Raw genomic sequence first — 288,358 nt, 5'->3', positions numbered from 1 at the left:
CTAGAGCTACAGTGCATGTGCGCGGAGGCGCGCGTCGCGCTTTGCAGCAATTACTTTCACTTTCGCGGCCGCAGGGCCGCTTTGATGTCTGATCGCGATCACTTTCACTTTTGCGGTCCCACGGCCGCTTTGCATAGCCAATAGGTCTCGCTTTTGGGACCTTATAAGTATTTAGTTATGCAACTATTGCATGGCTAAACACTTATAAGGTCCCAAAGGCGAGGCCTATTGGCTATGCCAATGCTTGTTCTCATTGGTCTCTTTGTGGCAATGGTCTCTGAGCCCAGTCCAAACCAGTCCTGGTCTCCTTGGTCCAGCTGGACCACAGAAAGTGGCGACACCGCCTATTCAGGTGCTAGTGAAACCCCTCCCAGTACTCTAAATGCAGACAAGGTCTATTAAGACTGGCTATGAGTCACCCAGGCAAGGCAGGGCACACCTCAGACCCCCTTGTGACTGTCTAATGTGAATGCACATCTCCAGCTCCTGTCACTCCAAAAACCAGAAGGTGAATACACAACAGGCAGGGGCACACAGGATGATTAAACAAGAACACATTTTTAAACAACTTTTACTAAAAGGTGAGTTATTAAATTCCGAGTTCAGAGAGCCTAAACTCCATTTCTCTATCTTGCCCCAATGGCAAGTTACACTTGTAAAATGTTACAAGGCAGCTCCCATGTTAACCTATGGGATAAACAGCCTTTCAACAGTGAAAAACGAAATACACACTATTTTTGATCAGGACATATAAAAGACACCAGTACGTGCCCTACCTTTCACCTATACCGTACCATGCCCATGGGGGTACCTAGGGCCTACCTGAGGGGTGCCTTACATGTAAGGGAAGGGAAAGTTTGGGCCTGGCAAGACACTTGCCAGGCCAACATGGCAGTTTAAAACTGCGCATGCAGACACTGTGGTGGCAGGTCTGAGACACATTTACAGGGCTGCTCATGTGGGTGGCACAACCAGTGCTGCAAGCTTACTAATAGCATTTGATTTACAAACCCTGGCACTCTCAGTGCACTTTAACAGGGAGGTAGCAGTAAATCAAATATGTAAATCATGGATAACCAATCACAATTTACACAGGGAGCGCTTGCACGTTGACACTGATCAGCAGTGGCAAAGTGCCCAAAGCATCTAAACCAGTAAAAACAAAACCACGTACTCAGTCACAAATGCAGGTGGCAGAGGCAAAAAGTCAGTGGAAACCACGGCAAGCCTAATGTAACCAGCAAATGTAGAGATAGGATTGTGCATGGAGACTGGAGCTGTGAAGACCATTCTGAGCTGATTGGAAGCATTGCACTCACCAATGAACCCTTTAGTGAGTAGGGGGTCTTGTATAGAAGAGGGGGGCCCATACTGTTCAGTGGGCTCTGTCCTGCGCAATGCACCCTGTTAATTGCTGAGTGGAGAGCTCTGAACCTATATGTAGTATGTACTGAGCAGATAGGACTTCAATTAGCGCGAAGACGCTCCTGCTGGAGCAGCTGTTTTGAGCTTTATAAATCCCCTTCATTCATTCATCTTAGCAGAGTAGTCCTATACTGAGTATCTGGGGATGTGAGCTTTATCCTAACCAGAGCTCTGCACTCTAATAAGTATTATGGAGATTTGTATTCAGAAGGTGTCCTAGGAGTAAGAGCTCTGTACTGAGCCATGAAGGGACAGGATTTGGCAAACCAGGCTATTCAGTATTATGCCATTGGTATCTTTCAACTTGCTTCTAATTAATTTTCTTGAACCTTGTGTTGTAAAATGTACCAATTGAACTCCTGTTCCACCCGGGAAGGCCCACCCCGAACCATTCTCTTTCACTTTGGTGTATTTGCTGTACTCACTTGCTCCTTCAACTTGGATCTCAGCTTTTCGCTTCACCTGTTTAGGGATCCACCAGCCGCCACTGGTGCATGGGCTGCAGGCCCCTGATCTGAGAGCTCCTGACTGAGTCTGGAGTGTGGGGGGGCCCCGTCCATGTTCTTTGCAGGGGGGCCCCCTCAAGTTTCGTTACGCCACTGGCGCAGAGCTCTAGAAAGGGGAATAACTACATGTCCTCCTCTACTAAAGTTTGCTGCGGACAAACTAGTGTTTTCTCGATGAAAACACCGGTTATGCTTTCTGATTTCGCCAGTGAAAAGCTGTGCCCGACCTAAAAATACCCCAGAAAATCAAAGATTCATTTGAGATTGCACTGGTGCAATCAGGGCCGGCTTTAGCACCGGTGGCACCCTGTTCGACAGTCTGTTGGCGCCCCCCTCAATGACCACCTCTGCCACTGATCACCTCACTCGCACCCTTTAACAGTGCCCCTCAAGTCTCCATAACCACTGTCTCTCAGATTCATTTAGATTTATAGTGCCACTCATACCAGTGTAAGGTGTCGCAGCACTTTACATCACACACACATTGCACAGAGACAATCATACATGTGTAAATCAGTGTATAGCAAATGTCACATCAAACAGGGCTACAAGATGTAGTGTAGGAGTGACGTCATCTATACTGGTAGGCAATATAGTTTGAGTCCTTATTCTGGAAAAGCACAAATTCAGAATTTAAAATGTAACATCATTGTTAGGGGTTCTCTTTAATAATAAGAAATGTTTTCTACCCAAATAAACCCTTTTCATAAGATTAGGATGATAAAAAACTGAGCAAAAAAATGTAGCTCTAATTTATACCTTGCAGTTTGCATGCAGCTCTTTGATGACAGTTAATAACTCAAAGTTCTATGTTAGGATTTTGACTTATAAACGTCAAGTTTTCAAAAGGAGCTCTCTTGATGATATGCTCTCTGTTATCAGCATAATACACGTTGTTAGCAGCAAGCATTTTAACCCTCTGCGCCACCTTAGTAGGAGTCAAAACTTGCCCAAGACAAACCTCCGGTCACTTTCTAGAAAGAGGATTAATCACCAGAGTTATCTTGACCTTTTAATTGATGTCTGAAAATTGCCCGGAATGCGGCAGCAGGTGCGTCTAAAATCAAAATATACATTTTAAAAAATGACGCCCCAAGTCAACGCCCGGTGCGGTGGCACCGATCGCCCCGCCCTCGAGTGCAATGCAGGTATTAATAGTAATAATAGTGCTACATCGAAACTCCATTCATTTTTTTCGCAGTGATGATTGCATTCATCTCCATGAACAGAAAAAAATAGCAAGAAAAGTGAATTCTCTGCATTCACTATTAATAGACTGAGCACGACTGGACTTAAAACCCCATCTTTTCAAGGTTGCAACATGTCATACAGCCCCTGCTACCGCACTCTAGAGCGCTTGAGAGAAGCGACACCACTTCCCCCCCTATTTCATATCCAGGGCAGCCCTGGCAACCAACCTTCCCCCCTCCCCCTCCTAGGAAGGGGGTGCAAGTGTGTGAAGCACTGCCACTGGTGTAACTAAACTTGAGGGCTCCCGGCAAGGTACGTGGAAGGGCCCCACCAGACCAATGAGCTCTCTGGCCAGAATACTGTGCTGATGAGGCCCTCTGGAGCTTGGAGGCACCCCGCACTGCAGGAGCTGGCTGGGCCTCTGTTATGCCACTGAGCACTGCTGCTTTTGTTACTGGGGGCCTATATTGCAACACTGGTGCAAAACCGACCTCCAGTAACAAAAACAGCCCCCACCGCTGCAAAACCAATATCCACCCTTCCAGCCTCCCGGGGAAACATCAGCCTGTTCATATCTGAACCATTACTGAAACTTTTATGATCACAAGGCTTGGGTATACTGAAGCACCATCTGTATAGACCTCGGAAAGTCGGACTCTCAACTGTAGGTTGGAGAGGATGTGGTCCGTTGGCTTAAACTGCCGACTTTGGTGCTGGAAACCAGAGTTCGAGCCTCGAAGTCGCGTCCACAGCCTGTGATTCTGGGCAAATCACTTAATCTCCCCGTGCCTGAATGTGTAATGTATATACAGTGCTCATGTAAAGCGCTCCAATACCTTCGGGTCGAGTTCGCGCTATATAAATATGCAACAAAAAACAAACAAAAAAAACTGCCCAAAAACAAGGCGACCAGACTAGATACAGCAGTGAGGAGGAGGACCCACATGCGACCAGTGGTGCTGGAACAATTTTCAGAGGGGAGGTGCTGTCATCAGTGTTACATCACTGAAGTCATGGGAGCTGTGAAAAATCCAAGTGTGCTGAGCTCCCCACACCGGGGTAGGCGTCCCATTTGTGCGCTACTCTGGTCCCTGATTCAGGAAGGAATCCTATTGGTCAAAAATTCCTTTCAAGAAATTAAACACTTTGTAGATCCATCACTGGTTCTTCAGTTTTAATTAATTTGAATGGCAAATTAATTTAGTTCAAAATTGTATACCATTGAAGTGAATTAGGCCATATGTGGATGTCAGCACAAATCAAATCTGTTTTGGAAAAAAAATGTATACTGTTGAAACATTCCATAAATTTCTAATTGTATATACAAGAAAACTCTTGATTCAAAGATTTAAATATGCCCATGCATTTCAGGCTGGGCCCTTCTTCAGGGTTTATGTAATCCTTTGGAGTGACGAAAATGGCGGAAAGAAAATGAAAACTTCAGGTACAGGTCACAGTTTAATGAGTAGACCCATAGGTGTTTACACAGCATGCATAGAGTCCCTCATGAGGAAACATCATGTTAAATGCTGTCATATGATATAGTGATCTCCTAAAGAACGTGCAGATGTAATCTTTTATGTGTTGTCAAACAAAGCCTATCGAACCAGAATTGTGGTGAAGCCGTAACGTTGCTGGTGTGCTTCTAGTGTATTGCGGATGTGAATAAGTAAAGAACCCCATAAATACCCGTTGGTTTAAAACCGAGGTGAACAAAAAATGAAAAAATAGTAGAAGAAAAAAAAGTGATGCCATGTGCGGGGCAGTTTCGTGTGCAAGCGGTTGTTGTCAAATGCCCAAAAAGTGCTCGTTAACTATGTTCATGGAAGGTGCTACTGTGCATAGAACTCTCACGTATACATGAAGTTCCATCTAAGACAAGAGACTCTGATGTTAAAAAACCATTAATCCTTTCATTCACTCATCGTGTGAGAATTTTAGAACCTTTTTTCTCCCTACTCTGAAGGTGTCTGTGATAGCCGCCATCTTTAAGTGTGACAGTATCATGAACAGAAAGGAAGGACAAACTCGGGCCACAAAACTCAGCGCCATTATTAAATGGTCAACAAATCGTGTGAGTGTATACCATCCTCTTGACAAGAACTCAGTCGCTCATGAACATACTTAACGACGTGAATGAGAAGTCAACAAAATATATAACAAAGTAAGAGCTCAATCAAATAAGAACATATTTGGTAAGGTCTCCAGCCATAATGTTCATATTACATCATATGTCCACATGGAATTCTTCACGGGTGGTGCATTTTGGAGCACACTGTCGTAAATATATTACTAAAGCAGGGTGTGGTAGCCCACTGTTATTTACAGACAGCACATTACTCATTGAAATTGCCCCAAAATTCGCACTGACATACAGATTTACAGTTAAAACCTAGCCTACAAACAATAATGTGTTAAAATCAAGTTTCAGTAATATTTATCATTTACAAATCACCAAGTTAAGTGTCTGGATTTATTTTGATCCTCTGAATTTTTTTGTATCTAACACCATAAAGAAATGCAAAAAAATATGCTTTATTTGTGCTTTCTAACTGCTTATTTAATTTGGAATATTTATAAAGGTCATATGCAGGTATTTACATTTTGTTCTTGTATTAGTTAGGAACCAACATCACATGGCCTTTCCTTTCCCATTTCCTGTACCCTACCAAGATTGTCAGACAGATCGCTTTCCAAAATCCTCTAACTTTGCTGTTAAAGAAAAGTAAACACCAATCCCCATATTAAAAGAATGGGCCGCAATTCGTAAGAAGACATAGGGCCTGATTACAAGTCTGGCGGTGCGGGAGCAAGGCGGCACCCCCCCCCCCTTCTCCAGCATCGCCAAACTCGACCGCCGCCCGCCAGATTACGAGTTTCCTTGTGGTCTGGCGGGCGGTCCCTTGGCGTTCCCATAGCAGTGCCTTTCAAAAAGGAACCGCAATGGAAATGCCAAAGTAAGTTCCTGCACGGCATGGACTGCTAAGTCCATGCCATGCAGAATCTGGGCCTGCATGCATACAGAGGGGCACACCATGTGCCCCATGCATACATCCCATAGGCCATGAGGCACTAGGGGGCCCTGTACGTCCCCATTTATTTAATCACCGCCATACTAACAAATGCAGTCTCACTGCCGTGGTTATGGTTGCACTGAGTAAACTTATAATATGTTTGGCTGCCAAGCATATTGCTGTTTCAAGACCGCTGCACTAGTGCAAGGGGTCATGGATTCCTGAGTGCTGCGATGGTCCACTCCCTGACCTCCACCACTCCTCCACCATGGGTTTCGCGTTCCGATGGACCACTGAAATCCTAATCAGGCCCATAGCCTGCATTTGACCTCTGTGTTTAAACAACCATAAATGTGTCAAGATAAAACAAAATGTAAAGGCATCTTTATTGCTGGTTCACCTTCTGAATTGTAGCATAGTTATTCCAGGGGTGCTGTAGCACCCCACACTCCTACTTCGAGTGCCTATGCTGTGGAACCACTTTTCTATAGCATCGCTGTCTCCTTATTCGTAACAGATTCACTTCGCCAACCCATGAAATGCTTAATTGGGCTTACACATTGAAAAAATATCTCAATATGCCTCATGAACAAGCCAACTCTTTTAGCCAAAATAGAAGTCAGTTCGGAGCATTCACCCTCCTGACTAATCATAAACATGAACTTACTCGTTCAAGAAACTGGTTACTCACAGTAGCAATTAGTGAACCAGATAACTAAAAACGTTGCCAACATTTTCAAATTAGGCCTGTTTTTAACTTCTACAGACATGCTGTATAGGTGTTTTGCAAAGTACTAGAGATAGAATGCCTATTAGATGCTGCAAACAATGTTTGATGTAATTGCAGGGAAATCTGCAGCATACACTGGCCTTGTAAATTAGAAACATGCCCACAAACAGCCAAACAATCGGTCTACATACTGTCCTGTCAGACCAGTACGCTTGGAACTTCCAGATTGACGTGCAGGCCAGTCCGATATTGGACAGCTCCCTGGCCCATGCAAATGGCAACACCACTTTCCTCACTGTCCCCACTGCATTCACAGGAACACCTTCCCTCCCACCTTAATATGCACATGAACCAACAAGTGACCAGAAGTTGTGCTGAGACCTCATGCATGTACTTTCTGTGCATTTACAAAGGAATTTGTATGGTTTATTAAGGTCCCCATTATGGAGTTCCCCCTGAATTTCGAATCAACAATATTGATGGGACAGAATAGAGAGGACAGAATATGTAAAATAAAATATCGACAGGTAAGTGTATATTTTCTGTACCCAAAAGATAAGCAAATGCAGTGTAGGCCCTAACGTTGCACAAGTGAATAGTACTAAATATCATCAGTGATCCCATGCCCAACTTTTCATGGCCCCACTGCCTAGAAGCCGCAACTATTCAATTTACACCACAACAATTAGAAAAGGAGCGTCCACTACATTGTTTTGTTTCCGCCCCAAATTCAGGCAATCCAATGTTAACAAATATAACAATGATGAACAAGAAGTAAGATTTAATAGTCAGGAGTCTTAAGAATGTGTCCAGTATCCAGCTTTTATTGATTTTTCAAAACATAAAATTTTCCAGTCAGCCAAGCCAACACATTTTGTCCTCTATGGACTTAATCAGGGTTGTGTTTTCCAAACTTGTGTGACTTTTTTAAGTAGCAAGAAGTATAGCCTCCTGTCTCAGTGTCTTCCTGGGTAATAAATCCCTTTTCGGGTGGTGTAGTACTCCGTAAATCATCTTACTCCTTCATGTGTCAGGGCTCAAGTGTTGCGGAAAAATGAGAGACAGTACATATATCTATAAGGTATCTATATGTGGGGTTAGGAATAGTAAATCATTACTTTACAATATACACTTAAATTTTGATATGTTGCCCCTTAATATTCTGTCCTTGACATTAGTATGCAACAATATTGTTGGTGTTGATATTAAGTAGTACAATCCCACATTATGAGTTCCTTGTTAAATCAGTAGGGATATGCTGGGGAAAACAGTGGTTCAGGATATTTTCCCAGAGTGGGGAATAACATGATGAACCCAGAATTACCAAGTTCATTTGCACAGATTTTCCCCGAATCCAGGACATTATATGCAGATATTAACCACCTACTCTGAGCATGTGTTAAATAACTGCATGGGCGAGATGTATGCTGTGCGGATCAGCGTGTTGGGGCACTGAGGTGTGGAGGGCATCTGGGAGGCTGTAGTGCCTCTGGGGCAACAGTTACCTGTTTTCCCCGTAGACCTGGTGGAGGTGGGTGATGGCTATGTGTTGTAATTGAAAGATACCCTTTTGGTAGGCAGGAGGCAGTTAGCCAGTTCATATAGCTCAACAAGTTGTAGGCTTATTGAAGAAGTTATAGCTTAGGTTACAGGTTACACAGTAAATACCCCACCAGGAGCAGCATCCTCAATGCTCAGCCCACTCTCTCTGACACTCCTTCAGGCACTCATCAAAATTCCATGACATCACACACTGGCTGAGCAGCAGCGAATAGAGAATCTATGGAGCGGATGCCTTACAACTAAGAGCAGGTCATAACACTATGCTTGCCTCTGATTTCAGTTCTTGCCCCTCTCCCAGCCATTGATTTCTAGATATGGACCTGCCCGTAAAACCGGGTGTGTGTTTCTGGACCCAGAAATTACAGGTCCAGAAAGTCCAGATTACTCAGAGTCAGCAGCATAACAGACAACCCCGTATCCCCTGTGGTGCGGGGAGGGGCAAGTCTTCAGAACACAAAGGATGCCCCATCAGCTTGCCTGTGCTGAGTGTCTCTCTAAAGCAGCTGCACTGAGCGGCATGCTCTGAGATGACCCTGTGATGACCCATGTGAGAAGCTGGCCTGGTATATGAAGTCCACTAATCAAAGTGAGCACCTTGCACCAGTCCAGACAACCCTTATGGTGATTTAAGAGGTCTTAGACAACCTTAGAAAGCTATCCAAGTGGTAGTTGTGGAGAGCAGCCTTCAGGCTTAGTCTTGAAGGAGTGTAAAGCAGCTTGTTTTACCAGAATGCAATCTTATTGTATAGATAAAATGAAAAAAGAATCACATAGTAGTTATAAAAATATGTATTTATTATATAACACTACCTAGTATGTTACAGTAGCTCCTACACGGAGATAGACACAAAGCACACAATACTTTAGCAAAGAAACAACAGTAAATGGCACTAATACACAGTGGGCCCCAAGGGGGGGACCAAATCATATACTAAACAAGCATTGGCATAGCCAATAGGTCTCGCTTTTGGGACCTTCTAATTATTTAGTAATGCAGCACAATATCCTTGGTGCAACCACATCAACTGTTGCATGGCTATACACTTATAAGGTCCCAAAGGCAAGACCTATTGGCTATGCCAATGCTTGGTGTGGGTGTGTGTGTGTGTGTGTGTGTGCGTGCGTGTGGTTGTGTGTGTGTGTGTGTGGTTGTGTGTGTGCGGTTGTGTGTGTGGTTGTGTGTATGAGTGTGGTTGTGTGTGGTTGTATGTGTGGTTGTGTGTGTGTGGTTGTGTGTGTGTGGTTGTGTGTGTGTGTGTGTGGTTGTACGTGTGGTTGTGTGTGTGGTTGTTGTGTGTGTGGTTGTGTGTGTGGTTGTGGTTGTGTGTGTGACAGTAATACTAAAAGCATCTCAAAATAAAGGAACACAAACATCGAGTTTGTGGAAAGAGAAAGCACGTTGTAAGTCAAACGGGCGCAGCAAAGCATTAACACAACAACAAAACAAACAAGATCACTTAGCGAAGACTGAGTGCTGATAATGGATACACACAGCCCATCATCTTAAGAGTTCGATTGCAGCCAATGTGCACTCAAACCTGCCCCCTCCTTGTGAGTTGCACCCCATATTTCATGAGTTGTAACTGCTGCACTCACCATAGCACTTTGAGATCTAAAGCGCAACATAGGTCTAATCGATTAACCAGTCGCCAACATGCTGTGCTTTTAAAGAGAATGTGCCAAAAGTTTCCAGCTTCCTCATCATGTCCTCATGAAAGCGCCAACGAAAGGACTTCCTGAATGGTGCAACGGACATGAAGCAGCCGCTTCGATCAGAAATAAACACTGTGAACGTTGTCCGGTTTCTCAGTAACATTTCCTTAATGTTGTTTAAGTCACAAAACAGTAATACTAAAAGCATCTCAAAATAAAGAAACACAAACATCGAGTTTGTGGAAAGAAAAGCACATTGTAAGTCAAACGGGCGCAGCAAAGCATTAACACAACAACATGTTCTTTGATGTTTGATGTTCTTTGAATGAGAACATCAAAGGGGCGCCGCGAAAGTAATCGCGGGCGAAAGTTAAAGTGATCGCTGGTGCTTAATGAGCATGACGAGGTTTGCCAGCCCCTGCTCCTAAGCGCGTGCCCGCACACATGCACTGTAGCTCTAGGCTGGCCATGGTAGCATTTTTTGAGCCCTCACAAAAAGTCTCGCCAGACTAGCGCATGCGCTGGGTCAGGCGAGACCTAAAAAGGGGCTCTAAAAGCAAAATTGAGTTAAAAATAAATAGAGAAAAGTTGTGATTGGTATTGGCATTTCTTTGCTTTGGTGTTCGTTTTAATATTTTTAGAGGCAAGATGCCTATGTTAAGCAGATCCAAGTAGGAATTGGTGATGACATTGAGCTGGACATAGACATGGCCTAGGTGGTTGAGGACAAAGGCTTGTACAGCAGTTCTTGAGTCTGTTTTTGGAAGTGTGAGCATTGGCATAGCCAATAGGTCTCGCCGTTGGGACCTTATAAGTGTTTAGCCATGCAACAGTTGGTGTTGTTGCACTAAGGATATTGTGCTGCATAACTAAATATTTATAAGGTCCCAAAAGCGAGATCTATTGGCTATGCCAATGCTTGTTTTGTTAGGCACGGGGAGATTAAGTGATTTGCCCAGAATCACAGGATGTTCAGCGTCATTACCGAGACTCGAACCCAGTTCCCCAGGTCTGAGGTCGAGTGCTGTAGCCGTTAGGCCAACTCCTCTCCCCTATTGCAGAAGTAAAGCAGAGCAGGGCACATGAAAGAAAGTTAGCCACACACCACAGCAACCCCAATGTAGTGGGCAACACTGGTCAATCAGAGAGCATCAACATTTGATGCACTGCAGAAAGAGAACCAGCGCGAACAATATTCAGAACAAATAAATAGGTTACCAAACTTAACAGCAATGACCAATCTACAATACTACCAATAGACTACAGAGGGAGAAAGGGGTAGTTCATGAAACACGTGTGGGCTGGTTGCCTAATTTATGGAAAACACACATTAATTGCTTAAAATATTACAATGAAACTTCATTTAAGATTGTGAAAATGTTTTTGGGATGATTAAGAAACTAAAACATCATAAAGACTACAATAATAATGAAACTAAGAGGCCACACAACTGATCTATTTAAAACTCCGACCTTAAGAGGGTGATGCAGTGTTTACTATCCACTCCATAGAGCACACAGCAGTGCTTGCTTGGAACAGCACAAGAAAATAGCTAATGACATTCCCAAATAAGTAGTAAATAAATAAATTCGCCGCTTTTCTTCACATATTTTCACAGAGTGAAATCCAGGCATGGTGCAGTGATGAGGTTTGGGCATGCTGGAAGGAAGAAGTCAGCAAAACAATCAATGGACCGTTTGTTCAACCACTCTTGCTCTCGTGAGTTGTTGATATGGGTCAACACACCACATAAGGTCAGCATTATGGGATGCGCCCAGCTGCACTCACCACGGTGCAGGTAATCTATGCGAGCCTCACTGAGGCCAGGTAGCTAGCCTCCACGCAAAATGACCATTCATTAGGATAGTCACTACACTAATCGTACACAAACAATTAAAGCGGCATAATATGCAAAAGGCGAGGACATAAATTGCACTCAAGATGAAAAGGCAACATGCCTTAAAATGAACGTTCATAAGATTAATCGCTAAACAACCACATAGATGCAAAAAGTAAAAGCAATATAGTATGCAAAGGGCGAGAATAGAAAATACATTTGAGAAACCATACTGTTGCCCACGTCCATCTACATGAAAGACAACACAGTTGTGTAGTTACGATCTGTACAGTTAGTTAATCAAGGTGGATTGCTCAAATAGAATAGTGCACGTAAGGCAGCCATCGGTGGCAACACGCAGTGGACCGCTTATCAATAAATATCTGTGCTATAATGGCAAAATGCCAATTCCACAGAAAAAAACAATGCATGTAGAAATCGACCTTATCCTCAGTGGAAGAATCAGTGTAATCTCCAATCTCAAAACACAGGAAGAGTGCTGAATACGGGGCGTGCGCTATATACGGAATTAACAAAATTTAAAAGATAGGACACGTATTCTTAAAAATAGTAGGGGAATCTCACAAGCAGCGCCATAGTAAAGTATGCCTGTGGGCGAGTTATTGGTTTGTTAATCGGATGGGGGTGGTGAACAGGGGCGGATGAGGGCGGAGAGCAGGACGGTAAAAAAAATAGCATTGGCCGCGCAACAAGCAAGACGTGTTGCCGCGACCGGGAGTTGTGTGTGCGCACGCAAAAGTGAAAGTGCAGAAGTGAAAGTGATTGGGCTCCAGATGGCGCCTCGGGCGGAGGAAAGATACATGGCGGCAGCGCATGGTGGCTGCGCGCATGCACGCTCACGTGCACGCAAGCGCTAGGCCAGTCAGCAGCACTTTGAAAACTCACATACAAAATGTCTCTCCGAGCAGCGCATGCGCGCTGACTCAGCGAGACCTAAAAAGGGTGAGAAAGGGAGAGCACGTGGTAATATTATATATGGCACGCCCAAAGGGACACGGCTTAGCACGAAAGCAGCGTGTGCATGGACTGTCAGAAAGGCGAGAAGATAACTGGCCAGAAAGAAAAAAGAAAATAAAGAGGAAAGTGTGGCAAAATCCGCTACCTGTGTTTCGTGAGGACTGTCTCCTATGCTAACGCATGGATTTAGGGTTGTTGCGTCTGTGGGGCAAGCAAAAGAATAAATACGGGAAAAAAATGGGCGCATATTAAAGGCAAACGCTAATACATTAAATGCGGGAAAAAAGGATGGTAATACATACATCCGTAATGAGAACGGCATGAAGCCTGTGCAGAGTGTTAGCCAAGGTAAATGAGAGTAAGAGTAAACAAATGGCATGATTCCGAGCAGAGTCCTAGCTGGGGTCCAAAGAAAGTGGGAAAATAAGGAGTCTGGTGCATAGCATAGTGAAAGGCACATGAGAGACTCGTACCTGAAGACCTGGATGCTGCCGTCGGATCCTTCGAAAGTGAAGTGATGCCGGTTGAAAAATCTAATGATATATGCTTGGAAGCGCGGGACAACGTCATGGACGTATGTGAGAACGTGCAGCGAACGGAGGAAACCACATGAACAGTGGGCAAGGGTCTATAGTGGCTAGAAGAGAGGCAGATGAGTCCGTGTCCTTGAAGGCACGTCTGGTGCTAGGCATTGTCAGCACAAGTAGACACTGTGCATGTATGTGGTGGATGCAACCTGTGGGGCAGTGTCAGTACAAGTTGCCGCAAGAGGATAAGTAGGTAGTGTCAGCACAGGTAGTTGGTGGGTGCGACCTGAGGGGGCAGTGTCAGTACAAGTTGCCACAGGAAGATCAACAATCGATATGAACACATTCGACATCTCGGCCCAAGCTGAAATAATCAATTGTAATAGACGTCGCGCGAGCACTTCTGTGGCTCGGTCTGGGTGTGAAGATGAAACAGCATGTATGGCAGAAAGGCGTTCCTGAGTGCTGCTGGCTGGCCTAGCGCATGGCGGCTGCGCGCGTGCACGCTCACGTGCATGCAAGCGCTAGGTCAGCCAGCAGCACTTTGAAAACTCACATACAAAATGTCTCTCCGAGCAGCGCATGCGCGCTGACTCAGCGAGACCTAAAAAGTGGTATAAGAACCACAATCTTGAATCAGGACAATGTCAAAAGGACATAGAATTGCTAGGACCCCAAGGAACCACCCAAGGTGAGTAGCTAAGGACCCCACAGAGTGCGTGCGCAGTGTGGGAACATGACCGCATGCTCCGTACAAGTCTATGTGAAAGTCGCGGTTGGAATTTTAAAGTTTAGGGACCCTTCCCAGTGGACTTCGAAGAAACCCCATGGAGGACAGGAGGTTGGAGAGCCGCCCCACCCGTGGATACCAAAGTACCCTAGTTACCTATCCCAAGGAAGCCAGATGCATAGGGGTGAAGTGGTGTTGGAAACTGCCATCGAACCCAATGGAGGACTTCGAGAAAGTGCCGCTGCTGAAAGGGAGAAAAGTGTCTGTTGGAATCCAAATGTGGATTCTTGTTGAGGAGTACCTAAAAGAGAGGGGACAGAGTCTGGGTCACGAGAATGACCAGATGCTCGGTAGACGAATGACCACCGATGTCGGATGCATCAGGATGATTGACGAGGACCTTGACTCTGCAGCTGCGGGGACCAGGGGACATCGAGGATGACCAGGAGCTGGATATGAGCTGTCCCACAAAGGATGTCAAGAGCTGAGGGGTTGGTGTTTGGCGGGAGCACCAACAAGCCTTGGCAAAAGCAACCCATGCAGGAAGTCAAGGGAGTGTACGGTTCGGACTAGCAAGGTCCAGGAGACTCACCACACACAGAGGAGTCAGGGTAGGCCATGAGCAATCAGGGGAGTCCAAGGAAAGCAGAGTTGACAATCAATTGGACCCACAGGCCAGAGGCACAGGAGTCGCGAGAGGACATCAAGCAGCTTCACAAAACAACAGGCCACGGAGCACTCGATGTGAGGTGGTTAAAGATCTGTGCAGGAAAATTTGCCTGAGGTTGGGGCTTCTTGGAACCCAATGCGCTTATCACAGAATTGCCAACAAGCACACGCAACTGCAAAAGTATGTGGTGCACAGGGGTTTGGGTATTGCTGCCCCCATGAGGTATACTGGCCTCAAACTGAGTAAGAAGGCAGCTCAGTGTTCGAAAGATGTAGGAACCCACCTCCTATGTTGCTGGACCCTTGGGTGTCCGTAGCAGGTCAGGATCAGCAGACCAGTCAGCAGTGTTGCATTGCCTTCGAATGCAGGGTAGTGACTCCTTCACTCCAAGGGTGATTATCTTCAGATGTCCTGGATGCTCCACAGGTCCTGCACGGATCCTGTATGGTTCACAGGCACAGACGATGCAGCAGACTGAGAGGGAGACGTAGTCAGGCCCAAATGAAGTCCAGCGCAGTCCAAAGTGCCCAGACGGTCGATGTGCAGTGGTTTCAGTTCTGCATCTCGTCCATGACGAATCTAGTGTCCTACAGCCAGGTAAGCCCTTAAGTACCCACGGGGGAGGGTTGAAAAGATTCAGGAGACCCTCCAAGGGGAGGGTCTGGACAGGGGATGTTACTCCCATGTCCTTTGTCCAGTTTTGCACCAGAGCAGGAGCCAACGGCTCCTAGGACTGGTTTGAACTGGACTATTCACAGGGACACCAAATGTGCCCTCGTGCAGACTTTCAGTCGCTGGCAAGCGCACCCATCCAGCCCTAATACACTAAATCCTGTCTGGGAGATGGTCACACCTCCCTGTGACAGGATGCCCATTGTTCTGCCTTCCCCTGCTTGATCTTGGCTCAGCAGCAGGAGGGCAGAAAGGTGTCTCTGGTCGGCAGCAACCATTTTATGCTGTCTGGAACTAGAAGGCTGGTACCGGCAACCCCAGGAGCCCCACGAAGGATGCTTCTGAGGGGTGGAATCCTGCCTCCCACACCGGTTAAAAGTGTGGTGGTATGATTCCAACATGTTTGACACCAAACACGATAGAGGTTGTTTCAGCCGTTTTAGAGTTGGTCATCACACAGTTGCATAATTCCCCTCTATATATAGTATAGGGCTGCTTTACTGACAAACCGGGAGAATGGACTCCATAGGCTGCAGGAGTGTCCTGCTCATGCAGGGGCCCGCTCGCACTTAGAACCTGCCCTCAGGATTGTAAAGGCCTGCTAGAGGGGTAACTTGTAGGTTTTAAGTGCAGTGACCCTTAGATATAGTAAACCTATATCTTTAGTAAGTGGTGCATGCAGCAACTTACACAGGCTACAATGACAGGCCTGTAGTTCCATTTTGAATGGGCTCTCATGGGTGGCATAGTGCATGCTGCAGCTCGTGGAGACCTCTGGGGTACCTATACCCTGGGTAGATGGGTACCATATACTAGGGCTGATAGGGGTACCCCAGTATCCAATATGGGATTGTACCTAGGTACTAACATAACAATTTAGGGAGAAAGCAGATAGATTGGGGTCCTGATAATAGCAGGATCCCAGTCAGAATAGTCAGCAACCAGCTTAACACCAGGCAAAAAGTAGGGATACCCATGCAGAAGGATCCTACCTTCCTACAATCCACAACTGAAGAGTCCCTCCAGAGGGAGTGTCTTTCATCAAGCTCAAAGGTGGTAAGGTAGGCCTCTGCAGTCCATATGGCACAGAGGGGCCCCCCAACGATGCAGGGGGACCCAGTCCACCCCAAGGCCAGTAAATATCTGTAATGTGAGAGACACTAATGGGGCCCTCTTCACATTCTGCAAGGGAGGCCCCATCATTTTAAGTTAAGCCACTGCTCAGAGGTGAACAAAATAGTATCCCTTCTGGGTATGCCAGTTCAGGCAACTCATAATGGAGGCCTAAGTGTTTAAAACGAATATACCATGTTACAACACATGCGTTTAGAATGTATGCCATTACAATGCGGTGGTTACAACGACTGCGTTGTTACATCGCAGACCATTACAATGCAAGTCATTACAACGACTTGATGTAGGGGGGCGCTGGATGTTGGAATAGTATGATTTACTATTCCAACTCCAGTCTGTTCAACAGTAGGGAAGGTGTTGGATTTAAAACCAAACACATTCTGCCCCCTGCAGCAAGTTGTTGTAATGACCGCGTTGTAAAGGCATGCGATGTGTAAACATCATTGTAAACAATGTTTACCGTTTAACCCCTTCGCTGCTGCGGACATTCCGCTGCAGCGCTGGGGGGGGCAGGGGGGCAGCGCGGTGGGCCTGTGCTCATGACGGAGCCGCTCCGTCATGAGCCACAGTTGAGCTGTGCTCATGACGGAACGGTTCCGTCATGACTCCGCCCATTTGCGTTGTCCCCCCGCACAGGCGGGGAAACAGCGCCGCGCAGGCGGAGCGGCCGCCAACAGGATTGTCATGACGGAACCGTTCCGTCATGAGCACACGCCAACCGTGGCTCATGACGGAACGGTTCCGTCATGAGCAGGGAAGGGGTTAAAAAGTGCAGTCAAATCTGCATGCTAGCACCACTCATGGAGCATGTAGTTCTAGTAAAACACAAACGTTTGCATGGATTGAAAAATAGTGCTTCTCTTACACTTCAGCCCTCCAAAATGCTTTTTTATTACTCTACTTAGAGGAACCTTTGCACTTTGAGGAGCTACATAATTAACCACACTTATGCTATAACCCTACAGATTTTCTTAACTATGTATAAAAAATTCGATAGAATTTTTCAAATTTCACAAAATAACAGCAAAACACTTGCAAACATCCGGCAATTTTTTCAACTGTGTTTATTTCAAATGATCGAGATTAGAAATATTTTTACTGGATCCAGTTGTGTTAGTGGAGTTTTTAAATATTGCATAAAATATTTATATACATAGTAAAACATAAGAGAAAGCCACCAGTCACCAATAGACGTTTCCAAGATGCAAATGTATTCAACCGGAGTTCTTTTCATAGACGTTCAGTAGATGTTCAAAACTCATATGCAACCAACTAGACCCAGTAATAACCTTCTGTAAGTTATTAACACAGTTTTCCACGTGGAAAAATGTCATGCTTCAGATCATCATTCAATAAATGAGTCAGCATTGCTGCCTTATGCTCGCTCCTCCTGATAACATGAGGACCGTGATGAATGAACTAAGGCCATGCCCTTTACCATGTACACCATTCCTCACTGCATGTGGGGCCCACCTTCCCCAGGACTAGCTGCTTGAACCCAGTACGAATTATTTGGAACTGAGTGAATATAGTGAAGACCTATTGAATCTGTTTCATCTATCAGAGACCAGTCGAAACTGGTCAAAACCAGCAGAGACCGGACCTCCTACATCCAGCTGTAAGTAAGTGGAAACATTAGGTACAATGTGTGAGGATCAGTTGTAACTGATGGAACTAGAAAGGAATAACTGGTCGAAACAAGCCAGTAAATATTGAAACTGGCTAAAATCATAAGAACTATTTGTAGTTCATCCAAATTAGTAATAATTGCTATTCAGAATCAGTTGCAACCGGTGAAAACGAGAAGGAACTACATGAATCTCGTGGTTGAAACCACTACGAAGCAGTTGTAACTGGATAAAGCGAATAGAAAATGTTGAACATCAGTTGAAATGGACCAATGCAAGAAGGAACCCCTTATAACTATCAAACTAGTAGCAATAGTCGCTGGTCAAAATCCCTAAGGACTAGAAGAAAATGGTTGAAAGCAGTAAGAGATAAAAAGAACCAGTCTGAACTGGTTGCGGTCAATGGGTGCCGGAAGTAACTGCTCAAAACCAGTGAGATCCTGTAGCTGCATGAAACCACTAAATGGCAGATGCTTATAACCAATAAAAAAGAATAACACCCAGTTGAACTGATGGGAATAAGTACAAATAAGTTAAATTGGTTGATACCACTAAAATACAGATGCAACGGGCTGAAAACAATAAAATGAAGTTGTAACTGATTGAAAAGAATACGATCCAGTTTAAACTAATTTAAGCCAGATACTACTGATAAGCCCCACATAAGACTGGCTGAAACCTGTAAGAGCATGCTAGTAATAATCAGTACCAACATGAAAATATCTAAAACTCAACAAGATGATAATAGGTGAATCCAGTTGGAACCAACTACATCTAAATTGCTAATCGCAGTGTGCCTTTGGCTTTGAGCCTGCTGCCCCTGTCCACAGTACCCACCATGTCTAACACTATCAAGCCATGTGCACGCTACCACTGCTGGTGTTTTTATAATTAAATCTTAATGTTAGAGTCATGCTGATAAGGGTTTTCCTACCTCACTCTATCAGGTCATTTAAATTGTTTGATGCTTAAGAACTGGGATTATAATTTTCCTGCAGTCTATATGTGAAAATTGTGTCTCAACATTGTACTGGCAGTATTAACATGTTCGGTTAGCCTGTTGAGCCAAATCAGGACCACTGGATTTATGCGGCAAGAGCAGACCAAATTATGTGGCAGGGATGACTAAATTATGCTGCATGAAAATGCAAATTATGTGGCGTAATGTGGCACATTCTGTGATAGTTTCAGTTCAGTATTTTGTCATTTTGATATGTTAACTCCGTCCGCACAAATAATTCACCTCATTAGTACCTGTTTAACATCGAAATATAGCAATAAGCAGCTGTAAGGTGACCAATCCACCCTTGAAAATGACCTTCTGCTGCGGGCAACATGTGTCGCCCCATCTTCAGTGAGTTTTGATCCATCCGAGCTAGAAACAAAATTTATTTTGCTAAAATCTGCAAAGTAGGCAGCAGATGGTAGATTATGTGGCAAATGGGGTAAATCCATATTTGCATGAAAAACACAGCGGCCGCAGAATTCCATAATCGCTCTGGCCATAATGCTTCATTATCATATGTGTGTCTCACCGTCTCTTACATTTAGTTTATGATGAAGAAAGGTATGTCGTTTTCTCTCATATGATCCAAATATGGTTCCTTTTCGGGCATTGAAGACCACAGTTTCACTAGGTAAGTGTATATAAAATGAGTTGCTTTTCCTAAGAGGAACTTTGATTTGACTTGCAAAGTCGAAGATAAGTGCCTTTCTTTTACATTGCTTGTTTAATAGTGCTGTTTAAATGGATCAAGTCTTGCCTGTTGTAGTTTGGGGTCAATTGGATTTCAAGCCTAATGTACTAAAAGACCGGTCGCGAAGATTATTTACAAATTGCTCACCTACTTTTTGTGATCAGTATTTAATATAAAATGGGTATTATTATAATTACTTTGAAATAAATGAGCTTAGGATGTGTGTTGTAGAAAAACCTCTTGACTTTGATTTAATACTCTACAATGTTGCTCCATATGTAATAACAAGCATTGGCATAGCCAATAGGTCTCGCCTTTGGGACCTTATAAGAAATTATTTATGCAGCATAATATCCTTGGTGCAACCACATCAACTGTTGCATGGCTAAACACATACGGTCCCAAAGGGGAGACCTATTGGCTATGGGTTTTTTCACTTCAGAACGTGGGTTGTGGAGACTAAAAGTATGTGGAATCATTAGTGGGTTATGAGTGGTCAAAAGAAGAGAGATATATAATGGGGAGGGCTGTTGAGAGAGTCAGGGATGAGACTGATGTGAAGGGTATTGTCATAAGATTGAGAAGGGAATAGAAGACTTGGTAGGTCATTTAGTTTTAATGTAGCTGGAATTCCCTTCCACTGGCCATTCGGGCTAAAGAGAATGAGCTACATTTTTGGAAAGCGATTAATACCCAGCTTTTAAAAGAATTCAGTACTCGGGTGCTCTTTTTGCTTTGGCGGTGCCGCCTGTGATCCAGCGCTGGGATGCGCTTGGGTCACCATGTGCTTTACAGGTAGTATACATAAAAATAGAATGTAGACGTGTTGGATAGTGAGTGGTGGCACAGGAGTTTATTGAAAAGAGTGAATTATGTTACTTTATGTTAACATTTCTGAGGACTCCTGGGTGGCGTGGATGGTGGAGCAACCTCTTGCATGGAATCAAGGTTCCTCGAAGAATCTATTAGTGGTGTTTGTGTGGCTCTGGTTGCTGAGGTTGTGTTTTTAAGGGAAGTAAATCAAAACTGAGTGGTGTAAAGGGCTGGAGAGGAATTTATTTAAAAATATTCTCACACGACCAGCTTAAAACAAATTCAAGTAGTGTGGAGAAAGAGGGCATGGCCAGAGTGTATAGCAGGTAAAGATCACAGTCTCATTTTATTCAATTCATGTTGTGAAAATGGCATTGAAGTAAAGGAGGCTAAAATGGAGTTAGAATTGACCATCTTGCTACTCAGTATTCTAATATACACTGACGCTCATGTTTGTAAACAAGCGTGTCTACAGATGAGAAAACATCACCCAATACTGTGTCTACATTTACAACGCCTTGTGAAGGACAACTACAACTTGGCAATAAATGTTCTCTTTAATTGAAGTCAAAGACAGCTTTACCAGATGATTCCAAGCCATAGAAGACACCATGTTCCAGACCTGGGCTTTCCTTTTCATAAATCAGTGTTTTCAGGCTTGTTAGTACAATGGGAGTCATCTAAAATGAACCAAGACTACAACTCCCAGAATGCAGTATGTAGTTAAATGGACGTAAAGAACCATAAAGCTGTCTCTGGTGACAAGGAGTAGACTGGTAGCTTAGATAGCAAGGAAGTGGACATATTTTAAATGTGTTTAGCCAAAAAGAAAGAGGTTTCTTCGAACGGAAGCAGAATTAGAAACGAGACATGCTACTGGATGGCATGATAATTTGGAAATGTATTTGAAGGAAGAATTAAATCATAGCATCTATTAAGAACACTTGGAAATCGATGTCATGCTTAAAATACTTTGCTGTTTCTACTGAGTGGTGCCACCTACAAAGACAGTCTGCAATTCCTAACCAAAGTTTCAATTTACTGCCCACGACTGTACCAGGTAGTCTAATGTTTTTCCCATTGTATTTTTAATTGTTTCGGCTAATAAGCCATACAAAGTAAATTAGATTTCTATATAAAAAGCAACTACGATGATTAAATACAATTTCCTGAGTTAGGTTCAATAAAGAAATTACAGTTTTAAATTGTTCATTTCCAATCGGATAAGATACAATTTATGTTTAGAATATAGGTTAAGGTATATTTAGTTGCGTTAGTACTTTGGAGACACAAAAGGGAAACCCACTGCCTATTTTTCAAAATTCTGCGAAAAAAAATAATATATATATACACACACACACACACCTGTGTACTTATTTGTCACATCACAACCAAAAGCCGTATTCCTGTAAAAGGGGGACTTTATTTCCCTTAGAAGTGCCAGGCAGGGGGCTGATTCAGGCTTCTCCCCCAACACCAAACTATTCTTTTTGATTTCTAAAGCTGTAGGAGGGGTTGGTCTCCAAGTGGTCACGAAAAGTTGCAGCCTTGGCCTCTTAGCAGGAGCTTTAAAAGCCCTGCACTGCACGATAACAGCTTTCTCAAAAGTGTTTCCCCAGAACCGTACCTGAAACACACAAACACTGCAACAGCCTCGCCCATTTTAACTGATAACAAGCATTTACAATGCAATGGTCTCGGCATTGCTAAAGTTAGAGCTATTGGCATTGCTCATGTTACTTACACTCCGGAACCACTCGAGGCCCCTCCTCGAGCTGTCATAGCACAGCCCGGTCCCTGGCAGTGGACATCCAAGCCGTTCCTGGTGCATCTCCCAGCACACCAACAGCGAGCCAAGTGTAAGACATCTCGCAAAGATGCCGCACGTAAAACACAGGTCGCTACGTTTGAGGTCAGAAGAAAAACAACAGCACAAAAAGGAACATTTAAAATAGCATCTTCGGTTCTACGTCGTCTAAGGTTTGCTTCCTTGTACTCACATATTTTCCAGGTATTCAACAGATATAAATAGATAAACGTATCCAATTCTTTAAAGCAGCTTCAAGAAAGAGGGGGACAGGAACCATGCTAAGATGGAGTAATAGGAACGAACCATGCTAAGATGGAGTGTGTGATCCTCGCCTTGAATACCTCTCCACTCGTCTTTATTCCGGGTCCGCTGTCTCCGTGTGCAGCAGACTGAACCAGCTCTTCCGGCCGCCCTTGTTTATGATTCACTCTGGCTGCTTCTCACTTCGTTTGTCTGTTTCTCGTGCTCGGCAGTCATTGCTTTCCGTTTCTTCAGATTGCTCTTTCCCTCCCCCAGCAGCAGCATGGTGAGTGAGGACATCTTAGCCACGACCTGTTTCTGCTTCATTTTAAACCAGACATCTTTATGCGTCCATTGTTATCAAAGAAGTTGTAATTTACTATGCACGCATCTTCTGCCTTATCTATTGTTGCCAAGTGGTGCAATTTGTGTCACTTTTAACTAGTCTTGGCTTTATAGCATGCTGGCGTTTTTAACCATGCTTTGAATAGTGAATACATATGAACTTCAGGTTCCACAATGCAAAGCGCTTTGGCAAGAGAGCCGGCGGCTATGTTTACAGACTGTTTATGTGGGCAGTTTCAGTGATTTCTGTGCGAGTAAGTGGGCATCCTGCTGCGAAATGTGTGACACCGTGAGTGATACTTCCGAGCGAGTAAAACCAAGCAATGAACATAGTTAAATAATGGGTATTACCCACCTTTGAAACACTGCTAAGCTCTACACAGCACCGCCTTTCTCCGAGGCGGCTATGTTTACAGACTGTTTATGTGGGCAGTTTCAGTGATTTCTGTGCGAGTAAGGGGGCATCCTGATGCGAAATGTGTGACACCGTGAGTGATACTTCCGAGCGAGTAAAACCAAGCAATGAACATAGTTAAATAATGGGTATTACCCACCTTTGAAACACTGCTAAGCTCTACACAGCACCGCCTTTCTCCGAGGCAGAGCAGAAATGCCTCGGAGAAACGCAGCGTCCTTTTTGGATTCGGGGGCGTGTTTTGCTGTTATCTCCTCCTTGAGACTTCTTGCAAAAAACACGCCCCCCGATCCGAAAAGGACGGGGCCTAATCTGAATGACTGACCTCTTCTCCAATGGCTGGCCAGCATTCAAGAGGCCAGCCAATGGAGAACAGGGGAGAAGAGGGGCGGGTTCAAGCCCCTCTTCTCCAAGTCATTAAATCTCGGAGCTAGACTGCGCAAGCGCAGCCTTCGCAGCCGAGACCTAAAAATGACAGAAGGATAAAAGTAGTGACTTGGTTTTCAAATGAAAGAGCTCCTAGCAAACATTGAAAAAGAAACCCTGATAAAGGAAGTGAGGTGAAAAAGGGGAAGGGAAAGGGAGAAGAAAATAAAGAATAAATACGCCCCTCATCCCCGTCGCGTTGTTCAAGCCCCGAAGTGGGAGTTTGAAAAGAAAGAGAAAAGAAAACTTGAGCTTTGGCTGGGGGAGGATGGGGGAAGCGAAAAAACAAAAGAGAGAGATAAAAGCTGCTCGGGGAGGCGATTGCCCTCTGTGTGTTCCTCTCTCTCTCGTGGGCTGCGGGGAAGGGGACTGCTTTGCATCGCTTCACGTCAGCTCTGCCTCATTCCCTTCTTCCTTCCTGCTACAGAGAGGGGGGCGGGGGAGATAGGGTGGCTGGAGGAGGGGTAGAGAGAGAAACATTGCAAAGGGAAGGTGGAGACGGTGACACACAGAAGGAAGGGCAGGCAGGAACGGGGGAAGGGAGAGAGGGGCAGAGGGAGTGGAAAGACAGTGGGGGAGAGGGAGAGACTGAAAACGAGAGGCTGGTAGACAGTGAGGAGAGGACATCAAAGGGGGGGCTACAGAGTGGGAGAGTGGGAGAGATAGGTGGAGAGATTGAGAAGAGGGTTGAGGCAGAGGGAGGGACATGACTGAAAGATAAGAGGGAGAAGTAGGAAGACAGTGGGCGAGGGGGGAGAGGCAGGAGGGTTGCAGGGGGCGAGAGGCTGCGGGTGAGAGAAAAGGGTTACTTTGCAGAGAAGAATGTAGAAAGGCATTAGGAGAGGGGAAGAGAGGATGAGGCGGACGGGGAGGGATATGACAGCAGGAGTTTGAAGAAAGGGGAGGAGAAGTGCATCTAAACAGGCAGTGAAACAGAGAAAGGAAGGAGAAGACGGATATTACAGACAGATTACAGAGGGAAGGGGGACCGGGCAAAAGAGGAGAGAGTGGGAGAAATAGGCAGGGGGAAGAAATAGGAAGGTTAAGAGGGGGAGGGACATTACGGAGGAGGAGGGGAGAGCCAATAAAAAAAAATGCAAGAGAGAGACTTGCACAAGTGAATAAGTAATGCTGATATTTTAAAGCACTCGCAAACCCCAGAGTGAATGGCCAATAAAAAAATGCAAGAGAGCCGTGCACGAGTAAATAAGTAATGCTGATATTTTTAAGCACACAGGTAATGTTACTTTGCCCAGTGGGAGAATGAATAAGTAATGCTGATATTTTAAAGCACATGCTTGTCACAGTAAAAGAAAAGAAAAACACACTGCTGACACTGCAATCGTGTGTTTGCCGGCCCAGGAGTGGTGCGTGCGTGTATGCGTGCGTGCGTAGTCTGCTCTTTTTCGAAGCACATACCCATGCTTGTGGCGCGCTGCTGCACGCTCCCGCAAGGTGTATGCCGCCACAAGCACGAGTATGTGCTTCGAAAAAGAGCTGAACGACGGCTAAAGGTCCTCCTAAGCAGCGCATGCGCGCAGTGTAGGCGAGACCTAAAAATGTAGGCCCCATTAAACGTGCACAGGTCAACTGACTTGCCTCTTAATACATAAATGGCAAAGTCATCAGGTTGGGCGGTGGGCATACCTTTTTCTAGATTTCTGATTAACATATCACTTTCAGTAAATGCTCCTCAATCAACTGACGTACTCTTATGTACTAAGGTGAAATGCTCCAACATGTTACCAAATATATATATTTTAATTTTCTAGAGACTTGATCATAATTTTACATAATGTTTGCTGCACGATTTACATGCCAAACATTTTCAGGGCTAAGCTCATGCACCTGCTCTTAGAGCTAAGTCAGACCTTCTGCTCGGCTTCGTCTGGCTGTTGCTCGGCTCTCCTGGTCTACACAGTAATTCCCAATTCATTGAGATTTACCTTGAAATGATGGGTTGCTATCACACAGTCCTGAGTATTACTGGTGCAGAGTCTGCCAGTACTATGCAACTTGTAATCGAGGCCATGGTGACCCACTTAAAGTGCCTTGGCATAGATGAACAGGGATAAAAGGCCCATTTATTGCTTCCCTCAAAATCTACAAAACCTTATTTGTATCCCGTGCCACTTGAAAGCTTGTGTTATCAATGCTATCATCATTTCTAAATTGATAATGGAGAAACAGCGTTTACAATGCTATTTTTACAACGAAGTACCATTACAACGCAGTAGTTAGAACAACTGCGTTTTTAGTACGCAATACCTTTACATTGCAAGTCATTAGAACGACTTGCTGTAGGGGGCGCTAAGGCATTGGATATAAAATCCAGCACCTTCCCTACTGTTGCGCAAACTGGACTAGGAATAGTACATAATACTATTCCTAAGTCTCGCGCGCTCTCTACAGCAAGTCGTTGTAATGACTTGCGATGTAAGGGTATTGCGTACTAACAACGCGGTTGTTGTAATGACTGCGTTGTAAAAGTACATGTTGTGATAGCATGCGATGTAACATGCTATATTCAAATTATGCCAATGCTTGCTATATTGGAGTTTCTGAGTCAGCTATTTACAAGCTTTAAGGAGTTTAGAATATGGCATCCTGACTTTTCATGAATTTCATGATATACCCTATGGTCTCCGAGACTCGCCATAAGCTGCACTGGCTGCCAGTTTTTAGAAAGATCGATTATAAGGCACTCACATTTTTCCACATAGTTGATTCGAAAAAAAAGGACCCCTGCTGCTTATGTGTTTGCTTCTAAATCCAAGCGATCCGTTCATTTAGGATCTTCCGCCCTGCTATTAGTCCCCCGATTTAGAAAGACTAGGTGAGGGCATAGAGAGGGAGGTTCCTTCTCTTGCTGGATCCTCTATTTTGAATGCACTTATCTTGGACTGCACAAAATACAGAACCATTCTATGTTTAGAAAGGCTCTTACAATTCACCTGTTTATTGATCATCTTCATATCTTTTCTGATGTTTAGTTAGTTTAGCATTAGGGCATTTTATAAGTGACAACTCAACTCATATCTTGATTGTTTATGCATTCGATATGTATAGTGGGTGCCCTCAAGCACTAAACACAGGGCCAGTAGCAATTTTAGAAGTGCACAGAGGGGAAAATATTTCCAATATGGTATTTTGCGTAGGACCATCATCACCACCCTGTGCCAAATTTGAACCAAACTCGACCCATTTCGGCATAAATATGGTTGCAAGTCAGGCTCTGTTTTCCCATCATGAGAACCTCCAGAACCGTGTGTAGGTCGCATGTTACTGCCAGGAAGTTTTTTTCCCAGTTCGGTCCTTCATCTAGCCACTGCACAACAGAAGTTGTGACTCCGCATAGTACAAAAATAGAACAAGAAGGCTGAGGCTTCCATTCCGCTAAGGGAGCTTATGTGTGTCAAGTATGACCTGACTCCGCCAGCCCAGACCACATCCAACAGCACGGAGGGGGAGGGGGGACTGGGCACATCATATTCTGCAACAAATAGAAGGATCGCAGGAAGAAGACCATCTTTGCTACTGAGATCCGCCCCATCATGGATAGCAGGAGCATCTTCCAGAACTCAACAGGCTGTGCCAGCCCCCCCATCTTTCCCATGTTAACCGTATAGTAACAACATTGATTCTTAAGTGGATTTGACACTTTATGTTCTGCAAGCATCAAAACAGATTTAGAAGTAGGGGTTTTGTTATTATAACATACACTTTAAAGAGGCATCATTTCTATTGAGTGACCTCTTTGGAGGGCATTGCCCATCTGCCACACATTCAATGTGTTCTGGAGCTTGAAGGATACTTGCATCCTTTGCATGCTAGAATAGCATTTGTTGCAAAGTGTTTTTTCAAGTCAGCTAGCTTTTTTTCCTTCGCTTTCAGCCTGGAGGATGCACTTCCATCATCTCATGTGATACCTGCTCAACATGTGGTGCCAATGACAACTATTTTATTTTAATTTAGAACAGCACTGTTTACAAGCAGAGTAATGAACAGTTAATATTGCCATCTGATTGGCACGTACTTATTTAATCTCAGGAAGATACATTAGGAATCAGAACTTAAACTTGCCAGTCACAAATCCTAAAATCAGGTACGTTAGCATAGTAAGCCCAATAATCGGAGATACGTACATTTGTGTGGCCTCAAATAAGCATATGTTTTGAAGTCCCAACGAGCAGACTGAAAGTGAACCTTTGGTCAGCAATCAGACAAGGGAGTTTTTCGGAAGATGAACTTAAAAATATTTCATGAGCTCACAGAAGGAATTTTCAGAGAATTTGGCAAAAATGGCTATTGTCTCATAATAACTTGGCGAAAACAGGTTCTTCAGTGCTTTGCATTAAACCTGTAGATGCTGCTTTCTAGTTGTCAAATCACTAATTGACCTCTGTAAAGATATTTGTTAGTTACCTATAAACATTGTCAAATCCACTAAAACATGCTTATTTCTATCCAGTCAGGTTTGATCATTACGTTTAAAATCCACGATCACTGTATTTTCTTGTACATGATCCAAGGATGCTTGTTTCCGGTTCACGGAAGACCTGGCTTGGAAGTTCGGGCTGGACTGTTCCCATGAGGCACAGGGTCAAGACTGATTTGCATATGGCTGGATCTGAACTGAGGCGGCGAAATGAGCTAAAGAATGATGATGGATTCAACCCAGATCTGTGACTGGGGGTGAGTGTCTGAAAAGTCTCCTTGTGTTGGCATGATCCAAGGATAGCCACACCACATTGTTTGAAGTGTTAGCCCGGCCTCCAATGATTGGCATGTTAGACCCCAAAGCTCGGGTTTAGTTGCGCCTCTGATTGTGGTGCACCGGTTACAACGGCTTTGCAATAACGGTCATTTAGGCAGAACAACACGTTAAATTTGCTCCACCTGATTTTTTAGTGGTCAGGTCTTTCCACATCCGGTAAATCACGGTGCAGAAACATTTGATACGATTACTCCAGCCAGAAAACTCACATGAGACTTTGGCAGCAGCAAACAAGTCTCATGCTGCTTTTTTTACTACAGCGCAAAGCATAAAATGCTCCCTTCCTCCCTTAATCCTCCACCACCGTCCCACGCCCCAGTCCCTGCATATATTTACCACCTGATCAGAGTAGGTAGTAAATGTATGTGGAGAAATTGCACTGGAATGGGGGATTTCGTGAAGTTTTAAGGTGGGAAAAACCAGCCCCACGCTGTAATTCCTCATTCCACAGGATGTTACTCGCAATTGTATGGTAATGGGACAATTTTACTGCACGGAAACTGTAAATCTCATGCGATTATATGATTTTACTGTGCTCTGAAATCAACTCATAATTACAGACTTAATAGGGGGTTTCTTATGAGGGCAGGGAAGCCAGCTGCCTACAGGGAAATTGTCCCTTTCTACTCTTACCACTGCTCGCATACCAGGGCCATATTTAAAGAGCAGGATTAAAGATTCCAAGATGGCACTGTGCTGCCCTGAGGGGAGGGTGTAATTACAAGGAGTGCCTGAGGCTGCACGCCCATTCCACATTCTTAGCTTCAGGGTATGTAACTTGTTTACCTATATCTGAATTCTTAGGGCCAGATGTACAAAGTATTTTTGCATGCGCAAACAGGTTTGCAATCCGTTTGTGCATGCAAAAATACCTACGGGCCATGTACAAACCCTAATTAGCCAGTGGCAATTTATTTACGACTCGCTAATTTGGATTTGCGACTCGCTATTAGGAAAGAGTGTTTTAAGGACGTCCCTTCCTAATACCGAGTCTGAGCCCTATGTATGACTGTTTTGCGACCGCAATTGCGGTTACAAAACAGTTGCAATTTACCACCTACTTCAAGTAGGTGGTAAAGCATTCGCAAACGGGAAAGGGGTCCCGAGGGGACCCCTTACCCTTTGGGAATGCGTGGGAAAATATTTTTTCAGGGCAGGCAGTGGTCCCAGGGACCACTGCCTGCCTTTAAAAAATTAAACAAAAACCTTTCATGTTTTTTTTTCAAATGCATCCCATTTTCCTTTAAGGAAAACGGGCTGCATTAAAAAAACTGCTTTATTTAAAAGCAGTCCCAGACATGGAGGTCTGCTGAGCCTAGCAGGCCACCATCCCTGGGAGGGCCAGCCATTCCCAATGGGGTCGCAAATTGTGAGTGGCTCATTAATATTCATGAGCCTCACTTTTTGCGACCCCATTGGGAATCTCCAACAGTGTCTCTGACACTGTTGTACATTTGCTTTTGGACTCGCAAATTGCGACTCACAATTTTTTGCAATTTGCGAGTCACAAAAGCAAATCGTCGTACATCTGGCCCTTAGACATTGGTACTAACGTTACTAAACCCAAAAAAAGATCCCACTCGAATGCATCTACATCAACGGATGAATTCATCCAGTTCAAGCAAAACCCCTCAGCAATCATTACTTACATTTTAGGACTACTTGAAATAACATCTGGCAACACCTTTAAAAAACAAGCATAAAACGACTTTCTGTCCCCTACCATGATTAGAGAGGTAAATGTTAATAAACAAAAAATAGGGAATCCCCTTATTGTTCAAGCTCTTGAATACTTAAATCGCTTGTAAGAAAGAACTTCTCTGTGATACATGTGTGATTTTAACCCTCAGTGAAGCTGAGACCAAAATAGAAAGACCATCAAATACCCTTCCAAATTGGCTGTTTTTTTCAGGAAGCACATGAAATACAATATATTTTAAATGAGAGAAGGGAAGTAACAGCAAAGAATCCTGAATGTAACAAATATCAATTTTTTTCCCTAAAAGGTACAATGCTACCTTATATTTGGCCAAACCATTCACCAAAACACCAGGGCGAGCGAGAGGGATATTACAGACTCTGTGACCCCCCTAATGACATCACAGGTAGTGATGTCACATGAACTTTGACACTGGTGATCTCACAAAAAATGACCTTTGACTTCGATGACATCACATAAGTGCATCCAAGACATCAAAACAGACCAATAATTGCCACAAGTGCAGCAATCAAATACCCGGGTACCGTCCGCATTTGCTCGCTGTAATCATCACATCTCAGATACAGCCCAAAATATGCAGACCTTGCCCTGAAGGCCTGATTACATTGTCAAATGTTACTTATAGCCTAAAATGCCAAGATACAGTACACAACACTTAGGTACACATCCCCTAATGCACATACCAAATCAGGTAAAACAGCAGACCCATCAAATTCCTTGGCACAGCCTCAAATACCAAAACAGCCTCAAAAGCTCAGTCGCGACACCATACCCCGATACAGTCCAAGACACTGGCCCAGGTACACTAGTACCTAAATATTATGGCCCAGACACAGTACCAAATAAACAGACAAACGGCCAGATATGCCCAGGGACGATGGTAAATGTTGAGTCACAGCATCCAGTACCCAGACACAGCTTCAGGTGCTCAGGCACAAGATCGGACTTTAAGGCTCAACCAATATATGCTTGGATACAGTTTCATATTCCCAGCTACAGTCATCATATGCCCAAGTCAACTAACGCCAGCACATGCAGAGGCAATGGTGCCGATTAGGATCCTGGAAAAAATTTCCCCAACCGAATTGAATCTGGACTTTTTTCCGTACAAATGGTAAAAGCGCCGTACAAACTGCCAATTACGATTCGTATGGGAAAAAGTCCATACAAATCGCATTGGGAAAATTCCCCCACACGTCCTCGGGTCGGGAAAAGTCTCCGACACGTCCCCGGACATTTTTACGTACAAATGGGAAAACTGAAGTCCAAATGCGCAATTACGATCCGTCCCATCCGTCCGATTGTACAACTGTATGGAAAAAAGACCGTCCGGAGCGAACTCCCATTGCAACCATGGAGATGTCCAAACAAGTGCCCGGTACGCGCCGTACCCCCCCCCCCCGCCTCCCGTATGTTCGCGCCGTACCCCCAGCCCCCCGCAGATGGGCGTGCCGTACCCCCCAGCCCCCCGTATGTACGGAGCGTACCCCCATACCCCCCAGCCCCCGTATGTACGGAGCGTACCCCCCAGTCCACCGTATGTACGGAGCGTACCCCCGTACCCCCCAGCCCCCCGTATGTACGGAGCGTACCCCCACCCCCGTATGTACGGTGCGGACCCCCAGCGCGTAGCGTACATACGGGGGGCTGGGGGGTACGGGGGTACGCTTCGTACATACGGGGGGCTGGGGGGTACGGGGGTACGCTCCGTACATACGGGGGCTGGGGGGTACGCTCCGTACATACGGGGGGGCTGGGGGTACGGCGCGTCCATCCGCGGGGGGGGCTGGGGGTACGGCACGAACATACGGGTGGCGGGGGGGGGGGTACGGCGCGTACCGGGCCCCCTAATCAGCTCGCATTGCTGCGTACTTTGCTTTTCCGGCACTTTTTATTCCCATCCGGACTGCAGTCGGTGCGAATCGTAATTGCTGGTACGGAAAAACATGCCTAACTCCGTCCGGACGTCACATCCGCGGTGTCCCGGATCACATTTGTATGTATTTTTCTGTCGGTTGTTCTTTTTTCCGATTCGTACGGAAATGGTGTTTCCGTACGAATCGTAATTGCATGTTTGTAAAGTTTTACAACCCAGTACGAGTCGGACGGAGAAAACGCTCCGACCCACGGTTTGTACCGGGTTTTTCCAGGATCGTAATCGGCCCCATAGTCTCATTATGCACAGTCACAATCTCAAAGTTGAATTTCCAATTATGCCTTCCCTCCCAGGAGTGAATTATCAAAAGTATGCCCACCTCCCCCATCTACAACTGTATCCTCAGACAATCATTCCCCTTTTTCCCTCATGCCTCCTATGTTACAAAAAATCTGAAATTAGTAGACCTGGACGTGAAATTTTGCTTCACTTGCGGAGAATTTCCCACTTCGTGCTCCGTGTAGCACGCAGAGTTCCCAAAACTTCCGCTCCTCGTAACAGAGTTATTTCACGTTGGCAAGTTAATGTTGGCGAGCGTGAGAGAGGAAAAAGTTTACTCCTGATCACCTCCCGATGATATTTCTTAACGTCGGCGGTCGCAGATGGCCGCTACCGCTCGTACTGAGAAACCTTCTGTCCGTGTTGAGGAAGCTGCTACACGAGAAGAACTTCTACTCAAACAGCAGAAATAAGCAGCACCCTCTTGCTCTGCGTATGGTGCCATTTGCCCTGAGTTTTCAGCGCGGGACAAACTAAAATTAGCACTAAAGATGTGGCCTAATGCACTCCGCTGCTTGTGGAACTCCACGTAGCACTTCAGAGTTTTTGGGTCACTTTGCGAACTCTGCCCAAGCCTGGAAATAAGAGCAATCATAAAAGAAAAAAAATGCATTTTTGTAATTTCTTTGTGTTTCATTTGTGTGAAGGTTACAGAGGTGAGAGGGTGTTGGAGAATAGAAACCATGTTTGAAATGACCAGGTTATTAATTTAATGAAATAACAAAGAGACATTTGGGGAGGGAGAATCTATTTGGAAAAAACATAGCTCGTACTCTCACGTTTGCTTGGCCCATCCATTCCAAGTTTTTGATTTGCTTACTGAGTCTTCTAGCCCTGGTTATCCTATTACAAAATAGGGACTAAAAGTTCCAGTCTCCACACAAAATCCTGGAGTTGAAACCTGATTACGCATAAACCTGGGAAACCTGGCGACTCATGGACTTCTCCTGTAACACTGAACTGTTTTCCAAGCTCTGTCTGTGATCCATTTTCCTAAACATTTCTGTTCTCTTCAAAAACAAGGGAGATTTGCAGAAGAGGAGGAAAAGGTGGCAAATAATGTATTTCTCAAGAAGGTCTTCTGGATCCCATCAACATTACAGTCAATTATGGCTATGGGAAACTTATAGATCCTATTGTCCCTTGCTGGAACTACAGAGGTGTTGGGGTGCAACTCTGCTGACAGGGTGGCCAGAAGGGGGCTTGCGGTGGTTCTAATGTGATGGGCGTTTTCCACTTAGCAAAAGAGAATACTATACATTTGGACACCTGCATCCTTCAATTTTGGACGTCTTTGGATTGTGGAACCATATAATATACTGCCATCCTTTCATAAGTATATCCTTTACCCTTTATAATGTTCATTGCTCTTAGGCAGTTTGCTTTTGTTCTTACATTGTTCCTCTTTGAAACTGTACTCGTATGCAGTATGAACATGAAAAGTGCTCTTATAGCTGGTCATGTTTGCACTACATAAAGCTGCAACAAAAAAATAATTGTGTGTGATTAATCATAGCCTTTTCAGCTGACACTTGGTCCTTCGGTTCTCTTGGGGGACTCATATTCCTCATCATATCCAGTGAGACAAGAGCTCCCTCTGATCTTTTGGATTGGAGAGGATGGTCAATGGTGCAGGTTCACTGACAAAATATCGATATTAAAAATATAAAAGTAAAATAAATTGATGTAAAAATATATAGAATGCAAAACTATCGACTCCCTATACTTAAACAGATAAGTACAAAAATACAGAAAAAAAATATCGATGTAAGAAATATAGTAGCACAAAATATCTAATTATATATATATATATATATATATAAAATAAAAGAATAAATATTAAATATGTTAACTAAAATTAATATAAAAAATAAGTAGATTTAATATGAATTTCAAAAAATATATTAAATAAACTTAATTAAAAAAGTTAAACACACATACATAATACTTCATATATATTTACTTTAAAACAATTAATAAACTATTGATTTTAATTTATCTGATAATTTTAAAATTATATAAAAAATTACAAATATATCCATATCTCTATATCTATATCTATATAGCCTTGTTTTTGAGCAATCCCAAAATAAGCCAGGTGGCACACCAAGGGACAACACAATTCATTTATTGTGTGCAACAATGACGCGTTTCGGCAAAGCCTTTTTCAAGTTGCTGACCTGTGCCCAAACTCCCAAAGAAATATAGGTCATAGTTAACTGACAGTGAAAACATACTGTGCGCGAGTTCGCTTTTTTCCAACTAAATTATATATATATACAAATCAATGATTACTCATTACTATTCATTCTGAAGGTGTATGGCCATTTCCTCATCCAGATTATGGCCATTTGGGAAAAGGGTACACATGCCTATTATATGTCTTGATTCTCGCTGCCTGAGTCTCAAAACTCGATTGCCACCCCTGGCCTTTGGTAAGATCTGTTCTATGGCATAGTATGTTAGTCTGGTGTAATCTGAAAAATGATGACTAGCGAAATGACGGGCGATAGGATATTGCTTATCATTGTTAGTTATCGCCCTCATATGTTCTAGCACACTTTTTTTTGCCATATGTGTAGTGCTGCCCACATAACGAAGTTTACATGGACATTCCAACACATGGATGACAAACGTGTTAGTACATGTCAAAAATTGAGAGATGTTAATCATTGCATTGGTACTGGTGTTCCAGTATTCCTTAACCATTTTGCTATTCCCACAGGCTTTACAGTGGCCGCATGGGAAGAAACCTTGTAGATTTATACCTCTTGTCTCAATATTAGAAGTTACATCACTGTGTACCAATGAATCTCTAAAGCTGCGTCCTCTCCTGTATGTTATGTTTGGTCTAGCAGGTAAGGTCTTGCCTATCGTGGCATCGTTTCTCAGAACCTCCCAGTGTCGATAGACTACTTTGCATATCTGGGCAGAGTGTCCATTGTATGTCCATTGTATGTCATAATCATGCGTGTTGTATTGTCCTCATCACTTTCTGTGGTCGTTTTGTATGGTGTTGCCAACGTGCTGGATCTCTCTACCGTTTTCACCCTTTCAACCGCCTTTTTGAGGACCCATGCAGGGTATTCTCTTGTCTTGAATCTTTCAATCATAGTTGTTTCTTCTCTAAGGTAGTCTATTGTGGAGCTGCAATTTCTTTTTGCTCTGAGTAGTTCCCCATGTGGTATACTCCATTTCAAATTATCTGGGTGACTACTCAGAGCATGAAGTAGTGTGTTACCTGCAGTACATTTGCGATAAAGAATCGTGTGTATGGTGTTATTTTTTACTTGGACACATGTATCCAGATATTCAACTTCATCTTGGCTGATGGTACTAGTTAGGGTGAGATTCTTGTTATTATGGTTTAACTCTTCAATGAAACGTACTGCATCACTTTCTCCACCCTGCCACACCACAAAAATATCATCAATGTACCTAAGCCACAATTTAACCCTGGTAAATGATTCTTCCAATTTGGTATAAAAAAAGGTCGAGTGACTTTTCAGGACTAAGCGACGTGACCGAGAAATTATTATAATTAATGCACTAGAATGTAATGCATTAGCATGTGTACATGTGTAGCAAGGCCATGAATTTGAAAGCTTTGTGGTACTACATAGACCAGAATTCCTTAGTAGTGGGAGATAGGTCCACTACTATTCTGATTGACAATTTATAAATAATGGAGTGATGACACGTGTTATATAGGCAACTAACTGTGCAATAATTGTATATTAATACATGAAGCAATGTTCAAACTAAGGGTGGAATGGGTTATAGTCGTATGTACAATATAGCACCCATAGTGCAGAAACTGCTGTTTCGAAACGGAAAGTCCTTTGTTCATTTTCACTAATTCAGAAATGTATGTAATGGCATCCCTGTGTTTACGAACGCTGTGTGAACAAGCCGCTACGGTGGTGAAACGCGTCACGGCGGGTTTATGACTAAAATAAACCCCCAAATTGCTTGAAATAAAGTCTGGTGTATCTGCGTCAGAAACTTTCTGAGAGCGCGAGTGGTATTTCGTTTTGGGAGCATATTGGTTACCGGTCTTTCTCCGCCGGTCTGGCGCCACCCCATAAAGATTGAAGGCACGAATAGGAGCATCTTGGATCGATCGATATATATATATATATATATATATATATTTGTATATATATATATATATATATGTACCAATAACATAAAATCTAATTAAAAAAAACATTCTATTATAATTTAAACATTAAACTATTTAAAAATCTTCAAACTTACATTTCCCACTCCAGTGAGTGCAACAGTAGGGAAAGTGTTGGATAGCAGAGGGGTAAAAACTAATAGTATTTAACAACTAATTATAAAGTAAGTAAGTAAAATTAATTTCCTCCCCACACTGTACCCATAACAATAAAACGCACACACAAAAAATATAAACAAATACCCTAATTAACTATAAATTAATTAATTCATATTAATGATCATCTCATTTTTAATTAATTAAACAAAAATTACTTCCCACCCTTTACCCCTATAAACCCCGCAACCCACACCTAAAATTAATTACACAAATTCCATATTTAATTTTCAATAATTCATTAACAACTAAATATTAATTAATTAATCATACATTACTTCCCACCCTTTACCCCATAATCTCCAATGCCCACACCTAAAATTAAGTACACTAATTCCATATTTAATTTTCAATTAATTAATTATTAATTAACAACGAATTATTAATTAATTAAACATAAATTACTTCCCACCCTTTAGCCCATAAACCCCACAACCCACACCTAAAACACATCACACAATTACCATAATTAATTATCAATTAATTAATATAAATTAACAACTAGTTATTAATTAATAAAAAACAAATTACTTGCCAAACTTTACCCCTATAAACCCCACAACCCACACCTAAAATGAAATACACAATTACTATAATTAATTAATTAATTAATTGATTAATATTAATTAACAACCAATTAATAATTATTTACAAATACATTACTTCCCACATTTGACTCTATATAATCTAAATTTAATAAATAAAAAATAATCATTAATTTATTATAATTAAATTACTTCCCACCCTATGCCCCTATAAACCCACTACCCGCTATGGAACTAAAAAGTGCAAAATTTTATTAAAATAAAATTCATAACTACTAAAAATGTAACACATATATTAAAAAACATAAACAAAACTTATACAAAAAACATACAGCACATACATTTAAAATATAAACTAAAATACATAACACTAATTAAAAAATCGATATTTTAAACATCTTTATTCTTTAAAACAATATTAATGACTTTTATTTTTTAAAACTACATTTCTTACCGTAAATTCAATATTCTTGCCCACGATTTTCTTGCTGTCGATATTTCTGAATCATGATATATCCAACTCGATATTTGCGTAAGTCGACATTTCCAACTTGATATTCTGTCTCAGCACCGTTCTCTGGCTGTTCTTCCCCTTAGATTAGCATACCAGGGAGGGTGGTGCTTCCACTTCAGCAGATAGGTACAACATGGAGTCCTGGCAGGTGTTGTTGTTTAATATGTCTATTCTGTTTCGCTTCTGTCATGCGTTGTATGCATATCCTACTTGTGGGTTGCTCTAGTCATCACCTCTCCTGCTGGTTGGGCGGATTTTAGTCTGTTGGTGGATCATGTTCTCAGCCAGAGAGTGGATCATGTTCTGGGCCAGAGGGTGGATCATATTGTGGGCCAGAGATATTCGTTTTGTTGATCTTCACTGAGGTGAGTATATTCCTGTTTCTTACAACACTTGCATGCAGTGTTTTCACATGGGTCGTAGATGTTGCCTGTCTCATGAGGCATGCTGGTTGGAGTCTTGACTCCATTTGGTATTATTGTCAGAAGGTAATGCGGAAGATCAATTCAATATAATACTCTGAGTAACTGTGGTCATTACCCTAGGTCCTACTTTTCCTTGTCAGAGTTCTTATTTTCTTTGCATACTGCCATCTGTCTTTAGGACCATTGCTGTTCTTCTTGAGTAGTAAAAAATGAATTTTCAGATAAATATATTCTTCGGGCAAGGGGAGAGGCTAAAATGTTACATATAAAGTGCTAGCACAGTTGCCTGTCCCTCGAACATGCCTCACCTACATATTGGGATAAGGAAAGGTGTAATGATGATTCCTAGAAAAGAATCTGAGCATCAAGTTGGCCCAACATAACACAATCCACCTCAATTTATCAACCTCTACCACCTTCCAAGCACATTACAGTTCTGACAAAGATTGTCTCTAGAACTGCTGGTTATTGAGCCTGTGCCATTTTTTTAATGCAAATACAATCTTTCATAATGACCAATTATTTGCTTTTTCTTACCCAGGCGCTTGTTGAGTAATTTGTGTCTGGGGAACACTGTTTAGAGTAGAATATTTCACACAGACCAAAGTCCAATAAATCGAGAATGCATAATTTTATGTTTGTACCCAATAAACAAACTTGAATACAATTTTTTACACAAACGACTGCCCAAAACATTGCCATGTATATATTGCGACTTTTCTGTGCATTGGCATATGTTCCATACAGTCGGACAACCGCCAATGTGTAATTCACATATTGCGTGTAATTGTTTTGAAAAAAAATATGTATCATGCGCGAAAAAAATATGCAGTTTTTGCTCACCACTGTTTACTATCTTCTGATATACTATTTGCATTGCCAGTAAACGGCGGTTTTGGCGCTGCCATCGTAAACACCCACGACTATTTTCCAGCTACCCCAACCCATTACTAAACTTGCATTCATAATACGGAAGCCTAGAAGGACCATTTAATGTATTTCGAGATGCAAACGTTTTATGAGTGTCCCATGCTTTACAATCACTGCAGCTGTGTTACTTCTTATATATGGCTGAGTCTAAACTGAGGTGGTATAGTGTGCAAAATAGCTATGGACTTGGATGCAGCCCAGAGTAATTACAATGGGCTGACATTTTTATTTCGAGCATTCCATCCATCACTGTTTTGCATACTTCAGTGTGGTACCCTAAGTGAGACTGGTATGCCCAGACTTGGGTCCTGTGCACACTGTGCCACAGGAACCAACCCATACTCGACTGATGAGCCCTTATAAATGCAAAACCGGTCTTGGGTTGCTTGTGTTCCTGTTCAGGGAGGACCTGGCCTGGCACGTGTGCAAAATAACAACTGAACTGGGTGTGCTGAGATTAATTCAAGCATTCCATCCATCACTTTTTTACATACTTCATATTGTAGTAGACTGAAATTTCCGAAAACAATTTAGTGACATGCAACTGAAAATACATTGAACATCCACTGCAAAGCTATAAGCCATTATAACAGCCGCGGCCCATCCATAGTGGCTGATGGGCCATGCCCCCTCACCTTTTGTCCATCAAGAAGATGGTCTGTTAGGCTAGCAAAGGTCTGCCTGACAGACACTCTTTATTTTCAGATCAGGCAGCCAGGAGCTAAAGGTGCAGGCTCGGGCTGTCTGAGCTGAACTTTGGTGGGCTAAGGATGTCACAGCTCCTGTGGGCATGGCTTTCTCAGCTTAGCAAAGGTCCTCGATGCCCTCCTCCTCGTGACGTGGGGCAGTGTCATTGATTGGCTTGGAGCTGGACGTTTCAGATTTAAGCACAGGGCTGAGTGTCAATCAGTGACACCTTGTCAGGGAGCTGAACGTTTCAGATTTAAGCACAGGGCTGAGTGTCAATCAGTGACACCTTGTCATGAAGTTGGGCGGGGTCAGCAACTCTCACTGACCCCCTCCCTCTCTGTGACGAGTAGGATCTGCTGCCAATGAGAGAAGGCAGCAGTCCCAACCTTACTGGGACATCCGAGGCACAGCTGCAGGTAAGTGTGATTTTTTTTAAATTAAGGTTTGGTGTTTGTGTGCGTGTATATATGAATATTTGGTAGTAAGTGTTGTAAATGGGTGTGTGAGTGCATTTGTGTGAGTCTGTATGTGTGCTTGTGTTTCCTGTCTGCCCCCTCCCTGCTAAAATTACCAGCCGCCACTTCATAATGAATCCATTCGAAGGAACATTTGAGGACAATATGCTCTCTTCTTTCTTGCAATCTATCACTAGTCTACTGCGCTCACTTAAACAACCCGTAGCCAACAAAATCCAAGCACCTTGTTCCGGCAGCTGAACTTAAACCATATGTCAAAGCCTTCTTCCAATCTGCCTTGGGAAATCTTGCAAATCACGCAATTTCTTCTAATTTAAAACATATTTCACCATTGGTATTTTCCATCACGTCTTGTCATGCCCTCACATCTCTACTGCACATAGTAAACATAAACAGACTTTACACCGCCCCTAAAGGTTACAGTGGAACATTCCTTTCTCACAGGCCTCTGGGGCCCAGATAAAAGGAAGCCTTTTATCTCAATCTGGATATTCCCGGTCAAAACCAACACCGAGGCGCAGCACAGCAAAAAACAACTGTGGGCATGCAGATGAATGACATGGCACATTTAGAAAAAGAGACGAATTATTCATCAGGAGGCAATGCTATTTAAAGACCCTCTGCTATGTTTTTGTTTCACGCATGCCTGGCTTCCCTCAAGCAAATTAGTAACAGAAAAAAAGATGAATTGCTCACACGGACCCAGAATAAATGACCCTGTTTGCAGTGACGTGGACTGCTCTGGAGAGAAAGTGTGGGAATGTCCTGCTGGTAAAATGTCTGCAAATCTGATTTGCTGCTCTGTGAGATTTGTCCAGCTATTCTGGTCAGAAGATCATAGAGGGTGACAGACCATTAAGATCCCGCCTCCCGATTGTGTCCCATGATGGGGAGTGAGTCATCGGCCAGGAACAGTTTGTTTGCCTTATGGCTCCAGCGACAAAATGGATGTTCCCTTTCCTTGTAGTCCTTTGGGGGTATGGTGGGAAAAACAGTTCCCAAGTACGTGAATGAGTCAACCACTCATCCACGTACTCACAAGTCGAGTGAGTACGTGGATGAGTGGTTGTATGTCAGAACATCGAAGCCAGAAATATCTTGATATAAAAACACTGGGATATGAATACAGAAAACCAAAATACTGTGAAGATAAGTACATACAGGTAAGTACAGATTTACTATTCTCAGTTCTACATCCATGCACCATGGTAATAAATACATATTTAAGAAATACATTTGTGGAATTCAGTAGAGTAAGGCTATCCTTACTTATGCACACTTATCTTCACAATATTTTAATACTCTAGATTTTGGCTCCAATATTTTAGTGCCATGACATTTTGGCCACAATATTCTGGTGGTATTTTGAGCGGGTGGGTGTTTGAGTGAATACATTGGTGAGTGAGTGAGTGAGAGAGAGTATGGGTGAGTGAGGTCATATTGCATGAGTGAGTAAGCATGAGGGAGATCATGAGATTATGTTTACTTATTCACAGGGTCACCTCTAGGTCATAAGAGTTGCTGTAATCCTTTTCAAGGGTCTGGCAGACAAATTATGTCTCAGTGTGACTCTTCAGCTGCAGCATTCTGAAAAACTCAGGGACAGAAATTTGGTAGGTGGGTAGACCATTTTGGAGGATTCTGTGGAGCCAATTGGAGAAATTAAATTGGCCACCATTATCGAGATTTAATTGCTATTACAAAACAGCAGGATGGTGGCAGGAAGTGCTGAGGAATTGTGCCAGAAATTCCACAAATGTTCATATTGCATGATGGAATTTCAGCCACCAATGAGAGCACGAGAATGTTAAATCCAAAGTGGGGATATAATGTTGCGACCAATATATGTTGTCCCTCTAACATGCTGTGGTTGTGCTCCACTATGTTAGGGACACAATAGTTACATTATCATTAAAATATGCAGATCTTTCCCAGGTGGTCTTTCATGAGCCTAACTCCAGCAGGAATAGTGAAATACGTGAACACTGTGGGTGGTGCCCAGAACTTCCAGCATTTTCAGATGAGTTAGTAAAGTACCAAGGGGGAGCAGACGGTGGGGACAGCGGTGGTCCTGTAAATGAGGTCTTCGCAGTTGAACCAATGGTTTGGTGTAGACAGAGTACACACTTTTTGGGCAGATCCTCCATTATCACTCGCTGCGCTTATGAATAAATCTGCTATGGGGTCATTCAAAGTTGGGTTGTAACTGACAATCTTCTGTTTTATGACGTGGGTTCATGATCAGTAAGCTTTCCTTTGCCTTATGGATAGCATGGTAGGGGTAAATCAACTTGAAAATCCGCCTCAAGTGTTATCCCTTCATCCAGCGTGCGAAGTACTTTACGTTTCTCCCAATACTCAATCAGACCCTAGAAGGACCTTGAACCTTTATTGGAAGTACCGAGTAATCAAGACATTGCTGAAAGCTATTGTTTTGGGGATCCGGATGATAGGCAGGCTGCAGGATGTGAAACACCCACCCCCTGTGAGTCGGTTGAGGATTCCTCGCTACAGCCAGCAGGGCAAGTACGCATGTGAAACAGCGTTTGTGTAAAAAGTTACACAAAGGAGAATGTAACAAGAATTTACAACGACAGAGGGCCATATTATCAAGGAACGGCGATAACATTATCGCCGCTTTAGCGGCAGGTAACTGCTGCTAAAGAGGCGATAATGGGCTTGATAATATGCCGCAGAGATTTCCAATAGAAGCCCATGTTGACACCAGAACATGGGCTTCTATGGGAATTTACAAGGGCATATTATCAAGCCCATTATCGCCGTTCCTTGAAAATATGGCCCAGAGTCTGGCTTTTCGAAGGTGCAAACGTGCAGTAAATGCAGCCATGCTGGTCATGGCCATGGTCATTGCCCTGAATAATAAGTGAGACAGACCTTTGAGTGTTGACGTGGGGGGGGGGGTGGTTCTCCTTCAGTGTCGTACCAGGTCCTGGCCTTTGACCAGGATATGGTTTTCCTAGAGAACTGCTGAGTGTTTTTTGACACTTGAGTGCTTAATTTGAGCCGGCCCGCCACTTAATTGGTTTCCGGTGCTCAGCACCGGCACCTAATTGTCAACACCACATTTAGGGCAGTCTGCCACAAGGTGGCGCTGCTCATGTAATTTAGAGATGAGCAGTCTAACAGTTGTTTAGGAAAACAATATATATTACAAAATGACTGATACCTGCCTCCCGAGCCATTCCTTTAGCTTTGGGGACCTGGAATAATCGAAACTGTCGCATTTACAAGGGAAAGAGATGGTTAGTAGTTGTTTTGGCAGCGATGACAGGGGGGATGGGTGGTACAAGCTGCAGTGGCCTTCTGGTCAGAGCCCTGGCACTTAATATTTGACAAATTAAGCACTGCACTTGCATGTCTGTTCTGCAGCGCTGAGTCTTTCCTGTTTGTATTTTAGGCTTTAGTCTGCTCCTTCCTGGGTGACTGTTTGCTCTGTTTCTAGTTTCCCCTTTTGGTCTGCCTTTGATACCTGGCTTTGGCTGGTACCTGGCGTGGGTCAGTGTGCCCTTGCACCCTGCTTTGGAAGTGGCATGGTGCCTGGTGTAGCCCTCATCGTCAGCTCCTAAGGGTACTTCCTGCAGGGTTCGTTTGGAGTGTCCCACCCTCAATGGATCGTGTTCTTCTCTTTTGCAATTTCTTTTGCTGTACCGTAGGCTCTTTTGTTTGCAGGGGTTAGAGTGTTTCTGCTTTGCTAAAGAGTCTACTTGCTGTTGCATCTTGTGACTCGGCTTCTCTACGTTGCTGCCTGTTGGTTTCTTTCTTAATAAGTACGTGCCTACGGCTTCCTTAGCTCTCCTGTTGTCTCTTGTAGGCTGCTATTGTCATATTGACGCAATTGCTTTGTTTTAGTGATGCGATTTTTTGCCATATGTCATCAGGTTTTTTTTCATTTTCACGCGAGAGGAGATTAGATGATTTGCTCAGAATCACAGGGGTGTTGTGCTGAGATATAACAAGCATCGGCAAAGCCAATAAGTAGTGCCTTGAGACTACTGGCTTTGTCATTGCTTTTTGTTCATGCTGTACCACATGGGCCTTGCTGACTTTAGCAATGATGTGTAGCCATGCTGAATAGCAGCATGGCTGCTGTGCAGCCTGGCTAAAGATAATAATAATAAAAAGGACGATGATGCATTTAGTGCTAATTCACTTTAAAAAAGCGTATTAGACTTGGCTGCATCACAGTGCTTTTTAAAACCAGTTTAAACCACACTGCAAAGAATCTGTGCTGCTGTACAGCTTGGCTGCAAAACATTGCCAAAGACAATTGTTCTCATAGGCGAGACCTATTGGCTTTGACAATGCTTGTCACTGTCTAAACAACTATTTTACCCACTTAGTACCTGTTTACCAACCAAATGCAGAAATAAGGAACTGAAAGATGACTAGTAAACTTTTCTGGAGGTAATTCCATTGCATGGGCACATGTCTCCCCATTTTAGTAACTTTTGATCCATTTGAGCTAAAAAAGTTTTTTTCTGTTGAAGTATGCAGATTATGCAGCAAAACTTGAATTATGGGGCAAATGAGACAAATCCATAATTAATCAGAAAAAAGTTGCAGCTGCAGAATCGCGTAATTTCAGTGGCCTTGGATATACTCGAAGGATCTAACCTGCGGTGGTTCTTCCAAAGCTTGAAGGGCCAGTCCCAACCTAAAGATTAAGGCCAACTAAAGTTATAAAGACAAAAAACATTCTAAATTCTTCAGAGAAAAACACTCTCTGTTGGAACATATCATATTTCGAATTTTAGGTTTGAACATCTAGAAAGCTGCATCAAAAAAACAGATAACATCTCAAACGAACTCCCATTTTGGAAACTCTTACCTTCACTCAACAAGCCAGTTAGGCAGGTCTTATGATAACCTTTTTACCTAACACTCCATCCAAAACCTCAACTTTCTTACAGCAAGGCCTTCGCCTTTACACTGCTAGGGTTTCTATACATTCCTGTGCATTTTATTACATAATTATAAGCCACATGGGCAGTGAAAGGGTAGATGTATTGTTTACTGTTTCCCAACTACGCCCACCATCTTCTTCCAGAATTGCATCCACACACTAATGGGGCGGTGGGGCTGGGCGGGGTGGGAGGGGGTAATGTTGGCAGACGACGGAATAGGTATAATTAAATAAATAAATAATACCTGTTCCGTCGTCTGCTGACTTGTTCCCCCCCGCGGGGCCTCACCGCGCTTACCTGTGCCAGCTGCCGCTGTCCCATTGTCTTTATTAGTTACAGACCCAAACCTTAAACTTTACAGATATAATGCATTCAACTACTGGGAGGGCTAAACAGGGTCAGATGTTTGCTCTGACATGAGATAAGTTGCTTACCAGTAAATGTAAGAAATACAAGAGGACTACAATAGAACTGAGGTGCTGAGATGTCTGAGACGGTTCATTAGCAGATACTTAGCTGACTCCTCAAGTGTTATAAACACTCTTGATGGAGATCTCTGTGGGAATGGGGCTGCTTCTGGTAGTCCAACAGTTTCACATTCAGATCTCTGCTGCTTTTGCCTTATTACCTACACTTCTGTGAAAGCATATTTAAGACCAAAAAATGTGTCATCTCACAATACAATCAAAACACACCATGCAGACCTTCAACACCCTTTACCTGACAATGTCTGGTCCTATAGCTGCTTACAAACCAAATTGGTGTCCCCCAACCACAGGCACAAACTGTTGCATTTTATTTGTTTACGGCATATTTACATAACGCCCTGTCTTTTGGCCAGGATTGACCCTATTCACTCATCGACCTGCCCCAAACGCAACACGATGGATGCTGAGTTTATGCACCTTGCCTAGATGTGCTCCCATTTAGGCCGTTATTGGGAGGACACTTTTTTTAAATCTCACAGATGAACTAACTTTGGCACCTGACCCTCTGATGGCCCTACTTGGCTAAGTACACGATGTCCCAAAGGGAGTGCGTTGATTTGCAGTGATTGCTCTTCTCTTTGCAAAGCGCGGGTTGGCGATATGCTGGGGAAGTGGGAGATGCCCTACCATCACATAGTGGCTTAAATGCCTAACTTTTTGTGATACCACTAGCAAACTGTATGTACAGTTGCAACCACCGGGGTCCTGCCTGCGAGATCTGGCGACCTATTTACAGCACACTGACCAGACATCTCAAAACTGACTGTTCGGGACGTACAACTCGTAGATCGCACCCACAATGTGTATCACTTGGACTGTGTGCTGAACTAAGCCTGTATTAACACCTCTGTTCCACCACAGTCGCCCCTATGTACCATACACAAATACTACTGCAAGGTATCAGGATTCTGGAGTATCCCCTATCAGATATGGGACTAGTCCACCCTACAAACTTTGTTCTCCCATTGTCTCATCCTATTGTAAATGTTATTGCTTTATATCATGCCTACATTTGGCATGAACGGCTTCGCTAACTGTGGTGCTTTTCTTGGAAAAAATATACATAAAATTAAAAAAACAAAAACACACACACCATGCATCCTACTTCTAGACTGCAAACAACAAACCTTCCCACCCTATCTTAGCCCAGGAGGAAATGGCATATGCAGTTGACTGCCAATTGAAGTCAGACCTCAGACTCAAAACAACACACTCCACAGTAGCTGTCATTTGTGCTGTTGCACTGTGTGTTGTTGAACTGATTGAAGTGTGTACTTGCTATAAAGTCTGCACTGTTAAAACTGTTTACCACATTCTTGGCTATGCATGAATGTGCGGTTCTAGAATCTGCAGTGTTCTGAGAGAAGCCATCTTGCTTCTCTCCTATGTGACAACTCATCACTTAACATCACCCCCACATGGATATAACAGGGCTCAGGTTTGGAGCTATCACTAGGATGCAAACACCATCTAACCCAAGACACAACACACAAGCACACTCCAAACGTACATTGGAGACAGTCCTTAGAGCACACACATCCCATTTCCCATAACCACAGTTGGTTGGATGTCCAATAGCTCTTTCTAACCAAAACCCTCCACTACACACTATCATTACAATCACACGCATATTTGGCCTTTTGTCAAACAGAACATGCCGGGCCGACTGCCCTCATGTGCGCAGGCAATATAGTTGACAAGGTACACAGACAGTCAGGTTATAGTCTGGGGGAGCAATGTCTGTGCTGCCTGAACTAATTTTCTACACCCAAATCAACCTCCAAAAGTAAGCCGTGACTGTTCAGCACACTACCCCTCAAAGCTTACAACAGGAGGTCCTTGGCATTTCAGTGAGCTCGCAGTAGTATCTGTTTTCTGTATTTTCAGGGACAGAGGCTGTACTTGTTATCATGATTGCCTGTCTGAACCTAAGTTTTGTAGGCCCTGGAGAGCTGCCATGACAGGGTCCTAGATAAGGACTGTGCTGTGGTCTATTTTAGGAAAGTACTGAAAATCCATCATTTCTGCTAACCTCAGTTTTCTGTTGGTCTTTTTGTGAAAATACTGATACATACGTAAAGCAACGTAACAAACATACCATAGCATGACATACCATAACATCAAATTACATAATATAACATTACATAACAAAATATAACATTACAAAACAACGTAATGCAACATAAGATAACATAACATAGCATAGCATAACATAAAACATAACATAACATGGCATAGCATAAGATAAAATAGCATAACATTACATAGCATAATGTGACATAACATAACACAACCTGACATATGATAACAAATCATTCATGTTAACCGCTTCGCCGCGGCGAACATTCCCCCGCTGTGCAGGCGAATTCCACAAGTGCGCAAATCGGACGGCCCCCGGCTGTCCTACGCACACGCCCACCGTGACGTCGGATGGCAGGGGGCCGTCCGACGCATTGAACGGGTTAAAACAGAGTAGATATATAAACATGGCAAACTGAGGTGCTATTGTAAGAGTGATTTTTAGGTCGAAGCCTACCAGACAGTTGTCTGGTTTGCTAACGACATCTTGGGGACATTTGGAAAGCTTCCCTGGAACTGCATTCCGCCCACTGCTTACCGTTGGCTTTGTGGTTTATAACCCACATTTGCTTCCTTTCCCTTTGTTGGCTCTATTTGTTTTAGGCTATTCAGCTCGAGTTTGTCGCTTGCCTTGCACAAACACGAGTTAGTGTATTCGTCCACCAGTGTTCGATTTCTATAAACAGCCCTTTAAATCTTGTTCTTATCTTGCTTGTCACATTTGCTGTGCATTCAAAGAAAGAGGTCAGATGTCAGGCTCTCTCTTGCACTGAGCTAGGTGCTTACTTTTCTTTCTCTAACTTCAAAGAGAGAGGATGTATGTAAGAATCATGCTGACTCTGGGGGAGTGATTGAGGAAGGTTGCTCTAGCACACAGCAAAATGTAAATGTCCGTAAATGAACTAGTCAGATATTTCAGAATTAGAAAAGCCCAAATGAAGCAAATTTTTTGGTAAATTCTTTTTTTTTTTTTAATTATTTTTATTGAACAGGCTGGTGAGTAAAACATACATTAATACATGTGTTTGTTCACAAGAGGGAAGGAAAGAAAGAAAAGAAAAAAACAAACAAACCGATAGACAAAATTAAGCTCAAAGGAGGAGCAGCACTATTCCATGAATGAACCCCAATTCTTTTCGTGTTTCATCAAGGACCGGGTCCCCCTAAGATTGGCTAGTGAAGCCTCCATTGAGTAAATCTCAGTTACCAATGTCCACCAATCCCACACCGATGGTGGATCAGGGCGAGTCCAGGCTCTGGCCAAAGATAATTTAGCACAAGACATGAGGATTGAAGCCAGAGCATCCTGGGAAGAAGGAGTGGGATTGATATCTAATAGAACAAAGGAGGCGGAGAATAGGGGGAGCTGGGTTGACCTGATTTCAAGAATCTTACGGATGTCTGACCAGTAATCCTTAAGAGTGGGACAAGAGAACAGCATGTGTACCAGATCAGCTGCATGGGCCGAGCATTTGGGGCATTTAGTATGGTCATTCGTAGTGTTGTTAAGAGACCATATGGAAATGATTTCCGGTGCGTAATATAGCATGCAAGTCGTTCTAAATTGCTGTAGCCTCAGGCTAGAAGAGTGGACACTGCTGTTAATATTAGATAGGGAACGTTCTATGTCTTTCAAAGTGACATTTGTGCCTAGCAACCTACCCCATTCGGCAGCTAATTTAGAACAGTCGTTTAGTTTGAAGTTGGTTAAAAGACTATAAGTGTTACTTATTGCTGATTTAGTTGTTAAAAGTGAGTCCAGATATCGCAGTCTGTAATCTCAAATAGTCGTTTTTTGTTCACCAGATAATCATGTATCTGTCGATGTTTATATCTCATAGATTCCGGGAGGCCATAGAGTAGTTTAAGTGTATTAAAGTCTAAAAAGCCTTGCATGCCGTATAAGTCCCCTAAATGCCTAATACCCCATCTTGCCCAGCTTTGAGCGTTGTGTTCGTTAAAAATTCCCGGAAGACCCGGGTTGCCCCACAACAGTAGTTTTGAATGAAAAAAAGTAGTTTTGCAAAAAATAAGTATGTTAGCCCATATCTTTGCTATATCTCTTGCGGTCTTGAATTTTACTCTTTTAAAGTAATTGGGGTCATTGACTCGTAATAAGAACATATTAGCATCTTGTTTTAACATAAAAGAATGAAAAAAAGATGCTCCACCCTGGTTTAATAACGAACGAATACGAGAAACAAAAGCAGACAAAAAATATAATTTAAAATCGGGAAAATTAAGCCCTCCCAAGTTTATGTTATTTTTCAAAGAATTCAATGACCTCCTCGCTTTTTTATAGCCCCATATAAAGCTACTAAATGCGCCGTCTAGTTGTTTGAAAAACAAATTGTTTAGGGCCAACGGAATAGAGCGGAATAAGTACATGAATTTGGGTAGTACCTTCATCTTGATTAAGTTAATTCTGCCGATAATATTCAGTGGTAATCTGTGCCATTTTTTTAATAGTGAAATGGTAGATTTAACTAGTACGTTGTAGTTTATGTTGTTGATTTCTTGAATTTTAGCCGTTAGCTTAACACCTAAATAGGTGGCGCTTTTACAAATCTCAGGAACTGGGACGGCAGGAGTATAGTTGGTTATGATTTGGGTCTTCTGTAAATTGAGCCTGTAACCGGAGACAATCCCGAATTTTTCGGCCTCAGAAGCTATGCCTTGGAGTGCCGCCACAATATCCTGTGAGTAGACCGCGATATCGTCGGCATATGCAGTTATTTTTAGTGTTTGATTGCCTGACCTGAAAGGAGCGATTTGGGTTTGTAACTGGAGAGCATGTAGGAATGGTTCCAATGAGAGGGCAAATAAAAGAGGCGAGAGAGGGCAGCCCTGGCGAGTACCTCGTAAAATTGGAAACTCTCGAGAGGACAGGCCCCCATAGGATGTATAGGCTGTTGGGTTATCATACAGAGCCTGTATAGCTCGTAAGAATTGCCCCCCGAAGCCCAGCTTAGAGAGGACACACCAGAGGTAGTCCCAGCCCACTCGGTCAAAAGCCTTCTCGGCATCTAATAGAATCATGCCGAGCGGAGTGGATTCTATCTCTGCTACGTCAAATGCCGTGATAGCCATATTTACATGTGCTGTTGTGTCCCTCCCTGTTATAAACCTGTGTTGTTGGAGGTTAACAATTAAAGGCAGGAAGGGAGACAGTCTTATAGCTAGTATTTTAGCAAATATTTTAGCATCGGTATTGATCAACGATAATGGTCGGTATGATCCTCTCTCCTCCTTTGGTTTGTTCTTTTTCAGAAAGAATATTATTTTTGCCCTGTTCCATGATTTTGGGGCCTTTCCATTACGACCAACAGCTTGTATAACCTCCAGTAACAAAGGCCCCAGTTCGGCTATGCAAATTTTGTAAATCTCCAAAGGGACTGTGTCCTCCCCTGCAGCTTTCCCTGCTGGTAGTAGTTCTATTGCCTGGTGTAATTTGGCTCCTGTAATAATGTCTGACATCGATTCTTGCATTGTGTTAGACTCTGGATTGGTTAAGAACTTATCGACGTAGTCCTGGATTGCTTCTAAATTGGGGGTGCTTTCTGGAGTGTATAATGTGCTATAGTAATCCGCGAATTGTTCTACTATTTCTGTCTGTTGATTAAAAATGTTACCATTGCTGCCCCGGATGCTTGTGATCAGTGTATGGGCTCTATCCTCAGCAACCTTATAGGCAAGTATTTTGCCAATCTTGTCTCCGCTTTCATATTGTGAAATCTTGTATTTGTGAATGTTTGCGCTGCTCTTTTGGATGAATTTCTTTTTAGCCTCGTTCTTAAGTGAGCAAAGTTTGAGGCTGATCTCTGTAATCCCAGGTGAATTAGATCGAAGTGCAGAAGCCAAGGTTTCTTCTTGAGATGCAATTTTTGAGATGATCTGTGCCTTGTGCTTTCTGTGTTCGGTGTTTTTCCTGATCACATAAGCTTGGGTGAAACCCCTAATACCCGCTTTGCAGGCGTCCCAGACCATGAGACAAGAAGTAGTTTCGATGTTAATATAGAGAAATTCGGTCAGGTGTGATTTAAGCTGTGACACATATTGTGCGTCTGAAAGTAAGTACCTGGGGAAGGAAAATGGTCTGGGAGGGACCCTGATATGTGGTATAGTGATTGCTAAGATTATTGCGTTGTGATCCGATGAGATTCGAGGACACAGGATCATCGTGCTATGTTTTAGTAGGTTGTCACTAATTAATGCCATGTCCAGCCTAGAGCAAGATCTATGTGGTGCCGAATAGTACGTGTATCCTGGTGTGTTCGGATATAGATATCGCCAAGCATCCTTAATATTGTGAATACGACAGATGTCATATATGGATGACCTAGTTTTGCGCATCCTATGAAAGCTTCCTGGATAAGTTGAGTCTATTTTATAGTTCATTATGCAATTAAAATCCCCCATAATAATGGGTTCCCCGTCCCAATCCAGGAGTTTTATGTTCAGTAAATCGAAGATACTTGGATCATCTGTATTAGAGCCGTATACTACACAAAGGACATATATATAATTATCGAAGCGAAGTTGGACCATCGCCAATCTTCCGTCTTGACTATGAAAGGTCTGCAGTGTTTCAGATTTGAATCTTTTGTCTGTGAGGATAGCCACCCCTCTTGTGGAAACCCCAAAAGTAGAGCAAACCAGAATATGGTAACCCAATTGTTTAAGTAATTTTTTGTCCTTGCCGGCAATGTGCGTTTCTGAGAGTAAGGCAAAATGAGGATTGTGCAATTTGAGTTCTTCTGAAATCAACATTCTCTTATTCTTGCTGTTGAGCCCTGCTACGTTCCAAGCCAGTATCTTTATTTCATGCATTTGTGAGTGATTAGATTTTTCAGCCTAAAAACGGGCATCTTTAAGTGTTCGTTGTTACTCGTGTGTGAGGTCATGTATAAGGACCGAAGGGACAGAACTGATTTGTCCTCAAAACACTCTTTCTCAGCAGCCTGAAACATATTTGTATTGATTTTAACCCACCCAAACCCCCCCACTCCCCCCCCCACCCTGATTCTCACCCCAAAAGGGGAAGAACCGCCCTTGAGTAACAGCTGCCGCTGGAAGGGCAGCGCACAAAGCAGGACAGCCAAGAGTGCCCCCCCCCCCAAAAACCCTCTCCCCCAGTGCTTTGCCGTATAGCCTACAGCATTTCTACAGAAAACCGGGCCTGCCAAGTGCAAACAGATTTGCTAAGACATTGCAGGATCTAAACCGTGCCAAATCTAGAGATGTATGCTTCAGCTTCTTTGGCATCGTTAAAGAATTGAGTATGACCATTTTTAATAACCTTGAGGCGGGCCGGCTCCTGTAGAAAAGCCTGGCCCCCGCAAGATTTAATGGGATCTATCAGTTTACGTAGCGACCATCGCCTGTCCATTGTTTCCTTGCACAAATCTGATCGGACAAAAAATGAAAACTCCCCTACAGTTACAGGGGCATTAGGGCGGGCTCTCTGCCAGACAGCTTGGCGTAAAAGAAAGTTGCCAAAAAAAATTATAAGGGGCCGTGGGAACTGGTTTTCTCTCTTTCTATTTCTCATAGCCAAGGGAAGACGATGGGCACGTTGAATTTGTGAATCCCAGTCCCAGTCTGCTAGATCTGGAAAAGCCTTTTGAAACAGCCCCACTAGATAAGACCTCGGGTCAGACCCCTCAGAGCCCTCCGGAATCCCAAAAAGTCTCAGGTTGGACCGTCTTTGTCGATTCTCCAAATCTTCAACTTTAGATTGTAGTGCCAGCAGTTGGGTGTCGTGTTTCTCTGTTACAGCAGTTGTGTTTAGATTAGCCTCCTACATCTCAACCACACGTTGCTGAAGTCCCACAATGTCTTGGGTAATCACGCCTAATTTGGAAGCAAGTTCTTGCAGTGAGGTATGCATTTTGCTGTTATCCTCCCTCAGTTGAATATAGTGTTCTTTAGCTTCAGCACGTTGGTCTCTCAGTATCTGTAGTATAGTGTCTACTGAGGCGGGATCTGCTGGCATTTGCCCTGACCCGGGTATGCTTTTGGGAGAAGCACCTAAGTGTTCCTTTTGGTGAGATAGAGGGGGGGCAGAGGTGATGGTGTTAGAAGGACTCTCAGTGGAAGGAGTCGAGATAGGTTCTTGACATGCTAGCCCAACTAGTGATGACGATTTAGGTGGAGCAGTAAAGGCATTGTTCTCCGCGGAGCCGAGGGTATCCGAAGGAGGAGACGTAGCTGGTAGAATAGACAAGTCTGAGGGCTCGGAAGTTTCTATTAAGCTGGCACCTGATAGTCTCTGTGACAGATTCTTGACTAAGCCTTTTGCTACAATCCATTTTCTTAGGGGACTTTTGTCCACGAAAGCCTTTTTTTGATCCAAAATGTTGTTTAAGAGGGGTCGAGTTAATAGGGCTGTTTTGCGGCCTCTTTTGACTCGAACCTTACTTTTAAGTTTGTGGGCTTTCCCTGCTCGGGATTTTGTCTTAAGGTCGCGGGGCCCGTTTGATAATTTTCCCCCTAAGTCGTCTTCAGACATGGCCTCATCCTCTGTACTGATCTCGGCATCAGAGTCCTCGAGAAGATTTTGTTCGTTGATTTCGATATATTCTGTGTGTACCGTTATATCTGGAGGAACCATGAGTTTATTAGGGCTGAGACTTTTGGTGGGGCATGTCTTTACTATGGGTAGTTGTGGGCCTCCGGACGGGGTGATAGTGGATGCAGTAGCAGGCGGTGAGCCCGGAATGGGCAAAGCTAAGTCTGAACTACATGTGACTGCCGCAGTTTCTGATGTAGCCCCAATATCAGTTTCAGACACAGACACAGACAGCATAGGCGTTGCAGACAGTTTGGTCAAAGAATTAATGGATATCATGCTGTGACCCAAAGAAGTATCACAGATTAAGGGCTGTCGGTGTTTCGGTTGCTCAGCCCCCAGCATGCTACTAATTTGTCTGCCGCTAGAAAGTATCCCTTCAGAATCGATGGGAGCGTCCTGGACAATGTGTTCTAGGATTGAAGGGAATGAATGATTGTTTTTGCCTGTAGCAGCCACCCCGCTTTTGTCCGAGGGCTTAGCCAGATTTGTAGCAAGGTTTTTGCTAGTCCCCTTAGAACGAGAATCAACAAGCAAAGTCGGCGGTCTCAATACCTGTTTGCTCGCCCCTTCAGTCATTACGCGCTCCGTAGTGGGACAGCCGTTGCTCGCAGGTTCATCGGTGTCAGCGTAGGTCGCGGCAGTCTGGGGAAGCCCAGAGATCGTCGCTCCTGTCTCCCGAGCAGCTCCGGCTGGAAGGACTCCGGTCGGGTGCTTGCTGTGTCGGGTTGTGCGAGGTTGGTGTTTCGTAGGCATCTTGCTCGTCTGGGAAGCCGGGGGGAGAGGACGAAAGACAGTCCGAAAATACAGACCAAACCAATTGACCCCCGAGCTCCGTAGCAATCCTTGTATGATCCGCTGCAGGAATCGAGTCGTCCCCGGGAGCTCCAGCATGGAAAACGGCCACTGTTTCTTTCCCCGTAGCTGTGTAGCAATATTACGGCGTCCACGGAGGCAGGATACAGAATATGAAAGTCTGAAGGTTTGACAGCGTTTTTAAGTCTAATTTTTAAGTTCAGTATGTGCTAAGTCGAGTGGAAGCATACTCGATTGAGAGTTTACAGGCGTTTACAGGCGTTTCGGTAGAAGGAGAGGGAGAGAGGGGGCGAGCCTCTTGGTGAACTGCTCAGCACAGATCCTCACTCCGCCATCTTATTTTTTGGTAAATTCTGAAGTGTAATATTATCGTTTGTGCGCTGTATACTTTTATCAGTAAAACTGTATGACTGCAAGTGTAAAGGTGATTTCAATTGAATATGTGTTGTCTGTAATGGAAGTGTGGTACCACACCATGCATATTCCGTTCTACGCCACTGCACTCTACTCTGCACCACTCCACTTTACACTATGCCACTGCACTCTGTGGCACTGAACTCTAATCCACTCTGCACTACTCCACTCTATGCCACTGCACTCTACGCCACTTCACTCTACGCCTCTCTACTCTGCACCACTCTACTCTATGCCAATGCACCCTTCACCACTGCACTCTACAGCACTCCAATATACTAAGTACAACTCCACTCTATGCCACTCCACTCTGTAACACTCTGCAACACTTCACTTCACGTCACTACACTCTATGCCAATACACATTTCGCCAATGCACTCTTCTCTGTACCACTGCACTCTACGCACCTGCACTCTATGCCAATCCATTGTACGCCACTCTAATCTACTCTGTACAACTGCACTCTATGCCACTGCACTTTACACCACTTTATGCCTTTACTTTAGGCCACTCTACCCTTCACCACTCCACTCTATGCCACCTCACTCTACTCTGCACCACTCCACTCTATACCACTCCACTCTACTAAGTAATTATCTACATCACTGCACTCTACGCCACTCTGTGCCACTCCGTGTAAATCCACTCTATGCAACTGCACTCTAAACCCTGCACTCTGTTCCACTGCACTCTGTGTCACTGCACTCTACGTTATTGAACTCTTCTCTGCACCACTGTAGTCTATACCACTGCTCTCTATGCCACTCTACTTTGTCACTGCACTCTACGACACTCTACTCGGTAACAATGCACTCTACAACAGTCTACTTTGCAACACTGCACTCTCCACCACTGAACACTGCACCACTCTACTCTGCACTACTGCACTCTGAAGCACTCCACTCTATGCCACTGCACTCTGCGTCCCTCCACTCAACTCAACTATGCTCTAAACTGCACCACTCTACGCGACTGCACTCTATGCCACTCTACACTATGCCACTCTACTCTGCACAACTGCACTCTAAGCTACTGTATTCTACACCACTGCACTCTATGCCAATCTACTCTGCACCACTGCATTCTGTGCCACTGCGCTCTGCTATGCAACACTCTAATTTACACCACTGCATTCTACGACTCTGCATTGTACTCCACTGACCCTGCATTGTACTCGGCTGCATTCTATGCCACTTCACTCTACATCACTATGCTCTGCAACACACTATGCCAATGAACTCTACACCAGTCCACTCTACTCTACACCACCCCCACTCCCCTGTTACCCCTATGCCATTGCATTCTGCCATACTCTGCACCACTCTACTCTACACCACTCTAATCTCTGCCTCTCTACTCTACGCCACTGCACTCTAAGCCACTGCATTCAATGCCACTGCACTCTACTCTCTGCCACTCAACTCTACGCCACTCTACTACATTGCACTCAACAACATTCTACTCTGCAACACTGCACCCTGCACCACTGAACTCTATTCCACTCTACTCTGCACTATTGCATTATTTGCCACTGCACTCGATGCCACTCTAATCTGCATCACTCCACTTTACGCCACTTCAATGTGCAGTACTCCACTCTACACCACTGCACTGTACGGCACTATACTCTGCAACACTGCACTCTACGCTACTGAATTCTACACCACTCTACTCTGTACTACTGCATTCTTTGCAACTGTACTTTACACCACTCTACTCTGTATCACTCCACTCTACGCCACTTTACTCTGCAGTACTCCACTCTACACCACTGCACTGTACGGCACTATACTCTGCAACACTGCACTCTACGCTACTGAATTCTACACCACTCTACTCTGTACTACTGCATTCTTTGCAACTGTACTTTACACCACTCTACTCTGTATCACTCCACTCTACGCCACTTTACTCTGCAGTACTTCACTCTATGCCACTGCGCTGTACGCCACTGCACTCTCCTGCACTATACTCTACTCTGCAACCTTCTGCGCTATTCTACTCTCCACCACTCTACGCCACTCCCCTCTATGTCACACTATTCTGCACCACTGCACTCTATGTCACTCCACACTACTATTCAACATTCTAATCTATGCCACTGCCTTCTATGATGTTGCATTGTACACCCCTGAAATCTATGCTGCTGCACTCTGTTACTGCACTCAACGCCACTTTATTCTGAAACACCCTACTCCAATGCACTTTACACCAATTCACTTTACTCCACTGTACGCCACACTATGTGACTCTAATCTATACCATTTCAATCTACGACACTCCACTCCCCTCTCGCTACGTCACTAACTTTTAGCCTTGCTGAACAGCAGCTACGCTGGTGTAAGACATGGCTACAACACATTGTAAAACCAACAGCTCTTGCATAGGTGAGACCTTTTGGCTTTGACAATGCTTGTTTTATCTGATGCAATATTTTCGGGCTGGTCTGAATTTCTGTTAAAAGACAATGGCTAAATGGATTGTTTATATGTAGCTCGATGGACTCTGCAAGGGCAGAGTCTGGAAATGGTTGCGAGGTGATGTGTGGCGTGTGCAAGTCCTCAGAGAATCCCTTTCCATAAGTCATGGAGGAAACAGAAGGAACTGACTCAAAAGAGCCTCGCCGCTTAAGGAAATGCATGCGTTGCCCGTCACCGCTGCTATAAAACCCTAGCACGGTCCGTCGCAGGGCGTATTTCCACGATGTCCTCATACCCAGGAAACCGCCTATCCTGTCTGGGCCATTAAGGACAGTTATAGCACAGCATCATAGCATCGGGCTCAAAGACATGTCTGCTTTTAGCAGCCAAGGACTGCAAGGGAAACAGACTTCTTCTGATGGAAAAGGCATGCCTGGGAGTGTAAGATGAGCAACAGTGGTAATATAGTTTCCTTGTGTCTCAAAGATTAAGGCAGAGAAACGTCGGGAAAGAAACATAATCTTGGAATGGTCTGCTATGACCCTTCTGGACATTGTGTGCACAAAGCTATGATGGCATCTGAAATTATTTTTTTGTTCTTGGGCGAGGAAGATGTTGTCTGACTACTGTAATGCCCAGATTAGTTCCTATACTGTACCCTTGTTTCTGGACCTCCACATAAACTTGTGGTCTGTAGTTTTGCCTTGACTGGTCCCTGGATTTCCATAAGGTAGGGTACAGCTGATGCTTCAGGCCGCAACCAGACCGTGGCTCCAAATCAAATGAAAAGGACAGGAATTGGCATTGTAAAATTATTGTTGGGAGAGCGCTCCAAGGGCAAAATGTTTATTTTACCTGAAGAGCTGATAATCCTGCCACCGTTCCTGGCTCGTTTGCACTTCTGCAATGGATGGCGGCTCCTCCACTAAGATGGAGGAGCGTTGCCCAACTGCTTCGCAGCAGTGAAGTAAAGGAAACATAAAATGATAACTCGTATTATCATCATTTTATGTTTGCCTCTGCTGCTGCTTTGTGTTTGGGGCGGGGCTGCTCCGATGACAGACCAGCAGGGGAGGAGTGGTTTGCCCACTCCTAAGTGCACATGACTGTCTGGCCTGCCCTCTTGGGCCGGCCAACCATTCATGCGCACTTCGCATCTTCCCCATGCAGGCTGCATCACGGCCTGCGTGAAGAACATGCCCAAGCCCCCATTCCCTGGCTGAGCACCGAACCATGGTGCTCAGACCAATCACATCGCTGCATTGAAGCGTTTAGATTGGCTCAGGGAAGCCTGGGAGCCCGGGTGCTTCCTGTATCCTGCTGTGGGACCAGAGACAGGAAGAAGAGGATGGAGGAGAGGCGGCGGCCGTCCCGCCATCACAGGTAAGTGTTTTTTGTTTACTTTTTTCGTCCCCTCCACCCTCTGCCCTTGCACCACCACCCAGGTCCGGTAGCAACTGCTCGTGGTTTACACACAGAATTGTCTGTGTTAATTACACAGTTTTTTGATAAAGGCGGACAACTAATTTAGCGCTAAAACACATACAAACGCCTCCCTCTTAGATCAATCGACCCCCTCTGAAACGCGGGCCTTGTTGAAAGTGCTAACGTTTCCCAGGACAGATGGAGATAAACTGGGACTGTCCCAGCAAACCCTGTATGCCTGGTCACCCTCTCCTGGCAACAGCCATTGTCCATTTAAGATATTGCCCCATCTTCACAAGAGAGAAATATTGAAACTATATTTTAAAAATTAGTAGGGAATATTCTCCTTACTTGCAGAATAAAGCAATCTGAATAGAAGTTTGATATTATTACGCAAGCCAAATATTACATACTCTGGTTATTGACCTTTACAATCTACTATTACAAATATCTGCTTGCGCCCTAACCCTCTATATATCTCCTGACATGAATGCACAGCTGGGCTATGTAAACAAAAAACAAAACCCAGAACTGGAAATGTGGGGCAGATTTATTCATGTTTAGCGCAATGTCGGCAGTGGCGGCTGGCATCTACGGGGAGGAGGGGTGGGCATGCGTGTAAAATAATATAAATAAATTAAATAAAACTTACCGAACTCTGCGACTTCCTCGCTACAGAACTCTTGTTTCAAGTAACCGGATGCCGGAACTCCCTTGGCTAATCCTGGCGCAGCTTTCACCAGAATGAGAGCAGCGCTGGGATTGGTGGGAGCGGCCTCACTCGGCGCTCCACAGCGCTCTGGAGGCTTTGGCTTGCTCTAATCCAGCTATCTTAAGACAGCTGAGTTAGAGATGTTTAAAGTGCACATGTGTGGCTGGCTTTCGCAAGATGGCTGGCCAAAAAGACATGCGCACTTTAAATTTAAAGAGTGCAATACCAGCCCACCCTCCTCCCTGCTGCTGTCCCTTAGCAGTAGCCCGCCCCTGTCCTGACGCTCGGTTCTGGGGATGAAAAATAAACTGTTAATTAATTACCATTTTATTTTTCATATCTGGGGCTTTGGGGGGATTTTTAAGTGGGGTGACGCTCCTCCGCTCTAGTAGAGGAGCCACCCTGAATGCAGGGCAGCACAAACTGCTGCCCAGTGTTGCATGAAAGGGAGACAGCATTGCAGAGGCACCTCTATTACAATATTCTGTTGGTGCTCTCTACTCGAATGCTGCTGCATTATTAGGCTGCCTTGTACAGTAGTACACCGTCCACCATAGTACAAAGCTGTGTGCGTGATGTCTAGCATTGCTTTTGTTCTTACACAGTACCGTCCCAGTAAAAAATATTATGCTCGGACATACTTTTCCCACTTTATCATGTTACTCCCAAAAACAGGTTGGCACAATTGTTGATTCAGAGTTACCACAATAATTAGTCTTAGCTACCTGCATATGCAGATATCAGGTGGCCACTTTGAAGGTTTTAATCCGCAAGTTCAATGATTCCCTGGCTACCCATGGCCAGACGCTCAGCATTCAAGGCGCTCAACATCACACAAGCGCATCTATCTACGACAAGGGCCGTTCCTTCATCATTCTTAATGTAATTCTCAGAATTCCGATCTAGACCAGCACATCAGCTGACCACCGTGGAGCTGTCATGTGGCCTTGTGACATGTGTGACACTTTCAGCCAGCCCTGGCTTTTCAACCAATAGCATTTTACATACTAGGGACCTAATTTACGAGGCCCTTGTGGCACTTTTGCTCCGCCGGAGCATCACTTTTTTTACTTTCTGGTGGCGCAATGTGCAGCGGCATATTTACAAGGTCACGCAAAGCCACTTTACGTGACTTTTCATGGCCTTGTAAATATGTGCTCCTTTCACTCAGAACACTGTTTGAAAGGGACATTCCATGGATGTTGTTGTGGGTGTTCCCATGCAACATCCAGGGAATCTGAAATATTCCCAGATTTATGGGGAATCGTAAAACTTGGAAATGCGTCAGATTCCTATGCCTCCCCAAGGGAGGTGTAGAATTGACGCAACGAGGAGAAATACTTTTATTTCTCCTTGTTTTGTCCTCTTTCCATGCGTTCATAGAAAGAAGAAAATGTCACCAATTACTGTTTTTGTGCAAGAAGGTGCCCCTTCCTGCACAAAAGCAATCATCCCCGCAACTTAGTTACCCAAGTAACATGACGCAAGGGTGCCTGCGCCGGCGCATGGCTGCTGTTTGTGCGCCAGCGCGGGGGAGGACAGGATAGATACAGCGCATTTCTGCCATTTTCTTTTGATGCACGGCAGCGCAGCAGAAAGGCTTGCTGTGCTGTCGTGCGTCAAAAGCATGTAAATGAGGCCCTATGAGTTTTAAGGTTCAAAGTGAAACCACAAGTTCCAGAATGCAGTTTCTTGTTGAAGGTGTAACACATGGCATGTGGTCACTCGGTAGCTATGAGTCTTGCTAACAATGAAGCACGGGTATGCCTAGACGTAGGTCCCGGGCTCACTGTGCCACTGGATTCAAGCTATCATATGGCCAAATCCAAACTGGGGTGGCATGGTGAGCAAAAGAATGATGGATTTAACCCAGATCTCTTGACTGGGGGAGAATGTTTTGATTTGTTCTGCATTCCGTCCATCAATTGTGAGTCTTTTGCTAACAATCAAGTACAGCATGCACACAGGCTGAATCTCTGAGGGGTTAAAACAGCAGATATATTTCAGTTTAGTTTTCTGCCTTAGTTAAGTTTTACTACTTTAACATCAGAATACAACGCTTTATTATAATGCACTTGAGTCCCTCCCTCAGACCCGTTTATCATTCAACAGACGAAAAATAAATCCCTGCAGTTGTCATTCAAACCAGTGCCTGACTTTGAGAGCAGCTCTGCTCTTCCTTAAAGGGGCAGAAAATGGCGGCGAGGCGGAAGTGCAGCCAGATCTGCCTTCTGTATTGTCAAAGCGTCTGCGTCACGTGCGCTGATTCACAGACTAGGATTAATCACAACCTGGCCAGAAGTCTAAAAGACTTGCCAAGCCATTAAGGCCCTCGTTACGAGCATCCTCTGCATTCCGACGGGACCGGCAACAGCAGCTTCTGGCCTCAGCGGAATGTTGAGGTTTATTTGCGGTGTTTCTGTGCAAATGTTTATTGTGGCAGGGAGTTGAACTACATGTGTGAAATTCTGGAGGAAATGAGGGATTACTGGGGAATGGGATTCATAATTAATAAAATAAGTGATTCCTCATTTCTAAAGGAAGGATTCCTCATTTCTAAAGGGTCCACCTTCTAATGGCCTGGATTTTCGCCACCTCCAGAGTCACGGATACGCATGGGGCCATTTTAAATACAGGGCGCACTTTACAGGAAAAGTGCGCCTTTCTATGTTGAATGCGCTGCCCTTATAAGCGGTGAAGTCTGCCTGCCGTGGGGGCAGTGCATTCATGTGAAATATGGAGCGGCTTTGAAGCAGTGGCTCCATGATTCACTGTGCAGGCGGCAACCCACCAGCACTTTTAAGAGGGGAGAGAGATCCCCTTGCAGGCGGGTGTGGTGAGTGACTGCCCCCACCCGCAAAGGGATGTCTGGGCGGATCATGGGACCCCTTTGTCCCCCTCCAGAGAGCTCTCATCAGGGGGCGTACTGTCATTGCATCACCTTTTTGTCAGTGAGCCTCCTGGCAGCTTCTTTGTACTGCGCCTGCGTCTATAATACTGCACTGATGCAGAAGTAAAGTGATCCCCTTATTTGATTGGGGCCACTCCCCAAACAATGAGGGAATGCCCTCTTGAGACAGCGCTGGCGCTACATGTGCACCAGCGCTATCTGCATTACAGAGTGGGCCGCACAAGTCTGCAGCCCTTCTGTAATATGAAAGTGCCCTGGAGGTGCACAAAGCAGGTACCAATACCCGCCTGTAATATAACCCTACTTATCTGTCATTCCAAATCCAAGCCATTTTCCTCACCACTCGAAATGAGGGCCTAATAAAGTTGACACAAACACTGTGATACAAAAAATAGGGAGCCCAGCAATCCTATATCCATGAGAAGTTCATCTAGTCCAGGTTTTTCCCCTTTGCATTCTGGTACTTGCAGTCCTGATTTTTTATATGGCATATGGAGGACTTCATCCCCAGAAGGCAAAGCCAAAATCTTTGACTAGGTTTCCTACTCATGTATGGCCATGGAACACTTAAATGCTCTTAAAGAAATTAGCGGGCCTCCAGGCATCTCATTTTATTTACATACTGGGTACAAGATGGTGGGACAGTCCTGGCTTTATTTCTCACATTGCTTTACATTGTGGTCTTTGCAGATATGCTTTTATTGATAAAATCATAACTTGCTTTTATATTGCTTTTCATGGGGTACTTCTGCCATTTCTAAGAGCTGTAAATAACAGATGTTACTGTTACCAACTTTTTCTGGATACAAACTGGTCACATGCAGATCCTAGTGTGAGGCTTAATGAGAGTACACTTCACTGAGCCTTCAAACTGGCTGGTATAAAAATGCAGGACTACTGGTTTTAGAAAGGATAGTGTCCACTTCCAACAATGGCCATTCAAATTGAGTGCTTTATAAGGCTTTTTCTGCAAGATTAGGGCAGTGCTGAAGCTGTGACCCAAAGAGGAGGCAGTAAGCACCATGTATGATACGTTTACTTCTACTGTTCGCTGTACAAAGTGACGGCCTCATGCTGGAAAGCAAATCGCCGGGCTAGGTGAGTCACTCATGCTCACATGGAACTTCTGTCCGTCTCTTTCTTGCTGTCAGTCAGTACTTAATTAGTACACGTGGGTTGCAGGTGTGGACCCCAGCACTCAATTGTGTGGACCAGGATTGACAAGTAAGAAAGAGAAAATCAGAAAAGAGAAAATGAAGGAGGGAGAGAAAAATAGAAAAAAATTGACAAAGGTAGAAAGCAGGGATGAAAAGGAGCAGCAACGCCATGTAGAAGTGAAATGTGAATGGCGGTAGAAGGAAGAGGTAAGAAAAGGCAGCTTTGGTATTCGACAACACCGGCATCAACCAGAGGGGATGGTGGGTTCCCAAGAATTTTTTTTTGCCCCTGCACTTTATTTAGATTTTTTCTTTACAAATTAAGCACTCTGTCTGATCAAATCAGGCATAGGTCAACATGGATACCATTTTATTTCCTTGTGATATCATGAGGGCTTATCCACATTTCACAGTAGCTGAGAAGAGAGCAGAAGCTTTCAAATACAAACCATGTTTAACCTTGTGCCATTTTATGTCTTAACCTTATCGTAGCATGCATATCATAATGCAGCATAACATAACAAACATAACATAGCATAGCATAACACAACATACCGTAACATAACACAACATAACATCACATCAGAGATGGCACCTGACTAGCTCTTGTCAAACCATGAACACTATGTTTACCCTAGTCTAGTGCCATTTAATGAATTATCTTTACCGCGGCATGCATAACATAGCATAACGCTACATAACATAACATCACAACAGAGATGGCCCTAGACTAGCTTCCAGCAACTAGCAACTTAGTGCGAACCATGCAAGTATGTGTGCCCTTGTGCCATGTGTGAATTAACCTTAGTGTAAGATGCACAACATAATATTGCATAACGGAACACAAGATAACACGAGATAACATGAGGGATGGGTCTATAGTAGTTCCAACCAATGGCACTCTAGGAAAACTATACAAGCGCCCTCTACCAATTTTTATCTTTTTATTTGTTTAATTGAATTTTATCCTCAATATGACGCCCCGCTTGAGTGCTAAGTTGTTCACGTAGTTCAAGTCACGTACCAGTTCTACATAACATAAAGTGTACAGTATAAAAATGTAAAAGCATAGTGTTGGACAAGCATAAGAGCACTATAGCATACCATACGTCATTCCTATACATGGCATGGTTCCTGGCATGTTCCCTTGGGAGAGGAGGGTGGGGATTTGAGGTCAGTGATATGCAGAGCGATTGTCACCCAATAAACAAGCAGTAAAGACTTCCTAAAAACAGAACGTAAAGCCCTCCAACATACTTGGAACTTGCGGTGACATCTCAGAGACGAATAATCTTGTGCATTCCGTTTCTGGGTCGATTCAGCATCGGTCTCACCGGGATCAACCACAAACCCTCCACGCATGCTGGCCTCAGCTGGCCGTACCCTCTGCAGGCCAGTTTAGAGGCGCCACCACAGGCGACGAGCCAGGGGCACTCGCAGAAGCGAAGAGATATTTCGGTTTCTTCTGACTTCCCACACCCAGCCCCGGCTCCGCACGAGCCTGCTGTCCATATTACAGAGGACTTGGCGCGGGAAGGCTGCCTCTGAGAAGCGGCCTCGGTGCAAGGTCAGGGACTTCGGAAGTCTGACTCACGAACTCGCAAACCGAGAATTACCCCCAGTTCTCATCTGTTCTTCAGATCTGTCCCTTAAACTCCCGCGGGGCCCAGTGTACCAAAGTTACTGCTTGTTCACAGTATGATTAAAAAAACACATACAATCAGGAAATAGTTCTGCAAATGTTCCAAAAATCGTGCAGTAAACTTTTAAGCCACATATTAAACACACATAAACAAATCCCGGCGGGTCCACTCGGCCTCTCATCCTTTCTGAGGTCGATAAAATGAGTACCATTGAGTTGGGTAACAATAAACATCTGTTATTCAGCACCAAGATGCCCCTTTGGGCGGGAGGGGGGTGAACGTGCGCTTTACAAATACACGTTATGTTACATAATCTGCATACATTTTATTTAGCTGAATGTATCAATTATGACACAAAATGCATGTAGATGTATTCTAGTTAAATTGTAACTCCAATAAAAAATAATACAATTCATGTAAACATACTTTAATCGTGTATTACTTTCTCGCACGTCTTCCTTGTCACCTACTAAGAACTTGTGTGCTTCTTATGCGAACAAAGCGGTACAAAAGGGGGTGGTGATGGAGGGAGCATAAGAACCAATCAAACACTCACACCCAGTCAACAGATCTGGGTTTGATCCATCACCGTTCTTTAGCCCACTCTGCCACCCCAGTTCAGACATGGCCATATGCAAATCAGTCTGACCCTGTGCCTCATGGGAACAGTCCAGCCCGAACTGCCAAGCCATGCCTTCCCTGGACCGGAAACAAGCTTCCTGGACCGGTTTCTGGCATTTCAGCCGTCTTCAGCCAGGCTTGCTTGGATCCAGTGGCAAAGTGAGCAAGGGACTCACGTCTGAGCATACCCTGCCAACTTATGGCGAACAAAGCGGTACAAAAGGGGGTGGTGATGGACGGAGCATAAGAACCAATCAAACACTCACACCCAGTCAACAGATCTGGGTTTGATCCATCACCGTTCTTTAGCCCACTCTGCCACCCCAGTTCAGACATGGCCATATGCAAATCAGTCTGACCCTGTGCCTCATGGGAACAGTCCAGCCCGAACTGCCAAGCCATGCCTTCCCTGGACCGGAAACAAGCTTCCTAGGACCGGTTTCTGGCATTTCAGCCGTCTTCAGCCAGGCTTGCTTGGATCCAGTAGCAAAGTGAACAAGTACCTAAGCGTAATGTCCGTTTACTATTTCCATGACCGCAATGTATAAAAAGCAGCAGATGCCGACCGTGGCCGCTTCTACGGATTGACGCCAGAATTGCTGCATATACGTACACTTTAAAAGTAAGTACCAGACTATGTATGCTTTAGAAAGACCGCTTTTAACTTTAGGTCTTAACAATGTAAATTTGAGGACGACTCTCTTACTGACTGTCGTTTGATTTATCACAGGGACCTATCATAGTCCACCCAGTGCCTTCATACCCATTTACTGTTGCACGTGAGTATTATGTTAGATACTCTATAATAATTACCATTTGACTTATACATTCTTCGAGGAGAATTCCATAAACTCCTGTGTTTTCTCTTTTTCCGATAGAGGCAGATATATAGCCTCTACATTTATGAATAGCACACGAGACCCTCAAGTAAGTCACTTACTGGGGGTAATCTTTGGGATGACTTTGTGCTCATATTGACTGCTAGAGCGTTCCTTACATTCAAGCCATCGTTTTAACTCATGACATATATTTCCAGAGTTTAAAATTAATCTTCACCCCTTGTTCATCTACCATGACTAGAGGGACTATTAAAGAACTTCCCGTGTATAACCGAGAATTGCATATATTGATTACTCTGGCATTAATCAGATTATCTTATCTCATATGTTTCTTCTTTACTTTTTATAGACATATTTGTGACGACTTTATAAGCCGGAACATAATCGCACATATCACTGTTCGTTAAAAATCAAGGTACGAATTACTGCGATTACCTTTTACGTGACTTTACGAATTATTGGTAACACGACTCGCTAGCGACTAATTTTCATATAAACAGACCAAGGGTCTGTTTCTCTTACACATACAGGATTGTTCAAGCACCTTGGGTTAATGATCTGGCATCTGTTATATACTTGGACTTCGATGTACTTACAAGTTTCCTCACCCAGAATTTAAGGTACTTGTTGTCTCATCAGAACTTTGGTGTTGTTTACTTACCATATCTGAGGGGTGTGATTTCACTTTACATGGCACTCTATCCTTTCTTCTCTACATTCCTAAATTCTCTGCCGAAAAGTTTTACTTTTTCTCACGTTTTTTAGGATATCCTTTCCACACTTGTATCGAATTGCTTGGGTACCTTTGCAACTTTCTAACTCTTGCCTTCTTTCACTGGTTGATTAACAAGAAACAATAACACTTTCCCTTTTCTAACTTATTTCAAAAGAACATCTCAGTACTTATTCCTCTAAGGATTTTAAGAAATCTATTTTTACCTTGCTGCACTCTTTTATGTAGACAGATTTTAGACCCATATGTTCAATGAATGGTAATTTGTTTTCTTTGTGGAATTTGTGTTCACAGCCTTGATAAAGTTACATACTGTAACGAAACACGTGTCGGCTGTCCTGGATTGTTTCCCCGACGGGGTGGCGGCTTTGAACTGTTTCCCCCGACTGGGTTTTTCTGTTCTTTGGCCTTTTCTCAAACATCAATTGTGAGAAACCTTCAGGATTAGATCTTCTTATTGGGTCATTTTACTTTATATATTTGTGGTGTAATCAAAAAAGAAAAATACAGTATGGGAACATTGCAAATGAGCTATTTTGATCATTGAAATTGTGTAATTGAACTTTGTACAACGTATGTAAAATCACTTTGGAACCACATAGAGTGTGCCGTAGAATTATGTGTAATCTGAAGAACACTTTTACCATTACTTTGAGATTGCACATGTTGTGCTTTAAAACTATATGTAATGGATACCACTCCTTGAATATATCACATTAAACTGTGCAGATACAAACCTTGCAAACAATGTCTACAGATTGATGTTCTTTCCTGTTTTCTTTCAAGGGACTCTTCATGACATATATGGTCTCTCACTGAGGAGACAGTATATCAATTATACATAAAGTAATTTATGCCTTTGATTATCCATTGTTACAAGAGCACTGGTTGACATTTCAACTATAACGTTAGAGTGCCGGGGTATATCTAAACAATAAAAAAATTTGTAGCAACAGGCTCTCCCTTGGAAGGCCCTGTTCATCTTACATCTTTGGTAGTGGGATGTCATTCTTACTGCGATGGGCACCGTAATCTCATAGGATAGTACAGAACTTGAGGAATGTTTAGAACTTGATGTGCGACTGGTAAAACCATCACTACCTTTCTAGTATTTTGTTTGTAACTGTGACATTTTTTATGTGCGGTGCATCTATGATTACCTCTTTAAAATAAAGAATTGTAGAGGAGGGTGAGTGAGTTGAATGAGATAGAAGAAGAATATTGGGAGATTAGCATATTGTTCCCTAAACCTACACTTCACAAGACAAATTTCCTACACAGCCTGTCAATTCTCCATAAAGCCAGGTGGGTGAGGAATCTGTCTTGGACGCAAATTTGCTACACTCGTTCTTTCTGTGACGCTTGGATTTTGCACAATCTCCATAACTTTATTGACATAACGCTCAGCCACGGCCCATGCTGGTAACAGCGTGGGGCCAGGTGTGGGGGGATTCAACAGACGCCCCTGAGGGAAAATTCAATAAATAATTAATTTCCCCTCATCATCGTCTGTCAAAATCCCCCCCACCCCACACCCGGCACTCCGCTCTTACCTGCACGGGCCGCGGCTAGTAAAGCTGATGGCAGCAGACCCGCTCCGAAAATTGTTCCAGCACCAATAGATGGAATTGTATGTGAACAGGCCTTAGGAGGTGTGAATGAGCTGAAAAGGTTAGTAGTGAATTCAACGGAGTGGTCTCTGCTTCCATTATTTATATGGCGCCCATACCCGTGGCAAGGTCCTGAAGTGCTATGATTTTATCAGGTTTCTGGGCGTCCCTCCGGGTGTATAGTTGGAAGAGTGTTGTTCATAGTACGGCCTATATGGGCTATGCTGGACAAAATGTGTGAGGTTGAACAACCTATTGGATGAAGGGTATAGCGGGAAGCATTTTGGTGTTGTTCGTAAGTGGCCAGTATGCTTGTCTTATACTGTCCTTGTTTCCAATGTTTAACCGTTTGAAGAGAAAATTGAAATAAAGAGCATTAAACTATACTTTTTAATTTTTTTTTATTTAAACTGCCGAATTAACAGATTCCTCTTTGCCACTCATTTCACAAGCCTGCATGTTCCGTTTAATAGCCCTCGCGTGTATGTGTGAAATTAAGCTTGAACAAGACTACAGTTATCAAAATACTTGCGACTCCCACAGGGATGAGGCAGAAAAAGCCACCTACTTCTCTCAGAATGTGCGAGCCACCATGTCATGACACAGGCATTCCCAGCGCACACCACTCCGATCTGAGGCTTCGCAGCGCACACCAAAATTGCGTAAAATTCATAAAGCTCCTGGAACCTTCAAGGAGTAGAATGCACGATGTAGTCTAGTGCCTCAAAGTATTCAAAAGGCACAGTCAAGCACCACTAAGCAGTTGTTCCGTCAAAGGTAAGCTCCTTTGGTACTCAGACACAGGCGCCTCAAAACACTAATAACGGCAGTGAAAGGTACAAGTGTTCGGTACAGCGATGGAAGCTTCAACACTTTGGAAGACAGAGACAAGTGCACTCAGGAGAGTTAAGTTAAGCACTACTAGGTACTCTGAAAGTCGGTCAGGCAGCTCAATGTACGCATAATAAGCAGGTAGACAGCCATGCAAAAGTAAACCAGTGCGCTTCGACTGGCTCGGAATGGCAAAACAAGCACCTTTTAATGCACAAAACTACTTAATGAAGAAAGTCCAGGCACCCTGATAATCCGAGTCAAGTGCATTGAGAAAGAGCTAGGCCAAAAGCTGTAACCGTAAGGCACTCAGAATAGCAAAGCCTGATCTCTAGAAAATCAGAGGCCAGGCACTTCTAATGATGGCAGAGTCAGGCACTTAGAGAAATTCTAAAGGCAAGCAACAGTCCCAAGCACACCGAAGATGAGCTGAACTACACTACAGTTCCTAAAATGCATGAATGACACAACAGGAACCTACCTTTGCACATATCTTGCAGTCCTGTTTATGGGTAAAACCACAGCACAGCATGTGCACAGAATATTACACTCCTTAATCTACAAAGTGTGAAACAGCTGTGAGCAGCACCTTATGACGAACATGTAAAGTATATTTTGTAGCTGACAGTGTCTCCTCGCTTATCACTCGTTGCATTAGGATGATTCGATCTGCTTCATACATGCTGTGATGCAATAGGGTATACTTGCTGTGTAAAATAAAGCACATACTTATAAAAAACCGAGGGCCTCATTTATGGTTTTTTCGTAGTAGGGCCTTGCTGCTGCGCTGCCCTACGGCAAAAAAAGGGAAGGGCAGGAATGTGCTGTATCTATTGGATATGGAGCATTCCTGTCCTTTTGCCCTGCGTCGGCACACAATGGGCTTCTGTGCGCCAATGCAGGCATATTTGCACCATGGTGCAAGGGCGCCTGCGTTGCGGGGATGATTATTTTTGTGCAAGAAGGGAAACCTTCCTGCCTAAAAACAATCAGAGGAGGCTTTTTCCTCTTTTTATGTGTGCTGCAGAATGCAGAAAGAGGAAAAATTTGTAGAAATAAAGGTATTTCTCCTTGTTGTGCCTCCCTTACCCTCTCCTGGAGAGGCGTATGTTTTTGGCACTGCCTCAGACTTACGATGTCTCATAAATCTGGGGCAGTGTCAAAAAGCCATGGATGTTACTGGGAACGCCCCCAGCAACACCTATGGAACGCCCCTTTCACACATTTTTCTGCATGAATGGGGCACATATTTATAAGGCCATGAAATGTCATGTAACGTTTAAGCTTTATGTGGCCTTATAAATATGCCAGTGGCACATTGCGCACCCGGTACGTAAAAAAAGTTCTGGCAGCGCAATAGTGCCGATAGGGCCTCATCAATGAGGCCCCGAAAGTGTGAGTTGTGTTTGCTTTGTTGGGAAAATGAAGTGTGAGTGCAGGCTACTAAGTCCAGTCATGCATAGAGACGCATTGCATATCAGGAGCTAAAGGCTCAAGCAGAGGATAGGTAGAGACTGAGAATGGCGTCAATGTTTTTAAGACATCTTCCACAGAAGCATTAGCTGCTGTGCAACATGGTTTAAAGTCAAGTAAGAAAAATAATCCTGCCAGCATTACAGACCGAGGGAAAGCAGTACAGTTGCGTTCCTTGTAAAGTGCTTCCCAGGCAAAGGCAGGCTGCTACCGATGTCATACGTCTGCTGTGACGGATGACAACTGCCGGTTTAGTAGTAAAATATAGCAATATTAGGTGTTTATTGGGAAAGATAAGAAAATGTAAACAGCAAACACTATGCCGCATTAACCAAAAGAAAAAAAGTTCAAACCACCAACACGGATGGGAATGCATAGTAAGGCCATGGGAAACTGATAAGAGAGACACAAAAGGATGAGCAGGCTACAACCAATAGAAACAGAGGAAAGTAAACTTGCAAGCATATGGACCACTAAAAAGTGAAGGCGTGATGTAAGTCTCTTTGAAGATATATCGAAAACAATAGTTTTCAAGGAAACCTAAAAACTAACAAACGCACACTGAACTGCATTAGATGCATATACATTCACGCCTTCCAATAAAAATGGGGGGCGTGACCAACAGACAATGGAGCGGATGCACTTTGAGCAAGCTCCCACTCGACTGCACGAACCAGCACCCTATTCCTGCCACAGAACCCCTTCTGCGCTTTACTTTCACAAAGGTATATCATTTGGACTGCACATTGACTGTATAATCAGGAAAGATTAATAGTTTTTGGTTCTCAATTGCCAAGGAGTCCAACATCATCACCGTGTAGTATAATGTCTCTGTACAAAAGTTGAGTAACCAGATGGCTAACAGGCTTGGGGTGCCTCAGGCACAGGTGGTTTCGCTGGCACTCAGTGTGCTCTTTTGATTCTTCAGCAATCCAACTGGTACTACAGTATCCAGAATCCTTCGCTGCCATGTTGCGTCCCTCAGTTCATTCTGGGAGGGCTGCAATTCATACGTTGCTGCGACATAAATTGCCCTCTGCTTTTTCTCTCCTTGCTTTCAGCACTCACAAGTGTTAGTGCACCCACAACATCCACTGGCATAGTTCATCCGCCTCCAGCTGTAATTCATCTAATGCCTTTTCTGTAATTGGGACCCTTTCCACTGTTTTCTGTTGATCAGCTCGCAGTAGTGTGTGACAGGCTGCCAACACGCCGATCTTGGTTTCCAGGGCTTCCCTCGATTCTCTGACTGCATCCAGTTTGTTCGGCTCTATCGCCCCTGCTTCCTGTCATGGGACAATGCCAGGTGGGCAGTGCTTAATTTGAGCCGGTGCTTTCTGGTACTCAGCACCGGCACTTAATTAGTTTCCGGTGCTCAGCACCAGCACCTAATTGTCAACACAATACTTAGAACAGTGTACCACATGGTGGCACTGCTCAGCTAATTTAGAGATGAGCAGAACAACGGTTGTTTTGGAATACAATATACATTAAAATAGTGCTAATACCTGCCTTCCCAGCCATTCCTTTAGCTTTGGGGACCTGGGATAATCTGAACTGTCACATTTACATGCGAGGGAGATGGTTAGTAGTTGTTTTGGTAGCGATGACAAGGGCAATGGGTGCTGCAAGCTGCAGTGGCCTCATGGTCAGAGCCCTGGCACTTAATATTTTATAAATTAAGCACTGCTGGTGGGTCTCCTTCGCTTGAGGGTCCACCTGTTTTCAAAGTCCTGAGCCTGCCTATTTTCATGGTCAAAAGATATCCGTAGAGGGTTCAGTGACGCTGTAATAAAATACGTGGGTACACTGGCAGACTCTGCTGTCCAGTGTTTTGCAGTTGCTTGGCATTCAAGTGTCCTGAGATTTGTGGGGAGTGATGTACATTACAGTAACTCGTCCAAAATGCTGCTTCAATCCTGCACACCTCACTCAATTGCAGATCTAATTGTGAGGGATGATGAAAAAGTTACAGTTTTTCTCTCAAGAGGGTTACCGCCTTTGCAGGAGAGATGCGAGGTGCAATCACTGTAGCTTCTGCGGTTGAGCAGTTAGTTTAGCATCAAAAAAGAAAAATCACACAATGATGGAATTAATACAGAAACAAGTGTCAGAAGTAATATGTAGGGTGGTGTGGAAACATAATCTTAAAGAGCACTGTATGCACGTATAAACCATATGAAGCACGTTGGCCTATCCTTTTAGGTTCATCTAAAATTTCAGCCCGAAGAACTGCGGGCTTCCTCTCTGTGAATCACGGCCTGAGGGCATCCCGCACTCCCCTCCATCATAGTGCCTGTGTTGTCCAATAGGTGGACAAGTGCAGGAAGCAGCAGGATCCTACTCACCACCGCTTAAAGTCAAAGGAAGAGATCTTGCAGGTGCAATTCAGTGCATAATTTGTGGCAGTGGTTTCTGGTGCTCAGCACTGGCATTTAATTGTCAACACCGGCGCTTGGGACAGTCTGCCACACGGTGGCACTGTCTGACTAATTTAGAGATGACCTCAAGAACAGTCAATTATTAATTCAATATACACTAAAAATGACTATTACCTGTCGCCCAAGTCATTCTTATAACTTTGAGGGCCTGGAATAGTCCAATTTGTCACACTTGTAGGAGCGTGATGGTTAGTTGTTGTATTGTTACTTTCTTTGGCAGTATGGTAGGGGAAATGTGTGGTGCAAGCCGCAGTGGCCTCCTGACAGGAGTCCTGGCACTAATTTTTTTCTACAAATCAAGCACTGGTGCAATTGGAATAGATCACTGCCCAACCACCATCTTGAAGTTGTACGCTCCCTAGGCAGGCCATTCCGTGTCCCGCATACTGCAAAAACACTGCAATTCAGGCAGCACTCAGAGATTTTCGGTATCCCTGGATATCAGTAGGTCCAGTGGGGTCCAATAAGGTGATGAAAGTGGACAAAGAGGCAGGATTAATGTGTTAGTTCATGAGTCGGAAGGGAAATTGCTCAAAGAGCGTATCGCTCCATTGCGTGTTTGCCATGCCCCCCATTTTTATTGGAAAAAGTGAAGGCAATGGGCAACGTGACAAAATAGAAAAGGTTGAATGCATACATTAAGAGAAGAGGTATCTAGGTGGTGGTCATACAGGAGACACATTTTGCTGAAAATGATATAGGCAACCTGCGACATAGATCAACGGGAAGACTTTATGGTACAACTTACTCCCCTTATGCCAGAGGCACATTGATCTGGTTGGACCCCTGGTCCTGTTCGAGCTGTCAGAACTCAAGAATGTCAGCAAAAGTATTTATACTGTTTCAAAGTGACGGTTCGAGGGTGACTCAATCAGATGTGAATGTATATGAATGTATATGCTCCTAGTGCACTGCTGTTGAACGTTCTTGATGCACTTGGAGGCACCCAGGAAGATGACGTGGTTTTATCAATCTATGGCAGGGCTTTAAGTGGAATGAAAAAACCTGGGAGGGGGGCTCTCCTAGAGATGTGGCCAATGTAATTAAGGGCAGGGCTTAAAAAAGTAAACAAAAAGTCTGTGCTTAGCATAATGTCCTACCCAACTGGTATTTTGCTGCTTCTGTCATGGCATCCAGATATATAATACAACAAGTAACCATACACCTACAGCAAGCCAGAACTATTTGCTTTGTCAGTGGATGTTTGTTGCAGAAGACAAATAAGCAACAACTATGGCTTCATTGTATAGAACATTGAAAATACTTCTGTTTTGAAATGATGACACTGAAAGAACTAGAGCGAGTCTCTTTGAAGTTACCTCAAAGACAGTGAAGGGTGGTACTGGTTCAGAGTTAAGATTTTCTTCACCCTGCGGGTAAGGGCAAAAATGGAGAGCCCGATAGGGACCCGTCTCAGCACCTACTTTTTAGAGTTGCTGGTACTGAGCACCAGCAAGACCCGGCCCACTCAAAGCCCTGCTCTATGGGAGGGAGAATTTAACAGGCCTCCATCAGTGGACATTGACAGATTCCATCCTATCATCAGGAGGTCTGCAGGCATCCTTCCTGATGACCACATTGCCAGGTTGGCTACATAATTGGGAGCTCTCCAATATACGACACACAATGCACCCTTGAGCAAGATACTTCTATTATTCGCAGGTACACATGCTTCACACACAAATTGACATTTTCTCTGTCACCCACGATTCCAAGGGTAAATGCTGCAGGCAGAATATCTTGGCAAGTACCTACCTGACCATAACCCGTTTAAGCTCACACTGAGATGGGGTTTTCATTTTGTAAAACACCACTGTGGTGTCTTCATCTAGCTGCCTTCGCAGACATCCCATATTGGGGTTCAATACAACTGTGTACTTCAAAGAAAATGATGGCACTGTCAAGACAGTAGCTTTACTGTGGGAGGCATTTAAGGTCACTATGAGGGGTGTCTGCATGGGTATGATGTATGGCATGGGATAAGCAAGGACGTTGCAGTGACTGCTGATCCCCTGAAGCACCTTGAGTTGATACAGACCAGAGGGGATATCAGGGAGCTCTGAAAAAGCTTGGCCTATAACATTATAGAGCGCATATTACCAGGAAACAGAGCAAGAGTGATAAAGCTGGCTACTTACTAGCAAGACTGATGTGGTCACAAAGTCACATCATCCAGTTACGACTATCCAAACAAAAAATGGAGTTATAGCAAAAACACAAGTTGAAATCAACAAGGTGCTATATGAATACCACTACGTCTTTACCAGAGGGTGGGCATTTCTAGTTCTGAGGACCAGAGACAAAATGTACATGCTGCCTCAGTTGAAGAAATTGATGCCCGACTAGACAGAAACTTAGGATACTCCCATATCTATTGAAGAAATAAAAGTAGCTGTCAAGGGCTTGACCAGGGGTAAAACCCCAGGCAGAGACGTCTTACCCCAAGAGTTTTATGCTACCTAAATAGATTAACTTACCCCACACCTCTTGCAGACCTCCAGTGAAGTGGGAACGTTATCCCCTACTGTGTTAGATCCAGTAATCATAACACTACTGAACCCAGGCAAGGATCCATTAGACGTGGGCTCCTTTCGTCCATTATCTTTGCTGAATAGCGATTATAACATTCTTGCTAAATTAATGGCTAACTGACTGTCATGATTACGGCCTGGGGTCATACATCACCATCGATATGCCTTTATTGTAGGTGGGAACACTTCTCCCACTATATGCAGGCTTTACCACCTTCTCAACAATTCTGTCTTGGCAGTTAGAGGTCCGGCGGTTGTCACAATAGATATAGAAAAGGCCTTTGACATCCTGGATTGGGATTTTGTGCAGGCAGTGATGGTGGAGATAGGCTTTGGTGTAGCCTTTAGGAATTGGGTATGTTTGCTCTATAGAAACCCCACAGCAAGAGTGCGTACTGGCAGGACAGCATCTGAGCCATTGAGGGTGCAGCAGAACACTCGGCCGAGGGGCCCCATCTCCATGCCTGTGTTGGCTGTGAAACCATGGCAGCCACTCTAAGGCTCAATGCATTCCCCAGAGGAAGAACCGTGCAGAAACATACGCATGTTCTTTCCCTTTACTCGGCGATGATTTGATATATTTGCTTAATCCTTTATAGATCTCCCTGAGTTTCTGACCCATCTGGAAATTTTTGTTCCCATTCCAGGCTTCTTCTTGTGAAAAAATAAGTCCTGATGCTGCCTCTTAAGGCCTAAGCACAAGCTCCTGAATCAGAGCTACCTACACTACCACTGCCATGGAGTCCAACATCCTTTAGGTACCTGGGAATTCAGGTTTTTTATAATGATAAAGACACAATAGAGCGAAACTTGGGGAAAATGCTGGTTGCAGCAAGGGAGTCAATGCGTTACTGGGGAAAGCTTCCCCTATCCGAGATGGGCACACTAGTCCTATCTAAAATGGTGCTATTGTACCGATAGCTCAATTTCCAACCAATATTCCTGTGGCGTTGTCTAACCGGACATTTAATATATTAATAAAGCCTTGTTGGACCTGATTTGGGGAAATGGAATTAGTAAAGTGGCCATGCGTATATTGCAGCTTCCAGCTAAAGAAGGGGGTTTGGCTGCTCCAGATTACAAACTCTGTTACTTGGCTGCCAGCTGCAATGGGTCGCAGGCTGTATGAATGATCTGGGCGTAGCAAACTAGCGTATCTAGAAGAACCTGGGATTGGTGGAAACGTACTCTCCAAGGTCATGTGCACCCGAAGCAGGACACAGCTGAAATCTAGATTGCTCTCAGTGGCTAGAAGATAATGCTGGAGAAAATGCTTGACCCACACTGGAACAATAGCAGTACACTCCCCTGCACTCCCACTATGGCTATGTCTGGATTTGAGAACAAAGAAAATAAGACCTGGAGAGAATGCTGGTCTAAGGCTGGCCTGACTGTATTGGGCGACCTATTTGAGAATCAAGTGTTGCTGATGTGTGACGAACATTGCCATGGCACAAGCATTCCATGAGGGCAATTCATCACATATGGAGCATTGATTAGGCAGGTGACAGGAAGCAGAATAAAGTTTACCTTAGACACGCTCCACACTTCACAGTCTGCTCACCAATGGATGGGCTGGTAGGACCGCTATGGCTCTCTACCAATGTCTCTTGCAACAGTTCACGGTGTAGATTGCCCCTCTGACGGCTCTCTGGAAGCGGGACTGAGGTAGACATTACTAGAGTACCCCTCCAGAGTTCCAAGAAATGCTTGTTTTCAGTGTATCCAGTTCAAAATACTACATAGAGCCTACCTAACACCTCACAGGCTTCATTGAATGTTTTCTAACATCACTGATGTAGGCGTACAATACCATCAGCCCTTGGTTGAGGTGACTCATATGTTATGGCACTGTCCACTTCTCACTGCCTACTGGAAGCAGTGAGGGCACTGCTCTGTGAGGTACCTGTAAGGTATTATCCTCATACACTAAGAAAGAATCACGCAGGTCAACATGTCACCTTGCTGTGCTGCATGACAGGGAATGGGCAGGAATGGCCTATTTAACAAAATATGCCACATTCCAGTCTTTTCTCTGCACTGGTGTACAATGTGCTGCCTAGCGCCAACACAGTCACCGTGCACCATGGTGCAAGGGTGCCTGCATTGTAAGCAGGATTGTTTTTGTGTAGGAAATGACACCTTCCTGCACGAAAACAATCCTCTGAGCATTTTCCTCTCTCTATGTGTGCTGCAGAATGCAAGGGTGCCTATGTTACAGGCAGGATTGTTTTGGGGCAGAAAGGGACACCTTCCTGCACACAGACAATCCTCTGAGACTTTTTGCTCTTTCTACGTATGCAAAGACAAATAAGCGAGGAGAAATAAAAATATTTACCTTCATTACGCCTCACCTGGGATTTTGATGCATTCCCAGGTTTACAAATGTTAATAAATCTGTGAATGCATGAAAACCATGGTTGGATGTGTGGGAACACCCACCCTCCCCCTGTAAAACACCTTCTCAGGGCAGAGTAACACAAGGCAGAGATCTGCGCTGCATTGCGTTACTCCAAATGTCCTAGGCCACGAAGAGCCATGCAAAGTAGCTGTCCATGGCGTGGCATAGTTACTCTCACTTTGTGTAAAGCAAGGGCAATACAAGCCGTTGATAAATCTGGTTCTACATACTTAAAACTTTAAAACAAACTAAAAAAAAAAACAACAAGGATTACTTCCCTATGAATGCCCCCAAAGGTGACCAGGAAGTAAATGGCTTCCGTTCATGAGTACTTCCTTTTTTCTTTCCTGTCGTGTGCCGAAGAACACTGCTGAGATAATCAGCTAATTCTTGTATTTACAGGCTGCTGGACTCGCTACTGGACTCAATATTTATATTCTTTATGATGGCTCTCCCAAGGCCACCAGCTAAGTCCTGAAGAAATGCTTATTTGAGTCTGCTTCTGAGGGACATTATCTGGTGATTTGAGCCCTGAGTGCAAGCCTTCTTCAGAGACTTCAAAGTGGATGTGTCTGACTTGCTTGAGTCCCACATGTAAATGATAGAGCGCGGAATACGGCCCCATCATAAACCTTCTTCAGCGGTTTGTGTTGAACAAATGTAATAATACCCACGATAAGCGCTTGGGCTTGTTCTCCTCGATCTTAATGCTTTATTCATCAGGAGGACTGGCATCACCACAAGACTATGTTACTATAGAAATGAAGTCCAAGTAGAAAGTGGTGCCAGATCAAAGTGCTTTATAGCTTTCTAGTGTTTCTGATGTTAGCTGATCAACTGACTATGCTGCTAAGCATGTTTTTAGGCATAAACATTGGGGGAGCAGAATATTCTCCAGGAGAAGTGAGAGAAGCCTCTAATGTCACCACTGCACCTAAAGAACCAAAAATGCACCAAGATAGTGACCCTGATAACAATGAAGAGGATATTAGAGGGTGCTGCTTCGAGGGTCCAGACTTGGAGGAGGTGTTGCAACATACTAGAGAAAATCTGACTTTTACTGAATCAGCTGTTGATGACGAGGAGGAAGACCTCTTCCAACAGTATCATCAACAAGAGCCAGAGAAGCTGCCTTTGCTTAATGCTATTTGCACTCTTCTAACATAGGAATGGAATGAAGCAGAGAAGCCTAACTTCATACGAATTTTGCCATGAAGGTATTCGCCCCTGGGGTTTAGTGAGGGGTTTCCTCCTATGGTTAAGGTAGACCCCTTTTCATCCCAGGACTCCATCATTTCTGAAGATGCCGTACCAGCTAAAGTGACAATAACGTGGAAGTGGCTCTCGAGGATGCTACGCAGCTTCAAACGTTGCTGTACATACCCACACAGATACGTTGTATGTCAACCAATCTTGGCTGAGAGTCTTTCAGGTCCTGGCAGACACCTTACACTGGTAATCTGTCCATGATGAATAGCAGGTTCAGTTTCTCTCGTATATTTCCTTTTATTCATTATGTGGCAGCTACTATCAAAGGAGCAGACATTGCTGCTCGAAGACACCTAGGGGCAAGATCTTAGAAGATTGATACCACTCAAAAGTCACCTTTAAACCAATCCCGTTTTCAGCTAAGAGATTATTCAGGCCCCAGCTTGAAAAGCTGGTGTATAAGTCGGCAGAGGACTGAAAACATATGGCCTCGGAACAAAGGATGAGATTTTGGTGCTAAAATAACTTTTGGCTCAATATCATCTTTCAGACGTCAGAACTGGCCCTTTCAAGGTAGGGGACATGGTCAGGGACCTCCTACCCCCCAAAACTCCAACTTGTATACTCAGTGCTCTGCATCAGCCTCTTCAACCAAGTCCAGTCTATCCACTCTTGGAGTCTTCAGTATATGCTCCTCACTCTGGCTGCTTGAAGAAGCTTTCAAAAGTATAGGATGCTTTATTATTGGATTCTTGAGGGTTGCAGGTTGTGCATCACGGTTACAAGATCCAATTTTCAAACACTCCACTAAACATTTTATGAAGGCCACCACCATCCCAATGCATAGTCTGTTGCCAAGTTCTTCTTCAGGGTGTGCACGTCAAAAAGCCTCAGTTGACAAGGTCCCAGATGCAGAGTCTACAATGTTATTCCATTCTGCTTCTGGTTCAGAAATTATCAGGATACTTCTGCCCAGCCCTGGACCTGAAGGACAGCAACTGCTTCTTCTTCATACATAATTTAAAATGGTGATTCTACAGTCCATTCTTTCATTGATCCTTCCTGGGAACTCTCTGGCATCACTAGACGTGAAGGATAAATATTAGCATGTCCCGATCCATAAACATCAATCTTCTCTTGTCAGCTCTAAGGATTTTTAATGAAATATTGGCTTCATTGGTGGAGTTGCTTCATTCTAGGAGAATAAAATTATTTCCTTAGTTGGACAATCGACTGAACCAGAGATGTCCATGAAACCTTTCAGTTAGTCCCAAAACTGTAGCTGGAAAAAAACCATCAAGAAATATTATCTGTTTCTGACTTATCATTGTTGCTTCACTGTAGTGTCTAGGTATTGTTACAATTTGCAGCCCGTGGTACAGCATCTACTTTCCTGGTGGAGTCCTGCCTTCCAGGACTATGACTATTGATTTGGAGGGACTCCATGCACAAGGTTTTGGTCCTTGGAGGAGAGGCTGAAATCATTTAGCTGGTAGAGTTGGCAGACATTCTCCAAAGTCTTTGTCATTTCCACTCTCAATGACAATCAGAATGCCCAATTTCACATCAACCATCAGGGAAGCCCCAGGAACTTTCTTGCAGTCCTTGCTCGGAAGATTTGTTTATGGGCAGAGCAAACTCTTCTCCATATGACTGCAGTCTACCTGCCGGGACAAAGAGTGGCCTTTCCCTTCTTCACTTATGGTGAGGTTATGTCCTTAGCAATTTCAGGCGATTTTCTCCTGATATTACCAGCCATGGATCAACCTATTTGCGTCAGAGACCAATTCTCTACTGCTGAGTTTTGGTCTCTTATTTATTCACTGAAGGCATAAGGAACAGATGCACCCGGGACTGGCTTATCCTCATTATTAACACAGCCAAAAGACTTAGTGAGGAACTATTAACAGAGACACTAGACCTTGAAACAACCATTAAGGCAGACACCACTATCCAGGGCACAAAAGAACAACTGGCTAAAATTCAAAGTGACCTGAGTGATTACCAAACTTATATGGTGAATCAAAAAATCAAAGGGCTCAAAAGAAATCTAGAGCGATTTAGCCATGAATGGGCCTTTCCGTATACAGAAGATCATTATTACCAACAATCTTCAGAACAAATCCCATTAGCACAACACTCCAGGGGTGGGCGACGCCAGGGGAAGAGAACACCATATAACTGGACATTCGAGAACACAAGTAGTGAGGACGGCGAATGCCCAGCGCAACAGCCCCTTGTTAACTCACGGGTGAGATTCAATCCCCAAGAAAATACTGATCAAGATCTAGGAGTTCTCTTCCGGGCTTTTGTAGGACAACACCCCACAGAACAGAGAGGGTCCAATTACAGAGGCAGGGGGAGGGGTCGAGCATGACAGAACTTGAATTCAACATGGCAGACGTTCTCACCGAGAATTACCCTCAGCCGGGGCAGAACACCCCTCTAGACCCCAGTAAAAACATATTGGTCAATTTATCAGACCACGCATTGACAGGAGATGAAAACAGGGTGTTGAATAAAGGCCTTGGCTATGTTCCAACACCGAAACATGATAGTTTTTAATTCAGAGGAGAGTTTAACAAACTCATGAGAAAGATCAAGCTCAGAAAGTTCTTTGATGGTAAGGAACAAGAATGTCCATCTATTTTTTCATCCAATCTGAAACGTCCATCACGTTTTTGCACCCCCCAATAACCAAATAGGCCCGGAGGTACATGTTTTCGAACAAAAGGTCCTCAAAGACATCACAGACCTGGAATGCAATGGGTATGGTACAGCTCATAGCAATATGAGTAGACTAGACTGGCTAGCAGTGAAATCTCTACAAAGTAACACCTCCATCACCATCAAACCGGCCGATAAGGGCGGGGCGGTGGTGGTGATGAACACTGTAGATTATGAAGCCGAAGTCTCGAGATTGCTGGGTGCACGGCAACATTACAAACCCTTGTCAAGGGATCCAACCATTGAGCTACAGAGCACTATATCTAAATTGGTATCTGAAGCCAGAGAAAAGAAATGGCTTACATATAAAGAAGCAGATTTTTTGATCAACACTAAACCGAGGGTCCCAGCATTCTATATTGTGCCCAAAATACACAAGGCCCAGCGCCCTCCTCCAGGGCGCCCTGTAGTTTCTGGGATTCAATCTGTACTCGAACCCTTGTCCCAGTTTTCTGATTTTTTTCTTGCGAGAATGTGTTGTTTCGCAACCATCTTATGTCCAAGACACCACGGATATTCTAAGACATCTGAACACCGTGGTGTATGATCCTAGTCACCAATGTTTGGTGACTATTGACATTGAGTCACTTTACACTAATATTCCCCAAGAAGCGACGCTGGTGGCAGCAGCACTCGCCCTGGGGCAGTGTGAATGGTTTTATGATACACCTCAGACTTTCGTGCTGCAATGCATTGAGATTGCACTCACACGCAACTTTTGCATATAAAGACCAGCTATACCTCCAGGTCTCCGGGACTTCAATGGGGGCTACATTCACCCCCAGTCTGGCCTGCATTTATGTAGGCCAGTTTGAGTCTAATTGCATCAATCATTCCACCAATCTCTTCCAGAGGAACATTGTCCTCTGGAAGAGATATATTGATGATGTCCTGTGTATTTGGTCAGGAGTGGAAGGAGAACTTATGGTGTTCCTCATCTGGTTGAACAGCTTGGATGAGTGTTTAAAGTTCACGTGGGCAATAAACAGAAATATAGCCACGTACCTAGACCTATACATTGAGGCCATGGATAACAAATTGATGACACGTGTACACCAAAAACCCACCGATAAAAACTCGCTACTCCATTATAGATCCTACCATCCTAGGGAGTTGCGAGATAATTTACCGGTGGGTCAATTTTTACGCTATCGCAGAAACTGCTCGTCCACCCAGAGTTATGTTGAACGAACAGAGGCACTGTCTAGAAGTTTGGAGGAGAGGGCCTATCCTAATAAGAATATCAAACAAGCTAGGAAAAGAGCCCTCAACACACCAAAGAGTGCATTACTTGAAAAGAATGATAAAATCAATAATGATTGCATCCCAGTGGTTACGACGTTTGGGCCATGTTCTACCAAGATCAGACAAATCATCAGAAGACATTGGCATCTGCTTAGCACTGCGTCTATGAAAATGCCCCAACCAAGGTTTGCTTTTAAACGATTTACAAACCTTTGGGACTGGTTGGTCCACACACGCCCTACGCAGGAACCTAGAGAATCGGGTGTACCTTCGGGGCACTACCCCTGTGGGGGATGTTCAGTTTGTGAACTTACAGTGTCCACGAAGAGCGTTATTTTAACACGTGGGAATACCTGGCATTTGAACAGGTTTAGTAACTGCAAAACGACAAATGTAATTTACAGGATAACGTGTCCATGTGACTTACACTATATTGGTCTCACGACACGCAAAATTAAGGTCAGAATTCAGGAACATGTCAGTACCCTCAAGTCAGGTAAACTAACGACAAAACTGGTCCAACATTTTGTCACTCAGAAACATCGACCCAGAGATATACGATGGGTGGTATTAGAAAAGGTACTAGGTGATCAGTACAATATGGAGAATAGACTCATCATGAAGGAAGCCCGTTGGATCTACGAAGAGGGGGTAGACCAAGAAGGGCTGAATGACTATATAGAGTGGAAAAAAGTGGCACCTTTTTAGGCAAGAACAGGCAGAAGAAATCTTTGTAATGTGACTTTGTTTTCCTCTAGCCACTTAATGAGGGTCTTTTCAAATATATATTTTTCAAATATATATTTTTTGATTATTTTTATGCTCTCTAATTTTTGACATCTGCATGCGAAGCCCATTGGTTAAAAAATGGTTTTCCTAAATTAGTAAAAATAAAAAATATACTCTATATAATGAGCACTATTCTCGGTAACTGTACAAAAACCCATGTTCAGTGTAAACACTCTGATTGATCAACTAAATAGGAAATGTAAATATGTACGATCTATACACTGACTTTTTGCTAATGTTGGATTGTAACACATATGGGGTATAGCTGATATGAGTCCCTATAAATATAGGTGCCAGGCTACCTTAGACAGTCTAAGATGGCCGCCGTTATAGTATGAGTCCCGGCACACAAGGATTACAACCGGGAGTAGGGCCTGACTCACGTTGAGTCCGGCACGCACTCCCGGTGAGAAAAAGAGCTTCCCGGGCAGGCAAACATTAGGGACCAAGCTTTGGCCGTACACCTCCTGACAGATCGGTAAGACAGGGCTTCTGAATAAGGAAACTTTTTTGGCATATCGTGGCTTTGTTGCCGATTACGAGAGACGCCCGAGAGTACACACGAACAAGAAGCGGGTTAACTCTTACGGGCTGAGCATACTGCTCGTAACTTTTAACATAGCGGATAGCAATATTGATTGAGTGACATTGAACATTTTTTACTGTGATTAGGGGCTCGCTCGATAGGGGTGCAAGCATACATAATCTAGGGGGTTCCGCTGACATTTTAAGATATTTGAGGCTATGGTGTCCCTCAAGAATAGGTAGAACCAAACATAAAGGGGTATTACACACTTGTAGGTGGGACATATAGCGAAGGTAACCAACTGAGGGTCCAAGAGTGGGGGATGCAGCTAGATACTACATATGAGCAAGGTCAACTGCACTTCATGTATACAGGGAATGAGCTTTTAATTTTCTTTCATTTTCACTGCACAGACTGACTAACTGCAGTAACGGGAGCTGTTAAGTAATCACACACTGTGGTTGCAGGTATGCCTAAGAGGGGCAACCATTCAGTAATAATATTACATATGATACTTTTGTTTCCCCAGAGAGAGAGTTTTTAAGTTGATGTGTGTTCAGGAATGTGCTGACGAAATGTGGTGTGCTGTCATTTGCAGGTATAAACAACGGAGAAAAGAGGTCCAGTGAGGACGCTGACCCTAACCCTGACAAAATTGCCATAAAATCCACAAGGCAATGAAACATGTTGGTTTTATTTTTTGAGCAAACACACAGCAAGGAATAAATTAATATAGCCAGTGTGTCTAGCTCGTTATTAAATTCAGGCACACCGGGTTTCTACGCTAGACCCCGGTTTTCCTTTTACGGGTCACTTGTTAAACCTATTTCACGTATTTGGTTAACTTTTTCCTCACCACCTTCTATATATTTTTTAAGTTGGCAGATGCTGATGATGAGAACCTGAGGACGCAGGCGAGTACCAGCCTGTTACCTCCCTTGGTGTTGCTCCCGTGCGGCACTGTCTACTTTTCCTCACCTTTTTCCTTAGTTCTTAACTTGTTTTCTCCTTTCTAGTCACCCGTATGTTGGTGGGAAATCCTGCATCAATAGACAGTATACACCACACTTATAAGCAGTGATTTAGGTCACTGAAGGGCAGAAGCATAATTTGGATTCTCTGCATGGACACGTAAAGTTATGTGTTTCCTTTAAAAGTATATGGTGAACGTTGTGTTTTTGTTCACAAAATAAGATGAAACAGGTCTGTTGTTGAGGAGAAGTTACTGAGTGGGGGGCGACCTGTTTTTCATTTTCACCCTAAGCTCCCATTTGTGGATAATAAGGAACAGATAACCTTGTAAGTCCGAGGCCTCTGCAACTTCTTTATGTCTTGTCTTTGTTTTAATCCCCAGGGTTCTTCGGAAACGTCAGGACAAGATGCTCAGATGTCCCAGGCATCAGTGGTAAACACCTGATTTAATAGGCATGCTGCCCTCCTTGGATCTTTCTACAGTTCAATCACCTCTTCTCTTTCCATTTCTGAATCAGCCAAGTCTCAGTCACCTGCAGCTGGGGGGTTGGCTCCTGAGTGATTAGCTTTAATAGCCAAAGGGTGTTAAGCTGATGTAACGTTATGGATACAATAGTCTAGAAGACCAGAAATGTTAAAGGTTTACACTAGACAATAGCAGAACATTTTAAGATGGTGTCAGGACAAAGGAATTCAACCACAGTTTTGTAATTCTACTTTGATTCTCAATTTTCCAATGGTTGGATTTATTATAGGAATCGCTGCATCTAGACTAAAGAGGCAATGACAAGTGATGAAAGTTTTAGGGGTGGAGAAGTTTTTTCTATTGCCAAACTAGCTACCAGACTCTTAAGGAGTTTGTTTTAACCAAACACCTGGTGGTACTCTCACCTGTCCCTTCATGGGACTTAATTCTAGTCCTTTAAGCCATTTAAGATGCTTCTTTGAGCCTCTTCAAACAGTAGAGCTTAAGTTTCTATCTGCAAAATATCTGTTATTGGTATACATTTTTTTCTGCATGTCCACTGAAAGAATTGGGAGCTTTATTGTATGACGAGCCTTATTAAAGATGTTTCCCTGATAAGATTGTTTTGCCCCTACTTTGTTTTTTTTACCCAAAATTGCTTCAGTTTTTCACTCTTCTCAGGATCAGGGTCAGGTAAGCAGCCCTCTTCCACAGCACCAAGTAAATGGATTTGTTTTCTCATTTCCTCAGCATATCAGACAAAGGGTGTTCAATGCATGGTGCGGGTCAGAGCCACTCTACAAGTGGCAAGTGTACTACTTGGGTGTCGTGTACGAAAGCATCTCCAAAGGATATATGGAGTGCCGCAACCTGGGCCACGCACCTCATATACATTTCCTATTATCATTTACAGGTGAGAAGTGGATTACTCAAGTGGTTTTCCAACTCATATTTTGAGTGCTGTCGACTCATGATTTCCGTTATTTGGGTTTTTTAAATTTTTCATTTATAAACTTACCATTCAGTTATGGTCGTAGTATATTTTAATGTTTATTCTCAGAGACAACTGAACTTAACTTGGGTAAAGATCAAGTTGTTAGGACGTCAAGGAAAACAGGCAACAAGGTAATGACACAGTTACTTAGCAATATTCTTCTTTACTCCTAGTCAAGGTTTTCTTCTTCACAGTCCTAAATTCTCCCTAAATCACTACCCCTCCCAAAAGGGATTTAGGCTCTCGAGGTGTCAAGTCTCCCAGGTCATAGCCCTCCCAGTGCTAATTCTGTCCAAATGCGGCAGAGCACTTCATTTTTCAGTGTGAAAAAGCAATCCCTGAAAATTAAAAAAGTCTTTCTCTGGTTCCCTTGGGCTGATTTTCACCATATTGGGCTCACTGTGCAATTGGTGGCGAGACCTAGTCTCCAGGAGAATTTTGAAAAGGCACAGTGACCTCTAATGGGGCACATTGTACTGGTAGTGTAATTAGCTTCTTGAGCCAGCCTTCTCCTTTGCCTGGCTATTGGTGCTCCTCTCATGCTAGTGGGGGCATCTTGTACAGACTGTCTCAGGTCAGTCAGCAGAATACCCTCATGCCTGCACTCCCCATGCCCCATGGCTTCCTGGACATCTTGTGGGGCACCTCTGGAGCATAGTGGAGTCCATGTCTTTCATTTCAACTGGTCCTCAGGGGACATGAGTGGCCCAGCACCACTGGCACTAATTAAACCCATCCTATTCCACCTGGAGTCAACAGACTGATGCCTAGGTTCCTAGCGTGGTCAATGATGGAAAGAGTAGGTCTGATTCTGAGGGCCACCAGGATGCATCCCATGTGTAGCTTTTGTTTCTGAAAATCAGTACCTCCGTCCTGTCCGTGTTGAGCTTCAGGCAGCTGTTCTTCATTCAGATGCCGACGTCTGTCATGCAGTTGTGGAAGATGGTCTTCGTGTTGGTGGTGTCTTCAGAGAGGAAGAGTATGAGTTGTGTGTCATCGGCGTAGGATATGATGTTGAGCCCATTGGTTTTGGCAATGTTGGCCAGGGGTGTCATATAAGTGTTTAAAAAGGTGGGGCTGAGCGAGGATCTTTGGGGTACTCCATAGATGATTTCCTTGGGTTCGAAGGTCAAGGGGGGAATGCAAATTGTTTGCGTTCTTCTGATGAAGAAAGAGGCAATCCACCTGAGAGCTGCTCCTTGTGCAGCCTTGTGATGAGTATGTGGTGGGAGACAGTATTGAAGGCTGCCAAGAGGTCTAGGAGGATCACAGCTGCAGTATCTCCTTGGTTGAGTAGGGCTTAGATGTCGTTGTTAGCTGCAAGGATGGTTGTCTCGGTGCAGTGGTTTTTGCAGAACACGGATTGAAAGGAGTTGAGTAGTAGGTTCCATTTCAGATGTGAGGAGAGTTGGTTGATGGCTTCTACCAGGAGCAGATAGGTTGGTCATTAGTTGTTGAGTTCACTGCGGTCTGCAGATGGTCTCTTTAGTAGGGCATTGACTTCTGCATGTTTCTAGTCCCCAGGGAAGGTAGCCATGGCAATTGAGGTGTTGAACAAGGTGGAGAGTATGTGGCCGATTCTAGCTTCTCCTAGGTTGAAGATGTTGTGAGGGCATGTATCAGTTGGGGCCCCTGAGTGGACCGAGTTCATGATTGAGCCTGTGTCCTGTGGGGCGAGCTGGCTCCAATCGGTTAGTCAGTTGTCTGTGGTGGTAGCGGGGTCATTGCGTTGCTTGAAGACGTCAGTGGCCTTGGGCTGGGGCTTGAGGTTTCTGTAGATGTTGCCGATCTTGTCATAGAAAAAGTTTGCAAGGTTGTCAATCAGTTTCTGTGAGGAGCTAATGTTGCGTGTTGCAGCTGAGGGGCTGGAAAATTATTTGACGATGTTGAAGAGTTCTTTGCTGTTATTGGAGCTTGATTCGATTCGTGAGGCTAAGGTCTTTTTCTTGGATTCTCTCAACTGTCTGTGGTAGAGGTTTTAGGCTGTCTTGAAGGCAGTCTTGTCGGTCATGTCCTTGATGGTATGCATTCTCATTTCCAGTTGTTTAAAATGTTGTTTAGTGGTTCTGAGGTCTTCAGTGTACTAGCTAGCCTGCTTGGTGGACCTTCTGTTGGTGTTGTTGCCAATGGGAGCAATGCTGTCGGCGCAGTTGGTGATCCAATTGTTTAAGTTTCTGACGTTCTAGTCTAGGTTGTTGGAGGAGATGAGGTGGGTGGTATTGAGGCCCTTGATCCATGTGTCCTTTGAGACTTTGTTCCAGCCGCAGTGGGGCGTTGGGAAGACTGGAGGGCAGAGGTCCATGAGTTGGTGAAGTGGGCAATGGAGTCGTCAGTCCAGGTGAGTGCCGTGGTCTTGCTGTACCTGATGTGGCCACTGGATGTGACGATGAGGTCTAGCTTATGGCCGCAAGTGTGCATGAGGTCGTGGACAAATGGGTAAGTCTGATGTTTTTCATGCTGTCAAGTAGGTTGATAATGTTGATGTTATTGTGGTCATTGAGAGGGAATTTGAGGTAGCCGAGGAAAACGTAGTTGTTAGAGTCTATGGTGAGGGGACGATGAAGTTGTTGATGAAATTGCATAAGGCTGGAAATGGTCCTGAGAGATGGTAGGCGAAGGTGCATCTGATGGTGATTTTGCAGTCTGTTTGGAGTCAGAAGTTGAGGTGTCTCGTGGCTGGGATGATATTGTCATTTTGTGGATGTGCATTGGATGAATTCCTTGTGCATGATGGCGATCCCTCCACCAGGTATGTTGGTGCGGCCGTGGTTGGTGATCTTGTATCCTTCAGGCATTGCTGTGGCAATGTTGGGCGCGGACGTGGGATTGAGCCAGGACTCAGTGAGGAAGAGGACATATAGCGTGAGGGTGGAGATGAAGTTCCAAATCTCAATGGTGTGTTTTTTTAAGTGAGTGTGTGTTGAGAAGGGCACAAGTGAATTGGTGTTTTTGTTCAGGTGATGTCTGTGGTGCATTCTGGGTGGGGGTGGTCGATGGGCTGATGTATGTGCTGGGACAGGTGAAGTGGCAGTGGGTGAAGGTGAAAGGTCCAACCGTGCAGTATGGGTCAGCATGGTGGTGCTGTTTGTTGCGGCATCTGGTGTCGAGGGAGTAGAGCTCGGCAATGGTGTGTCTTCGGGGTTGGCAGGGCCAGGGGTTGTTGCGCTGGGCACCGTCCAGACACGAATGAACACAGACGGCTTGCCTTTCGTGTGCCAGTGGCACACCTGCTGCTTGCCGCCGCGGTCCGTGCTTGTAGCGGCGGTGGGGCCAGTTGGGGGGATTTTGAGACACAATGCAGATGGGAAATTAAATAAATAATTAATTTTCCCTCGAAATCCCCCCTCACGAAGCCCCACTGCCCCACCGCTGTTACCTGAACGGACCACGGCTGGCTGCTTGCATCGGCTGCGTGGCCACACTGTAGCCTGCATTAAGTAGGTCATGGGGGCGGAACTTCTGTTGGCGGGAAGAACAGTGACCGGGAAAACCCAGGCAGCGGCGCTGTCACTGGTTAAGGCTGGAACAAGCAAGAACTGGAGGCTACAGGTACGTGGCGGGCTAGGTGCCCAGGTTCTCGCACCCCCTTTCCTCTCCCAGGAACTGGGCCAATTACTGCTGATTGCTCTTTTAGTGTGGGAAAGCCTTTGTTTCCTCTGCTGGGAGCATAGTCATTTACTAGGCCAAGTGGGGTAGGGGAAAACGGCCTGGAATCGAATTATGACCTGATACAGAGAAACATGACAAATCCTGCCGTCCCATAAGATGTGGGTTTGTGTTATTGGGAACTGCAAGTTTAAACTCGGTGTGCATGTTATACCTCAGTTTAGTACCTTACTAGACTCTGTAGGCCCAAGTGGAGCAAGGATGAACATTAAGGCAGATCTCACTTATATGTATAATACAATGAAACACCACATTTTTTCCAGTAAGCACTTCAGATTTACACTAGGAATACCCACTCCTATTGTAAGGCTGACCCCAGTTCACTACTAATCCTTACACAGTCCCTTCTGCGATAGGCTACCTGTACGCAGATACTGGGCTTTGTGCGGCTGTAGTCTCACATGTGCATCCCGCACACATGTGCACATTTGTGTGCACACATATTCACGTGTAGCCAGCTCAGTGCCCCTTGCCCTAGCTGTGTAGCAGCAGCCTTATCTTAAAAGGCATACATTGGCAGTTAACATGCTAAGCCAAATTACCATGAATTTAAAGTGAGTAAGACTCAGGTAGAGAAACTTTCTCACAATAAACATCCAAAACTGACATAGTCAATTGTGAAAAATCCTGGTGGACTAAATGGGCAGAACCTATTTGCTACAGGGTAGAATAGGAAGAGATAAAGGATGTTCAAGATGTTTATCAAGTGAGTTCTGCATTTGTAAACCATATTCTCAAATACAATTTTAGTCGAAACACAATTTCTCATGAAATTGGAAGGAAATCAAAGTTAGCTAGAGCATTTTGTGAATACTAACAGACTTCCAGATAGAATATTATGGCACAACTGTGCAGTGTGCAATGAGAGAGCAAGGGATCCCCTCTGAAGAACAAATGAGGTCTGGGAGTAAGAGGGGGACTAAACAGACCAAAATAAACCAAGGAACACTGTGTCAGATAACTGTGAGCTAACAGGAAGTCTCTACGGCCGTGGAGACGGAAACGTCAATGCAAAGAATGAGGGAGGAAAGAAGGCTGCACGTATTGACACTCGCCTGAAAAGTAAGATAATAATAACCGCGGTAACACAAGAGTGGCCTCATTGGAGGATTAGTTGCAGAATATAACTTTTATAATGTCGCTTGCAGGGAGAAATATCGCCTGGAAACTTTACAAGGGGGGACCCAGGGGGTGCAGGGCGCGAGCCAGGTCTCCCCCTGGGTGGCTTCGCACAATGGAGCGGCCACCCAGGTGTAGGGCAGAGGAGGCAATCAGGGAGGCGCGGCGCGTAGGAAGGGCATATGTAGGGGGAGGGAAGGGCGGGAAAATCACTGTGCCCTCGGGAGCGGGGAGGAGGGGCTGTCTGAATTTTGTTGTGCTTCGCTTGCCGTTGGAGCGATGACGTCGCAGGAGGCGGTGCGAGAGGCGGTCCGGGTGCTTTGTGCGGCCGGTAGAGGGGATTTGCTCCAGCCTGGTGTTGCTGGTCAAGCCTGGGTGGGCCTTGAACGCGCCCCCGGAAAGCAAGAAGTGGCGTCGCGAGGGCGGTGGCGGCCTGTATGTCCCCGAGGCCCCAGGCGGCGGAGGAGGTCGCGCTGACATCGGAGGAGGGGCCCGACCAGGCCCGGTTTGTGGGAGAGGAAGCGCAGGCTGGCCCAGCTGACGAGGTGCACGAAGAAGTGCAGGTACGTGGGCCTGCTCGTCTAGCTGTGGGCGGGCGGCGCTTGAACACGGGAAGAAGGAGGGGGCGGTCCTTAGCCCCGTCCGGTTTGCGTGGGCGAAGTGGTGGGGGCAGGGCCGGTGTATTAGCTGAGTGTGCCAGGCGCCGTGGGCGTGCTCATAGTTTGGAGGCATTGGCAGCTCCTTTACAGTGTCGAGCTCCCTCCCCGGCTTTAGGGCATACTGGTGTGTTGTGGCAGGGCAGCCCCCAATTGGTGCATGTCAATGGTCAGCAGTTTTTCCTGAGCCCAGCACCATCATTGCCAGAGTTTGTCACCAAGGAGGCCTGTAAGGAGTCACCCCAGGTGGGGAAGTTGGGGGTTTTGCCCAGCAGGAGTGGTGTGGGTTTCCTGGGTGCGGACGGGGCAGGTGCAACACATGTAGGAGGAGTCAGTTTGGGGCAGAGCAGTGCGCTGGGAGGTGCGGACTACACAGCGCTGCAGGCTGGTGCTTCCCAATTTTTTGGTACATGCCCACTTTTGTCTCAAGACGAGTTCAGCGGCCAGGCAGTACAGGGGTTACCAGGCACGTCCTTGTTGCATGGACCACCAGGAACACGCTTGGAAGGGCTGTCACAAAAGGGGGCACAGGAGTCACAGGCAGGTCGGTGGGTATGGGTGGGCAGTGAGGGTGCGTCGGTCACGGCGAGGGGTGGCAGGCTTCCGGGCCGCGGGCCTGCAGCAGGAGTGGCGGAGCAGTGTGGCTTGAGCGGCTTGCAGGAAGATATGCCGGTTTTAATCACAGGGGCTGCGGCCGGCAAGCGCACAAAGCGGACGGGGCACGATACGGCTCTGTCTGGGGGGCCTTCTGAGGGAGGGCGATCTGGAGCGGATTTCCTTTCACAGATGGGTCACCCCTCCACTAGTAGGTCTGCTCAGTGGAATTTGGATTCTGGAAGAAGGGGATTTTTGGATGTGACGGGGGACAGTGGGGCACCTTCTGGTGATTTTGGTGTTGTGGGGTGTCCGGATATGGACAGTGATGATTTGGAGGAAGGAGAATTGAGGGATGGGGACATTGGGGAACAGTTGGGGAAAGCTGAAAGGGGCAAGAGGGGTTTGTCGGGGCAACAAAATGTGTTTAGTGTTTTGCAGACGTCAAGTGCGGACAATTCAAAGGCGCGGGCTCCAGCATCTGTCAGTCGCCCACAAGCAGACCGGGCAGTCATCAACAAGCGAACAGCTCCTTTGCCTACAGGTACGGCTGGGTGGTGGTCGGTTTGGCAGCCAGGGGGTCACCCGCAAAAATCAACCAGGTCTATTGGCATTGGAGGGGATACATTGGGGGATAAGGTATCTTCCGAGGTGGGGCAAGGTTCCTCTACGGGGGATGTGAGGGGGGGGGGTTGCCCCCGTCCCTGGGACACAGGATATGACGGCTCCGGGTAAAGGGGTCCAGGATGCAGGGGAGGAAGATAAAAATATACACAAAAAACTGCCTTATATGGGGATTGCTATGCCGCTGGGCTCACATTTATCAGAGAAGACAAAAAGCAGGATTTGGCGTCATGAGTTTGTGGATGTTTTTAAATTGTTACACCGTGACATTCAGGCAAAAGAGGGGTCTAAGGAGGAAGAATGGGAGCTGGCTAGGCGTCCTAGGGTCCCCAAAACTATTAATATACGCCAGTATATATTGTGAGAAATATCCAGATAGGGCGGTAGCAATTTTCAAATACATGGATATTATTAGGAAAGCTCAGAGTTACTTTGGGGGTTTTGCATGGCTGTCATATGACGAGGAGTTTAGAGCTCGATTGAGTGTGTCTACTGACAGACCCTGGGGTGATGTGGATTCTGAGCTGTGGCTACAATGGATGGCGTCTTCTCAGCCGCCTGCTACTACTCACACGGCTAGTGGGTTACCAATTTCTTATCGGCCCTTTCAATCTCGTCCCGCCCAGACTGGGGCGGGGTTGGGAGGCAGAGGTCAGGCAACCAATTTTGGGGCCTGTTGGAACTTCAACAGGGGTTTCTGCAACAGGCAGTTTTGCAGATATAAGCATGAGTGCTCACAATGTGGTGGCAAACATCCCCTCACACAATGCTTCGCTGGACAGAGGTTTGGGGAGCAGGGCAGGGGACAGCGGGGACGAGGCCATGTTTTACAGTTTGCAGCAAAAGGGTCCTACCCCAGTTAAGTTTGAAATTTTGGCGCAATGGTTGGAGGAGTATCCGGATGCTGAAGCTGCCAGCAAACTATTTGGGGTTTCAAGGATGGTTTCAAAATAGGTTACCAGGGTCCGAGACTGAGTAGGTGGTCTGATAATTTGAAGTCAGCGAAAGAGTTCCCACAGGTGGTTCAGCAGAAGTTGAGAGCTGAAGTGCAGTCAGGTAGAATTGCTGGTCCCTTTATATGCTGTCCAATGCCCAATTTGATTGTCTCTCCACTGGGGGTGGTACCCAAAAAGAAAGCGGGGGAGTTCCGGCTGATACACCACCTGTCATGGCCTGAGGGTTCCTCCATTAATGATTTTATATCGCCAGTAGATTCAGGCGTGTCCTACGCTTCAGTGGATGATGCTCTGCGTTTGGTTAGATCGGCAGGGAGAGAGGCGCAATTGGCCAAGAGTGATATCCAGTCTGCTTTTCGGCTGCTGCCCATTCATCCTTCCGACTTTGAGCTGTTGGGAATGCAGGTGCAGGGAGTTTTTTATGTAGATAAAATGCTTCCGATGGGATGTTCTATATCTTGTGCCCTTTTTGAAACGTTCAGCACGTTCTTGCAGTGGCGCTTTACTCATGTTACGGGTCATGCACTCATTTGTCATTATTTGGACGATTTTCTGTTCATTGGCGTTCAGAACACAGGTCAGTGTCAGGGGGCTTTGCTTTCTTTTCAGGCAATGGCACAAGAGTTGGGAGTGCCTTTGGCCCCGGATAAGACTGAGGGGCCGAGTACAACAATGGTGTTTTTGGGTATTGAAATCGACACAGTGGCTATGGTAGCAAGGTTGCCAGCGGTGAAAGTTCAGGAGATTTCAGAATTTTTGACATCTGTGATAGCAGAGCGCAAATTGGAGCTCAGGAAAGTGCAGAAACTCTTGGGCTACCTTAATTTTGCGTGCCGGGTGGTCCGGGCTGGGAGAACGTTTTGCAGGAGGTTAGGAATGTCTATGTCTGGGGCTTTTCTTCCTCACCACAGAGTGCGTATCTCAGCAGCTACTGGGGCTGATTTGTCTATATGGTTGACTTTTTTGGCAGAGTTTAATGGTGTGTCTTTGTTTTTTGCGGATGAAGACATGATTTGGCAAGTGCAGATTTACTCGGATGCGTCCGGGGCAAAAGGTTTTGGGGTCTTTTGGGAAGGGCGTTGGTGCGCTGAGAGCTGGCCACGCCATTGGATACTGCAAGGTCGCAGTATCGCTTTTCTAGAGTTTTTTCCCCTTCGAGTTGCCTTGTATGTTTGGGGTGTCGAGTTTCAGAATCGTTCAGTACTGTTCCACGTTGATAATCTAACGGTGGTTGAATTGATTAATAAACAGAAAGCCAGGGATTTGAGGGTCTTACGCTTGCTGCGTGCTTTTATGCTCAAATGTTTACAGCTCAACGTTGTTTTTAAGGCACGTCATATCCCAGGAGTGCATAACGGTATAGCAGACTCTCTGTCTCGTTTGCAGTGGGCGAGATTTCGCAGGCTGGCTCCTGGGGCAGAACTCACCAAGACTCCAATCCCGCAGTGTGTCTGGGAGTGGGGGGAATGAGACTTGTCACCTTCATAGAGAACTCCATAGCGGCATCTACAAGACGGAGCTATCAGCACGCATGGAGCGAGTTCTTGAGCTATGGTAAACTGTGTGCTGAGAATAGGTGGAGGATGGGTGATGATCAGTTGGTACTAGGTTTTGTGTTACACCTGATAAACAAAGGTTTGTCACATACTACCATTTCTGGCAAGTTGGCCGGGATTTCTTTTTACGGGCAGTTGTGGTGGGGGAGGGATCTGGTAAAGGGGGTTTTGGTGAAGAGGGTCCTCAGAGGTTTAAGTAGGGTGCAGGCGGGGACGAAACAGTTACGCAGGGCAGTGACTTATGATCTGCTACAAAGAATGCTTTTACAGTTACCATTTTGTGTTACGATGAGTATGAGTGTAGGCTGTTTCGTTTATGTTTCTTATGGTTGTTTTTTGGGGCCTTCAGGGCGTCGGAGCTCCTTGGGCTTCGCCATAGGTTGGGTATTCACAGTGATGAGATTTTTTTGGAAGGGCACAGGTTGCGCCTTTGGTTGCGATCTTCAAAAACTGATCAACTGGGCAGGGGAAAATGGGTTTTCTTAAACAGAAGTGAGGAGGGTTTTTGCTGTCCTGTTGGGGAATGGGAGATTTTCAAGGCTTCTAGTGTTTTTGCTCCGGGACACATATTTTGCCATGCCTCGGGACAACCGATTTCCGTGGCTCAGCTTCTGGCAGTGATGAGGAAGGTACTCATTAGCTTGGGGGAAAATCCCTTCAGTTTTGGAACGCACTCTTTCCGTATTGGGGCAGCCACAGAGGCGGCCCGGTTGGGTTGGTCCTGGGCAGACATACGTCGTATTGGGAAATGGAACTCCAAATGTTGCTAAAAATATGTTAGGAAATACTCTGCATAGATCCTCGTTCTTTTTGGTTAATCATTGTTTTTCTGTCTAGGTAAGGCACCAGGGCCTGTAAGTTCGAAAAAGACAACATGGATCATAGGACACTCTTTCGTAAAATGGGCTGCAGTTTATGCTGAGCAACAGATTTGCGGGCGCTCACTTGGACTGCAAAGTGCCAGACATGAGGTAGTATGGAAAGGAAAAGGGGGAATGCGTTGGGAGGGTTTGTTTCCTGTGTTGGCCACAATGTGCTCTGGAGGGGGACCACCGAATTTGCTCATTATTCATTTGGGTGAAAATGACCTGGTCGACTTATCGGGGCTGACTCTAATAAAACTGATGAAGCATGATCTGGAGGTCCTCCAGTCTACGTGGGAGGGCACTCAGTTGATTTGGACAGAGTTCATTACGAGGTTGCACTGGAGAGGAGCGCGTCAACACGCAGCTATGGAGAAGGCAAGAAGGAAGGTCAACCGGACTATGAGACTGTTTTGTGAGGGTCGCGGGGTGAGGGTCCTCGCTCACTCCAACATAAAAAGCACGGAAGGGTATCTGTTCCGGGAAGATGGGGTTCATCTGTCTAAAATCGGGCAGGCGTACTATCTATTGGAGTTAAGAGACTTGATTGCGCAAATCTGGAATGAAAATATATGGTGCTCTTGAGAAGGGGTTTGTGGCAATAGCACAGAATTTTCTTTAGGGTGGGGCAGGAAAACTCTGTTGGTTTTCCTGGGTGGCGGGGTTTTTTGCTGGGGGGGTGGGCAGCCTTGAGCGGGATTGTCCATCCTCCAACGGGGGAGGGGGGGGAGCAGTCACGTGAACAGGAAATGAGAATTAGGGGAAGATACACACAGGGGTCAGTATTCTGGGTAGGAGTGGGGTTTTACATTGGGGGTAGGCTTTGGGGAGAGTTGAAGACAAACTTGGGGAAGTTTATTGCATTTGCAGAAAATTATAATTGGCACCTGTCTTAATAAAGTGGCCTTTTTTGCTAAACAAGTAAGTGGTGGTTCGTGAGTTATTGTGCGAGGGGGGACCCAGGGGGTGCAGGGCGCGAGCCAGGTCTCCCCCTGGGTGGCTCCGCACAATGGAGCGGCCACCCAGGTGTAGGGCAGAGGAGGAAATCAGGGAGGAGCGCGGCGCGTAGGAAGGGCATATGTAGGGGGAGGGAAGGGCGGGAAAATCACTGTGCCCTCGGGAGCGGGGAGGAGGGGCTGTCTGAATTTTGTCCCACCCACCCACCCCCTTTTTTTTTTTTTCCTAGACATTGTTTTACCCCTTTTTTGTTTGTTTTGACCATAAGCCTGTATTACTTTCTTTTTGCCACGCTAAGACAGGTTTTCTTTTATTGTCAGGCTAGATAATTTTTCTAAGTAGGCGGGGTTTTTTGCTGGGGGGGTGGGCAGGCTTGAGCGGGATTGTCCATCCTCCAACGGGGGAGGGGGGGGGGAGCAGTCACGTGAACAGGAAATGAGAATTAGGGGAAGATACACACAGGGGTCAGTATTCTGGGTAGGAGTGGAGTTTTACATTGGGGGTAGGTTTTGGGGAGAGTTGAAGACAAACTTGGGTAAGTTTATTGCATTTGCAGAAAATTATAATTGGCACCTGTCTTAATAAAGTGGCCTTTTTTGCTAAACAAGTAAGTGGTGGTTCGTGAGTTATTGTGCGAACGCCACTTGCGACTAACACATTGGAAAAGGGGAGACACCGACCACTAACAAGCAGGTACGCGGTGTCGCCAATTCGTAACATTGTAGCGTGCGAACAGTTTAAAGAACAGCGCACGTAATTTAAACCATTATTGCAAATGTCACTTGCAGGAAAGAAGTAATTTTTCTGTAAAGACCTGCAAATACCACTTGAAGCTTTGTGTTTATTTATTAGATCTCATCTGCATAACAATCCAGATTAAAAATCATGAAGCCCTGATGAGAGCGCCATGAGTTCCAATGGGATTTGAAACGTGTCAGCATGTTCTAAAACTTGTTTTGGAAGATTGATGAGATTAGCCCTTTAACCCTTTGTGTATGATTATTAAATCAAAAGGGTCAAACACAAAATGTAGTGTGTAAAGAAAACAGTGCATTATTGTATGTTGTAAATGTTACACATTTTTTGGTGATAGTATTTATTATTTGTGTACAGTTTTGATTTATTATGCTTATTGATGTTGAAATGAATAAGTGTTTCCTTTATATTAAGATGCTTATGAAAATAACAAAAAACAGCTCTTATACTTAAAAGAAAAATAAGTTAAATACATAACAAGATCCAAGAGGATTTTAACGTTGGTTCTTGTAGTGTGTCTGTTTGAATTAAATAGCAGGACCATGAAACAGTACCTAGGATTTCTTCAGAGTTTACACTTAAAGGGCCCTATCTTGCTACAGTCCTAGGGCCAAACCTCCCCCGAGATAACTTTTAGAAAGTAAGCATTTTCTTGTCTAACCATTCTGTGAGCTTCTGCCTTTTTGTGTATTGACTGTCTGGTTTTGGAGTGACAGGGGCTGGGGATGTGCATTCACTGTCGACGGCTACTGGGAGCGGTGTGGGGGGAGTGTTTGAGGTGTGCATGGCCCTTCCCCGATGACTCAGAGCTGAGCTGAATAGACCTTGGCTGCATTTAGAGTAGTGGGAGGAGTTTTCCTTGTACACGAATAGGGCCTGTCTTCCTTGCACAATGCTGTCTTCACCACCTGTGGTCATACTGCACCAGTGAGGACAGAACTGGTTTGAACTGAGCTCTGAGACACTTGCACAAAGAAGAACAAAGACTAAATGAGGTATAAGTAGTGGACCTTAAACCCAGAATTTTAGAGCACTTCTGGACTCAAGAGGAACCTTTGCCAAGGAGAAGAGCTGGAGAGCTGTGAGGAGAACTGCCCCTTTCCTGTGTGCTGTGACTGGTGGCCTGCAGTTGCTGTTTCTGCCAAGGAAAGGACAAAGACTGGAACTTTGCTGAGAACTTTCTTGAAGAAGAATCTCTAAGGCCTTGTGTATGCTGGCCTCCTGTTCTGAAGTCTCAGGTGCACAAATACTTCACCCTCAGCTCCCTTGAATTCTGCTGCTGAGAGTTCTGACCTGCCAGGAGGTGCCTATTCCAGTTGTGGCCCTCTGGAGGTTGTTACTGCTGTTGGGAGATGGAAGAAACAGGAAACTAAGAAAATCGAAGCGTTGCCTTTCCTGCGGCTGTTAATCTGACACAGCACCACAGCGCGGGAAGAATCTCCATGCACCGCTGTTGAGACGACGCAGCGCCTGCCCATGGCTGCAAGAATGTCAAGAATTCCTGTCATACGAGGGGAGGAAAACGGTAACCAGCGAAAACGGACTACATCTCCCAGGATGCTTAGCGGTTGAGAGGTTATGTAAACAGGAGAGCTGTTACATAACTCAAGGGAAACACGCCCTTATGTAAACAGGAGAGCTGTTACATAACTCAAGGGAAACACGCCCTTATGTAAACAGGAGAGCTGTTACATAACTCAAGGGAAACACGCCCTTATGTAAACAGGAGAGCTGTTACATAACTCAAGGGAAACACGCCCTTATGTAAACAGGAGAGCTGTTACATAACTCAAGGAAAACACGCCCTATAAAGGGAGGAACCGGGAGGTACAAGGCTGTCGGATATTGTGTTTACACCGACGTACCTGCTTCGTGAAGAGCAGTGTTCCGGAGTGGTGCTCCAGTAAGGCAAGAACGGAGGTAGGTCGAGTCGTTACTCCCTGGGCCGTGTCTTGCCCCATCGTCACCTGTGAAGGACCCGGAAGCTCTACCGGTCAACCATTGAGCTTCGCTTTTTGACTCGGCTGAGTCCAAGCGCAGTGGCGCTTTTGCTGGTTGGAGTCGTAACTCCCAACCCGACCAGAGACACAGGGACTGCCAGCTGTAACGCACACCAGGAGGTGTTTGCCGCGTTACAGACTCGGAAGTCCACAGGATCGATCGAGCGGCTGCTCTCGGTTCAGTCTTCTTGCTTGTGATTGGGGTATCGGTGACGCATCACCAGGAGGTGACTCCGCGTCCCGGTGCAGTCTGAGGAAGAGGTTGAGCGGCTGCTCCCTTCAGGTAGAGACCCCGGCTGGGTGTTTCCCTGACTCCTCGATTCTCCCCAACACTCTTCGTGCCCCTCACAGCCTACCGATTGGCATTGTCGGCCATTTCTTTCTGCCCTCTGTTGGCATACGCCGGGATCGGCGTATATGCAGAGGACGGTTAGGACCATCCGTGCTGTGGGCTGGTAACGTACTTAGCCTGGAGGATTCCAGTGACTATAACTTTTGTTTGTTCTTTGTATTTTATTTGCCTTCATTAAAAGAACTAACCCTTCACAAGTGGTTGCGTCCTCATTGTCGTGTCTGTTAAACGATCCTGAGACGTTCAGGGCGTTACAAAGAACCAATGCATCATGGGATCGCAGCTGAAGAAACCGACGCAGCGCTGCTTGTCGCCACCGCTGCATCAATTGCCAACACCTTCCAGATTTTCACTAATCTCACCTGTGTGGCAAGTTTTCCTGATGCATGACCCGCAAACCAGAACTGTATTGGAATCAACGCATCACTTCCCCCAACAGTGCGGATTCGATGTATCACTTCTCCTGCGTGCAAAAAAACTTTTACATCACCTCCCCAAGGACTCAGGAACTGTTGCATCCCTCAGGAATTTTCTCGATGCTTCCCTTTTCTGCGACTGTTTGGCTTTGTGAATTTTGACACATCTCTAGGTACTTTGTGAAAAATCACGCATCCATAGTTTCCTATGGACCAAGTTGCTTGAAACGTTTTATTTTTATTGTATGTATGTGCGATTTTTGTCTATTTTTCTCGTTTTGGTCTTGTTCAGTTTGGATACAGATACTTTATTTTTCTAAACTGGTGTGGTGTCCATTTGTAGAGTTATCACTGTATTCCTATGTGTTTTGAGTACAAATACTGTACACATTGCCTTTGAGATAAGCCTGTCTGCTGGTGCCAAGCTACCAAGGTGGTTCTCTAAAGTGTGTATCCTCCTTACCCAGACTAGAATCAAGGGTCCCTACTTGGACAAAGGTATCTACCTCTGCCAACTAGAGTCACCCATTTCTAACATTGGTGGTCGGAGGTGAGGATTTGAACTTGTATTTGTACTTGCCCCACAGTGATTGGTGTACATCACTAGTTTAGAGCAGACAACTACGCAACCACATACTGTGTTCTATTTTTGGTTCTTTTTTTGATCTGACCCTTAACCCCTTCAGTGCCCCGCCCTTTCCCCGCCCTGTGCCGGGCGTTACATTAGCGGGCGGGGTTCATGACGAGATAGTCTCGTCATGGGCACAGCGCAACCGTGCTCCATGACGAGACTATCTCGTCATGGGCACTGAAGAGGTTAAAGTATGCGCACACCATATCTCTAAATGGTAAACCAGCCAGTGAGGCTGCAGAATTGGAGTTTGACATTGAAATGTTAAGTAGTTGCAAAGTAGATCAACTCAAGCAGTTCTGCAAGAGCCTTGGATGTCCCTTGAGGAGCAACTCTAGGAAAGAGGAGCCACAGAAGGCCTTAGGGGCCTGGTGAGAGGCCAGAGAAGCTGGGGAGACAGATGATGCATATGTGGATGGGGGTGTGTCAGAGGGCAGCTTCAGATCCCAGGATTTGCCTGTTGAGAGAGCAGCCTCTGAGGCTGTCAGAAATCATTCTTCCAGGAATTTGGCTCCATAGGAAATGGAGGAAAGGCAAAGGGCAGGGGAGCATAAATTGGAGGTCATGAGACTAAAGACAGAGGAGAGCAATAACGCTCATGCCTTAGAAGAAAAGAAGTTGCTTTTGGCACATGAATTGAGCATGAGAGAGCTGGACCTCAAGGTCAAACAGGCAGAGTCCAGTACAAATGGTTGCAGCATACAGCCAGTGCAAGGGGGTAAGGTATACATTCCCAAAGATCTAGGGCCAGATGCATGACCATTTTTTGCGCTCGCAAACAGTAAATCAGCCCGTTTGAGACAGCAAAATAGATCTGCCCCATTCACAAACCCTATTTTGGGAGTCTGTAACCTATTACCGACTTGCAAAATATGGTTTGGTACTCGCCATTATGAAGGGGCGTGCCAAGGGTATCCGTTCCTAATAGCGACTCAGACTTCAATGTAAGATTGTTTTGCGGCAGCAAAACACTCGCAGTTTACCACACATTTCAAATGGGTGGTAACCCACTCGCAAACGGGAAGGGGTCACCAGAGGACCCTTCCCGTTTGTGACTGGCACTGAATATATTTTTAAGAGCAGGCAATGCGTAAAATGAAACAGTAACATTTCATTTTTCTTTTTTAAATGCATACCATTCTCCTTCAAAAATGCTTCATTCAAAAAGCAGTCACAGGCATGGTGGTCTGGTGACCCCAGCAGACCACCATCCCTGGGAGTGCTGGCCATACCTAATGGGGTTGCAAATTGCACCTGCCTCATGAATATTAATGAGGCAGGTCATTTGCGACCCCATTTAGAATCGCAAATAGTGTCTGAGACACTGTTGTACATTCCTATATGCGAGTCCAAAATTGCAAGTCACAAAATGACGCAATTTGCAACTTGCAAATTGGTACGCTCATACATCTCGTCCCTAGTGTAGGAAAGTGCCCCTTTTTGCATACTTGCCCCCACTTTTTGCCTAATGTTGATGCACTTTGACTGAGTGTGCCCTGGATTCCTGCCAACCAGGTACCCAGGGCCTATGGTTGCCGCCGGGAGGGCTCGGCCCCCCCCCACACTTCATGGTGGGGATCTTGTTTATCCATTTGGTCCCCCTCTCGGGCTGCATGGACCGGCCTCCTTCCTCCCCCTTCCGTGGGCTTGGGGTGGGGTTGGTCTCTACTCCGGCCCGCCCTTCTTTCCTCCCCCCCCTAAGGGGTCTGCTCTGAGTCCCCCAGACTAAGATTGTTTTCTTCGTGGCTTGGTTGGGTACGGAGGGTGGGTTCCGGGAGGGTTTGGGGGGTTGTGCGACAGTTCAGCGGACACAGCTCCCCTTGAATACAATAGTTCGTAGGCTAGGAATGTAATGCACAACACTGGGCTGGACTGGTGACTTCCCCAGCTGTCTTGGGACATTTTGGAATGTAATGTGGACAACACTATAATGGGTACAGATGGCGCACAATGCCCGAATTGTAGCCTGTACTTTATGAATAATCACAGTGTTCAATGTGATGTGTATTGCGATGTACCTCCACATAAAAATCCCAATAAAGTTTGTTTTAAAAAAAAAAAGGTACCCAGGGCCTATGTTCTTTCCCTAACGTTTAATGTTGCAAAATCCAATTGGCAACTCTCTGGCCACATGTAAGTCCCTTGTAAAAGGTAACATAGGTACCAAGGGCACTGTGACCAGGGGAGGCCTCTAAGGGCTTCAGCACTTATTGTGCCACCCTTAGAGACCCTGCACTTTACACACACACACACACACTGCCATTGCAGGCTGCCTGTTTTGGTTCAGAGCAAAGTGAAGAGTCGACATGGCACACATCCCTGTGTGCCATGCCTACAATCCACTGCCCTGACATCGGAAAGCCACCACTCTAGCTGGGTAAACTATACCAGTGGTGAGGGTGCAGGTACATGAGCCCTGTACCCCTACATTGTCTAAGTCCATTCTTAGACATTGTAAGTGCAGTATGCCATAAAGAGTATATGGTCTGGGAGTTCGTCATTACAAACTCCACAGCACCATAATGGCTTTACTGAAAACTGGGAAGTTTGGTATAAAACTTCTCAGCACATTACACCCACTCTGATGCCAGTGTGGAATTTCATGAAAAATGCACTCAGAGGGCATCTTTGAGATACTCCCTGAAAAACAACCTAACTCTAGTGTCCTGGCTGAGTGGCTGCTCGCTAGCTGCCACCACCAGAAATACTTCTGGATCCCAGGGTCAAGAGCCTGCCTCTCTCGGGGTCCTGAAACAAAGCACATCCTGGGACGAGGTGCCAAGCCTCATCCCCCAAGATGGGCAGAGTCTACAAAGGGGAAGCTTCAAAGGCTTGCCGCCTTTGTAAGCTACCCCATCCAGTTGATGCTCCCAGCAACTGGCCCCCACCAGTTCTGACCCCACTTTGGGCTGGAGAATCTGCAGCAAAACCAAGTTAGGAGGAGAGGTGTATACCTTTGCCAACCCCACCCTCAGGTAGGGGAGGTGAGTTGAAGTACAACTCTCAGTCCCCGCCATCTTGAAGATGACCAGCCAACCAGAGTGAGGCTTCTGCCCCACTCCCACCGGAGGGTGGCACAATAGAGGTTGTACCCACCCCATGGAAAGAACCCATTGGTCCTGACCTGTACCTACCTGTAGCGCCCCTAAATGTAGTATTTAGTGGCAACCCTAAACTTTGCCTCCTCAGACAAGAAGAGAGAAGAAGAAGGACAGGAGAAGCAATGCTGAAAGAAGAAGAGGAGGACACCAACTGACTTCGTCCCAGCCTTACCGGCCTGTCCCGACCTTGATCTGCTCCAGTGAAATTCCGGTGTGTCCTGCAGCCAGCAGCCCCCAAGAACTCGGAGTATCTACCCTGCCTTCCCAAACCAGACCTTGTCTCCTGTGAGCACCGGATTTGCTCACCCACAGACTCTGGCTCCGGCAAAATCCACGAGTCTGCACCACTCTGCACCCGACGCCCACGGCCCGAGTTTGAGTGGCCCAACACCACAAGGAGGTCTCCTCGGCGATACTGACCAGGGTTCTGGTGATCCCTGACCTACCTCAAGTCTCCAAACGACGTCTGCAACCCCTTTCTGGAAGATCCCCCCGACCGCGACCAGAGCCGGTAAGAAGAATCTAACGCCAAAAGACACCCCTGCACCCGATGCCCCAAGGCCTTGGGTGGCCCAACCAGCAGTGTCCCGGCATCCCAAGACATCTCAACTTATCTCTCCAACCAGTGGTCGCCTCCAGAAGATCTTCGTCTCCGAGCCTGTGGTCGCCTCTAGAAGATCTTAGTCCCCGAGACTGCAGTGTTTGTTGCAACTGGAGAATCCCTACTGAAAACAACAGGGCGCCCAACTCCAAAACAGCACCCTGCATACGTCCGCCCCTGTGCCGCTGTGGGTGCACCTTTTGTGCAAAATAGGATCCCCCTTTGCCCTGAGTCTAAGTCCAGGAGCTATGCTTCCACAACCTTGTGGCCCGCTCGTGAGCAGCTACCAACCGGAGGCCCCCTATTGGATAACATTAGGCCTCAGCACTCTGCACCCGGCTGCCCTAGTGCCGCTGAGGGTGCTTTGAGAGTGCATCCTTGACCCTGGGGGAACCCTTGTTCTAACCCCGGAAAATCTACTCCCAAACCTAAGTACTTACCATTAAACCGATAACGTCATTTTCTCCCATACGACTGCACTGACTGCTTTTTGTGAAAATAGTTCCAAGTGTGGAATTGGTTTGTATGAAACCTTGAGAAACTGCATATGTGCAAAAACTGATTAACTTACCCTTGCTCTAGGAAATGTCCCAGTGTGATATCTAGGCATATCACACAGAGTAGAAAAAGTAACTTAAAAAGTTATTTGAAAAGTAACATACAAAGTAATCTCAGTAGTAACTGAAAAGTAATCCCAACTGTTTTATGAACAAGTGACTTACCTGTAACCAATCCAATTGCATTCAACTGCATTTAAACTGTATTTAACTGCATTATTCTTGTAAACTATTATTACACTTACCTGTACCAGGCTTGGCTTGGTTCGAGAAAATAAATAATATTTTTGTACAAACAAATTGGTCTGAGTTCAGTCTTTGAGTGTGTGACATCATTTCTTGCCTGAGTGTGTACAATACATGCTTAACACTACCCTCTGATAAAGTCTTACGGCTCTCCCACACAACCACAAATAGAGAGTAAGGTATTATCTACTTCTACCTCTGGCTACCTTTGGGGTTCCACTGGACTCTGTGCACACTATACCTTACTTTGGTATAGTATATACAGAGCCAGCTTCCTACTCCTAGTGCAGAATTACCAGAAGGAGGAGAATATTTATGCTTGGTTTGCGTATGAATGAGGTCCCTGAGAAGAATTGGGGTGGAGGGGGGCCTGTGGAAACACTTTGAGGCCAATTGGAGGAACACCCTGACACCTTTGGAGGAGGCGGGTGCTCTGACCTACCCCAATATGAGGGAGGCTTTATGCCCCCGGTATAGGCTCACACCTGAGCAGTACAGGGAAAAATGTAGGTCTTATAAAAAGTTTGAATCAAATATGTGGGTGGAATGTGTGAATCTTTATTGCAGAGCACTGGATATTTGGATAAAGGGCAGCAAGGTAACTGATTTCCAGGGTTTGTACAATCTGCTTGGTTGGGAACACTTGAGTAGTCTTTGTGTTCCAGAGTGGCGCCAGCATCTAATGGATAGTAATCTGACTGACCCCAGGAAGCTTTCTCAGGAGGCGAACCACTGCACGAGTACCAGGGTCCACAAGGGGTATGTGGGAAACCCAGCCAAAGGTGGGCAGGGTCCCCAGCAGAAGAGTGGGGGGGGGACAAGGGTAAACAAAAGAAGTTCTCTCAAGGGCCCCAAAATAGTTGCCATGATATAGATTCCCAGCCCCCCAGTGGTAAGAATCCATGGCCCCCTAGGAGTAGGCCAGACAACCGGTGTCTCCGCAAGTGTTATGCATGTGGTCAGGAGTGTCACATGTAGAATGATTCCAAGTGCCCAGTGGCACCACCAGCACCCACTGGTGCACGTCACTGGGGTTAGTTAGTGTAGTGCTGGGGGAGGAGTTGGTTCCTAGAGAGGGTGGGGAGTCAGCTGTGATGGCCCATATCTCATTAGGAGATAGAGAGATGGTCCAGGAAACCTGTCTGCTGGATAACAATAAAAAGTACCTGCAGTGGGTGAACATCAATGAGAGGAGGGTGGAAGATCTGAGAGACACAGGAGCCAGTGTTACATCTGTCAGGTGTCAATGGGTGTCTGAGGAGCAGGTCATCCCCAATGTACTTCACCCTGTAGTTGCAAAAGGCACATTAGCATATATTATCGGTCCTTTCAGACTTGCCGGGCAAGTGGCAAGAGTGGAGGGAAGTGTAAGGCTCCCCTCTAACCCTTTACTGTGGTGAGTACCCCTTTAAAGCTGTTGGGTATTGACATTGTGGGGCCATTGGAACACAAGACAGCCTTAGGCAACAGGTTTATCTCAGTCTTGGAAGACCATGCCATCCCACCCGGTACCTGGAAGCAGCCCCTCTCAGGACAATCATGGACCCTGTGGTGAGCCGTGCCTTGATATGGATATTTACCCATGTGGAGTTCCCTGGAGAGGAGGTCTCCGACCGTGGTACAAACTTCATATCTAGATATAAGACGTTTTTGTGGGAGAAGTGCGGTGTAATGTACAAATTCACCACTGCTTACCATCCACAAGGAAATTGGTTGGTTGAGAGATTTAACTGAACCCTGAAATGCATGATAAAGAGTCTTGCAGAACCCATGAGACATAAGTGGGACGTTTTCCTACCATGCCTGCTGTTTGCCTACAGGTAGGCTCTGCAGAAATCCCTTGGATTCAGTCGCTTTGAATTACTGTATGGGCAACCTGTGATAGGACCTCTGAGTCTGGTGAAGGAGAGCTGGGAGAAAACACCTGGTAAGACCCCCCAAGATGTGCTCAGCTACATGGTAACCTTCAGGAACCAGACTCAACGCTTCATGGCACTCGCTCAGGCGAACCTGGAGCCGGGAGGAGATGCAATGATGACACAACCAGAATACCACTCTGGTTGAATTTCAGCCTGGCCAAAAAATGTGGGTATTGGTCCCAGTGGAGCCTTGTGTGCTCCAAGACAAGTGGACTGGTCCCTTTGAGGTGGTGGAGCGCAAGAGTGAAATGACCTACTTGGTTAACTTGCAGGCTTCCAGGAACCCTTTGAGGGTCCTGCACGTGAACCGCCTCAAACCTTACTTTGAGAGACCTGAAGTGATAATGCTCCTGGCTACAGATGATGGAATGGAAGAGGAGAGTGAGCCTCTTTATGACCTCCCGTCTGCTAAGGAACATGATGGGTCAGTGGATGGTGTGAACTTCTCTCCCACCCTGACCCTAGAGCAGCAGAGGGACTCTTACCAGGTGCTAAGACAGTTTGCCTCCCTGTTCTCCCTCACTCTAGGAATTAACAATTGGTGTGTCCATGATGTGGACACTAGGGGAAAGTTTACCTGTAAAACACAACATTTACAGAGTAGCTGACAAAGTCAGGGCCAGCATTTAGGAAGAGGTTTCCAAGATGTTGGCGTTAGGGGTGATAGAGCCCTCCAGCAGCCCCTGCTAGCCCAGTGGTCTTGGTTCCAAAGGGTGCTGCACCCGGTGCCACCCCTGAACTCCGGTTCTAAGTGAACTACCATGGGCTCAATGCTGTCACCAGGACTGACGCGCCCCCTATCCCCAGAACTGATGAGCTCATTGATTGGGTGGGAGCTGCCCGGTGCATCAGTACATTTGATCTAACGTCTGAGTACTGGCAGATTGCCTTGACTGATGGTGCAAGAGAGAGGTATGCATTTTCAACACTAGAGGGGAACAACCAGTTCCATGCCATGCCCTTTGGGTTGAAGAACACCCCTGCCACATTCCAGAGACTGATCAACCAGGTACTGCCCGGCCTGGATGACATTAGCTGTGTTCAGCTCCAGCTGGGAGGAACACTTGAAACACCTCTGCAAAGTGTTGTAGGCTCTGGAGAAGGCAGGCCTCACTATCAAGGCCAGTAAGTGCCAGATAGGGCTGGAATCTGTGGTGTACTTAGGGCACCAGGTAGGAAGCAGCCAGGTGGTGACCCTACAGCCTAATATCAACACCATTCTGGCTTGGGAGCCCCCCAAGACCCAGACAGAGGTTAAAGCCTTTTTGGGTCTCACCAGGTAGTACAGGCAGTTTTCAAGGGGTATGGCACCATTGTTGCCCCCTTGACAAAGCTGACTTCAAGGTACAGCCAAGGAAAGTGATCTGGACCGATGCTTGTCAGACTGCTTTTGATACCCTGAAATCTGCCATGTGCATGGCGCCCGTGCTCAAGGCACCCAACTTCTCACAAGAATTTGTTGTGCAGACAGATACTTCAGAGCATGGTGTGGGAGCAGTACTCTCACAGTTGAACAACGAGGGCTTGGACCAACCCGTAGCTTCCATTAGTAGGTGGCTACTTCCCAGAGAACAGAGATGGAGTGCAATTGAAAGAGAAGGTTTTGCTGTGGTCTAGGTGTTGAAGAAGCTAAGATCCCCCCTGTTTGGGACTCACTACTTGGGTCAATCAGACCACAAGCCCCTCAGATGGTTGATGCAAATGAGGGGTAAGAATCCAAAACTGTTGAGGTGGTCCATCTACCTACAGGGAATAGACTTTGCTGTGAAACACCACCTTGGTACAGAAGACACCAATGCTGATGGCCTGTCCAGATTCTTCCACCTTAGTGATGAGAACTCACAAGAGGGTGGGAAGTTCTCCCCACTTTTAACCTGGAGGGGACACGTGTTAGACTTGGCATCCTTGACGTGGTTCCTCAGACTTTTTGCCTCTACCTCCTATATTTTTGATGCTGTGCTGGATTTTGTTTTTACTGGCTTAGATGCTTTGGGCACTTCGCCACTGCTTATTCGTGTCAAAGTGCAAGTGCTCCCTGTATAAATTGTAATTTTCATTGCTTCTCCGTGATTAGCATATTTGATTTACTGGTAAGTCCCTGGTAAAGTGCACTGAGTGTGCCAGGGCCTGTAAATCAAATGCTACTAGTGGGCCTGCAGCACTGATTGTGCCACCCATGTGAGTAGCCCTGGAAACGTAAGTCAGGCCTGCCACTGCAGTGTCTGCGCGCAGTTTTGAGCTGCCATGTCGACCTGGCAAGTGCACCCACTTGCCTGGCCCTAACCTTTCCTTTCTCTACATGTAAGGTACCCCTCACGTAGGCCCAAGATACCTCCAAGGGCAGGGTGCAGTGTTTCTGAAGAGTAGGACATGAACTGGTGCATGTGACACGTCCTGATAGTGAAATACTGTGTATTTCGTTTTTCACTATTGAAAGGCTATCTGCCCCCTAGGATAACATTGGAGATATTTTGTAACATCTTACAAGTATAACTTCCCAATTGGGACAAGATAGAGAAATGACGTTTAGGCTCTCTGAACTCAGAATTTAATAGCACATATTTTAGTAAAAATTGTATTTAAATTGTGCGTTTGAAAATGCCACTTTTGGAAAGTAAAAGGCACACAATGCCACTTTTAGAAAGTAAGCATTTTCTTACCTAACCATTCTGTGTGCCTCTGCCTGTTTGTGTATTAACTGTCTGGTTTTGAAATGACAGGGGCTAGGGATGTGCATTCACTGTGGACAGCCACTGGTGTGGAGTTGGGGTGTGCCTGGCCCTTCCTGGATGACTCAGAGATGAGCTGAACAGACCTTAGCTGCATTTAGGGTAGTGTGAGGAGTTTTCCTTGCACTTGAATAGGGCCTGTTTCACTTGCACAATGCTGTATTTGGGCTCAGAGACCCTTGCACAAAGAAGAACAAAGACAATATGGGGTATAAGTAGTGGACCTTAAACCCCAGAACCTTAGATCACCTCTGGACTCAAGAGGAACCTTTGCCAAGGACAATAGTTGGAGAGCTGTGACGAGCAGAACTGCCCCTTTGCGTTCTGCTGTGTGGGGTTGGCCTGCAGTTGCTGTTTCTGCCAAGAAAAGGACAAAGACTGACATTTTGCTGAGAACCTGCCTGTAGAAAAATCTCCAAGGTTTTGTATGTGCCTGTATCCTGTTCTGAAGCCTCAGGGACACAAGGACTTCACCCCCAGCTACCCTGAACTCTACTGCTGAGAGTTCTGACCTGCCAGGAGGTGCCTATTCCAGTTGTGGGCCTCTGGAGGTTGTTACTGCTGGTGGGAGCTGAAAGAAACTAAGAAATCGATGCATCGCCCTTCTTGCGGCTGTTTTTCCGATGCAGCACCGCCTTGCGGAAAGAATCTCCATGCACCGCTGATGCCCCGCTGCAGAGGCGACGCAGCGCCTGCCCATGGCTGCAAGAACTGACCCATCGTGGGATCGCGGCTGAAGAAAACGACGCAGAGCCGCTTGTCGCCGCCGCATTTTTCGGCAACACATTCCGGATTTTCACACTTAGCACCTGTACAGCAAGTTTTCCCGACGCATCACCCGCAGACCAGAACCGTCTTGGAATTAATGCATCACTTCCACCTACAGTCCAGATTCGATGCATCACTTCTCCTGCGTGCAGCAGAACTGCTGCATCGCTTGCCCAAGGACTCAGAAACTGACGCATCCCTTTGTTTCTCTACGCTTCTCTTCTCTGCAGCTGTTTGGCCTTGTGAATTTTGACGCATCTACAGGTACTTTGTGAAAAATAATGCATCCATAGTTTCCTTTGGACCAAGTTTCTTAAAACCTTTTAAAAGTCATATTCTTATTACATGTATGTTGGATTTTTGTTGTTTCGGTCTTGTTGTGTTTAGATAGAGACACTTTATTTTTCTAAACTGGTGTGGTGTCATCACTGTATTCCTGTGTGTTTTGAGTACAAATACTTTACACATTGCCTTTAGAATAAGCCTCTCTGCTTGTGCGCCAATCTACCAAGGGGGTGAGCAGCGGTTATCTAAAGTGTGTGTCCCCCTTACCCTGACTAGAAGCAAGGGTCCCTACTTGGACAAAGGTACCTACCTCTGCCAACTACAGACCCCATTTCTAACTGGAGAGTATCCATTTATTAACTTATTTGGAAGGTTGATAAAGTGCTGGTCAGTTTTTGCTCTGCACATGTGACAAAGAATGTACATCATGAGGCAGGGAAAGCAAAGGGAGGAACCTCATCAAATAATTCACTGTCTTAACTCATGACTCCAATTTTGTGACATTCAGTTGAAATGACAGTAAAGGAGCTGGGTACAAAGCAGGCTTTGAATGAATTGTCTACATTTTGATTCAGCATTTGGGTTTATGAGCAGTGTATTCGACATCTTGGGGCACACTCTTACTGATATGTTACTATGCATGTGTTCAATTGCTGAAAGCAAGTTTCTATTATGCTCGTAGTGGAGGAGTGGTTTCTTCAGGTACTCTAGTCTTTTACCCCAGCAAGCCTTACATGTGGTGAATAAAAGTTGACCTTAATCTCCACATCTGTTGGAAATCAATGGAGTGCTTCTAATGCTGATCTTGTGTGGTGACACTTTCACCAGATAAAGTACATTTTGGCTTGGTTTTGAGGTTTCTGCAATAGAGTAGTGAGTTTCTTTAGGAGGAGCCCTTTGTAAATTGTGTTACAATACTCAAATAATTTAATTACCAATGCTCTTGTCAACCCCAACTAGTTTTGGGCTTGAAGTGTGTGTGTGGGGGGGGGGGGTGACATAGGAAAGAAACTTGTAGGTGGATACCCTCTAATTACAACTGTGTTGACTTTGGAAATGAAGGAGAGATCAGAATTTAATAGAACTGCCAGATTTCTTGTTTCTTATTCTCAGAGCATGGGTTAGAGCTGCACCAATTTTGGGAGGTCAAATAAAGCAAAGTAAGTTATGAACTGCCTCCACCACCAGAGCCAGGATCTCAGTCATTCAATATGATTGGCCTCCAACCCCAGAGCCATGATCTCAGTCATTCATTATGATCGGCCTCCACCACCAGAGCCAAGTTCTCAGTCATTCATTACGATCGGCCTCCACCACCTGAGCCAAGATCTAAGTCATTCATTATGGTCGGCCTCCACCACCAGAGCCAAGATCTCAGTCATTCATTGACGATCCTTTTCATCTCATCAAACACATGCTGACTTCATGTCTGGTTTGTCTGGTTCTATAGGTTGTTTATCAGCTGGAAGTTGATTTAGGTGTTAAATGTGTGCCCATTCCTCGATCCTCCCGGGACAGATCGAAAAGGGTGCCTTCTCCATCAAAGTCAATGATGGAAACATACTGAAGGGCCTTTTGATTTATCGTGCTCTGGGTCCTTTTACTCATTTCTCCAACAGCCTTATTGATGGCCTAACTGAGGCCGCTCTATGCAGAGATAAATTTATGCTCCTAGGCGATCTTAACATCCATTGGGATGACCTATTGGACAAAGGAGCAACTGATCTCTGTCAGCAACTACACTCCCTCCAATTAGAGATCAAATCCAAAGCCCCCACCCATCAAAAGGGACACTTACTGGATCCTATTTTTGCGAATTGGGAAGATATTGAAATTAAGGCTCCCGTTCCTGTTTCCTGGTCTGACCACTTTCTTGTGCCTTTTACATTAACCATCCCTCTTGGTAACAGTCATAAGAGCACCAATTCTAAATATATAAGTCGCAAATGGACTGCCTTTTCTAAATCTAAGTTTGATATTGCTCTTACTACAGGTGGCAAACCTGGAGGTGAGGATGCGACAGCTGCATCTGAGAGATTAGAAGCTCGCATAAACAAGGCGTTAGATGATACTGCCCCTCTTTGCCACAAAAATCCGCATAGTAGGCATCAGAAATCCGCCCCTTGGTACAGTAAAGAACTACGATTAGTGAAAGCAGAATGTAAACAACTTGAAAGGCAGTGGAGACTGACCTATCTTGATCTAGCAAAACAAAGATATATAGATAAACGCAGAGAATACCATACCCAGATCAGGCGTGCCAAAACTAATAATTTTTCCGGTAGGATAGGTGAAGCTAATAACTCTACTAAGGAGCTTTTTAAAATCTATAAGGAAATTGCCCTTTGTGGTTCTTCGGCTGACCCGTCCCTGGTCTCAGAAGATTTCTGCAATCGCATCGCTGCCTTCTTTTCGGATAAAGTGGCTACCATCTATTCCACTTTCTCGGGAGGGAAGGATAAGGGAACAGCTTTCAATGAGAGTAGATCAGTCGATTTAGGCACGAATTGCCTGACTAACTTCCTTGTTCCTTCCTCGAACGAGCTCCAGCGGATCTGCCGTTTGATTAAGTCAGGATCCCCACGAGACCCTGCATCTCCCAAGCTTCCGGCAGAGAGCATTGAGACCCTTGAACCTTATATAAGAGACGTCCTGGATCTCTCCTTTAGTTCCGGTAGCGTACCCCAAAGCTGGAAACAGGCTGTAGTACTCCCGCTCCAAAAAAACCCAACCTTAGTTGGGACCGGATGGATAATCTCCGACCCATCTCACTCCTCCCCTATATGGCTAAAGTGGCAGAAAAGGTGGCTAATCTTCAACTTATGGCCTTTGTGGAGAAAGCCAACTTACTTCATACTACTCAGTTTGGCTTTCGGGCCCACCACTCTACGGAGTCTGCACTACTCTTGGCCACTGAGACCATTAGGAAAGGGGCTGATGAGGGGCATACTATGGCCCTCATTCTATTGGACCTTAGTGCTGCCTTTGACACTGTAGCACATTTCACCTTGCTACAGTGTCTTAACAAAGGAGGAGTCACGGGCTCAGCACTTAGGTGGATCCAATCTTTTCTTACTGACAGGGGCTTTCAGGTTAGACAGGGAGAACATTACTCTCGTATGTTCTCTCTTGATCAAGGGGTTCCCCAGGGCTCTGCCCTGAGCCCCACCCTGTTTAACCTTTATGTCTCCCCTGTTGCCACCATTGTGGAAAGTCACGATCTCCAACTAGTGTCATATGCCGATGACACACAGCTGGTCATCTCGCTGTCACGAGCACCTGATGTTGCGGCCTCCAGCTTCAGTGCCTGCATGCAGGAGCTTGCATCCTGGATGTCTAATAACTGCCTGAAGCTGAATGGGTCCAAAACGGAAGTGCTCGTGGTAGGAGGTGCCCCGAATGTGTGGTCATCGGCATGGTGGCCAGACTGCCTGGGACCCACTCCCGTGCCTTGTCAGCAGGCAAAAAATCTGGGAGTGTTGTTTGATATCGACCTTTCCTTCACTGCCCAGATTAATCGGGTGGTTGGAATTTGCTTTGGCATGCTTAAGAGCCTAAGGAAGATTCTTGACCTATTACCAGTCAGTGCTAGGCAGACCCTGGTTCATGCCTTGGTCACATCTAGACTTGATTATTCTAATCTCTTGTATCTGGGCGTGACAGTAAAATGCCTTAATCGTCTCCAGGTACTTCAAAACGCCACAGCCCGACTGGTATTGAGGCTTCTTAGAAGAACGCCATCTAAAGCTGCCTTGAAGGCCCTCCACTGGCTGCCGGTCAGGGAGAGGATCATCTTCAAGGCACTCTGCTTGTGCCATCGCATCATTATGAGCAGGGCGCCTATACCCCTTTGTAATCTCATTACCCCCTATAGATCGGAGCGGATGCTAAGATCTTCGGGCACGGGACTAGTTGCCATCCCCAAAATTCGTAAAGCTCGAATGGGGGGGAGATCTTTCAGATTTCTTGCGGCCAAAAATTGGAACTTGCTCCCGATAGAGCTGCGCCTCGAACCCTCAGAGACTAAATTTCGTAAAGCACTAAAAGCTCACCTCTACCGCTCCGCACTGATTTGACCTCTTGCTTTATTCGCCTATATTCTCCTCTCAGCGCGGGGACACGCCGGGGTGCGTAACCATGCGCTTTACAAAATTCCATAATAATAATAATAATAAAGGTTGTTTATAGATATTCAAGACTTTTTTTCAGTAGCGGCTCCTGGAGGGAGTGCTGTGGGGTGGTGGGGTGGGGCGGGGGAGGGGCAGTGTGGGGGTAGTAAACTATGGCATACGGCCGAACGGAAGTAAGTACATAAATAAATAAATAAAATGAATTACATTGCAGACACCGCACCGCCAAATGGCAATGCAGCGTGCGCAATGTAATTCGTTTTATTTATTTATATATGTACTTACCTCCGTTCGGCCGTATGCCGTAGTTTACTCCCCTCCACACCGCCCCGAAGCACTCCCTCCAGGAGCCGCTACTGGTGATTTCGCCTCTGAATATAGCTGTTTATATATAAATGGCAGGGTCTTTTTTAGTGGCGTATCCTGGGCTGCAGTTAAAATGCAAAAAACTGTTGCTAGGTTAAGTGGCTCTGAGTAAGTTCAAATTTGCAGAAAGGGGTAGATTGATGGACAAGATGGCTGATGCGATGCACCCTGGAAACAAGCTCTTCATGTGATGTTTTACAGTCTTAACAGGGACTTTGTAATCAAGAGTTTATGTAAGGGCAAGATAGGTTGGTGCTTCGTTTTGAAAACAATATTTATTTTTAAAGCACATTATATAAATAAGGGGAACAAATTAAAACATGACATAGCTATGGCAGAGCTGTTTAAAGGATTGGATTGTTCTGAGACGCGCGTGATACGTTTTCACACAAGCCTAATCTTGCGTAAATCCTGATCACTGGGTGTCGTGTATTTCATGCAATTTGTTTTTCTAATGCTTAAAATTTTCACATAGTTTAGGACAGGTTTCAATTAAAAAGGTGACACAGGCAATGGCGCAATATACTGAGGGCCCCATTTATGAGGTTTTGCCATAGGGCTTGACTTTTCTTAGAGCGAGCAGAACCTAGACGCCTCTGGGCCATTCGTTTGTGCTCTACAAATGAAAAAAATCAAATCAGGTAAGGATCCCTGACCAGGTGTAGGTGAAACTTTACCTGTGCAAAGAGCTAAGCACTTGTATTTGTCTTTCTGATTTGTGCACTATGTGTATTACAGAAGGAAAAAAAAAATCACTTTGGCCACTCCTGCTTCTGGTCTTTTTAGGTCTCGGCTGCGAAAGGCTGCGCTTGCGCAGTCTCGCTCCGAGATTTAATGAGTTGGAGTGACTTTGAGAAGAGGGGCTTGCACCCGCCCCTCTTCTCTCCTGTTCTCCATTGGCTGGCCTCTTAAATGCTGGCCAGCCACTGGAGAAGAGGTCCAGTCACTCCGTTGAAGCCCCGTCCTTTTCGGATCGGGGGGCGTGTTTTTTGCGAGAAGTGTCAGGGAGGAGACAACAGCAAAACACACCCCCGAATCCGAAAACGAGGCTGCGTTTCTCCGAGGCATATCTTCTCTGCCTCGGAGAAAGGCGGTGGTGTCTTCCGGTGCTCTCGTCGTGTTTTAAAGTCTTCCACAGAGTATCCTTTTCTTTTTTCCAACTCTTCATTCTGATTGGACTGTGTCACTAAATTCGTTTTCTATAAAGTTGTTGATTTCGCAAACAGCTTGCTAGCTGCCTCTCTCCTTTTAACCACCTTTGCTGTTGCCATGATCGAGTTCTGGTTCTGTTTGTACACGGACTCGCAGCTCCTGCTGCACATGCTTCAATTCCTGCTGTGACTAAAATGGTGTTAATCCTTAGTCACGTCAAACTCGGTAACGCCCCCTGATTCAGTAAAAACTTGTGTTTACTAGCAACGGACTTCAAAATACAGTTGTATTCTGGGAGAAGAAATGAGCCACCTCCGAACGGAAATCGTACTAAGCGCTCGCCCCTATTAACTGAATCTCCGTCAAATAATTAGTGTATTTGCAACTTCAAAATGGCCCCTTTATTTGCACATTTTATTAGTCCTCTGTCGGCATCGACGCCACTCGTGCCACCATTTTCTTGTGTTTCAGTCACAGAGGCATCAGGTACACGAACAGCTTGAGCTGGAGTACGCGGGCTGAATTATGTTGTCAGCCGCTCAGCTACTCAACGAGTTGATGGGCAGGGACCGTAACCTGGCTCCTGACGAGGAGTTGTAACGTTCGCTGGGATCACGAGACTGTGAGTGCTGCCACTGTTAGCTATGCCAGACCTCCTTCCCTGGACCCCAGGCTTTGCAGGGCCAATAGAGGGTTACATGGAAACCTACTGGGAGAAGTAGATGCATATATAGAAAACCCAGCCTACAGTGAGCTATTTTGTTCATTGCCATGTGCTAGTCAACTACTTTGCTTTCTTTTGATATTCGCTGGCGTTGAATGCCGGTTCAAATGCACGCTTATTTCTTTAATCACTGGCCGTCTCTCGTTCCAGTGTGCACGCATGCATTCAGAAGGTTTCCCTCCTAGAACACTGGCTGCATTGTCTGGACTACCAGCGCAGATCCCGATATTGCACACACCCTGAGCGCCTTTAAACATACGATCCTTCACTTCCACAATTACCCGTTAGGCTTCCTTAATCACAGACGTCAGTTTCATTTTTGATTACGACTTGAGATTCTTTCAACTTATTTTACACATCTCTACATAAATTACACCCTCAAACTGGGGGGGAGGGGGTCCGGTTTCATCTAACTAACATTTACTGAGTTGGATTCACTGTTCTAGCTTAGAAAAACGTCAGGTGTCTGTTTTGAGTTGTACAGTGTTTTGTTTTCGGATTTTGTTTTGAATTGTTTTGTTATGTTAGGGTGCCATCGTGGCGTGTGACATTGGGTTACCGACTCATATTTGAAGCTTTTCGTGCTGAAGTTTTAGTGTTTTACGAAGTGAGGCAGGGATTCCAGGCCTGATGGTCAATATTGGTGCATCATACTTCATCGTTTTTCTAACGCTTCTTTTTTGTGCTTATTTAATAAAACACTGCACATCTATAGAAATACTTTGAAATCATTGACATCATTATACAAAATCAACGTAGGTGCCTTAGCCATGTATGTAATGCTTTCCTAGAAACATTGATCGAGTATCGCCTATTCTCATTTTAATCTCTCATACACAAGCACTATGTTGAATATCTTGGACATGTTTTATTAAATGTGCAGAAGCGCGATAAACACCGGGATTGCACTAAAGTATGTTTCGCAACTTGAAGTCTTTCTTCATATCTTATCGCTTCACCAGTTGTTTCTGACCTGCAGAGGATATAACACCTAGTGGGGACTCGGTTATTTCACATACACTATACAGTTCTTGCCTGTGTTAATGGGCAGGGGAGTTAGCGAGTGTGTTAAATCGAGGGAGGGCGGGTGGCGAAGAGCAGCCAGGCTACAAACGCCAGCAGCAGAGGTGTGGAAACCCTGTGTATGTCAGACATCCATACAGGAGGGCGGCGGAAGGGGTCCGCCGTCACAGCGATTACCGAGGCGGAAGTACAAATGCAGCCAAAACACTGGCCGCGGCATTTTTGATGCGTGCGCACTTTATACTTCTGCACTGCGAGGTCTCAACGGCTTACAAACTCAGTAAAACATGTATTTTGTTGCTCGTATACAAAGTATCATTACATCCTTTTGGGCTATTTTACCCTGGGACAACACGGTGTTGAAAAGTTTGTCTGCATGGTGACGTCCATACAATGGATTGTGCTAGCCTGTTTTACTTATTGCACAAAGATTTTGCCAACGACAACAATGTAGCACAACAATCATTTTACTCTTTTTTTCTGGGCAAAAGATTCTAACTACACATAGTCGAATCCAAAACATCGACCACCACTATAAATTAAGGCTCTGGCTATAAGTGGGCCACGTCTGTCCAGGTCGCAGACCTGCTAGTAATTAACAAGCACTTACAATGCAACGGTCTCAGCATTGTTAAAGTTAGAGCTATTGACATTGTAAATAACAAGGCCGTTTCTTTAAATGTTTTAAAAACAAAAACATAAACAAAAATAATGTCATGAGCAATGCCAATCGCTCTAACTTTACCAATGCCGAGACCATTGCATTGTAAATGCTTGTTTATACACTATTTTTCGCCGTTAGAAACCTATTTCCCTTAACTCAGTTTCTATGTTGTCCCTGAGTTTTCAAAGTTTGCAAAGATTCCCTTTCTTCACCCAACTTTATTTGCTGGAGAAGTTTCTTCCCAAAATGTTTTTTGCTGGTAAATATTTAATAAAAAACTTTTTCTCAGAGAAATCTTCTATTGAAAGTGATTTTTCTTGCTGAGTTTTTCCATTATAAACCTACGTTTAATTGATGTATTTGGAAAATTGAAAACATTTAACAATATTTCAATAATGTTTTTTATTGACATCACTAAGTATATATGAATGACCAAAGGTGGACTGAACTGAGTATTTCTTTCTTAAATTGTACTGATGGCATCATTTTTTATCTACAGAAGAGGGGCAGTTCCTTTGCTTAATTTATACAAAAAAAGAAATTCCAAGGACTCTGAGGAGCCGAGCACCGGCGCTGATGTATGTGAGAAGGTGGCCTGATATATGCTGTCCACTAGTTCTAGTGGGCACCTTGTATCAGCCCAAACAACCCCTTATGGTGAATTGGTTAAAGACAACCTTTATTGAAAGCTATCCTAGTGGTAGCTATGGAGAGCAGCCTTCAGGCTAAGTCTTGAAGGAATGTAAAGCTGCTTGTTTTACCAGTCTATAATCTCCTGAATGATCAAATGAAAGGACAGCCACACCAGGTATATATTCAAAATATATGTATTTATGTTAAAACACAACCCTCTAGTCTCTTTATGAGACTGGAGTTCGAAGTACTTAATTTACAAGTTAGCAATCAACAGTAATAGCACAAATACATGTACCAAACCATATACCAAAAAAGTAGTATAAGAACCACGACTGGAATAGACACACGGCCTAGAGCCTGTAGAATCGCTGGAACGCCAAGGAACCACCCAAGGTAGTAACACAATGGACACACGGGGACTGTATGCAGTGTGTAAACACAACCGCGTGTTCCCGCTAGCTTCAATGGGCAATGTCGCGGTTGGAAATTTAAAGATTAGGGACACTTAGAATCGAGTCAGGGCCAAACCCTTTTGGACTTAAGAAGTTCTAGGGCTAGCACCCACGGGAGCACCAGAGTACTCGAGTTACCTCACCCAGGGAAGCCGGGTGCATAGGTGTCTTTTGGTGTCGGGTTGCGTCGTCGATTGCATCAGGTGAGTTGACGGGTGTCTTGACTCTTCAGCCACGAGGTCCAGGAGGTGTCGACGAAGTCCACGAGCCGGATTCGAGCTGTCCCAAGAAGTCTGTCGAGTGCTGCGGTGTCGGTGACCAGATTGGTCCCAGCAAGCCTTGGCAACGGCAAGTCACAGGAATTTAGAGAAAGGACTGCGGTGCAGACCAGCAAGGTCTGAGGGACTCACCCAGCAAGGGGAAGTCAGGGCACATCTGGAGCAACAAGGAAAGCCCACTTAGAAGAGGAGTTGCCTTCGTGGGGACCTACTAGCCAACGGGCTAGCGATCGCGAAGGTGCCTCAAGTGGTCGCACTTGAAACTGGCCCACGGATCACTCGTGGAGTGGAGGCCATCAATCTGCAGGAGGTGCTCAAGGCTGGGGCTACTCGGAGCCCAAAGCACAACTTCGAGGAAGACCAGGAAGATAGTGTTGCTGCAAAAGTTCACGGTGTCCAGGGGTCACGGTTCCACACCACCCATGATAGCCACGGGCCTCAGCTTTGTTGTGGACTTAGGGTAGCCTCGGGGAAGTCTGGAAATCCACCTCTGGTGATGCAAAGACTTTGGCGTCCGGCAGGAACTTCAGCGATGCAGACCGGTCAGTTGCTTCTTTGGTGTCTGCAAAGCATTGGAGTCACACCTTGACCCCAAGGGAGATTTCTTCAGTCTTCTAGTCAGGATAGAAAGTCGAGGATTTATGTTGCAGAGTTTCGTCCAGGATAATCTAAAGTCGCAAGGACTGGGTTCCCATACTTATAATAAGTTTGGGGTTGGACATACTCTAGGGACCCACCTATGGGAGGGTTTGGAAAGAGGGGTGGTTACACCCATTTCCTTTGTCCAGTTTCGCACCAGAGCAGGGGCAGGTAGCCCCTGCAACCGGTTTGAACTGGACTATGCACAGGGACACCAAGTGTGCCCCCAGTGCAGGACTTCAAAGCACCAGAGAGTGCTCCCGCCCAGCCCCAATACACATCTGCCTGTCTGGGGAGGTGGTTGCAGCCATTCCAAAGTTGGCATTTACCGCAAGGTTATAATGCACTTAAGGGTATATGGTATGGCTATATCACAGAACAGCCATAAGGAAGTATTTCCGAAAGCTGCAGAGGGGCTCAGCTCATGCTTGGGCACCCTCTCACACAAAACCAAGCCCTCTGCCTTCAGGATTGTCAAGGCCTGCCATAGGAGTGGCTTATAGGTTTATATGTGTCTGTCTATATGGGTGGATATAGGTAGCCTATACCACTATAAGGGGTGCCAGCACACCCTTACCCAGGCTTCAGTAGCAGACCTGTGGTGTCATTTTGGAGTGCTTCCCAGGGGTGCCATAATACATGCTTCAGCCCCTGGTAGGCCTCTGAGGTACCTATGCCCTAGGTACATAGTATACCATATACTAGGGGCTTAGAAGGCACTCCAGAATCCAATTAGATATGTACCTAATGTACATGCAAACCATTTTAGAGAGGAAGCAGCTAGGCTGTGGGCCTGATTAGCTGGGGCCACAGCCAGACTAAGGTTGAAAAACTGTGAAACACCAGCAAAAAGTGGGGGTACCCATGTGAAGCAGATCCTACTCTCCTACACAGAATGCCTGGGTTGCTGAATATATGTAGATGGCCCAGTGTTGATTCCACCCCATGCCTCATTCTTACACTACCCAACATTATTTCATGTCTCTTTATCTTACTCTTGCAGGTTATTTTTCATTTCTGTTTTGTCCCTTTGACACTTTTCCCTATCTTTGCTTTCTCTCTCTTGCTGTGACACAAAGCTCCCTGATGCAAAATATGTTGTGGGCCTCAAAAAGTACTGCAGTGCCCACCACCTGCAACCATCAGCAAAAATTAAGCACTTACAATAAATACAATGTGACAATGAGTTATTGACAAGACTGTGGAGGTTCATATTGCCAAATCTGGGCTGACCAGATTTTTTATTTTACCTGTTCTTAAAATATTTTTTAACTAAGGACTAAAGGCACCACCCAGCTCTGCTTTACCCTGGGGTGGATTTATTGGCATGGCGAACATACACATATCACTAAGTCTTGATTGTGCAGAGCACTCCATTCACATGTGCAGAAGGCATTCACATTATATTTGTTAAGAGGATATCGTTTTGAAGCACTGTACAAATGAAATAATTTACCCTAACCTAATGGAGTGCATCAAAAGACGCGGCATGACAGAAGGCGAGAGATGTCGGGTGCTTGCACAAGAAATAGTTACATAGTCGCATGTGCTGCAGACATATATATATTCACAAACGCATTGTTTCTCCTTCAAAAAACAACAACACCAAGGCCCAAACTTCTTTTAGCATGCAAATTTATTTGGCAAAGCCTCTCAACGCGTTTCTGAGCATCCGCTCCTTGCTCACGAGTAAAAGGCGTGCAAACCACAGTGTTTTTACATTAATCATGTGACACACCTCTGTGTGATTATCGACAACAGACTTCGCTTTGTGCTTGAAACGCTACAATGATTTTATAATATGAACAAAACACTTTTGGTAAATTGTTCCAAAACACACGTTTCAAATTGTACAATTTTACAAATTAAATTGTTGCAAGTTTGACTTTCCTAAATGTAAGATTCCCAAGCTGCCTGCCTTATATCTATTACCGAAACTGCACAAGAACAATGTGAATCCCCCAGGCAGACCAATAGTTTCCTCTTGAGGAAGCTTTTTGGAAAATACTTCATGTTACGTTGATTATTATCTCCAGCCACTAGTACAAAATTTACCTACCTTTGTTAAAGATACAAGTGATTTTCTGCGGCAAACTAAGGACTTTGAATGGAGTGAAAATTTACTCCTAATGTGTGTCAGAGGTTAATAGTCTTTACACGAGTATCCCACACGAGTTAGGCATTAAAGTATGTAGACACTTTTTGGAAAACAGGTCATTATCTTTCCTATTCCATACAGAGATGTTAACTGATATGATGTACACATGCCTCACACAGAACCTTTTTACTTTTGATGGCCAGATTTTCAGGCAAATACTAGGTACTGCAATAGGCACCTGCTTCACCCCCAGTTTCGCGAGCTTGTACTTCGGCTGGTGGGAGAAGCAGGTGGTCAAAAGTTTGGACGAATTCAAAAGTCATGTAAAAGTTTGGGCCAGGTACATCGACGATATTTTTTGCATTTGGGGTGGGAGCATTGAGGAGGCAAATAAATGTGTTGAAGTTCTCAACGATAATACACTCAATTTAAAACTCAGCAGTCAATTAGATCAGAAATGTATTGAGTTTCTTAACCTACGAATACAGATGAATGGAAAATGTTTGGACACTTTTCTGTTTAGAAAAGAGACAGCTGGTAACAGACTACTTCATGCTCAAAGTTGCCACCCAGAAAATCTGATTAAAAGTATCCCTTTGAGTGAGCTTTTAAGAGCGAAACGAAATTGTAGAACCCAAGAGGGTTTTGGAAGAGAAAAAATGAGGATGGTGGAACGATTTCAAGCCAGGGGATATTCACAGAATTGAATCAAGAATGCATGCACAGAGGCGAAACCTGGCGGTGGGCTGAAGTCGGTCGCGGGAGCTCCCGGCCTGAGGGGAGAGGAGAGGAGAGGAGAGGAGAAGAGGCAGACAAATGCATAGCGAAAAACAGCCGAAATAGCGGAAAAGGAAAAGACACGCGGGACATATAATATATAGCTTCTCTTTAATATATATATTGAACCTCTAGCTAATTTGATTAGGGCAGAAATGGCCATTCTTCCATTTAAATCGGGTATCTTTGAAGTGAAGATAGGGCTTTATGCAGACGACTTGCTGCTTTATACAAGTAACCTGCAAGAAGCTATTCCAAATCTGATGAGAAAGGCGGAGGTTTTGGTCATATCTCGGGGTATAAAGTAAAACCAAAGAAAAATGAGATTATGGATTGGAATCAGGGGGTAGTAAGTAGTGAGGCGAAGAACCAGATAAGATATTTAGGAGTCCTAATAACTCAAAATATCGAGGATTGTATAAAAGTAAATTGGAAGAAAGTCAGCCGCGAAGTGAGTCTTTGCTTTCTAAATGGGTGAATTTACCACTTAATATTTACGGAAGGGTTAACCTCATAAAAATGATTATTTTGCCTAAAGTGACATTTCTGTTTAATTCCGTTCCATTAACGTTTTTAAAGAAAGACATAGCAAAACTCCAGGGAAGAATAGGGAGTTTTATTTGGGCATCGAAAGGTTCCAGGATCTCCTGGAAAAAACTACGCAGGAGATTAGATATCGGGGGACTTGCACTACCAGATATAATCGCATATTGCTACGCTTTCCAATTTAAGAATATCCGTATGCTGGCTAATAAAGTTGACAATTCGGCGATAGGCGCATTATTTGAAGCATTATTGACGGATTTACCCCAAGGTCAAAGTGGTTTTCTTTTTAAGTTTGGGGACCCTCATTTTTTTTAAATAGTGCGACTTAAGATTTTAAGGTCCGCATTGAATACATCGATGTATGTGCGAAATATCTTAAGAATCCCATACTTCTCATTATGAGCACCAATTTGGGACTCTCCTGGTACACCGGAGTGCTTGAGGGACCAACTGAGCCAACCTTGGAGAACTGGAGGCATTACCCGTTGGGCAGATCTTAGGGCCGGCAGTAACTTGATGAGCTGGGAAGCACTGAGTAATTGTACTAATGGTCTGCTTACAAGGGTCATGGTGGGCATCGCAAGGTTGGGCTGAGATTGAAGAAGATACATTAGATCAGATAATGAGAATTGCTAAGTGGCACAAGGAAACATCATATTGGTATTGGGCCTTTGTGGAAGCTGATGGAAACATAGAGAATGAAATTCTAAAATTGTGGGGAGAGGAGTTTGAAAGCTGGGATTTGATGCAAATGTGGAGTAATTCATACGCCATACTACGAAAAGTAGTAAAATCAGCCCCAGTAAAGCAAAATCACTTGTTTGCCACATATAGGGTGTATTGGTCTCCTGCAAAACTTTTGAAGGTCACTGGCAAGGTTTATACTTGTCCCAGGTGTACGCAGGTAGAGGCCGATGATAAACATATGTTCATGTCATGTCCAAAAATTGTCCCCTTTTGGAATGCGAAAAATGCTTTTTTAGGAGAAATTATTACAACACAACTAAAAGTTACACCATGTTTTATTTTCTTCGGACTTCGTTTGGATCAAGAAATGCACGTTTCTGCTGTAGAATCTAAGTTTGTGTTTTATGTTGTTTTGCTGGCAAGACGGGAAATATGTAAACAGTGGAAATCCGGGAACCCCCCGATCTTTTCCGAATGCCGGAAGAGTATTATATACGTTAGTGAATCTGATATGGCCTGTGAACAGAAAAGCAGAGAGAAATTATGGGCTCCGTTGATAAAGTGGAGAGAAAAGGAAACGTGAGTCCGATGATTATGCCATTTACTCTGTAGGCCATATTATCTCCTTGTCTTCAGGTCGGCTCAGTTAGTATGTGGAGATGGAATTGGAAACAGTTGTAAACTTGTGGGCTAATATCCTTCGGTCTTGCTCTATGGTCCCCAGCAGGGTCCCCCCAAATTAAGACCTAGAGAGACAAGAGTATAACCCATCAAGAAGTTTGGCAAACTGAGGACAAAAAAAAAGTTTAAAAAAAAGAAAAAAAAGAATGCATGCACAGAAGTTGAAAAACGAGACAGAAATGATCTTTTGTTGCAAAAAGTTGACACTAGCGAAGATGCAACCATCAGTGTCAGGTTTATAACGACATACAACAAGCAATCTAAAGAGGTGCGAAAGGCGCTAGAGAAATTTTGGAATGTCCTGACGACAGATTCAGATTTAGACAAATATATTGAAGATTATCCACAAATCACATACAGAAAGGTCAGATCCTTGAAGGATAAGATTTGTCACACGCTTACCACCAGTGAAACGAAACGAAGCCTGTAAACACAGCACAAACTGTAAAGAGGCCAAACTCTCAACCGAGTGTAAACCCTTTAAAATAATTAAACATGTCTTGTGTAACACCGAATATGTTGTGTAAGCCCTCAGATGCCCATGTGACAAGTACTACATTGGGAGTACTATCCACAAAGCTACGAAACGGATCTTGGAGCATCTGAGGGCAATAAAACACAATGATAAGCAGTACCTCATGGCGAGACACTTCAAGGCCTCATATAACCAAAATAGTGATCTGTTATCATTCTGCGTGCTCAACAGGATCCCAGTAAGTGAAAGAGGGGGTGACAGAGTGCAAGAATTGAGACTGTTTGAGTCTAAAATGATTATACAATATCACACTTTGTACCCCCAGGGAAACAACAGAGATGAATCCATATCAGTGCATCTGGGTTTTGTAAGTCAATAGAACAAACATTAGAAATTGCTGCGCTGTACATCTAAGGTTTTAATTAATTGTAATTTTTAATCTGTACTGTCTTTTGGTTTAACATTAAGGGTTTGTGCATAATATGTGTTAATAGTAAGCATATATTTACACATCTAATTTTACATATATTTTTTGTATTTGCACAGATTTGATGTATGATGTCAAATGCAAGTGGAAGGCAAAATGAGCAATATATCTACCAAGGGAAATTAAAAAAAACTCTCTGTGACGACAATTATTGTCTTGAGAAAGGTTACAAGCAATGTGTAGTTGTTAGAATTCATCAATGTAGCAATAAGAAAGCAGAACATGCAATATGAATACATAGCCCACATGGGCAGAATTGGATATGTTCAAGCAGAGCCCCTATGAATGTATGCAGGCACACGCAAGGGCTTAGATTGACTGCCCACTTGGGCGAGTTTTCAGTACTTAAAAGGACATGGGTTCAGATAATGGCCAGTCCGTAGAGTTCAGCCTACTGGGGCAAGAGTAGTTTTAAACCCCGCCTGAGAGTATGCCTCGAAAATAATGGCTATGTCAGCTTGGGACAATGTGTCTGCCGACAGACTGGAGTAAAGTTGTTTGAATGTTGAAAACAACACACTTTATTTGTTCAGAAGGAATTGATCAAATCAACACAGAAGCCCACAGGTTGTTATAAGTATGATTTACCCATTAATAAGGCTTTCACACTTGCAACAATTTAATTTGTAAAATTGTACAATTTGAAATGTGTGTTTTGGAACACTTTAATAAAAGAGTTTTGTTCAAATTATTATAACATCGTTGTAGCGTTTCAAGCACAAAGTGAAGTCTGTTGTCGATATTCACATGGAGGTGTGTCACATGATTAATGTAAAAACACTGTGGTTTTGCACGCCCTTTATTCGTGAGCAAGGAGCGGACGCTCCGAAACGCGTTGAGAGGCATTGCCAAATAAATTTGCACACGAAAAGAAGTTTGGGTGGTGGTGGTGTTGTTTTTTGAAGGAGAAACGATGCGTTGGTGAATTATTAGGGGCTTGTGACCCCGTCACGGCCCACCATCATTGAAGAGGCTTGGGTTCTTCGCGATACATTTTTACTGGAGATATCTATCTATCTATCTATCTATCTATCTATCTATCTATCTATCTATCTATCTATCTATCTATCTATCTATCTATCTCTATATATATCTATCTATATCTATATCTGTATCTATATATATGTATATATTCACTGAAAAAAACACAGGTTTCAGGGACGTAATAGTTAGAAATTAGCATTTAAACAACCTTAGAAATTCAGTGATGTCACTGACCATGTCATGAATGATGTAATATGTGACGTCGTCAGCAATGCATTGCGGGGGCGCGAGTTATAGTTAGCTGAACTAACTATAATGGACGAATTTCTCTGGTTTTGTACGAGTGAAATGTCCAACTAACTATTAAGTCCCTGAAACCTGTGGTTTTTTTCAGTGAATTTCTATGGTTTTTTAAATGCTAATTTCTAACTATAACGTCCCTGAAATCTGTGTTATTTCAGTGAATTTCAAAGGTTATTTAAATGCTAATTTCTGACTATAACATCCCTGAAGCTTGTGGTTTTTTCAGTGAATTTCAAAGGTTTTATTAAATGCTAATTTCTAACTATGCCTACAAAGGTAGGACAAGTCCAAAAAGACGAAGAAAGGTGCAGAAAGAAGCAAGAGATGTGCACAAAGAACCAACAGAGGAGCAGAAAGAGGCCTTGTTGCAAAGTCATCCTGTGCCCCCAACTTTTTGCTGACGGGTACTGGTGGTAACTGACTCTGACTAACCAGGCCTGGAGCCAGTGCTATGCTGAAAGACACTTAGAAAACAGTGAAAACACCTACATACACTAGGGTGCACTATGGGTTGGGGTACCCCTGTGATTGGCATGACCTCTCCTGTATGGCCCTAGTACATAATAGGGCAGGGAGATTAAAACTACCTCTAACTAGGAGGTGCAGATGGAGGAAAGAGAAGTACAGAAAGAAGCAACACAGGTGCTGAAAGAGGCAAGAGAGGTGCAGAAAAAAGCAAGTGAAGTGCAGAAAGAGGCAAGGGAGGTGCAGAAAGAAGCAAGAGCAGTGCAGAAAGAACCAACATAGGTGTAAAAAGAGGCAAAAGGGGTGCAGAAAGGGGTAGGAGGGGTGCACAAAGAGGCAAGAGAAGTACAGAAAGAGGCAGGAGGGTTGCAGAAAGATGGAAGAGAAGTGCATAAAGAGGCACAAGAATTGCTGAAAGAAGCAGCAGAGGTGTAGAAAGAAGCAAGAGAAGTGCAGAAAGAGGCAAGTAAGGTGCAGATAGAAGCAAGATCAGTGCATAAAGAGGAAAGAGGGGCGGAGAGAGAGCAAGAGGGGTGCAGAAAAAGGTAGGATGGGGGCACAAAGAGGCAAGAGAGGTACTGAAAAAGGCAGGAGGGGTGCGGAAAGAAGGAAGAGAAGTGCAGAAAAAGCCAAGAAAAGTGCAGAAAGAGGCAAAAGAGGTACATAAAGAGACAACAGGGGTACAGAAAGAAGCAAGACAGGTGCAGAAAGAAGCATAGAAAGTGCAAAATGAAGCAACGGGTGCAGAAAGAGGCAAAGGAAGTGTGGAAAGGAGCAAGTGAGGTGCAGAAAGAGCCAACATAGGTGCAAAAAGAGGCAAGAGAGGTGCAGAAACAGGCAAGAGAAGTGCACAAAGGCAAGAGAATTGCTGAAAGAAGCAACAGAGGTGCAGAAAGAGAGAAGGGGTGGAGAGAGAGGCAAGAGAGGTGCAGAAAAAGGTAGGATGGGTGCACAAAGAGGCAAGAGAGGTACAGAAAAAGGCAGGAGGGGTGCAGAAAGAAGGAAGAGATGTGCAGAAAAAGGCAAGAAAAGTGCAGAAAGAGGCAAAAGAGGTACATAAAGAGACAACAGGGGTGCAGAAATAAGCAAGACAGGTGCAGAAAGAAGCAAGGAAAGTTCAGAATGAAGCAACAGGGGTGCAGAAAGAGGCAAGAGCAGTGCAGAAACAGGCAAGAGATGTGCACAAAGAGGCAAGAGAATTGCTAAAAGAAGCAACCGAGGTGTAGAAAGAAGCAAGAAAAGTGCAGAAAGAGGCAAGTGAGATGCAAAAACAGGCAGGAAAGGTCCAGCAAGAGGGAAGACGAGTGCATAAAGAGACAACAGGGGTGCAGATAGAAACAAATGAGGTGCAGAAATAAGGAAGAGATGTGCAGAAAGAGGGAAGACAAGTGCTGAAAGACGACGGGGTACACAAAAAAGCAAATGAGGTGCAGAAAGAGGCAACAGACATGCAGAAAGAGGGAAGAGATGTACAGAAAAAGGCAAGAAAAGTACAGAAAGAGGCACAAGAGGTACATAAAGAGATAACAGGGGTGCAGGAAGAAGCAAGACAGGTGCAAAAAGAAGCATGGAAAGGGCAGAATGAAGCAACAGGGGTGCGGAAACAGGCAAGAGAAGTGCACAAAGAGGAAAGAGAAGTGCTGAAAGAAGCAACAGAGGTGTAGAAAGAAGAAAGAAAAGTGCAGAAGAGGCAAGTGAGATGCAAAAACAGGCATGAAAGGTACAGAAAGAGGGAAGACGAGTGCAGAAAGACATGAGGTGCAGAAAGAGGCAACAGACGTACAGAAAGAGGGAAGAGAGGTGCAGAAAAAGGCAAAAAAAGTGCAGAAAGAGGCAAAATAGGTACATAAAGACATAAGAGGGGTGCAAAAATAAGCAAGACGGGTGCAGAAAGAAGCATGGAAAGCGCAGAATGAAGCAACAGGGGTGCAGAAAGAGGCAAGTGAAGTGCAGAAACAGGCAAGAGATGTGCACAAAGAGGCAAGAGAAGTATAGAAACAGGCAAGAGAAGTGCACAAAGAGGCAAGAGAATTGCTGAAAGAAGCAACAGATGTGTAGAAAGAAGCAAGAAAAGTGCAGAAGCGAAATGCAAAAACAGGCATGAAAGGTACAGAAAGAGGGAAGACGAGTGCAGAAAGAGACAACAGGGGTGCAGAAAGAAGCAACTGAGTTGCAGAAAGGCAACAGACATGCAGAAAGAGGGAAGAGAGGTGCAGAAAAAGGCAAGAAAAGTGCAGAAAGAGGCAAAAGAGGTACATAAAGACACAAGGGGGGTGCAGAAATAAGCAAGACGGGTGCATAAAGAAGCATGGAAAGTGCAGAATGAAGCAACAGGGGTGCAGAAAGAGGCAAGAGAAGTGCACAAAGAGGCAAGAGAATTGCTGAAAGAAGCAACAGAGGTGAAGAAAGAAGCAAGAACAGTGCAGAAAGAGGCAACTGAGATGCAAAAACAGGCAGGAAAAGGTACAGGGGTGCAGAAAGAAGCAAATGAGGTGCAGAAAGGGGCAACAGACGTGCAGAAAGAGGGAAGAGAACCTCAGAAAAAGGCAAGAAAAGTGCAGAAAGAGGCAAAAGTGGTACATAAAGACACAACAGGGGTGCAGAAAGAAGCATGGAAAGTGCAGAATGAAGCAACAGGGATGCAGAAAGAGGCAAGAGAAGTGTAGAAAGGAGCAAGTGAGGTGCAGAAAGAGCCAACAGAGGTGCAAAAAGAGGCAAGAGAGGTGCAGAAATAGGCAAGAGAAGTGCACAAAGAGGCAAGAGAATAGCTGAAAGAAGCAACAGAGGTGTAGAAAGAGGCACGTGAGATGCAAAAACAGGCAGGAAAGGTATACAAAGAGGGAATACGAGTGCAGAAAGAGAGTACAGAACCTATGTCCGAACCAAAACTACCTACTGTTACAAAAAAGGGGGTTGGGGTTAAAAAAAATGCAGGATTAGTGTACACTGGTGAAACACTCCTGAAAACAAGTGAGGCCACTTTTGCTCAGGCCTCCTACCCCCGCACAATATGCATATATTAATGGGCTGGCCCAGCGAGAGAAAGGGAGTGACACCTCTGCCGTTGATAAAAGGGAGGTAATGAGAGCCCATCTACCTCCAAAAAGGCCACTAAGCCACCCATTGGGCTGCTGGCGGCATCGAACAACTAAGTAACAGCCCACATCCCCCCCCCCAGGGCAGCTCAAAAAGCAGCCCACAGCTGAATTCGGATACCGGCCCCTCGGGCATTACCCGAGAGTGCCCGCGTTACCAATCCGACGCTGCCCCAAAGAATAATTTTGGCCATATGGCTAAATGTTAGTAGAACAATTAGCACCTAGTGCGAAGAATCAATAAATATATTTGAGGTCTCAACTCAGGCTCCAATGTTGCCAAGTATTCTGGATTTCATTGCCTATCCTAATTTTGGAAGCACGTTTTTTTACTTACCTGTTAATAAAAGTATTTTTTTCTAAAGTGAAGGACTGACTGGACATTGAGTGATAACTCACACTGAATCGGAGTCTTTAAACCCCTCCACCTCCAGGAGTAAGTCTTGATTGATCATCTGATCGTCCTGCTACACTGAGGTAGTTCCTTGCCTATTCACTAAGGAGTGTGCCATTATTGTGCCCTTGTATCACCAAAGGTAAGCAATGGTACCCACAAAGGGTACTGTCCAGTAATCATCAACTGCACATTGACCCCAAGTAAAAAATAGAACACAATGCTCTTAAAACAAGCCAACTAAAAATGTACAGCAGATTCCCACAATTGTACACAATTTTATGTGGCGGGTGCACTCTACTCATGTGCGATATGAAGCATGGCTCAGAACAGTGCGGAGGAGGGTGATTCCCCAGGTTGGCTAATAATAGATGGTTGGTTGAGGCATGGAATTTGTCACTATCTGGTGCTTGTGGTTGATGCTCGACTCAGGCACGCTTTGCTCGAATTGGTGCTCCTTGTGAGTAATTCTATACATTCTGGGATGCATCTGTCTGAGGTGCTGTCTGCTCAGTCACTTTTAATTAAATCATGTGCCAAACAAATTGTCACCTAAGGTACCCTGTGGCAGGTCGTCGGGGGGGGGGGGGGGTTTACACATACGAACCAGGAAACAGAATGGCAGCTCAAAAAAATATTTCTCCTCGAGGCCCAAAATATCTATACACGAGCCCAGCTGTGTGCCTGGCTTTGGCTGGGTGTATCTACAGCTATGTGCAATGCTAAAGAATAACAAAACAGGGAGCTGTGTGACTGGCCCTGTTTGCCCAACTGTGTGTCTGAGTGACATGCTATGCATCGTACCACAAAATGATAGTTCAGGTATGTTATTATACATTTTATGGATGCATAATAGGTGGGGAAAAGAAGTGATGAGTGAACAGCTTAGGCATAGTTATACAATTAAGTATGTTTTTACTCCTCCTCCTGTTGTAGCTGGACCTAAACTGCTGCTGTCTATGTAGACTCTGAAGTAGCATCCCAGACTGTGTTCTGGAATTGTGTAACTGGCTCAAGGAATGTCTTGAAGTGCTCTGGGGCTTGGTTCTGTGGCAAAGAAGACACCTGCTGCAATTCTCAGGCTCCCATGTGCACACTCCTGAATACCTATAGCATAGATGGCCTGACACTGTAAACACAGGGCATATGAGCACACTAAATATATTGTCTTTCTTCTAGAACATCTTCTCTAAATATGGCGTTGCCACCATCTAGGCAAGGTCCAGATTACAGGTGTCCACACTAGAATGGGACTATAGGGCATGGATAGTCTGTGCAGCCTGTTTTGCTACGAAAGCAGATCTGTACCCGGCAGCCCCTTGGGAAAATGACAGAGTGTGAGAATGGTGATGGAGGCCCAGAGCTCAGCCTTCACATACCTCTGTGAATCCGTTACACAGAAGGTGAGAATGCCTACACACGTGTTTTAAGGGGAAAGGTTTCCCCATCTCTGTGAGAAATCTCTCAGAAACATCACACTGATGGTTAAGCCACATACAACAGAGATAGCACATGAATCAATTTGCTGGCACGAGCCATCTACGAGTTCAATTCTTTAATTAAGGCACTATCAGCCTCATGCATCAAGCCAAAATCTAGTCAGTAAAATACCGAATCGCAAAAATCACCCGTTAGCGATTAAAAAATACCTACTTCAAATGCATGAACCCAAAACGTGAGCAAATAACGAATCGCAAAAAATAAATCCGCCTAAATACCGAATCGCTAATAACCAAAATGCAAAATTACCGGATCGCTAAATACCGAATTAGCAGTTACCGAAATCACTATTAGCTCCCGGAAAGTGCCAATAGCAAATAACGATTCGCACCCCAATGCAACAACAGTCGCTAATAACGAAAATCCCAAAAATTGCTATTTTGCCAGAGCTAAATAAGGGGAATCAAAACCTGGAGGTAAAGTTACAAAAAAACCCCGCAAATGCTAAAAAAAAAATTCAACATGTGCAAATGATTGAGGCAATCACAAAACCCTTAAATGTGGCCCAGGAGACCCTGTTGGCTCCCACAAAATGGCTGCCCTCTACATGCTTGCGAGGAGGATGCGTATCAATGCAGCAGGACAGCGCAGGAGAAGGGTCCAGGAGCGAGTTTTCAGACTGCGCATAACCTTGCTCGGGCAGAATGAGGACGAGGTGTACGAGAAGTATTGCCTCAATCGTGCACTGATCATGCGCCTGATTGCAGACCTGGAACCATTACTGCAGCACCAGACACACCGGACCAATGCAATCCCTGCGCACGTTCAGGTCCTATGCAGCCTGCACCTACTGGCCTCAGGGAGTTTCCAGGGGGTAATTGCAGTGGCCGGAGGCGTATCGCGAAGCGCACTGTCACGCTTCTTCAAGAAATTCCTAGATGCCATGCTGACAATGCTACACACCCACATCAGCTTCCCCACAACCCCACAGCAGTTGGACCGCACCAAACAGGTATTCTACCAGGTGCCACAATTCCCACATGTGATTGGATGCATCGACTGTACGCATATCCCCATATGTCCACCCGCAGCAAATGAGTACATATTCCGGAACCGCAAGTCATACCACTCAATCAACGTGCAGGTTGTGTGCGATGCCAATAACATCATAACGGACCTAGTGGCACAATTCCCGGGGAGCACACACGACTCCTACATCTTCAACCACAGTGGAATGCACAGGCGACTAATCAACGGAGAATTTGGAGAGGGACTCCTGCTAGGTATGTAAAAATACGCTTCCCCACACCAACACCACACATGTATGTACATCACCAATGCTAAGTCTATGCTTCTATCTTCTAGGTGACAGTGCTTACGCCCTGCGTGAATACATACTCACCCCATACATCAATCCAGCAACCCCACAGGAACATCGCTACAACGCTGCACACATCAGCACTAGGAATGTCATAGAGAGGACATTTGGGATTCTGAAGAGTCACTTCAGAATCCTACATAAGACTGGCGGCACCTTGCTATACAAACCTGAAACATGCTGCCGGATAATTGCTTTATGTGCAATGCTGCACAACATTGCGACCAGAAGGGGGATACCCATAGAGGTGGACAGGAATGACGGCCACCGGGATGACCAACCACCCGCCCAACAACGACAGGCACACGTCCCTAACACAGCAGAGGGCCATAGGAGGCGGACATACATCATGCAAAATCATTTTTGAAACATGTGAGAATGAAACATTACAAGTTAGTTTGGGGTGCAACTGTTTAATGCACAGTAGCACTGAGGTTTGTGCAACAAAACTAGCTATGTAAATCATGCTCCAATTGCATAAAGTAAAATAAAATGTGCCTTAAAGTCACGCCTGTGCATACTCAGTAAGTGGATGTCCATGGTTGCCCCACCATGGTCCTGTATGCATGTCCAACTGTCTAGTGGCGCTTCCCACGTACCCCAAGCCTCCGCTCAGGTGTCTCCAAAGCCTCACCACGGCCTGTCCCCGTGGATGCCCGCGAACTGCGGCGCCTGGTGCTGGCCTCTGCCAGTGACACGCTGCTGACACTGGAGGCAGCCTCACTAGCGTCATCCCCCCCCAAAGCTGCAGCACTGCATGTGCTGCTCTGGAAGTGTTCCACAGCAGTGGTCAACTGCCCCAGTGCCTTTGCCACATCCCCGCAGAAGTGCCCAAGGTCGACCTGCAAGGACACAGTGCGGCGTGCCAACACTGCGGTACTGTTGCTGTGGCGCGTGATAGCCTTAGTAGCGGCAGCGGAACGCAACAATTGCTGTCGGTGCCTCCTCTTCTGGCACTCATGGCCCTCCCTCATGGCACTGGTGAGCTCTTGTATATCTTCCCTGAGGTGACCATTGCCCTCTGCCACCACAGTGCTCATGTCCCTGACCGCCGTGCCCATGGCCGTTACTGCGGCAGTCATGGCTCGCATTTCACGAACAAGGTGCACAATGTTGCTGCTGATGGTTGCCATGTGGCGGCTCTGCACGCGCTGTACAGACAGCATCCTCTCCTCAATGCCAGGAGTGTGTTGGAGATCCAGGTTGCCTGAGGAGACCGAACGTTGGCGAGACCTGCGCCGCTGTGTTAGCCTGGCGCGGACAGGTGCTGCATCAGGTGGTGTGATGGCGCGCTGACCGTGTCCCGTTTGTGTGGTGGGTGTTTCCATCACTGTCAAGGGCGCAACCTGGGACCTGCGCCGCGGCGCTTTGGTGGCTGTCGTGGCAGCAGCTGGTGTGGCTGGTGCTGGTGCTGGTGGTGCTGGTGGTGCTGGTGGTGCTGGTGTTGCTGGTGCTGGTGTTGCTGGTGTTGGTGCTGGTGGTGCTGGTGGGGTGGCAGGTGTAGGTGATGTGAGGGCATCCTGCGCTGTCTCAAGGTCTGATTCAACAGGTGTTTCGGAGATTATCAGCCGGCCGCTGTCATCTGAATCCCCAGGTGATGCATCTGTGTGTGAAACAGTGCATGGTTAGTGGGATAGTTAGACCTACGTAGTGTTGTACACATACATGTCCCTCTGTGATCCACTAAATATACTGTCTATACCCAGCTTCTACTGATCTGGTGAATGGTTATTGCATTTACCCCTGTACATGCACACTTGCCTGAGTAGACTACAACTCCCATGATGCACTAGTGTTAGGAGTAAAGCTGTGTGTTGCAAAGCTGCATGCACACTCAGATCCTGCTGGGGGCCTGGAATGGGATTTACGCTATGCTGGGTATGGCAACAGGCATGCATCTTACCTTGGGCACTTGTGGCTGCGCCGGACGTGTCCATCTGGGTCACTCCCACGACGGCTTCCCGCTCAATTGTTCCTTCCACCAGCTCCTCCAGGGCAGTGTTAGCCTGGACCGTGGAAGGGCCGCCTCCCGTTCTGCTTGCGTCCCAGAGCCTCTCTGCTATCCTCTCCTTCGCACGCTTCCGCAGGTCGTACCACCTTTTTTTTAGGTCGTCGATGCTGCGGGGCGTCACACCTACTGCATTCACCCTCTCGCGGATGCGCAGCCATATGCGGCGCTTCTCCGCCTCAGGCACCTTGAGGGACAGCTTGCCGAAGAGGCGATTGTGCTTGCTCGAGACTCCCTCAATTAGGTGCTCCAGCTCCCTGTCGGAGAACTTGCGCTTGCGCTTGCGCGCAGCCTCAGCGCTGGATTGGGCTTCCTTCTCCATGGATGGTGTATTTTGGCAGCTGGAACAGTCTGTGTGGCTTCAGTCTGCACAGGCAGTCTGCAGTCAGTGCTCCTGTTTGCTCCTCTGTCGATGCAATGAGGGTGGGGCTGCTGTGTTTCCTGGTTGGTGATGTCATCTGCACGTTCCCGGTGTGACGCGGTCATTTGCGATTTCGCTAATACCGAATTCGCTATTTGCTAATTCGGAATTACCGAACTCGCTATTAGCTAATCGGAGTTTGCATGCCCCGCTATTGTATATTCGGTAAAATTAGCGATTTTTAAGGAATCGCTAATAATTACCGAATCTGTTGATGCATGCCCAAAAGCGATTCCTTAATAACGATTCCTTATTTCTCGCTATTAAGGAATCGCTTTTGGTTTGCTTGATGCATGTGCACATATGATGGCATTTTTGAGAGTTTGCAGTGCAAGACAAAAGAGAATTTTACAGCTAGTGTTTAAATATGTTGTACAATTATATATGATGCATGTTTGTGTAAAAGTGACCTATGAGTGAAGGTTTTGGTCCATGTGAGAGTCTACAGTAGATAGTGAATTGGTTCTTATATCATGTTTCAGTGGGTGTGATTACTCCATGTTGTTGATTATTATATTTAATATGAATACCAGTGCGGATACTGTGACATGGTTTGGAATAATTGCTTGACGAGAATGAGGGCCTCGGATGGCAGATTTCCATCACATCTGACGCATGTTCCATACTTCGCACACGCAAAACATGTGCAACACCAATCTCTCAATTAGTGACTCATAATTAGAAGTTTTTACAAACTTAAATTCCTTTAATTGAGCCTAGATATTGAACCATGTAGCCCTGTGCAGGGGCATGCTGCTGCTGCCTACACTTTAGAAAACAAATCTGGGCATCACACATTGCTACGAGGAGTGTGTGGATGGCAGACTGGTCTTTTATTAAATACCCCTTCATGCTATCTGCTTGAAAACAACATGCTTCGGCACTATTTATTTTTTTACTCTACAAAGAGCTGGTCAAGATGCGAGATTCTGAGTTCGGGCACATCTGCCAACATATCCTGGTTAGAGAAAGATATTTTCGACAGTTTTAGGATGCTTTAAAATGACGCACCGGTGATAATTGTACATTTGGAAGAATGAAACCTTTGTTATGTCATCCTATAACCATCTGATGATGCCAATCCATGAATGAATCATTCCGACCCTCACTGCAATCTGTCAAAATGCATGATTTGAATAGATATTCTCAACACCCTCTGGTGGCCATTGCTCAATTTAACAATAGCCAGTTCCGAAGAAATATCACAGAGCTTCTTTTCCCATTGTGATGAAAGTGCAGTGTTTTTAAATTATACGGAGATAGGAGGGAGTGTGTAAAAACGAGCATCACATGCATTACTTAGAGATAACAGTTAACGCTAACAAACATTAACCTAATCAGGTATTCTATTCCGAATACTTTTTGGAACTATAACGCTAACGGGAACACTTATGGAGTTGGGTGAGGTGGAGCATCAATGAATGACCACGGGTGCTGCTAGAAAGAAAATAAAAACATTTTGAATTTTAACATATATTGAATATTTGTTGGTTTACAAAATCACCAATCTTAAGACGGATGTGTTTCTTCATTGATAGAGGCTTCAGCTATCAATGTGTTACCCCCTTCTTTCCCATAGAATATTCAAATACGAATGGGCCACGGTTGCCTCTTTAATTAGCCAACAACAAACATGTTTGTTTTTAACGGAGTCGAGAACGCTACAGGATATAATCAAGCTGTGTATCAAACAGATTTTGTGATCTAAAATGAGGGGTGTAGCTCCCTCACTGTTCCATTTACTCTTTGGATAAAAACGGTGCATTACATCTATTTACATTGGCATGGAAACAAGCTTGCATCCGTTAAGTGCAGAAGCTGCCAACTAAATCACTTATTACAGGACAGAGTGAGCCGCTACTCTGCGGATTTATTCGATTCAGTACCATGCAAATGACGTCACCGTGCCTGTTGCAGATAACTGATAGCTAGATCAGAAAGGTTATCGATTGATGAGTTTCTCTGTCAAAGGTTTGTTTTTGAAATCTCTTTTTTCTCTGGCATCTGTAGCGAAACACACTCCAAAAGACGTACCTTTTAGCAAACTGAGGTGAAAGTGCACTGTATTCCGCGGGCACAGATGACTATTGCTAAGGACCCGAACTATCATTGCGGAACTGGAGAACAATATGGGTTCGTTCACCAAAAGCTGCACGTTTTATTATGAATTGTTTGTAGACTCAGGGGGACAATCGGGGCTCATGAGGCGGTTCTGCAGGCTGCGCCCAGCCTAGCCGGGCCACCTCCACAGGGCTGCCAAGGGCTTGCACTTACTGCGGCCACGTTTGCCTTGTACCTTAGGACACCTTCTCCAGCAACTGAGGCGAACCCCGCAATCCTTAATACCAGCGAGGCCGCAAACGCCTATGGCGAGTTGCGGATCAGAAGTCAGCTGCGGGTTGTGGGCGAATAACGGTATGGCACGGCTTGTGGCGTAGAGGTGGACTGCAGGGGGAGATCGCACTGCTCTGCACTCACCGCTGAGTCCTGCTTCCTGCAGCCAACCTGGTCTGCACTGCTTGCTGCTCATAACCTGCTCTGCACTTACTGCTGAGTCCTGCTCCCTGATTACAACCTTGCGGCTCACCACCACCGACCTCAACTACGTCCCCTCCGCGCAACAAACTAACTCTGCCTTTGTTCGCTTACTCTGCCGTAAATCAAAATAGCGTATGCCCCAATTATGCATGCCCCCGGGACCTGGCCACCCGGGGGCTTTGAAAACGAAGCGTGGGAGACCGTGCTTAGTTTTGTAAAATTTTCGGACGGATTCGCACACCGGCGCGAACCGGCCCGATTTGTTTTAAAAATGCTTTGTTTGGGCCTGGGGGTCCCTATGGGACCCCCTGAGCAGGCTTGGGGGGGTCAGGGTGTATTTACCCTGCCCCCTTTTATTGTTTTTTTAATCTTTTTGCTCACCTTTTCTTTCTCCCTGGGTCCGAGCACAAGATGGCTGCCAACACTTCCTGGTTTGAAGTGTTGGCAGCCAACTGGGGCCAAGCTCGTGCTCGGAGGGTTAGGCTTCGCCCAGATATCAAAACTTTTTATTTTTTGAATATCTCAGGAACTACTGAACTGATTTACACCATTTAACAAAAAGGTCTCTTTCGGAACCAAGGGCTACCTTTCTTGCCAAATTTGGTGTAATTCCGTTCAGCAGTTCGGGCTGTAGCCGTGTCTAAAGTTTCCTATGGGAAATAACATGGGGAAAACACGTTTAGAGACCCCTCCTTTTTTCTCGGCCACCGCTTGTCGAATCAGCCCGAAACTTTCAAGACAGGAGCTGACCGGAGCACCCCACTAGTTTTGATAATTTTGCGAAGATTCGACAACCGGCGCCAAAGTTATTGGGATAACAAAAAACGCTTTACCTATGGAAACTAGGTCCTAACTATAACTACCTACTGGCAAAGAAGTTTATTCCAGCCTGTTATCGTACACCTTCAGCAAGACGCGTTTCGATCCCGTGGGATCTTGTTCACATGACGCACTACACGATGGATATTTCAATTTATAGGACATTTTATTGTTTTTTAAAGTGACATTACCAATAAAGTGACCTAATGCCTTGTTATACCTGTCTGTTTGGAAACAGCTGCCAGATCATTACAATTGCTGTATCTTTGTGTTCGAGGTTAAGGTTTATACCTATGTACATACTAAATAGATGATACATATCATTTTATAGTAAAATACCTTTAAAACCTTATACAACATGTGCCTGCAATTTTATGGTTGATGCTTTTATCGTAACTTAAAAAAGTAGTTACTAAAATTTACATGTCAATAGGGAGCCTGGTGTTCCTTTCCCTCTAGATATTTCAATATTTTTTTGGCTACCTTTTTGCCAAATTTGGTGTAATTCCGTTCAGCAGTTCGGGCTGTAGCCGTTGAGGCGTAGTCAAAATCTGTTAGTGAAGCGTAAGAAAGCCCCAGACCTAAGATGTTTTCTTCTCGTTTTGTCAGCTTGATATTAGAGAGGTTGACAATTGTGTTGTTTTTTTGGTCTTCAATTATTGTTTCTTCTTCCAATAGCCCCGTCCTCTTTTTCTGGTCTGATTTGATTCGCTTGATGTTTGCTTTTCGCCGCTTATAATTTTAGGAACTGGATTTTTTGGAGGCCTTGGGCTTAATGTCTGCCTTCGTTCTTGGCATAAAAAATTGAGCTCCTCTCCTGGTGACGGTTTGAGTTGACGTCCCATCGTTGTGACATTGCGCATGTCCGATTCAGATTCACTTCCTCCGCCTGTGCTGGCCTCTGATTGGGAAGTATTGGACATGCGGCTATGTGAGCCGCTGGCTACAATAGATGTTGTTGATGTGCCTTCCCCAGTTTGAAATTTCAATTTCCTCAATGCATCATATCGTTTGGCAAAAGTGAAAATTTGGCCTAATTCATAATCGGCTTTGTCCCTCTGGAACTTGAATGACTTCCTTGCTTTAATTTTCTCCTTCTTTTTGAAGGCAATTTTGTCATATCATTTCTTAATTTACTTTGTTCATCCTTTTGTTCAAGTTTCTCCAATGCCTCATTAATTTCATCTATCTCTCCTAATAACTTGGCCCTATCTATGTCTGGATATTTTATCAAAATGAGAGTTAACCTCCTTGATGACTCTAGGTTACACTCTGCCCATTCTTTCATTAACTCCGGATTGGGTTCATCATAACTTGGCGCTGTAAGTATGCGTAAGCCTCTGGGGATTCTTTCCACGTCGATATATCCTTGTAATGACTTGGCTTCCCACCATTTTTTCATTTCAGATCTCATTTTCTTTTCTAATTTTTTTAATAGATCTCTCACGGTATTATTGACATTTGGGTTCTCTTTGTTCGATTCCTTGGCTCGATCTGTTGTGGGGAGGGTGTCGGAGAACATCTTCGTGGCTGCCGCCTCCCGCGCTCTTACCACGTTGGCCGACATGAGGAAAGTTATTTGAAATGACCTGATATAGCCAACAGCGTTGTGTAGTCTTAAATACTATAACGTTGTCCTATATATTGCACACCTCCTCACCCTGTACTGCCCCGTTTGTGCCTACCTGCCTTATTACGTTTTCCCCGGGTCCTCCTACCCGACGTCCACAGGATCCCGCAGGTATCTCGGCTTCTCTGGGGTTGCAGGGGGTCAGAAGGTCGATTTCCTCGTCGGATCAGAAAATGCTTCCTGGTCGCCCCCGGAAGTGGTGTCTCACTGTTGCCGTCGACCTGCTCGAGGAGGGGGTCCGTGGATGACCGTGAGAGACGAAAAGCGGTCAATTACATCACGGGTTTTCTTTCGTTGCTTGACAGGGATTTCCCAAAAGACAGACACGGACCCAAAGAATCAGTGCGAATTATTTATTCCTCACACGTCCCCATTACGCATTTCGGCTCGCTTGAGCCTTGATCACATGACAGTGGCAAGTAAGGAAAGTGCCTTATTTAAAGTAACAGTGCCTCATTCAAATTGTACCACGTGACTTTGCGCCGTAGATTGCCTAATAGACATAAACAACATACTGGGTACATTTATGCTTGGTCTCTTTGTGCATTTAACATCATTTGTACATATTTATACATATATATAATGAATAGCAACCAGCATTTAACAGTCCCTATTGACATGTACAGTACTAGCTCGCATCCTCTATATTTATTGTTTAAAGTCGCTGCTGTCCTGACTGATGCCTCCTGATTGCTTGAATCACAGTGTCTGTTATGGAGGCATTCATAATCTAAATATCGGTAAAATACCGTGTGGGACCAACTATATCAGGATCAATCCTTGTCATATTACCCTATGTTGTGTCTATATGCATACTTGTGGCTAAATCAATTCTGTGTAGACATACAAATCTGCGTGGTATAATAACCCAAAGTGCTATGTGCTGTAAAAGTGCAAATCTAGTGGAATATACTAATGTTAAAAACGATTATCATGTGAGAATTACTTACTGAGAGAGTAAACATATTTTTTCTTGGACCTGATTGAATGGTGGATCATGTTAGATAAAAGGGATGTTCCTATAGTTAAAATCATTTCATTTCTTTCAGTTGTCATACATCGGATATATATGACAGTTAGTTATAGTACATCGGCTGTTGTTGATTTTTAACCTTTATGTATATTCATCTCACCCTAGTGAACCCTTTTCATCACGATTTGGAGAGTCTTGAACCGATACATCCATCTTTCCAATGAATGGAGAGAATAGATTTTGTGCAAATTGGAGCATATATATAATGTAATAAATATATATAGATAAATATACGGACAGGTAAAAGGTAATAAAACTATTTATTATCTGTAAATCCAAAAATAATTATAAAATATAAATATATGCACATTATAATCTTTCAGCTATCGATCAAATGAGTTTTTTCTGAAAAATTATAAGAACCTGATAAAAACTCCCCATAAATACCGTGTATAAAAAAGATTCACAGGATAAAAAGTACTGTTCATAAAAAATCTTTTCAATGGATAAAAACTGTCAAGGATAAAAGGCCTTCATGTATTGAATCCTGCAGGTCAGTATCTGTTCAAACCAAACATGTGTGCAAATCTTCAGTGGCGTTGCCAAATTTGGTGTAATTCCGTTCAGCAGTTCGGGCTGTAGCCGTGTCTGAAGTTTACTATGGAAAATAACATGGGGAAAACACGTTTTGAGACCTCTCCTTTTTTCTCGGCCCGCTTGTCGAATCACCCCTAAACTTTCAAGACAGGAGCTGACAGGAGCGCCCCACTAGTTTTGATAATTTCGCGAAGATTCGACAACCGGCGCCAAAGTTATTGGGATAACAAAAAACGCTTTTCCTATGGAAACTAGGTCCTAACTATAACTACCTACAGTAGGTAATATATATATATATATATATATATATATATATATATATATATATATATATATATATATATATATATATATATATATATATATATATATATATATATATGTTATTCACTGAAAAAACCATAGGTTTCAGGCACGTTATAGTTAGGAATTAGCATTTAAAAAACCTTAGAAATTCACTGAAAAAACCATAGGTTTCAGGGGCGTTATAGTTAGCTAGACTTTTCACTCGTATAAAACCATTGAAATTCCCCCGTTATAGTTAGTTCAGCTAACTATAACTCGCGTGCCCGCAATGCACTGCTGATGACGTCACATATTACATCACTCATGACATGGTCAGTGACATCACTCATGACATCTGATGCATAGCCATTTTAATGGAAAAGATCAAAAAGAATCTTGGCTACAGACAAAAGGCTTTGTGAAGTGCTTTAACTGTAAAGTCTGCAAAACTGCGAAACCTATAACGGAACTTGAAATGGCCAATAAAAAATGTTGGAAAATACGTGAACTGATCACATGTAAAAGCAAATATACAATTTACATAATTGAGTGCCCTTGTGCACTCAAATATGTTGGGAGCACCACGTGTGAGTTAATGAAACGAATCTTAGAGCACGTACGTGCAACAACAAATAAGGACAAAAGCAACGCAGTGGCAAAGCACATGGAGGCTGCTCATAATAGTGATTGGCAAAGCCTCAAATTCTATGGAATAGAAACGGTACCACCCCATATAAGAGGAGGTAACAGGGAGAAAATCCTTCGTCAAAAAGAGTCCAGTCACATCCTAAATATGAGAAGCATGACCCCCTTCGGATTGAATCAATCGGAGGAACTCTATATTCATCTATGAAGGTTTTTAAAAAGAAAATGAACAATACGAAATGAATAAAGCTATATACAAATATATGCATACAAAAATAATAAAAACAATGGGCCCCTGAGAAAAAGAAGAGAAAAACTCAGATTTATGATTACAATCATGGAATCAACAAGTAATCATTTGAAGAATCTAACAAGAACATAAGACTTGGTAAACTATATGAATTAAAAAGTGAACTTTATTTAATTGAAATCCCCGCTAGCAGATATCGGCATTTATGACTATAAAAATGCAGCTCAGTTGTTCATTGTCATATAAGTTAAACTATTGAACATCATCAAGTAAGAATGTATAAATCTAATGTAATGCTCCTTGCAATTTGACTAAATTAATAATCCAGTCCACGGTTTCACAAACAAGGTTAGAAAACTATAAGTCTTGATACATAAACTACATATCCCAAAATGCTGTGGGGCAAGACGGGTGGAAAGGATGTGATGTAATTAAAGTGCAAAAGGTTTAAAAAAACAGGAAATGAATGTTCGAATTTACCGTGAACAAGGCATTTGTAATGCCGAAACGCGTAGGAATATTTGTCGTCTGGCAATAAGCATTTATTATAATGAAAGAATAAATTAAGATTCACGTATATAACCTGTGAGGAGTGCGTCCCGTTTTTTCCTGGGACACTGGGAGATGTGTATAATTGATAGCGGTATTGGTTTCTACCGCAGGAGCAACGCACCGCAGTTGAGCGCCACTAAACTGATGTCGGGAAACCGTTGTTGGGGAATATATATATATATATATGCTAGGCGTCTTGTAAATAAGTGTCTTTATGTTCTGTAAACACAGTTTTGTAAATGTGTGTCTTTATATATGTATATAAATAAAGGCACACATTTTTTAAAAACTTCAGCCACATAATATTACCTGCAGCAGTACCTCCAACCCTGTACCCCCCGCCCGCTCCTACCCACTCTCACTTTCTGCTGGGGGGTAGTGAACCGGCTTCTGTGCTGTCTGACAAAAACAAATAAATTACTTAAAATTGTTCAGACTTCTAATGGGCCTCGGAAAGGAGAGCAGAATATACCTCTAAATTCTGCTTTGCAGGATGATCAGACCTCTGTCCCAAACACCGGGACACATATTTAACACTAGGAAAAGCGTCAGGACACCGGGACAGTCCTCTGAAAACAAGAACTGTCCAGGAAAATCCGGGACATCTGTCCGCCCTAGATTAGCACTGTTCCTGGTCCATCTGTCGAGAAAAAGGGTAAGAGATGTAGCGCAATGTTGCCCCCCGAATACTACGGTAGGCAGGAGCAAAATGGAATGACACTGCAGCAAACCAGAGGGCTGTCTGAAAGCCCCTTTAAGAAAGTATATATATATATATATATATATATATATATTCACTGAAAAAAACATAGGTTTCAGGGGCGTTATAGTTAGCTGGACTTTTCACTCATACAAAACCATTGAAATTCCCTCGTTATAGTTAGTTCAGCTAACTATAACTCGCGCGCCCGCAATGCACTGCTGATGACGTCACATATTACATCACTCATGACATGGTCAGTGACATCACTCATGACATCACTGATGACATCTCAAATGACTTCACTGATGACATCGCTGATGACATCATCCAGTGAATGTGTGTTTTTCTGAAAATTACATATGTTTTATATATGTATATCTCAAGGTCGATGGAAGAATAAATGGGTATATAAGTGTCTAAATGGATGATTTGTTTTTGAAAAATTGATTGTATAACTGACTGATTAAATGTATCTTAGTGAATACATGGCTTAGTGAGTAATGTTTAAATATGTAAATATCTGTATCAGTCTCTCACTTTGTGTATAAGAGGCTGCATGGGTTGGTGAGTAGCTACATGAGTGTCTATATAGGTTATTAGTTGTTTTTTTGAGTATCAGTATGAGTGTCTGTATGGTTCGGTGGGGGGTATTACATAGTGCATAGGTGCATGAATGAGTGACTCACTGTTTGTATGTGTTGAACCAGCATGTGTGAAGGACTGTATGGGTGGATGAGTGTGTGCATGGGTGTGTTAGTGAGTGAATGACTGTCTCAATAGTGTCTTTATGAGTAACTACATATGTTTTAAACTAGTATATGTGACTATTGGTGTATATAAGTGAGTATATGTGAGAGTGAGTGATTGAAAGAGTTCCTGTATGAATAAGTATGTGTTTCTATAAGTGATTGTTTAAAAGACTAAGTATGTGTAAGTTTCTGTAGAAGTAAGTGTGGTGGTGTGTGTGTAACTGTATATGCAAGTAAATGGATGTTTGATTCTTTATTAGCATGAGTGACTATGTGTGTGAGTAACTCTATGGATGAGTGGCGTTGTGTGACAGGATGTATAGGTGTATGAGTACATATGATGAGTGAGTACATGTATGAGTGACTGTATAGGACTGTTGGTGAATGAGTGGATGTGTATGTGGATCTTAGAATTACTGAATAGGTTGTTGTAACTGGTATTGGTATGTCCATTGTTTTGAACATTTTAGTTTCTCTTATTAGAATGTGTGTATCAAAGGTTATATTAGGGGGAGAGGAGGTCTGCCACTCTATCACAAGGATGATGTCATCAGTGATGTCATTTGAGATGTCATCAGTGATATCATGAGTGATGTCACTGACCATGTCATGAGTGATGTAATATATGACGTCATCAGCAGTGCATTGCGGGCGCGTGAGTTATAGTTAGCTGAACTAAATATAACGGGGGAATTTCAATGGTTTTGTACGAGTGAAAAGTCCAGCTAACTATAACGCCCCTGAAACCTATGGTTTTTTCAGTGAATTTCTAAGGTTTTTTAAATGCTAATTCCTAACTATACCGTGCCTGAAACCTATGGTTCTTTCAGTGAATTTCAAACATTTTTTAAATGCTAATTTCTAACTATGCCTACAGAGATAGGACATGTGAGGAAAGAAGAAAAAACGCACAGAAAGAAAAAAAAGAAATTCAGAAAGAAGCAACAGAAGTCCTCAAAGACGAAGAAAAAGTGCAGGAAGAAGGATAACGTGCAGAAAGAACAAACAGAAGAGCAGAAAGAAGCCTTGTTGCAAAATCATCCTGTACCCTCAACTTTTTCAGACGGATACTGGTGGTAACTGAGTCTGACTAACCAATCCTAGAGCCAGTGCTATGTTAAAAGACACTCAGAATACAGTGAAAACACCTACATACACTAGGGAACACTATGGGCCCGATTCATAGAATTAACTTAAGACAAAATCCTAAACTTACTACTTTTGGTATTCACAGAATGCACTTACTACTTTTGCGATTCACAGAATAAACTTACTACTTTTGGTATTCACAGAATGGATTTACGACTACTAACTTTACGTCCGCACTTGGGCCGGAAATACCGGCCCGGAGGCAGAGCTTCCGGCCCGGAGGCGGGACTTCCGGGCTGGAGGCGGAGATTTAGCCATGGCCAAAATCTCCACCTCTGGGCCGGAAGGTCTGCCTCTGGCCCGGAAGCTCCGCCTCTGGCCCGGAAGCTCCGCCTCCGGGCCGGAAGCTCCACCTCCGGGCCGGAATTTCCGGCCCGAGTGCGGACGTAAAGTTAGTAGTCGTAAATCCATTCTGTGAATACCAAAAGTATTAAGTTTATACTGTGAATCGCAAAAGTAGTACGTTCATTCTGTGAATACCAGAAGTAGTAAGTGCATTCTGTGAATACCAAAATGGTACTAAGTTTAGGATTTTGTCTTAAGTTTGTTCTGTGAATCGGGCCCAGAGCGTTGGGGTTCCCCTGTGATTAGCATGACCTCCTCTGTAAGTATATAATAGGGCAGGGGATTAAAACTACCTATTAAAACGCGCCACAGGGCGTGTTTGCACACGTCACCTCAGGCCCCGTCCCCTCCCTTCCCCACTGTGTAAACACGCCCTGTGGCCGTTTTAAGTTGGGAGATTAAGTCCCCTTGAATCCTGAGGGTCCCTAGGGTCCAACTAGACCACTAGGTACCTCCAGTAAGCGCCACAGAGCTGCGTTGCAGAGAGATGTAAAAAGGGGCACGGCCTAGACACCTCTCTGCAACGCAGCGCAGTGGCGCTTACTGGAAGCACCTGATGGGCTAGTTGTCCCCCAGGGTCCCTCAGGATTGAAGGGGAATTATTTCCCCAACTTAAAACGCGCCACAGGGCTTGTTTGCACACATTAACTCAGACCCCGTCCCCTCCCTTCACCACTGTGTAAACACGCCCTGTGGCCGTTTTTAGTTGGGAGATTAAGTTCATTTGAATCCTGAGGGTCCCTAGGGTCCAACTAGACCACTAGGTACCTCCAGTAAGCGCCACAGAGCTGCGTTGCAGAGAGATGTAAAAAGGGGCACGGCCTAGACCACCTCTCTGCAACGCAGCGCAGTGGCGCTTACTGGAAGCACCTGATGGGCTAGTTGTCCCCCAGGGTCCCTCAGGATTGAAGGGGAATTATTTCCCCAACTTAAAACGCGCCACAGGGCTTGTTTGCACACATTAACTCAGACCCCGTCCCCTCCCTTCACCACTGTGTAAACACGCCCTGTGGCCGTTTTTAGTTGGGAGATTAAGTTCATTTGAATCCTGAGGGTCCCTAGGGTCCAACTAGCCCACTAGATACCTCCAGTAAGCGCCACAGAGCTGCGTTGCAGAGAGGTGTAAAAAGTGGCACGGCCTGGACCACCTCTCTGCAACGCAGCTCAGTGGGCTAGTTAGCCCCCAGGTGCCCTCAGGATTGAAGGGGAATTATTTCCCCAACTTAAAACGCGCCATAGTGCGTGTTTGCACACTTCACCTCAGGCCCCGTCCCCTCCCTTCCCCACTGTGTAAACACGCCATGTGGCCGTTTTTTAAGTTGGGAGATTAAGTCCCCTTGAATCCTGATGGTCCCTAGGGGCAAAATAGCCCACTATGGAAGGCCAGTAAGCGCAATTGCAGAGAGGTGTAAAAAGGGGCACGGCCTGCACCACCTCTCTGCAACGCAGAGCAGTGGCGCTTACTGGATGCACCTGGTGGGCTAGTTGGCCCCCAGGGTCCCTCAGGATTGTAAGGGAATTATTTCCCCAACTTAAAACGCGCCACAGGGCGTGTTTGCACACGTCACCTCAGGCCCCGTCCCCTCCCTTCACCACTGTGTAAACGCGCCCTGTGGCCGTTCTAAGTTGAGAGATTAAGTCCCCTTGAATCCTAAGGGTCCCTAGGGTCAAACTAGCCCACTAGGTACCTCCAGTAAGCGCCACAGAGCTGCGTTGCATAGAGGTGTAAAAAGGGGCATGGCCTCAGAACACCTGTCTGCAACGCAGCTCCCTGGCGCATACTGGAGATACCTGTTGGGCTAGTTGGCCCTCAGGGACCCTTGGTATTGAAGGGGAATTAATTCCCAATTAATAACTGGCCAGGGTGCGCGTTTTCAGAGTGCTGCAAGGAGGTTGCATGGCCTCCGGCGCGATGCCGGTCTTTTATTTATTTTTATTTTTTAAGAAGGAGGGCTGTGTGGCCCCCCTTCTTTTTCTAATGTATTGGCCCTTGGGACCCTATCCCCCAGGGCCTGCACCCTAATTTTTTTGGGTGAAAAAAATTAATTTGGCCCTCACAAGGCCTTAATCGGCCCCGGGGACCCCGACCCCCGGGTCATGGCCTTTTTTGTTTTTTTTTATTCTTTAGGAGGGGGGCTGCGTTGCCCCCCTCCTCAGGCCACTTATGGCCCCAGGGACCCCAACCCCCGGGTCATGGCCTTTTTTTTTTTTATTCTTTAGGAGGGGGGGCTGCGTTGCCCGGGGCCGGCCTTTGTTTTTTATTATTTTAAAAAATATATATATTTATAGAAACACCTAGGACATGCTGGACAAACCGTATGTACCTATCACCATGACGATTTGAGTGATATTCATTAAAGGGCGACTATGCATACAATGAATCCACGTGGAATGTAATTACACCGCTAGTGAAGCTATGACGTGTCTGACGCCCTACCGTGGCTAATCCCGGCGCCCCCGCCGGTGGGTACTCTCCAAGTAGACACCCTTGTCGTTTATTTATACAAACATGGGTAGCTATTGACGGGCACCTTTAATACACTCGCACACCAAGCCATTCAAAGGGGATTCGACAAAAATTCGACCAAACTATGCAAGAAACCCCCTTCACGGTTAATAAAATACACATCCACTGCCGAATGTGTAATACTTTTTATTTTACTCTCTGGAAAGGAGACGAACCTCACTTGAGAGTCACAGCGTGCTCCTGGTTGAGCCCAATGCTGTGTTACACCCACCAGTGCCCGCCGAGTGCCACACACCTCTGTGTTGTATTCCACCAGCTAGTGCGTATGCTATGACACTCTCTAGCCCATGTGCACTGTAACACCACCCTGTGAATATGTCATGCCACACTTGCCTTCGCACGGGTTATATTGTCCCATCTAACGTGCCTTCCTTGATGCCTATGTTATAACGCACAGCGCTATGCCATACATATTACAATCTGGGATCCATATCTTTGTCACAGTGCATATGCAACGTTATACTCCCCAGCACATATTTTATATTACCACTTTAGAGACTAGTTAGGTTACACAACACTGCCCTGTGCATATTACACTCCAAGGCGCATATCGCATAGCACGCGCTAGTGCCTGTGCTATCTCGCGCTCTCCAATGAATCTGTCATTGCGCACAATGTATTGCATATTATATTTCACGCCCCGGTTCATCTTATATCACACTTTTTGGTGCATAGTTTATACCATATACTATATCTAGTTTTCATTTTCAATCGTGCTCTCAGGACTATGTTCTATATAACACTGCGTCCACCTACCCTTTTCACGGGCATTACATTTTGCGATAGGGGGTGGAGGGTCAGGGGGTGTTTCTGCCATACTTATTCATATTTTAAGTACTTCGCACAGACACACATTTTAAAAGCAATAAAGTTCCTAATACCCACCTTCTCTGAACAGTTAGCTTGCTGCCCCATCCACCTCCTCCCTATCCTCTGTTGTCTGAATCCATGGACTAGCCACCTCCCTCCTGCCATGCATGGTCTGATGTGCTGCCACTGCCCTCCATTTAGCATGATGTACCACTCCACTCCTCATGCCCTCCATTGCCCAATTCTATGGCCCATCATTGACCTCCTGCTTAGCCTCTGTGCTTAGCTTGCTGCCCCTATTCTCCTTCCCCCTGCCCTCCGATGTCTTTGTGCATGCCCCTGCTCCATCCTTTTTGCCCACCATGTTCCATGGACCTGCCACTCCTAACTACTCTGAGTGTTCTGTTGAGCTGCCACTCCCCTCCCACCTGCCTAGCATTGTCAGATGACTGCAACCTGTCCCTGCCACCTCCACCCTGCCTGTCCATATGCCATGCCCCTATCCCCTTCCTCCTGTCCTCCATGGTCCATTTTACTGCCACACCCTTCTGCCCTCCCTGGTCTGTTGTGCTGCAACTGCTCCTCCTGCCTGCCCCGCGCGGTCTGTTGTGAGGGCCCTTCCCCTGAACTTTCTTGTCTGTGCCCAAGTCCTGACCGTCCCTTCTATCCTCCATGGTCCGTTGTGCATGCCCCTGCACCCTCCTTCTTGCCCATCATAGCCATTGTGCTGCCACTAACCCTCCCGCTTGCCATGCATGGCCTTCTGTGCTGCCATGGCCCCTCCCACCTTCCCTGTGTGGTCAGCTAGCTGCCCCTGACCCCCTCCCACCTTCCCTCCATGGTCAGTGTGTATGCCATCATAGTCTCATTGTTGCTCTCCATGGTGTGTCTTGTTTCTAGTGCCCATCCTGCCTGACCTCCATGGTCATCTTGCTACTCCTGCCCTGCCCCCTTGCCCCCAGCCCTCTGTTTCCATGTGCAGACCCCTATTCCCTCCCTCCTGGCTTGTCTGTTCCATTGTAATGCCCCTGATCTGTCCCTCCTGCCCTTTATGGTCTGTTATGCTGCAGCTTTCTCTCCTGTCTGTCCATTATGGTCAGCTAGCTACCATTGCCTCTTTCCCATCTGTTCTCTGTTGTCCATGTGCATGGTCCTGTCCCCTCCCTATTGCTTTCTATGGATTGTTGTGCTGCACTCCTGTCCCGCGTGCCCTGTGTGGTGTATTGTGCTGCTGCAAATCCTGATGCCTGCCCTGTAGGGTCAGTTTGGTGCACCTCTCCATGTCCCTCCTGTGATCTGTTATCCGAGTCCATGTCCCTACCCCAATTCCTCCTGCCTACCATGATCCAATGTACCATACTTGCGAACATTTTGAACTTGGTAAGAGGGAGATTTTGAAAAGAAACTGGGGTATTGATTTTCCCCTTTGAGTTACATTGAAAAAGAGGAGATTGTAGACAGGAGACAGATCAAATAAAGCCCATTTGAGCTTAAAAACATTGGACATTTCCTGGCTGAAATGGGTCTGTTGGCATGTATGGTTGTACTACAACTGCCTCTTCCTTCTGCCCACAATGGTCTATTATATTGCCACAGCCTCTCTTGCCAGTCCTGTATTGTTGGTTTGTTGCCCCTGCCCCCCTTTCCACTGCCCTCCATAGTCTGTTGTGCTGCCACTGCCCTTCCTGCCTGCCCAGTGTGGTCAAATTGTTGCCTCTGCACTCTCCTACCTGCCTTCAATTTTTAGAGTCCGTGCCCCTGGCCTCTGCGTCTCAACAGTATCCCAATGAACAACTAGATTGCTAACATTCTATATTTATTACAAAAGTGTGGAACGCCTGACGTCATCTTGATGTAATCAAAACTGTAATACCTAGAGCATTTCCTTTAGAAATTAGATATATATGAGAGGGTCTTATTTGCATCAAAATTATGGTTAGTGCTCTAAAAAACTAAAATGAGGACATATTTTCTGAGTTTTCAAATAGCGACAAATAACTTTTAAAATATTTGTAATCTTTATTTTTTGTATCCAGTTGACCACTTGATTAAATGTTGCACCTAGGGGAGAGGATGTGGTGTTACTTCCAGAGCTGCAGACTTTGCAACTGGGGAACCAGGTTGGAGTTTCTGCTTCAGCTCAACATTCTGTGATTCTGATCAAATCACTTAATCTCCCCATGTCTACAACCAAAATGAATTTCATCTTGTGTGATGTAACCAATGCTCATGTAAATCACTCCAATACCTGACAAGTCTGCACTATATAAAACTGCAAATACACAAAAAATAAGTGTTTTGCACACTTCTGTCATTGGGCTACATGTGGGCTACATCTGGGTGATATTTGTGCTGCATTTGGGCTCTTTTGTCTCTGGTGGCCATCTTGGGAGATTTATTTGTTATGAAGTTTCTTAATTTCCTCATTTACTGCAGTCTCCTCAGTAGGAAATGCTTTCAGTTTTTTACTTTGATTCCATCAAGAAGGTATTCAGATATGTCACACATTTGCCATAAATTCTAAATGTTAGCACTCTAGTTGCTCATTAGATCACTGTAGTTAAGCTACTGCTCACCACGGAAGTCTGCTGCTGGTATTAAAAGTGCATGTTTCAGTCTGCATATCAGAATTTTTGAATGAAATAGAAGAGGATTTGAGAGGTCCCTCAAAATGTGCCCTAATTTTTCTTTCTTCAGTACTAATCATAATTTCTATGGCAAAATGAACCCCCTCATTGTGTTCCTTTTTAAATTAAATGTTTTAAGTGTTACCACTTTATTCCAATCAAGATGGCTTCAGATGTGCCATACTTTTGTCATAAGTAAGACTGTTAGCGCTCTAGTTGTTCGTTAGAACACTCTGGGACATGCTGTCATTGGGCTATACTTGGGCTACATCTGGGTGATATTTGGGCTACATTTGGGCTCTTTTGTGTCTGGTGGCCATTTTGAGAGACTTATTTGTTATGAAGTTTCCTAATTTCCTCGTTTACTACAGTCTCCTCAGTAAGAAATACTTTCAGTTTTTTTACTTTGATTCCATCAAGAAGGCATTCAGATGTGTCACACATTTGCCATAAATTCAGAATGTTAGCACTCTAGTTGCTTATTAGATCACTGTAGTAAAGCTACTGCTCACCAGGGAAGTCTGCTGCTGGTATTGAAAGTGCATGTTTCAGTCTGCATGTCAGAATTTTAATGAAATAGAAGAGGATTTGAGAAGTCACTTAAAATGTGCCCTAATTTTTCTTTCTGCAGCACTAATCATACTTTCTATGGCAAAATGAACCCCCTCATTGTGTTCCTTTTTAAATTAAATATTTTAAGAGTTACCACTTTATTCCATTCAAGATGGCTTCAGGTGTGCAATACGTTTGTCATAAGTAGGACTGTTAGCACTCTAGTTGTTCTTTAGAACACTCTGGGAAGCTGCAGTAGAAAACAAAGGAATCAACTGACAGTCTCTGCCCTTGTTGGATGTACATGTTTTACTGAGAATGTCAGACTTCATTCTCACATGGCTGAGAAAGATAATGTGAATTTACAGAAAATATGCTCTCAGTTTAGCTTATAGATCACTTTCCAAACCTCTGTGGGAAAAGCATGAGAAAATGGTTTTCTCTCAAACATGATTAATGATATCACAGAAAAAGGCTTTTTCACATGGTAAAATCACCTTAGAACACACCACAATTCCTAAAATGAGTATGGTACCATCAACAAATGATTTATAATGTAACTAAAGTCTTAAAACCTTCTATTAACTGCAATGCTTTTTAATGAGGTGCTATCATGTATATTGGTCCCAAGATGGCTGCCAACACTTCTTGGATGAAGTGCTGACAGCCAATCAGATCTCACGATGAGATGTGAGGTTAGGTTCCGCCCAGATATATATGTGATTTTGATTTTCTCAGGAACTACTGAACGGATTTACACCATTTAAGCAAAAAGCACGAGTCTGAACTGAGGACTACCTCTTTGCCAAATTTGGTGTAATTCCGTTCAGCAGTTCGGGCTGTAGCTGCGTCAACAGGTCCTATGGGAAAATGCATGGAGAAAACGTGTTTTGGGACCCCCCTTTTTTCTCAGCCCCCGCTTGACGAATCACCGTGAAATTTAGGATAGGAGCAGACCGGAGCTGGCCAAAAGTTTGGAAAATTTCATGAAGATTCGTCAATCGGCGCCAACGTTATTTCAAATAGAATGTTGCGGATTTCCTATGGAAAATAGGTCCTAACTATAACTACCTACTGGCGACTGCCAGTAGGTAATATATATATATGTATATATATATATTCACTGAAAAAACCATAGGTTTCAGGCCTGATATAGTTAGGAATTAGCATTTAAAAACCTTAGAAATTCACTGAAAAAACAATAGGTTTTAGGGGTGTTATAGTTAGCTGGACATTTCACTCGAACAAAACCATTGAAATTCCTCCGATATAGTTAGTTGTACTAACTACATCTCACGCGCCCGCAATCCACTGCTGATGATGTCACATATTACATCATTCATGACATGGTCAGTGGCATCACTGATGACATCTCAAATGACATCACTGATGACATCATCCACGTGACAATCAGATACACCTCATCATACACTAGTATAACCTTTCATCACTCACTGTAAAATACAGAGTGCCAGATTTAAAACCATTGACACGCCAATATAAGTTTCTAAACACCCACTCAGTGATTCCTAGATCTATACACATATTTAATCACTTACCTATAGATTCACTCATACATGCTGTCAATGATCAATAGAACACTATCAAATATACCCCCCTCCCCGTGCCAATTTCAGCCTTGTGGGCCCCATCCACTGGGGCCCGGCCAATAAAGTGTGGGTGCCCTGGAGCCCACCCAGGGCACCAACTGGATCATTGTTGGGGACCTGCGGGGAGACCTCCAATGCCCACCGGTCTAGCCGGCTCCCCAAAAAATGCTGCTCCCTGTTGGTGGGAGCAATTTGTTTTCCGTTTCCCTGCTTGTTTCAGTGCGGGCAGGGAGACAGATGCAAAGTTCTCTACCAGTGGGCAGGAGCATTTTTCATGCTCCTGCCTGCTGGGTGTGGACTTAGTGTTTGCTCTCGCTTGGCGGGAGCTTTGAAATTGCTCCTGCCAAGCAAGAGCAAACACAGGTTTCCCTGCCCGCACCAGTGAGGGCATAAAATCCGTTGTGTCCTGGGGTGGGCACCTCGGGACATAACTGGAGCCGGCCCTGGGGGATGGTGTCCACAGGGCCATTAATGGCTTTGGGAGGGGGGCCCCATGACCCAGCTCCCTCTTGAACTTCCCCGGTCCCCGGGGATGAAATCGCCCCTGGTAGGGGGTTTCGCACAGCCCCCCTCCCAGTTAGTATTACAGTCGGTCCCAGGAAGATGAGGTCAGTAGGGCAGAAAACATTGACATACGCGACGTAGCAGTAGCTGCTTTACAAGGTGGTGTCATATTGATGCAATACAGGGACGGCAGTATATTTGGCAGCACGCGACAGTGTTACGAAGATGCGTATTCAGAAAGTTCAGCTCAAGGCATTTCAGTTCATGTGGTTTCTATAGAAATTGCCCCTAAAGAAGGGACCCAGAGTCCCGAAATGCATTGGGTATGATACATGTCATGTGGTTTTAACATGTTCATGTAACTTCACACTGTATATGTCAGAGGATCATTTCTATATATCATAATGAATACAATGTATATTCATGAATGTGAATCAATTATACAACTATGAATCATGGTATAAAGTAAAAATAAATAATGAGAAGAAATACAATGAGATTTCAGTAAAGGTGATTCATTTGTTAGAGATACCTATATGTACAGTGCACACTGCTTTCAGGTTGAATTACTTGAGTATAGCAATTTATTTGGGAGGGGGGCCCCATGACCTAGCCCCCTCTTGAACTTCTGGCCAGGGCCTGTGGGACGGGGTCCTTGAGGCTGAAATCGCCCCGGGTAGGGGGTTTCACACAGCCCCCCACCCAGTTAGTATTACAGCTGGTTCCAGGAAGATGAGGTCACTGGGGCTGATATCAGCCCGGTATGGCAGCCGCATTCCCCCCTACCAGTTTTTAGGAAAGGCTGAGCTACGGTGGATGGGGTCCCCAAGGCCAAACTCGGCCCAGGAGGGGGACCACGTGCCCCCTCCCACTTAACAAATAAGGCCAAGCCTTGGGGATGGTGTGGGAGGAGGGCTATGCGCCCCCCTCTGCTTATGAGTATTGTCCGGGCCCCTGGGTCTGGGGTCACTGGGGCCAAAAATGGCCTGAGGAGGGGGCCACGTGCCCCACACTCCCCCAGTGATACTGCCAATTATCCCTACAGGAACCTGGCCCACCTGGGGGAAATAAAAATAAGACAGGTGTGGGAAACAGCACTTGTTTTTCTTAAAAAGGTTGCAGCGGATCTTCTGCAAATTTGTGGTGAGACCCCACCACCAGACCTAGGCGGTCAGGGTATTCCTACCCTGCCCGCTTGTCTTTGTTTTAATGTTTTGTCTTGGGATTCGGCCGAGTCCAAGTCCCATTAATGCTGCCAACATATCCTGGTTGAAGTGGTGATAGCCAATCAGATTTCATTTTGAGATCTGTCGGATCTGAGGAGGATTCGCATGCCTAGATACACATAGTAGGCCCCCTTCTTGATGAATCACCCGAAACATTCCAAGCAGCAGCTGAAGTGAGTGGCGTACTAGTTACTGTTCACACCTGTACTGGCTCTTAAAGCTTGTGGAGGAAACCCCAAGACAGTCACATCCATTTTTGTAGCCCCAGCGTCTCTGTGTCCTAACAGCCCATGTGAGCAAAAGACAAAGGGCCTTATTTAAGAGGCCTTACTCCACCATTGTATCACTTTTTTGTGATGCTGCGGCTGGGTAAATAATGCGCCACACTGTGCCATATTTACAAATTGAAGCATCTAGGCAGATGCATCACTTTGTAAACCCCTGCGCTACATTATACCTGCGTCAGATATAATGTATGCAGGATGGGCATTCCCCCGTAAAAAAAAGCTCATAGAAGTGTCGCAGTGAAATCTATGAGATTTCACTGCACCACTTCAACAAGTTCACTGTGTCAAATCTGACGCAGGCCCTTTCACATAGGACTCACGGTGAGCAGTCTAAATATCGAGTTTTAAATGTCGACCTACAAGTATATCGAGTTGTAAATATCGTATGTAAAGAATATCGAAATCAAGAATATCGATGTACAGAATATCGACCCCAAGGTAAGTATTATCGAAGTTAATAATATCGAAGTCATTAATATAGATGTAAGTAATATCGTAATCAAAAATTTCGATGTCAAGAATATCGATATTTTATTAGTGTAATGTATTTTAATATGTATTTTATTTGTATGTGAAAGATTATTGTAATGTATTTTAATACATTTAAAAATAAATGTTTAGAGATTAATAATTATTTAAAATATAATTTAGCGTTTTAGTATCAGAGCGGGTTGTGGGTTTATAGGGGAATAGGGTGGGAAGTAATTTAATTATAATTAATTAATTAATATGTATTGTTTAATTGGTATTTATGATTAATTAATTGTTAATTAATTACTAATTGTTAATTAAATATATTAATTGATTAATTAATTGTTAATTAATTATTAATTGTAAATTAATTGTATTAATTGTTTAATTATATAAGTTATAATTAGTTTAATATTAATATTTCTTTATTGGTATTGTTAATTAATTAATTGTTAATTACTAATTAATTGGTGATTTAATTTTATTAAATTATTAATTGATGCTTAAATTAATTATGTGAATTTTTATGTGTAGTGGGTTGTGGGTTTATAGGGGAATAGGGTGGGATGTAATTAAATTCAAAAAATTACTGATAATTTTTAATTATTTGTAATTAATAATAGTTATTTGTTAATTAATTATTAATTGGTAATTAATTGTTATTAGTACGTTAAATATAGTAAATATAAATAATTTATTATTTCATGTTCTTTGTTGTTATTGCTAATTAATGTATTGTTAAATAATAATTAATTTGTGAATAATTGTAATTTGGTAGTTATGTATAAATTTGTAAATAATAAGTATATTAATTATAAAGAATGTATTATTAATTGTAAATAATAGATAAACTGATATTTAAATGTATTGTGTATTTTGTATGTGTAGTGTGTTGTGTGTTAAAGGGGGAATAGTGTGGGATGTAATTTAAAGTTATTTATATAAATATTTATTTTAAATAATTGGTATTTAATAATACATATTTTGTAAATTAGTTATTAATATGCTATTTTTTTATAACTAATTATTTAATTGGTTATTATGTTTATAGAATCCCTATGCTATCCAGTGCTTTCCCAACTGTTTTACTATCTGGAGTTGGAATAGTAATTTTTAACCCTACGCTATCCAGCGCTTTCCCTAGTGTTTCACTTACTGGAGTGTGAATAGTAATTTGTACTCCTACGCTATCCAGCGTTTTCACTACTGTTGCACTCTCTGGAGTGGGAATAGTAATTTTTACTCCTACGCTATCCAACGCTTTCCCTTCTGTTGGACTCACTGGAGTGGGAATAGTAATTTTTACCCTTACGCTATCCAACGCTTTCCCTACTATTGCACTCTCTGGAGTTGGAATAGTAATTTTTACCCCTACGCTATCCAACGCTTTCCCTACTGTTGCACTCTTTGGAGTTGGAATAGTAATTTTTACCCCTATGCTATCCAGCGCTTTCCCTACTGTTTCACTTACTGGAGTGGGAATAGTAATTTGTACCCCTATGCTAGCCAACGCTTTCCCTACTGTTGCACTCTCTGGAGTTGGAATAGTAATTTTTACCCCTACGCTATCCAGCGCTTTTCCTACTGTTGCACTCTCTGGAGTTGGAATAGTAATTTTTACCCCTACGCTATCCAGCGCTTTCCCTACTGTTTCACTTACTGGAGTGGGAATAGTAATTTTTACCCCTACGCTATCCTGCGCTTTTCCTACTGTTTCACTTACTGGAGTGGGAATGCTAATTTGTACCCCTACGCTATCCAGCGTTTTCACTACTGTTGCACTCTCTGGAGTGGGAATAGTAAATTTTACCCCTACGCTATCCAACGCTTTCCCTACTGTTGGATTCACTGGAGTGGTAATAGTAATTTTTACTCCTACGCTATCCAACGTTTTCTCTACTATTGCACTCTCTGGAGTTGGAATAGTAATTCTTTTCCCTACGCTATCCAACACTTTCCCTACTGTTGCACTCTCTGGAGTGGGAATAGTAATTTTTACCCTTACGCTATCCAACGCTTTCCCTACTATTGCATTCTCAGGAGTTGGAATAGTAATTTTTACCCCTACGCTATCCAACGCTTTCCCTACTGTTGCACTCTTTGGAGTTGGAATAGTAATTTTTACCCCTACGCTATCCAGCGCTTTCCCTACTGTTTCATTTACTGGAGTGGGAATAGTAATTTGTACCCCTACGCTATCCAACGCTTTCCCTACTGTTGCACTCTCTGGAGTTGGAATAGTAATTTTTACCCCTACGCTATCCAGTGCTTTCCCTACTGTTGCACTCTTTGGAGCTGGAGTAGTAATTTTTACCCCTACGCTATCCAGCGTTTTCCCTACTGTTGCACTCTCTGGAGTGGGAATAGTAATTTTTACCTTTACGCTATCCAACGCTTTCCCTACTATTGCACTCTCTGGAGTTGGAATAGTAATTTTAACCCTACGCTATCCAACGCTTTCCCTACTGTTGCACTCTTTGGAGTTGGAATAGTAATTTCTACCCCTACGCTATCCAGCGCTTTCCCTACTGTTTCACTTACTGGAGTGGGAATAGTAATTTGTACCCCTACGCTATCCAACGCTTTCCCTACTATTGCACTCTCTGGAGTTGGAATAGTAATTTTTACCCCTACGCTATCCAGCGCTTTCCCTACTGTTGCACTCTTTGGAGTTGGAATAGTAATTTTTACCCCTACGCTATCCAACGTTTTCCGTACTGTTGCACTCTCTGGAGTGGGAATAGTCATTTTTACCTTTACGCTATCCAACGCTTTCCCTACTATTGCACTCTCTGGAGTTGGAATAGTAATTTTAACCCTACGCTATCCAACGCTTTCCCTACTGTTGCACTCTTTGGAGTTGGAATAGTAATTTTTACCCCTACGGTATCCAACATTTTCCTTATTGTTGTTTTTGTTGGAGTTGGACTAGTAGTTTTATTGTGTCTGATATTTCATATGTATTGTATTTTTTTTCCTATTGTAATATATCATTAATAATAAAAATTAATCACATTAAATATATTGATTATTATTTGCTATATGTAATTATTAAATATTTATTAATGATATTATTTTATGTGTATAGATGTATTGGTAATTTTTAAAAACATTTAATAATTTATACGTTACAGAAATTATTAGTAAAATTAATTATTCAGTAAGTATATATATTATATATTATATGTACATGTTTAATTAAAGTTTTATTAAATTATATATATTAATAATACATTTTAAATATTATACAATATATTTAATTATGTTTATTTAATTTCTAAGTATAATTTAGTTTATTTTACATATATTTTTAAAGTAAAAGAAAAACGATATTTTTAATAACGATATTTTTGACATCGATATTTAATTTTCGATATTTTTGTACTTACCATGTTGTAGATAGGATGTCGATATTCTTGACATCGATATTTTTGTTGCGATATATTTGTAGGTCGATATTCTGTCTGTCGAAATTATGTCATACAACCAGGACTCACCTATGTGTAATGACACACTGCTGGAGTTGCGTCTGTTTTGCAACACACTCCAGCAATGCATCATTACTATGCCACCAGATACATCAGGATATGGACGTATCTGGTCAATCCTTGTGACATGGAGCACCGTACTGTACATACGGCACATTCAAGGTGTCGCAAGGAGGGCACAATGAAAAGTGTTGCATCGCTGTTTTCAACCAGCGATGCAACATTTTTCATAAATGAGGCCCAAAAGGTGGTAAGAAGACTTTGTGCTGTGTATTCTTGAAACTTTAAAAGTACTTCTTCCTCTACTTGTGACTGTTTAAATTTACATCTTTGTTTCTGTGCTTTTTTATTTTAAAACTGCAGTTTTTTTCTGCCCTTGACTGTTTAAATTTCTCTCCTAATTTTTCCTTATACGTTCCTAAGGCCTGTTGAAGGCAATCCACCTTCACCTCCCTTTGTTTTAAGAAGGCAAAAAGGCAAAATACACCTCAGATGCTAAGCAGAGTGTGTTTAAGAGACTGCTTAATCTGCTTTTAGAGGGTAAACTGTGTTTGGAAAGTGTATGTAGCATTCGTTTTTGTCTAGAAGAGGGATTTATTTAAGTGAGGGAAAAGCAGTATTTTTAGAGGCTTTTGATTTGGGCCTTACCTGCAGAGTTGAACAGGAACTGCAGAGTGTGGATTGAGCCTGTCTGCCTCCAAGGAGATTCTGGCTTCGGGAGCAGCACCCAGCCCCCTGCCACCAGCCTGTGCTTGCTGATTGGCCCTCTAGCTCCCAAGAAACCCTGAGACCTACTCTCACACGTGCACAGGCCCCTTACATTTTGTGGAGGTAACCCCAAGACAGCCACCTCCATTTTGTAACAACGGCTTCTCAGTACCCTAAAAGATCAGTGAGCAAAAGGAAAAAGATGATGAGGAAACAGACTTAGTGCTGTGTATTCTTGATATTTTTAAAGTGCCTTTTTCTCCACCCGTGACTGTTTAAATTTACCTCTTGGTTTCTGTGCTTTGTACTTTAAAACTGCTGGGGTTTTTCTACCCTTGACTGTTTAAATTTACCTCTTGGTTTCTGTGCTTTGTACTTTAAAACTGCAGTTTTTTTCTGCCTGTGACTGTTTACATTTCTCTCCTAGTTTTCCCGTATGCTTTGCTAGGCCTGTTAAAGACAATCTACCTCCCTTTGTTTTAACAAGGTAAAAAGGCAAAATACACCTCAGAGGCTAAACAGAGTGTGTTTAGGAGACTGCTTAATCTGCTTTTAGGTATTTTTTTTTTTTTTTTTTTTTTTTTTGAAAACCTTTATTGAACAGTATGTGCAGACAAATACGGGCCTACAACCCTCAGGCCGGCCTCGACAATAGAGGGCACATCAGCAAGCAATTATGCAACTCAGCAGCATATCAGCAGAAGCACGAATAGACCAGGTTACGTTGTACACAATTGTGCCGCCGAGCGCCAGGATGATGAGGTTTAATTTTTATGAAGTTTTGAGATAAGTCCTTAGCAACAGGTCTGGAAGGATACCAATCAGAGCAATGCAGTTAGGACTATAGTGGGCAACGATCATCAGAAGAGTCAGCAAGCTTTATCCGTAAGGTAATCAATCGCACTCAATGAAATCAGGATAGGAAAGAAGCATATCACATGACGATCCCCGAGCACTACCCACAAGTTCCCAATCCTCCCATCGACCCACGAAATAAGAAAGGAAAGAGCAAACGAAAAAGGTAAAGAGTAGAGAGGGAGAAGAGAAAAAGAGGAAAGAAAGAAAGAAAAAGGAGGCCCATAGAAAAAACAACTAGGAAATATACCCCCCACCCTACACGCATGCAGAGGCTACGGCCTACCCCCCCTAGCAGTGTGTCTGTCGCCCCAAAAGAGTACCCGAAATTTAGAAGAAGAGAAAGAGAAGAAGAAGAAAAGGAATATCACGGTTGATCGGAGGAGGGCCAAGGATCTATTCAATGCGTAGCAAAAGCGCTACCCGCGGTCACCCAACCCCAGGCCCCGACCTAAGACCCATGTTACATGTACCTCCAACAATCACAAGTCCCAGTCCCAGCCATATACGTATCCATGTGCGACAAGAAAAACCCCCCTCCTCAGCCTTGGCCCCTTCGAACCTGCAGTCCAACAGAATCCAATTGCAGTCCAGCCAACCTGGACAGGATGGGCCACCATGGAGTCCGTTGCAGAAGTCGAGGTGCAAAAGACAAGTCAAACTGGAGTGAAGCTCGGTAGTAAGGGGCCACAGAATGCGCCTCTACTATGCCGTGGCTAGTACAACAGGGAGCGGGACGATGCATAAGTTCCAGAGTAGCGGCCGGCCGATGTACAGGAAGCAAGTCCAGGAGGACGCTCAGAAACGTGGCGCCGAAGGTCAAAAGAGATGGGCAAAACGGCGTCTGAGACACAAGCTCCGGCCATACCAAGGGAGCAGTATTGTCAGACTCCACCAGGGCAGAGCCGAAGAGTACCGCTGCGGGCACTGGAACACGTCTCCCCGTCACTGCCACATACCTCAACTCGGGGGATCCACCAACAGTCGACTGAAGATGTGGCTTAACACGCCGCACCGGAGAGTCATCATGGCCAGCTGAAAAAGTCCAATCTAACCGGTCCTCCAAATCAGTGGCAGAGTCGTGGAAGGCCAACCGCAGGTCCTCCAGTGCTGCCAGGATATCGCAAAGCCCCAGCGGTGGATCAAGGATGGAGGGTGCTGTTGCGTCCGCCATCTTAGGCAAGCAACCATCGAGCGCCCCGGGAAGCGAACCCCCCTCAGCAGCCATCGGTATCTGGAAAGTGATGAGCTCTCTGCGGGGCCCTGGTGGCGCAGGAATCGTGGAGGCAGCCGGTCGTGGAGAGGCTTCAAGGACAGGGGAATCTGTGGTGCCGGGAAATCCACCGGCAAGACCAGGGCTTCCGATGCAGAAGATGGCGTCCGCTGCTATGGGCTGCAACAAAGAAGCGATCCCGGCCCTCTCTCAGCTGGGCCGGGATACAGTATACGGGAGCCGGATACAATGTTGCGAGCGGGACGCGCCGGGCAGCCGAGTATGGAAAAGGCTGCTATGAAAATCCCAGCGCGGCGCGCCAGGTCCGGTACACCGGCTCCTCCCTCTCCACAGCGGCCGCTGCTATCGTTGTCGCCGCCGGCCGTCCCCACCAGGCAATGGCCCGGCTGCGACCGCTTGGAAGGCCGGAATGGAAACCAGGGCTCAACTCCGCCGGGGCAGCTCCGTTCTCGACCGGAGTCACAGGAGCGTGGTCAGGAACACGGCGCAGGTAAACGTAGGGCTCGGAGGCGCAGGATTCTTGCCAGGATATCGATGAAGGGCGCAAGGGTCGGCGGAGCCTAAGAGCTAGGCGGCCATCTCTGCTGCAGGCTAGGCTCCTCCTCCTGCTTTTAGGTATTAAACTGTTTTTGGAAAGTGTATGTGCACTCTTTTGGAAAACGAGGCACTATCTGTGACAAATAACATGTCACATTTGACCTTCACTGGGAACCAAACACCCTAGTGTAGCGCCTGACTCTCAGAGGGTAGCGCTGCAGAGCAGTCTAAGGCTTACTCAAGGGAAGTTGTGTGGGCTAGTTATCGCAATTACAGGTGCGCAGAAATAACACTCAATAATTGATCGTCCAGTCTGTACTTTGCTTTATAAAAGTAAGAGTACATTTATTAAACACACACACTACTTAATACTATGCACTAATTTACAAATATACATAAGCTGTTGGAATTACTTTGTGACCTTGCATAACATCTCCACCCATCCCGCAGAGGGGGTGGGGTCTAGTACCACCACTCCCATGTATGCACATCAACTTGCCCCCTAATGCAACCTGGAGCAAGGGCCCTGCTAACTTGCACCATCCCAGTGGCGACCCATCCCATCATCTCAACACGCATTAAAAATAGGTACACCTGCCCTGGGGACACATGACCCTGACTGAGCATCTCATACTGACCATACAGTATGCACCTCTACATCTTGTGGCTAACAGTCTGGGTTGTTCCTCCCCTAACGCAGTAGCAAGAATACATGTTTGGGCAGCACTTTAAATGAGGTACTTATCATAGATGATAGCAATTATAATGCATTGCAATCATAGCCTCTAAAAGGCATCACAGGTAAAATCACATGATTACGCAAATACCGCCAGACACCCTAGCAGGACTGTCGGGCAACAAAACCCCATTTGGCTTATGACATCACCTTACACAGGTACTTCACATAACACATGTGACTTTCATTCCCTCTAAAAGAAATAGCATTAGTAACTGCATTTTTGATGCAATTACATCTCTTCACCTCCAGGGGATGCCCTTCTCCAGACATCCCCAGCACAGCCTTACACCCATGGAGGCAATCCTTAGGCACCCCCCCAACTGTAAAAGTTCCTGCCCAGGAGAAGGTTGATTTCTGGCTGAGCCTTTGAGGGGTTGTTTCTTTCCAGTCCCTCAGAGACTGAGGGCGGGACTTCACCTCTTCGTGCTGGGGCAACTGCGTTGCTCCTGTAGCTCCCCCTGCACCTTTAGCACACACCTGATGGTGACCCCGTTCTCCTGGAGCCACCAAACGCCGAGGACAGTCCGCTTATCCTTGCAGCCCGGTCCAGGCCTGCAAGGCATTTTCAGGTGATTCAATCCAGCCCACGCATATTATAGCAGTGGCTCCCCCGCTGCTCCGGGGAATGCCTTACTGCATCTCTGGCGGACCCGTCCGGCCAGCACCCTCGCGTGCTGCAGCGGGAGCCGGCACTCCTCTTCTGGTCTTCTGGTCTTCTGGACCGGCAGACGCGGGGAATCCTGCCGGTCCTCCAGGACCTCAGGGGGGAGTATCACGGCACACCCCCCGCTTGCTCCCGCATGGGGTCCTGGGCCCCTTCCAGTCATCCCAGGGGCCAGGGTGGGCTCCTGGCACCACCCCTGCCCAACTTCACGGGGAGCATGACGGTGCTCCCCAGCTTCATTTTTGGCGGGCCTGGGGTTGGGGGTCCCGTGCCCCTGGAGCCTCAATTGCGGGGGTGGGACGATGCGCCCCACCAAGCTCTCCTCTGGTTGTCGGGGGTTCAGGGTGGGCTCCTGGCACCCCCTGGGGCACCTTCATGCGGAGTGCAATGGCACTCCCCAACTTTTCTTTGTGGGGGCCCCGCGGATGCCCGGGCCCCATAGGCACCTTTCCGGGGGTGCAACAGCACTCCCCGGCCTCTCCTCCTTCTGGAGCAGCCCCCGGGCCCTGACCCACCCCGGGGGCACACCCAAGACTTGTGGCGGAGCCCCACGCGCTTCGTCGTCGGTCTTCAGCAAGGGTCAAAGGTCACCTACCTTCTTGAGGCCATATCTTGGCCCCCCTGTGGCTGATCTTGACAATCTTGGCCACCTCTTGCTCCTGGTGGTGCTCCCCAGTCACTGGGAGCACCTTCCTTTGCCCTCCTGGTCTCAAGGAGGGTGAACTTGGCAGGGAGCTGTCTTACTGGCTCCCTCCGCCAGCCTCTCACTTGGGTCTTCTCCTGGGCCTCTCTTCTCCTTGCGCAGAGGCCCAGGCTTCTGCTCACTGGTCTCCCCTTGTGGCGCAAGTCAGGTTCCTGGGCCAGTCTGGAGGTTTTTCCTTCCAGCTGCCCATGATGCCAGGCTCCAGCACCAGTCGCCCTCAGCAGACCACACCCCAGAGAGAGCTCCTCTTCCTATGCAAACTCTTTTAAAGAAATGTGAAGGGGGCTGGCAGGAAGTCTCTGTTTGCCCTATCAAACAACGACACATTACTTCTCTGCCCCCGCTCCCTCCTTCCTGCCCAGGCCTCTGGGTTTGTTCAAAATGGCGTCGTCCAGGGTTCTCATGCCACATGGTCTCTGAGAGCCCCTTCCCCCCTCGCTGCCTTCTCTCCAGAGCAGCTTGGTGCCTGGCACCAGGTGACAGCTGCTGATGGATGAACCTGTAGCTCCAGCCATCTTCTCTTCTTGGAGCGGAGGCCTTCGACCTTGGAATGCATGTTGCTCAGGGCTGGACCTCTGAGGCTACAGCTTGGAGAGGAAGGTCATTAATTCAGCCTGGCAGGGTCAGCCCCAGCCAGGCCATGGTTATGAGCTGACTCAGAGAAATATGACATTTCTGGATGACCCAAAAGCAGTACAAATATGACTTTGGACTCTGCAGAATACTTTTTATCACATAAGTTACAGTGGACTTTGGTTCGTGTCTGGAAGTTGTAGACCCTAGGAAAGTAAAACTAGCCCAAGAGCTCCCCATCCTCATAGGAGAATAATTGAATAAACAGTAAAGCACACTGACATTCCCACAAATGTTTCTTCCCATTGTAGAAAACCTATTCCATGTCACCACCCAGTTCTGCATAAGTCCTGCCACACCATTCAATTTGTAGCTGCTCCTGGGCTGCGCACGCTAGGAATCTCCCCAGCACAGCCCTTACACTTGTGCACACGCATGTACACACGTATCTGCATGTAACCAGCCCGGTGCCCCTTGCTCTGGCTGCAGTGCAGTGGCTTACTCGCGCCAGGGGGACAACGGTAAAATACACATGCAGTCCCTTTCATCATGAGTTCACTGTGGGTGAGTCCCAACTTAAGAGGCTCTCCCACAGTAAAAGCTCAACAAATAGGTGTTCAAAAAGCGAAAAATCCGGGCGGCTCAGCTGGTCAGAACCACCTTTTAACACTCTTGCTTTAGGCTAGATGGGGGATTTGCTTAAGTGTGGGAAAGACACGATTTTTAGTGGGTAGAAATGTGGGCCTTACCTACAGAGTTGAACAGAAACTACAGAGTGTGGATTGAGCCTGTCTGTCTCCAAAGAGATTCTGACTTCAGGAGCAGCTCCTAGCCCACTGGCCTCCAGCTTGCGCTTAAGGTCAAATGCCCCTCATATAAGTTTCCTACTGGTTGTTACATCTGTGCTCCAATTGGTTTCTATGTCTAGAGTTTCTATTGTACTTAGGACTTAGGGTCAGAGTTCTGATTGGCTGATATGTCTGGGGTTCTGACTGGCTCCTAGGACTGGGTTTCTATTGGACTTCGGGCTAGAATTCTAATTGGCTCATAGTTCTGAGGTTCTGATTGGCTCCTAAGGCTAGGGTTTCTGTTGGACTTAGGGTATAGGGTTTAGCATTTGATTGGCTGCTAGTGCTAATGCGTTGAGTGGTTGAAAGGGCCTGGCCTTCTATTGGTCCTAGTGCGTAGGACTAGTGCTCTGATTGGTTAGAGCTAGGGTTCCCATTAGCCAAAAGTCACCTGACCTAGGGCAATTTAACCTTAGTGCTGAGGGAGGAGACGACAAGGGAAGTTGCCTGTTTGGGCCTCTCGGGACAGGTCGGCCTCGGGCCAGAAATGCTGCCCTTTTTTCCATTCACCATCCACCACCTTAACACATCCACAAACATATTAACATACTCACAGCAAATGTAATCTACTCATTTACTACAAATAAATCCTAACCACACTTCAATGTCTCGACAACCATTACAAAACCCGAGAAACCACACCTATACACCATTCTACCACACAATGGCATCTACACTCTCACACAAAACACCACTCTGCCCTATACCATTAGCAAATCCACTCACTACAAACACAACACAAAGACACAGTATACATAACTTTAATCCATCCAGACACACACTCCTTGTTCATACAGCAAACTAGCTCTACCTTATACTTGCTTCTAACAGACCCCTTCCTGTCACCACCGAACCTATACTCAGCCCTCTATCTTATCACCACCAATACCCTCCTCCACCTCCTACCAAAAAAACAACCAAACAATCCCTCCACTCTACCTCACATATTCCCTCTTCCAGCTATCAAATCTAACACAAACACTCCTAACTCTTGTCCATCCCCTCTCACACACCACATACACTATTTTCCAAAACATATGACCATCCCCTTTACCATTCTACTTCCACTCACCAACAGTACTTTACAAACAAATCCTTCTCAGAAAACGATTATATCAATATCTCCTCTCACTAATCCACAAAAATAAAATATAACACACACACTGCACAACAAAATCTCTCTCTCTCACACACACAATTTCATAATACATTCCGTAACAAATTAGAAACATACACACACCCCTATAACCACACACATAATACACATTCTAAACCATCTTTAGTCTCACATTCTTTATCTTCACCAACACCCACCACAAATGCTCCAACACAACAACTCTCATTCACCCGCCTCTCATTGATTGCACAATTTAGAGCCTTACAACATGACCCATATGCTCCACCACCCCTAAACCATACAAGTTCAGGCCTAAACAGACGCAAAGAAAATAAACAACATTCCACTCTTCACATATTTTAATCTCCGTGTCTATCACACATCAAGGCTACTCTACAAAAACAACACAGCTCACCAACTCACTCCCAACCTCCATCTTCACCACCTACATATACAAACCCAACAAAGTGCCTTCTAAGCCTGCAGGATGATGGATACAATATAGAAAAACAACACTATTGCTATCCTCATACAGGTAATGCCAGCACTAATGATGCATCTGGTATAAGTTAAAAAAAATACTGCTAAATCTTCCACACAACAAACTCACACCGCCACCAAAACACAATCTCTAAACTGCTTACTAATAATTCCTTGATCACTTTCTAAAAACAAGCATCACATCTACGACCTACTCACTGACACACAACCGGACTTACTCTTCATAACTGAAACATGGTTGGGAGATAACATGGCTCCAATGTTGCATGAAGCCTTTCCTGCAGGCTATAAAACTACCATAGAAAATCGTATTGGTAAAAGAGGAGGTGGACTAGCTGTTATATTCAAGCAAACAATAAATCTCACTAAAGCTAACAACATTTCCATATAGGGCTGTGAGCTCCTCATCACCAGATGCAACCCTACACCAACTTCCTCCTCCTCTACAGACCGCCACCAAGCAATGCAACATTCCAAGACACGTTTCTAGACAGTTTCAAACCTTATAACACTACACTCCAATCTATGCATTCTTGGTGACCAAAAAATTTGGTTTGACAAACGCAATATGAGCGATCCTAAAAATATTATCACTATCCTAGACACACTGAACCTACATCAGATCATACACAAACCCATACACATCGCTGGACACAACCTTGATGCTATTTTTGCAAATCCAGAACTAGTTACCTTTCAACGATTACGCCAGTCACATTATCAAACCACCATTTGGTAGCTTTCCAACATAAAACACCACAAATCAACACACCTAAGATCACTTTAAATGCATCCACCTATCGACCATAGAACAAACTAAATTTACTTAGAAACATGACTAACATCCAACACAGATCTAGACACAATAAAAGCCATTCAAAATCTTAATGAGTGGGTACAGGAAGCTTTTGATATCCTAATACCACTAAGAACAACAGAACAGTACAAAAGAAGACAAGCACCTTGGTGAAATACAGAACGTAAAAAGATAAAACAACAAATTAGAAAGCTACAATGTACCTGGCGCAAAACAAACAGCAATCAAGACGAACTTCACCTATGTAAGCTTCACAGAATATACAAGTCAACAATCTACAAAGGTACTATTCAGACAGAATACAAGATGCTAAATGTGCAAATAAAGAATTTTATAAAATTGTCACCAAATTTTGCAAACCTAAATGCACAGAATGAACTCATCCCATTACTCAAGAATTCATTGACAAACTTGCAAATCATTACACAACCAAAGCTGACACGTTGGACTCCTTTTTAAAACAAAAGAAAACCACCATCACCAACCCCTTTCCAAAAATCCCCTCCAAGAGTAGGCTAACCCAGCCTCTGCATTCCTTCAAACAAATATCACAAAGTTAATTTATAGATCTAGGCAAAGAAAGCAGGCCATCCAGCTGCCCTTCTGACCATGGCCCACCACAAATCTTCAAGAACATTCTTTTAACTACCTCTGCTGCCACAACAGAAAGAAGAAGCATCGATAAGTCTTTAACTACCGGAATCTTTACAGAAGACCTAAAGAAGGCATATTCTTTATTCAGTTATTAGACCTATGATGGGACTGACTAGTGTTGCATGAAGCCTTTCCTGCAGGCTATAAAACTATCATAGAAAATCGTATTGGTAAAAGAGGAGGTGGACTAGCTGTTATATTTAAGCATACAATAAATCTCACTAAAGCTAACAACATTTCCATATAGGGCTGTGAGCTCCTCATCACCAGATGCAACCCTACACCAACTTCCTCCTCCTCTACAGACCGCCACTGTGAGAGGGATGGGCGGAAAACAAAGCTAGGAGGCTTCAAAGAGGGTTGAATGATGGCCTCATTTATTTTCACCCAGTTACAGGAATGTCAACCTATGCACAGCACAGGAAAAGGCAGGCGGCAACAAGGTTTCCTAATCCGGGTAGGTGTCAGGACTGTCCGGTGGGCGCTTGGTTCGGGTTCTTCTTCGAACGTGGTGGTACAGCCCCCTGGCCACAGGATCCAAAACAAAGAGAAGAAAACACGGTCACTGCACTTGTCCTGTATGGCTCTAAGTTGAGTCACCACTTTCTATAGGGGCCACCACCGTTTACTTAGTGCTCTCTTTTATTTGGTGAAAGGGTTACAGCTGGGTTCTATCCAGAAGTGGTTGTGAGGTTCAGCAGGGGTGGTTTATCGTGCCACTAAGCCTTCCCCCCAAGAGAGTTCTCTTTTAAAGTTGGGAGCTAGGTATACCCAAACTGCTAGCACACTTGAAATGAAAGCGTATTGTCAGGATTGCCGATTCCAGCGTCACCGAGTTGCGAGTGAATTCCCCATAGCGTCTAGCTATCGCGCATGCGCGATAGCAATGAAACAGTAGAAAAGCCTGCCGTTCAGGAACCTCGGGGCTTCGCGTTCTAGTGTTGCCCCGCAGGCGGTTCCCTGAACTTCCTGTATCCTGTTTCCTGGTTTTTCAGAGTGGTGTTGCGCTTGGCGTTCGTCTCGGAGGACCGGGACATTCTACAGTACCTGCACCGCTTCGAGTGTTGTAATCCCCTTCTTTTTTCGGACATTCGTATGAGAGCCGTCTCTCATATTACAGAGCTCTGTTCCCCTCCTTTTTTTTGTGCTTTCGTTATATTGGTGCCGAGCCTCTGTGTTGGCTGTAACTGGACGCGAGCTGCCCCTGGTTTCGGGACCTTGGTGTTTTAGGGTCAGAGCGCTCCGCCCACCTAGCCAGTTACCCCCTAAGGAGGCTCTTGTTTACCTTACGTCGCATTGGTCCTGACCCGTCTTCCTGAGTTCCTTCCCTGCTGCATCTTCCAGATTCTAGCTGTAGAAGCCTCTACAGCATTTTGATCGGACTCCTCGTTCTGTGATGACATCTGGATAACCCTTGTAAGATAAGTGGTCGGAAGGGGGAGGGGAAGTAGTGTTTTCAGACGTTTATGTGGGTGTATTACTATATGGTTGCCTTTATCTATCCTAGGGACGTCCTACTACAGTCCTGAAGGGAAACTACGACTAGCCTACACCTTTCCTGACCTCTTCAGTCCTTCTGTGCAACTATCTAGAATAAGCAAGCTGTTAGTTATAGGTAACTAGATAGCAGAGCTACACATTAAAGAAGGGTTAAACTAGGGGTATTGTAGGCCCTTATTTAGGGCCTTATATATTGTTCTTCTTACCTTTTTCAGAACCTTGCTCCAAGAACACAGACACAGTTCCACGGAAAAGGAAGGAAGAAGATTGCAGCTCCTGTGTTTTCCCCTCTATCCTTGTTTTGTTTCCCCTCTTTCCGCCACCTCCTCTGCGCTCTAGAGTTTGATAGACGCAGTAGGGTGGGGTGGAAGGTTGGGACCTTCCTACGCCTGAAGTTGGAATTCCTTGACGTCCCTGCAGAAATTCGACTGGGTAAGATCCTTACACGTATAAAGGTGAGGGGTGATAGGGGTGTGACGGGATAGAAAGAAAACAATGGTGAATTTACACTCCCCGTTCCCTCCCGGTTACGGCACAGAAACCCACCCCCTCCCTCTCTCTAAGTTCCGATCCCTGCCCCAACCCACGTACCGCGGGGGCCGCAACTCTCCTGAGCTACGGCGGCGTGAAAGCGTTGTCCGGGGGTGTCCACCAGTCCTCGGTCCACTGCTCCCCTTCGCTGGCTTCGGTCTCTGCCCCTTTGTTGGGCGGCGACTCGTCTGCTTCTCGTCCCCGTTCCGGGTCCTCGTCTGCTTCTTGTCCTCGTTCCGGGTCCTCGTCTGCTTCTCGTCCTCGTTCCGGGTCCTCGTCTGCTTCTCGTCCTCGTTCCTCCGTGGTGCCTCTCTCGGTTCGTACGTCCTCCCGTCTCATGAACTCGCACCCCTCGGCGTCTTCCGGGTTCGCCTCTTCTACAGGAGACCCCGCCTCCTCTCTTGGCGTTCTGTTCTCCCATAGGCTGATGTCTTGACAGGGTGGTTCGTCATCCTGCAGAGGGGAAGGACCGAAGTGTATTAACTCCTTCCATGCCTTGCCGTGGTTAGCCCCGTCCTCCGTCTCACAGCCACCAAGCAATGCAACATTCCAAGACACGTTTCTAGACAGTTTCAAACCTTATAACACTACACTCCAATCTATGCATTCTTGGTGACCAAAAAATTTGGTTTGACAAACGCAATATGAGCGATCCTAAAAATATTATCACTATCTTAGACACACTGAACCTACATCAGATCATACACAAACCCATACACATCGCTGGACACAACCTTGATGCTATTTTTGCAAATCCAGAACTAGTTACCTTTCAACGATTACGCCAGTCACATTATCAAACCACCATTTGGTAGCTTTCCAACATAAAACACCACAAATCAACACACCTAAGATCACTTTAAATGCATCCACCTATCGACCATAGAACAAACTAAATGTACTTAGAAACATGACTAACATCCAACACAGATCTAGACACAATAAAAGCCATTCAAAATCTTTATGAGTGGGTACAGGAAGCTTTTGATATCCTAATACCACTAAGAACAACAGAACAGTACAAAAGAAGACAAGCAAATTGGTGAAATACAGTACGTAAAAAGATAAAACAACAAATTAGAAAGCTACAATGTACCTGGCTCAAAACAAACAGCAATCAAGACGAACTTCACCTATGCAAGCTTCACAGAATATACAAGTCAACAATCTACAAAGGTACTATTCAGACAGAATACAAGATGCTAAATGTGCAAATAAAGAATTTTATAAAATTGTCACCAAATTTTGCAAACCTAAATGCACAGAATGAACTCATCCCATTACTCAAGAATTCATTGACAAACTTGCAAATCATTACACAACCAAAGCTGACACGTTGGACTCCTTTTTAAAACAAAAGAAAACCACCATCAGCAACCCCTTTCCAAAAATCCCCTCCAAGAGTAGGCTAACCCAGCCTCTGCATTCCTTCAAACAAATATCACAAAGTTAATTTATAGATCTAGGCAAAGAAAGCAAGCCATCCAGCTGCCCTTCTGACCATAGCCCACCACAAATCTTCAAGAACATTCTTTTAACTACCTCTGCTGCCACAACAGAAAGAAGAAGCATCAATAAGTCTTTAACTACCGGAATCTTTCCAGAAGACCTAAAGAAGGCATATTCTTTATTCAGTTATTAGACCTATGATGGGACTGACTAGTGTTGCATGAAGCCTTTCCTGCAGGCTATAAAACTATCATAGAAAATCGTATTGGTAAAAGAGGAGGTGGACTAGCTGTTATATTTAAGCATACAATAAATCTCACTAAAGCTAACAACATTTCCATATAGGGCTGTGAGCTCCTCATCACCAGATGCAACCCTACACCAACTTCCTCCTCCTCTACAGACCGCCACCAAGCAATCCAACATTCCAAGACACGTTTCTAGACAGTTTCAAACCTTATAACACTACACTCCAATCTATGCATTCTTGGTGACCAAAAAATTTGGTTTGACAAACGCAATATGAGCGATCCTAAAAATATTATCACTATCCTAGACACACTGAACCTACATCAGATCATACACAAACCCATACACATCGCTGGACACAACCTTGATGCTATTTTTGCAAATCCAGAACTAGTTACCTTTCAACGATTATGCCAGTCACATTAGCAAACCACCATTTGGTAGCTTTCCAACATAAAACACTACAAATCAACACACCTAAGATCACTTTAAATGCATCCACCTATCGACCACAGAACAAACTAAATTTACTTAGAAACATGACTAACATCCAACACAGATCTAGACACAATAAAAGCCATTCAAAATCTTAATGAGTGGGTACAGGAAGCTTTTGATATCCTAATACCACTAAGAACAACAGAACAGTACAAAAGAAGACAAGCACCTTGGTGAAATACAGAACGTAAAAAGATAAAACAACAAATTAGAAAGCTACAATGTACCTGGCACAAAACAAACAGCAATCAAGACGAACTTCACCTATGCAAGCTTCACAGAATATACAAGTCAACAATCTACAAAGGTACTATTCAGACAGAATACAAGATGCTAAATGTGCAAATAAAGAATTTTATAAAATTGTCACCAAATTTTGCAAACCTAAATGCACAGAATGAACTCATCCCATTACTCAAGAATTCATTGACAAACTTGCAAATCATTACACAACCAAAGCTGACACGTTGGACTCCTTTTTAAAACAAAAGAAAACCACCATCACCAACCCCTTTCCAAAAATCCCCTCCAAGAGTAGGCTAACCCAGCCTCTGCATTCCTTCAAACAAATATCACAAAGTTAATTTATAGATCTAGGCAAAGAAAGCAAGCCATCCAGCTGCCCTTCTGACCATGGCCCACCACAAATCTTCAAGAACATTCTTTTAACTACCTCTGCTGCCACAACAGAAAGAAGAAGCATCAATAAGTCTTTAACTACCGGAATCTTTCCAGAAGACCTAAAGAAGGCATATTCTTTATTCAGTTATTAGACCTATGATGGGACTGACTAGTGTTGCATGAAGCCTTTCCTGCAGGCTATAAAACTATCATAGAAAATCGTATTGGTAAAAGAGGAGGTGGACTAGCTGTTATATTTAAGCATACAATAAATCTCACTAAAGCTAACAACATTTCCATATAGGGCTGTGAGCTCCTCATCACCAGATGCAACCCTACACCAACTTCCTCCTCCTCTACAGACCGCCACCAAGCAATCCAACATTCCAAGACACGTTTCTAGACAGTTTCAAACCTTATAACACTACACTCCAATCTATGCATTCTTGGTGACCAAAAAATTTGGTTTGACAAACGCAATATGAGCGATCCTAAAAATATTATCACTATCCTAGACACACTGAACCTACATCAGATCATACACAAACCCATACACATCGCTGGACACAACCTTGATGCTATTTTTGCAAATCCAGAACTAGTTACCTTTCAACGATTACGCCAGTCACATTAGCAAACCACCATTTGGTAGCTTTCCAACATAAAACACTACAAATCAACACACCTAAGATCACTTTAAATGCATCCACCTATCGACCACAGAACAAACTAAATTTACTTAGAAACATGACTAACATCCAACACAGATCTAGACACAATAAAAGCCATTCAAAATCTTTATGAGTGGGTACAGGAAGCTTTTGATATCCTAATACCACTAAGAACAACAGAACAGTACAAAAGAAGACAAGCACCTTGGTGAAATACAGAACGTAAAAAGATAAAACAACAAATTAGAAAGCTACAATGTACCTGGCGCAAAACAAACAGCAATCAAGACGATCTTCACCTATGCAAGCTTCACAGAATATACAAGTCAACAATCTACAAAGGTACTATTCAGACAGAATACAAGATGCTAAATGTGCAAATAAAGAATTTTATAAAATTGTCACCAAATTTTGCAAACCTAAATGCACAGAATGAACTCATCCCATTACTCAAGAATTCATTGACAAACTTGCAAATCATTACACAACCAAAGCTGACACGTTGGACTCCTTTTTAAAACAAAAGAAAACCACCATCACCAACCCCTTTCCAAAAATCCCCTCCAAGAGTAGGCTAACCCAGCCTCTGCATTCCTTCAAACAAATATCACAAAGTTAATTTATAGATCTAGGCAAAGAAAGCAGGCCATCCAGCTGCCCTTCTGACCATGGCCCACCACAAATCTTCAAGAACATTCTTTTAACTACCTCTGCTGCCACAACAGAAAGAAGAAGCATCAATAAGTCTTTAACTACCGGAATCTTTCCAGAAGACCTAAAGAAGGCATATTCTTTATTCAGTTATTAGACCTATGATGGGACTGACTAGTGTTGCATGAAGCCTTTCCTGCAGGCTATAAAACTATCATAGAAAATCGTATTGGTAAAAGAGGAGGTGGACTAGCTGTTATATTTAAGCATACAATAAATCTCACTAAAGCTAACAACATTTCCATATAGGGTGGTGAGCTCCTCATCACCAGATGCAACCCTACACCAACTTCCTCCTCCTCTACAGACCGCCACCAAGCAATGCAACATCCCACGACACGTTTCTAGACAGTTTCAAACCTTATAACACTACACTCCAATCTATGCATTCTTGGTGACCAAAAAATTTGGTTTGACAAACGCAATATGAGCGATCCTAAAAATATTATCACTATCCTAGACACACTGAACCTACATCAGATCATACACAAACCCATACACATCGCTGGACACAACCTTGATGCTATTTTTGCAAATCCAGAACTAGTTACCTTTCAACGATTACGCCAGTCACATTAGCAAACCACCATTTGGTAGCTTTCCAACAGAAAACACCACAAATCAACACACCTAAGATCACTTTAAATGCATCCACCTATCGACCATAGAACAAACTAAATTTACTTAGAAACATGACTAACATCCAACACAGATCTAGACACAATAAAAGCCATTCAAAATCTTTATGAGTGGGTACAGGAAGCTTTTGATATCCTAATACCACTAAGAACAACAGAACAGTACAAAAGAAGACAAGCACCATGGTGAAATACAGAACGTAAAAAGATAAAACAACAAATTAGAAAGCTACAATGTACCTGGCTCAAAACAAACAGCAATCAAGACGAACTTCACCTATGCAAGCTTCACAGAATATACAAGTCAACAATCTACAAAGGTACTATTCAGACAGAATACAAGATGCTAAATGTGCAAATAAAGAATTTTATAAAACTGTCACCAAATTTTGCATACCTAAATGCACAGAAGGAACTAATCCCATTACTCAAGAATTCATTGACAAACTTGCAAATCATTGCACAACCAAAGCTGACACGTTGGACTCCTTTTTAAAACAAAAGAAAACCACCATCACCAACCCCTTTCCAAAAATCCACTCCAAGAGTAGGCTAACCCAGCCTCTGCATTCCTTCAAACAAATATCACAAAGTTAATTTATAGATCTAGGCAAAGAAAGCAGGCCATCCAGCTGCCCTTCTGACCATGGCCCACCACAAATCTTCAAGAACATTCTTTTAACTACCTCTGCTGCCACAACAGAAAGAAGAAGCATCAATAAGTCTTTAACTACCGGAATCTTTCCAGAAGACCTAAAGAAGGCATATTCTTTATTCAGTTATTAGACCTATGATGAGACTGACTAGTGGTGCAAGGGAAGTTTTTACCCCTCAGGTGCTGCTATTCTACCATTGTTCAAAAATATTTTAGGAGAAAGAAGTGAGTGTATGCTTGAGGGTCTCAGATGTGACTGCATTGAATGCAATAAGGATTTATTTACCATGTGACACATTTACTGAATAGCTAGGGCAATGTTCCTATTTAGTGAATAATTGCCACCTGAAGAGGGTTGTTAGGATTAAGTTGCCTTTCCTAGGTGTTTACTGAAGGTGTAAAGTATGCATTCAATTGAGTTACATTGGAGAGCAGTAGAGTGTAAGGACCGTCACAAGAACCTAGGGCCAGATGTCCAGAGTCATTTTGCGATCACAAACTCTGCAATTCACAAAATGACTGAGTTTGCTACCTCGTAAATGTTTTTTTTCTATTTACTAAACATATTTTGCAAGTTCTACAATATTCTGCTTCATAAAATGAGTTTTGTGATCCATTCCAAATTGCAATTAGCAGGGTGCGTGAAAGGAGTTCAGAGATGCTGAGTGCACCCAAAATGTTATAGATCAGTTATTTTCCTGACTGCAAAACTGGTGAAATTAACCTTGAACGAGCAAGTTATAAGCCTGTTTTACTGTTAAACACAGATTGAAGAGTGTAGAAAAAGGCCTTGGTATTGACAAAGTTCCTGATTCTGACATTGGTGGGCAGAGTACAGGACATCATGGTGGTGGTGGACTTCCAAAGTTAGAGATCTCTGCGGCTCAGCAGTGATCTCCGTACCTTCATAGGAACCACCATCATGGTGGTTCCGTTCATGGTACAAAAAGTTTGGTGGATGGCCTTTGTTGGTTTTGAAAGCTGTTCACCAACTTTACAAACGTTTTTTCCCCTCTAAAACAGACTCCCAAAGTGAGAGTTTGTTATTGAAAAACAAAGAACTAGTAACCTCTACACCCAGAAAGTTTTTTCCCTGGGTGTGGCGGTCATTAGTTTGCATTTTCTGTGCCGCACTGCTGGGATTTGCCTGGCAGTGATGACAGAAAAAGGCCATTGATAGAGCGTCATGAGATTTTGAAATTTGTGGGTGTGCATCATATTCATCGTTAGTCAGCACCCGCATATTAATCGATGTATGCTTAGAAGTGCCATAGAAATGTATTGCTGTAATCGTTTAACATAAAGGTGATTGGCAATGTAATAACGCTTTTGTGAAGATCAACGTTGCAGGTTATCGTGAATGTATTTAGCAAATGTATAATGATTAGTTTCGTGAAATGTAACTTATTAGGTTAAACGTGTGCCATGTTAAAGTTACACGTGTAGATCGCTTATTCACGCACATGAAAACAATGAACTAATGCTTAGAGTGTGATTTAATAGTGTGTTTAATGTTGTAGAGGCCTGATCGCATATACGTTAGAAGAGAAGGCCTGTTCTTTTCTTATGTTAGCTAATGTTGTAGGCTGAAAATGATTCCCTTGGTAAAGGCTTTGGGTTGCAGGGAAATGTAAAAACCATAAAGATGTGAAATGGCTTTTCTCGTTCCCATGTTTCTGTTGCAGGTGCAAGGACATTTAGCTCGTTAGAGAGACTAGGTCTTTGTTTTAGGAGTTAGGATGATGTGAGAAGCCAACAGGGGAGTGCATTGGAATGCGAAGATGATACTTTCAGCGAGGAAGGTGCCTGGGACCCAAGGTCAAGCTAACCGTCGTTGGACACAAGACAGATTTGTGGAAAACTGCAGAGAGAAGACCTGGCTGTAGAGGTGTGCCGAAGGGCGTGTTCTGTGATTTTGGGGTTTTGCATTAGGGACAGTGCCCCGTGGGTTGAGCAGATGAGGTTTAGACGGGAAGCTAGAAGGAGCATCTTAGATCGAGCTCTGACTAAGTGAATGTACTTCTTAAGGGAGTCTTCACTTCTGACACCTTTTTCTTGATTCTCTTGCCTGGGATGGGAATGCTAAGTAGGGATGTCACCTTAGTGACAGTGTAGGGACAGAAATGTTTTTCCTTTGACTAATGATTCCTAAAATAGATATTAGCCTAACCATTATTTTCTTGTTGCTTTTGGAATCAGTGATTCTTTTTGTCTTAAGTCGGATGAGAATTCTGCGTAGGCTTGCCTTTGTTCTAGTGCCCATTTACCTTTTACACCTTGTACTGAGGTGTTTGTCTGTTCAGCTGTTCTTGATTGTAATAAAATCCTATAAATTTTAGATTCGGAGTCAGTGGTCCTTTCCAAATGAAATCTAATTTTGGCAAATATATTTTGTTAATTGTGTCCGTCCCTCCACGCTATTTGGCAGATAAAAAGATCCTGGCGACCTGAAAGGATTCTTGGAGATAACCAGGTAGGCAAGAATCCGGTCCTATCAGTTGGTAGCAGAGTAGGATGGTTATCTCCGATAGCGAGGGGAGATCTAGATTAGGATAAGAGATTCTTGATGCCCATAGAAGTCAAGTGATGGTGATTCATTGGATGACGAGCAGCGGACGACGGCGGCTAATGGAGATTGACGGAGAGTAGCAGTGCGGCGGAATGCAGCAGTTCGTGGAGGAGTGATTATGAATAGGGTAAGATGTTTGTAGATTGCGGTGATGTTTTGTTGTGTGATGTCTTGCGGAGTTGGAGTGAGTGTTGAGTGATTGTAAGATCAGGCTGTGAGCGCGCGCAGCCCGGGAAAGTCTTAGGCTCGACGAGTAGCTTAAGCGATTGTGGTGTAGAAGACACCCGAGGTAGATTTTGTTGACCAGGGAAAGGGGATCGTGAGACGTCATCGATCACCCGGACCGAGATAGGGGGAGCGAATGTGTGAGTGCGTGAGGAACCGACGCTGGTCGTGGGTTGTTGTATGTGGAATTTGAGTCTCTGTAACCTATCAGAGGTGATTGTCTGGCCGGACGTGGACAGACAGTTGCCAACCGAGGTCGACAACTTCGAGAGACTGTGGACGGACAGTCAGAGAAGTAACTTGTTTGGGACAAACGGTTATTTCAGCGTATGAATGGGACGAATGCAAGGGTGAGACGTGAGTTGTGAAGGAGGGGAACTGCTGCAAGCGGAGGAAGAGTGACGTCAGAAGGTGCCGCGCTACGATAGGTCAGTTGATGTGAGTCGCGCTGTTATTGGTGGGTTTGACATCAGGAAGTAAACAAAACATTGTGCGTGATCGAAATTTGTTCACCATGAAGTGTTTTAAAGTTTTCCGAGAATTGTGCAGAGGTGACAAACATGTGGTTATACGTGGGGGAGAAGAGGCCCCTCCTGAGGATACTCCAGCGCATTACATGGCAAGAAATGTGGGGTTGCATACTATAATTTGGCTTGAAAATTGGCACAAGATGACCCAGAGTGAAGGAGAATTAGCTTTCCCGCGATATGGCTCATTTAGATTGGAAGTGTTGTATCAGTTGAAATCTGTGATGGCGGCATTACGACCTTTGCAGAGACCAACCTAGTTTGAAGCATTGCATGCATGGATTGGAGCAGCACATGACAGGAAAAGAGATCGAAGTCAGGAGAGGGTGAAAAAGTTGATTAAGGCATTTCAGATTGCAAGATGGGATGCAGAAGAGAAAAGGTGGAGAGTGCAAACAATAGAAGGAGACAGGTTATATCCGTTATTGGTAAAGACTGATGGCTCAAAAGTAAAGAGTGTGGATGATGATGACGACAGCGATACAGATGATAGCCTACTAGAGAGGTAGTTGTCCGAGAGACCACCACCATACAATCCTGATCTTTGTGAGGGAAAATCGGCTCAGTCACAAGGGACTAGTGGTGTACTGACTCAGTCTGAAGTGAGAATAGAAGGGAAGATCTCGACAGGAGCTGAGGGTACTAGAAATCAGCCTGTAGCCAACACAGAGGTTGGGAGAGGTGTGAGGTTACCGGATTCTCTAAAGGTACCGGTCACCATTGGACCTATTGTTTCTGTTTACGACCCAGATCAAGAAAAGGTTGGGAGTTCAGTGCAGTCAGTTGTAGGAGCGAGGAGTGTGATAGAAGGAAATGGATCAGTGAGTGGAATGGAGCAAACTCCCAAGCCTATAGAATGGAGTACGCCATTGCCAGCTACAACAGACTCCTCTAGGGGACAGACAGAGGCGAGACCAGTGAGGCCGAAGTCTTGGCTGAGTCAAGATCAGATTTGTGGATGTGGGCACCGCCAGTGAGGAATCAGAATCAGAGTGTGAGAACAGCAGAAAGCGAGCGAGGCACAATAGTGAATCGTTCAGTTCCTATGAGTTTGTCAGAAGAGAGTAGGTCTCAGGAACGGGAATGTGATTATGATGAACGAGATGGAGCTGCATGTCGAGAAGTATTGAAGGGAGCCCTATAAGGGAGAATGTTAGATGTTGTAAGGTTGAAAGCAGAAGTAGACGAGATGATAAGCAGAAACTTGCCTCTTGAGAGGACATACATGTGCGAACAAGATGAGTTGCTCTTTGTAGCGAAGGATGTGACTCGCAAGGCGCAAACTGCACATGAGAAGTTGTCAGAATTGGCCAAAAAGTACGATGTGGATTTGTCCAAAACGAAATCGCTGCAGGGAAGTCATAGAGTGCAGTACAGTGATCAGGAACTGGAAGAAAAGAGAGTCATGGGTTTGAGAACTCATATCAAAGATTTGATCATAGCAATTCGTGCATGGATTATGCTTGATAAGTGGGAAGACAGATGGTATAAGAAGAAAAGTTCTAGGAGAACGATAGGAGAGATGCCACCTCCAGGTGGGGGGATGACAGAGGTAGGAAATTTCCCTTTACGAGAGGTACAGAATGGAGGATATGTGCATGTACCTTGGAGTAGGGGAGATTTGGCTGCATTTGCAAATAATTTTTCCCGGTTAAGGGAGAAGCCTGTGGAATGGTACAAGCAAGTTGATCGGTGTAAACGGGACACAGCGTCTCAAGAGGAGGTACGGGATAACCAGGACTGGTGGTTACCTACACCCCCACTACCTTATTCTTTTACCCACCCGCAGGACGATTGGGGTATGTGCGAAACTACGGAAGTGGATGCAGATTATGAGACGGGTCCCTTTAAGCAGCACTGCCTGTTCGCGGAAGCCACGCCCCCGTCATCACGTGATCACACGGGATTGGATATTGGGGCGGAAGACCAGACAACGGCGGGTGACATCACCGAAGAGTGGATTCCGGGAGGCGAGGCACGGAGAAAGATATCGGAGAGCGGAGAAGACGACCCAGCGGAGCTACCAGACGGTGACTTCACGACGGAGCCTAGAGGAAAGCCAGGAGGCCAACGTACTCACGTAGCGCCGCGCCACTCTCCTGAAGGAGGGTGGCTACCCCAGGTACGGGAGCGGGTCAGGGGCTTGATGGGTGGCGAAAGAGCCTTTAGACCGCCGTGTTCCCTTTTCTTTTCCCCTACCCCTGCACTAGTCACACGTGGCACTGAGTTCGATGTACAAGCACTAAAACACATGAGAAGGTGTGTCCTCACTCCCGGTCCCGGTTTTAGGGTTTACACGCGTCGCACAGTAGAGTTCTAACGGTCCTTTTCTCCCTTCCTTCACATACGTCCTGTGGGTCCTGGAGTCCCGGAGTACCAGCGGAGAACGCCCCCATAGCCGGAAAGAGGACCAACCCCAACGTTGCAACCACGGAGCCAGCAAAGAAGGAGGAAAGACTGCCTAGCAGATTTAGACGTGTAACTTCCACAATAAAACCTTACGTTAAACGACCTGGTCTGCGTGCTGTTCATCCCACACCTCTACAATCGGTTTGTTAAGATTTCGAAGGTGTTGTGGGTCGACTTCAATACAATGTTTGACATTGTGGTTCCGAGTGATTTATGGTCAGCATGTAAAATTGCTGTTGAGTGGCCAACCTCAGAGCCAGACAGAGACCCAATTTCTAATGGTCCGTCTCCTATAGTGATGAAAAAGTTTGAACAGGTGATCACATGGTTGAAATCGAAAATTTCACCTCAGGATATTGATTGGGTGAAGATAGATCGAACAGTGCAAGAGCCAAAAGAGACGGTGCATGAGTTTTATGAGAGACTTTTGCAGGCTTTTAAACTGTACAGTGGACTAGATGTATTAGATACAAAGGACATGGGATAGTTTGTTTCGAAGTTTGTGTTGGGATTGAGGGCAGAGGTTAGTCTCATGATACAGCAGCATTTGATTTGTTGGCAGAACAAGCCTGTGGATGAGATTTTACGGTATGCTAGGTACTGTAGTGATGAGATAGAATCGAAGCACAGGAAGTTGAAAGACAAATTGACGCTTGTTCAGATGCAGACAGCTCAGGGACTGTCTAATGGAGGGACGTTGGGAAGAAAACAGGGAAATAATCAAGGAGGAAATCAGAATGTCCAGGGTCAGGGAAGACCAAAGTTAATTGATCCTAAGACAGGGATGGATGTGGCGACATTGAAAAAGACCACTGCGTGTCATCTTTGTCACCAGATTGGACACTAGAAACGCGATTGTCCTTTGAACCCGTTGAATCAGATACAGCAGGAGGGAGAGGTGGTTCAGGTACCGATGTCCGAGATGGTTCCCACAGTGACTTGACCCAAGATGGTCAAAGGGGGGACTAGTGTTCCGCAAGTGCAGGTTCCTCAACCACCTAGGGTTCAGAACATGCAACAGGGAGTCCGAACTTACCTGCAGATGCCTATGTTTGAGGGGAGTGAGGAATTTGACCCAGATCCGTTGGCATGACGGTGCCTGAGAGGGGAGGAGGACTGCACACTTGGAGCAGTCTTAGAGGTAGACCAGAGGGGACCATTTGTAGAAGCAGACATTGATGGTCACCCCACAACCTTTTTGGTTGACACTGGTGCTACCCGGTCTACTGTACGATCTGCAGTAGTCCGTGACCTACCCCTCTCGGGACAATCAATCCAAGTTGTTGGCGTAGCAAATAAGAAAATGACTAGTCCATTGACAGAACCAATTCTGGTGAGAATAGGAACTTTCAGAGATCGACGCCAGTTTGTGGTGTGCGATTCAAGTCCAGTTTGCCTGTTAGGTAGAGATCTGTTGTGCAAGTTGAATTGCACCATCTATTGCACCCCAAAGGGAGTGGAAGTACAGACGAGAGATGATGATGCGACCTTTAAGGTTGCAAATCAGCGTGTGTGCATAGAAATGTATCCAGCTCTGACAGTGTGAGGAACTTCCACTCGATCTGAGGGATTCTGTGTCGATTGATGTGTGGGACCTCAGTAGAGAAGAGATCGGATTGGTCAAACGTATAGACCCAGTGAAAATCCAGATCAAGCCGAATGTAGAATTTCCTAGGACGCCCCAGTATAATCTGTCACCTGAAACGATTGCAGGGATCAAGCCTGTAATTGAGTCAATGATCAAGCAGGGAATTCTGAAAGAGATCATGGGTAGCCCATGCAATTCACCTATCATTGGACTACAGAAACCGAGTGGGAAATTCAGGATTGTACAAGATCTGCGAAAAATTAATGAGATAGTTGTTCCATGTTGTCCAGTGGTACCGAATCCGTCTGTGATCTTGTTTCAGATCCCATGTGAAGCTGAGTGGTTTACAGTGATTGACTTGTGCCAAGCATTCTTTTCGATTCCTCTACATGAGGAGAGCCAATATCTTTTTGCTTTCCAGCTGGAGAATCGTGTGTTAACTTGGTGTCATATCCCACAGGGGTATACGGAGAGCCTGTCTATCTTCAACCAGATCTTGAAGAAAAATCTTGAAGGTCTTGTGCTGCCGCAGAACTCCGTTCTGGTGCAATACATCGACGATCTGCTCGTTGCGTCAGAAACTGAAGACGCTTGCAGGATCGATACCATTGCCTTACTGAATTATTTGGAAGAGAATGGACACAAGGTGTCACCGAGTAAATTGCCGTACTGTTTGAGCGAAGTGCAGTATTTGGGTCACAGGATTGAGAAGGGCAAGAGAAAGGTGTCACCAGATCGCATTGAGGCTATTATGAATATTCCTGTGCCTACCACTCTGAGAGAAGTCAGAATATTCTTGGGGATGGTTGGCTACTGTCGCCAATGGATTCCCAACTTCTCCTTTGAAGCGAAGCCTTTACAACGGCTGACGTATAAGGATGTGAGTGATCCGGTACCATGGGACGAAGACTGTTTGAGATCATTTTTGAGACTGAGAGAAGCCTTGTGTTGCGCTCCAGCTTTGGGAATGCCGGATTACAACAAGGCATTCGCCCTATTCTGCTGTGAAAGGGAAGGTTGCGCATTTGCAGTCTTGACTCAGAGTCATGGAGGCGTCCGTAGACCAGTTGCCTACTTTTCAGCTACTCTAGATCCAGTAGCTTCTACGTTGCCCGGATGTCTCAAATCCGTTGCTGCAACAGGTGTCAGTATTAAAAGATGTGAGAGCATTGTAATGGGACATCCGCTTACAGTCTATGTGCCACATTCTGTTGAACTGTTGATGACAAGGACTAAAACACAGCACCTCACAATCGATTGACTCGCTATGAGCAAGTTATACTCGCTGCAGAGAATGTGACGTTGAAGAGGCGTTCTGTTTTAAATCCTGCGACATTGATGCCTATTCCAAACATAGACGATGAAGATTGTGAGGATCATGATTGTCTCGATGTTACTGCACTGTACACCAAACCTGGACCAGACATTGTTGATGAACCGCTCCTTGACCCTGATGAAGTTTTCTTTGTGGACGGTTCATGTCTAAGACTGGGAGCAGCGTTTGCTTTATGTACCATCACAGGGGTGGTTGAAACTGCTTGTTTAGAAGGAGCACACTCCGCACAGGTGGCTGAAATCATCGCCTTGACCCGTGCCTGTTTGGCTGCTGACCAGATTCGGATAACGATTTATACCGATAGTCAGTACGGGTTTGGTGTCGTTCACGACTTTGGACAGTTATGGTCACAGAGAGGGTTCATGACGTCTTCTGGTTCACCCATCAGAAACGGGGAATATGTGAGACAGTTGTTGGAAGCATTGCAATGTCCAAAAGAAATTGCTGTTGTCAAATGTTCTGCGCGCAGCAAGGGGAATGATTTTGTGTCGCTGGGAAACAGCTACGTGGATGAGGTTGCCCGGTTTTGTGCAGAACAAGGATGTATATTTACTGGAGGGTATACTGGAGAAAGCCAAGAAAGAACCGATCTCAGCATGATGTTGGCCATGGCTGATACATGGAAGGAGCTCAAACGGATGCAGGATGAGGTTATGGATCAGGAACGAGATAGCTGGATACGAGCAGGATGTGAGAAGGGAGATGTGGATGTGTAGGTTTCAAGCGATGGATGAGCTGTATTGCCAGAGTGTCTGTTGAGTCCAATGGCAAGATTGTTTCATGGTGCTGTACATCTTGGTAGAGATGCGATGATGCGAGTGTTCCGACAGACATGGTATAATCCGAAGTTTCGTGCAGTAGCTGAAGCTGTGTGTCAGAGGTGTGTTACATGTCAGCAGATGAATGCAGGAAAGAGGACTGCTGTGACTTTAAGCCACATTGGGAGGTCAGGAGGGCCTTTCAATAGGATGCAGTTGGATTTCATTGAGATCCCAAAGTGCAATGGGTTGAGGTACATCTTAGTGGTGGTATGAGTCTTTTCAAGATGGGTGGAGGCTTACCCAGCACGCAGATGTGACACACTCACTGTAGCTAAGCTGTTACTGAGAGAGCTCATCCCAAGGTTCGGCTTTCCGACCTCTTTGGAGTCAGATAGAGGGACACACTTTCATAGTGGGATCATGAAATTGCTTTGTGCTGCCTTGAATGTGGATCAGAGACTGCATTGCAGTTACCGACCAGAGGCTTCTGGCATTGTGGAACAAGTTAATGGGACTCTGAAAGCACGGATGGCAAAAGTATGTTCTTCGACATCCCTGAAATGGCCCGACGCACTACCCTTAGTTCTCATGAGCCTCCGTAGTGTTCCTGATAGGAGGACTGGGTTGTCCCTCATGGGGAGATTGATGTGATTGCCAGCGATACCTGCTACTGCCTTGATTAACATCACTGATGACTTGATTCTCGACTACTGTAAGGGCCTGGCTGACGTAGTCCGTTCTGTGTCTCAGCAGGTGCAAGCAGCAGCCGTTCCAGCCGCAAGTGACCTGTGCCACGACTTGTGCCCAGGAGATTGGGTGCTTGTGCGTAAACACGTGAGGAAGAGTTGCCTGGATGCTCGTTGGCGGGGTCTGTACCAAGTAATACTGGTCACAAACACGTCAGTGAAGTGTGGGGGACTGCCAAACTGGGTGCATGCCTCTCATACCCGCAGAGTTCCAGCACCCTTGGAAGATACAGCCCTTCTCGTGAATGAAAATCCAGCTGAGGTGGCAGGGCCATCTGAGAGGGCAAGCCAAGCTGTGAGGGTTGCTGATGCAGTTGGTTGTGCACTAGATCGAGCTGAAAGGGGTTGTGCAAATCGAAGCCCCGAATTTGACTCAGACGGAGAAAGTGTTGCTGTGGGTGGAGTAGAGTTACAACAAACAAATGATGGACGGAATGCTGACAATGCATACATTCTCCCCCAGTCAAGAGATCTGGGTTAAATCCATCGTTCTTTTGCCCACTACACCACCCCAGTTTAGACATGGCCATATGCAAATCAGTCTTGACCCTGTGCCTCATGGGAACAGTCCAGCCCGAACTGCCAAGCCATGTCTTCCCTGGACCGGAATCAAGCATCCTAGGACCGGTTTCTGGCTATCAGCCGTCATCAGCCAGGATAGCTTGACTCCAGTGGCGTAGTGAGCACGGGTCCCACGTCTGGGAATACCCATCCCACTTAGGGCGAAAAGCGTTACAACAAACAAATGATGGACGGAATGCTGACAATGCATACATTCTCCCCCAGTCAAGAGATCTGGGTTAAATCCATCGTTCTTTTGCCCACTACACCACCCCAGTTTAGACATGGCCATATGCAAATCAGTCTTGACCCTGTGCCTCATGGGAACAGTCCAGCCCGAACTGCCAAGCCATGTCTTCCCTGGACCGGAATCAAGCATCCTAGGACCGGTTTCTGGCTATCAGCCGTCATCAGCCAGGATAGCTTGACTCCAGTGGCGTAGTGAGCACGGGTCCCACGTCTGGGAATACCCATCCCACTTAGGGCGAAAAGCGTTACAACAAACAAATGATGGACGGAATGCTGACAATGCATACATTCTCCCCCAGTCAAGAGATCTGGGTTAAATCCATCGTTCTTTTGCCCACTACACCACCCCAGTTTAGACATGGCCATATGCAAATCAGTCTTGACCCTGTGCCTCATGGGAACAGTCCAGCCCGAACTGCCAAGCCATGTCTTCCCTGGACCGGAATCAAGCATCCTAGGACCGGTTTCTGGCTATCAGCCGTCATCAGCCAGGATAGCTTGACTCCAGTGGCGTAGTGAGCACGGGTCCCACGTCTGGGAATACCCATCCCACTTAGGGCGAAAAGCGTTACAACAAACAAATGATGGACGGAATGCTGACAATGCATACATTCTCCCCCAGTCAAGAGATCTGGGTTAAATCCATCGTTCTTTTGCCCACTACACCACCCCAGTTTAGACATGGCCATATGCAAATCAGTCTTGACCCTGTGCCTCATGGGAACAGTCCAGCCCGAACTGCCAAGCCATGTCTTCCCTGGACCGGAATCAAGCATCCTAGGACCGGTTTCTGGCTATCAGCCGTCATCAGCCAGGATAGCTTGACTCCAGTGGCGTAGTGAGCACGGGTCCCACGTCTGGGAATACCCATCCCACTTAGGGCGAAAAGCGTTACAACAAACAAATGATGGACGGAATGCTGACAATGCATACATTCTCCCCCAGTCAAGAGATCTGGGTTAAATCCATCGTTCTTTTGCCCACTACACCACCCCAGTTTAGACATGGCCATATGCAAATCAGTCTTGACCCTGTGCCTCATGGGAACAGTCCAGCCCGAACTGCCAAGCCATGTCTTCCCTGGACCGGAATCAAGCATCCTAGGACCGGTTTCTGGCTATCAGCCGTCATCAGCCAGGATAGCTTGACTCCAGTGGCGTAGTGAGCACGGGTCCCACGTCTGGGAATACCCATCCCACTTAGGGCGAAAAGCGTTACAACAAACAAATGATGGACGGAATGCTGACAATGCATACATTCTCCCCCAGTCAAGAGATCTGGGTTAAATCCATCGTTCTTTTGCCCACTACACCACCCCAGTTTAGACATGGCCATATGCAAATCAGTCTTGACCCTGTGCCTCATGGGAACAGTCCAGCCCGAACTGCCAAGCCATGTCTTCCCTGGACCGGAATCAAGCATCCTAGGACCGGTTTCTGGCTATCAGCCGTCATCAGCCAGGATAGCTTGACTCCAGTGGCGTAGTGAGCACGGGTCCCACGTCTGGGAATACCCATCCCACTTAGGGCGAAAAGCGTTACAACAAACAAATGATGGACGGAATGCTGACAATGCATACATTCTCCCCCAGTCAAGAGATCTGGGTTAAATCCATCGTTCTTTTGCCCACTACACCACCCCAGTTTAGACATGGCCATATGCAAATCAGTCTTGACCCTGTGCCTCATGGGAACAGTCCAGCCCGAACTGCCAAGCCATGTCTTCCCTGGACCGGAATCAAGCATCCTAGGACCGGTTTCTGGCTATCAGCCGTCATCAGCCAGGATAGCTTGACTCCAGTGGCGTAGTGAGCACGGGTCCCACGTCTGGGAATACCCATCCCACTTAGGGCGAAAAGCGTTACAACAAACAAATGATGGACGGAATGCTGACAATGCATACATTCTCCCCCAGTCAAGAGATCTGGGTTAAATCCATCGTTCTTTTGCCCACTACACCACCCCAGTTTAGACATGGCCATATGCAAATCAGTCTTGACCCTGTGCCTCATGGGAACAGTCCAGCCCGAACTGCCAAGCCATGTCTTCCCTGGACCGGAATCAAGCATCCTAGGACCGGTTTCTGGCTATCAGCCGTCATCAGCCAGGATAGCTTGACTCCAGTGGCGTAGTGAGCACGGGTCCCACGTCTGGGAATACCCATCCCACTTAGGGCGAAAAGCGTTACAACAAACAAATGATGGACGGAATGCTGACAATGCATACATTCTCCCCCAGTCAAGAGATCTGGGTTAAATCCATCGTTCTTTTGCCCACTACACCACCCCAGTTTAGACATGGCCATATGCAAATCAGTCTTGACCCTGTGCCTCATGGGAACAGTCCAGCCCGAACTGCCAAGCCATGTCTTCCCTGGACCGGAATCAAGCATCCTAGGACCGGTTTCTGGCTATCAGCCGTCATCAGCCAGGATAGCTTGACTCCAGTGGCGTAGTGAGCACGGGTCCCACGTCTGGGAATACCCATCCCACTTAGGGCGAAAAGCGTTACAACAAACAAATGATGGACGGAATGCTGACAATGCATACATTCTCCCCCAGTCAAGAGATCTGGGTTAAATCCATCGTTCTTTTGCCCACTACACCACCCCAGTTTAGACATGGCCATATGCAAATCAGTCTTGACCCTGTGCCTCATGGGAACAGTCCAGCCCGAACTGCCAAGCCATGTCTTCCCTGGACCGGAATCAAGCATCCTAGGACCGGTTTCTGGCTATCAGCCGTCATCAGCCAGGATAGCTTGACTCCAGTGGCGTAGTGAGCACGGGTCCCACGTCTGGGAATACCCATCCCACTTAGGGCGAAAAGCGTTACAACAAACAAATGATGGACGGAATGCTGACAATGCATACATTCTCCCCCAGTCAAGAGATCTGGGTTAAATCCATCGTTCTTTTGCCCACTACACCACCCCAGTTTAGACATGGCCATATGCAAATCAGTCTTGACCCTGTGCCTCATGGGAACAGTCCAGCCCGAACTGCCAAGCCATGTCTTCCCTGGACCGGAATCAAGCATCCTAGGACCGGTTTCTGGCTATCAGCCGTCATCAGCCAGGATAGCTTGACTCCAGTGGCGTAGTGAGCACGGGTCCCACGTCTGGGAATACCCATCCCACTTAGGGCGAAAAGCGTTACAACAAACAAATGATGGACGGAATGCTGACAATGCATACATTCTCCCCCAGTCAAGAGATCTGGGTTAAATCCATCGTTCTTTTGCCCACTACACCACCCCAGTTTAGACATGGCCATATGCAAATCAGTCTTGACCCTGTGCCTCATGGGAACAGTCCAGCCCGAACTGCCAAGCCATGTCTTCCCTGGACCGGAATCAAGCATCCTAGGACCGGTTTCTGGCTATCAGCCGTCATCAGCCAGGATAGCTTGACTCCAGTGGCGTAGTGAGCACGGGTCCCACGTCTGGGAATACCCATCCCACTTAGGGCGAAAAGCGTTACAACAAACAAATGATGGACGGAATGCTGACAATGCATACATTCTCTCCCCATTCTCCTGGGTGGAGTAGAGTCAAATTCTGACGAAGAAGGAAGTAGTGCACTGGGTAGTCAAAGGGAGAGCAGAGGTGTCGCAGAAGCAGAAAGAGTTTGGCCCGTGAATCAGAGACGGCTAAACTTGAGATTGGCACCTGGAGGAGACCTTGCCCCAGTTTCTGAAATGTCTGAATCTGAGCAGAGTGACGAAGAGAAAGCTCGAGTCAATCTGAGAAGGTCAAGGAGAGCAAGAGTGATGTGTCAAAGGTACGCATCACCGGAGTGGACATACGCTGTGACTGATGCCAGGCATACCGAGCACAGGGAGGCTGAGATCCTTGACGTTGATCAGCAATTCTCCGAATTTGAAAATAGAAGTGTTGCTGAAAGTTCCAGGATTGGAAATCAAAGGAATATTGACCCTAAATATTCCGAATCCACCGCTTCTGAGTAAAGTTCGTGAGTTGATTCTGGAGGCGCTGGTTTTTCCGACTTTTGGTAATGTGCCACCACATCAGGAGTTGGTGATACTTCGTCTTGAAATCTTGCAAGGGGTTTTAGAGCTTTTGGGAGCGAATATCGTTCTGGACTGAAGGTAAACCCTTTGTTGTACATAAAGGTCCAAAAGAAGAAGATAACCTAGGCCCGAGTGGAAGAAGAATAAAGTGAGGGACTTTCCGTCAAGATACTGAAAGAGGGCTAGGGAAGTCTTTTCGTGGACTGTGTAAATAAGGAACTGAGAATTGTTAGGGGACTTCCAGCTTCAAGACGTTGTGTGGACTGGTTTGACAAGCAATACCCAGAGGAGAAAGGGACTCTTACATGTTGCTGTTGAACTAAGAATTTTGAGAATTTTGCAAAGATGGCAGATGCTGGAAATACCCACCGTAGGGCTAAATTAGGGATAGGTACACTTTTAGGGGTAGTGATAGCTGCTATAGTTGCGATAGTTGTAGCCTCATATATAATTTCTCATGAGCAGGAGGGGGAGGTACAGGGGACACCTACAACTACCAACTCTAGCCAAAAAGGGGTTACTATAGGAGCTCAAAGAGCTTTGATACTTGAAGAGAGTCGTAGGTTTCACATAGATCTGTCTAGAAGTGACTTTAAGCTTAATGCCTATGCGAAGCTGTTGTATGAGTATGTTGATGCTATGGATGCGAAAGATTGTTATGTGTGCATGCAGCTACCTTCTTCAGTAGATGAGGGTATTAGATACCATCATCTTCCACTAACCTTTGGGATTTCTTGCAGCTTATTGCTTTGCATCTTTTACTAGAGGAGACAGTTTGAGTATTTCTTTTCCAATTATGATGCAGTACTTCCTGAAGTTCCAACCTATAAGCATTTGAATAAGTACGACTATTATAAGTCAGAGGACAGACTTCAGAAGTATTTCATACCGACTTTGGAATTGGATACGGCTTATGCTCACCGACATAATTTGACATGTTTATTATCAGATACAGAGAAGAAGTTGATAGGTCAAGTAGAAGATAGGTATAGAAAACTAACCCAGACACGAAACACAGGTGAGAGTCCAGTAGATTGGACTGATGAGGAGAGATTGCACAGATCTAAGGGAAGTTATGGACCCATAGCTTTAGATCAGACGCAGAAGGGGAAGTTGTGTGTGAGACGTCCACAGACCTATTATGAAAAGGTTTCGGTAGGACAGAGTACGTGTGACCATACCTTTACTACGGAGGACTGTGCTAAGAATTTCTTGCAAGGTCCGGTGCAAGTGATTCCAACGGTGTATTATGTGTGCGGAAGGAATGCCTATGTGAGGTTGCCTGCGAATTGGTATGGTATGTGTTATTTGGCTATCATTTTTCCGAAGATCTATCATGCAGAAGATTTAAATCTTTTGGAGACTGGGCATCATTCTAAAGTACGGAGAGCTGCAAGTGCAGGAGCAGTGATTGGTGATATCTTTGGAGCGATGATACAGAGTTTGGGAGTGATTTTGAATGATGTGAAGATAAGAAAGTTGGCGACTGTAGTTGATGAATTGTCGATGAATACTGCAAGGTCTTTGTTGTTGGTGGATGGAGAGATGTTGTCGATAAGGACGATGGTTTTGCAAAATCGTCTTGCTTTAGACGTATTATTGGCAAAAGAGGGCGGAGTCTGTAAATTGTTGAAAGTTCAGGAATGTTGCACGTATATTCCAGACAACAGCAAATATCTGGAGAAATATATAGACAACATTACCACGATTCATCAAGAGATTGCGGATTTGACTGAAGAAGGGGTGTGGGAAAAGATTGGAAAAGGATTTGGTCATGTTGGAAATTGGTTTGCTAGCTTGGGAAAGGGGTTCCTTGGATTTGTGTTGAAGCCTCTTATTATTATTGTGGTTTGTGTGATCTGCTTGTGGGGACTCAACAAAGCCTGTAAGTGGTACAGAGGAAACAGAGTTGAAAGAGCTCTCAGAGCGAGTGAGAGGCGAATGGCTAGGATGCAGGACAGTCAATATCTGAATCTGAAGAGAATGGAGAGGTTCCGACAGGGTAGGATGGCAACAAGCACTGTTTAGGTCGGTTCTTTCTCCAAGGGAAGTAATTGTGTGATGGTGTGATGACATTTGTCATCAAATGGGGGAACTGATAGAGCGTCATGAGATTTTGAAATTTGTAGGGGTGCATCATATTCATCGTTAGTCAGCACCCGCATATTAATCGATGTATGTTTAGAAGTGCCATAGAAATGTATTGCCATAGAAATGTATTGCTGTAATCATTTAACATAGAGGTGATTGGCAATGTAATAAAGCTTTTGTGAAGATCAACGTTGGTTATCGTGAATGTATTTAGCAAATGTATAATGATTAGTTTAGTGCAATGTAATGTATTAGGTTAAACGTGTGCCATGTTAAAGTTACACGTGTAGATCGCTTATTCACACACATGAAAACAATGAACTAATGCTTAGAGTGTGATTTAATAGTGTGTTTAATGTTGTGGAGGCCTGATCGCATATACGTTAGAAGAGAAGGCCTGTTCTTTTCTTATGTTAGCTAATGTTGTAGGCCGAAAATGATTACCTTGGTAAAGGCTTTGGGTTGCAGGGAAATGTAAAAATCTTAAAGATGTGAAATGGCTTTTCTCGTTCCCATGTTTCTGTTGCAGGTGCAAGGACATTTAGCTCGTTAGAGAGACTAGGTCTTTGTTTTAGGAGTAAGGATGCTGTGAGAAGCCAACAGGGGAGTGCATTGGAATGCGAAAATGATACTTTCAGCGAGGAACGTGCCTGGGACCCAAGGTCATGCTAACCGTCGTTGGACACAAGACACATTTGTGGAAAACTACCGAGAGAAGACCTGGCTGAAGAGGTGTGCCGAAGGGCGTGTTCTTTGATTTTGGGGTTTTGTATTAGGGACAGTGCCCCGTGGGTTGAGCAGATGAGGTTTAGACGGGAAGCTAGAAGGAGCATCTTAGATCGAGCTCTGACTAAGTGAATGTACTTCTTAAGGGAGTCTTCACTTCTGACACCTTTTTCTTTCATTCTCTTGCCTGGGATGGGAATGCTAAGTAGGGATGTCACCGTAGAGACAGTGTAGGGACAGAAATGTTTTTCCTTTGACTAATGATTCCTAAAATAGATATTAGCCTAACCATTATTTTCTTGATGCTTTTGGAATCAGTGATTCTTTTTGTCTTAAGTCGAATGAGAATTCTGCGTAGGCTCGCCTTTGTTCTAGTGCCCATTTACCTTTTACACCTTGTACTGAGGTGTTTGTATGTTCAGCTGTACTTGATTGTAATAAAATCCTATAAATTTCAGATTCGGAGTCAGTGGTCCTTTCCAAATGAAATCTAATTTTGGTAAATATATTTTGATAATTGTGTCGGTCCCCTCCATGCTATTTGGCAGATGAAAAGATCCTGACGACCTGAAAGGATTCTTGGAGATAACCAGGTAGGCAAGAATCCGGTCCCATCACCATGATACCGTCCACAGTAAATATGGCAGGCAGCGTAATGCCCTTTCTCTGACTGGCCGTACTCTGTGGGGCCATCAGAGAAAGTTGATGAAGCCACAATAGTGGTGTCGACGGAAAGCTGGCAGTCCTCCTGACCATAAATAGAGTGTTGGCCATTGGTTTACCAGACAGGGTTTCCGTCACGTTTGTGATGATGTACCCTGTCTTCCAAGTTCTGAATCTGGCTATAAGTCCATTATTACTTCTCTTGTGCACCCAGCGCAAGTGTGCTTCATCCCCAGAAGATTATTGGAGGACAATATGAGCACGTCTACACCTCTTGTGGCAGGTGAGGGGTGACCTGGATGATAAGGTGGCTCTATTGCTAGATGCAGAAAAAGTGCTTGATCAGGTGGAATGAGGTTACCTGTTTAGGGCTCATGAGAGGGCAGACCTGGGATCAGACTTTATTAGCAAGGTACGATGTCTGTACACTAAATCCCCAGCTCATTTTATCTGTATCAGCTTCACTTCAGACACATTTCTGGTATGGGGGGGGGGGCAGGGCAGGCCAGGGCTCCCGTGCTCTCTCTTCTGTTCATCCGCACCCCGAAATCTGTAGGTGCCAAGATCTGCCAGTCTCTTTGTGTGGTGGGCAAGCTGTCTCCAGTGAGCCAGAGGAAACTCTTCATGTAAATTCACAAAAGAGCTTAGTGCTGGGTACATACCCTTTCAGATGGACATCACAGCGCCTAAGGTACTTGGGTATGCTGATCAGGTCCTGCCTCAAGGATATGGTGCCCTACAGCATATGACATCTAATACTCAAGACATTGGCAGATTTTGTGCGATGGTCAAATTTACAGCCAGCCTTTTGGAGGTGGGACCAGGTAATAAAAAGGCCCTTTGTCCCAAGGTTCAGCTATGTTTTGCAATGCTGTTACTGCAAATCCCAAATGCCAGTTGTCTCTGTCATCAAAAAAATTGTCTAGTGTCACTTCAGATCAAGGTTTTGACCTCACAAACTGCATATGCCAACAATGTGCAGGAGCCTGCGCCTGTTGAACACGAGGTATTTTTTTGCCTATCAGCAGACATTCTCTTCATGTTTACTACTGACGTACAGTAGCAAGCCTATGTGTGCACAGATTGAGAAGCACTTGCTCTCCATGTCCAATGATCTGGATTTGGTATAGGCATCTCAACGTATGCCATGGAAGCCTGCCATGGCTTGTACATGGCTCGATGCCCATAAACGTTTGAAGAATGCACCTCACTTACACTTGACTACAGCTTTATGGCACAATGTGGGCCTATGGGTGGGTGGCCATGAACTTAAGCTGGTAATCCTGAGGGGAGGGTGGAATGCGTTCCTTGGATGACATACAAATACAAACTTTTGTTGTTCTCCTGAAAGGATTTGGGCTATATCCCTGAAAGATGTGGAGATAAAAGTAATTATCTCACTCAGGGGCGTAGTGAACCCCCTGCTTTAGAAGCTACAACGAGGGTGGAGTTTTTTAAGGGCCTCTTATATGCAGTGGCTAATAAGAGATCATAATTAACTAAAAGGAAGAAAGAAATGTGGTTTAATAGAAAAGAGAGAGAAAGATGATGGAGTGATTCACTAGAGGGTGAAAAGATGGATGGGCGGGTGGGTAAAAGGATGGGTTTTGAAAGGATGGACGGATGAATGGGTGAAAAGATGGATAGATGTGTGAAAGGATAGATGGATAAGTGGGTGAAAGGATGAGTGGATGAGTGGGTGAAAAGATATGTGGATGAGTGAGTGAGGGGATGGGTGGCTGGAGGTGGATGAGTAAGTGAAATGATGTGTAAAAGGGTGGATGAAAGGATGGCACAGTAAATAGAATTCTGAGATGGATGGATGGATGTATGGATGGAAAGGTTGGCAGAGTAAAAGGAAATCTGAGAGGATGGCTTGATGGATGGATGGGTGGAGCAAAAGATTGTGTATTAAATGCAAATCTGAGAAGATGGATGGATAGGTGGGTGAAAGGATGGCAGAGTAAATAGAAATCTGAGAGGAGGGATGGATGGCAAACTAAATGGAAATCAGGAAGGATGGCTAGATGATGGATAGATGAACGGATGGACAAAAGAAATAATTCATGGCTGAAAGGCTTTATTGATGGATGAGTAAGTCTAATGATGTATGTATGTATGAATGTATGTATGCATGCATAGATGATGGATGTGTGAACGTATGGATAGATGGCCGGAATGGCCAATGGATGGATGGAATGGTGAAAGACTGAATGATGGATGAAATAATAAATGGATGATAGAATGGTAGACATCAGCAGGTAGATGATGGGTGAAATGATGATGCATAAATGCTTGGATAGAAGTGACAAGGGAGCTCTTCTATGGATGTGCATGTTCACTTGCATCGCCGGGGTGCTATCAGAGCTTGGGTTCAAAGTTCGGTATATTTTAGTTTTCTGGCTACTCCTTTAATCTCATTGCATGCAATCCATCTGGTTATGCCCCATACTTGCTACGCACTTCCTTCATTAGGATTTCTGCTCATCCTAACCCCTGTAGGTGGACGCAGTTGTGTCCTCTAACATCATATACATGATGGAACAAAACAGTTCCCCTTCTGGGCACCACCAGTACATTTTCAGGGGGCGGGGGTGGGCAATAGTGGTAACGTGGGTCTTGAGAATTGTTTAGACCTCCCTTACTTGAAAAGGCCAATGCACACAAATCTATCATTAACAGCTTAACATTAATCCCTTGTACACTCTTGCAAAGTGGTTTTATCTGCCCCACCCAGTTAAAAAACCCTTCCACATGCTGACCCGCTTCCTGTGCGATGGTTTACCATATACTTATAGCCTGAGGAGTCTGTGTAACACCTGAAGACACCACCCCTCACTCACTGACAGGCCCGCAACGCCCATCGGGCTCAAAGGGCTTCAGCCCCCCCCATCGTGTGTGGCGGCCCGGGCTGAGACAGCTTCCAGGGCACTCACACAGCCGCACCCGAGTACTTCACAGGTCTTTAAAAGACCATTTGCTTGTTAATGAGGCTTTGTTCTTTTTCACCCCTTTTTAGAGCCCCTGCATCTCCACCTTGCGTATGGCTGGAAGAATTAGCCCCCCCGACATTTTTTCTTCGCCACCCCATAACCCATACCGTAAACCCCCCCCCCCCAAATTTGGCTCTAGTTGCGCCTCTGCTCACTGACATCATAAAACTAATTTCTCTCACTCGGCATTCCCTCTTCCCTCACTTCTCCTAGGTACTCAGTTACTTACTTTACCCACAGGCCAGCACCCCCTTTACTGCAGCCTGATAATGGTTTTGTCCGGGCAATATAGAATGTCCACTGTTGCATTTAGCATCGTTTTGTTATTCTAAAAAACTGCCTTAGAAACAATTATGTAAAAATAGTCCTTTACGCATCCATTCGTCAGGACTGTGATTACAATAGTGCGCAGCCCACTGACTACTAATCCAGAAATTATGGAAATATGAAAACAGATGTTAATTGCGGCCATGCGTGTGTGTAAATGTGTACCATGTATTATCTAGCTTCGAATTAACAGTACAGTTTTCTGGTCAAAATCTGATTTTCTCCAGATTGAGCTCATTAACTGAATGTTAAAACTTTATCAAATGAGTCCTAGCATGTGATGTCACAAATTGAAGTAGAAAAAGTGTTCAGAAAGCTCAAGTGCAGAGAGAGAGAGCCTGTATTTTATTAATGAATTTCCAATTTGTCGGCTACTAATACTTTTGTCCTGTTTGAGGCAACTACAAAAAAATAAGGTATGTTCTCGTTTCCCTAGAAACCTTACTGCAAACACTCCTAGACCCGAAAGTAGCAAAGTGTGTGTTCGATGAACCTCTCCCAAAATCATACAGAATTTTCACCTACCCACATAAATCTTTTCGTTCAACCCCGTTTTGACAAAATAACACATCTTCTATTTTAATTCTGCTAAATATACTTCGGTTTACCACAGCTTTTGGTGCATTTTGTAATTATGACACCGCAGAATCACTTCAGTGAACAGCAAGAGAGTCACTAGCCCACGGAGTAACAACACGTCATTATTCAAGTCTCTAATCATAAAATGTTCAATAGGCAGTGATTATAGGTACTCCGTATCTTGTGGTCCCAGCAAATTATATAAAAGGCTGATACACAATGCAAAAGCAGGCGAGTTAAATATGCGCCAACAAACATAAATAGTGAATATAAATCGTTCTAATTGTGTGCGTGCACGTGCTTACCCATGTTGCATGCGTGCGTGCAGGTACTTACCCACGTTGCATGTGTGCGTGTGCTTCTCTGCAGTATCATAATTTCTTATACAAAACAAGCATTGTCAATGCAATAGGATGGATGGGTGGGGCAAAGGATGGTGAATTAAATGCAAATCTGAGAAGATGAATGAATGGGTGGGTGAAAGGATGGCAGAGTAAATAGAAATCTGAGAGGAGGGAGGGATGGCAAGCTAAATGGAAATGAGAAAGGATGGATAGATGATAGACGAATGGATGGGCAGAAGAAATAATTGATGGCTTCAAAGGCTTTATTGATGGATGAGAAGATCAAATGTATGTATGTATGAATGTATGTATGCATGGATAATGGATGTGTGAACGTATGGATACATTTGTTGGAGTTGTTGGCATTGTAAATGGCAAAGGTTTTTACTTATGTGTTTAGCCATACCGAATGGGTGGAAAAAAACTGTACATTGGTTAAAAAAGTTGGTAAAGCACAGGTTGATGTGCACATTACATGCAAAGGGAAACATACACAAGGGATGCACTATACAAAAAATTCAAAGGGATAGTATTCTTTTAGAGAAGTTTTGAAGTTGTGCAGTAGAGTGCAGAGAATGCTGAATCTGCAGGAACTAGTGAGAGCAGGACAACAGAATAAACCTGCACATCTTTACAGCTGAGAGAGAGCAGCCGCACAAACAGAATTTAAACATTCACCAGAGAAAACAGGAAGCAAGATAGACGCATATTAAATAAATTACTTCCAATCCTGAGAAAGGTAAGGTACAAAAGAAATACGCTCTACAAATCAATTACAATAGCCATTTACTCTTATAATATCATTATTAAGGCAACTGACTATCCGGACATTCAGTGGGAACGTTACAGTTAGCAAAACTGTGTTGGGCGTGAGATGAATGGGTGTCCTCAGAGGAACTATTTGTCACAGCATGAAATGGAAAACACCAGGGAGAAACCAATTATACAGCTGGTGTAAACGAGGAAGTCTTCAGGGACATGCAAGAGATTCAACAATTAGGGCAAGCAACCATAGCATGAATACATTTGGACTTGAAAGAGCAAGATGGTTGTATTACTAAAAGTTGAGTCAATCAAAACACAGTCTTTAAAGACGTCAATAATTCAATCCCAAAATTGATGTTATAACAGAAAAACAGACCAGGGTAGAATTATAGGAGGGCTTAACATCCCCTTGTTGTTTAATGAACATGAGTGCACGGTGCTGTATGAAGGCCACAATACCTACAGGCTGATGACAGTTGTAAAGTCTAGGAGAGTGTGGTGGCACTGACTGTAAAGTGAGCGCACACCCCAGAAATCACAACTGATACAAGTTTGAAACAGATCAAGCTTAACAGGAAAAGGCCAACAGTGTGGAAGAAAAAGAATAATTAAATGTTATGTTTAACAGTGAGTGATTTGTGCACAGACTTAAGGCGGTGCTGCCATTCTGATGCACACATGCTACACAGTCAACACACGCTTCTGAGATAAACAAGCATTTGCAATGCAATAGGTCTCGCATTTGCAAAAGTTTGAGTTATTGGCATTGTAAATGACAAAAGTTTTATCTATGTGTTGGTTTTGAAAACAGATAAATAAACGGCATTGTCATTTACAATGCCAATAGCTTAAACTCTCGCATTGTAAATGACAATGCCTTTTTTTTGTTTTTAATAAAAAAACATAAATAAAACGCAGTCATTTATAATAGCAATAGCTGAAACTTGTGTCAATGTGAGACCTATTGCATTGCATTTGCTCATATGATGGCAATAAATATCCAGCATAGTGAAATACTAACTTAAACGCTGACCCTTCTTCCAAAGACCAGTTCCTGCCGAGTCTCCCAAATAATTAGTGGCTCTTATTTGCATTGGATAATTCTCGTTCACTTTACACCCTTTTGTGGGACACTCGGAGTCAGAGGCGCAAATAGAGACAAATTTTGGGGTGGTGGGGCACCAAATTTTAATACATCTTTATTTTTTGCTGGACTTTTGTTAACCAACAAAAACCAGCTTGCAACCCACCAGTGGGCCGCGACTCACAGTTTGGGAAACAGTGGCATAAATGGTACACAACTGCACAAATACAGCACCTGCACTTGTGTGTACCAGTCATGAAGGTGTTAGGGTTGATACTATTACTTTTAAGTTGAGGCTGGCACAACTTTTCTTTTAGGCAGCAAACACCACCAACCATGCGGGCAACTAGAGCCACATTTCGGGGGGGGGCTGAACAAGATTTCGGGGGGGGGGGGGGGCTAAGTCTTCCAGCCATAGGCAGAGTGGCGGTAAGAAGGGGTGAAAACACAACAAAAGCCTCATTAACGAGTAAATGGTCTTTTAAAGACCTGTGAAGTACTCGGATCCGGCTGCAATTAGACGGACGCCAGCCCGCGAGGCTGTCTCAGCTGGGCTGACACACATGACGGGGGGGGGGGGGGGGGGGGGGGGGCTGAAGCCCGGTAAACCCAATGGGTGTTGCGCGCCTGCCACCAACAGAACACATTAAACAGAACACTGAATACATATCAAACTCAGATGCAATATACCACAAAGCTAGGTATCACTGGACAGGGCGCCTCCTTCTCTCCCTCTCAGCTGCTTAACTTCATTTAACTTTGGCCTGGGTAAAATGGGCCCTGGTACGTGCAATCTGGTCCGCTTGACGCAAGTATTTCCAGAACTACCGGCAAAATGTTTAGTTTGCCACTTGGGCGCTCACTCTACCAAAGACGTAGGGCAATTTTTAAAATTCTTCATTGCAGTCTGGCGCTCTGCATTTGAGGTGGTACCCTGAGGCAGCTGCCTACAGAGGTTTTTATGGAGCACTGGCACCGAGTCTATTGGGCTAAATGACCTTTTTTAGAAGTTGAAAAGCTTTAAGTAAAACATGCACAAAGTGCAAAATACTCATGTATTACTGTTGTTGGGTGTGGGGGTCCTTGAACTGTGAGAGGCAAGCCTCCAGAGGGGCAGCTGGACACTGATGGGGGAAGCAGCGCTGCTGAAACATGATCTGATATTACAGCCTCCCCCAGATAAGAAGAAGAAAAACACACAGACACCCAAGATCAAGGAGCAAGCAGGATGTCCCTCACGTACATATGAACCACCTTCTTTGATAGACACAGGCAAATCCCTCTCACATTACCAAGAGCAAGCAGAGCATCCCGACAGTATTACATACAGCAAATAAGCCCATGTTCTCACACATACAGCAGCACTTCTCCACAATTGAGAGCAGTTATAACTCAGCAGACACCATTAAGTAATGACACGCCTCCGCTAACCCCACAAAAGTTAGAAAAGACAAAAAAACAGTTCGCTGCGACACCCAATCAGCTTGACCCTCCACCACAACACACACAGGCCCGAGGGTATTTGTGAGTCCGGCTCCACAGCCCCTGGCAAGAGTGGTTTGGAGGCAGCGATAAGTTTGGAAAAATTTATATTTTTGGACACACCGTCCGATATGGGAAAGCCGGAAACGGGGGGGGGGGGAGGGAGAAGAGAGAGGAGAGAGCAAGGACCTGGGCAGAGCAGGGGAACGGGGCACTGGGAGTAGGGAATGGACAGTAGGCACGAGAGGACATAGAAAGGAAGGTGGGGGCGGGAACGGCAGGAAGCTGGGTTTGGCTTTTGCTGTTGGTGTTAGGGCAAACACAAATCAGTAAAACTGAAAGCTACTGTTAATTTGAAAGCCTAAAGGTATGGGCTAGAATGGAATAAATCCCTCAATGAAACAGGCAGGCAGGTTTAAAGACAACGTCCTTTCCAGACCCGCCCAGAAAACAAATTAACATTATGATTTACTTCGATTTTTTTAGACTTTGGGTATTTTGTAAAATTATTTAGATCCTTCAAAAACGCCCTTTTCGTAACCCAGCGTACTATGGCACGTAATGCAACATAACTCGGCATATGAAATATTATAACACCATACAAACTAACATCACGCATTGACCCTGGAACCATGACAGCTGTGGTGGATTACCTAAACTATATACAATTGTCTGTTTTGCAGTTTTGTATAGCGCTAACTTGACCCGAAGGGTTTGGAGCGCTTTACATAAGCACCAGTTACAGTACAGAAGGACTCGTTAATAAACATTCTTAAAATCATCACATTCACTTGGAAATGTTAAATATTATTTCGACCCCAATCTTTTCTAAGCAGTCATACACTTGTGCGGCTGAACGGAAGTTACTTACCGGGCCCAGGACATGGTTGTCACTCCTTAAGTCTCGGAGGCCGCATCTGTGGTTTTTGGCCTTTAACCGAGGGACTGACCCGCTTTAAGCCGCAGCTGGTATATTCCTCTACCGTTTCCATGGTTGGCGCAGCACCTAAAAGCCCGCAAAGCGAGGCGGCGCCGCGAACACCAACTGGGATATCGCCTTCCCTGCTGGGGCCTGTCGAGGGGTCTCTTTATTGGGCCAGCTCTCTCCCTCCCACGGGTGCTGTTCAATCGTGCGCGCTGCATGAGCTGGTCTGCCCGGCTTGCTGCACAGGTCCGCAGCTTCTTAGGAGTTCGGATGATCGCTTCTTGGCTGCCAGCGGCATGAGGACTAACACACGTCTAGGAGACCTCTGGGGGGGCGGGAGGATGGAGAACACACTCAACGGGAGGGGGGGCGCAACAAAGTGAACGGAGAAACGGACAGCGGGAGGGGGCGGGAAACAAAGGGAACGGTGAAACAGACAGCGGGAGGGGGCGGGAACAAAGGGAACGGGGGCACTGACAATGGGAAAGGGGCGGGAGGATGGAGAACACACTCAACGGGAGGGGGGCGGAACAAAGTGAACGGGGAAACGGACAGCGGGAGGGGGGCGGGAACAAAGGGAACGGTGACACTGACAACGGGAAAGAGGGCGGGAGGATGGATAACACGACCAACGGGAGGGGGGCGGAACAGGAAAAGAAAATGCCAACACTTCCAAACTCAGCAGCTAGTGGTGAACGGCGGTGGAAAATAAACAAGGAAGTAGGCCCAAATTGAGTAGATAATGCGGAGCAGCGGAACTAAACTGTAGTTGGTCAGTGCTGCTTCCTGCACAAGGGAAGCAAAACAGAAGTGACGTTTCGGACCACCAGCCAATGAATGAGCTACATAAAAAGAGCAATGCCAGATGTAACCAATGGCAAATGACAAAACAAAGTGAGATGCAATGGGTGGAGTTTCAGTAGTAATACTTATTACTTGATGCCTCGCAGAGGCAGCGCATGCGCTGCTTTATGCGAGACCTAAAAAGACAGGAATATAAAATCTGCATACAAAACCAGTGACAGGCAGCATGAGTAAATAGTGTCAACGAGGGAGGGCCTGATTTGGCAAGCGCCGGGCGTGTCAGCTGGAATGAATGTTGCTGCCTCGAGACCAGATGCGCTAGGTGTTCTAAATAAGATTTTTTTTTCACAAACAGAGAGTGAGAGAATAAACAACGCGGTGTCGTTCTCCCAAATCAACTTTTTATCACAAAAAGCAACCACTGTTAAACTGGCGGAATAACCAGATTCAGGGAAGTGTTGGAATGTTATTCAACTACCTACTTCTCAGGTGGAATATCAAAGATATTGAAGTAAAAGCCTCACTCACATAATAGTGACATGCTTCATCATAGGCAGTTACTCCACACCCAGAGAAGATGGTACTCTCTGGGCGGACTCAACCAAAGATGTAATGGGAGTACTTAGATAAATGAACAACTGGTTAAGCAGGGAACCAGATCAGATTAAAAATACCTATGAGTGTACCCTTTTTCCGAGTCCTTTATTCCTGGGCACTCATGGTATCACTAAAAACTTATTATTGGGGTTCTTTTGAACTTGATTCTGTTCAATTATACCCTCAACCGTGTGCCAACATGTTTCGGCCCATATGGGTAGCCCAATCGGGTCTGTGGGCCTTCGTCAGGGCGTTATATCTCTGTTCCTTATTCTCTAAGGTCCCTGCGGTGTAGCCGTGAATGTGTTACATGCAACCCATCAATACGTGAGGCCTAATGCACTCACCTGTCCGTATATTATCTCCAACTTCAGTAGATTTTCTACTGTTTGATGCCTACTAGCATCATGCGGCTCTCATGTGTTCAGGTGCTGTCCTGTAGTCAAACATTCGTCAGGGACACCGCACCGCCGTTTCACCTAGTCAAACACATCGTCCGCCGTCGGAGATACCATTTCCTCCAACACACAGTTACACATTTGAGTCATGGCATCAGAGGCGACCATAAAGTCAACATAAATGACCATTACAAATCAACCAAGAGGTTGAGATACACAAATGTAAACACCATTCTGGTTAGCGAAGAGCAGGTCACTAAAAGACCTCATTACATCCGAATCACTCATCTTGCCATGAACATGACCAGGCCTGCACTAGACTGCTTGTGAGGTTTGCACAACAACAGTGCAGTCTTTCGGTTCGGACACAAAATCACCTAAAGTAACGGAATGATGAGGTGTCTGAATATTTAGACTCCATCATATCACATCACATGGTGCACATGATTTAGCAGTTTGGATTGAGAGCATCCCACATGTTGAGCAGATATGTGCAAGTTGTAAAGAGCACAATAGAAGGCAGAAGCTGCGTTCCTGGCAATGGTTAATTAGTAAAACAAGCATTTGCAATGCAATCGGTCTCGCCTTTGGGACCTTATCTGTATGTAGCTACACAGCACATTAGCCTGTGTGCTGAAACATCTACTGTTCTTTAACATGGAGGGAAAATAAGCACCAAACTGCGTGACACGCCAGGTATGGGAACACATGGAGAGAAATATTGCCTTTCAGCAGGAAATAGTATAGTCCATAGCTCTGTTTTTAATATAAAATCAGGGCCTTCGGTAGTCATATCACTGAAAATACAAGATTTGAAAAAAATATTATTGTCTACGGGTGCTCATGGAAGAAAACTTCTATGGACTGCAATCTAGAGAATGCTAAAGTGAATCTGGTATTTTACTGACCTCTGCTGGTCGTTTTCTATCAAGAAAGTAAAATAGAGGCAGTTGCCAAAAAAAATAAAAAAAATAAGGTCCCTAAGCAGAAAGCAATTCTGATATTTTACTGACCTCTGCTGGTCGTTTTCTATTAAGACAGTTAAATAGAGGCAGTTGTACAGAAAAAAAGTCCCTAAGCAGAAGCAGACAAGTCCTAGGGATGATCTCTAGAGCCCACAAAGTACATACACATAAAAGTATATACTAAAGTATATACAAGAGGTCTCGAATGGTCGACCTAGAAAAAAAGTTCCTGGGCTCTCGTCAGGAGGCAGGTTGCACCAATCCATTTCTCCTGTTGGCACCGACTAAAACAGAACCAACTACTAACCATGAAAGTGGGGAGAGGGTGTGGCGAAATGGCCAGAGTTGTGACTTCAGAGGTGTGCAACGAGGTTCGAGTCTTGGAGTCGGCTCAACATCCTGTGATTCTGGGTGAATCACTTAATCTCCCTGGGCCAACCATAAATTAATGTGTCCTGAACTGAGGCTCATGAAAAGTGCCGGTGTTGATAAATAAATACCAGTACTCAGCACCTGAGCACCGGCTCAAATTAAGCACTGCACCACGTGCTGAGGCCAAGTAAGACCAAAGAATTACTATTTTGTGGGAAATGAATGACACTGACCTATTCACATAGAAGTATCACATCTACCTGCCTCTGGCTGACTGCAGGCGCTCCTTTCATGCTGCCCTCACAGTGAAAGTGGAAAATGATTTTTATTTTCCCTTTGACAAATAATACACTGACAGATGCTACAAGGTCCACAGAGTTACTCTCGGTAGTTCTATGTAATGTTCACTCACTTTCTCATTGTAATAAACGTGTTACACGTCAGGACAGTGGATGGATGGAATGGTGAAAGACTGAATGATGGATGAAATAATAAATGGATGATAGAATGGTAGACATCAGCAGGTAGATGATGGGTGAAATGATGATGCATAAATGCTTGGATAGAAGTGACAAGGGAGCTCTTCTATGGATGTGCATGTTCACTTGCATCGCCGGGGTGCTATCAGAGCTTGGGTTCAAAGTTCGGTATATTTTAGTTTTCTGGCTACTCCTTTAATCTCATTGCATGCAATCCATCTGGTTATGCCCCATACTTGCTACGCACTTCCTTCATTAGGATTTCTGCTCATCCTAACCCCTGTAGGTGGACGCAGTTGTGTCCTCTAACATCATATACATGATGGAACAAAACAGTTCCCCTTCTGGGCACCACCAGTACATTTTCAGGGGGCGGGGGTGGGCAATAGTGGTAACGTGGGTCTTGAGAATTGTTTAGACCTCCCTTACTTGAAAAGGCCAATGCACACAAATCTATCATTAACAGCTTAACATTAATCCCTTGTACACTCTTGCAAAGTGGTTTTATCTGCCCCACCCAGTTAAAAAACCCTTCCACATGCTGACCCGCTTCCTGTGCGATGGTTTACCATATACTTATAGCCTGAGGAGTCTGTGTAACACCTGAAGACACCACCCTTCACTCACTGACAGGCCCGCAACGCCCATCGGGCTCAAAGGGCTTCAGCCCCCCCCATCGTGTGTGGCGGCCCGGGCTGAGACAGCTTCCAGGGCACACACACAGCCGCACCCGAGTACTTCACAGGTCTTTAAAAGACCATTTGCTTGTTAATGAGGCTTTGTTCTTTTTCACCCCTTTTTAGAGCCCCTGCATCTCCACCTTGCGTATGGCTGGAAGAATTAGCCCCCCCGACATTTTTTCTTCGCCACCCCATAACCCATACCGTAACCCCCCCCCCCACCCCCCACGTACATATGAACCACCTTCTTTGATAGACACAGGCAAATCCCTCTCACATTACCAAGAGCAAGCAGAGCATCCCGACAGTATTACATACAGCAAATAAGCCCATGTTCTCACACATACAGCAGCACTTCTCCACAATTGAGAGCAGTTATAACTCAGCAGACACCATTAAGTAATGACACGCCTCCGCTAACCCCACAAAAGCTAGAAAAGACAAAAAAACAGTTCGCTGCGACACCCAATCAGCTTGACCCTCCACCACAACACACACAGGCCCGAGGGTATTTGTGAGTCCGGCTCCACAGCCCCTGGCAAGAGTGGTTTGGAGGCAGCGATAAGTTTGGAAAAATTTATATTTTTGGACACACCGTCCGATATGGGAAAGCCGGAAACGGGGGGGGGGGAGGGAGAAGAGAGAGGAGAGAGCAAGGACCTGGGCAGAGCAGGGGAACGGGGCACTGGGAGTAGGGAATGGACAGTAGGCACGAGAGGACATAGAAAGGAAGGTGGGGGCGGGAACGGCAGGAAGCTGGGTTTGGCTTTTGCTGTTGGTGTTAGGGCAAACACAAATCAGTAAAACTGAAAGCTACTGTTAATTTGAAAGCCTAAAGGTATGGGCTAGAATGGAATAAATCCCTCAATGAAACAGGCAGGCAGGTTTAAAGACAACGTCCTTTCCAGACCCGCCCAGAAAACAAATTAACATTATGATTTACTTCGATTTTTTTAGACTTTGGGTATTTTGTAAAATTATTTAGATCCTTCAAAAACGCCCTTTTCGTAACCCAGCGTACTATGGCACGTAATGCAACATAACTCGGCATATGAAATATTATAACACCATACAAACTAACATCACGCATTGACCCTGGAACCATGACAGCTGTGGTGGATTACCTAAACTATATACAATTGTCTGTTTTGCAGTTTTGTATAGCGCTAACTTGACCCGAAGGGTTTGGAGCGCTTTACATAAGCACCAGTTACAGTACAGAAGGACTCGTTCATAAACATTCTTAAAATCATCACATTCACTTGGAAATGTTAAATATTATTTCGACCCCAATCTTTTCTAAGCAGTCATACACTTGTGCGGCTGAACGGAAGTTACTTACCGGGCCCAGGACATGGTTGTCACTCCTTAAGTCTCGGAGGCCGCATCTGTGGTTTTTGGCCTTTAACCGAGGGACTGACACGCTTTAAGCCGCAGCTGGTATATTCCTCTACCGTTTCCATGGTTGGCGCAGCACCTAAAAGCCCGCAAAGCGAGGCGGCGCCGCGAACACCAACTGGGATATCGCCTTCCCTGCTGGGGCCTGTCGAGGGGTCTCTTTATTGGGCCAGCTCTCTCCCTCCCACGGGTGCTGTTCAATCGTGCGCGCTGCATGAGCTGGTCTGCCCGGCTTGCTGCACAGGTCCGCAGCTTCTTAGGAGTTCGGATGATCGCTTCTTGGCTGCCAGCGGCATGAGGACTAACACACGTCTAGGAGACCTCTGGGGGTGCGGGAGGATGGAGAACACACTCAACGGGAGGGGGGGCGCAACAAAGTGAACGGAGAAACGGACAGCGGGAGGGGGCGGGAAACAAAGGGAACGGTGAAACAGACAGCGGGAGGGGGCGGGAACAAAGGGAACGGGGGCACTGACAATGGGAAAGGGGCGGGAGGATGGAGAACACACTCAACGGGAGGGGGGCGGAACAAAGTGAACGGGGAAACGGACAGCGGGAGGGGGGCGGGAACAAAGGGAACGGTGACACTGACAACGGGAAAGAGGGCGGGAGGATGGATAACACGACCAACGGGAGGGGGGCGGAACAGGAAAAGAAAATGCCAACACTTCCAAACTCAGCAGCTAGTGGTGAACGGCGGTGGAAAATAAACAAGGAAGTAGGCCCAAATTGAGTAGATAATGCGGAGCAGCGGAACTAAACTGTAGTTGGTCAGTGCTGCTTCCTGCACAAGGGAAGCAAAACAGAAGTGACGTTTCGGACCACCAGCCAATGAATGAGCTACATAAAAAGAGCAATGCCAGATGTAACCAATGGCAAATGACAAAACAAAGTGAGATGCAATGGGTGGAGTTTCAGTAGTAATACTTATTACTTGATGCCTCGCAGAGGCAGCGCATGCGCTGCTTTATGCGAGACCTAAAAAGACAGGAATATAAAATCTGCATACAAAACCAGTGACAGGCAGCATGAGTAAATAGTGTCAACGAGGGAGGGCCTGATTTGGCAAGCGCCGGGCGTGTCAGCTGGAATGAATGTTGCTGCCTCGAGACCAGATGCGCTAGGTGTTCTAAATAAGATTTTTTTTTCACAAACAGAGAGTGAGAGAATAAACAACGCGGTTGCGTTCTCCCAAATCAACTTTTTATCACAAAAAGCAACCACTGTTAAACTGGCGGAATAACCAGATTCAGGGAAGTGTTGGAATGTTATTCAACTACCTACTTCTCAGGTGGAATATCAAAGATATTGAAGTAAAAGCCTCACTCACATAATAGTGACATGCTTCATCATAGGCAGTTACTCCACACCCAGAGAAGATGGTACTCTCTGGGCGGACTCAACCAAAGATGTAATGGGAGTACTTAGATAAATGAACAACTGGTTAAGCAGGGAACCAGATCAGATTAAAAATACCTATGAGTGTACCCTTTTTCCGAGTCCTTTATTCCTGGGCACTCATGGTATCACTAAAAACTTATTATTGGGGTTCTTTTGAACTTGATTCTGTTCAATTATACCCTCAACCGTGTGCCAACATGTTTCGGCCCATATGGGTAGCCCAATCGGGTCTGTGGGCCTTCGTCAGGGCGTTATATCTCTGTTCCTTATTCTCTAAGGTCCCTGCGGTGTAGCCGTGCATGTGTTACATGCAACCCATCAATACGTGAGGCCTAATGCACTCACCTGTCCGTATATTATCTCCAACTTCAGTAGATTTTCTACTGTTTGATGCCTACTAGCATCATGCGGCTCTCATGTGTTCAGGTGCTGTCCTGTAGTCAAACATTCGTCAGGGACACCGCACCGCCGTTTCACCTAGTCAAACACATCGTCCGCCGTCGGAGATACCATTTCCTCCAACACACAGTTACACATTTGAGTCATGGTATAAGAGGCGACCATAAAGTCAACATAAATGACCATTACAAATCAACCAAGAGGTTGAGATACACAAATGTAAACACCATTCTGGTTAGCGAAGAGCAGGTCACTAAAAGACCTCATTACATCCGAATCACTCATCTTGCCATGAACATGACCAGGCCTGCACTAGACTGCTTGTGAGGTTTGCACAACAACAGTGCAGTCTTTCGGTTCGGACACAAAATCACCTAAAGTAACGGAATGATGAGGTGTCTGAATATTTAGACTCCATCATATCACATCACATGGTGCACATGATTTAGCAGTTTGGATTGAGAGCATCCCACATGTTGAGCAGATATGTGCAAGTTGTAAAGAGCACAATAGAAGGCAGAAGCTGCGTTCCTGGCAATGGTTAATTAGTAAAACAAGCATTTGCAATGCAATCGGTCTCGCCTTTGGGACCTTATCTGTATGTAGCTACACAGCACATTAGCCTGTGTGCTGAAACATCTACTGTTCTTTAACATGGAGGGAAAATAAGCACCAAACTGCGTGACACGCCAGGTATGGGAACACATGGAGAGAAATATTGCCTTTCAGCAGGAAATAGTATAGTCCATAGCTCTGTTTTTAATATAAAATCAGGGCCTTCGGTAGTCATATCACTGAAAATACAAGATTTGAAAAAAATATTATTGTCTACGGGTGCTCATGGAAGAAAACTTCTATGGACTGCAATCTAGAGAATGCTAAAGTGAATCTGGTATTTTACTGACCTCTGCTGGTCGTTTTCTATCAAGAAAGTAAAATAGAGGCAGTTGCCAAAAAAAATAAAAAAAATAAGGTCCCTAAGCAGAAAGCAATTCTGATATTTTACTGACCTCTGCTGGTCGTTTTCTATTAAGACAGTTAAATAGAGGCAGTTGTACAGAAAAAAAGTCCCTAAGCAGAAGCAGACAAGTCCTAGGGATGATCTCTAGAGCCCACAAAGTACATACACATAAAAGTATATACTAAAGTATATACAAGAGGTCTCGAATGGTCGACCTAGAAAAAAAGTTCCTGGGCTCTCGTCAGGAGGCAGGTTGCACCAATCCATTTCTCCTGTTGGCACCGACTAAAACAGAACCAACTACTAACCATGAAAGTGGGGAGAGGGTGTGGCGAAATGGCCAGAGTTGTGACTTCAGAGGTGTGCAACGAGGTTCGAGTCTTGGAGTCGGCTCAACATCCTGTGATTCTGGGTGAATCACTTAATCTCCCTGGGCCAACCATAAATTAATGTGTCCTGAACTGAGGCTCATGAAAAGTGCCGGTGTTGATAAATAAATACCAGTACTCAGCACCTGAGCACCGGCTCAAATTAAGCACTGCACCACGTGCTGAGGCCAAGTAAGACCAAAGAATTACTATTTTGTGGGAAATGAATGACACTGACCTATTCACATAGAAGTATCACATCTACCTGCCTCTGGCTGACTGCAGGCGCTCCTTTCATGCTGCCCTCACAGTGAAAGTGGAAAATGATTTTTGTTTTCCCTTTGACAAATAATACACTGACAGATGCTACAAGGTCCACAGAGTTACTCTCGGTAGTTCTATGTAATGTTCACTCACTTTCTCATTGTAATAAACGTGTTACACGTCAGGACAGTGGTGAGAGTCCCCATTAGATAACTGTAAAAGTCCATAAGACCCGTCAAATGTTAGGAAAAGCCCGTTAACATGTGGTGGCACTGGGTTGGAATGTGCAAATACCAATAAAATATTAATTATAAAAATGAAGCCTAGGTCAGTCATTTCTAGCTGTCCAAGCATGAAAGCTCAGCAAAACTCTCTAAGTAGAGTGTTTCTAAACGCCAGGAAGCAGCTCAGTCATTGCGTGAAAGCGCAACTGCAGGCCGGACACGTGAGGTAGCGAAAGCAGTTTTGTGATGTTCCACTCCACTTATCATGTTCCTTTGGGCTGTTTACACTGCCAAACAGAAACAAGCATTGGTAAGGTGAATAAATCTAGCTTTGGTAGCTAACAAATGCGAAGTGCACCTGTGCATGCCTGCATTTCCCTGTAAGTATGTTAAAGCCACACCTATTAACTTTACCAATGCTTGTTTTACTTTAAGCACCTGGATGGTGTGCCCTTGTGCATGCATGTATGTGTTTAAACACGTTTGTGAGTGAGAAACTCGGACACATTTCTCAAATAAAACATTTTAAAACAAGCAGGCTCAACCTAATTAAAAGGAGGAATGTCATTAAATTAATGCGGTTACATCGCGAACCACCCGAGTCTTGCAGCAGCCCTCACTGCTTACTGGAAGCAATATTTTAAAATATACAAACAAAGGGCTACGGAAGGACGCACTTGAGCTGGACATTGAAAAAAGAAACAAACAAAAGGGCTAAAGAAGGAGGCACACACGCTGCACTGTTGAAATAACAGTGAAAACACATATGTGAAGGGATGGTTAACCAGGAGGAACCCTGGCTGCACATTTGTGATGGCCAACCCAAAACAACAATGAGTAAAATTTCCAGGCTCTCAAGGAGGGACAAACACAACGAATGCACCAATAAGAAGGCTGCATTTCTGAATGGCCCAGCAAGGAACCAATGGTAATGATCAGTGTCCCAACAGCCCACAGAAGAGATTGCAACAGGTCTTGCAGACAGCACAGCGCAAGCACTGTCTTAGGCTCGACCTAAAAAGAACTTGCATCAGAACCACAGTAGTTTCAAATTCATGGGCATATTTATGAGGAAGTGGCAGAGCGCGGCGTTAGCCACCTTGGCTTAACGCCACGCTTCGCCACTTCCAAAACACAGGGCTGCACCATATTACAAGGATATGGTGCAGCCCTGTGTTTCTACCTGTGCTGACGCTAATTTCAGCTGCCTAGCGCCACCGCAAACACCCTTCCACCATAGTGCAAGGGTGCCTGCAATGTAGGGGAAGATTGTTTATGTGCAGGAAGGTGTCCCTTCCTGCACATAAACAATCTGAAATGCCATTTGAAACTTCTATGTGTGCTGCTTAATGCATTTATTTTATTGATTGTTTATGTGAAGGAAGGATCACCTCCTGCACTTAAACAATCAATAGCCTTTTGCTGTTTCTATGTGTGCTGCGTTGTGCACCACACATAGAAACAGCAAAAACGAAGAGAAATGAAACATTTCTCCTCGTTGTGCCTGTTTAAGACCAGGATTTCCCTGGTCTTAATTTTGGCAATGCCCCATATTTACGCTGCCTTGTAAATGTGAGGCAGCATCAAAATTAATAGGTGTTGCAGTAGAACGTCCACAGCAACACCTATTGCCCACCCCTTTCACGCTAAGTATAGCGTGATAGGGGGCCTCATTCACAAGGCGGCGTTAAGCCACGATGTGAATAAGGCGAAGCCCTTGTCAACACCACAACATCAGAAAAAGTGACATCGTGGTGGCAATAGGGGCTTTTAAATATGCCCCTGAGGGCAAAGCATGTCGTTAAGCCAAGAAGGCTAACAACACACTCCGTCACTTTAGAAACACAGGGCTGCACCATATTTACAAGAATATGGTGCAGCCCAGCGTGTCCCTCTGCTCTGGCGCTAGATTTAGCTGCCTAGCGCCAATGCAGGCACCCTTGCACCATAGTGCAAGGGTGTTTACGTTGCAGGGTAAGATTGTTTATGTGCAGGAAGGTGTCCCTTCCTGCACATAAACAGTCTTTAAATGGCATTTTGTAACCTCTATGTGTGCTGCTCAATGCAGCACACATAGAAGTTGCAAAACGTTACTTTGAAATGATTGTTTATGTGCGGGAAGGACACCCTCCTGCAGATAAACAATCATTGGCATTTTGTTATTTCCATGTGTGCTGCACAACGCAGTACACATGGAAACAGAAAAAACGAGCAGAAATTAAACATTTCTCCTCGTTTTACCAGGTAAGATCAGGTTTTCCCTTGTCTTAATTTTGGCACTGCCCCATATTTACGCCACCCTTGTAAATATGGGGCAGCATCAAAATCAATGGGTGTTGCGGTCGAATGCCCACAGCAACATCCATTGCCCTCCCCTTTCATGCAAAGTATAGCGTGAAAGGGTGCCTTATTTACAAGGTGGCGTTAAGCCACATTAAGTGGCTTAACGCTGCTCTGTAAATAAGGGGAAGTCCCTATCGCCACCACAATGTCCTGAAAAGTGACATTGTGGTAGCGATAGGAGCTTATAAATATGCCCCTCAGTTCCTTAATGTGGAAAGATATCTGCCAAATTCTACATTTCTCTCCTATTATTGTGAAAGAAATTGAGTCGGTCAAGACCCTTACCCCGCCGGCGCGTCACTTTTAATTTGGCAAAAAGTGAGGTATCGGGGGCGCAAGTGGCTTGTAAATAATCCCGTGTTTTTAGGTTTAGTCTTAGCTTTGACCTTTTGACTTTACTAGTGTTATATGTATAACATATGTTTATTTAAATAGGCTTTCAGCTAGCTTTCACCATCACTGGTCTGTTGCTTTCCATTCACATTTTTCTTTCGCCCTCTACAGCAAACAGAATGGGGCAATGGGTCAGTCCACTTTAAACATTGGCTCACTTTATTGTAAGTGACGTCGGTCTGCTGTTTCACTAGGAGCACATCCAAAAGTAGTTCTCTTCAGTGCCAGGGACTACAATGGCAATGTGTTTTTTTTAGAGCAAAAAATATATTTTTGTATTAAGACCATGTTTTTCTTTTATATTGAGAAGGGCCCAGTAGTTCCCTAAGCAATAAAGATATACAGCAATAATGACAAAACAAGCATTGAGAAAGAGAAAAAGGCTGGCATCCAACACCAGCCCTTTTTGCTTTGTCTGTGCTTGTTTGCCTTGGTAACGTTCCTGAACTGCTATCAGCTCATGTTCATATTTTTGTGTATTTTCTATTTCAGGAATATTTTGTCCAGAAAGTGTTTTGTTTCTTGACTGCTGTGTAATATAGTCACATCACCAGTAGGAAGGGCATATTTCCTCTTCTGAGTGAGGGAGACAGGGAGTTACCAAAAGCAGTGCTCTTAGAAGCAGCTTCTAAGAAGCTATAAAAAGCACATAAATGTAGGTGGTCAAGATCTGCGGCTGCCAGAAACTCCTAAAAAATATGTTCAATGTCAGGCTCAGATGAATATTTCACAGCTGTGATCCTGGTTTGGTAGCTCCCAGGGCTAGAGCTGTCTCAAACAGCTGCAGGAAGCCGCTGAAAGACTCCGCAAACAAAATTTGATTAAATAAGAAAATTCAACAAAAAGATTAATTTATTGGGGACGGGTGGAAGTAATTTATTGCCAAAGAATAACCCAATACAGAAGGTTGTATGAGATTCATAGGAAAACGATTTCATGAAATACCGTTACTGAGAAACCATTTCACCGAAACTGTTTAATGGACATTTAAAGAAATAATGGCGTTTACCATTCCATAGAGACACATTAACAGAATATATTTTTATTTTGTTGAAATTGGCTTTTGCATGCTTATTTTTCATGGTGTAAATGCAGTGGCTGCAGGAATTACTTTCAGAAACAGTTTTGTCTGAGGTATATATTTCAGTGCTTTACTTCAGCGGACATAATTTCAGATTTGTATCTTTTACATTGCCAAACGATCACTTGCTTTTAATTCACTGGCCCCTCGTCACCCCTAAAGACCAATCATCCCTGTCCCCTTACAACACCTGTACACCATCAATCCCTGCCCCCTAAAACTGCTCACCCCAACTAAACTACACCCATACCTGACCCTAAAAGCCCTGTATACCCCTACACTCCACCCATTCATGAACCTTAAAACCCCTCACTACCCCTACACTCCAGCCATCTCTAAACCCCAAAAAACCCTCACTGCCCTTAGACACCACCCGTCAATGACCACTAAAAAGCCTCACCACCCCTAAACACTATCCATCCCTGAACCCTAAAACCCCTCAGAACTTCTGCACTCCATCCATCCTTGAACCTTAAAAATAACACACACCCCTAGACTCCACTCATACGTGAAACCTAAAAACCCTTTGCCACCCCTAAACTCTACCTATTCCTGATACATAAAAGAATCCTCACCACCCCTAATCGTCATACATTTCTGAACCCTAAAACTCCTTTCTATGCCTGAACTGCACCTATTCCTGACCCCAAAATACCCTAATGATCCCTACACATGACTCATCCCTGAACCCAGAAGCCCCTGACTAGTCCTAAACTCCAACTAAGGTTAATGTAATTTAGGCCTTTTCCTTAAAATTATGTTTCCTTTCAAATGTTTCCTTTAATTTTCGATTTATTTGTATTGCCTTCAAATTGTCTTTCATTCCAGTTGAGTTTGCCCTCTTGTAGCCTTAAGGAAACTGACAACACACTTGGAGGAATACTGAGCCATGGATTTATGACATAGAGTGTGTTAAATTGCACATGAATGGTGGCATTAATCAGTGGTAACATCTTAAACTAAAGCTGATTATAGACAACAACGTAATTAGGCTCTGAGAGAAATGAAGAAATCAAGTCCTGACTCAACCCCTTGTTGAAGTTCTCATTTTCAGGGGACTGTCTATCTGGGTCAGTATTGACCTTGTGTCAAGTATGTCCGTGTTTACAAGTGGCTACCTGTGCAGTCGCCCTATTGAGCTTTGGCCTCTTGCACCACTGTTTTGACACTGTAATCTTAAATACACCATCCAAGATAACTTCCAGTTCTTGCTGTGGTAAGAGCTACTTTCATGCAATTGGTTCACCTTGTATTTCTGACATATTTTGCAGTTGGTTTCTCTATGAACAAGCCTTCCATTTCTAGACCATTTGTCCTCCGTGTTCCAAGTGCAACCCACCCTCCCAACAGAGTGATGGACTTCGCAGGGGGAAAGATGACATTGCAAAGAGAGTTAATTAATCTATCTACCAAAACAAATCCTTCAGCACTTTTTATACTTTTCCCTATTGTAACCTACACCTTGACATTTCTAATCAGCCAGAGATATTTCCTGTTGCCAATTTGCCTTGAAATGATCTCTGACCATATTCTTCGTGATAGAAACATTCCCTTATTGATGTACTTGATTCACTGAAAAAACCATAGGTTTCATTTGAGATGTCATCAGTGATGTCATGAGTGATGTCACTGACCATGTCATGAGTGATGTAATATGTGACGTCATCAGCAGTGCATTACGGGCGCGCGAGTTATAGTTAGCTGAACTAACTATAACGGGGGAATTTCAATGGTTTTGTACGAGTGAAAAGTCCAGCTAACTATAACGCCCCTAAAACCTATGGTTTTTTCAGTGAATTTCTAAGGTTTTTTAAATGCTAATTCCTAACTATAACGTGCCTGAAACCTATGGTTTTTTCAGTGAATTTCAAAGGTTTTTTAAATGCTAATTTCTAACTATGCCTACAGAGATAGGACATGTGAAGAAAGAAGAAAAAACGCACAGAAAGAAAAAAAAGAAAAGCAGAAAGAAGCAACAGAAGTCCTCAAAGACGAAGAAAAGTGCAGGAAGAAGGATAACGTGCAGAAAGAACAAACAGAAGAGCAGAAAGAAGCCTTGTTGCAAAATCATCCTGTACCCTCAACTTTTTCAGACGGATACTGGTGGTAACTAAGTCTGACTAACCAGTCCTAGAGCCAGTGCTATGTTAAAAGACACTCAGAATACAGTGAAAACACCTACATAGACTAGGGAACACTATGGGTTGGGGTCCCCCTGTGAGTAGCATGACCTCCTCTGTAAGCCCCTAGTATATAATAGGGCAGGGGATTAAAACTACCTCCTAAAACGCTCCACAGGGCGTGTTTGCACACGTCACCTCAGGCCCCGTCCCCTCCCTTCCCCACTGTGTAAACACGCGCTGTGGCCGTTTTAAGTTGGGAGATTAAGTCCCCTTGAATCCTGAGGGTCCCTAGGGTCCAACAAGACCACTAGGTACCTCCAGTAAGCGCCACAGAGCTGCGTTGCAGAGAGATGTAAAAAGGGGCACGGCCTAGACCACCTCTCTACAATGCTGCGCAGTGGCGCTTACTGGAAGCACCTGGTGGGCTAGTTGGCCCCCAGGGTCCCTCAGGATTGAAGGGGAATTATTTCCCCAACATAAAACGCGCCACAGGGCTTGTTTGCACACGTTACCTCAGGCCCTGTCCCCTCCCTTCACCACTGTGTAAACATGCCCTGTGGCCGTTTTTAGTTCAGAGATTAAGTTCATTTGAATCCTGAGGGTCCCTAGGGTCCAATTAGCCCACTAGGTACCTCCAGTAAGCGCCAAAGAGCTGCGTTGCAGAGAGGTGTAAAAAGTGGCATGACCTGGACCACCTCTCTGCAACGCAGCTCAGTGGCGCTTACTGGAAGCACCTGGTGGGCTAGTTAGCCCCCAGGGACCCTCAGGATTGAAGGGGAATTATTTCCCCAACTTAAAACGCGCCATAGGGCGTGTTTGCACACGTCACCTCAGGCCCCGTCCCCTCCCTTCCCCACTGTGTAAACACGCCCTGTGGCCGTTTTTTAAGTTGGGAGATTAAGTCCCCTTGAATCCTGAGGGTCCCTAGGGGCAAAATAGCCCACTAGGTACGTCCAGTAAGCGCCATTGCAGAGAGGTGTAAAAAGGGGCACGGCCTGCACCACCTCTCTGCAGCACAGAGCAGTGACGCTTACTGGAAGCACCTGGTGGGCTAGTTGGCCCCCAGTGTCCCTCAGGATTGAAAGGGAATTATTTCCCCAACTTAAAACTCGCCACAGGGCGTGTTTGTACATGTCACCTCAGGCCCGTCCCCTCTCTTCACCACTGTGTAAACATGCCCTGTGGCCATTTTTTAAGTTGGAAGATTAAGTCCCCTTGAATCCTAAGGGTCCCTAGGGTCAAACTAGCCCACTAGGTACCTCCAGTAAGCGCTACAGAGCTGCGTTGCATAGAGGTGTAAAAAGGGGCGTGTCCTCAGAACACCTGTCTGCAACGCAGCTCCCAGGCGCATACTGGAGATACCTGTTGGGCTAGTTGGCCCTCAGGGACCCTCAGTATTGAAGGGGAATTAATTCCCCAACTTACAACTGGCCAGAGGGCGCGTTTGTAGAGTGCTGCAAGGAGGGGGCGTGGCCTCCGGCGCGATGCCGGTCTTTTATTTATTTTATTTTTTAAGAAGGAGGGCTGTATGTCCCCCCTTCTTTTTCTAATTTATTGGACGTGGGGACCCCATCCCCAAGGGCTTGCACCCTAATTTTTTTGTTGCAAAAAAATAATTTGGCCTTCCCAAGGCCTTAATCGGCCCCGGGGACCCCAACCCCCGGGTCATGGCTTTTTTTTTTTTTTATTCTTAAGGAGGGGGGCTGCGTTGCCCGGGGCCGGCCTTTGTTTTTTATTATTTAAAAAAAAAAAATATTTATAGAAACACCTAGGACATGCTGGACAAACCGTATGTACCTATCACCATGACGATTTGCGTGATATTCATTAAAAGGTGACTATGCATACAATGAATCCACGTGGAATGTATTTACACCGCTAGTGAAGCTCTGATATGTCTGACGCCCTACCGTGCCTAATCCCGGCGCCCCCACCGGTGGGTACTCTCCAAGTAGACACCCTTGTCGTTTATTTATACAAACATGGGTAGCTATTGATGGGCACATTTAATGCACACGCACACCAAGCCATTCAAAGGGGATTCGACAAAAATTCAGCCAAACTATGCAAGAAACCCCCCTCACGGTTAATAAAACACACATCCACCGCCGGATGTGTAATACTTTTTATTTTACTCTCTGGAAAGGAGACAAACCTCACTTGAGAGTCTCAGCGTGCTCCTGGCTGAGCCCAATGCTGTGTTACACCCACCAGTGCCCGCCGAGTGCCACACACCTCTGTGTTGTATTCCACCAGCTAGTGCGTATGCTATGACACTCTCTAGCGCATGTGCACTGTAACACCACCCCGTGAATATGTCATGCCACCCTTGCCTTCGCACGGGTTATATTGCCCCATCTAACGTGCCTTCCTCGATGCCTATGTTATAACGCACAGCGCTATGCCATACATATTACAATCTGGGATCCATATCTTTGTCACAGTGCATATGCAACGTTACACTCCCCCGTACATATTTTAGATTACAACTTTAGAGACTAGTTAGGTTGCACAACACTGCCCTGTGCATATTACACTCCAAGGCACATATCGCATAGCATGCGCTAGTGCCTGTGCTATCTCGCGCTCTCCAATGAATCTGTCATTGCTCACAATGTATTGCATATTATATTTCACACCCCGGTTCATCTTATATCACACTTTTTGGGGCATAGTTTATACCATATACTATATCTAGTTTTCATTTTCAATCGTGCTCTCACGACTATGTTCTATATAACACTGCGTTCACCTACCCTTTTCACGGGCATTACATTTTGCGATGGGGGGTGGAGGGTCAGGGGGTGTTTCTGCCAAGTGAGCCCGGAGTCACAGTCACAAACGTCCTCTTCTTCCTCAATAAAAGTGAGATTATGCTGCATACTTGTTCATATTTTAAGTAGTTCGCACAGACACACATTTTAAAAACAATAAAGTTCCTAATACCCACCTTCGCTGAACAGTTAACTTGCTGCCCCATCCATCTCCTCCCTATCCTCTGTTGTCTAAATCCATGGACTAGCCTCCTCCCTCCTGCCATGCATGGTCTGATGTGCTGCCACTGCCCTCCATTTAGCATGATGTACCAGTCCACTCATCCTGCCCTCCATTGCCCAATTCTATGGCCCATCATTGACCTCTTGCTTAGCCTCCGTGCTTAGCTTGCTGCCCCTATTCTCCTTCCCCCTGCTCTCCGATGTCTTTGTGCATGCCCCTGCTCCATCCTTTTTGCCCACCATGTTCCATGGACCTGCCACTCCTATCTACTCTGAGTGTTCTGTTGAGCTGCCACTCCCCTCCCACCTGCCTAGCATTGTCAGATGACTGTAACCTGTCCCTGCCACCTCCACCCTGCCTGTCCACATGCCATGCCCCTATCCCCTTTCTCCTGTCCTCCATGGTCCATTTTACTGCCACACCCTTCTGCCCTCCCTGGTCTGTTGTGCTGCAACTGTTCCTCCCGCCTGCCCCGCGCGGTCTGTTGTGAGGCCCCTTACCCTGAACTCTCTTGTCTGTGCCCAGGTCCTGACCCTCCCTTCTATCCTCCATGGTCCTTTGTGCATGCCCCTGCACCCTCCTTCTTGCCCATCATAGCCATTGTGCTACCACTAACCCTCCCGCTTGCCATGCATGGTCTTCTGTGCTGCCATGGCCCCTCCCACCTTCCCTGTGTGGTCAGCTAGCTGCCCCTGACCCCCTCCCACCTTCCCTCCATGGTCTGTGTGTATGCCATCATAGTCTCATTGTTGCTCTCTATGGTGTGTCTTGTTTCTAGTGCCCATCCTGCCTAATCTCCATGATCATCTTGCTGCTCCTGCCCTGCCCCCTTGCCCCCAGCCCTCTGTTTCCATGTGCAGACCCCTATTCCCTCCCTCCTGGCTTGTCTGTTCCATGCCCTTAATGGTCTGTTATGCTGCAGCGTTCTCTCCTGTCTGTCCATTATGGTCAGCTAGCTACCATTGCCTCTTTCCCCTCTGTTCTCTGTTGTCCATGTGCATGGTCCTGTCCCCTCCCCATTGCTTACTATGGATTGTTGTGCTGCACTCCCGTCCCGCATGGCCTGTGTGGTGTATTGTGCTGCTGCAAACCCTGATGTCTGCCCTGTAGGGTCAGTTTGGTGCACCTCTCCATGTCCCTCCTGTCCTCTGTTATCCGAGTCCATGTCCCTACCCCAATTCCTCCTGCCTACCATGATCCAATGTACCATACTTGCGAACATTTTGAACTTGGTAAGAGGGAGATTTTGAAAAAAAACTGGGGTATTGATTTTCCCCTTTGAGTTACATTGAAAAAGAGGAGATTGTAGACAGAAGACAGATCAAAAAAGCCCATTTGAGCTTAAAAACATTGGACGTTTCCTGGCTGAAACGGGTCTGCTGGCATGTATGGTTGTACTACCACTGCCTCTTCCTTCTTCCCACAATGGTCTATTATATTGCCACAGCCTCTCTTGCCAGTCCTGTATTGTTGGTTTGTTGCCCCTGCCCCCCTTTCCACTGCCCTCCATAGTCTGTTGTGCTGCCACTGCCCTTCCTGCCTGCCCAGTGTGGTCAAATTGTTGCCTCTGCACTCTCCTACCTGCCTTCAATTTTCAGAGTCCGTGCCCCTGGCCTCTGCCTCTCAACAGTATCCCAATGAACAACTAGATTGCTAACATTCTATATTTATTACAAAAGTGTGGAACGCCTGACGTCATCTTGATGTAATAAACACTGTAATACCTAGAGCATTTCCTTTAGAAATTACATATATGAGAGGGTCTTATTTGCATCAAAATTATGGTTAGTGCTCTAAAAAACTGAAATGAGGACATATTTTCTGAGTTTTCATATAGCGACAAAGAACTTTTAAATTATTTGTAATCTTTATGTTTTTTTATCCAGTTGACCACTTGATTAAATGTTGCACCTATGGGAGAGGATGTGGTGTTACTTCCAGAGCTGCAGACTTTGCAACTGGGGAACCAGGTTGAAGTTTCTGCTTCAGCTCAACATTCTGTGATTCTGGTCAAATCACTTATTCTCCCCATGTCTACAACCAAAATGAATTTGATCTTGTGTGATGTAACCAATGCTCATGTAAAGCACTCCAATAGCGGACAAGTCTGCACTATATAAAACTGCAAATACACAAAAAATAAGTGTTTTGCACACTTCTGTCATTGGGCTACATGCGGGCTACATCTGGGTGATATTTGTGCTGCATTTGGGCTCTTTTGTCTCTGGTGGCCATCTTGGGAGATTTATTTGTTATGAAGTTTCCTAATTTCCTCAGTTACTGCAGTCTCCTCAGTAGGAAATGCCTTCAGTTTTTTACTTTGATTCCATCAAGAAGGTATTCAGATATGTCACACATTTGCCATAAATTCTGAATATTAGCATTCTAGTTGCTCATTAGATCACTGTAGTAAAGCTACTGCTCACCACGGAAGTCTGCTGCTGGTATTAAAAGTGCATGTTTCAGTCTGCATATCAGAATTTTTTAATGAAATAGAAGAGGATTTGAGAAGTCAAAATGTGCCCTAATTTTTCTTTCTGCAGCACTAATCATAATTTCTATGGCAAAATGAACCCCCTCATTTTGTTCCTTTGTAAATTAAATGTTTTAAGTGTTACCACTTTATTCCAATCAAGATGGCTTCAGGTGTGCCATACTTTTGTCATAAGTAAGACTGTTAGCGCTCTAGTTGTTCGTTAGAACACTCTGGGACATTCTGTCATTGGGCTATACTTGGGCTACATCTGGGTGATATTTGGGCTACATTTGGGCTCTTTTATCTCTGGTGGCCATCTTGGGAGATTTATTTGTTATGGAGTTTCCTAATTTCCTCATTTACTGCAGTCTCCTCAGTAGGAAATACTTTCAGTTTTTTACTTTGGTTCCATCAAGAAGGCATTCAGATGTGTCACACATTTGCCATAAATTCTGAATGTTAGCACTCTAGTTGCTCATTAGATCACTGTAGTAAAGCTACTGCTCACCACGGAAGTCTGCTGCTGGTATTAAAAGTGCATGTTTCAGTCTGCATATCAGAATTTTTTAATGAAATAGAAGAGGATTTGAGAAGTCAAAATGTGCCCTAATTTTTCTTTCTGCAGCACTAATCATAATTTCTATGGCAAAATGAACCCCCTCATTTTGTTCCTTTGTAAATTAAATGTTTTAAGTGTTACCACTTTATTCCAATCAAGATGGCTTCAGGTGTGCCATACTTTTGTCATAAGTAAGACTGTTAGCGCTCTAGTTGTTCGTTAGAACACTCTGGGACATTCTGTAATTGGGCTATAGTTGGGCTACATCTGGGTGATATTTGGGCTACATTTGGGCTTTTTTGTCTCTGGTGGCCATCTTGGGAGATTTATATGTTATGAAGTTTTCTAATTTCCTCATTTACTGCAGTCTCCTCAGTAGGAAATACTTTCAGTTTTTTACTTTGGTTCCATCAAGAAGGCATTCAGATGTGTCACACATTTGCCATAAATTCTGAATGTTAGCACTCTAGTTGCTCATTAGATCACTGTAGTAAAGCTACTGCTCACCACGGAAGTCTGCTGCTGGTATTAAAAGTGCATGTTTCAGTCTGCATATCAGAATTTTTTAATGAAATAGAAGAGGATTTGAGAAGTCAAAATGTGCCCTAATTTTTCTTTCTGCAGCACTAATCAAGATGGCTTCAGGTGTGCCATACTTTTGTCATAAGTAAGACTGTTAGCACTCTAGTTGTTCGTTAGAACACTCTGGGACATTCTGTCATTGGGCTATACTTGGGCTACATCTGGGTGATATTTGGGCTACATTTGGGCTATTTTGTCTCTGGTGCCCATTTTGGGAGACTTCATTGTTATGAAGTTTCCTAATTTCCTCATTTACTACAGTCTCCTCAGTAGGAAATACTTTCAGTTTTTACTTTGATTCCATCTAGAAGGCATTCAGATGTGTCACACATTTGCCATAAATTCAGAATGTTAGCACTCTAGTTGCTTATTAGATCACTGTAGTAAAGCTGCTGCTCACCAGGGAAGTCTGCTGCTGGTATTGAAAGTGCATGTTTCAGTCTGCATGTCAGAATGTTTTAATGAAATAGAAGAGGATTTGAGAAGTCAGTCAAAATGTGCCCTCATTTTTCTTTCTGCAGCACTAATCATCCTTTCTATGGCAAAATGAACCCCCTCATTGTGTTCCTTTTTAAATAAATGTTTTAAGAGTTACCACTTTATTCTAATCAAGATGGCTTCAGGTGTGCAATACGTTTGTCATAAGTAGGACTGTTAGCGCTCTAGTTGTTCTTTAGAACACTCTGGGAAGCTGCAGTAGAACACAAAGGAATAAAACTGACAGTCTCTGCCCTTGCTGGATGTACATGTTTTACTGAGAATGTCAGACTTCATTCTCACATGACTGAGAAAGATAATGTGAATTTACAGAAAATATGCTCTCAGTTTAGCTTATAGATCACCTTCCAAACCTCTGTGGGAAAAGCATGAGAAAATAGTTTTCTCTCAAACATGATTCATGATGTCACAGCAGAAGGCTTTTTCACATGGTAAAATCACCTTAGAACACACCACAATTCCTAAAATGAGTATGGTACTATCAACAAATGATTTATAATGTAACTAAAGTCTTAAAACCTTCTATTAACTGCAATACTTTTTAATGAGGTGCTATCATGTATATTGGTCCCAAGATGGCTGCCAACACTTCTTGGATGAAGTACTGACAGCCAATCAGATCTCACGATGAGATGTGTGGTTAGGTTCCGCCCAGATATATCTATCTTTTTCACTCTAATTTTCTCAGGAACTACTGAACGGATTTACACCATTTAAGCAAAAGGCACGAGTCTGAACTGAGGACTACCTCTTTGCCAAATTTGGTGTAATTCCCTTCAGCAGTTCGGGCTGTAGTTGCGTCAACAGGTCCTATGGGAAAATGCATGGGCAAAACGTGTTTTGGGACCCCCCTTTTTTCTCGGCCCCCGCTTGACGAATCACCGTGAAATTTTCTGGATAGGAGCGGACCAGAGCTGGCCAAAAGTTTGGAAAATTTTGAGAAGATTCATAAATCAGCGCCAACGTTATTCCAAATAGAATGATGCGGATTTCCTATTCAAAATTGGTCCTAACTATAACTACCTACTGCGACTGCCAGTAAGTAATTAAAACCATATCTATACAAAGGACAACAAATAAATTTAAATAGCAGGAACCACTAGCTAGCTCACCAGAAGCTAAGTAATAGTTAGTCTGGAAGGTACATGTTCTACAAAAATAGATTGACAGAGCCAATAGGTCTTGCCTGTGACACAAATGTACCACGCTATTGGCCTTCAGCATACTTGTCTGTTTTTTCCATCATTTCAGGCCAAAACTATCGAAAGCTGGCTGCCCATGCATACGCACATCTTTCAATGTTTTTTGTTATACTTTATCTCAAAACCAATTCTAAGATGACCGTCGTACATGTGCATACCCACCAGCAATCTTAGACAGTTTTTTTATAGCGCATAACCGGAAAAAAAGCGAAAGATAGAAGCTGTCTGCAAAGACATTTGTATGCTTAGGGGACCATCTTTTTTGTTAGCTGTTTAGGTGGTCATCTTTTTCTGTTAGACTTCATGATTTATTTACTGTTTCAAGAAGGTTTACAGCTTAGTCATACATTAATGTAATAATAAATTATGCACTGGACGACATGTACATAAATCCGAGCGAGTGGCCCAATAGCAGTGTAAAGCTGCAAGCCCTCAAAAGAAAATATTAAAAGATGGGAGAGTAAGGGGTGGGTAAAGAGAGGGGTAAAAGTGCACTGGGCTAGTGGGGGGTAGAAAGAGAGAGAATGGGGGCTCGGAGATCCAAGAAAGGAGCAGTAAGCAGTGAAAGAGAGAGGGAGAGGCAGGATTAAAAAATAGTTCTTCATGCACTGGAATGAAGGACTTAATAGGAGTCAGAAGGTTACAGAAAAAGCTGATAGAATGAGGTGAGAGAGCTTCCCCCTGTGGGCTGATCTAAGCTGTAACTGACAATGTCTCAAGCCAATGGGTGGAAAAGGAAGAATACAAAAAGCCAACGGTTGGAAGTGGGATGACCCAAAGAACACTCTATTTGCCACAACATTGGATACTATAGTTCTGTTGACGACAGACAAATAAAGCTATCTGTATGTGAAACCTAAAAAAAAGAGTTTTCAAGGGAATGATGCTCCTATCTGAATGGTGAACTGTGGCGAGGAAAAGTCATGCAGATTCCCAGATCCTAAGCAGGTCATTTCACAAATAAAATGGTGAATATCTAGGTTATTTCCCGGTCTAACGTTTCCATGGCCGTTGCCACACATGATTCTCAGAATCAAGCAATGTAGCATGTATATTTAAAAAGTTTTGATTCAGCGCAGTCCCTCTAGAGGGTGACATGTAATACCTTAGAATGAGTACATTTTACAGTAATAGTGTGTAATAAACATGATTATATTGTGTATAAAAATAAATGAATAAAGTGAGATTGTGGAAGAAGAGAACATTCCAAAATCTCCAGATACAATGCAAATTTCTGTCCCTGGGGTATGACACTAACTGGGACAGATTATGAACGTGAAAGGACACAGCCCACAAGCTGGTGTTGGTGCTGCAGGTTTTGACCAATAAGGGTGGGATTCTTACTGTGAGGCAGGTTTAGGTACGGCCTCGCCTCATGCGAATTTTGATTATTAATTTCCTTTTTCTGAACTTTTTTTTTGATCTGCCTCATATCAAGTCTGGCCCATTTAGCCAGTCGTGGAGTTTCAAGCAGCAAAACGTTGGATTATGGGATTTACAGTTTCGCTTTTAACTTTTGAAGACAGTATGAGATGAAAAAATTCCGGTACGAAGAGTGTTGTTGGCTTAAAATCAACACGCGTGGCAGCTCTGTATATGTGGGTTGCAGTGGGCGGCTTAAATGAGCTGATGCCATCAATCTATAAATGTGACTCTATCATGCTAATGTCATCAATACAAGCAGCTTCTTTGCTGTGAACCGTGGTGCTTATATGTTTTAAATAGCTGCTTTTCTATGAATTCATTCCCTAACATGTTATCCCAGTTCTCAGACATATTTCTTTTAATTTAGTTCATACTGTTGTTTTTTACATCACGTATTTATCCACTTTTCTTAAATTGATCTCTCAGACAGTAGTGTCTTTTATAGTAGTCACTGTAGATTCGAGTGTTTTGGAGAAGAGTTGTGGGGTATACCGGTCATGGTTAAATATGCTGCTCGATAATCACCCGCCCTCTTCACCACTGAGTAATTTCTATTTTTCAGCTTTTACAACAGCTATTTCCGTTGGTTTTAATTGTCTTCCTTCCTATCTGGTCGCTGCGCAGCCATTGAACAGTTTCCTAAATTCCATGTATTCTAAAAGTCAGAGCTTTTTAAATGAATGAAACAAAAGGGACGGATGGGTGGCGTGGCTCAGTGGTCTTAGGTGTGAAATTAAATCTTCCAACTGTTTTAGAGACTTGGACTCGATTCCCACCACTACCAAAACGTCTTTCTTTAGAGAACTTTAATCAACAAGGCAACTTTCTATGGTTCTTTGATCTTTCACTCCCTCTTGCTCGGTCTTCCAGACATTACACACGGAGACTGCACCAAACAGCCTCAGATCTCAGATGAAAGGGGTTTCCATTCACTCTCTTATGGACTTTCTTCCCATTGATTGCTATACTTTTCTCGATGCAGATACCTGGAAAATTGTTTTCGGACTGGTTGACATATTTTGCTTTCATTCTGGATAAACTGTTGTAACCTAAGTATATTTTTTAAATCATTTTATTATACACCATCCACGTTGTGCTTCAGTTCTGGGGGATCCGAATGACTGTGCAAAGTAAACATTTACATACATTTGAATACATATCAGAAGGCCCTAGTCAACAAGTTTCAAAGCTGCATAGAGGGACCCCAGGGGACTTCAAGTCCATCACCAATATTTCTTAGCCAGGGCTCCCTGCTATCACTCCTTGAACCGCCGCTTTTCACCCTTTACGAGCCTCCCACCAGGCACATAATTGAGGAAGGTGGAAGAAGGTGCTGCTGATGATGAACAGACATGGGCTCAGTCCACGTTTGTAAAGGTGTGATGCATACATGCCCTTGTCTTTGTGTGAACATTGGAGGATGAAGTTACAGATAGTGGGGTATTTGGAAGCTATACAAAAAGGAGCTTGTTGGGCCGGCAAACAGAATTTGTGTATAATCACAGGTTACGGATCCTGGCCTGAAACTACTCAATGGAATTGGACAGAGAGTTCACAAAGTGTCTGAACTGGCACCAGGTCTTTTCCAATGAATTTAAACAAGTGCTGATGAAATAATAATAACACTAAATAAAAGACAAACCGAGCGGGAGGGGTGGTTGAAATAGCAGATGAGACTAATGGGAAACAACACAGAGAGAACAGGAGCGATATGAGTGTGGAAGCAGCACACAAATGAGGCGCAAGAAAACATATGCACTCGCATGGAGTGCTCAACAAAAGAGAAAGAAGCAGTTCCCTAAACGTATGAAGTGGAAGGATACATGGTGGGAAAGCCAACCAGTGGTAAGCAGTGGGTTGGCACAAAGTCCATTGTAAGCACTGCTATTGTCTACAATAATTTTTGAGATCCGACAGGTAAAAGCTGTCTGTAGGTTAGACCTAAAAAGGTCATAAAATGTACATTTGACATTACAATAACCATCCGCAGATTAAAAACATCAAAGATTTTCAGTCTACAACCATCCTTAATTTTGAGAAACCACTTTCAAATGTGCATATGACAACAATGAAAGCAAAATTAAACTTCTGTGTCAGAGAAAGAAAGACCCAAGATATGAAAACAAGATAATTAATACTTTAGCTGTTCTTTGATTTAAAAAAAAAAATAAAAAAAAAAATTAAACAAAAATTAAACACGAACAGCATTAACAGATATGGGCAAGCAAGTCTCTCAAATAACCACAAGCTCGGTTGTTTAATCTCTTACTGCTTATTTTCCAAGTCTGTTCAAATCTACCCACCTACAATAGGCCATTATGTATTCTAAGATAATACGTATTCAACCTCCATAAAATGTAACTAACTAGAAACTGAAATAATTGCATGCAAGAATATGATTCCATCAACACACTGCTCCATCTTCCGTCAGCTATAATAGCTCAGTGTCTTCCACACAAGATTGCATGTTGAGCTGTTGCAACTGAGAAGACTTGAACAATCAATGGTGTTCCATTTCACCCACAGCTGTCACATATCCACATTGACCAGGGGTCTGTCAAGCATCACCTGCCATGGCGAGAGGCCAGAAGCTTGACAACATATGGAAACAATCCTTTTAGTCTGTCCAATTTGGCCTCCTTACACTGGAACCAAACATATAACAAATCTACATCTAGAGTCATTGCCTGCCTAATCAGACCAAATTCCAAGCACACTTGCTCCTGAGCAGTAGCTGATGGTGGGTGAAACAGATGTCTCAATCATATCTAGCCAGCTGTGAAATGCTCCTGGGAATGCTTCCAAACCACATTTAAATTCAGTTGGACATATTGCTCTTGCTATCTTAATTTAGGGGTTTACTGATGGACCTTCAAACTTGCCCTCTAGCCTAGAATGGGCAGAATTTAGAGAGGTGGCCCAAGATTCAAATGAATTTAACTAGAAATATCTCCGACTTAGCGCACGTTTTGCTGACGGCTGATCTGGGAAATACAAAGAAGCCATTACTTCCCTATGTTGCCAAGCTTTGTTGTCAGCAAAACATTCACTAACTCACAGATATTTCGAGTTAATGTATATGCGAAAGAGGCCACAAAAGAAACGCACAGACCCCCTTCTGTAACAGTGTAGTGCAGAAAACGAGATCATGATACGACCCAAGGGAGCATGCTTTTTAAAAATATATTTTTATTGTGTTTTAAACAAGTGAAAAGGTACATTATAATAGTCTTTGCTGCAGTTCAAAAAGGTAGAAGGCTTGATAATATTTTGACTAAACAACAGGACAAGCAATTTGTTAATATTCCCTTCTAGAGAATTCTCTGAGTTCCTTAATGTTAGACCTGGCATCCTTTGCGAGCTTCTTCCCTAACGTTTTGCCTTCAACCCTCCTGGTTTGCTGACCATCGACCCCTCAGATGTCTAATGCAAATGATGGATGAGAATCCCAAACGGCTGAGGTAGTACATTGCCCTAAATGGAATGGACTTAAGGGTGGAACACCCCCCCGGAACAGACCATACAAATGCTTATGGTCTCTCTAAGCATTTCGGCCATAGTGAAGAGAACTCCCAGGATGTCGGGTAGTTCTCCCCACTTTCAGCTGGGAGGGATACATGTTAGTCCTGGCATCCTTGGCGTGGTTATCCCCTACCTTTTTGCCTTCAACACTCCTGTTTTGCTGTCTTTGTTTTGCTGGCTTTAGGCCTCAGCACACTTTACCACCACTGCTAAAGTGCTCTCTCCTTTAAACGTGGTACAATTGGCTTACACACAATTGGCATATTTAATTTATTTGCAAAATCCCTAGTAAAGTGGTGCTAAACATACCAGAGCCTGTAAATTTAATGCTACTAGTGGTCCTGCAATCCAGGGCTAGTACATGATACAATTGGCTCAAGACATGATAAATACATATTAAAGCCAATCAACACAAATGATGAATAATACTTTGAAATCAAAATATCATAACGAGTCAAATGAATAATCAAAAAGTAGTCAAACCAATGATGGTGCAGTGGAAGTGCAAAACAGTGTCATACAAACACATATCTAATTGATGCTATTTATAATATGTACAAACTTTCCCCCTCATAGGACATAGCATGATTTTTGAAAGCCCAATGGTATATACATTCAGGTTCAACTAGTCCAATAATCAATGATATGGGTAGAACACAAAGAGTCAATGTTTCAACCCCTTAAACTGAGTCATATGGGGTCTTCACTAGGACAGCGAAAGTTAGCAACCTACAAGGAAAGACATGGGAACTGTTAAAGACTCCCTTCAATATGAAGTACGGTGCTGTAAACATCCTTGCAGTGACTCAGTCTCACCTGACCAAAACAATGTAGGGGCATATTATCAACGGCCAGCAATAATTATCGCTGGCCGTTCTGTGCGTGAGAATTGTTATTGCCGGCTATCGCAGACAATTATCACGATGCTAGCGCTGTATTAACAACGCATAGCGCAATGGCGGTAATTATTCCTGCAATAGCGTTGTTTTCCATGGAACATCGCTGGAAAACCAGCGATGTCCCATCGAAAACTGTGATAAACTTGTTGATATGACCCTGTGGTCGTATCAGCATAATCCACCTCCAATATAAAGTATAGGTAAGTCAGCATTTTTGCAGACATTAGTTTTTGGTGAAAACCTTGGTTTTCGCCAAAAACTAACGCTAGCAAAAATGCCTGGGCCTCCTTGTAAACACCGCGATGTGCACATCAGCGATATTTACAAGGTTGTTCTGCCCAGTGACGCCCACTTTGCATCTCATTAGAGATGCAAAGGGAGGCGTCGGGTAAATGGGTGCTAACATGCGCTAATGCATGTTATCACCCTCTTGTTAATAGGGCGAAAACATTATCTCCGCTTTTTTGGCTTTTAAAGCCAAAATAGCGGAGATAAGGCCCTTGATAATATGCCCCACGGTCTCTTATAATTAATTTCAGTATATGCTGGACAAGATGACCCAATACCTGCAATCAAATACGATTACACTAGGTCTCCAGGTGAAAAACAAGCCAGCAATATTTGTCGTTGATACAAAACACAGCGAGAATTATAGTTTCATAGGGAACAATTGCTGAAGACACTGGATGGTCTTAGGCATTGAGACAGCCCTAGAACAGGTAAATATATTTGAAAAAGAATTACATGATTTAGTAAAGGGGATTCTAGATGACCAATGTTTGAAGGGTGCCAAAGAAGCTCTAACAGCCCTGGAAAAACTGTGCAGGGATCAGAATTGTAACACAGCAAAAGAAACTAGACAAATTGGCTAAGGATACACAAAGTTACAAAAATGACATTAAATAACTTTACCTTAATAAAGGATTTTTTTAACAAGGCTCTAGAGGCAGATTTGTTAACTGGGGGCCTCATTTCCCCAAAAGACTGGTGACGTTTTCTGACACATCAGCACCTGATTACTCTGCTTTGGGACCAATCATGAGCTCAGCACCACATATACCCAGAACCTCTAATTCAGAGACATCCACTATTTTAGAGGTAGAAGGGAGAGACCAATGGCCACCTGGAAGTGGCCCCAATCAGGGATACCAGGACCAAAACGGCAAAGGCTGGGGTCGTGGAAGGTGACGCAGACGCAGTTGTCACCAGTACAACACCATGGGGAACAACAAAGCAGGAGACAGAAATACCTATGGTGAAACGTGGGTACGCTAACAATATGAATAATATAGCACCAGTTTTCATCAAGAGAAGTGACTATACTGAGTACGGGCTTGAGTTTTATTCCAACCAATAGACCCAATCCCTTCCTAGTCAAGCTCGAGCTGCAAAGATTTTATCGCAAGATTAGACTGAAAGCACTTTTTTTTTATAACCCTTATACAGACAACAACTATGCCTTGGGGCTGCGTCCTGTCGCTACTTTTAATCCACGCATAAATACTATTCCACCTGACATTATTACGTATGAAAACATTGTAACACAAGACATAGAAAAACTTCACACTCATAGATACATCAGGTATAACATCACTACAGAGGAAAGACAAGCCTTACAGACACTCGCATCTAATCAGGAGATTGTAATCAAGCCCGCTGATAAAGGGGGAGGCATAGTCAAATAAGATAAGGAAGCATAGTGTTGTGAGGACTTGCGACAACTCTCCGTTGAGGATCATTGCACCAGACATAGAGGAGACCCAACTTCTGAGGTGAAATTCTTCATCAAGACTGTTACAAAAAATGTTTAGAAGAGGGTTAATTATCTAACTTAAATCCATTTGCTAAATACAGAACACCCTAAAATGCCAGTGATACAGACTCTGCCTAAGATTCCTAAGACCCTTTCTAAGCCCTGGGGCTGTCCCATTGCTGTGATCCACTTATGCCAATATGTGGACATCTTCCTCAAACCCTTTTTTTACCACTGACAAAGCAGTATGTCAGGGACAGTATGATAGAAAGCATGGCTTTTGACACCTTGAGCCAACTTTGAGTGACTATTGATATACAGGCCTTGTATACCAATGTCCCATAGCATGAAGCACTCAGGGTTAGTAGTACAGCCTTGGGCAACAGGGAAACAATCCATTGAGTACCTACCTCATTTATAGGTCAACTTACAGAAGTTGTATTGACAATTTTTTTTTCCGATTCATAAATACACACTACTATCGAAGAAAGGGAGTAGCTGTGGGTGAGGGATTCGCTTCTGATCTTGCTCATCTTGACTCGGACGTTTATGAAACGACACGTCTCTTTAATGATCAGCACCCCTTTAGGCAGAACATTTCTTTTTGGCATTACCATATTGATGATACTTTTATGATTTGGGATGGAAATGACACATCACTCAAAACATTTGTGGACTGGATACATTCTTTCTCTTCTGATATACAGCTCACTACGAATCATAACAATACTAGTATAAAATTAATTTGACTATCAGAATAGAGGAAGGTGCAGTATACACATCACTGTTTAGAAAACCTGCTGTGCACCATGCACCTACAAAGTGACGCGGGCACTTTCTTTTTCTTTTTACCTGCAGACCTGAGTTGGATTAGTAACTTGAAAGAAAATAAAACATAATTTCTTTTTTTAAGCGGGCGGCGGAGCAGAAGCAACATGGAGAAGGATGTGGGAAACGGTGAAGCAACAGTGGATGGGCAGAGGTGAATGTAGAAGCAACGCGGGAAGAATGTGGAAGCACTAGTGAGATGGGGTGGAGGGGATGTGAAAGCAACAGGGGTGATGGCAGAAACGAAAGCAACACGTGTTGGTGGAAAGCAATATGGAGGAAGCGGGTGGGAGAAGCACACAGATGAGCACAAGAAGAAGAAGGCAAGGAGAAGCAGTCAGGCAACAGAGAGCAACAAGGAGTGCAGGGGAGAAACCTACATGGGGCGGATAGCTTGAAAAAAAGCATAATCTAATGGAGTGCTTCACACAAAAGTAAAAGTAGTGTATGAAAAGCAAGCAGTGGAAGCACTGATGCCAGGTAATTTAATATATTGTAAACAGACAATGCTCCATAAGAGGGACAAACACAAAATTGATAAGCCTGGAGCCGAATAAGAAGCAGACACATGAGAGTGACACACAAAGCCAAGCAGTGGTAACCAATAGGTGGGCTCCAACCCACTCTATGTTTTTGGCAAGCCACAATATGCCTCACAACAGACAGCACATGAGGTGTTTAATAGGCTCGACCTAAAACATGTTTGGTATAGAGAAGAATTTGTGCACCTCGAATTGATATATGCCAGTGTGTGCCTCACAAAACGTCACTTCCATGTTTTGCTCCCTTCGAGATCGAACTGCATAGTGGGTGTTATTATTAGGATATGGTTTGTGAATTCGTGTACACACAGCAAGGTATAGCAGTTGTTGTTTTATCATTAGACAGCAGTTAAGGCCATTCTAGTTGAGAATTGTTTGTGAAGACAACAGAACAGTCCTGAAACAGTTTTCTTCAGTTTCTTTATTGAATTAATTAAAATTAGTTACAGCTTCATAACAACTGAATTAAAGATGTGTCACTGAAAATCCCAGAATAATTATATATAAGAATAAATAGAGTACAGGTTGGCAAAGTGAAATGAGTCAAGTCAAGGGACAGAATCTGCTAACATGCATCCTTCCAGTGGCTATGATGGATCAACGGTGCCCTGAACACAGATATTGTGAGCCATATCACATACAATTAACAGTAAAAGAGCTACATTAAGACAGGTCTCTGTCGCAGTTTAGTCTAACTGGTGTCTTAAGTAGCTGGACAGCTGGATCAGCGCTATCGTGTGCAGTAAATGGTTGCTTGTCCCAAGAACTTTAAAGGCATGCGCTGTTTTTGGTCTTAAATTTAGCAGCATTTGTTCACATACTTAAAGTAAATAACTGAACATGACGCAGTAATATGAGTCAAAAATGTTTTGTGATATGGCCCTGTGTGAGGTCAATAAACTGTTATGAAACAGTTAAGGCCTTTAGGCACAATAGTATTTCGGCAAAAATGACCACTCCCATTTCATGAAACTACTGATAGAAGTTTGAGATTTTTTTGCCAAGTGCTGTGGAAATTCTACATCTACCCAGACACGATCCAGTTCAACCATCCCAACTCCCAGACACTCCTCCCTAGCATTTGAAAATGCATTAGCAAGTATTAGCAACCATTCATGGTTTATAAATCTTATAAGCAGTGCTTAATTGCAGCTAGTGGTTTCCGGTGCTGGGCACCGGCACTGAATTGTCAACACCAGCACTTGTTACAGTCTACCACATGGTGGTGATGTTTGTTTAAGTTTTGAAATAGGCTTAATAACAGTTGTTTCATAATTTTGTATTTATTAAACTGAGTAATACTTGCCACCTAAGCCATTCTCATAGCTTTGGGTGGAGGGGAATAGCCAGACTTGTAGGAGTGTGATGCTTAGTAGTTTTGTTGGTACTGTCACTGGCAACTCTGGCAGAGGCAATGGCTGGTTCAAGCTGCAGTGGCCTCCTGACAAGTCCCTGGCACTTATTTTATTCACAAACAAAGCACTACTTTGAAGACATTAAAGCGTTCTGTTTGTATTGATATTGACAAGATAAATCAAGGGCATCTGCACACACCAGCCCCCTTCACCTCTTGCTTCTCCTCTCTTTATTCTCGTCTGTTTCTTTGGATTGCTTTTTCATCTGGTGAAGCACCTCCACTTCTGGATCCAGACCAACCCCAGCACCATCCTCTGCAGCACCCTCATCTACAGACCGCGTGGCCCAGACCGCCCTTCACCGAAGCCATCATCGACCTCATAACCCCCCAGGCTCTCGCATACACTGAGTACAACCTACTCTGTGACCTCAACTTCCACCTAGACAACCCCAATGACCAGAACACGGCATCCCTTCTGGAGAACCTTGCCAACGTTGGACTCAAGCAGCTAGTCGCCGCTACAACTCACACATAAGTACACATGTTCAACCCCGTCTTTTCCATCAGCGGAAACGTCACCCACAGCCACACCACCGAACTCCTCTGGACCAACCACCACTGCGTGCACTTCGCCTTCACCAAACCCACTGCACACAAATGCCCTCACTGTCCCTCCAGCTGAAACTGGAACAAGGTCACAGAAGAAGCGCTCACCGCCTCCCTCAGCACTACCACACCGCCGACAGACGCCAATACCGCAGCACCCAACCTCCACCAATGGATCTCCAACTGTCCAACACTCTGGCACCCCTCAAGAAGGCACCCTCAAGCAACACTCCAAGAAAGCCAGCTGATTCACCCCCGACCTTCACGAGCCCAGACGCACCTGCAGATGACTGGAGAAGATATGGAGGAACAACAAAACCCTGTAAACCCGCACAAACCTTTAAAGCCGTAATCACCGCAACTACCTCCTCCTCAAAACCACTAAGAAAACAGCACTCCAGGACAGAATAAACGCCAACACACACAACAGTAAAGAACTCTTCGTCATCATCAAGGAGTTTGCCAGGCACAACAACGAGACCACAGACGTCCCACCCTTCCAAGACCTCTGTAACAAACTCCACCACAAGATAAGGCAGATCTATGACAGCTTTCACACCCAAGATGCTCCCACCAAGTCTGACACCACTGCACCCAACCCCACCCTCCCCCAACAGATCCTGCTCAACTGGACCCTGCTCACCACTCTCAAGAATATGAAAAGTATCAATTCTGGAGCCCCCTCATACCTATGTCTGTACCTCATCTTGCACAGAGCAGCCACCACCATCGCCCCCGAGTTCTGCCGCACCATCAACTGCCCCATCGAGACCACCACCTTCCCCGACAACTGGAAACACGCTGAGATCAACCCTCTGCTAAAGAAACCATACACCGACCCGACCGACCTCAAGAACTTCAGACTTATCTCCCAGCTCCCCTTCCCAGCCAGGTCATCGAGAAAGCCATCAACGCCCAACTTTCCGAGTTCATTGATGCAAACCACCTCCTGGACATCTCCAAATCCGACTTCAGGAGCATCCATAGTACCAAGATCGCACTTCTCGACACCACCAACGACATTCTCTCCCTCTTTAATTGAGGTGAAACCGCAGCCCTCCTTCTCTTTGGCCTCTCAGCGCCTTCGACACCGTCTCCCACTGCATCCTAATAAAGGGACTCAATGATGCCGGCATCTACGACAAGGCCCTGGACTGGATCCACTCCTTCCTCACTGGGCAAACACAGCGAGTCAGACTACCTTTGTTCCTCTTCAAACCCACAGAGATCAGCTGCGGAGTTCTCTAGGGCTCCTCTCTGAGCCCAACCCTCTTAAACATCTACATGGCCCCTCTTGTGACCATCGTCAGGAACCACGGACTCAACATCATCTCCTATGCCGACGACACCCAACTGATCCTCTCCCTCACCCACGAACCAACAACCGCCAGAAACAACTTCCACAGTGGAATGAAGGTCATCACCACCTGGGTGAAGAGCAGCTGCCTAGGACTTTCACCCTCAGCATTGAACAACTCCTGGTGGCCCTCCACACTGTGAAGCCGGCCCACCCCCACAGACTATGCACGTAACCTCAGCATCATACTGGACCCCTTGCTCACATAAGATCAACACCATTGCCTCATTCTGCTTCCACACGCTCCGCCTGCTTCAAAAGACATTCAGATGGATCCTAATCGAATCCAGAAAAACAGCCACCCATGCACTCATCAGCAGCAGACCCGACTACGGCGACGCATGCTATGCCGGCGTCACCCAGAAACTCCTCAGGAAACTTTGGAACTTTCAAAATGCTGTAGCCAGACTGGTCCTCGACATTCCTCACTGCAGCCACATCTCCGAACACCTCTGAGAACTCTTCTGGCTCCCAGTCAACAAAAGAATCAATTTCAAGCTCCCCACTCACGCCTACAAAGCCCTCAACGACATAGGATCAGCATACATAATCAGCCGCCTCTCATTCCACGTCCCAACCAGACACCTCCGCTCTGCCCAGCTGGCTCTGGTCACCGTCCCTCGGATCCACAAAACTAGAACCGGAGGAAGACCCTTCTCCTACCTAGGCGCCAAGACCTGGAGCACCCTGCCTAACCACCTCAGACAATCCCCCTCACTGACCCAATTCAGGAAGGTCCTAAAGACCTGGCTCTTTGACTAAACACCTAAATGCAGACTGACCAGCAGCCTCCTCGCCCTTCCCAGAGCCTTGAGATCCTCACGGGTGAGTAGCCGCTCTTTAGAAGACCCTGATTGATTGAATGAAACACAATGTATAACTAAAAGTAGGTACACAATAACTAGGAAGCTCCTTTTACTCCTATTTCATAGTTAGATAGTGTAATTCATAAATATTTTTAACAACAACACTCATTCGAAACTAAAGGCCCAGACCCTGCAAGCTTTTTCTGTACAAAATGCATGAAATATCTGTACTCATAGCTGTTTTATTGATTTACAAAATGTAAAAATAAAATCAGCTTCATACAACATAATCACTATCCCACACCTTTCAGATGTTTCTGTTAATCTGTCGTCCAGTATTTTAAAATAGCATCCAGTAAATTGGAATCTTTATAAAAAAGAATCATTGGCAACTTGTATATTTATGGTGATTGAAAAAGGGCCATTCATTGAAGGTCACTATACATCTCAAAACCCAAGACTACATCATCAAACAAAGCAACATACTAGAATGAGCTTTGTTGGTGATTGTTAGAGATTTAGAGCTGAGTAAAGAGAACTGTTATTCTTCTACACTGGATGCCTTCTTTGAAATATAGATGAATAGATATTGGTTAATCGTGCCGTAATCTATAAAAATAACAACACATACATTAGGAAAAATATGAATGTATATAAGTAGGTATTAATGTGGTGAAAGCCTGCCTTAAAGATACCAGATCCGTTACAGGATAAACACATTTCACAAACAGTGCTACCACAATGTGCTCACTACCAATGTCACCCTAAAGCTCAGATTTAAGTACCGAGGACCTGATTCAATAAACTTTGATGCAATGCAATCCAGCAAGGGAAGTTGCCGTGCTGTGTTGCGTCAAACAGAGAGGGCAGAAATATGCCACATCTACTAGCACTTGTTGCTGCCTAGCGCCTAAGCTGGCACCCTTGCACCAAGAAACATGGGTGCTTACTTTGTGGTCAGAATAGTTTATGTACAGGAAAGCAATCCATCATGCACAAAAACTGTTCTTATAGGCATATTCCTATTCCTATTTGTACTTCAGACTGCATCATACATGCAAAGATGAAGTAATAGGGAGAAATAACAATATTTCTCCTCGTTGAGCCAGACTTGAGTAGGAGCACCATTTTGGTACATACCAATGTTTCCTCTCTTTAGTTAATATGGGTTGCGTCAAAGTACATGGGTGGATGCACAGGAATGGCCATGCTCCACCCATGTAGTGCCTCCCCATGCAAGGTAACGCTGTGTTACTTTGGGATAAAATCTCACACAAAGCCATGCAAAACGTGATTTGTGTAGCTTGGTAAATCCCAACATGGATTTTTTGTCAGGATTTGTGGTGCAAATCATATACACAATCTTAATAAATCTGGGCCCCAGTTCTTAATATAGTCCTCCCAGGACATCAGCAAAAATGAGGTATGTGAGCATGATAGCTTAAGAACCATAAACCTAGTCTGAAGCCAATTTGTGTTGGATGAATTAGTCAACAACACAGTCAATGGAGGGAGGGGGGCGAATTGGGGCAAGCAACAACGCAAACAGCAATGTAAGAAGGGAAGGCGGTTTTGGGAAAAAAAACAGATGAGGGAGGGCAGGCATGAGCAAGCAACATGGACGAGGGAGAGCAGGTGGGGGTAATCAACTCAGATGAGGGATGGCAGAAGGGCTTTAGGGCAGGGGGTAGGCACGTGCAACACAGATGAGGGTGAGAGGAACACGGAGATGGGAAACATACCAGAGGGAGTCATCCGAAAAAGACACACTCTGGTAGAGTGCTAAAACACACAAAAAAGTAGCACCTAAAGAATGAGCAGTGGAAGGACACAAGTACTGTGTCCATGCTCCAGAGAAGGGACAAACTTATGCAGAAGAAGGAAGCATAAGACAGCTGATCAAGAAGTCAACAATTGGTAAGCAACGGGTAGGCTCTATGCCCATTATTAGAAAACAAAAGGTTTTAAGAGCAGTGCATGTGCTGTCAAGGTGAAACCTGTGTAGGCACCCTTTTGCACCAGAAATAGACAATGTCATATCTAATTGGCTGTAAAACCCAATTGTTTCACCAGTTTTATTTTAAGCGTGATTGATATCTATGTTCATAGAATTCTACCTTGCCACCAAACAGCCATTCAGAATAAATTCTGAGATGTGTACAAATCCAGCACCCTGCAGATATCAATTCTTTCATGGGAAAACCTAGCCAGAAACCAAGTGTCCACAAGGTTATAGATTAGTGTTATTTAATTTAAGGATATACTCAAGTTTACTGCCATAGCCAACATGTTTCACTCGGGTGGCAATATGCGGATGAACTTTTTCAAGTCATAGCAACAGGATTGAAGTTGAATGAATGTAACAAAAATCTACAGTGAATCATGTATGTGAGAACTAAAAGTGTAACTGCCTCCTTTTCTGAGAGTCTTTCCTCCAGGAGGTTGGCTTTATTGTTCTGGTGGAATCAGTTACCTAGAGAGGTAGTGGACAACTGATATCCATATCAGAGAGTAGGATTTACAGACTTCTTTGAACATGTTTGCTATAATCTGAGTGACAAAAGGTCATCCTCAGAGAAAACCTACTGCACCAAAAGATTGATGCTACTCAACACCAGAGCAGTACAGGCTTGGATTAGACTCCAGACCTCCATACCTTTAAAGCCATTCAAAATAGCTTGGCCAGTTTTCACCACTTTGCAGACCAGGAAGTTACTGTTTGTGAAGTAGGCAGCCTCGTGTTTGCCAGCCATTTTCCTGCCAGTGGAAATTGATGCAGAATAACCTGTCAAACCACATCTTCAATAAACATAGGAACGTTTCAGCTTCCCACCAAACCTAGACATTTTCGTGGCTTACATGTTCCTAGGATCACTTATGACTGCCATCAGTGTTTTGGAGGACTAGTCCAATTGCTTGATGATCTCTCTGGCAAATATTCAATAACACAAGGGATTATTCACTCAAAAACCATAAGTCTTTGACAAATGAGTTAATGTTCCACTATCAGACCTAAAAATGAAGGAAATGACAAAGATGACTATTGAAAATATAAAGATTACTTGGATATTAAGTCCAGGTAAAATCTGTTGTTCTTCCATCACTGACAAAGTCGTCCTGTCAGAAGTGACAGCACTTCAATATTCTAAGGACAAAACTATGAAATGAGGGGAGAAGGACAAGGAAATACTATAACATCAAAAACTATTCAGGAAAGGGGTAGGACTGGAAAGGCTGGGAGGGTTGTAAAGAAAATAAATTAGAACATTGACCTTCTCATACATTCTTAACTTCACTTCAGTATCCAGTAAGGGTCACTATAGCATATACTCTCAACACAAGAATTACAATTTGAAAGGGAAGCTCTGATCATTCCCTATCTTGATTGAGCATGTCATTCTTCGTTGGCCTCCCCAAAAGCAGACTAACCCCACTGAGAGCTGTCCTACATGCTGTTGTGTGACTTCAGATATGACCAACATAAAAAATGTGATTATATCACCCTTATTCTTGCTTGCCTTAAATGGTTACCTACTGATGACGGATGCATTATGGGAAATGCTTGCATGGCCTATTAAGCATTACACCTCAGTAATCCCAGATACTTCACTTAAGGTGTCCATGCCAGAAAGTTCATGAAAACTATTTGCCAAAACCCAAAAGTCTCTTTGCATCTCACATTGCAAGTAGAAATGCATGTTGCACAGGTCCTTATTAGCCAAATAATTCCAAAAAGAGCAGTATTGGCTCTAACTGACCGCACAGGCATTTTGTGTTGTTAATGTTTATGCAATAGCACTCAACCTTCTAATGGTCCTACTGCTCCGAAACCATAAATCAAAGTGGAAAACAATATACAAAAGGGAGTGCTTAGGAAGTCCAGTGTTATTACTGAAAGTTCACTTAATCACATTTTAATCCAGATTATTCAAACATACGAATTCTTTTTATAGATCCAATATAGCGCAGGAGCCATTATATGATATTCCCCAAAAGATTTTCTTTATCCTTCACAACATCAAACTGCAGCCCAGACAACCCATTTGATAGATGAGAAGGCTTCACATGATGAGAAGGCTTTGCGTGGATGTGATGCCGCTGCTTTCTTCTTAACCTGGGGGTCCCACTTGGGATACAGAAATTCAGTCTTCTCCCTTATCTGGTTTACACTTATCCAGGAAGATTAAATAAGGCATTTTTAATGAACCTTGGGTGATACCACAATCCAGCCCCCTCTTCTTCTGGGTGGCTTACACATGCTCCCAAGGAAACACTAAGAAATCTCTAAACCCTGATGAAGTCCCTTGTCTGGATGAAACATGTTGGCTGGGCTGCAGTTTGATGTTGTGAAGAATAAAAAAAATCTTTTGGGGAATATCATATCATGGCTCCTGCATTATATTCGATCTATAACAAGAATTCATTGTTTGAATAATCTAGATTAATATGTGATTAAGTGAATTTACAGTAAAAATATTGGACTTTCCAAGCACTCCCTTTTGTATATTGTTTTTTCTTCTTGGCCAATGCTCATTATGACTTATTTGTTTGTAAGAGGATAAAAGGAAAAGGCAGTTGAGCATGCACGGGTGTTAAAGCACGCCTATAGTGTGGAATGTGTGGCAAACTCTAGTGTGGGGTGAGATGCTCTAAAAGCTTCGGTCCATTTTGAAACAGAGCAAGAAGAGCAGTGCTTCATTTGTATAATAAATACATCAGAAGAGGGCCTCAAAGTCTTTCTTGGGAGTCCACTGTCATCTCTGCTGAATGCTGAAGTTGCTGAATACTATGACCACCTAGTTTTGGGTCCACAGTATGCTTTTTTCTTCCACTGCCATGTCTCACTAGCTCACTCTTGAGGATTCTGTTTAATCCCTAATTTCTCCATTTGTCACTGTTTCTATTGCTTTTCTCTTCCTCCTTTTCACTCCCTTTTCAGTCTTTCTCTTTCTTGCCCTTGGTCAAAGTCTAATATTTCTAAATGAATCCCGGCCCCCTAAAAAATGAGTGCCGGTGCCCACCATCTGCAATCACCGGCGCAAACTAAACAGTAAATAAGAGATGTAGGACTCTTGAGTCACATGTAAGGTGCCCGAATGTAATACCCAATTTTCAATCTCAAATATACAATTATGTTTCTTAGATGCGCATCAACGCCCTAAGAGCAGTTCAGCGCACGCAGTCAGGCATGCCTGATTTACTAAAGACAAAGGGCCTATTTATAGTTTGTGGAAGGGTTACTCTGTCAAAATTTGACAAATATAATCCAACCACCTTATTATAAGGGCCATAGGATATAATGCACTTGTATTAAGGTGAATGGGATCTCCGTCACATTTGTAATGGATTACCCATCTGCCAAACTCCAAATCAGACTCATAGCCAGTATTGTTAATAAAGAGGGAAAGTTCTAAAAGCCAAATTTTCAAAAGAAAAAGTCATAAAATATTCAGTGGCGTAGTCACAAACTACATTACTACACGTACTACAAAATACTATTTCCAAACCTGTCAACTGAGACCTCTGTCTTTCCTATCTTTTCTGTGAGGAGAACTTCTCCACGAAAGCAGAGATCTCTGCACACATATGAATACATTTCAGTAGTAAGAGTGGGACGGAAAGGGGGCAGAGGGTGGAAAATGGGATATACTTACTACAAAATGGGAAGAGTTTACAGAGCGGTAATGAGGGGATAAGGGACCCACACAAAGAAGAATATGGGCCAGATGTATCAACATTTCATTTTGCAATTCCACAATAACGAATTTTACCGATTTGCTATTATGGAATCGCAAAATGCAATGTATGTAGGTTTCGCAAAAAAATTGTGATTCCTATATATTCATTAATAGCAAATCGCAAATTGCGATTCGCTATTAAGGAATCCCTTCCCATTCATTCCTATGGGTCTAGGGGCCCATGGGAATGAATGGGAAGACATTAGCAATTTGCGATTACCAAATTGTTAATCGCAAATTGCGAATGCAATTTCAATGGTGAAAGGGGGACAAAAGGCCACCCTGATGCAGCCCCAAAAAGGGAAGTGTGCACATGTGGAGCACATACATGCCCTAAGGGCATGTGTGTGCGCCACAGGGCAGTTAAAAAAAGCCAAAAATTTGCATTTTTCTAAGGATTTGCAAATTACATCCAACTTGAAGTTGATGGTAATTTGCGATTCCTTAAAGCAGGATCGCAGTTTTTAACTGCTTTCTGCATTGCATTTAGGGAATAGCAAATTGCGATTCTCTAAATGCATTCGCAAAATAGGTCATTGCAAAAACTGTGATTCCCTATTTTGCGATTACCTTTTGGGATGATACATCCCAAAAAGCTTTTTACCGTTCACAAATGGGACAATTCTGCGAATGGGCCCATTTGCGACCAGTAAAAAGCGTGATACATCTGGCCCTAAGTCTATTACCATTCACAAAATGCACTTCTATAGTTACTACAGCGAAAAAGGTCCTAAACAGTAGAGAATGTAATTCAGCTCAGTCCTGAAGTAAGTCCAGCACAACACATGAGAAGCCACTGAAACTGCAACACCCTTCCATAGAAAATAATGGAGGCAAGGACTTAAATACCACCCCATAGGATTTAAAGGTAATTAATTAACTTATGTCAAATATAAACAAGCATTGGCATAGCCAATAGGTCTCGCTTTTGGGACCTTATAAGTATTTAGTTATGCAGTAGAATATCCTTGGTGTAACAACATCAACTGTTGCATGGTTAACACTTATAAGGTCCCAAAGGCGAGACCTAGTGGCTATGCCAATGCTTGTTACCTCAGGCATTGTAAGGTATACACAGGGTTGCACAACTGCATTCTCTCTTCCGGCTGGGTCAGCTCACCATACAATATTTTGATGGCATTGTCAGGATGCGAACCCTTGTCCAGGAAAAGCCTGTGTCACTGACCTATAGCTCACGTTTGTACAGCAAATAGTGTAGGATGCCACCTAGTAGCCTAAGTGCCTTATAGCAACATTGCAGTATGAAGGAGTGATTAAAACTAAATGCTTTATGGATGTTGTGTGGGGCGGCGCACAAAATTGTCTCTACCAATGTCTGACATAGTTCATAATGCCTCGCCCAAATTAAATTTTACCCAGTGAAACGCTACGCAACACAAGTTTGAATGACACTGCTCGGTTTCAGCATCTCGGTCCCCACCGCATATTAATCTTAGCTGAGAGCTCTAATCGGCCGTTTTTACCAGCAAGGCCAGTCAAACATCTGCTCCCTAAGTAGAACCACTGGCCCACATACTTTTAACTTGTGGCACGCTGCCGATAAATGCCTTTGAAGAGCCGGGGGAGAAATGCATTAACCATTGTCAACATGATCTGCTAGGGAGAGCCGAACCACACAAACCGTGGAGCAGTGCCCGAAGGGCTTTAACATGCAAATTAGCACCTAGAACCGAACGGCCATTGAAGCAATTATTGCACTCGTCTTTAACACGCGCCCTGGCATCCCAACATCATAACAGTAGCACCACTGAAAACAAGGCATCCATAAAGAACCAAAGATGGAGCCTGACGTATAAATGCAGTTCCTGTCCGTCTGAGCACCATGATCACTCAGGCCCCTTCTATCTGAGAACATGGATTACGAACAATACCTGAAGCTGCTGCAGGAGACCAAGAGCTGCTGAACGTCACAAGGTGTTAAGGGCTGGAAGCATTCGTCAATGCACCCCATATTTCCAAAAGGATCGCAGGCATCGGGATCTCTCAGAAGCCTCACTTTCGCTTGTCAGTAATAGGGAAAGTACTGCCAACGGCAGAGATACAGTAATCAACATTCTGTGTGCAAAGTCCTGATTACAAAACTTGCATTCGTCAAACTAGTTACTACAGTGTAAGCGACAGAGCCACGCCATGCAGGACTGGAGCGTGGAGAAGGGAAGATCATGCAAATAGGGCAAGAGATGAAGGACTTGCGCCTGTCGGAAACCTAAGGAACAGAGAACCCTCCGGCTCAAGGCAGAGAGCTGTAAGAGCTGTAATGCGACGATGCACTGCTCAGAGAATGCTTAATCTAATAACACAACAGGAATCGCATGCTTGCAAAGCGCAAGGCTTCAAATCACCAATGATAGATACAAGTCATACTCCGGGATTAATTATGGGCAAACTGCCAAGCTGAACAAATATACCAGTGAGGAGTGCTGGGAGGAAGAATCACTCCGCGATAGCGACTATCTTGTAGAGTACGCTATGTTACCTGTGCAACGCATCCATAACATTGAAATGCAGTTACAACAATTTTTGCAGCGCATTGTTATTTTCAATGTTCAATTATAAAAGTAACGGCCGCGCGGGCGTGAAAGCGAAAGTAATCGCGATCAAAGCGAAAGTGATCACGATCGCGAGGACGGGACGCGCTGTGTGGTAAGTACACGAGTGGTGCGCGCGCAGCAGTGATTGGCAGCTGCGCCCGTGCAGGCTCGCGTGAACGCAAGCGTTAGGCCAGCGAGGTCTGGTAGCACTTTTGAAACCTGTATACTAAATGTCTCTCCGAGCAGCGCAAACGCTGGCTCAGGCGAGACCTAAAAATATATCAATTACATTTAATGGTAAATATATCTATCTATCTATATATATATATTATATATATATAATCTTAAAATAAGTATTTTATAATTATTATAACTAAAAAAATGAATGTGAAAATAAATGTAACGTTTAGTTTTTGGTTAAAAAGTAAAAATAAACATTTTATTTTAGGTGGGATTTTTAAAATAATTTCTTAACTCAATAATCATATATTAATTACTTAAATATAAAAACTCATTTTTTTACAATACACTTTTAAGGTAATAGGGCTGTATTTTTTATTTTCATATAGGTTTAGAATTATATTATTAATATTTAACATTAAAATATTTTACAATTTTTTGGATGCTTAATATACTTCTTTAATTTTCCCTATACTTTACCATAAGAACCTTGCCACACTGATGTCAGAGACCTCCGCCTACTTGTGAAAAGTTCTACTAGTAGCTTTAAACTCATAAATATGGTTCCACCCTCTGGTTTAAGTGGGTGAGGACCTGTAAGTCTGCACTTTTCCACTCGGGAACGGAGAATAGCCAAAAAGTAGTAAAGTTACTCAAAAGTGTAAGAGTAAATTTACGCATGAGTAAATCTATATGTGCAAATTTACTTATGTGAATGCGATCTTAAATGTTTTTGTGGGTTAGTGATCAAATTACTCAAGTAAGATGTGTTCTTATGAAATAACAACATTGGGGTGTTGGTCTAGTGGTAAACATGCTCCCAGTCTATCGTAGGGCAGGATTACACAGACTGTGCTTTTATTTCAACGTCAACAGGTGAAGGTGTTTTGCCCCTTTTGTGCTCCGTTATGAATGGTGCTGAAATAATACGAATAGGTACATTTTGCACGCATGAACATTCAAAAGTATTTTTTTCTTCAAATTAGACTTTCCACATGTTTAAGAAGTAAACAAAATCCCACTCCAGGAAACAATTTGCAATTTATAAGTCAAACATAGACTCTTACCGTGAATTAAACACCGAAAAAGGCTTAATGCCACTCCTTTGGTTCTTACTACATAAAAAGACTGGACGTTTAGTGTGCAAAAAACTAGCAGAATGGCGAAGCACAACTGTTTTTCTAAATTACATGTGCAAAAAGTAATAGTTTGCACAAAAAAGTCCTAAATAGTATTGGAATGCGGAATACACCGGTGGCACAATCTATTCCATTCATAATAAACTGAATATAGGGCAAAACACAATCACTTCATTATTTAACACCAGAAAACATATTTCGCAATGTTTTTTAATGTAATCTGGTATGGGACTTCTTTCCCAGGATGCTACCCCTGGTTACCCCTAACCAATGTCCATGCGACCCTGCCTGTGGGTTCTAATGCAGTTCCACTAAATGACCAAGATGTGTGATCTGGGCAATAGCCAATTTTCTTACACCTCGAATCTATAGTTGCTAAAAACAAAACTGTAAATGCTCATATAAAATCGCTAATAATGTCTCGACATTTCCTCGAAGATTAATTTCTGTAAACTGTGCTTTTGACAATCATGTCACACATTCTTGTGAAAGCATTGATTTCCTTACCTTCCCACCAGCAAGAAAAAAAGTTGAAGGTTCAGTTCTGAACCACAGACCTTCTCTGCCTGGGGCGAGGGGACGTCTTCTCGCCGACCGGTGGTCTCAGCTCTGAAACAAGAGTGACAGGACACAAGTCATCGTACTGTGCTTTCAGGCGACGGCCTTCCTCTGCCAAGCACAAATCAGGCGAACTCTTTCCCACTTCAAGGCTTTCATTGTCTCAACGTGGAACGGTTGTGAGGGGGCGCTTTGTGAATGAAAGTTTTTTTTGTTTTTTTCTTGCATTCATTTGTTCCAGACAGAACGCTGGCTACGTGGAATGGTCATCAAAACACCATCAAAGACCGAATTTAATCGGATAGGAAACTACAACATGATGCCAGTGACACTGAAAATCCAAGGTAACTGTTCTCGAATGTTCTTCTGAGGGTAGTTGTGTCTCACTCCTGACGTTAGATAAGACTGAGGGGCGTATTTATCATTGTTGTTGCGTCGCCTTTGCACCACGCAGTGGGACGCAAGGGCGACGCAACAGCAAAGTTAGATTTATCAAGACACTCAAGCCCACCTTGTGTGGCCCTGCATGGCTTGATACATCTAGAGTAACGTAACGCAGTGTAAATTGCGGCGTTGCATTATTCTGCTCCAGGGAGGTGCTCCATGGGTGGTGGCTATTCCCCCGCATCCACCCATGGTTTTGGTGCATTCCCAGACTTTCCATTACTGGTAGACCTGGGAATGCATCAAAATCCTCCCCAGGTGAGCCGTAACGAGAAATATCTTTACTTCTCCTCGTTTTTATCTCTTTCTATATGTGCTGCATTCTGCAGCACACATAGAAAGAGGAACATGTCTCTGAGGATTGTTTTTGGTGCAGGAAGGTGTTCCTTCCTGCACAAAATCAATACAGCATGCAAAGCAGGCACGCTTGCATCACAGCGCAAGGGTTTCTGCGTAGTGCTAGGCAGCACATTGTGCACCAGCGCATGGAAAGGACAGGAATGCACCGTATAATGGTAAATAAGGCACATTCTTGCCCTTTCCCTTTAATGCAGCGCAGTAAAGTGGCTTGCTCTGTTGCGCTGCGTGAAAGCTTGATAAATGTGCCTGCAGTTTCCAGGAGAAGAGTACATTGATGAAAATCCTTTGCGTATTTCACAATCTACTCAGAATGAATAAAGAGCTACAGTCATACCAGTGGCAGAATGTGTGCCATTCAATTCACTCCGACTTAAAAAGTAGGTGTTCCTAAATTGTAATTTTGTAACTAATTTCCATTGGAGGATTTACTTTCAAAGTTATGACTCTCCAAAATAGGTCTCTTATTCTATATTGAGAATTACCTGTCTAAACAGAACATCTCATAAACTGAGTGATCTCTTGGTGCTTGAACAACGGGTGTTATGTTATCACTATGGTCATAACCACCTTTTAATCAGTGGGACATGGTAATCGTCCTATTACTTGGCGTTCATTTTCTTTTATAACATGTGTGTTTTGACATCAGGATACATCTTTAAAAAAATGACATCACTACTCGCTTGTTCTAGCATATTAAATTTAGTAGTCACATGGTAGTGGCGACCAAGTCTCCTGTCTGCAGTTCAGAGAAGAGAGGACACTGACCCTGGGACTGGCCAATTTGCCTGCTGAAAAAGAAAGAAAGAAAGGAACAAAGAGGATGTAGCACAGCAAAACACTCACTTTAGGTGTTGCAGAGCAGGAGATGGGGGGTTCACTCTAATTATATGAAATAATCTACTCCCAACTGAGTACATTTTAAGTATATGGCAAATGATCCCTATAGTTCCATGACTTTATGAAAACAGTTGAACTTTGAGTTTGCACCACTGTATGATCATGTGAATGGTCAATAACAAATATTTTTACAAATTACCTGTGAAAATAATATTTTGCCAAAAAACGTGTTAAATAGTATTGGTATGAAAAAAAAGTGATGAATGGAGTGCTTGAATTAATCTCAGCCACTGGTAAAGCCTTGGGCCACAGCCCAATCCGTGATTATTTTGCACACCATGCCGCCTCAGTTTGGATCCACCCATATGCATATCAGTCTTGACCCGGCTCCAATGGCAACAGTCCAGCCTGAACTGCCCGGCTAGGTCCTCCTTGAACAGGAACACAAGCAACCCAGTACTGGGTTCACCCTTGTTAAGGGCTCATCAGCTGAGTATGGCACGTCTGGGCATACCAGTCTTTGTTAAAGTTTGACTTTCAATAAATATATAGAAAAATTAACTTTTAGAAAGTAACATCTTTCCTGCTTAAATTCACTATAGGCTAACTTACATTAGCTTGACAGCAGATGCCCAGACAGTGCTTGACCTTAGAGAGGTGTGCAAACTGCTCCCAGAGCACAAACAATGGCCTGGCTATTGGGACATGCTTTCTTCCCCTACCCTTAACAAGTAATATTAAGATGAGACCTGGGAAGAACAAATCTTTGTTCTCCCAACCAGGCTGGCTCCAGACCCAGTGGGAGGGAAGCTACCCCTAGAAACAGTTTTAAGTCACCACAGCATAGAGAGCTACTCATTTTTGTGGGCATATCTCTGGGTGGGCACACAAACTTTGCACAGATACCATCTTGAATTTTAAGAGTAAGGAGTACTGTGGTTTGCAGTGGGGCAAGCGAAAATGGCTGAAAAGGGAGGTAGGGTTTCCACAGGGAACAGTTACTTTATTGGTTAGGAAGGAGACAGGAGTTAGTGCCACCCATAAATATGGGATCCCATCAGCAGTCAGGTGACACTGGCAGAAAAGCCCCTTTTAGCATAGGTAGGAAAATGGCAACTTTCTAAAAGTATCCTTTTCAAAATAGCAATATAAAATCTGACTTGACAATTAAGTTGGATTTTAAATAACTATTAAAATGAGTCCTTGAACGATTTTTCTAGCTGGTTCCACACTGAAATTAAGCACTGTAAGTTGTTGTAGTGTAACCATTTTGTCATATGGGAGAGCCAGCTTTACCACAGTAAAAAATCACTTTGGAAGGCATGTAAAACATAAAATGTACGTGCCTTGCTTTTAAAATGCAATGCATCCTGCTCAAGGGGCATTTAGTGCCCACACTAGGGATGACTTGCAAATATTAAAATGGAAGATTTAATCCTGGCAAAAAAAGGCTTGTTTTGGCACTTGTAAAACTGCACACAGAGGCTGCTGGGGCAGGCTTTGAGACATGTTTTACAGTGCTACTTTAGTGGGTGGCACACTTAGTGCTGCAGCCCACTGGTAGCATTTAATTTACGGACCTGAAGTACAAGCAGTACCATATACTAGGAACTTATAAGTAAAGAAAATGTGCCGATTAATATATATGTCAGTTTTACCAGGTTTAAAAGGTTGAGCACAATCTCTTTACCATGGTTGTCAGAAGTAAAGTGCGCAGAGCCTATCACCAACAGAAAAAAGCTCAACATAAGAAGACAAAAATCTAGGGTAATACCTATCAAAATAGTGTAATTTTCAACAGGTACTTTTAAAAACTTTGCCTATTTTCTCTCAGTTAAAACTCTTTACTCTATCCTATAGGTACTGGTGGTTGAGCTCAGGTTTAAATTATTGAAACCTTCGCTTGGACCGAGCAGGTTAGTGTCATTATTACTTGTGGTGGACTGCCATCCACCCTAATTGATAATTTGCTTTCTTACACATACTTTCTGTTGTTTTACATAATTTGCATCTCACCTTAAGCTTCTGAGCCTTTTGGTTTCAGTGGCATTAGATGCTGTTTATGTATGAACTGAGCTCTTCACATCGGTGGCATCAGAAGAGGTATAATTAACTGTAAGATTTAGGATAACTCCTACATTTAAAAAGGTTCAGACCATGTTAAACTGTTTGAACGTAAGTAATTTAATTACTTGCTATTTTAAAGCAAATGTGTGACTGAATGACTAGAATTTTTATGTCATTATCTCTTTTTTAAAGGATTGTAAAGTTAATGTGTGTTTCTTTCTAAAAGTAAGTTGGAGTCACCTCTGCCAGAATTTTAACATACATATTTTATAAGGATGCCCGCAGCAGGCGCATTACTTCATGGATGTAGTGTTTCGGCTCAACAATGTGACCTGGTAAGCGGTGTCTCTGTTCTAACAGCAGATCAGAGCAGTGCTTAATTCGGCCCCGGCACTTAACTGTCGGAACTCGCATGTATGACAGCTGCCACATGGTGGCGCTGTTTGTATAATTGAGAGTTGAGCAGAACAGCAAATGTTTATTAATTTAGTGTGCATTAAAAACAAATAATACCTGCTGCCCAAGCTATTTTTTATTGTTGTTGGGGCCTGTAATAGGCTGAATTGTATCACTTGTAGCAGTGTGCTGGTTAGTAGTTTTTAGGTCTCGCCTGACCCAGCGCATGCGCTGGCCTGGTGAGACTTTTTGAGAGGGCTCCAAAAAGTGCTACCAAGCCAGCCTAGAGCTACAGTGCATGTGCGCGGGCGCGCGCGCCGCGCTTGACCGCGATTACTTTCACTTTCACGGCCGCTTTGATGTTTGATCGCGATTGCGATCACTTGCCGCTTGTTTAACCACATGCACTAATGCATAGACAGGCACACTTGAGGGTCAATGCAAGAATAACAACCCGGGTCACTTTCATCAGAATATGCAGTGTTGACACAGTTGCACGAGAGTGAAGTGCGCTTTGCGAGGCTTTTTCTTTGATTGATGGCCGCATGTCCGGCAAGCGCGGTCCGTGTTTTGTTTCTGGCGCCTCATTCCACCTCATGGAACGTTTAATGACCTCAGGGCTCGGGGTAAGCACGGCAGGCCTAATGCGACGGGGCCCCCGCATGCCCGCGCAGATGCTATTAGAGTAATTAAACTGCTATCAGTCTGTTGTCATCAGGGGTGGATTTAAGGTAAAGGGTCTTCAAGTGGTTCTTTCCAAAAGTCCTCTACAGGTTAAACGTGTGCACTGCGGGTGAGCTTTTTCTCGCTGGATTTACAGCACTGCACACACCAGGAAATTGACTTTCCATGTAGCCCTAGACATATGGGGCGCCTCCCAGTGGGGAAGGCAGAAAAATGTGTGGGAGCATTCTCAGAGGATGTCAGTTTGCGGTGTGTTATTTATTTAAAAATTGTCTCTGCAGGAAGTAAAGGTTAATAAACTCACGAGTATTGTCAAAACTATGGGCAGATTACTGATGTTTAAATGACGTTGGTTATGTCCAGCTTGAGTCTCCTTTCTGAGTGATTGGCATCCCAAAATGTTTCCTCTCAGCTGAGGTAGAGATTGGAGGGTCAGGTGGTTGGCAGCCCACATTTAGAGGAGAAACAGAGCTTTGGAATGGATGTGAATGCCCCCTAATCCTCGTAGCTGGATTAAATGCAGTTTACATTCTACAAAACTGGGCCGATCTTTCTCTCCGCATCACAACAATGGTGACGGAGGGTACAGGATTCAATAAATAAACAAGCATTTGCAATGCAATAGGTCTCGCATATACGCGAGTTTGAGCTATTGACATTGTAAATGACAATGCCTTTTTGTTTTTGTTTTAGTTTTTAAAACATAAATAAAAGGCATTGTCATTTACAATGCCAATAGCTTAAACTCTCGTAAATGCGAGACCTATTGCATTGCAAATGCTTGTTATTAACAGGTCACAGGGACCACACAGGCTTATTAGAAAATGGAGGCATTGTTAAGATTCCCACCTCTTAGGTTGCATGAGGTATCAGATGTAGTGTACTGGCAAAGTTATTAACACGTAAACCTGAGTTATATCAGCTTTGGCACGTCACAAAAAAAGATAAGTGATTCTGGGAAAATCACTTGAACTCCCTTTGTCTAAATTAAAAATACGGTTAAAGCAATCTATATGTGAATTCTATAAAATCAAGGTAATTGTCTCAAGTCCCATATTCCCATGCCGCATCACATCACGGATTCTGTGACCCAGTCTCAGCTGAATCTCGAGTGATGTACTGTTTTAGGCACTGCACTTGGTTTTTGGCTGCTCCATTACACAACAAGCATCGCGGCACCGACGCTTTACTTTTAATGTTAAGAGTAAAGGGCGGGTGCCGCGATTATACTAAAAGTAAAGAAATAGTTTTTCTTTTCTATTTCTTTACTTTTGGTATAATCGTGGCACCCGCCCTTTACTTTTAACATCCAAAGTAAAGCGTGGGTGCCAAAATTATACCAAAAGTAAAGAAAATAAGCGGCACTGAAAGCGATCGCTATTGTCAACAACTAGTGGTGCGAGCGCACCACGGAGAGAGGGGGGGGGAGTGGAGCGCGGCAGCGATCGCAAGGCGAACTCGCGCTGCTGCGCATTCTGGCCACCGTCGGGAACGGGCGTTTCAAAGGCGGGACATTGTCCCGCCTTTGCCCAATCGCGTGCCGTTTTTTTTTTTTTTAAACGCGCAAGCCAATGCCAGACGGGGAAAGCAAAACCACACGCACGAGCGTGTGGCTAGCTGTCTAAACCCCGTACAAGAGGTCTTGTGCTGCGCACTGCAACGCTAGGCGCAAGACCTAAAAAGTCTTAGCATATATGTGACATACTTTGCAACAATACCAACAAGTGCAGGATATAGTTTCACCAACCGATAGTGTCTAGACAATTTAGAGCTTGTTATGCATTTCCTGCGGTGCTCCAATCAAGAGGTTAGGAGAAGCGTTTCCTAAACAAGGGGTCACAAGTCGATTTTTGATGGGCTGCGGAAGTCCAAGCAATAAATAAAGATGCTTTAAATCCTATCCATATCCTTACCCTACCCAAGCTTTTTTTACCCCTCTGGATTTCATTCCTTAAAATGTAATGTGTCGATTACTTTTCTGCTGCACGTCATTGTTTCTAGTATGCAGTTAGAATAATTTCAGATTCACCATTAGTTGTATTATTTCTTTTGAACTTTGGGATGGCCAGCAATACCCATAAGCGTAGATGTTGGACTTTGCTTACTTTTGGCATTTTACTGCTAACTGTTCCCTTTCACTCGCATCTTTAGGTCAGATGACATGGTGCATCACTTTCCCTTCTACTCCTCTCGCATTAGGTTATGTCGACCACGTGGTTAAAGTAATGTTTAAAACATTTAGGATGAAATTACAATACTGCTGAATAAAGAAAACGGTCCCTATTGTGACGACCGAGCAGAGAAATTTTAAACCATAAGCAATTGGCCAGGGCACCCTACTGCCAAGCCCTCCAATAAAGCGTATGATACGTCACAATTCCTGGTTTAACAATTTAGCCCACAAAAAAATAGATTTTTCTAATTGACAGACCAGCATGCCTAATAGAAGTTTAATGCCATGGTTAGTTAATAAGGGTTTCAATCGAAGCAATTTCCTGCAGTAACAAGGGCGTTTACTTTCCAGTGCAAAAGTTATTTTCTCAGCGCAAGTAGCACTGTGCGAGGTATCCCTTCACGTTGTAATTTGGTCTGCTTAGTGCTAGGCCTAGTTGAAATTAAAATTACGCTAGCATAATTCGTGCATTTACAAAATGGTTTATGGAAAATTGCCGAAATCACGTCTCTTCACGAGATGGGGCATTCGCTGTAAAAATGTATTGTGAACGCATGCAAACTGTACATGAGAGTCTGTCTGCAATGCTATGTTTAAATACATCCACATAGCAAAAATGTATGCGAGGACACATTTTTTTCTAAAATGTAATACAAAGAACAATTTGTTTTTTTAACGTAACTGTACTAAAATGTTACGTAATTACAGTAATAACGTATGCAGGGGAGGGGGCCACATCTGTGAATGCAAATATTTGGGAACTAAAGTTTCAATTCCAAGCGCTCTGTGGTGGCGGACACGAAGTAACTTGAACATTCGGCTGTTACTGTGGTTCCCCGTTTCTGAAGGATTACAATAATTCAGCAATGATCGACATTAGAAGGGCCTGACCGAGCCGATACGGAGAAATACATTATTTTTTTTTAAACCACAGGGGACGTAAATATATATATATATACTGCCCGTGTCCCACAAAACATTAAAATTTCACTGAGCCAGAGAGTATATCTGAAGCTGCCAAACAAATTTCGTCGGGCTGGCACCTCACAAGCAACACGCAATTTAAGCTTTTGGGATGCGGATTGCCATGCAAATTAAGTGCGTACCATCGACTCGTGGAGCTTCCTCATATAGGCAAATAAAGCGGTGGAATAACATGCGAACACTACCAACCGCAAGCAGGAACTCCAGATTTTATTGCAAATATTTTACTGTTTTGAAAGTCATACGTTCTATGAAACGATCAACATCTGAAATTACTTAGCAAAATGCAAACGCTGGGGTATAAACCTTTACCTTAATCGAGTTTCAGCACACAAATATAGACAACCGGTAGAGAGATTTCAGTTTAATAGAAAAGACAGCGGCTAGGCGCCCACCTAACGCAGATAAGCACGTGCGGCAGATCACTCTCCAAAATAGCTTGATTAAAAGCTTTAACAAGACAAGCCCGGCGGAGCGTGGCGCGCGCGCGCTTGGCGGGGGGCGGGGGAGCGCATTCCAGGCGGGGGAGCGGACCCTTTGAAGTGCGATGCCAAACGGATAGGTCTCGCATTTGCGCGAATTTCAGCTATTGACATTGTAAATTACAACGTCTTTTATTTGTGTGTTGAGAAAACCTGCATGCCGAGCACCGCTTGCAGGTTTTCTAAACAAAAATAAAAGGCATCATTTACAATTCCAATACTTTAAACTCTCACAAATGCGAGACTTATGTGGCACTCGCGCTTCAGCTATACATATCGGAAGTTAAAGTGCGACTGCCACGATTGTCAGGTGCAAGTATTGTGGAAAGTGTTATCTTTAAAGTTTTGTTTTCTTTTTATGTTCCGTATGTGTTATTTCAGCACATCGCAAGAAAACTACAGTAGTAAAACCTGATATCAGTTGTACTGTACTCTTGGCCGCAGTCTCCTTTAACTATCGACATTTCTCCTGTAACTTCCGCGCTTTTGACAGCTGGATGGATAGGCTGTATGCAGGGAGAGCACGTGTGCTGTAGGAGAGGGTGCCCATGGAAATAATCAGAGACTGGAAATGGAATTGCCTAGCAGAACAGTCAGTCACTGAGTAATAGTCATCATCTCTGGACTTGTACCGGTGGAGCACGCACAACTACAGAATGCGACGGGAACGTTTAGCAGCTAAACTAAACACAGTGCAACATGTGCTCTGGCACAGAAGCGATTTCTCCCAATCCCAAATCTCGGTCCTGACCCGACAGCCAATAAAAAGTTAACCATGCTTCCCAGCCAATCCTCAACATGGTGAGCTTCCTTTATCCAATAAACAGCGGATAAAAGTTCATATAGCCAATTGTATGAGAAGTGTTCCCTCCCTCCACACACGGAATACCTTAGGTTAGTGCATATTTATGATCGCTAGTTGAAGAGGGGACCCAGGGGGAGCGGAGCGCGAGCCAGTCTCCCCCTGGGTGGTTTCGCACAAGGGAGCGGCCACCCAGGTGCGGGGTAGGGTCACTCAGGGAGGCGCGAGGCGCAAGAGGCGAGGTGATAAGTAGAGGCGCTGTGGGGCGGGAAATTCATTGTGATCTAGGGAGTGGGGAGGAAGGGTTTTGAATTTGCATTTTGCTCCTTGTACGACTCCGTACCTGCGTAGTGTAGATGGAGTCACATCAGGAAGTGAGCGCCGCCGTCCGAGTGTTATGCGAGGCCGGCAGGGATTGATCTGCTGGAGCCGGGCGTCACTGAGCAGGCGGGGTTAGGCTGGGAGCGCTGGCTGAGGAAGGCTGCGGGAGACGTAGCGATGGCGGTGGCAGCGAGTATTTCGCCTCAACCAGTGGAAGGCAGCGGGTGTTCGGCGGCAGGGCAGGAGGGGGCTATGGAGGTCGGGGCTGTTGTTTTGAAGGCACCGGTGTCCGGCGGAGAACCTATTGAAGAGCCCCAGGTAGGTGCGGCCGCAAGTAACTTTATAAGCGGGCGGCGCGCTACAGGGGGGGAAAAGAGGGGGTGGTCCCTGTGCTCAGCTGGGAGGCGGGGGAGAGGCGATTTGTGTCGGGCAGCTGCTCGGGGTATTGTGTGGCAGGCAGGTTAAGCGCGCAAGGAGCATAGAGGGTCTGTCTTCACACAGAGCTTTTCAGGAGCAGGCAATTGCAGATACCTCACGGCCTGCTGGTCTATTGTTGTAGGGGAGGGCTCAGTTGTGAGAATTGCATGGGCAACAGTATGTTGTTAGCCCTGACACGCCCGTATCTTGCCCTTGCCCCCCCCGCTTTTGACTGTGGAGTACACCCGGGGGGGGGGGGTCGTGTGGGCCGGTGCCCCACCGGGGGGGGGGGGTTCGCTGGTATCAGGGCCCCCTGTGTCAGGTTAAGCACTCGGGGTGGGCGACCTTCTGCGGCCTGCCCGGGAATTGGGTGGTTTGGAGGAGGCACAGCGGGCAGCTGGGTCTGCGCAGCTATAGGGGATGGGGCACGTAGTGTTACCCGGGATTGGGGGCCAGCCGGTAGCGCGACAGGATGGCAGTCGACTGACAGGTCTGGGGCATCTAGGAGGAGGTTTGTGTGTGTTGGGTGTTCTGACCGGGTTCCTTGCACGGAACCTGGAATGTAGGTTCCGTGCAGGGAACGCGGAACGGACTGGGATGACAGTTGCTGCTGGGAGGTCTGCGCTACTGGACGTAAATAAAGGAGCCTTACCATACCGAGGTTGTCGTCCTCCTTTCACTGGCGACGGGCTGGTCCAGTGTTCAGCCTCCCTTCCTGTGTGTTCCGTGGCTTCGCTGATTTCCTGCCTCCAGCGATGTCCATGACTTCGGTGATTCGTTGCTTCAAGCGCTTCCCTTGGTGATGTGGGCGGAGTGAGCCTCGCCGTACTTGAAAGTCGAGGGATTCGGAGCTCCTTCTGTTGCTCGCTCTCTCCAGCGATCCTCGTATGGTGAGATTTTTGTTTTGTCAGACGTTTCCCTTCTGGGACTTAGTTTGTTTCCTTCGGCGCGTGCATCGACGCGCGGCGTGAACGCGAGCGCGGCGTCAGCGCGAGCGTCTCTGCGAGGACATCTCCGTCTCAATTGTTTACCGTTGCCCTAGCAACCATTGCGTGTTTCAAAGCGTATGTCTTAATTGAAGATCACACGAAGACATCACTGTTGTTGCATCTCAAGCGCTCTTTAGAATGGTTTTTCTGCATTTTTAGGCGCAGCAACAAGATATAATTTAGTGAATTGGGGTATTGTGAAGTGACACCTGTTAAATAGTGGTTATTTTAAAGTGGCAGCAACTCACCCACGCAAAGTAACCAGTGGATAACGTTGTAGCTCCACCTCCATTTTTACAGTCACCTGGCCCTCCTCCTATGCTATGGCAACAATGGAAAGACACATTTGAAGCATATTTAGAGGCAATTGATGGTGATACTTTTTCTTCTAAAAAGAAAAAAGCTTTATTGATGTACAATATAGGTGCTGAGGCCAGGACGATCTTGAAAACTTTACCTCTGGAATCAGTTTGGATGTGTACCAGTGCAGGTGATGATGGCGATTCACTAGTCGTTGATGACTATGCTTCATTAATAAAAACTCTTGAAAAAAGATTTAATCCTAAGCGCAATGTAGTTCTTGAGCGGCATAAATTTTTGCAGCGTGCACAGATGCCTGGTGAATCCATTGATGACTTTGTTGCTGCTCTCAGAATTTTGGCCGTCAAGTGCAACTATAGGGAATTTCGCAATGAAATAATTCGTGATCAGTTGATTGAACGTACATGTGATAAGAAAATTCAACAGAAATTGCTATCCTCTGATGATCCTGATTTAGAGACTGCTCTTATTTTAGCGAAGAGTGTTGAACATTCTCAACTCTGTATGAAGGAGTTAAACACATCTACTGTCACTTCCGATACCACATCTCTGTCTGAAGTCAAACTAGTCACTACGAAAGCTTCTACCAAACCAATGAAGGGCATCAACACCAACGTTTCCCGCGCACCATCGGTGTCTAATTGCCCGAAAACGAAAGCTGAAGGTCAACATCCTCTATGTTATCGTTGCGGCAGTGCCTCTCATCTGGGAAATTTCAAGTTTTGTTATGCCATAAATCAGACTTGTTTCAAATGTGGAAAGAAGGGACATTTGGCACGCATGTGCAAAGCAACTCTAGCTCACAAGGTACCTCCTCATACTGTAAGAGCCATAGAAGAGCACTGTGAAGATGATGGAAACTATGAATTACTAATGCTATCTTCGTCATCTATAGAAGAGGGGGTTGTGGAAATAGCTTCTATTGGAGAGGGTCAAAGAAGGAAAAACCCGGTGTGCACTATAAGTGTGAATGGGAAGGGCATTGAATTTCTTGCCGATTCTGGTTCCCCTTTTACCCTTATTAATGTCAAGGATTTTAAAAGTTTGGGTGACATCCCTGTAGCTCACTCCTGCATAAAGATTTTTGCGTATGGTGGCAAACGAGTGGAAGTGTTGGGCAAATTTAAGGGGAACTTAAATTTCAAGGGGGATGGTATTTTTGGTACAATATTCATTGTGGAAGAAGGTGCCAATTTACTAGGATGGCATGAACAAGGTGAGTTAGGACTCATCCTCGATCCCAATCATGCTGACATGGTTTTATCCAAACGGGAAGCTAAACAATACTATGCCAGTCTCCCTGATTTTGACGTTACTCCTGTGCGCACGATTACGACTGACGTGCATGTTGAGAATGATTGGATCAAAAACTACCCTGAAGTTTTTAATGGGAAGTTAGGCAAACTTAAAGGATTTCAGCACCGTATTATTCTTAAAGAAGGTGCCAAGGCAGTAACACACAAAGTGCGCAAGGTACCGCTTAGTATGCGTAGTGAGTTGAGACAAGAGTTGGAACGGTTATGTGCTATAGGGGTGATTGAACCCATAGAAGGGTCTGAGTGGTTGTCACCTATTGTTTTAGCACGCAAAGCTGATAAGTCTCTTAGGATGTGTGTGGACTTGCGCGATTTGAATGCTTGCATACGGGTGGATCGTCAACCTCTACCGAACATAAATGAAATGTTGTCAACTTTAGAAGGTGCCAAGTATTTTTCTTCTCTAGACATATCTTCTGCATACCATCAAATTGAACTGTGCAAAGACTCGAGACATCTCACGTCTTTCGTAACTCCTGATGGTGCATTTCGCTATTTGCGTATGCCGTTTGGTCTGGCATCAGCTTCCGCAGTGTTCCAACGCCTCATGGGTAACCTGTTCAAGAGCACTGCGGGAGTTGTGTTCTTTCAAGACGACATTCTTGTCCACGGAAAGACTATACAGGAGCACAATGATAGAGTCAAGCACGTGCTAGAAATTATTATGTCTAGTGGGTTAACATTAAGGAAAGATAAATGCAAATTTCTTCAAGAAGGGGTAGATTATCTTGGTCACCACATTTCGGTTAGAGGAGTTGAACCTAAGATGAAACTACTAGATGCCATTCAGAATGCACCCGAACCTAAAAACAGGGATCAACTACGTTCCTTTCTGGGGCTAGTCGAATATTACGCAAAATTTGTTGCTAACTTTTCCGATAGAACTCTATGTCTGCGTAATCTTCTTAAGAAAAATGTGAAACATGTATGGTCTGACCAATGTGCATCTGACTTCAATGTGTTGAAAGAAGCAATTGTACAAGCACAGCCACTTAAACTTTTCAACATCAACGATCAATGCATTGTCGCCACCGATGCCAGTAATGTGGGACTTGGGGCTGTTTTGATGCAGAAAAGATCAGACAATAGAGAAGAAATTATTGCCTTTGCTTCTAGAACACTCCGTGGTGCCGAAGAGACCTATTCCACCATTGAGAAGGAAGCTTTGGCGCTATGGTGGGGTGTGCAGTATTTTCGAAATTTCTTGTGGGGCAATGATTTTGTTCTCAGGACTGACCACAAACCTTTGGTGGATCTTTTTACCACCAAAGGCGGGGGTAGAGCAACGCCTCGTATTGCCAAATGGCAGTACAGACTCAACGAATTCAATTATCATCTAGAATATGTTACTGGTGTAAAGAATTGCGTGGCTGATTGTTTGTCAAGATTGCCTCTTTCTGAAAATGTGGTTGAACCTATAAATGATCATTTAGAAATGGTGTGTGCGGTCAGCACCATAGCTAACACGGGTGCAGCTTTATCTGAGGTTGATTGGAAATTGGCCATGTCTGAGGACGTAGAGCTCAGTATGGTGATAGATTTCGTAACGCTGGGTTGGCCCAACAGTACTGCTATTCCTTCGGAATTAATTCCTTATTTGAGAGTTAGTGATGAGTTGTCTCTGATTGATGGAATTTTGCGCAGGGGTGGGTTACTAGTTGTTCCTTTATCATTACGGAACAAAGTTCTAGACTTAGCTCATGAAGGCCATTTAGGTATACGGGCAATGAAGCGGAGAGTGAGGGAGGATTTTTGGTGGCCGGGTGTTGACAAGTCCATCGAACATTGTGTTAGAGATTGTGGTGCATGGGTATTGAGTGACAAAACTCAGGTGACCTGTCCGTCCCCTGTCAGTCCTATTCCTGTCAAAGAATCACCTTGGTACAAATTAGCCTTCGATGTGGCTGGTCCATTTGGTGGCTTAGGTAGTTCTCCAAAGTATGTACTAGTTCTAATTGATTACATGTCCAAATGGCCAGAGATAAGGTTTGTGGACGGTATCAATTCTAGCATCATTATCAAATTTCTTACGGAGATTTTCCTTCGTGAGGGGTTTCCGGAGGAATAGGTAACTGACAACGGTACCCAGTTGGTGTCTGCTGAAATGCAAGATTTTCTGAAAAAACACGGCATTAAACATGTACTCACCTCTCTTTACCACCCACGTAGTAATGGGTTGGTTGAGCGTTTTAATCGGGTTATCAAAGAGCAGTTACAGTTGTCCTTCATAAATGGTCTTGATTGGAAGTTAGTGATTTCGGACATGTTATGGGCAATTAGAACCACTCCACACTACAGTACTGGAATGTCTCCCTTTTCCTTGCTGAGAGGTAGAGTCGCGGGTTCCAAACTTAATAAAGATTGGATGTCAAGGAAGGTGGTGGATCCACAAAGGTTAGGGAGGGTAGTTGATGTCAGAGCTGCTACCCAAGCCAGATACGGGTCTGATTGTCTCAAACGGTCTTCAGTGTGTCAAGGAGACTGGGTAAGAATTAAGAAACCAGTGTTTGTGCGTAAGGGTTTTTCCCGGTTTTCTGCTCCTGTTAAGGTTAGTAAGGTGAGGGATCACGTAGTGGTTTTGGAAAATGGTAAGGTGTGGAACAAGTCTGCTGTATCGATTGTGCCTAAGCCAAAAGTAGAGTTTGTGAAAGACAAATTTGGGGTCAACACTGATGGTACAATTCTAGCTCCTAGGATCAATATGTCTAGGGATTGTGCATCTGGGAGCAATCTTGCTCCTCAACAAGGTCTCTTGAAGACTAAATTTCTCCCTGCCAGAGTCAGGTCATCCCCCGTCAAATTACAAGACCATGTCAGATTTTGATTTTCTGTATTTTGTTTTTAATGCAGTTTCATGAGGTTGTGATTGTTTTCATGTAATGAGGAGTATTGTTTTTTGTGAAGGGAGGGGGGTGTGTTGGGTGTTCTGACCGGGTTCCTTGCACGGAACCTGGAATGTAGGTTCCGTGCAGGGAACGCGGAACGGACTGAGATGACGGTTGCTGCCGGGAGGTCTGCGCTACTGGACGTAAATAAAGGAGCCTTACCATACCGAGGTTGTCGTCCTCCTTTCAGTGTGATACGGCCGGGTCAGTGGCGCAAGAACCCAATGTGGGTCATGTGGATCTGGGTGAGCAGTGGTGGCACACCTGGCAAAGCGCGGGGAAGGGCGTTGGGGGTCCCGGGGGATGCATCAGGAGTTCAGGAAGTGCTTAGTCAGAGCGGCTTGAGTAACACACTGCCAGTTTTGTGCACAACAGCGACGGCTGGCAGGCGCCCTTTACAGCTGGGGCTTTCCGCGGCTTCGGCTGAGGGTCATATAGGCGGAAAGGGATCTGGAGCGGATTTCCTTTCTAATGCAGGCACCTCATCTGTCAAGTTGGATGTTCAGGGGAATTTGGTTCATGGAGGAAGGGGATTGGCAGGACATGCCAAGGGGAAGTGGGGCATTTGTGTGGGGTAGCCGTGATGGAATGGTATTGGTCACTGACTGTGATGATTTGGATGAAGGGGAATTGCGTGAGGGAGCTGGTGGGGGATTTTTCTTGAGAAACAGTATGGGACATCAATGAAGGGTAAGAGGGGTGTGCCGGGGCAACAAAGTATGCTTAGTTTTTTGCAGGCGTCTCGAGCGGACCAAGCACAGCTGCGGGACCAGGTCACTGTCACTCAACTACAGGAGGTACAGCGGGATGTACAGCTCAGAGCGGCCCAGTTGCCAACAAGTACGGCAGGATGGTGGTCGGTTTGGCGACAGGGGGGTCAAACGCACAAAGCAATAAGGTCCATTGGTGTGGGGGAAGAGTTGGTGGGGGTTAATGCTCATGCTGGGGTTGTGCGCCCTGGGAATTTGCTAGATGCTGTAAGGGTGGGGGGCGTCGCTATTGTTGGCAATGCACAGTCGCTGAGAAGGGTAAGGAAGTGCAGGATTCAGTAGAGGAAGACGAGAATATACACAACAACAATTGCCGTATATGGGGATTGGTATGACTTTAGGATCACAGTGATCGGTTAAGACCAAAAGCAGAATTTGGACACATGAATTTGTGGATGTTTTTAAAGTGCTGCATCAGGTTATTCTGGTCAAAGAGGGGTCTAAGGAGGACGAATGGGAGTTGGAAAGGCGCCCTAGGGTCTCCAAAACAATTAAAAACTGGACTTTGGCATTTTTGGTTTACGCAAGTATATACGGTGCAAAATACCAGGACAGAGCGGTGGCATTGTTTAAGTATCTGGACATTATACGGAAAGCTCAGAGTTACTTTGGGGGATATACTTGGCTGTCATATGACAGGGAATTCCGGGGGGGGGGGGGCAGGCATCCCCTCACACAATGTTTTAGCTGGCCAACGGTTGTGGCAGCGGGGTAGAGGGCAGGCTTTCCAGTTTGTATCCAAAGGCTCTTACCCCAATTAGATTGGAGGTTTGGGACAATGGTTAAAGGGGTACCTGGACAGATTAAGGTGGGGTTTCTCAAAGAGGGTTTCCGGATAGGGTACCAGGGCCCAAGTCAGGGTAGGTGTTCGGATAGTGAGTTGGGACATCTCACAAAAAGTGATGGACTGGTCTCACACACCACCTGGTGCCATGCTTCATCATCGGCCAGTCCTCGCCCTCCAAAACCTTCGTTTGATGGAGGGCGGGCATACAGCTGGAGACAGGGATGCACTTCTAAACTAAGGAGTGGGGGCCCGTGAAATGGAATGTGAAGTTAAAAGTCATTATAGTTACCAGAAAGTAAATTTTAATGTGGCCAATAATTATATGATACTAAAAGCAAGGGACGGTGGGTGGGGTGTTTAGTGTCCCCTAACCGTCTCGTGAAAGGTCGACATGTTTCTGCCTAAGCGGCCCGAGCGGGTCCAGGGCATTCATCAGGACCTAAATTAGGAATGGGGCTCCGTTCTTACCAACAGGTAGCAAGAAAGTACCACTATGCGGGTGTGGCAAAGGCCGCACTCCGCTTCCTGAAGGGCTTCCAACCGTCAAGCCTAAAGGAAAATAAGGAAGGAGTGAACATACACATTTAAAACCTGTAGAAATGGGTCAAAAATGATTGTCACATAAAGAAAAATAGCACATGCATGAAATCTTTAAGGTGATTGACTATTCACGTGACTTGTGCCACTCTATGTGTGTACACAAACAGATCGAAAAAGATGAGAGCGTAATGGCTCTCATAGGTCTTACCCAAGTTGGAACAACTACTTGCCACATGGGGGGAGGGGAGGGGAATCTCCTGTTCATTCTGGAGGAAGAAAAAGGGGTAGACCAAGGTTTTCAAGCATGGTGTGGAGAGTGGACTCCCACATACGTGTGTAGCGCACGCTCACTCACACGGGAAAGGACCGAAGGTGTCCTTGCCAGCATTCACCGCACGCATACTCTTACTGTCTCAGGATTGGAATCCCACGTTAATCCTACGTTGTTGCTCCCGGTCCTCCCGAATGTTAAATGAGGCTACGGGATCGATGTATATTTAGTGTGTTCATGGCTTGATTGAAAACAGCGCCGGATAATAGAGCCCGAAAATAGGCTCCTGGTGTGTGGTTTCCGATGTCCCGAGCGGACGTGAGGAGAATGCGTATAGTGGAGTGCCTGATTGTGTCATGGCTGCAGCGCGTGGCCAATGGTGATTCTTCAAAGGCGATGCATGCCCAAATAAGGGTTGCGGAGAGCTAGACACTCACGTGAGGTGGTGTGTCACGTGTGGAGGGAAAGCGCGTCCGGAGGTTGCCTTGGAAACCTCCGATGTCCCTTTGCGGACGTGAGGGGAATTCGTTCAGCGGAGTGCCTGATCGTGTCATGGCTGCTGCGCATAGCCAATGGTGATTTTTCGAGGGCGGTGCAGAGAGTTAGACACACACGATGGTGGTATGTCACGTGTGGAGGAGGTGCGCGTCCGGAGGTTGCCTTGGAAACGTGGGAGTGCCTGGGTGAAAGAGTTGTGATTCGTGCCCATGGAACCGGAGGCAAGGAATGGCCTAATGTAAAGCACAAACGTCCTACGGGAACCATCACGCTTTAGATATCGGGATTTAGGAAAGCGCGACTGGGAATGCTCTGGTTCTGCGCAATGAGTAAGAAATAAGAGTGCTGTCCCAAATGAGGATCGCCTGAATAGGAATAAGAGCAGGAAGGTAGACCTTGAATACCAGGGGGGCGCAAAACTCGCCTCAAGGCAAAAAGGAATCCTTGCTCAGGGGGATGACATGGAGCAGTAGTCAACGGTGCGCGGAGGTGTCCCAGGGCACAGGGATGAAAGAATTTGAGCTGAAGAGCTTGGGTGACATGAGGCGGGGGGCATACAAGCACAGGATGAGAATTCATCTACCCAATTGTAGCCAAGGAATATCGTCGTTGAGGCCCTTTTCATGGGACCATAGACGGTAGACCCATCGTTGTTCCCTTACGTGTAGTGCTTTTGAAAGGTCAAATTTACTTTTGTTCATTACTTCGAGGACAGTCCATTGAAGATCAGTGTCCTTATGTTGTTTTTCCAGAAAATGACGTGTTAGCTTGGTATTTGTTTTTTTACACCTGATGGTGCTGCAGTGTTCGTTGATGCGTATCCTGACCTTCCTGGTTGTCATGCCAACATACTGGAGACCACATGGACACGTTAGGAGGTACACCACATTCTCAGTGTTGCAGTTACTGAATGTACGTAATTGCCACGGACTTTCTGCGCCTATATTGACTTCTTTCGTGTTGGTAGTTAGTTTACAAGACGCACAACCACCACATGAATAATGTCCCATCACACGAGGTCGGTCCCAAAGTCTCTGTTGTTCGTGCCATCTGTAGTTGGTATACTGGCGTGTACTAGTTGGTCCCGCAGATTTTTATTGCGTTTAAATGCGAACAATGGGGGTTCCCACTGTTTGCCAGCGCTGTTCAGAATATTCCATCTTTTCTTAATGATCTTTTGCACTGTATTAGAGAGAGGAGTAAATGTGGTGACAAACACTGTCCTCTCGGTGTCCTCTTTTTCCACGTCCTCTAGAAGTGCTTCCCTAGGGTTGTTTCTTGCTCGCTTCTTTGCCTTATGTACCATTTTTTTAGGGTAGTGGCGATCAGCAAGTTTCTTTTCTAGGTTGGATGCCTGTTCTTCAAATGTGTCTATATCAGAGCAGTTTCTCCTTACGCGAAGGAATTGTCCAACCGGAAGGTTTTGTCTCAGGGCCTTAGGGTGATAGCTCTCGTATAATAGAAGGCTGTTCTTGTCGGTGGGCTTGTTATGCACCTTGGTGGTAATCCCTTCGTTGGTCATAGTGATGTCTAAATCGAGGAAGATAGCATGGTTTTTAGAGATTGTATGTGTGAATTTAAGGTGTTTATCTTTAGTGTTGACCCACTGAACAAATTTTGTAGCTTCTTCTTCAGTTCCATTCCACACTATAAGCACATCGTCTATATAGCGTTTCCAAATCCTGATGTGTTGTAGGAAAGGATTGTGTGGACTATGGATGAAGTCGTCCTCGAATTGCTGAACGTACAGGCAGGCCATACTGGGGGCAAAAGTGCTCCCCATTGAAGTACCGGTGATCTGGTGGTAGATGACTTTCTCGAATTCGAAGAAATTCTCCGTGAGCGCTAGTTCCGCACATTCCATCACGAAATGTTGTGGGGTAAGGAAATCTCACTCTCTGTTGAGGATGATGTTTTCCACCACTTCCAAAGTACGCCTTTGTGGAATGCTCGTGTAAAGAGCTTCTATGTCCATGGTTATAAACCAGTCATTGGTTGTATCCACCGTGAGGTTCCTGAGGAAACACAGGACATCCTTTGTATCCCTAAGAAAAGACACTGATTCTTTTACGATAGGGCGAAGGAACCAGTCACAGAATTGTGACAGTGGCTCTAAAACTGACCCTATACCAGACACGATTGGTCTGCCTGGTGGAGGCATCCGGTTCTTATGGATTTTCGGGAGTATATAGAATTTGAGCATCCTGGGTTCCTCATTGATGAGGAAGCCGGCCTCATGTTTAGTAATCCAGTTGTTACTGAGTGCTTCTTCGACCATGCTTCTGATCCTGGCCGTGAGAGGTCCCGTAGGGTCGGTTCTGTGTATGGTGTAGCTGCTGGAATCGGTCAGTAATCTCAAGCATTCCTCTCTGTACATATCGCTATCCAGAATGACTATGGCTCCCCCTTTGTCTGCTGGTTTTATGATTAAGTCGTTGTTATTACATAGATTTTTAAGAGCCATACGTTCTTTTCCCGTAAGGTTGTCAAACCCTCGTGTGTTCTGGAGATTGATTTCCTCAATGTCTTTTAGCACGGCCTGTTCGAATGCAAGTATATGACATGAGATATTTTGGTTAGGTGGTTGGAAGGTGGATTTTGTTCTAAGTCCAGTAGACTTCTTTTCTTCTGTGCCTTCTTTTGTATCTCCAAAGAAGTCGCGAAGTTTGATTTTTCGGAAGAATTGGGCCAGTTCCGTATTGAGGACAAAGGGATCATTCTTGGGTGTGGGAACGAACTCCAGACCTTTCGAGAGGACGGTTGTCTCGTCATGCGTGAGTGTGTGTTTACTGATGTTAACTATGGTGGTGGATCCCTGCTCGTCGAGGGTGTTTCCACTCGCCCTCTGCTCCTGGTTACCACTACATGGGGTGGTTGTGGTTGTGGTTACAGACGAACATTATGAGAAACCAGCCCCTCAACAACCAGGGAGAAAACAACGGTTTAGACCCACCCCTCAGAACTGGACATTCAGCTCCGGAGAGGAAAGGAGTGACAGTAGCAGTGATGAGGGCTCAGGACCACAATTTCGAAAACCATCGGGCTATCATCACCCTATGATGCAAGTCCCACAACCCCAACCCCCACCATTCGGTTTTTGGCCACAACCATACTACCAACCAGGGTTTGGATTCCCTCAGGGCCCACCGCCTTTTTTATTCCAGGGCCGAGGCAGAGGGAGAGGACGACAAAAATGAAGAAACACGAGGGTTCAATGGGAGGATCAACCACAACCACAACCACCCCATGTAGTGGTAACCAGGAGCAGAGGGAGAGTGGAAACACCCTCGACGAGCAGGGATCCACCAACATAGTTAACATCAGTAAACACACACTCACGCATGACGAGACGACCGTCCTCTCGAAAGGTCTGGGGTTCGTTCCCACACCCAAGAATGATCCCTTTGTCCTCAATACGGAACTGGCCCAATTCTTCCGAAATATCAAACTTCGCGACTTCTTTGGAGATACAAAAGAAGGCACAGAAGAAAAGAAGTCTACTGGACTTAGAACAAAATCCACCTTCAAACCACCTAACCAAAATATCTCATGTCATATACTTGCATTTGAACAGGCCGTACTAAAAGACATTGAGGAAATCAATCTCCAGAACACACGAGGGTTTGACAACCTTACGGGAAAAGAACGTATGGCTCTTAAAAATCTATGTAATAACAACGACTTAATCATAAAACCAGCAGACAAAGGGGGAGCCATAGTCATTCTGGATAGCGATATGTACAGAGAGGAATGCTTGAGATTACTGACCGATTCCAGCAGCTACACCATACACAGAACCGACCCTACGGGACCTCTCACGGCCAGGATCAGAAGCATGGTCGAAGAAGCACTCAGTAACAACTGGATTACTAAACATGAGGCCGGCTTCCTCATCAATGAGGAACCCAGGATGCCCAAATTCTATATACTCCCGAAAATCCATTAGAACCGGATGCCTCCACCAGGCAGACCAATCGTGTCTGGTATAGGGTCTGTTTTAGAGCCACTGTCACAATTCTGTGACTGGTTCCTTCGCCCTATCGTAAAAGAATCTGTGTCTTTTCTTAGGGATACAAAGGATGTCCTGTGTCTCCTCAGGGACCTCACGGTGGATACAACCAATGACTGGTTTATAACCATGGACATAGAAGCTCTTTACACGAGCATTCCACCAAGGCGTACTTTGGAAGTGGTGGAAAACATCATCCTCCACAGAGAGTGGGATTTCCTTACCCCAAAACATTTCGTGATGGAATGTGCGGAACTAGCGCTCACGGAGAATTTCTTCGAATTCGAGAAAGTCATCTACCACCAGATCACCGGTACTTCAATGGGGAGCACTTTTGCCCCCAGTATGGCCTGCCTGTACGTTCAGCAATTCGAGGACGACTTCATCCATAGTCCACACAATCCTTTCCTACAACACATCAGGATTTGGAAACGCTATATAGACGATGTGCTTATAGTGTGGAATGGAACTGAAGAAGAAGCTACAAAATTTGTTCAGTGGGTCAACACTAAAGATAAACACCTTAAATTCACACATACAATCTCTAAAAATCATGCTATCTTCCTCGATTTAGACATCACTATGACCAACGAAGGGATTACCACCAAGGTGCATAACAAGCCCACCGACAGGAACAGCCTTCTATTATACGAGAGCTATCACCCTAAGGCCCTGAGACAAAACCTTTCGGTTGGACAATTCCTTCGCGTAAGGAGAAACTGCTCTGATATAGACACATTTGAAGAACAGGCATCCAACCAAGAAAAGAAACTTGTTGATCGCCACTACCCTAAAAAAATGGTACGTAAGGCAAAGAAGCGAGCAAGAAACAACCCTAGGGAAGCACTTCTAGAAGACGTGGAAAAAGAGCACACCGAGAGGACAGTGTGTGTCACCACATTTACTCCTCTCTCTAATACAGTGCAAAAGATCATTAAGAAAAGATGGAATATTCCTAACAGCGCTGGCAAACAGTGGGAACCCCCATTGTTCGCATTTAAACGCAATAAAAATCTGCGGGACCAACTAGTACACGCCAGTATGCCAACTACAGATGGCACCGAACAACAGAGACTTTGGGACCGACCTCGTGTGATGGGACATTATTCATGTGGTGGTTGTGCGTCTTGTAAACTAACTACCAACACAAAAGAAGTCAATATAGGCACAGAAAGACTGTGGCAATTACGTACATTCAGTAACTGCAACACTGAGAATGTGGTGTACCTCCTAACGTGTCCATGTGGTCTCCAGTATGTTGGCATGACAACCAGGAAGGTCAGGATACGCATCAACGAACACTGCAGCACCATCAGGTGTAAAAAAACAAATACCAAGCTAACACGTCATTTTCTGGAAAAACAACATAAGGACACTGATCTTCAATGGACTGTCCTCGAAGTAATGAACAAAAGTAAATTTGACCTTTCAAAAGCACTACACGTAAGGGAACAACGATGGGTCTACCGTCTACGGTCCCATGAAAAGGGCCTCAACGACGATATTCCTTGGCTACAATTGGGTAGATGAATTCTCATCCTGTGCTTGTATGCCCCCCGCCTCGTGTCACCCAAGCTCTTCAGCTCAAATTCTTTCATCCCTGTGCCCTAGGACACTTCCCCGCACCGTTGACTACTGCTCCATGTCATCCCCCTGAGCAAGGATTCCTTTTTGCCTTGAGGCGAGTTTTGCGCCCCCCTGGTATTCAAGGTCTACCTTCCTGCTCTTATTCCTATTCAGGCGATCCTCATTTGGGGCAGCACTCTTATTTCTTACTCATTGCGCAGAACCAGAGCATTCCCAGTCGCGCTTTCCTAAATCCCGATATCTAAAGCGTGATGGTTCCCGTAGGACGTTTGTGCTTTACATTAGGCCATTCCTTGCCTCCGGTTCCATGGGCACGAATCACAACTCTTTCACCCAGGCACTCCCACGTTTCCAAGGCAACCTCTGGACGCGCACCTCCTCCACACGTGACATACCACCATCGTGTGTGTCTAACTCTCTGCACCGCCCTCGAAAAATCACCATTGGCTATGCGCAGCAGCCATGACACGATCAGGCACTCCGCTGAACGAATTCCCCTCACGTCCGCTCGGGACATCGGAGGTTTCCAAGGCAACCTCCGGACGTGCTTTCCCTCCACACATGACACACCACCTCACGTGAGTGTCTAGCTCTCCGCAACCCTTATTTGGGCATGCATCGCCTTTGAAGTATCACCATTGGCCACGCGCTGCAGCCATGACACAATCAGGCACTCCGCTATACGCATTCTCCTCATGTCCACTCGGGACATCGGAAACCACACACCAGGAGCCTATTTTCGGGCTCTATTATCCAGCGTGGTTTTCAATCAAGCCATGAACACACTATATATACATCGATCCCGTAGCTCATTTAACATTCGGGAGGACCGGGAGCAACAACGTAGGATTAACGTGGGATTCCAATCCTGAGACAGTAAGAGTATGAGTGCGGTGAATGCTGGCAAGGACACCTTCGGTCCTTTCCCATGTGAGTGAGCGTGCGCTACACACGTATGTGGGAGTCCACTCTCCACACCATGCTTGAAAACATTGGTCTACCCCTTTTTCTTCCTCCAGAATGAACAGGAGATTCCCCTCCCCTCCCCCCATGTGGCAAGTAGTTGTTCCAACTTGGGTAAGACCTATGAGAGCCATTACGCTCTCATCTTTTCGATCTGTTTGTGTACACATAGAGTGGCACAAGTCACGTGAATAGTCACTCACCTTAAAGATTTCATGCATGTGCTGTTTTTCTTGTGACAATCATTTTTGACCCATTTCTACAGGTTTTAAATGTGTATGTTCACTCCTTCCTTATTTTCCTTTAGGCTTGACGGTTGGAAGCCCTTCAGGAAGCGGAGTGCGGCCTTTGCCACACCCGCATAGTGGTACTTTCTTGTAACCTGTTGGTAAGAACGGAGCCCCATTCCTAATTTAGGTCCTGATGAATGCCCTGGACCCGCTCGGGCCGCTTAGGCAGAAACATGTCGACCTTTCACGAGACGGTTAGGGGACACTAAACACCCCACCCACCGTCCCTTGCTTTTAGTATCATATAGTTATTGGCCACATTAAAATTTACTTTCTGGTAACTATAATGATTTTTAACTTCACAATCCATTTCACGGGCCCCCACTCTTTAGTTTAGAAGTGCATCCCTGTCTCCAGGTGTATGCCCGCCCTCCATCAAATGAAGGTTTTGGAGGGCGAGGACTGGCCGATGATGAAGCATGATACCAGGTGGTGTGTGAGACCAGTCCGTCACTTTTTGTGAGATGTCCCAACTCACAATAGGTTTATATCTGTAGTAGGGTCACACTTCACTAGGAGCAGCTTTCTGTGGTAAACATTTAGCAATGGAGGCCGCTAGCTCCTAGAACCCCATGCCTCCTGTTCCCTTCTCCACACGGTGTGGAGCCTTTGTGTGATTACATAGGTGTTCGGATAACCTGAAATCTGCTAAGGAGTTTCCGCAGGTGGTCCAACAGAAGTTGCAGTACAAGGTTGCAGCAGGTAGGGTGGCTGGCCCTTTCGGTCAATGTCCCATGCGCACTTTGATGGTCTCTCCATTGGGGGTGGGCCCAAAAAAGAAAGCTGGGGAGTTTCGCCTGATACTCTATCTGTCGTGGCCTGAGGGTGCCTCTATTAACGATTTCATATCGCCAGCGGATTCTTGCGTGTCTTACGCTTCCGTGGATGATGCACTGGGTTTGGTACGCTCTGCAGGGCGGAATGCGCAATTGGCTAAAGTGATATACAGTCTGCTTTTCGTTTACTCCCCATCCATCCATGCGATTTTGAACCGTTAGGCATGCATTTTTAGGGGCGTTTAAGTAGATAAGATGCTGCCAAAGGGGTTTTCTATCTCGTGTGCATTATTTGAAACATTTAGCACTTTTTTACAGTGGCGTTTTATTCACATCTCTGGTCACCCCTCGTATGCCATTGTTTGGATAATTTTTGTTCATTGGTGCTCAGAACTCGGGGCAGCGTCATGCAGCTTTGTCTGCTCTTCAGAGTATGGCACAGGAGCTCGGTGTGCCGTTGGGCCGGGATAAAACGGAGGGTCTCAGCACTACTATGGTTTTCTGGGGTATTGCAATTGACACAGTGAACATGGTAGCTCGGCTGCCGGAGGCAAAGCGGCAGGAGATTTCTTTATTTTTGTCATCAGTGATAGAGGAGCGCGAATCGGAGCTCAGGACAGTGCAGAAGTTATTGGGATACCTCAGTAGGTCTCGCTGAGCCAAAGGCTCGAAGAGACATTTTATATGTGGGATTTTCAAAGTGCTACCCACAGTCTTTTGGCTGGCCTAAACCTTGAGTGCACGATCACATGCACGTGCACAGCTGCTCCTCTGCTCATTGCATTCCCCCCTCCCTTCTCACCCAGCCCTTTGATGCTCTGCTCGATTACTTTCACTTTCGCCACTTTGACCCTTGCATTCCCCCCTCCCTTCTCACCCAGCCCTTTGATGCTCTGCTCGCATCTCCCTCCTCCCTATGCGTGAAGGGAGACAGAGCCATCCTGCTTGATTAATGGCTTTGCATTCCCATGTGTTCCCGTAGTAAACATGCCCGAGGCACCAGCCAAGCACAAGGCTCACGGAGACATTCTCTTTACCCTCGTTTTGCTTCCTAGTTAACCCAAAGCATTTGTATCCTGCTCATCATCAGAGGTGTCTGGAGGGAGCCTGTTGTGTTCCTTGCACTTCGCTCCAACCCCCCATCTTGCATGTTTTAATAATTTTGAACATACTTTATCAGCGCTGCGCCCGTTTCAAGAGCGCTGCACTGGTTTCACTTTTATTGTTGTGTAGTTCCCAGCTTCTCCGTCCCACTTTCTGTGCTCGCCCAATCAGTCAGCATGCTCCAGCCTGGTCTGCCTCACAGCGGAGCCAGGCAGATGGAGAGGGAGGATTGTGCTGCAGGTTTCCTCAGAGCAGGGGGCACTGCTGTCTGTGCCTGCTCCTCGCAGCTGCCCCGGTTGTGGACTGGCTCTGGTCTCCGGGGAGAACTGCAGGTCTGAGCTCTTTCTATGAGCTTATTTGCTATCATCCTAGCACTCTTTTGCGAACACCGCGCTGGTTCGCTTCCACTCTCCTGTCTCCCCCCCTCCCCGCTCCTACACCCCACTCTCTCTGCTCTCCCTCCCCCCTCCATTCCAATCAGTCATGGGGGGCTCCAGCTTGCGCCTGCCTCACATCAGAGCCAGGTAGATGGAGGGCTGTGCTGCTAGTTGAGCATTGTGAACAAGGCATGGTTTCTGTCAAGCGCTGAAGCCTTTCTTTTACACTCTAAATATTCTGTGGCACTAATTGGAGGCCGGGATGCACTTTGACATTTATACTCAGACAAGAGTAGAACGTACGTACGCAAATTACACACTATGCTTTCCCTGATTTGGATTCAACATGATGTAACCACACTTCATATTCATAACTTCCTTCCTATTTTTTTTCTACAAAATCTCAATTTGGATTTTATTCACAATTACGTATTTCTGTTGTTAACATTCTGTTTGTTTGCTAAATTAAAACGTGTTTCTGTTGAAGTATACATACATATATTTTCTTTATTTTGCCCGATGTTTGAGACTGTGCTTTGTAACGAGTACGCTATGTAATATGCAGTTTGTCTTCTATAACATGCAGAAGTGAAAGTTATCTGCGTTATATTTATTTTCCACAATATTGCTTTTGTTCGCGATGTGTAATAATAAATATGCTGTGAACTGTTTATTTTTTTAGTGTACTGGGTGCAGTGGCGGCTAGTGACACGTGAAAGTGGTGAGACGAATCAGGAGCAGCAGGTCTCGGGGCTGACGGCTAATGGGAACAAGTCAACTCAATAGCCCTGCACCCCTGTCAAATTAGTTTAACAGTTGGAAAAATTTACTTTTTTATTGAATAAATAACAAGCATTGGCATTGCCAATAGGTCTCGCTTTTGGGACCTTATAAGTATTTAGTTATGCAGCACAATATCGTTGGTGCAACAACATCAACTGTTGCATGGCTAAACACCTATAAGGTACAAGGTTTAGCCATTCAACAGCTGATGGTGTTGCGCAAAAGATATTGTGCTTCAAAACTAAATACTTATAAGGTCCAAAAAAGCGAGACCTATTGGCCATGCCAATGCTTGTTTTTGCATGTAGGGTGGTCCGGGCTGGGAGAACTTTATGTAGGAAGTTGGGGTTGGCTATGTCTGCGGTTTTTTCTTCCGCACCGCAGAGTACGGATGTCTGCAGCCTATAGGGCGGATTTGAGAGTGTGGCGGATTTTCTTGAAGGGCTTCAAAGGAGTGTCTTTGTTTTTTGCGGACAAAGATATGGTCTGGCAGGTTCAGGTTTACTCGGATGCGGTGGGAGCAAAAGGTTTTGGCGTCTTTTGGGAAGGGCATTGGGCGCCGAGAGTTGGCCAGAGCTTTGATTATGGCAAGGGCGCAGTATCGCATTTTTAGAATTCTTTCCTTTACTAGTGGCATTGTATGTCTGGGGTGAGGAGTTTCAGGATTGTTCAGTGATGTTAATGTCGACATTCGAGCAGTGGTAGAGCTGATCAATCGCCAGAAGGCCAAGGGTTTGAGAGTTTTTACGTTTGCTGAGGTGCTTTCATGTTCAAATGTTTACAGCTTATCATTGTTTTTAAGGCACGTCATATTTCAGGTGTCAACAATTTTATAGCGGACCCTCTGTCTCGGTGGCAGTGGGAGAAATTTCGCCGGCTGGCTCCTGGGGCCGCACTTCACAAGACTCAGGTCCCACTGGGTGTCTGGGTGTGGGGGGACTAAGAATTGTGGAATTGGTAGAGCACTTTGTAGCGGACACTACGAGACGGAGCTATCAGCAAGCATGGAGCGAATTCCTCTGTTATGGTTACACGGGTGTTGTCAGGAGGGGAAGGATGGCTGATGAACAGGTAGTTCTTGGGTTTTGGCTTTACACCTGATGGATCAATGTTTTTTCCCACAATACCAGTTTTTCGGTAAATTGGCTGGGAATTCGTTTTACGGACAATTGAGGTGGGGGAAGGACCCGGTAGGGGGGGGGTAATTGTGCAGAGTTCTCAAAGGTTTAAGTAGACTTTGGGCTGGGAACAAGCAGTTACGCCGACCGGTGACATTTGATTTGTTGCAAAGGATGCTTGGGCAGCTGCCACTTTGCTGTTCTAATGAGGACGAATGCGGCCGGTTTAGGCTATGTTTTGTATGGCTAATTTTGGAGCATTTAGGGCATCCGAGCTGATAGTTTTGCGTCATAGGGTGGGGATTAACAGCGAGGAGGTTTTTCTGGAAGAACACAGGCGGGGGATTTGGTTGAGGGTCTCTAAAAACGGTTCAGTTGGGAAAGGGTAACTGGGTTTTCCTAAACAGTTGTGGAGTGGGCCAATGCGGTCCAGTGAGGGAATGGGAGGGTTAGGGCGTCTAGTTCCTTTTCTCCTGGGGACATCTTTTGCCATGCATCAGGGAGTCAGATTTCAGTTGCACAGTTGTTGGCAGTAATGAGGAAAGTGCTGTTTTTTGTGGGGGAGACCCCTTTAATGTTTGGCACACATTCGTTTTCGTATAGGGCGGCAACAGAGGTGGCTAGATTGGGATGGTCATGGACTGACAGACGTCGGATTGGGAGATGGAAATCCAAGTGGTGCGAGAACTATGTTAGAAAATAAGTTTTCATTTCTACTGTGTTTCCTTTTGTTAACGTTTGTTTTTCTGCCTAGGCAAGACTTCGGGGCTGGTAACTGTGAAACAGTCATCATGGATAATAGGACACTCCTTCGTAAAGTGGGCAGACGTTTATGCTGAGCAACAGATTTGTGGGAGATCGCTTGGACTACAAGGTGTTAAACATGAAGTGGTTGGTAGGGTGACGGGGGTATGCGTTGGGGGGGGTTAATTTCCCTTATGTGGTCATGAGTTGTTCCAACAAGGGCCCGCCAGACTGGCTGATTATTCATTTGGGTGAGAATGATCTCGCGGCCTTGTCTTGGGCCGACACTCATAAAACTGATGAAGCAGGTTCTAGCAAACATCGAGTCTAATCGGACAGGCACCACGGTAGTTTGGGACTGAGTTCATAACGAGGATGCACTGGAAAGGAGCACGGAGCCATGCAGCTATGGAGAAAGCGCGCCGGAAGCTTATTAGAGCCATGAGAATATTTTGTGAAGGCATGGGAATACAGTTTCTTTCTCATTCCCATATACGGGGCTCTGAAGGGCATCTTTTCAGGGATGATGGGGTACATTTGTCTACCATGGGGCAAGTTTTTTATTTGCTGGAGTTGAGGGACATGATTTCTCAAATTTGAAAGAGAGCATTTGGTGCGCATCTGCAAGATGGTAACAATTTTATGTTGGGTGGGGCAGGAAAACTCTCTGGGTTTTCCTGGTTGGCGGGTTTTGCTGGGGGGGTGGGCAGACTGGAGCGGGATTGCCCATCCTCCAACGGGGGAAGTGGGGGACGCAGTCACGGGGACGGGAAATGAGAATGAGGGGGATCTATCAACAGGAGTCATTGAGTTGTTTTTGCTTGGGGTCTACCTTGGGGGTTAGGTTTTTATAGATGTCAGAGAAAATTTGGGGATTTGATTATCAGATAATGGAAAAATGGTGTTTAGAGAAAATTATAATTTGGCACCTGTCTTAATAAAGTGGCCTTTTTTGCTAACAAAGAAGTGGTGGATCGTGAGTTATTGTGCGAGAGGGGACCCAGGGGGAGCGGAGCGCGAGCCAGTCTCTCCCTGGGTGGTTTCGCACAAGGGAGCGGCCACCCAGGTGCGGGGTAGGGTCAATCAGGGAGGCGCGAGGCGCAAGAGGCGAGGTGATAAGTAGAGGCGCTGTGGGGCGGGAAATTCATTGTGATCTAGGGAGTGGGGAGGAAGGGTTTTGAATTTGCCCCACCCACCCTTCCCCTTTTTGTTTTTGTTTCTTTTGTGTTTTTTCCCTTTCCCTCTATGGGGTTTTTTCTTCCAGGTTTGGCTACGGCCAGGCCTGGGGTTTTTTCTTTTTGCCACGATAAGACAGGTTTTTTCGGTTAGATAGTTTTTCTGGTAGGCGGGTTTTGCTGGGGGGGTGGGCAGACTGGAGCGGGATTGCC

General features: G+C 44.7%; 1 long non-coding RNA gene across 1 annotated transcript; it reads left to right on the top strand.

Annotated features, from left to right (window-relative positions):
• Window positions 1-67,100: 67,100 nt before the first annotated feature.
• LOC146796294 (uncharacterized) lies at window positions 67,101-69,600 on the top strand. Its single transcript, XR_014969917.1, has 6 exons — window positions 67,101-67,440; window positions 67,549-67,597; window positions 67,697-67,745; window positions 68,007-68,072; window positions 68,158-68,277; window positions 68,685-69,600. It is a non-coding gene; the product is annotated as an uncharacterized LOC146796294 (long non-coding RNA).
• Window positions 69,601-288,358: the final 218,758 nt, after the last annotated feature.

The sequence above is a fragment of the Triturus cristatus genome, chromosome 10 (genome assembly GCF_964204655.1).
Source record: "Triturus cristatus chromosome 10, aTriCri1.1, whole genome shotgun sequence".
Lineage (NCBI taxonomy): Eukaryota > Metazoa > Chordata > Amphibia > Caudata > Salamandridae > Triturus > Triturus cristatus.
Note: the sequence above shows the minus strand (reverse complement) of the source record. Positions and strands in the feature narration are given on the sequence as shown.